Raw genomic sequence first — 235726 nt, forward strand, 5'->3', positions numbered from 1 at the left:
CTTATTCAAAAACCTACCATCAAAACACAGCTCATGTTCTTGTTAATGGAGTGCATTGTAAAAACAACAAGAACAACAAAATAACACAACAACACACACACAGATATTTAGTACTTTATGGCACTGCTTGGACACCAAAAACATTGATTCAAGCCACTGATCCTCAAGAAGCCTCCCTAAGAAGCATCCCCTGACTTATTTTGATTTATTTGTTTGTTTGTTTGTTTGTTTGTTTATTCATTCATTCATTTAGACATTTTTATAACGCCCAAAACTTATGTCTCTGGGCAGTTTACAATAGAATAAAAACAAAGTAAAACATTCGTTAAGGCAAAAATGGGAGGGGGGAACACACACACACTACAACAATTTAAACTTTTAAAATAATATTTTAAAACAGCATTAAAACCATTAAAACAACATTAATTAAAAGCCTGGGTGAAGAGATGTGTTTTTAAAGACTTTTAAAAAAGCTGTCAGGGATGGGGAGGCTCTTATTTCACTAGGGAGTGCATTCCAAAGCCTCGGGGCAGCAGCAGAGAAGGCCTGTCCCTGAGTGGCCACCAGACGAGCCAGTGGCAGCTGCAGACGGACCTCTCCAGCAGATCTCAGTGGGCGGTGGGGTTCATGACAAACAAAGCGTTCCCTTAAATACCCAGGGCCCAAACTGTTTAGGGCTTTATAGGTTATAACCAACACTTTGTATTTTGCCCAGAAACATATCAGCAGCCAGTGTAGCACCTTCAATACAGGAGTTATATGGTCTCTCCGAGATGACCCAGAGACCAGCCTGGCTGCTGCATTCTGGACCAGCTGTTTCCGGATTACGTACAAGGGCAGCCCCACATAGAGCGCATTACAGTAATCCAGTCTGGAGGTTACCAGCAGATGTACCACTGTTTTGAGGTCGTCCACCTCAAGAAACGGACGCAGTTGGCGGATCAGTCGAAGCTGATAGAAGGCACCTCTGGCCACCGCCTCAACCTGGAACACCAGAGAGAGGCTCGGATCCAGAAGCACCCCTAGACTGTGTACCTGTTCCTTCTGGGGAAGTGTGACCCCATCAAGAACAGGCAGATCAAAATCATCTCTCGAGTTCTGACCCTGCACAATGAGTACCTCCGACTTAGCCGGATTCAGTCTCAGTTTGTTATCCCTCATCCAGCCCATCACCGACTCCAGGCAGGCATTTAGGGAGGTTATGCCCTCTCCCGATGATGCTGACATGGAGAAATAGATTTGGGTGTCAACAGCATACTGATAGCACCCTGCACCAAATCTCCTGATTATCTCTCTCAGCGGTTTCATGTAGATATTAAACAACATTGGAGACAATATGGAGCCCTGGGGAACACCATACAAAAGTTCAGATTTTGAAGAACAGCAGTCTCCAAGGGACACCATCTGAAACCTGCCCGAGAGGTAGGAGCAGAACCACTGCAACCACTCTGTCTCCACAATTACCTCATTGTCTGATGTGGAGGTGTCCAGAGACTCCTCTTGTATGATTAGGTTGGATCAGTTCCAGTTTGTAACTCCTGAGGATGTGGACAAGCTGATTGGAATGGTGCGGCCTACCACCTGTTCTCTTGACCCTTGTCTGACATGGTTTATATTGGCAGGGGGGTTGTTGTAGAAGGCCTGGTAGAGATAATAAATGCGTCTCTGGGGGAAGGTAGGATGCCTCTTTGTCTTAAGGAGGCAATTATTAGACCACTTCTGAAGAAGCCTACCCTGGATCCCTCAGACTTGAACAACTACTGGCCTGTCTCCAACCTTCCATGGCTGGGCAAGGTAATTGAGAGGGTGGTGGCTCAACCCTTTCACAACCCTTAACAACTCCACCGGACGTGAACTTGCAGATGCAATACAGGCAGAAAAGAATTGCTTCTTTGCCACACGTATGGCCTGAGAATAGGTCTTCAAATGAGCTCTATGTTGCAATCTGTCAGATTCAAGCCAAGACTTTCTCCACTTGCGCTCCAGTCTTCTACCTCGCTGCTTCAGCTCCCGTACTTCTTCTGTATACCAAGGGGCCAATTCTGAAGCAGATCAGAGAGGATGCTTAGGATCAATCATGTCTACTGCCCCAGTGAGTTTGCTGTTCCAATTCTCCACCAGGGCATCAAGAGGATCACCAGCAGAGCCAACACTAAATCCCTCCAAGGCTTCTTGAAATCCTATTGGATCCAATAACCTTCTCGGGCAGATCATCCTAATAGGTCCCTCGCCCCTGTGAAGGTGGGAAGCAATTGTGAGTCCTGCCTTAACCAGATGGTGGTCCGTCCATGACAATGGGAAGATCACAGGATTCCCCACCCATGGAACACCACCCTGATCAGAGTGAAAGACCAAATCAAGCATGTGACCAGCAATGTGCGTCGGCCCCGAGACCATTTGGGATAGGCCCATAGTTGTCATGGCCGCTATGAACTCCTGAGCCGCCCCGGACAAATTGGTCCCAAAGTGAACACAAGTCCCCCAGAACCACAAGCCTGGGGGACTCCAACACCAAGTCCAAGACCAAGTCTGTCAACTCGATTAGGTACTCAGTTGAGCAGCGGGGCAATCAGTACAGCAACAGAAGTCCCTGACTTCAAAGTCAGATTGCAGCTCACATCCATGTCCATGGATTCATGGGACAGAATGCTGACAAAGTCATGACTATGCACCATCAAAATCATGGAGACACGTTAGTTCAGGGTTTCTTAACCTTGTTCCCCAGATGTTGTTGGACTACAACTCCCATCATCCTGACATGGCCTTTGTGGCTGAGGATGATGGGAGTTGTAGTCCAACAACATCTGGGGGCCCAAAGTCAAGAAACCCTGCATTAGTTGTTGTGACTAACTTAAGTCCCATTAATTTCAAGGGGTCTGATCATGACTTTGATCATTAGATTGTGTACCACCCAGGGACTTGTGTATGGGGTGGTATAAAAATGTGTTAAATAAATACAATGACTAACTTAGTTTGGACCCTTCCTACCACATTTTTGATATAGCAACTCCCCCCGCCCGATCCACCAGCACATCACAGCTGCTGTCATCCTTCTCAATGGGTTGCACCACCACAGACATGAATGTTGACTCTTGTTTGGGGCCAAACAAATTGTTTGTGTACAAATGGTAGCTCACATGATGTGCAGGATTTGACGATAACAGCATTACGGAGCTATTAACCCTGTGCCCTCCTGCGGACTTCTAAGGCAGGCCTGATGCTGGTAAAAATGGGTGCTAGAGCAAGTTTTCCCCATTCACAACAATGGGGGAAACTGCAAACGTCCTGCTGCTTATGCTCCTGCCCATTCTCATCAGCATCGAGGCTGTCTTAAGAGTCTGCAACAGCCCAAGGACGCAGCTGTCATGGATCAATGCAATTCTGGACTAATCTGGCTTTCCTCCTTGACGTGAGAGGAGCCATTTTTGCCCCATAGTCACTTGTAAGCTGGAAAGCATAACCTCTCTATCTATGAACTGTGCACCAGTTTTTCTGTTCACATATCAAGGCCACTGACAAGGGACCAGTCCGGCTATAAAGAGGAGAACGTATGTGAATAAGCAAAACAATATTTCTGTCTCCACTTGGAGCAACATTTCTAGAACTAAGCATCATAAACTACATGATTGTTTTGAATTAGGAGGGGCTGTTGGACTGGCCGTATCCCATTATTAAATGAAGTGCTCCAGAGTGCACACAGACAGAACTTGGAATCATGAGAGTTAAACAAACAGCCTATGGCTGTGCTGTGCGATGGACTTTTAAAATACACTTTTAGAGAAGCAGGGGATACTGGTCATCTGTTTTAAGATGGGGCCAGTTTCTTTTGAGACTAGCAGTGATGACTTTGAATCACATCTTTTAAAGATTTTTTTATATATATAAGAAGCCAGGAAACTCTTTTTAATGCAAACTAGAGTTACCCTTTTTTTTCAGCGGGGGGAGTTTTTTTCAAGCCTTGATTTGTGATTTATTATTACTGATTGTTTAATTTTAACGATCTGTTTCAATCTGTTTTCTGATGGTGAGTTATTTTTATGCAAGCGTTTTAAATGCAAACTTCTTGTTCTCCTCCACGAAGAGCCTAATATACCAAACCTCTGTATTATAATGTTTATATTAGTTTGTTAGACAATAAAGGCTATGTAGAAAAGAAGAAAGTGTCCATGCCTATAATCTGCCCAAACTATCAACTGCCCAAACCTGCTACTGTTAAAGTACTGACAACGGGTGTGAGTCTCACGACAAGGGGCGTTGATTGGAATAAATGGTTCCCGGCAAGTTTGACCACTTACTAGAGAGAGAATCTCATCTTGACACAGCATTGTGGCTCCATAACAATGTGCATCATGTGGGCCAATGAAGTTAAAGTTCCATGACTTCGATCCATGGTTTTTTGTACCACAGCAGCACCACAATCTGAACTGCAGGAGAGTGGTCCAAGACATTTAGCTGCTAGAGTCAATGAACAGTAAAGATGCTTCCCACGACCACTCTCATCTCCAGACAAGTGCTCAGCATCCTCAAGCCATGCTACAGAAGCCTGGCATGCAAGCACTCAGACTATACTACCAAGTTAGGCAGGGGTGTTCCTAGCTCAGGTCAACGGAGAGAAGGCAAAGAAGAGGTGAGCCCCAGAGGCCTGTGGTGGCACCCCCATATTTTTGCACCACAATGTTGACACAACGTACTGAATGTGCAATATTTATGAGGCAGTCTGCAGCCACACTTGTGAGCTGTGGTGTGATGGTGCCGCTTGTGAGGATTTGCGCCTTGGATGGATTATGTACTTTAGATTTTGCACCGCATAGATGCCTCGAGACTCTGGATCTGTGATTTTATAGCGCAATCTAGAATGTCAACAGATGATGGATTTGGACAATGTTGAATTAAGGGGCGGGGGGGGTTGCTAGGGAGGCGCCCCTAATAAAATCCGCACCCCACCCCCGTCCAATATCGTGTCCCCGTAGCCTTCTAAAGCATTGGGGGGGGATAGCAAAAGATGAGGGGGGCGAGCCCCCCTCTGATTCCATTACAAGTTTTGGGAGTCGAGTCTCCATGTAAAAAGCACGCAGCAGCTTGGACGTTTCCTTGCTTGTCCAACGGGCGAACCGAGGCAAGACCTTCTCCGCCTTCTCGGAATCCCTCAAGTCTCTGCTGCTAGAGAGGACGAGGAGCGAGGTGTAACGCGGCCACCGGCGCGGCTCAGCCAGCCCTCCGCCGCCCGTCCACCCACCCCTCCCGCTGAAGTCACACCCCAGCCGCGGCAAAGCTCGGCGGAGCAGCAGCCCCCTTCGGCAGTCGTGCTGAAAATGATCTTGGCACCGGCAGGCAGCGGGGGCGACGCAGCGCGAAGCGGGGCACTCTTCCAACTTTTCCTCCCGCTCCCCCACCGCGAGAGCCAAGGACAGCCAGTTGGGCTTCGCAGTCAGCCCCCGCTTCTCGCCGCTTCCCAGCTGCTTCTCTGCCTCCCGCCACTATGGCGACGACGCCGGCCAAGGTAAGGAGGCGGCGGGAAGGCGGGAGAGGCGGACAGCGGGGTGGGATCCGGCTGCGATCGCTGCCCCTCGCTGGAGCGCGCACGACCCAGCGTGGGAGGCTGTGGCTTGCTTTCTGTTGGCGGGGTCCCGCGCGGAGAGTTGCGCGTCTCTTGCCCCCACTCCCTGGGGCGTGCATGCAAAGCCGCGCCGCGCCGTGCTCGCGCGCTGCCACTTGCTGCTTCTGCTCAGTCCTGGTGCCGCCTTTGCGCATCACGGGGGCTTGAGCCGGCTTGGAAAAGGACCTCGAACCCGCCTCTCCACGAGCGCAAAGCGTGGCCGGTGGCGATCTTCGCGGGCAAGGCTAAGGAGCCGCTGCTCCTCAGCTGCTGTATTCCGCGGCATTCTGACCCTGACCCTCCCCGGGTCTTCCTTCCGGACCTCTCCTTTTCCATCAACGTGTGCCTAATCACCTTCTAAATAAAGCCTTCTAAGCGAGTGGCTATCACTGCGTTTTGTGGCAGCAAATTGCACCCGCTAATTATGCCCTTCAGGAAGAAATGTCTTCTTCTGCTCGTCTTAAATCCCTTGCCGATCAATTTCATTGGATGCATATTTCATGGGGTTATGCAAAAGAATGAAAAGCGCCTCGCCGTCCACTTTTGCCGCACGTGCACTCTTGGTGGATGGGAGCCTGAATCCGCTCCCTCGCTTCTTCAGGTGCGCTATGAATGCTGAACATGGGGACTCTCCGTTTGGTGAGTGATATGCACAGCGCCAGTGGTTGCACAGTGGTAGCACAATCAGTTGTGTTTGAATTATACTAATCGTTTTTTAAAATATATGTGTGTTTATACTTCTGCCTTTTGCTAAAGTAGTCTCTGGTATGTTGTGTCAGCCACCTAATGCATTCTGTGAACTGAAAGGTGGGAGAATAAATATTAATTTTTAATTAATACATAAATAAAAATGAATGAAAGTCTAGTTTGAAGGGATGTCAGGCAGCCACCTTGCTGAAGCTAAGCAGTCCAAGTCTGGTTAGTGCTCGAGTGGGGAACCATTTGGGAATTCCATGTATGTTGCCTTGAGTTTTGGCATGAAAGAAAGTTCATAAATGAAATATGTAGAATAAATAATATAAATGTAATAAATACAAGGCAAGGTGAGATATAGATGAAAGCTGGGATATAAATGAAGTAAATTGTGTTATGTGTCTTGAAGTTGAATGCAAGTGTCTGACCACTCTGTGTGAAAACTGGTGCATTCTCTGGTAGCTTCTCGGCTTGACTACTGCAATGAGCTGAATGTGGAGCTGCCTTTGTATGTTGTTTGGAAACTTCAGTGAGTTGAAAATACAGCAGCCAAATTGGTCTCTCGGGTTTCTCAGAGAGACCATATTATGCCTGTTTTAAAACAGCTGCACTGGTGGCCGATATGTTTCTGGGAAAATACAAAGTTCTGATTTAGGAAAGGAAAGGTTGTGCTGTCGAGTTGATGTTGACTCCTGGTGACCACAGAGCCATGTGGTTTTCTTCGTAGAATGCAGGAGGGGTTTACCATTGCCTTCTCCTGTGCAGTATGAGATGATGCCTTTCAAGCACCTTCCTATATCGCTTCTGCCCAATATAGGAGTTTTTCCCATTTTGGGGGAAACACACCAGCGGGGATTCGAACCAACAGCCTCCTGCTCTCTAGGCTGGTTACTTCCCCGCCCATTAAATCCCTAAATGGCTTAGTGCCTGGGAGAATGCCTTCTTCAGTATGATCCCCACCACACTCTAAAGCCCTCAGGAGAGGTCTGTCTCCGGCTGCTGCCAGCTCGCTTGGCAGTAACTTGGGATCAGGTGTTCTCTGTAGCTGCTCCTGGGATCTGGAACGTGCTCTCTATGGATATTAGAGGCTTAAGAGTTTTAGTGGCCTTTAAAGGAGCCCTAAAATATATATCTTTTTTGTCTGACCTTTAGTGTGTACTGAAATGATTTTAAACTGGTTTTAATTTTTTATTTATTTATTTGAGTCATTTATTTGTTTTTTATCTGTTTCTATATTTGTGAACTGCCTAGAGCCATCTGGGTGAGGCGGTATAAAAATCTAATAAATAAAATAAATGTTCTTTCTGAATCGAGAAAAGTGCATGTTGAATATATTATTCCATTTGATTCTTTACTATACATTTACTATAAATCTCAAGAACTATTTAGCAGGCATGCCACCGGGCTCCTTTGGCTTGCCAATTACATTCTGAGGAAAACCTTGTGAACTGAGACTCGTGTACGTCTTCTCCTTCTCAAAAAGTGGAGGATATGGAAATGTATATCTAGAGACATCCTTTCCACTTAGCGTTGTCAACATTTCATTGCCAGAATGAGGGACACAAGTTCTGGGATGTTGGCTGTTGGGCGGGGGGCGGCGCAGCGCTGGGAGGTGTATGCAGGGGTAATCAAGAGCCTGAGTATCATTGACGTATATGTAATTGAATTATATGCTATTGAATAATGTCAGCATTGTTATTATTTATTATTTTTATTATTTTTATTTATTCGATTTCTATACCACCCTTGCAAAAATGGCTCAGGGTGGTTACACAGAGAAATAACAAATAAATAAATAAGATGGATCCCTGTCCCCAAAGGGCTCACAGTCTAAAAAGAAACATAAGACAGACACCAGCAACGGTCACTGGAAGTACTGTGCTGGGGGTGGATAGGGCCAGTTACTCTCCCCCTGCTCAATATAAAGAATCACCATGGTAAAAAGTGCCTCTTTGCCAAGTTAGCATTATGTAGAACATTCAAGTTATACTACTTTTCAACCAAAAACTTCTCAAAATAAGAAGCTGCTCGTTCCACCACCAAAATGAGGGGCAAATGCTGTCCCTATAGGGACCAACGTTTCATCCCTGAAATGAGGGACATCATGCGTAATGAGGGACAGTTGGCAACCCTGTTTCTGCTCCTTTTTCTGCTCATAGGTGTGGATGCTTGCTGGGCTTCTCTTGTGTGAGTTGCCATTCCCCGAGTTGGAGGCTTTTAAGGTGAGCAAGCGCCCGGTGCGGACCCGAACCTGTGCTGACCGGCCCGAGGAGCTTCTGGAGCAGCTTTATGGAAGACTGAGTGCTGGGATGCTCAGTGCATTCCACCACACCTTGCAGTTGGAGCCCCTCGAAAAAGATCACAACATCAGTTGTCCAGCAGGGAGCAGGGCTGCTGTGGACAAGAAATACCGGCTTCCCATCAATCTCAACAGTGTCTCCCCTTGGTCTTACAGGTAACTTGAACTCCATTCATTTCTCCCCTCCCCATTAATATGTTAGTTAGAGGAGCATGCTTATCCCCCCCTTCCTCAGTGTCAGTGGCTTCAAGACTAGGAGAAATGAGAAAACCAGACACACCGCCTCCATGCTCTTTTTAAGAAGCCTTAGAGCTACTGGCTGAAATCCTGAGTAATGAAGCATGGGCGTTCCTGAAAAATTAAACTAGCTCCACTGATTCAGTGATGGGGGCAAATTTCAGTGACCTCCCTTTCCTCAGGAAATGCTCTGTGCCACCCAAAAATATGTCCCTGAGGGCTGTGCAGCTCTCGGGGACATATTTTTGGATGATATAATTTGGGAGAAAGGGGAGATTGTTGACACTCTGCTCCACACATGCTAATACTATTGCACTGTTAGTTTGGGACTCTTCAGATGCCCTAGGGCTACAATGGTGCTTCTCCCATAGCGCCGTTAGCTGTTGGGAAAGAAGGGGAGAATGAGCCATCCGTACATCTTGTGTAGTGCTGTCCCACTTTAACTGGAACAGCACTATGAAATCTGCACTTGTATTTGACTTACCTTCACTCTTTTAACTGAATAGTGAATAGCCCTGAGGTAAGACAGCAGATTAAGAGAGCAGCATGAATGATCAGGTGGGTGATGCCACCACCACCACCCTCCAGCAATTATTTATAAGGCTGTCATATTTTTAGCCTGGCCTTAATGTTTGGGAAGATGCTATTTTAAATGCGCATAAATGTATCATGCGAGGCAAAACAGACTACAAAACAATTATGTCTAGGAGATCGTGTCTAATTTTAGAAAGATGAGTTATTGTGACAATATTGTGAATGTACAGCAACATTTGTGTTACGTACCTTGTATGGGAAATGCAAATATTGCTTTTTAATGACCACCAGTAAACATTTGCTTTGTGGCATGCCTTCTGCCTGGTTTAGTTTCTAAAATAATAATCCTGAGATTAAAAACAGTCACTTGTTCAATATGGTCTTTCAAACCAGAATTAATATATTTAGAAATAATGTTTGCAAGGAAGAAAAAAAGATGCTAAACCTCAATGAAAAAATTCAACGTATGTGGAAATACCCAAAATAGGATTTATTCTTTGCCCAAATTTTTCATATTTCTTTATTTCAGCACTACTGATGGTTGATGGATATGCGTTAAAGCAACACCGCATTGGAACCATCCTGTTATCAGCCAAAGAGAGCCCCTTCTCCTGACTCATCAGGACGAGCAACAGAATTGGAAACGTGCTGAGATCAGAATTAAGCAGATTTAAACCAGTCATCTTATTAATAGACCTCCTTTTTTACTTTCCAAAAGGAATGTAAAAGTCAGAGATCCGCGTTCTGGCACTTACATTCTCTTCATAATGGATAGGCCTCCCTTGCCAGTTGAAATACCACCCTACTGGCCTCTCCCTGCCCACCTTTGAGAAAGCTTGTGCAACCCAGCTGGGCATCCAAGGTGATCAGGGGCCTAGAGCACCTTCCTTATGAGGCAAGGCTACGGTATAAGAACAACTTTGCTGGATCAGGCCCAAGACCTATCTAGTTCAGCATCCTCTTTCACACAGTGGCCCACCAGATGCCTCTGGGGAGCCCACAGGCAAGAGGTATGTGCATGCCCTCTCTCCTGCTGTTGCTTCCCTGCAACTGGTATTGAGAGGCATCGTGCCTCTGAGGCTAGAGGTGGCCTATAGCCCTCAGACTAGTAGCCATTGATAGACTTGTCCTCCATGAATTTATCTAAGCTTTTCTTAAAGCCACCAGGCTGGTGGCTGTCCTCACATCTTGTGGCAGAGAATCCCATAGGTTAATTATACGTTGTGTGAAAAAGTACTTCCTTTTGTCGGTCCTCAATTTCTTGGTAGTCAGTTACATGGGATGACCCCTGGTTCTAGTGCCATGTGTGTGAGAGAGAAAATTCTCTTTATCCACTCTCTCCACATCATGCATACTTTTATAGACCTCTATCACATCGCCCCCAGTCATCTTTTTTTTTGAAACTAAAAAGTCCCAGGTGTTGAAGATTTACATCGTAAGGAAAGTGCACCTTTTCCAGTTCTATAATGTCTTTTTTGAGGTATGATGACCAGAACTGTACACAGTACACCAAATTTGGCTGTACCATAGATTTGTATAAGGGCATTATGATATTAGCAGTTTTATTTTCAGTCCGCTTCCTAATGATTCCAAGCATGGAACTGGCCTTTTTCACAGCTGCTGCACATTGTGTTGACACTTTCAATAGGCTGTCCACCATGACCCCAAGGACTCTCTCCTGGTTAGTCACCAACAGCTCAGACCCTATCAGCATAAATGTGAAGTTGGGTTTTTTTGCTCCAATATACATCACTTTACATTTGCTAACATTCAACTGCATCTGCCATTTTGTTGCATACTCCCCCAGTTTGGAGAGATCCTTTTGGAGCTCCTTGCAATCTGTTCATTGCCCTAAATGTTTGGTGTCATCTGCAAATTCGGCCATTTGGCTGCTTACCCCAACTTCTAGAACATTTATGAATACATTAAAAAGCACTGGTCTCAGTACAGATGCCTGGGGGACCCCACTTCTTACTTCCCTAAATTTTGAGATCTGTCCATTTATTCCTACTCTTGGTTTCCTGTCCCTCAACCAGTTACCAGTCCACACATGGACATGTCCCTTTATCCCATGATTGCTAAGTTTTCTCAAGAGTCTTTGTTGAGGAACTTTGTTGAAAGCTTTTTAAAAGTCTAAGTATACTATGTCAACTGGATCACTTTTATATACACAATGACACTTTCAAATAACTCCAAAAGGTTGGTGAGGCAAGATTTACCTCTGCAGACGCCACGCTGGCCTGGTTCTCCTTCAGCAGGGCCTGTCCTTCTATATGCTTCACAGTTTTGTCTTTGAGAATGCTTTCCATCAAATGGAAAGAGATGAGGGCACAGGGGCGTATCTAGGGTAGGCAGGCAGGGCACGTGCCCCGGGCGCCACTTGAAGGGGGGGTGCCATTTTTAAAATTAATTTTTAAAAAAAAATTAAAAATGGCCACCAAAAACAAAATGGCCACTGTGCATGCTCAAATGGCCTCTGTGAGGCCCTAGGCCATGCCAGGCCTCGCAGAGGCCATTTGAGCATGCACGGCAGCCATTTTGTTTTCAGCTGCCATTTTGGAATATATTGAGGGGAGGGGGAACCTTTGCAGACCCACCCCACAGCCTTTAGGAAGCCCCCAGAGGGGCTACAGGTTTTTTTTTTGTTTTTTTTTAAATTAATATAATATGTCACTGTACACATATTCAGTTTGGCACTATGTACAGAGAATCAGGGCTTGTGAATACTGAGCTGAAGCTTATGAGCTAGGATTGTATTCATTTGCTCTTACTTTGCTTCTTGTGATAAGTGAGTTAAATGTGTCTTTCTGAAATACTACAATATATTCCAAGCAGTGACACAGTTTACTCTGCATATCCTTTAATTATTTTCAAAGTATCTGGGAAAAGGCAAATTCTCCATTTATTTTTAAAACTTATGTAATAGTGATGCTACAATGCATAGTAGAGAATTAGACATTAGTTTTCCCAAGTACACCTCCACATAGTATTTGGGTATTTCATGAGCCCCACTGAAATTTGTAGTTTTCCAGCATTTTTTGGTCTGGCTACATCCACTGCTAAATAGTTTTTGAAATATTAAAAGATTAATGAGCTTGACTTGTATTTTTCAGCTGATATGATGGTAAAGTTATCTGAAAGATGGGTGTCAGATGTTTGGACGGGGGCGCAATTTCAGTGCTTGCCCTAGGCGCTATTCTCCCTAGATACGCCTCTGTGAGGGCATGCCTTCATCTCTCGCTTGTGGGCTTCCCAGAGGCATCTGTTGGGCCACTGTGTGAAACAGGATGCTGCACCAGGCAGGCCTTGGGCCTGTTCCTCTCTAATTTTTTCCATCTGTGTGCAGAATGTATTTTGGTCTGGGCGGGAGTATCAAGGCAGTTTGTGCACACATGCATTCAAAATGGGGCCTTCCTGATTCAACCTGGGCAGGATCTAAAATTAACTGAGCAGATATCAAAAAACTTGTGAGTGCAGGCATGTGCGCATGCCTTAGAGGGAACACTGGTTCTGATCTATTGCACATACTTGCCCCTAGTCCAGTTGGGTGCACATACAGCAGCCTGGACCATACATGTAAAGCCTTCTCAGACTATTAGTAACACCAGTTATTTGGCAGTGAGGAGAGGAGAATGTGGAGGACTAAACCAGATTCCTTCTCCCTCTCCCTAAGAGCTGACTGGTGTTACCCGCAACATGCCCCAGCAGGTAGATCTGAACAGGAAAACTACTTAAAGCCAGCATTTGCTTGCATCGTTCCTTGCCCAACTAGGAATATGCAGACAGAAACCCCCTTAGCTGGACTGGGCAGATGTCTCAGCTGCTTGGGGGAGCAGCATTGTGCAGAAGGGAATTCTAGGGGCACATTTCTGATTCTGAGAGCTGTCGTGGGTGTTCATTGCTTCTGTTGCTTCCAAGGGCCAGTGCAAAGGTGCCGCAAGATGAGAACCCTTTTCAAATGTGAAAGGAGCAGTGAGCATGGAAGATGGTTCCCCCTCCTTGAGACCGTGGGCCAGGAGTTCCTGATCTTGGGTTCTGGGATGTTGTTGGACTACAACACCCATTAGCCCCCTCCACAGTGGCTGATCTGTGGACCCAGTGTCAGGAACCCCTACTGTAGGCAGCTGCTAAGAAAGCCAGCCTTTGCGACCACTGATCGTACGTTTTTGTCATCTTAAAGCTTTACTGGTTACAGAAGGAACAAATATAAAGTTGAAATGAAACAGAGCCTATGTGATAGGCCAGGAACACCCCCATCCCATTACAGCATCCTGTAGAGAAGAGGCCTCTTGTAATGATTGTATTACCACAATGTGAGAAACATACAGGTCACCGTTCAACAAAGAGAATTAATTGGGTTGAAACCTATTGAAATAAATGCGCTTAAGCACATAATTCTGTTGGTTTGTATCCACTGGCAGCCTCGAAGGTATTCCATACAGGTCCAAAGTTATTAGCCTTCCTGTCGAGAAACTAAACACATCTTTTTGACGTCTCTTACCTTTAAAAAAAATCAACTCACACCACTGCATCTAGTATAAAATGTGTCCACTCTCCTTATACTCACTTATTAGTGTGAACGTACTTTATACTAGATGCCTTGGCGTGAACTGATTTTTTGAAAAGAAGAGATGTCAATGAGTGTATTTAGAAACTAAAGTGTGTTGAGTTTCTAAAAAGGAATGCTGATCATTTTACAACTCTAAACAGAGTCCTAATGCAAAGCCACGCAGGAGTGCCTTGAGGCTGCCTGTGGATATGGGCCAGAAGCCAAGAGAATTGTTCACTTTAAGCCCATTGATTTCAATGGGCTTAAGCTCAAAACTCTCTGTTGGATTGTCCCGCATGGCTGAAATACAGGCCACAAAAATGTATCATGCATATAGTGGCTGACGTTCTGCACAGCTTCCTATGAGCGTCGTTAGCACTGCAGGAGCTTCGCTTGCTCGTAAAAAAAATAATAATTCATAGAATTATGCAGAAATGCTGTTGTGCAAACACTGGAATTGTGCGATTGAAATAATGACTATCTATCTATCTATCTATCTATCTATCTATCTATCTATCTATCTATCTATCTATCTATCACATTTTTATACTGCCCAAAATGCAAGTTCTCTGGGCGGTTTACAAGACAATAAAAACCAAGAAAAAGATTAACACATTAAAATTTAAAATGTTAAAACTATTAAAACACAATATTTATTTATTGTGTTATACTGCCCAAACTTTTGTCTCTGGGTGGTTAACAGTTAGATAAAACAATTTTAAAACAATTAAAACACATATAAAATTTAAAACAATTCAACAAACAATTCAACAATTTAAAATCAACCAGAAAATTAAAACCTACAAATTTGAAAAAGCTGAAAAAGCTTGGGTGAATAGATGGGTTTTCAGATGGGTTTTTAAAAATTGCCAGAGATGGGGAGGATCGTATCTTAACAGGGAGTGCATTCCACAGTCTTGGGGCAGCAACCGAGAAGACTAGTCACTGCACAACTGTGTTTGTGCATGAGTGAGCTTGTGCAGCTGCGTGAACACTCTTTGAAAGAACACACAACAGCTGCACAGAACATCAGCCAGTGTACTTGGTACCGTACAGAGCAAGGTGCAGAGATATGCAAAGCAAGGTTTATTCTAAAGTGCCGCTGGACATGTATTGTGCAGTGCAAAAAAAAAATAAAAAAAAATTGCCGTGGAAATGAAGCTTTTGTGCAGTTGGGCCAGTGGAGTTAGATAATGAAGTAGGTTGCTACTTCATCGAGAAATTGAGAAATAATATAATATAATATAATATATAATATAATACTGTTTCCCTTCATTCTTTGTAATCGTGTGGAAAAAATGTTTTAGAGATTTCCCTTACTCTCTCCCATTATTTGCAAGGCTTTCTTCCCCACCCCCACCCTGCCGCCCCAATCTCTCTGTCTTTCTCATTTTCTCTTTCCAGCATCCCTCCCTCCCTCTCTTCTTTTTCCTCTCTCCCTGCCTGTCTCTTTCTGCTTCTATTCATTCTCATCTCTCTCTCTCTCTCTTGCTTTCCATTAGACAATTCTGGTGGAGGGGCTGCACTTCTCACTTGTGCAGCCGCAAACAAAGGATAGACCAGGGCTGCACAACGGTCAACCCTCCAGCACAACCCTACAACTCCCATCATCCCCCAGCCACAGTCGACAATAGGGACTATGGGAGTTGTAGTCCAGCATCTGCAGGAGGGCCAAAGTTGTGCTACCCTGATACCAAACCTTGCTATAAAGGAAGATATGTCACCACACACTCTGGGAAGGAGAATTCCAGGCATAAGAGGTAGCAAGGGAGAACGGGTGGAGACCGTTGCAGGAGACCTTCAGGCCTTTCTAACAGCAAGGATGCGAACCAGTCCTTAGAACTGCGTGTTAGTTTCTTTCTGCCTAGGTCTACTTTGTTTCCCTTCCTCATGGGCCTCCCTGTATAACTTTTTGTCTCCTCGTTGACTTGCTCGGCAGCCCCCTCTATGATATCATCTCCAGATGTCATTAGCTTGACCTGTTTAGATTCCAGATTATTAATAATGATGCTGGTAAATAAATCCAGACCTAAATGCTTCCCCTTCAGTTCCTCCCTGGACACCTAACCCCAGTTTGAGACGCTGTCATTTATCACTGCTCCTTGTTTACAGTCTTCCTGTCCATGTGCTTGCATTCCTAGCTCAGGCAACTGGAGTAATTCACAGGAGAGCTTCAGCGCATCTGTTGAAATCCACACGTAGGGCCGTCATCTCAGGCCAGGCCTGACATAAGCCTTTGGACTTCTAGCTCAGTAACAGCATTTGCTACCTCTGTACATGTATTGTCAATAGAGTTCATTAGAGCTCTTGGTCTAGTGAATCCATCGGAACTGTGTTGGTGGGCTGTTTTAGTGCCTCCTTTGCATCCAGAGGAGAGCTGGTCTTGTGGTAGCAAGCATGACTTGTCGCCTTAGCTAAGCAGGGTCTGCCCTGTTGCATATGAAAGGGAGACCACATGTGAACACTGCAAGATATTCCTCTCAGGGGATGGAGCTGCTCAGGGAAGAGCAGAAGGTTTCAAGTTCCCTCCCTGGCTTCTCCAAGACAGGGCTGAGAGAGATTCCTGCCTGCAACCTTGCAGAAGCTGCTGCCAGTCTGTGAAGACAATACTGAGCTAGATCGACCAATGGTCTGACTCAGTATATGGCAGCTTCCTATGTTCCTATCTCTAGAAGATGTGAAGCCATTGCAAAGGTGCAGGGAAGCAATGTGTTTAAAAGCATGTTACATCAAAGAACGCATACGTGTTTGAAATGTCATCTTCATGCCAAGTGCTGCCTGCATGTGGAAAGCTAACACATCAAGAAGAAAGCTAAGCTAGAAGTTGTCTAGTGTCCTAATGGAGGAACAAAGTAAAACACATTTCATGCTGAAATCCCCATCTGGAACATCTGTTCTGGGCATTTGCAAAGATGCATCTCCCAGATATCGTTCACAAAGATTTTTAGATATCCACTGGAGCCTAAAGGATGACATTATTTGAAAAGGCACATCACATTGATTTGCCTAGGCATTTTAATTATTGTCTACTGTTTCTGGAATTTTAGTTGGATCATTTTATCTGCTGTTGCCATGTTCCTAACTATATTGCTTTATGATTTTTATGTTTTGCTTTTATGATATGTAAACTGTCTCCATTTTTAATGAGGTGCAGTATAAATATTTCTATAAGTGAAATAAATATACCACAGTGTATTTGTAGGAAACAGCTCCACCATCATAATTCTTTCCTTCTCTGTGGGGCAATTCCACTTAGTCAAATTGAGCAGGCAGATACATAATGCACCCAGGATCTTGCGTTAAAGATGGTTCTTAAGCTTGTTTATTCAGTAGTAGTAGTAGTAGTAGTAGTGTGCTCATGTAAGTATGCTTGAGATCACAGCCTTTCTCTCCCCCCCCCGGGGCGTAGCTATAATTGAGCGAAAGGGTTCAAAGAACACGGGCCCCCAGCTCCTGAGGGCCCTCTAGCTCCATCCCTCCCTAGTTTCTTCATTATCTCCCTCACTCTGGGGGGCCGTCAGAGAAAGGGATGAACACGGGCCCCCTCTCCCCTAGCTACGCCCCTGCCCCCCCCACTACCATTTGCTCCTTAATTTGCCTTCAGAGAAGACACAAATGCTAGGGATTCATGTAAGGAATAGTCTACTAACAAATCTAGATGTCTCAAGTAAGTGAGTCATGTTACAGGAGAAGGCAAAACAAAAACATCAGGGTGCTGCTAACCCCTGCTAACTGGGCAAAGAGGCTCTTTTTAAACATGGTGATTCTCTTTATTTAGCGGGGGAGTGTTATTGGCCCTATCCGCCCCCAGCAAAGTGACTGTTGCTGGTGTCTGTCTTTTGTGAGCCCTTTGGGGACAGGGATCCATCTTTAGTTATGTAAACTGCTTAGAAAACTTTTGTTGAAAAGCAGTATATAAATATTTGTTAGGAACATAGGAAACTGTCATATACTGAGTCAGACAATTGGTCTATCTAGCTCAGTATTGTCTTCACAGACTGGCAGCGGCTTCTCCAAGGTTGCAGGCAGGAAACTCTCTCAGGCAACATACTGTATGCTTTGGTAGTTTGTTGGTTCAATAAAAAAATCTTGTCCTATTTTTTTTAAAAAATAAATCTTGTCCTATCTTGAAGAAGCCAGGGAGGGAACTTGAAACCTTCTGCTCTTCCCAGAGCGGCTTCATCCCCTGAAGAAAATATCTTGCAGTGCTCACACATCAAGCCTCCCATTCAGATGCAACCAGGGCAGACCCTGCTTAGCTATGGGGACAAGTCATGCTTGCTACCACAAGGCCAGCTCTCCTCTCCAAGAGCTTGTTGTTGTTGCTGCTGACCTGGGGGAAGATTCCTTCTATAGTCAAGCAGTTAAACTCATTTAAGAATTAGAATATGCTTTTCAAGTCCTAATACACTATAGGTTTTAAGCATGACTTTAAAAAGATTTTCAAAAGTGTTAACGGATTTAGTAAATCAGCTTAAGACTTCTCTTTTTATTTAATTTCTCTCCAGGGAAATACGCAAGTCTTTGCCGCCTTCCACTCCTTTCCTCTTGTTCACTCTGCTTTTTTGCAGCCTCCATTCTGTATTGCACAAACTGCTGTCACTGCCTTTGCTTTCTTCCTCAAGAATACAAATCTTTAAACTAGGAATTCCAGACATCCTGAATGGAGTCCAAGTTGTAGGAAGCCTTTGCAGACTGCAGTCATCTTGAATCACTATTAATTCATTTCTGACACTCTGAGCAACAAAACATTGGTGGGACGAATCTGGGTATAATTTTGCTATCAGCAATAGCAACTATAACTGGATAGCCTCATGAGACTCAATGCTGTTTGTCTTTAGTGGGGCAGTTTATATATTTAGAAATCTAAAAGGTAGTCACTTTTAATTCCTTTCTAGACATTTTTGTAAATATACAGTCACCCAGTCCAAAGTTCTGAGTGCACAAAGGAATGTGTGTGCTAATCACCCCCTTCTATCGAAATAAATGAAGAAACCACGGTGAACTGGGTAGGTTCACGTGCACCTAAGTTTCTGCATCCAAAACAAATTGCTGGATCAGGCCCATCAGATATGATCCATCAAAACTGGGTCAGCGGGGAAGTAACTTGCCTAGGGAGCAAGAGGTTGCCAGTTCGAATCCCTACTGGTATGTTTCCCAGACTATGAGAAACACCTATATCGGGCAGCAGCGAGATAGGAAGATGCTGAAAGGCATCATCTCATACTGCGAGGGAGGAGGCAATGGTCAACCCCTCCTGTATTCTACCAAAGACAACCACAGGGCTCTGTGGGCACCTGGAGTCAACACCCACTCAGTGGCACAACTTTACCTTTAATCAACCAACTGTGTGCTTGTCCCAGGTATTTTAAGGCAACTTAAACATACCTGAGTTTGTCAATGATCCAGGGCAAAGTACTTTTATTGATTTAAATAAAGCACTTTTTGAAATAAAGCACTGCACCCTTACGAAACTGTATGATGGGGCTGTGCAAAGGTCCAGGAGCCTGTTGGGCTTTCGGCTTCAAGCAAAGCACTGTCTGGTTGTGGGGCAGTGGGGCTGAACCAGTGCAAACCTGACCAAATCCTTCAGCCCATCAGAGCTTTGCTTCAGGCCACACCCACCCCTGCCCCTAAAAGTACTACTCACAGAACTGGGCAAGGGGCAGGCTGCTTTATTCCTATGTCTTCACTCCTGGTGAAGAGGGAGCAACCAGCGTCTTCCATGGATTGCATTTAAAATGAGGCTGGTTTCCTTTTCCTTTTCTCTGGAGTGTTGGGAATAGCATGGGTGCTTCTGGAAAATGTAATCTTTTCTAAAGCTGCAGCACTGACCAAATGCTTGGAAGAAACTACAGTTCCCAGGAGCACCATGCCATTCCCAGGAATCTAGAGGTAATAAAGTGGGGGCGGGGAGTGTCATTTTAAATATAAACTGTGGAATATGCTGCCTGCTCTGTTGCTGATGAGGGCAACAGGTCTTGCAGATATTTTGGGGGGAGGGTGACTGAAATGAAGCTTTGGGGGATGGAATGTTTTGGCCCAAAGTGAAGCAGCACCATCCTCCAAAGTGGGTCTGCTCCACATAGCCCTAGTGCTGAGTTTTAAGATCAGCCCTGCCCTCTGGCCCACTGGCATTTCACATGCATAGGGGGGTGACCAAAAACTGCTCTTTTGACTGTACGGTTTTTAAAATAGTGGCACAGCAGCTATGGACTGCTCTTCTCTAAAGAGATCCCTCAGGCTCCATCTCTGACCACATTTTAGAAGGCCCTGAAGACTCACTTTTAAAAGGAAGCTTTAGTGGAGTCTGTATTTACTCCTGCTGAGCTTTTAGCTGCATATTTTAACTTTGGGGTTTTTGGTTGCTGCTTTTTGTTTTTGTTTTTTACGAATTGTCTGGTTTTGTATCACTTTAAATCAGGGATCCTCAATGTTGGGCCCCCAGATGTTCTTGGACTTCAACTCCCATAATCCCCAGGCACAGTGGCCTTTGGCTGGGGATTATGGGAGTTGAAGTCCAAGAACATCTGGGGGCCCAACGTTGAGGATCCCTGCTTTAAATGGTTTTATTTTTGTAGTTGGCAATTTGTGGCTGTCTGGATTTGTTTATTTTTAAAGCCACCTTGAAAAGCATTGTGTGTGAAAGGCAGGATACCAAAGTCATTAAACCAACAATCAAATACATTTTATTTAGACTGCCAAAAAAAAAAAAGTTGCAGAAAAAAGAATCCTCAAGTTATACATAACACATCATTTGGTCCTTGGTTATAATTAAATTTAGCTGGATTGAGGCAAAAATGATTAACTTGCTTCTATGAAAATATGTTTAGGATTGCAATACCAGCTCTATGAACGAAAGCCAATGGGCTGTTCAAGAGGAAGAAGCTAAGAGAACAAAAATCTCCCTATATTGTTGTGCTTCAGCTGCAAACTACAATAAGCCCCTCTACTGGCTTGAAACTTGGCATCTAGTCTGTGTATTGTCCATATTTTGTCTAGCCATTAATTTATATATTGAGCTAGCGCCTATTTTTTGAATAATGTTTGGATTTTCGAAGGCCCCAGAATGAGAGTGCCTGCAAGCCAAATTGTGCTTCAGTGATGAGAACCAGGAGGTCATTCCCCCCTCCCCCCATTCCAGAGTGATGAGATGAACGCCATAGGAACTGCAGGCCAGCCTCAATTCTTCAACTGGTCACTTAGAATAATAATGGTGATGATAATGGCTAACATGGTGGTCCATCACCCAAATGCTCTGTGTTGGGGCTGCTGTGGACGTGCAGGCAGCCCTGACGCTTTTAAGAACTAGCAGTTCCACAAGCAGTGCAGGAGAGCTGACGATCTTGTGGAAGTGAGCATGAATTGTCCCCTTGGCTTAAGCAGGGTCCACCTTGCTTTGCATTTGGATGGCAGACTACATTGTAAGATATTCCCCTTAGGGAATAGGGCCATAGCTCAGGGGGAGAACATCTGCCTGCTTACATGCAGAAGGTCCCCGGTTCACTCCCTGTCTTCTCCAGGTAGGGCTGGGAGAGACTCCTGCCTGTGACCTTGGAGAATTGCTGCCAGTCAGTATAGAGTAGACAGTACAGAGCTAGATGGACCAATGGTCTGACTTGGTATAAGGCAGCTTCCTATGTTACCGCAGTTATTCCCATTGTGGCAAATGTAAATAATGGCAGTAGTGCTGTGTGCACCATCACTTGTTCTTAACAGCGTTAGGGCTGCTTGCACATCTGCAGTCGTGCCGGCGTGGACTGTTCCAGTGACTGAACCCCGTGTGTCATGTTGGCCAACAAACAAACAAAAATGTTGGCTGACATCCAAACTACCCTGCAGAGAGAGAGTGTTTTCTGTGAGAGTGTTTTCTGTCCCATGAGGGAGGAGGGGTGATTGTCTCCCCTTTCCTTTACAGCTGTCTGTGCCTCCTGAAACAAAGTCCTTGATGGTTGGGGAATGCTCAGGGACATTGTTTCTGAAGGCACTAGTGACTGCAGAGGGAAGAAAAAAGCATCAAAAATTGTTGGGGGTTGTAATATTTATCCACCAGTTAATTAGCAGTGCACTAAAGAAGCTAGCCACTACAGTTACAGTGTAGAATGAGGAGTTTAGTTGTTGCAGCTACTTACAGAAGACACGTGGAGATTCTTATAGAACTAAATACTAAGTATTTATTGGTGAAGTACACTTTGGATAGGAAAGACCTAACCCTAATCTATAGAACTACATAATGAATAGGTAGGGAGGGAGGGAGATGTTTCCATCTGCTCTCTAAGAGGAAAGGAAGGGATTCTGACTCTCAACAGGGAATAACTGAAGAGTCATATCAGGGGTCATATATAGTAGAGACAGGAAGAACAGCTAGGGAGACCCTCACTCTTTATCTCTACTCCCAATCCCCCTAGTGGTCATTAGGATAGTTGGTGCAAAAGGCTGATGCACTGGAAAATCCAACAAAAATCACCCCTCGTCCCTCACCAGACAGAAAGCACCGGTGTGTCAGTCTGAATGTCAGCCAGAAATAATAATTATAATAAAAAGTACCTGCCATGTTTCTGCAAACTAACTCTTGGGGCAGCTTAACAATAACAATCTAAAATAAGATGCATCATAAAATACGTAGGCAAAAAACAAAACAGCAGCAGGGTAAAGAGTTGTGACCGTATTTAGTGGCCAGCAAGGGGCGTGTTTTGGCCTGTTGCAGAAAAAAGAAGAGCAATCAAGTGTCTTCTGGCACCTTCAAGTTGTACAAATTTATTTCTGCATAAGCCCCACTGAGGCTAATTCAATAATTCAGCCACTAGGAAAAACATTCCACATCCCAAGCTCAAAAACAAACCACAAGGAAATTAAACAAAGTATTAATTGTCAAAACTCAGAGCAACAGGATAGACTTTTCTCTGGTGCCTGAAAGATAACAAGAAAGATGTCGGCTGCTTTTAGAATTCTGCTGGAATTTGGGTGTGAACACAAAAATGGGGTGTGAACACAGAAAATGTCTTGTCTGTGTCAGGCAGCTATTAGAGCTGCCAAGCAGAAAACGTGCCAGCCTCATTAAGACAGAGGGATAAAACTCTAGCCTCCTTTTGTTCTCCGCACCCCCATCCCCTTTCTTTACAGTCTGACTGCATTCGATTGTGAACAGGTGGAGTAGGTGGTCTCCTTTAGACTTTTGCATAATGCTATTGCAATAGCCTTATTCAGACATAATGTTGTAGGAGTGTACAGATGTCTATACACACACACACTTTTTTTGTGTGAATCATTATACCTGCACTTATTTTACAAGTGTACCGAGCACAGGTCCCTCAAATGCATGGCACAGATAGAAAGTCTGTTGCTGTCTTTTTGTTCAACGTAACGTGTGAATAACTGTGCCTGTGTGCACAGGGCTGTTGGCCATATCATGTGAATAGGGCTAATATTATTAAATGTATTATGAACTCAAGAGACATGGGTGTATTAGAACATAAGAACAGCCCTGCCGGGTCAGGCCCAAGGCCCATCTAGTCCAGCATCCTGTTTCACACAGTGGCCCACCAGATGCCGCTGAAAGCCTACAGGCAGGAGTTGAAGCTGTGCCCTCTCTCCTGCTGTTACTCCCCTGCAACTGGTACTCAGAGGCATCCTGCCCCTGAGGCTGGAGATGGCTTATAGCCCTCCAACTAGTAGTTGTTGATAGACCTCTCCTCCACGAAGTTATCCAAGCCCTCTTAAAGCCATCCAAACTAGTAGCCAACACCACATCTTGTGGCAGAGAACAAGTTGACAATCCCAGGCGTGGAGCCAGCCGAGCGGTGGCCCCTCTGAAGGTGTCACATGCGTGTCATGTCACACGCACGGGGTGTGCTCCAAACAACCCCACCCCTCCCGGGCTATTGGGAGCCCTGAGCGAGCACTGGCTTGCTTATCCTTTTCAGGCAGCGTTTGCAGCCTGAAAGCGTCTATTCCCCAAGAGAGAGAAAGGGAGAATAGATGCTTTCAGGCAGCAAATGCTGCCTGAAATGATACGGAAGTATTCGCTCGGAGCTTGAGGCCACGCCCCTTTTGCACCTGAGAAGGATAGGCAAGCACTTGCTCGGGGCTCCTGGTAGCCCGGGCAGGGGCACGGGGGTTTGTTCAAGGCTCTTCTGGGACCTGAGCCACACCCCACCGGTGGGCTTCGGCGGCTCCTACCATTGGCGGCTGGATTCTTTGAACCCGTTCACACAATGTTGTCTACGCCCCTGGAAATCCCTATTAGTCTAGGGCTTGTCTACCAAAGACAATCTTTGGACAGCTAGCCCAAAGTCCTACGTTTTGGGGGAATTTTGGTGTGTTTTTTAAAGAGGGGCATGTCTGTGCCTAGCCAGTGAAGCTTGATGCAAAGCGTCAAGATTTTCAGTGAAAATTCTTTCTGCTCCACATATGGCCATAAGCTGCAAAAAGTTGGATGAAGTTTTGTGTTCCATCTGAGGCCAGAGGTCAGTTTCAGCCGCCAAACACAGCAACCAGCCACGCAACGTTGGGGCGCTTGCCAGGCTTGTCCCAGAGCATGGAGCTTGGCTTTGCATTAAGCCAATTTCTTCCATTCTGGTTTTATTAGTGAACTTCCATGCAGCAACGTCTCCCCCAAACCAATGTTTGTTAGACACCATCTGTGAATTGGCCAACATCCCCTCTTTGGATTGAGGGCAGTACTACCCCTTTAGCAGAGCTCTGTGATTCTTTCCCCCTGCCCATGAGGGCTCCCTTTCCAGCTGTGGGTGGCTTCAGACTGAGCAGAGGTCCAAAGGGTGTGTGTGTGTGGAATGACAGTGATTTAACCCCTTCCTTCCCAGCTGGTTGTGTCCTCAAGATCCCAAGCTGCTTTTATTTCTGAGAGATAAAAGATACAGCGATCTGCATCTTTGCTCCCTTGGGGTGAGCAGTTGGGGGCAATTTTGAGCAAACAGCTGAGAAGCTGAGAAGGAAAGGGTTAAACACATCTCCTCCTCCCATCTCCTTAGTTTGAAGGAGCTGCTTTACAGGACCTGGTGGTGGTGGTGGAGAGAATCTTCCATGAATCAAACTTTTGCACTGCTATATAAAAAGCAGAAGGACTTTTTTCATAGCTGTTGGTTTGACAATACTGGGAATTTAAGGAAAATATAGTCAGATGCATATATATTATATTTTAATAAATAATAATTGTGCTTAGATTTTGAGATGGAGGCCTGCCTCTCTCTTCTCCATCTCAGTTCATTTCCATAAATTCAGAAAGCTTCTGCTAAGATAATAATTTTCTCTGGTTACTCTGTCACTCCTCCCTTTAAGTCCTTGCACTGCCTTGTGTTCCATTCCAGATCAGCTTCAGGTTCTTTGCTGAAGTTGCCAAGCCCTTATCCTGAGGTGGTGGGTGATGGAACTGGGGGAAGAACTGGATTGCATCTTCTCATGATTTCTTAGTGCATGGAATGATGAATGCCTTGTCTCTGGGCAAAGTCAGTGCTCAGTTGTAGTTACAATAGGCTCATAGCAGTGGTTCTCAAACCTGGATCCCCAGATGTTATTGGACTACAACTCCCATCATCCCCAGCCACAATGGCTTTTGGCACAGCATGAGTGCAAATGAGTTGTAGCGGATCAAGCCTGGAACATTACAGTCAACAGCTGAGGGCTCGGTCAGATTTCTTTAAAGATGTGAGCAAATCCTGTGCTTGGCATTCCCCATATATGTCTCTTTTTTTCTCCCTAAAACATCCATTGGGGCACTTGGATATCAGGAGGGCAGTTAACCCTTTCCTTCCAAACTTTTCTTGCTGAAAATCATCTACAGCCTTCTTACCCCTGAAATGGTGAAAGGGATAGGGTTGCCATATTCTGGCTTTCCAAATCTGGATGCCTAATTTGCATATTATGTAAATCGGCTTGAAAATAATTTTGCATATGCAAATTAGTAGCTGCACTTTCCAGTTGAGTTCTATTTGCTCTGGATATCTACCAACCATAGTTGGGGAAGATATCTTTGACCATTTTCCTTGACATATTTACAGCAGCAAAAGAACAACAACAACAAAAAAAAGCAATTGCACAGCCTTTTAATCAAGGCTGCAATTCTGTACACACTTATTTGAGAAAAGATCTGATTGAAAGCAATGGTGCTTACTTCTAAGTAGGCATGCATTGAAAGTAAAGCCAAGAAAGTCCTTAAACATTACAGTACACAGCCTGGTAGGCAGGTAGTGATTCATATCACTACCTATTGTTAACCGCTATTGTTAACTGCCCAGAGACAAAAGTTTGGGGCAGTGTACAAATTTGATAATAAATAAATAAATAAAAGCAAGCTATCCTCTCAACTGAGGAGAACTGGTCTTGTGGTAGTGAGCATGAATTGTCCCCTATGCTAAGCAGGGTCCATCTTGGTTTCCTTTGGATGGGTTACTACATGTGAACTCTCTAAGATACTCTCCTAAAGGGATAGGACCATAGCTCTCTGCAGGAGCATCTGCTTTGCATGCAGAAGATCCCAGCTTCACTCACTGGCATCTCCAGGTAAGGTTGGGACAGACTCCTGCCTGAAACCTTGAAGAGCCAGTCAGTGTAGACAATACTGAGCTACATGGACCGACCAATGGTCTGTCTCGGTATAAGGCAGCTTCCTGTGTGAAGCAGGAAAATATTAGCACCCTGGTTCCTACATCATGCTCCTAACTGGGGCCCAATAGCTATTTTCCATTAAAAAGAGAGAGACAGAGACATAAGGAAGCTCAACTCTGGGATTCATCCACCCAGAAAGAAATGTCTAGGTGGTTCTCCAGAATCTCCAAAGGCGGGGGTATGGAAAACCCACAGACAAACCCTTGATGTGCCTCCGTGGTGAGGATTGGGCCCAATGCACCCATCTTCCCATTTGATAAACGAGGGAACTGAATGTGTCATTATTTCAGTTGCTGATCCATTAAGGGAGCTGTCCAATGATTTTTCTTTCCAGTTTTCAAATAAGCAGTTTGATTTTGAGAGCTGCAGCTGGGTTCTTTCTTTTCCTTTTTCCTGGCATAATAACAGAAACATTATATAATGCAAAGCAACTGTCAACATTTTGCCATAATCTTTTCCATCTGGCTTAAAATAAGGAGCTTGGAGGATCGGGGTGGGGGGGGGAGAGGTAGGGGGGAGAATGCACAAATTGAATCTTTATTCTTTTCTCTTGGCGCAGAATTTCGTATGACCCAACAAGGTACCCCAAGTATATTCCTGAGGCCTACTGCCTGTGCAAAGGCTGCCTTACTGGAGTTTACGGCGAGGAGAATTTCCACTTTCGGAGCACCCCAGTGTTTATGCCGACTGTCATCTTACGCCGCACCACATCTTGCACCGGAGGCCGCTATGTTTACACTGAGGATTATGTCACCATCCCTGTGGGCTGCACCTGTGTGCCAGAACACGAAAAGGAAGCAGAGGGGGGAAATTCCAGCATAGACAAGCAAGCTGTGAAACTGCTGGCAACCCATAATGACAAGCCACCGTTGGAATGAAGAATACAAAGGAAATCTGATGACAAAGGTTGCTTTGCATGACCCTGGAGTTCCATCATTCAGGGAATGATGGAGCCTGTTCACACATGCATCTGCATCACTTGATGACTTCTGCAGCATCAAGTGGTACCCTGCATGTGTGAACATGCCATCAAAGAACAATCACCACAGACAGGACTTTCGTGCCACCAGACACGAATGCTTTTCAGTGTCCTCAGGTCACCTACTCAGTTGCATCCTAATGTGCATCACTTTACACTTGCCAACATTGAACCGCATTTTCCACTTTGTCACCCACTCACTCAGTTTGGAGAGATCCTTTTGGAGCTGCTCACAATCCGTTTTGGATTTCACTACCCGGAAGAGTTTGGTATCATCTGCAAATTTGGTCACATCGCTGCTTACCCCTGCTTCTAGATCATTTATGAATAAATTAAAAAGCACCAGTCCCAGTACAGATCCCTGGGGGACCCCACTTCTTACCTCCCTCCATTGTGAAAACTCTCCATTTATCCCTACCCTCTGTTGCCTGTCCTTCAACCAGTTAGCAATCCACACATGTACTTGTCCCCTTATCCCATGACCGCTAAGTTTCCTCAGGAGTCTTTGATGAGGAACTTTGTCAAAAGCTTTTTGGAAGTCCAGGTAGACTATGTCAACTGGATCACCCTGATCCACACACTTGTTGACACTCTCAAAGAACTCCAAAAGGTTGGTGAGGCAAGATTTACCTTTGCAGAAGCCATGCAGGTTCTCTCCCAGCAGGGCCTGTTCTTCTAGGTGCTTTACAATTTTATCCTTGAGGATGCTTTCCATCAATTTGCCTGGAACGGACGTTAAGCTAACCAGCCTGTAATTTCCCGGATCACCCCTGGATCCCTTTTTGACAATCGGTGTTACATTTGCTACTCTCCAGTCCTCCGGTACAGAGCCTGATTGCAGGGATAAGTTACATGTTTTAGCAAGGAGGTTGGTAATGTTTGTCGACCAATTAAGTTTCAGAAAACAACGAACAACAAATTATGTTTCAGAAAATATTACACATGTTGAAGATGAAAGCTGCATGATGGTAGGGCACTGTCCAGCAATGCAGAGCAATAATGAGGTTAGGAAACTCATTGTGGGAATCAATCAAATGAATTAAGAAGTCATGTCTAACAGCAGTTCTGGGGACGTGGAAGCAGCCCAGGAAAATTGAACATACGCTTATACTACAGATAAATTCCAGGATGCAACAAATTTGGCTTACCTCAGTAGCAAAGCCATTATTTGTAGTCTCCACTGACCCCTCCCCTGAGTCCTCCACTCTGGCACATTCAGGGGACTTAAGGGAGACTCTCCTATCCCATGGAACTTGGGAGCAGACCCTTGTTGCTTCTGCCTGCTCCAAAGCTCAGCGTGACCATGAGTCACCTTCCTTGAGTTCTCTGCCATTTTTGGAGAATTCTTGGGAGACGTTTTGCTGCTGGGCATTTTGACCAGGGCACAGGCTTGTCCGAGAGCCTGAGCCACTTGATCCTGGCAACCTGGTGAGTAGATTAAAGGAGAACTGGACAAATCTCATCCAAATCCTTATTGCAGAGGCTGTGGAAAAGGCTGTGCTTTTAAAGTATAACTAACTCCTTCTGATCTTACAACTCTCAAGACTTGACTTTTTTTTTTAAATGATAAAGACATTTTTGTTCCCCAGTGTTACGATTTTTTAAAGCAGTAAAATAACTTTTGCTTGTTTATTTTTGAGTATAATGGAATATAATCAGGGCTATACTTATTTCATGTTCCCTCTTGTATCTTGTGCAGTGTTTGGCTTCCTATGAAACTTACCTTTCATTTTACACACAAAGTTCAATCCAGCAAAAGTCAGTCAAGCCTCAGTCCTTAAGAGGAGAGCTGGTCTTGTGGCAGCAAGCATGACTTGTCCCCTTAGCTAAGCAGGGTCTGCCCTGGTTATACATGAATGGGAGACTAGAAGTGTGAGCACTGTAAGATGTTCCCCTCAGGGGATGGAGCCACTTTGGGAAGAGCATCAAGGTTCCAGGTTCCCTCCCTGGCAGCATCTCCAAGATAGGGCTGAGAGAGATTCCTGCCTGCAACCTTGGAGAAGCTGCTGCCAGTCTGTGTAGACAAGACAGAGCTAGATGGACCTAGGGTCTGACTCAGTACAGTCGTCCCTCGACTTACGAAGTTAATCCATTCCGAATGCACGTTCGTAGGTCAAAAATTTCGTAAGTCGAAAAGCTCACCCACGGAGGTCTGGAAAAATTCGTAAGTCGAGGAAACCGCATCTAAAAATTCGTAAGTCGAGGAAACCGCATCTAAACCGCCAATGGTTTCTGTTCGGATGTCGAAAAATTCGTAAGCGTATGACCATTTTTGTCGTTCGTAAGTCGAAAACTTCAGATGTCGAGTAGTTTGTAAGTCGAGGGACCACTGTATATGGCAGCTCCCTATGTCCCATTGAATTCAATGGAAATGCAACATGGTGAAATGACTGGCAGCTCAACCCTATACATGTTTACTCAGAAATAAGTCCTACAAGTATGGACCTACAACAAAATGTTGCAGTATGTTCCTGGTCAGTGTTCCCTAAGGCATGTGCATGCGCTTACAAGTTTTTGGATGTTTGCGCAGTTAATTTTAGATCCCACTCAGGTTGAATCAGGAAGGCCCCGTTCTGAATGCACATGCACACACACTGCCTTGATAGTGCCACTCAGAACAAAACTCATTCCGCACACAGATGAAAAAAATGAGAGAGAACACTGTTCCTGGTGTGCCTGTGCGTGAGCACGGTGAAAAATTTCAGCACCTTTCCCCCTCAGGTGCAGAAAGAGTTGTGACTATCTTGAGGGAGCTGAGAGATTTCCCAGTCTTTTAATTCAAGCCCACCTTTTCCACCCCGCCACCTCTACTGAGTTCCATAGCTCTGCCTCTCTAGTTGTCTGTTAACTGCCTTCTGAATCAGCTAACATTCTTCTCCACTGAAATACACTGGGGCAGCTGGATGGGTTTGGCCCCCTTAAGGTTTTTGCCCTTCAGACCTTTTGTGAAAGCAACGTTACCCTGAATCTCCTGGTACCCCCCTCTCACTTGCAGGTGCTCTGGTTACACAGCCATAAGGATCATAACATGCAGCTCTTTCAGAAATTGGCTGACATGAGGGAAATTGCTCAGTGCCGTCCCTCTGAAATTAAGAACATAAGAACAGCCCTGCTGGATAAGGCCAAAAGCATTGCATGACTTGTCCTTTTAATTTCAATGGGACTACTTTGAGTAATTTCTTCATCACATCAGCCAGTGTTTATTGGGGCTTAACTGCCTATAACATGTGCACAGGACTGCACACTAAATCTCACTGATCTCAATAAGATCATCCAAAAAGGTAAAATTGCACTGGATTAACCCATAGCTTGGTATGCCTGTGTCTTCTTAGTGAAATCTGAGGTGTTCCGTGTTATCCTAAGTGTGTTTACTTGCATGCAATTCATACTGAGTCCCATGAGACTTACTTCCTAATAAGTGTGCTTCGAATTTGACCTTGCACACTTAACCATCCATGCTATGAAGCTTCACCGAGTTCAGCAGGTCTCAAAGTCAACTGGCACTTTGTGCAGTTGTACATTGATATTTGCAGCACTTTCGCTCCTAAAGAACAAAGCGGAGATGTGAAGTGCCAAAGAGCTGGAGAGGAACATGTATGTTCTTGAGAGCTGCAGGTGGCTTGTGGCTCCTAGGAGTGTGTGCAGACAAATGGTGTGCCGGATTCGCTGGCACGCTGGACCTGCTCTCACTGGAGCACCAGACCCGGTCCAGAGGAGCTGCGCCACCACCTCCAACAGGGGCGTAGCAAGGTTGGAGTGGGCCCAGAGACAAGATTTTAAAATGAGCCCCTCGCTGATATACACACACAAACACACTTCACAGTATATCGTGCACTCACACTCACATCCCCATTATGAATACAGTGAATAACTAGTTCACATTGAATCTAGGTTTTTTTTACTCTGCTTCTGCCAATCTCCAAGAGATTCAACATAATTCATAGGGGGTGCAACACGGGTGGGCGGGGAGTCATGTGATGTGCCTCTGGGGGGCCCTCGAGGCAGTGGGGCCCCAAGATGACGGTCTCCCCCTAATGGTAGTTATGCCCCTGACCTCCAATGATGAGGTGCCCTCTTGCTGCCCCCATTAGGAGATTTTTAAAGACAGGCAGGTTTCCACTCTTTGCTTGCAAAGGGGAATCCTCACCAGATTCTTCTTTACAAGCATGCACCCTCAAATCAGTTCCATTAGAACTGGGTCCGGTTCAGCTTGAACTTAGACCAGCACCCTTCCTTTGGGTTCCGCTCTGCTTCGAGTCCGAACCAGTAACACACACCGGTTCTATTAGAAATGAATAGAACCAGTTCTGCACACCCCTAGTAGCTCCTTGGTTTCCCTAACGCTTTAGAGATTCATGGCTCCCTGTCAGTGTTCCCTGTAACAGGGATTCCCAGATGTTGACTGCAGCTCTCATCATCCCCAGCCAAAGGCCATTGCAGCTAGGGAAGATGGGAGTTGTAGTCAACAACATCTGGGAATCCCTGTTACAGGGAACACTGCTCCCTATCATACCTGATGGCGCTCAGCACCGCAAATAGCAAGGATCATGCAGCATGCCCACTAATAGTGTGAACTGGCCTTCAGGTACATATAACTTGGTCACATGGTGAGGGATGTAAGGGCAGACAAGTGATAGTTCCCTATCACTGAAGAGAAGTAAGGGCAGACAAGAGTAACAGAACATGAAGATGAATCAGCCAACATGTTCATGGATGCATTTTTAAAATTCTGTTTGAAATACCTTTTAAAATTTAATTATTAAAAAACTCAACCCTCTAGTTTATCCCCCCCATTAATTACTACTTGTATGTCCACAGGCAGGAATGTTTGGGTAAAATGACTTTTTCCGAAAGCAGCAACACACTCTCTTATGCAAAGGAACATGAAATCTGCAACACAATGGAACACAGAATAGTAATTGCTTTTCATCCCTGAGGTGCACCTAGGTAATGTTGGAGCTTGGACCTAAAGGCCTTTGGAAACCGCCACCCCCCCCCCGCCATTAAGCATAATTTTTTAACCTGTAGGTTCTTTAGGGCACAAACCACACCATCCAGGACAGACTAAAGAGGATTTGGGCCCCCCCGGACTTTGGCCCTGAAGTCCAGGGGTAAGAGCGCCTCTGCATCCCTGTCTAAGACCAGAGAGCAGAGAAGAATAGCCATAGTTGATGAAGTAGAAGTGCAAACCATACGGGGACCATTTTGAAATTTCAGATGTAAACCTCAAATCTTGATTTGCACCGGCAAAATGCTTTTATTTGTTCTGCAGAATCACAGACACCAAGCAGAACAAGTCTTGCAAGAATACAGCAACACTGTACAAGTTACGTTCGGTTTGTCCACATACCACTGCAGAAAGAGCACAAGTTTTTCAAAAACAGTCTGCTTTACGACCCCTTTCAAAAGCGTGGAGGTTTGCCAGTTGCCTTTTTAAAGCCACTCTGGCTTGGGGGCTGCAAACTCTTCTTATCAGTTTTAAACTCTTCTTATCAGTTGCAGGAACTCTGGGGGATAGCAAGGATGAACAAAGATCAGATAAGCACTACCAAACTGCTGTGCCAATTCAAACACGGTGGAAGGAATATGTCTTGGCTTCCACTGGTGAGAGCAGAGAACTGCCAGATTAGAGGAGTGTGTGAGCCAAAAGCTCTAATAGTAGAAGAGTCCCGTAAATTGTGGATGCTGCAGAAAAAGCTGCTGCCTCTCCTTAACAGATTAATAAATACAGAACCCTTCCTTTACAAATTTCTATATTTCAAGCATCAGCTTAATATGAAATTGCTCCTTGGCTCTACTCATTTTCCAAGTAGGCCATCCAGCCTGGTTTCTCACACTCAGATTTTCTAGCAAAAGTGGTGGTTTTCTAGGGATTAATAAACACCAAGAGGTTTCCAAATCAAAGTACAATCCATTTATCTCTGCCACACAGCTACAGGGCCGAACTACACACGACAGCAGATCCACGATCAGGTCCCTCATTGTGTAACTTGCGTGACATGAAGCAGAGAAAGATGTGTTTCCTGTATGTAATTATATGGAAAGAACAATTTTCAACACATTATGTTCAACACTAGTACAATAACTGCAAAGAGGTGGAAGTCTGTACATAGGTAGTTATTCACATGTGACGTTGAACACAGGCACAGCAGTACCATTATCTGCACCATGCAGTTGAGGGTCCTGTGCCCAGGTGCACTTTTATAAGGAACGCAGGTGCAGTCATTTCATAGTCACCTTAAGTTGCACAGCGGGGAAATGCTGGACTAACAAGCAGAAGCCTGCCAGTTTGAATCCCCACTGGTATATTTCCCAGACTATGGGAAACACCTATATGGGCAGCAGCGATATAGGAAGATGCTGAAAGTCATCATCTCATACGGTGCAGGAGGTGGCAGTGGTCAACCCCTCCTGTATTCTGCCAAAGAAAACCACAGGGCTCTGTGGGCACCTGGAGTCAGCATCAACTTGATGGCACACTTTACCTTACAGACATTTCACAAACATATGTATAAGCATTGTTCACTCATACAACTTAGCATCTGAATAGGGCTTCTATTTTCTTCATAACAAAGATACTGGAACTAGGGATGAGAAGATTTCCCCAATTCTCTGTTATTTTATTGTTTCTCTGGTTCACTCTGCCCTGAGTTCCTTTCCTGCTGAGGAAAAGTAGGAGAAATTCTCCTATTTAAAATAGGAGAAATTCTCCTATTTAAAATAGGAGAAATTCTAAAATTAATTCCAAAAAGGGATTGAGTGTAGTTTGCCCTGGCTTTCACTTCCTTCCATTCATTTGCATCTCCCCTCCCCCCCCCGATACACACTACTGATAGGCTATGTACGCACTGATAAAACACTGCTAAGAAAATCCCAATCTGGATGTGACCACATGTATGACTGTATCAAGATTCCTTTCATGATATGTTTTCCTGATGCACACATACACTCTTGCACATTGGTAAAACACTGCACCAAAAAGATCTTGACACAATAGTGTGTACAATCAGTAGCAGTGGCTTAGCAATGTACAAAAGTGCATGCACACAGATTGGGGAAATCCTGTAGAAAAAGTACTTTGTTGCCCTCATACATACAATGTCTAATCTTCTAACAGTTGTCACGCCCTCGATCTCGGACAGCAAGGAGGAAAGGGAAGCTGTCAACTTTCCAGGCGATGCAGGAGTGTCTGAGGGGTGGAGCCCAGCTGTCAGTGTTCATGAAACAGCTGTGGTTAATGATTCAGAACAGGCACAACAACCTGAGGCAGCAGAAATTGTGAAAGACCAATCTGAAGAAGAGCTATACAACCAGCCCCCGCTGACTCTGCAACAGCGGCTCAATTGGAGACTATTAGGAGAAGCAAACGCCTATTGCAGAGGGCTGATAAGCCTTGAATGCCTGCCAGCTGGGAGCTCTCGGCTTGCACTATAAATCACGTCACCAGTCTTCTACTCACTGCTGAAAAACAACATTCGTCAACCCTTGTGCCGACAGCGTGCAGCCAAGTCCGGTCAAGACGAACTTCCTGAGCCGTATCCAGTTTCAGCAGCTTCGCTTTGTCTCGTGATCTTCCCTGGCAGTCGGCCAGACCTTGACAACAGTGCACTTTCACAATGAACAGAGTTGCACTTGCACAAGAAGGCTGCAGAGGTTCAGGATATTGCACAACCGCTAGTGGAGGGAACGGTCTCCAAAGTATACAAATACCAAGTTGCACTACAAGGTTGTGCTAAGCGTTGTGCAATGATGGAACAGTCTTCAGCAATTATGTGCAACTTGTGAACATCTGCTAGCACAAAGATTAGGCTCAGACACTTCTTTCTTTGCATGATATCCTTGCATTAAGTCCTTAAGCCAGCACAACAACCTAACTCTAGTCTGAAACGTAAGCTCCCAACACCCAGCTCTAGCGTGAGGGCACACTGTTTCAGTTTGTGCTGGGGCAGTTGCAGAAATGGAACACTAGTGGAACCGGCTTGTGCCAACATGTTGCACAAGCACAACATCCGCTCGCACTTTGTTGATCAGGAAGTTAGCCAATGACACCAAGATTGCCTTTGCTTTGTTTTGCAGGGTTTTAGCAGTCCATAAGGGCAATATATAAGGGTGAGGAAAGGCATGAATTTACTAAAGGAACTGAGATCTGCACCAAGCTGGGCACACAAAACTGAAAAACAAGAACAATTGAGAATTCCAAATGCATCCGTTCCAGTTTAGAAACAAGACTAGTTAATTCAGAACTCTGAATATCCAGGGAGAAAATCTAAAGAGAAGTTCAGAAACATCTCCACTGGAGTGCTGCCCTCCTTTGCATCTGTGGGCACCCTAAGCTCACAGGCCAGATGTTAAACATTTAACGTGTCCTGTTTCTAGAAAAGTTACCAAGAATGTGTTGTTTTATGCCTGTCCATCACTGTGATAGGCTACACTACAGTTCTTCCAACCAAGCATTCCTTTTAGATTATTTCCCAGCCCCTTGTGCATGGACCCCCACAGCAACCCTGAATGCCATATATTAGTGAAGAAAAAGGAGGAACATTGACAAGTGTTTTTTTTAAAAAGGCTTTCAAACAGTCACCACACTGAAGGCAAGAAATGCCTCGTTGAACCCAGTCCAGGCCCAATTTGTGAGAACAATTCAAAGGGGGGGGGGGAAATCTCTGGCAGCTGTACATGATTTGATAGAATTTCCTTTGTGCCAGGAAAATGTTTTCCTTTATTGAGGTTTACCCTAGAAAACACCAGGAGGTGCAAAAAATGGAGATCATTCCCATCTGATGCAACAGAGCTTCATACATCTGCAAAACCCCTTCATTTCAGGGTATTAAATGCGGCTGCCTTGCTGAAGCAGAACAGGTCTCGGCCTGAACAATACCAGAAAGTGAGACTTCCTGAGAACTTACATCACCACAAGTCCTGTGACTGAAGAAAAGTAGGGCAGAAATGTCATAAGCAATTATTGTGGAATATTATAGCACAATTAGCAATCACAACTCATAATACCAGCATCAAGCACTCCGGTGACTCCTAACTACTTTGTGATGACTAATCAAAGTTTATCAAGGCGAAAGCATCAGCTACTCTTTTCTGTGCACTTGAGCAGATGTTATGTTAGGCTGAATAATACATTTTTCACATCTGCTGTGTGCAAATGTGGATGTGTCTAACCCTAAAGCAGTGGTTTCAAACATCCTAGCCACTCATTTGCTCAGGGTCCCTGTATGTGAATTTATATACTGCCTAGTACAGGCTTCCTCAAACTGCGGCCCTCCAGATGTTGCTGAACTACAACTCCCAGCATACCGAACCACATAAAACTGTATCTAGGGATGCTGGGAGTTGTAGTTCAGCAACATCTGGAGGGCCTCAGTTTGGGGAAGCCTGGCCTAGTATAACAATCTCTGGGCAGTGTACAGAATTAAAACATAAAATATAACACATTTAACCTTCATAAAAAGATAAAAGTCATAATAGATAAAAACAAACATTAAAATTTAAAACTGAGTCTCAATTGAAGGCCTGGGAAAACAGGTACATCTTCAGGGTCCTCCTAAAATCAAACAGAGAAGGAGATGCACTTATTTCAGCAGGGAGCGCATTCCAAAGCCCTGGGGTAGCCACAGAAAAGGCCCGAGCTCGAGACACCACCAAACGAGTTTGCAGCAACTGTAACTGGACCTCTCCAGATGATCTTAATAGACTACAGGGTTCAAAACAGAGAAGGAACTCTCTCAAGTATCCTGGACCTAAGCCACTAAGGGCTTTGTAGGTGATAACTAGCACTTTGTATTTCATTTGGAAACATATCGGCAGCCAGTGCAGTTCTTTTAGAATTGGTGTTATATGGTTGGTCCCTTCGGGTAGATCCAGAGACCAATCTGGCTGACGCATTCTGTACCAATTGTAGTTTCTGAACTACGTACAAAGGCAGCCCCACGTAGAGTGCATTACAGTAGTCAAGCCTAGAGGTTACCAGCATATGCACCACAATTTTAAGGTCACTAGTCTCCAAGAACTGACATATCAGGGAAGAGGGAACATCTTGGGCAAGGCAGTGACTGTGTTTGGGCTTCTGCCCCACCTTTTCTCCAGGTGTGTGCCATCTACCCTCAGCCTCTGCTGCTTTAAAGCTGGGGCTGGGCCAGGGACTGAGGAAGGGAAGAGGGAACATCTTGGGCAAGGCAGTGACTGTGTTTGGGCTTCTGCCCCACCTTTTCTCCAGGTGTGTGCCATCTACCCTCAGCCTCTGCTGCTTTAAAGCTGGGGCTGGCCCAAGGGCTCTCGTCCTTGTGGCTCTCAGCCGTGGGGCGAGCGGCCTGGGGCCCTGAAGACCTTTTCCTCTTGCCTTGAAGATCCGTCTTCCTCCAAGCAAGAAGTCAGCAGAGACTGTATAAGTCTGGTCTTGGTTTTAAATTAAGCCAAGAAGCTGTGGTGGGTTAGTCTGGGGGGATGTGTCTGGGAGAGCGAAAAAGTGGGTCTGGAGTGGGGGCAGCAATATCATGGGTAACGGGCAGAGGGAGATATGGCGGTGGGAGTTGGGCAGGCCGTTACAGGGGAAAACGGTCCAGGCAATTGAGGCCTGTTCCTTTTTCCGGCCCTTCTCCCAACCCTCTGACCCTAGGGAGCTCTGTGAACACTCCTTCGAGGATTAGGGTGCTGCTGCTGAATGCCAGGTCAGTTAACGCAAAAACATCTCTCATCCATGATTTGATTGTGGATGAGCGTGCTGACCTGGTATGCGTGATGGAGACCTGCTTGGATGCGCTGGGCGGGGTTGGTCTCTCTCAGCTATGTCCTCCAGGTTTCCAGATCGTGCAGCAGCCCCGCCTCGAGGGTCGGGGAGGAGGCGTTGCGGTCATCTTTCGAGAGACCCTCCCCGTTTCCAGGTGCCCGGTCAGGCAATCTCAGAATTTTGAGTGTTTGTCCTTGAGGGTGGGCCTCCGAGATAGGCTGGGGATTCTGCTGGTGTACCGACCACCCCGCTGCACTTCAGTCTCCCTACCTGAGCTGGCAGGGGTGGTCTTGGAGGTGGCCTTGGGTTCCCCCAGGCTTATTGTCTTGGGGGATTTCAATGTCCACGCTGAGGCCCCCCTAGTGGGTGCGGCTCAGGATTTCATGGCCTCCATGGCAACCATGGGCCTGTCTCAATTGGTATCGGGCCCTACCCACGTGGCGGGACACACTCTGGATCTGGTTTTTGCTGACCGGGAAATAAATGATCTGGAGGTGGGGGAATTTGAGACCACTCCCTTGTCATGGACAGATCATCACCTGGTGGGGTTTAGTTTGACTGCTCCGTCTACCCTCTGCAGGGGTGGTGGGCCGATTAAGATGGTCCGCCCCCGGAGGCTTATGGATCCGCTTGGATTTCAGACAGCCCTCGGGGAGTTTCCAGTGTCCAGAGCTGGTGACCCTGTCGAGGCCTTGGTTGATCTCTGGAATGGAGAGATGGCCCGGGCTGTTGACATGGTTGCCCCCAAGAGCCCTCTCCGGCTTGGTGGAGCCCGTTCTGCTCCTTGGTTTTCCTCGGAGCTTAGGGCGATGAAGCAACTCGGACGGCTAGAACGACGCTGGAGGAAGAGTCGTCACGAATCTGACCGAACACGGGCTAGAACCCATTTTAGGGACTATGCCGTGGTGGGGGGGGCAGCGAAGAAATGCTTTTTCTCCGCCTCCATTGCGTCTGCTCAGTGCAGACAAACAGAGCTGTTTCATGTGGTGAAAACCTTGCTCCACACATCCCCCCAGACAATGGGGGAGGAGCCATCTACAGTTCTTTGTGATCGGTTTGCCTGTCGCTTTGCAGATAAAGTCGCTTGCATCCGTGCTGACCTGGACTCCAGAGTTTTGGCAGTTCCGGCAGACGTGCCTTTGGTACCATCTGGTCCCGTTGTGTTGGATTCTTTTCGGTTGGTGCGGCCTGAGGATGTGGACAAGATCCTGGGCAGTGTGCGGGCGACTTCGTGCACTCTTGACCTTTGCCCTTCATGGCTAATAAAAGCTGCCAGGGAGGGGACAGGTAGATGGTTGGAGGTGATCGTTAATGCTTCATTAAGGGAGGGCAGGATGCCATCGTGCCTTAAGGAAGCGGTGGTAAGACCTCTATTAAAAAAGCCCTCCCTTGATCCCTCCAACCTGGACAACTATAGACCTGTGTCTAACCTTCGCTTTTTGGGCAAGGTGATAGAGCGTGTGGTGGCGTCCCAGCTGCAGAGGGTCTTGGATGATACGGATTATCTGGACCCTTTTCAATCTGGCTTCCACCCCGGATATGGGACTGAGACTGCCTTGGTCGCTCTAGTGGATGACCTACGCCGGGAACTAGACAGGGGGAGTGCGTCCCTGCTGGTTCTGCTGGACCTCTCGGCGGCGAGTGTGGGAATCGGAGGCACTGTGTTGCAGTGGTTTCGGTCCTTTCTTGAGGGGAGGGTTCAGAAGGTGGTGCTGGGGGACTACTGCTCGGCCCCGTGGCCGTTGGCCTGTGGGGTCCCACAGGGATCGGTCTTGTCCCCCATGCTGTTTAACATATACATGAAGCCGCTGGGAGAGGTCATCCGGAAATTTGGACTGAGTTGTCAGCAATATGCGGATGACACTCAGCTCTATCTTTCCTTGTCATCTGATCCTAGGGAGGCGGTGGATGTCCTGAATCGGGGGCTGGAGGCCGTGATGGGTTGGATGTGGGCTAACAAACTGAAATTGAATCCGGATAAGACGGAGGTACTGTTGGTCAGTAGGAGAGCCAATTGGGATGAGGAGATTCTACCAGTTCTGGATGGGGTTGCACTCCCCTTGAAGGAGCAAGTACGCAGCTTGGGGGTACTACTGGACCCGGCTCTGCTTTTGGAAGCTCAGGTGGAGGCGGTGGCCAGGGGTGCCTTTGCACGGCTTCGGCTGGTGCGCCAGCTGCGTCCCTTTCTTGAGAAGGCAGATCTGGCCACGGTTACCCATGCCTTAGTCACGTCGCGGCTGGATTACTGTAACGCGCTCTACGTGGGGCTGCCCTTGAAGAATATCCGGAAACTGCAGCTAGTGCAAAACGCGGCAGCGAGGGTTTTATCCGGAGTTGCCCGTTGGGAACATATCACCCCCATTTTGAAAGAGCTGCACTGGCTGCCGGTTCGTTTCCGGGTCCAATTCAAGGTGCTGGTTTTGACCTTTAAAGCCCTAAACGGTTTGGGCCCGGGGTATTTGAGGGACCGCCTGCTCCCAAGGGTTGCTGCCCGCTTGACAAGGATATCTGAGGGGACCCTGCTCCGGGTGCCAACAATGAGGGAGGCCCGGCTGTCATGCACTCGGGACAGGGCCTTCGCTGTTGCTGCCCCCAGACTCTGGAATGCTCTCCCAGTGGCCATTCGTTTCTCGGACTCCATCAGGGCTTTTAGAAAGCTTTTAAAGACTTGGCTTTTTACCCAGGCTTTTACATGATCGTTTTCTACTGTGGCTTCTCTGTGTTTTTATGCCTGCTTTTATGTTTTTATACTTTTAACATGATGTTTTTATTGTCTTTTTATTGTATGTTTTTAACTTTTGTAAACCGCCTTGGGGTTATCTTTTTAACGAAAGGTGGTATATAAATGCAAAAATAAAATAAATAAATAAATAAATATCTGGCATATCAGCCAAAGCTGATAAAAAGCACTCCTGGCCACAGCCTCAACCTGAGAAACAGGGATTGCATTCTAGAGTTTGGGGGCAACAACTGAGAAGGCCCTGTCCCATGTGCACGACAGCCAAGCTTCCCTCATTGTCAGCACACAGAGCAGAGCCCCCCCCCCCCCCCGCCGCTGCCAGACAACCTCATCAAGCGGACAGCAACCCTTGAGAGCAGGCGGTCCCTCAGGTATCCAGGGCCCAAACGGTTAAGGGCTTTATAGGTCAGAACCAGCACCTTGAATTGGACCTGGAAACAAATTGGCAGCCAATACAGCTCTTTCAAAATGGGTGTGATGTGATCCCAGCAGGCAGCTCCAGATAAAATCCTAGCTGCCGCATTTTGCACTAGCTGCAGTTCCCAAATATTCATCAGGGGCAGCCCCACGTAGAGTGCATTACAGTAATTCAACTGTGACGTGACTAAGGTGTGGGCAATTGTGGCCAGATCTGCCTTCTTGAGAAAGGGATGCAGCTGGCACACTAGCCGAAGACTTGCAAAGGCACCCCTGGCCACCGCCTCCACCTGAGCTCCCAAAAGCCGAGCCGGGTCCAGCAATACCTCCAAGCAGTGTACTTGCGCTTTCAAGGGGAGTGCAACTCCATCCAGAACTAGCAGTATCTCCTCAACCCGATTGGCTCTCCTGCTGACCAACATTACTTCCGTCTTGTCTGGAGAGAGAGAGCTGAGTGTCATCTGCATATTGCTTACTACTCAGTCCAAATCCCCGGATGACCTCTCCCAGCGGTTTCAGGTAGATGTTAAACAGCATGAGGGGCAAAACTGAACCCTGTGGGGCCCCACAGGTTAATGGCCACGGAGTTGAGCAGTAGTCCCCCAGCACCACCTTCTGAACCATTTCTCCAAGAAAGGACCAAAGCCACTCCAAAACAGCACCTCCAATTCCTATATTTGAGCAGCGGTCCAGAAGGAAACCATGGCTGATGATATTGAATGCCACTGAGAGGTCCAGCAGAACCAACAGGGACACACTCCCCCTGTCAAGCTCCTGGCATAGGTCACCCACTAGAGCAACCAAGGCAGTTTCAGTCCCATATCCAGGGCAGAAGCCAGATTGAAAAGGGTCTAGATAATCTGTATCATCCAAGACCCAGCTGGGATGCCCCCCCACACACTATCACCTTGCCGAAAAAGGGAAGGTGCTCTGTGTGAATAGGGTGCACCTAGAACACACTTCCCTTCCCAATGGAGGCAAGTAAAAAGTGGGGTCCTCCAAGGATCTGTACTGGGACCAGTGCTCTTTAACTTGTTCATAAATGATCTAGAAGTTGGGGTAAGCAGTGAAGTGGCCATATTTGCAGATGACACTAAACTATTTAGGGTGATGAAATCCAAAACAGATTATGAGTAGCTCCAAAAGAGGGAGTGGGAGACAAAATGGAAAATGCAGCTCAATGTAAGCAAATGTAAAGTGATGCATATTGATCCAAAAAAACCCATCTTCACATATACACTGACAGGGTCTGAGCTGTCAGTGACTGACCAGAAGAGAGATCTTGGGGTTGTGGTGGACAGCTCACTGAAAGTGTCATAGGAACATAGGAAGCTGCCATATACTGAGTCAGACCATTGGTCCATCTTGCTCAGTATTGTCTACACAGACTGGCAGCGGCTTCTCCAAGGTTGCAGGCAGGAATCTCTCTCAGACCTATCTTGGAGATGATGCCAAGGAGGGAACTTGGAGCCTAGATGCTCTTCCCAGAGCAGCTCCATCCCCTGAGGGGAATATCTTACAGTGCTCACATGTAAAGTCTCTCTTTCATATGCAACCAGGGTGGACCCTGCTTAGCTTAAGGGGACAAGTCATGCTTGCTACCACAAGACTAGCTCTCTTCCCTGTCACAGCATGGCAGCTGTGAAAAAGGCAAATTCCATGCTCAGCATCACTAGGAAGGGGATTGAAAATAAAACTAATAATATTACGATGCCCTTAATCAAATCTATGGTGCAGCCACATTTGGAGTACCGGAGTACTGTTTTGGTCACTGTATCTCAAAAAGGAGATTTTAGAACTGGAAAAGGTGCCGAAGAGCCCAACCAAGATGATAATGGGCCTGGAGCACCTTCCTTGTGAGGCAAGGCTACAGCATCTGGGGCTTTTTAGTTTGGAAAAGAGGCCACAATGTGGTGACATGATACAGATTTATAAAGTTATGTATGGAGTAGAGAGAGTGGAGAGAAGAAAAATTTTCTCCCTCGTGCAAACCACTAGAATAAGCGGTCATCAATTGAAACTGAAGGCTGTGAAATTTAGGACCAACGAAAGTAAGTACTTTTTCACAAAGCACATAATTAATCTATGTAATTCTCTGCCATGTATGTGCTGATGGCCACTAGCTTGGTTGGCTAGTGACAACAAAGGGACAATTTCATGGAGGACAAGTCTATCAACAGTAACTAGTCTGGTGGCTATAGGCCACCTCCAGCCTCAGAGGGAAGATGGCTCTAAATACCAGTTGCAGGGGAACAGCAGCATGAGAAAGGGCATGCCCTCGCTGTTTGCTGTGGGCTTCACAGAGGCATCTGGTGGGCTACTGTGTGAAACAGGATGCTGGACTAGATGGGCCTTGGGCTTGATCCAGCAGAGCTGTTCTTATGTCCACCCAACTTTGCCCTGTGGCTTTACATTTTAGGGGATGATGGGTAGCCATGCATAAAGCGTCTTTTTGGAAAAGGTGGGCACCATCTACTCTCTGAGGAGCTCCTGATAAGCTTCCTAAGAACCTCTGGGTATCCAGAAACATAGGCTGGAAACCACTGCCTTATGCAGCACAAGGACCAGATCCGGGGATCATGGTAGAGATGCAGTACATAGGAACCTGTGTTATACTGAGTGAAAGAACTGATCAATTTAAGTCAGTACTGACTGGCAGCAGCTTTCCATGTATTCACAGAGGGGCTTTTCCCAGTCCTACTTGGAAATGTCAGGTATTGAACTTGGGGTGTTCTGCATGTAAAGCAGGTGCTTACCACTGAGTTATACCCCCCATCCCACACAATCTTTGCAGAAGTATTAGTTCTAACAGGGATTCCCAAATGTTGTTGACTAAAACTCCCACAATCCCCAAGCAAAGGCTATTGCAGCTGGAGATGCTGGGAGTTGTAGTCATCAACATCTGGGAATTCCTGTTAGAGGGAGCACTGATTAGTTCCTTGTTCTTCCCATTGGCTACTTTTGTTGTGTCCCCATTTACTGTTCTCCAGGATTCATACTGAGTCCTCCTTCCATTATTTCCCCTTCATGCCATTCCAGACCACCCTACATCCAATTCTCAAAAACATAAAACCATTATAATCTTGGGAACCACTGCTTGGTCACATTGGTGATAGTTTACTTCACAAATTATTCCGTTCGTCCAATAAAGCACATGCTTCAAGAAGCTTAGGATTGTGTAGGGTGGAAAACCATGAATCAGCCACGAATCTGGTCGGGGTGGGTGGGTGGGGAGTTCAATACAGATTAGAACTGCTTATTCTTATTTGGGGTAAATGAAGAAGAATCTGCACAGGGAACTGATCTATTATTGCACAGAGACCTGTTCCACTTGAAGAGCAGAGTACTTGGCAGCTTGGTTAAGAGCAAGATTTCAAATGACAGGCACTATATAGTCTGGAGTTTTAATGACTACAAACCAGACTCAGCTATTGGAGATTTTGTGCCAAGGCATATGTATTTAATGTTCTCTTTTGCGCTCTCATTTCAGAACTTCGTTCATATTAAAATAAATTTTAAAAACCCTTGGCGGCTAATGAAGCACAGATGGCTGTCACCTGTAGAAGGCATCCTTAAGGGATGTGGAGCTGTTGAGAGGTGCTGTAATGATGGGAACTGCTGTCATGCAGGGCTGTTTGGAGGTCAGCTTCAGAAAGATGACTCTCTCCCACACTGTCAACCATCTTCTGTCAGCTATCAAAGTAAAACTGAACGTTCCCTATGTGCCTTTGACCTTGCTGTGTATTGTCCTTGAGTATCTGGTCCTTCTTCCCCCCAAAAGAAGGGTGTGTTCACAGGCTAACTCATTAACAGGTAGAATGTTTATGCAAATTCCATATCACAACAGCACAGACAAATGGCTGGGGGTGGGTGAGGCTGTAATTTCAATAAAATGAATGATCCAGCAGCCAGCCTTCTGTAACATCATGGAAATACAGCCAATAACTAGTCCAGGGGTGTAACTATAATAGGGCAAGGGGAGACAGTTGTCTGGGGGCTCACTGCCGGGGGGGGGGCCCAGAGGCAAGTCACATGATTGACTCTCCCAGCCACGCACCCGCCCGGGCTTCCTTCAGTTGTATTCATCCTCCGAAATTGATGTGAGTGTTAAGACCTGGAGCTACCAGAACAGCATGTCTTTCTTAGTACCATTAAATGACTTGCATCGTCCACAATTTACAAAACCTTTTACAAAATAATTTAGGATGATATTCTATTTTCACTATTCAGCCTCATTTAAGATTTCTTTACTTCATGAGCTGAGCTTCAGTGAGGGGGGGCATTTTAAAATCTTGTCTCTGGGCCCACTCCAACCTTGCTACGCCCTGGCCTGAACTAGTCTCAAAATTATTATTTAAAATATTTATACCTTGCTCAGGGCAGCTTACAATATTAATAAAATTAGATTGGGCTAAAACCACAATTAGCCTAAAATTAGGCTAAAACTAGAATTAAAAGAATAACAAATTTTGAAAATGAAATTAAGGAAAAAGCTGAACCCTAAAAAACCTACCAGATTACAAAGCCACTCTAAGAAGATGTCTTCAGTTGTTCCTTAAAAACACTAAGGGAGGGAACATGGCAAAGCTCTTCTAGGAGAATGTTCCAAAACTGAGGGGCCACAACCGAAAAGGCCCTGTCTCTAAACCATGCCAACTAGATCTCTGTTAGTGGTGGGACCATGAGCAGGGCTTGAGATGTTGAGTGGAGGGCTTTGGCAAGTTCATAAAAGCGCATCCAGTCTGACAGGTACCCTGGTCCCAAGCCATGTAGGGCTTTAAAGGTTAAGACCAGCACCTTGAATCTAGCCCAGAAGTGGACTCATAACCAGTGAAGCTGCCACAGGATGGGTCTAACACTCATGAAGTGACTTGCACCCATGAGCATCCTAGCAATATCATTCTGGACCAGCTGAAGCTTCCGAACCATCTTCAAAGGCAGCCCTACATAGAGCGCGTTGTAGTAGTCCAATCTGGATGTCACCAAAGCGTGCACGACTGAGGTCAGGTCCAACTTCTCAAGCTGCTGGCATACCAGTTGTAGCTGGTAAAAAGCACTTCTGCACACCGCTGCCACCTGTGCCTCCAAGGACAGCGTCAAGTCCAGAAGTACCCCCAAGCTGTGGGCTTTGTATTGCAGGGGGAGTGTGACTGGATCCAAGACCAGATTTGCCTCACTACTCGGATTTACTCAAAAGTTCCTGTCATGGACCTCTAAAGCTCCTTAAAAAGGCAGAGCAGGCTTCAGGCAGTTTAGAGCAGTTGGCAGGTCTCACCAATCAGCCAGACATATTGTACTGCGGCCCTACCCCCATTTTTTAAACCAAGCAAGGCTTAGGGCACCATGTTTCTCACTCCCAAGCTAGGCCTGCACTGGCTGTGCCACTCTCAGCTTTGTATTCAGCCTGTAGGATCTTGTGTTCTACCTGATCACTGGTGTTGCAGATCTAGGAAACTTGTAATTTACCACATGAAGCAATTTATAGTGGCCTCCACATGGCCACTTGTTTGTGCCCATCAGCCCAAAATATATAGAACTAGCTGATCTGGCGCAGAGCATCTGCCCCCCTAGTTCTCCGTCTCTCCTCCCCATCTTCATTCCTCCCCCTTCCTCTCCCTCCTTTCCTCTCCTTCAGCCGGCCTGGTGGCGCTTTCCTTTCCCTCCCTGCCCACCAGCGGCAGTTTCCCTCGCCAGCTTTCCTTGCTCACCTGCCGGCTGGCTGCACCACAGCCACGCTGCTTCTCCTCCGCAGCCGCCTGGCGGTCGCTGCTTCTGCACCACGGCCACCTGGCGGTGGCTGCTTCTACACTGAACCCAGCCAGCCTGGCAGCTGCTTCCCCTTCACAGGCGGCCACCGCTTCTCCTCTGTAGCCTGCAGTCCTAATGGTGTCCCCTTCTCTCCTGCAGCTGGCTATCACTTATTCTCCACAGCCGGCAGCTGCTTCTCCTTGGCAGCTGGCCGGGCCACCCGTCCCCGTCGCTAATTGGCAGCTCACTTACGAACTCTCACGAGAGCTGCCACACATGGGATTAGTGACAGGCACGTTTAGGAGAATTGTATATATAGACAGACTAGCTGGGCTGGGCGCAGAGCACTTGCGCCTCTGGTTCGCTGCCGCTGCTGTTTTCTCCTTCCACTCCCTACCACTGCTTTTTTGCCTGCCCCACTCGCTACCTTCTTCACAGCCTGCTGTCACCTTTGGCTGGCCAGCTGCTGGCCACCGCACCGCCGCCTCCCCCTGTCGCCCTGCTGCCGGCCACCATCGCCATTTTCTCCCCCTGCCCTGTTCCTGTTGCTATCTGGGCAGCTGCTGGCAAACTCTCGCGAGAGCTGCCATGCACGGGATTAGTGACAGGTATGCCATATATATATATCTATCTATATCTATATCTATATCTATATATCTATATCTATCTATCTATATATATATATATCTAAGTGGGTTTCATCCCACTGATTGTTTGGAAATTCATGGTCTTACTATAGCTCCTGTGGCAAAAATAACTAGGCACATAGAGACCACAGACTATGTTTTTCACCCCAAGCCAATAAGAAGCACATTTTTTTTTTAAAAAAAAGGCAACTTCCAGATCAGCAGCTTCCAACAATCGAGGAGATGTGACTAGTCCAACAAATCTGGGGTGACAAAAAATTTGAATAAGAAGTGAATAAGGGGGTGCTAAACTCTTATGCCATTTTGCCCAACTCTTGAAAGTGGCACTCACAAAAGGGTTATCTGGTGCTTTAAACTTGGTAATCCAATCTGGTGTTAGAAGCAAACTTTTAACTATATAGATCAGCAACTTCCATCTTAACCCAAGAATTAATTTGGACCTTGGTCAGCATTTGTAAGATGTTTCAGAGGTGAAAAGTCTCATAATAGGCAGGTAGGTATGGCATTCCTATTTTTGTTTTTGTATAAAGAATGCTATATCTAAGTCGCAGTTTTTTGTTAGCATGAATAAAAGAGATAAAAATTATTTGCCATCTCTGCAGAGTGTTAGCAGATAAAGTAATTGGTAAGACTTGAAGCAGAAACAATAACTCGGGCAGTAAATACATTTTAAATGCTGTTACTTGCCCCAGCCAGGAGAGATTAATCCCTTTCCACTTCCAAATCTTACTTTTGATATATTTTAATACTGGAATGAAAATCAAATGTTTAAGATTTGTGAGTTTCCTGGAAATGTGCACTACCAGATATCGAATCTTTGTAGAGACTTTGATGATGTCCAAGCATTTAATTATGCCCTTTTGAGACTTGGTGCTGATCCCAGGTCACAAGATTTCTGATTTAGAAAGATTTATTTTTAAACCCACTACTTTTTCAAAATTTAACAATACATCCTGTATAGATGAAATAGCCTGTAAGGGATCTGCTAATATTAAGACAATGCATATTAACTGATCTTATGTTCAGTACTATTAATGGTCAGTCCTTTAATCCGCTGGTTACCTCTAAAGGCCTGAGCTAATGCTTCTATGGCGTGTACAAATAGTAGAGAAGAAAGTGGACATCCCTGTTTTGTGCCCCTTTTGATACTGAATGTTTCCAAATCCAAGGAATTTATTCAAACAGTGGCATAAGATTCACTATATAGTTGTTTGACAATATCAGTGAATCCTGTTCCTATTTTAAGATGATCTATTATCTTGATCAGATAAGACTATGACAGCACGTTTTGATTATAAAATGCTAAAGGGACGTAGCAAAACTAGGCTCCATATAGTTTCAAGTTTAAAGTGTGAATATCAGCTATATTGTGCTACCACCATGCCTTTAGCTATACTTGCTAAATTATGCCTTAGTGTTCTCAAGAGGAAAAACAATGCTAATTTGCTCCAATAAGCACAACCAAAAGATGAGGAAATTGACAACACTGAACTGCAGTTATTTAGAAGATGGCAGTTATTTGGTTTTGGAAGCCACACAAATAAGGAATAAGCAGCCCTTAGGCAGAAACATAAAACCCCAAAGAAAAATATTAATTTATGATCAGTCTGTATAATAAAAGCATACCAGTGAGACTTGTTAAGGAAATCCTAATCGAAACCGAGTGAATGATGCATAAGTGCAGCAAAAGGAATTCTGACCTGTGCACTGAGTGTCTGCTTTTGTTTTATTTACCATAACTTTCCAATTACAACACGCTTCCCCCTACTTTACAAGAGCTTCACCCCATTATGCATATAATATGTGGATATACACATTTTAGGAAAGGGTGTGTGTGGCATTTTAACAGAGCTTCACAGAGCTGCTGCTTTCTGCAAACCCCAGGTGGAAGGGCACATCCAATGTCTTGCTTCTCACTGGATCACCCCTCATTCCTTCCTATTGGGCAATGGCATCTTCTTTGACTCTGGCTCCCATCCTCTCCATCGTCCCAAACCAATGGGCTCAAATCAGGCTCTGAATGACTGTCCAGTCATCCCATTCAGTGATTTGCCTGCCTCCCCATCTATGACTACAAATATTTATATACTGCTTTTCGACAAACGTTCTCAAAACGGTTTACATAGAAATAATCAACAAGGTGGTTCAACTTCTTTGTCTCTTTACTGTGTCTGCAGTAACTGTAGAAAGTACCATGTATTATATAATATAAGAGCAAACAGGTCAAACAGGTCAGCCTGGTAGAAAGGGGCAAGAGGGGTTCCAACAAGAACCAAGATAGCACGCACACCCCTCCACCCGGCGTGAATAGCTGAGGGGCAAAGAAAGGGGGAAGAGAATAAAGTCCAAGTTTGGTGGTGCATATAACAGATTGAATCAAACAATTTCCCTCCATTTTCTTTTAAAAGTTAGCATTGTGTACAATATATGGGGGAGGGGGCGTATTATAATTGGAGATTATGGTTTAAAAGGTCAGCACACTCGTCCAAGAGTCCACTTGAGATAAATGGACATTGTTCATATTATTATGTATCCTGTTTAGAGAAAAATATAATTATCATATATTTTGTAGGTTCTAACACTGTGACACACATGCTGCGTACTTGATGAGGATCATGCTCTTCCTAATTAGGAAATAAGAATTTTGCTACAACCATAGAGGAAGTTAGGTTTGAAAGGCATCTGAAAAATTAATATGCCAGCCAAATAACCTAACATAAGCTCTTTAAAAACCCAGAACTTTTGATATAACTCTACGGTAGAGTCTCTAATTTCTGTGCAACACGTCAACAAGTTAATAAAATAATGTTGTTTTTCCTTCTCTCAGCACAGGAATAGTTTATCGCAGACCAATTCACAAGGGGCAATTCATGTTGAAAATGCATATCTTTTAAAAAAAGGAAATAGGAACTTGTTTTAAATATTCAAATATGCTGAAACACTAGCACATTTCTTAATGAGTTAAATGAAGGAAGCTTTTGCTGAAGGGATAAACTACATCTCTGCACAGAAACCATGTCTTCAGATTCAATGCATTTGAGAATAGGTTTTTAGGGGACATGAGGAAAGTAAAGCAAAAGTTCACCATTTATGATAGTTCTGCCATTTATGATTAAACCCTGCTAACTTGGCAAAGAGGCACCTTTTAACGTGGTGATTCTCTTTGTTTGGCAGGGGGAGAGTAACTGGCCCTATCCCCCTTCCCCAGCACAGTACCTCCAGTGACTGTTGCTGGTGTCTATCTTGTTTCTTTTAGATTGTGAGCCCTTTGGGGACAGGGATCCATCTTATTCATTTACTGTTTCTCAGTGTAAACCGCCCTGAGCCATTTTTGGAAGGGCGGTATAGAAATCGAATTATTATTATTTCTTGTTTACACAGTCAGACAGGTGTTATTGACTGATTTGTTTTATCCAGACATCGAGTCCTTCCCAAGGACCTGGGATGGCTGAATTTTATTGTCAGTTGTTATAGGTATCATCGCAGAATATAGGCTGTTCCCAGTAAAGCTGCTTTTTGTAATTGGCTGTTGGTGATTTCTGTGGCCCCTATGGTGTTGAGGTGCTCTTCAAGGTCTTTTGGAACTGCACCCAGGGCGCCAATTACCACTGGGATTATTTTGGTCTTCTTCTGCCACAGCCTTTCAATTTCAATTTGTAGATCTTTGTATTTGGTGATTTTTTCTATTTCTTTTTCTTCTATTCTGCTATCCCCTGGTATTGCTATGTCAATTATTTTGACTTGTTTTTCTTTCTTCTCGGCTACAGTTATATCTGGTGTATTGTGTGGCAGATGTTTGTCTGTTTGTAGTCGGTTTGTAGTGTTGTTGTTGTTATTGTTATTATTAACAACAACAACAACAAAACCACACCAAATAAGAGTTAGGTACCCACTTTACAACACACCTGAATATATATGCCAAAAGGCCAGAAGCGAAACACAAGCCTTCTCGAAATAAACCTTTAGTAGCAAACTGACAAACTATGAAACTAAAAATATGCCGCATACTCTAGTGCACTGCTATGGTCAAAGTGCTTATGTTTACATTAATGCATATGAAGACCTAGGACAAGTTAATTGCCTTCAGCTGTCTGCAAAATGAGAATACAGAAGCATGAGATAACGTCAGTATGGTTGGCAGGATAAGGAGGATATTGGGGGATGGCGGGAGGGGAAGGCCATCCAAGATCACTGCAACCCTCCCATGTTTTAACATCAACCTCAGTCCAGCCCTAGCCCTCCCTGTCTTCTCAGCCCCCTCCCCGCCTTGCCCATCCCTCACAATCATTCTTACCCCAGCTTTGGAATATTTTCTGCATGGGATGCAGAGGGTACCGGGCAGGCCACAAGGCTATGGTATATTTTATATTGGTTTTATTCTAACCTGCTCTGAGACCTTTAGGTATAGAGCTGGCTAGAAATGTACATACATACATGTGTAGACTGTAAAGAGTCACCTTCAATGGGCTCCAAGTCTGGTGTGTGCATGCTTCCTCCTCCATTTCCAGCAGCATGGCAGAAGTGGAGTATGGGCTCTCACATAATGTGCTACTTTAGCACAACTAAATAAAGACAGTAAAGCTTTCTATACAGTAAAAGTATAGCAAGCTGCAGTGTAAAATTCTTCCTAGCATTTTACTATGCTCACAATCAGTCCCTTTGATCTAGCCCATTTCTAGACACTGAAATGAGTGTCAGATTGCGTGAGGTAGGTATCTAGATACTTTTTAAAAAGATATTTAATGAAAGCTAGATGATGTAGGGCATAGTAATTACCTGAGTCCTCATAGGTTGAATCTCCTTTCCCAAAACCAACTGTTCCAAATATATGCCAGATTAAATATAACCATCATATTTCACAACACACAAAAATATCCAACTGATGCACTATCAAAAAGGAAATGTCCAAATTGCTCAGAAAAGGAATAAAATATTTATTTTATTAGACTAATATTTTACTGATTATGTGCATTATCAACAGACAGAATTATCTAGTCCAGAATCATAATTCACATAACACCGAAATTCATTGGCTAAATTTCGAGTATGTTTTGGAATAAACTTGCACATCTTCACATCAAGATACCTTGTGGCATGTTCCTCCATGATTGCACCTGAAGCAGAAACAAAAAAACAGAACAGATCATGGCTTCATGAGAATAAATAAAGTAATAAAGGATCTGCTGGATCAAACCAAGGGTCATCTAGTCTAGCTTCCTGTTAGCGGTCAGCTGGATGTTTCGGGAAAGCCCACAGCCTTCTCTCATTGTGTGCCCCCAACCACCAATATCCAGAAGTTCACTGACTCTGAACATGAAGGTTCTATTTAACTGTCATAGCAAGTCTAGTGTGGTGCAGTGGTTAGCGTGCTGGACAAGGACCGGGAAGACCTGAAACTAACTGGGTGACTCTGGGCCAGTAGCAGCTCTCTCAGCCTAAACTACCTCACAGGGTTGTTGTGAGGACAAACATAACCATGTATACCGTTCTGGGTTCCTTGGCGGAACAGCAGGATATAAATGTAATAAATAAATAAATATATTGTGTGTGGTTTGTTTTTGTAAAACTCCAGGGGTCTTTTTAAACTCAGTATCCTCCCTCCTTTCACAAAACTCATCTGATACTTATTAAAACCCATCTGATACTTCACAAATCCCATCTGATACTTGATTTCTTTCCAGACCAAAAAAAAAGGGGGGGGAGGAGTCTAAAAATGATCTGTTACAAAGCTCCCCCCTCCAACCCACACTTTCAGGCAGTGATGCTTGCACAACATTCCTTATAATAAGAATAAATCTGACAACAAACTCAGACTCATCACTTGGAGCCTGATTCATCATGATTGCATTTGCGTGGATCTTTTAGGTGGACTCATTTAGCACATCTGGCCTTCACAAAACACATCAGCTGTCCAAAAGACAGCACTGGGCTCCTCACCTGTCTACATGGCGAATACAGGCTATGCTCAAGGAGGGTAGCCCAAATGGGGAATGAAGCACAACTACTCTTTTTTACTGGTATTGTTTCCTCCACTCCAAGTTTTATGCTATTGAAAGCACACAGGATAAAACCTCTTCCAAACCAACTAAAACCATCCAATAGTCTAGACCAGGGGTTCCTAACCTTTTGCAAATGAGTGTGCCCTTTCTGACAGAAACCTCCAGTTCAGGTACCTCATAGAAAATTTTGGTGCGCATGAGTGTGTGTGTGTGTGTGTGTTCTCTCTCTCTCTCTCAAAATGTTAGTTATGAGATAGGCTATTCCAGTAAATGGCTTGCATCCAAACACAGTTATTCATAAATACTCTAATTGAAATTAATAGGACAAGTTTACTTATCCTATTTATTTCAATGGGAGAACTCAGTGCTAGTTTTCTGAAGCCTGTCAGTCAGGCTGAGGGGAGGAATAGGCTCAACTTCAGCATATTCACCTTCACCTTAACACTCCTCGCCCCCTTTCTGCAATGACATATGCATTGGCTTGCTATACTACCTAAGAACCAATCAATATGATGCTTGTTTTGTGCAGTCAATGTCACTGAAAAGCCCTTCCCTGTACAGAAGTTTCACATGGACAAAGTCATGCTTACAAGATCTTATCCCATGGGCCAACTCCTATGCATGCACAGTGCACCTAACCTATATGTCAGTGCAGCATCCTCCTGGGTCACAGACCATGGCTTATAGTCAATTCCCTTTTTGAAAACAATCCAGCCTAAGAGGAAATCTTAACTTAATACAAACCTATAAGCCTATATTTATTTATTTGATTTATATACCGCCCTTCCAAAAATGGCTCAGGGTGGTTTACATCAAAATAAAAACAAAACAATTAAAATAAAAACTAAATCAATTAAACAATTAAAATCATTTAAAAATTAAAAACATTAACAATAAAATCATTTAAAAAAATTTAAACCATAAATCAAATTAAAAGCCTGGGTGAATAAATGTGTCTTCAGCACTTTTTAAAATTTTGTCAGAGATGGGGAGGCTCTTATTTCAACAGGGAGCACATTTCAAAGTCCAGGGGCAGCAACGGAGAAGGACCGTTCCAGAGTAGCCACCAAACGAGTTGGCAGCAACCGCAGACAAACCTCTCCAGATGATCTTAACAGGTGGTGGGGCTCATGGTGAAGACGACATTCTCTTAAATACCCAGGGCCTAAGCTCTTTAGGGCTTTATAGGTAATCACCAGCACCTTATATTTTGTCCGGAAACCTATCGACAGCCAGTGTAGTTCTTTCAACACAGGAGTAATATGGTCTCTCCTAGATGACCCAGAGACCAATCTGGCTGCTACATTCTGTACCAACTGTAGTTTCCGGACTACATACAAAGGCAACCCCACATAGAGCACATTGCAGTAATCCAGCCTAGAGATTACCAGCGTATGTACCACCATTTTGAGGTCATTCATCTCAAGAAACAGATGCAGCTGGCGTATCAGCCAAAACTGACAAAAAGCACCTCTAGCCACTGCCTCAATCTGGGACACCAGGGAGAGGTTCAGATCCAGAAGTACCCCCAGACTGCGTACCTGTTCCTTCCAGGGAGCGTGACCCCATCCAGAAACGGCAGATCAAAGTAGTCTCCCGAGTTCCGACCCAGCACAATAAGTGCCTCCATCTTATCTGGATTCAGCCTCAGTTTGTTATCCCTCATCCAGCCCATTACTGCCTCCAGGCAGGCATTTAGAGAGGTTATGCCTTCTCCTGATGATATTGACATGGAGAAATAGATTTGGGTGTCATCAGCATATTGATAACACCCTGCATCAAATCTCCTGATGATTTCTCTCAGCAGTTTCATGGAGATGTTAAACAACATCGGAGACAATATGGAGCCCTGAGGGACACCATAGGAAAGTTCAGATTTGGAAGAACAACAGTCTCCAAGGGACACCATCTGGAATCTGCCCATGAGGTAGGAAAAGAACCACTTCAAAGTAGTGCCTACCACCTGCAATCCCCTTAGACGCTTCAGAAGGGATGCTATGGTCGATAGTATCAAAAGCCACCAAGAGATCCAAAAGGATCAACAGAGTCACACTCCCTCTGTCCATTCCCAGTTGGAGATCATCTATCAGGCTGACCAAGGCAATATCCACCTAATAGCCTGCCCGAAAGCCAGTTTGAAATGGGTCTAGATAATCAGTTTCCTCCAAGACTGCCTGGAGCTGGGAGGCCACCACCTTCTCAATCATGGAAGATTGGAGACAGGCCTATAGTTGCTTAACTCTGAGGGATCCAAGGCAGGCTTCTTCAGAAGCGGTCTCCTTAAGACAAGGGGGCATCCTGCCCTCCCTCAGAAAAGCATTTATAATCTCTACCAGACCTTCTACAATAGCCTCCCTGCCAGACAGTATAAGCCATGTCGAGCAAGGATCAAGAGGACAGGTGGTAGGCCACACCATTCCAAGCCACTTGTCCACATCCTCAGGAGTCACAAACTGGAATTGATATATAGTCGTCATATGAGAGGAGCTGCTGGACACTTCGGCATCCGACTCTGTAACAAGTGCGGAGTTTGAATCTAAGTCGGCTCAAATACAAGCGATTTACAGTTTCTGAAGCATAACCTACCTGAGCTTTACATATATTCACTTCTTAAGCTATGAATATTTATGACTTGACTACCAAACAGCATAGATGCTTATTTCCCATCTCACAGAGAAACATTAGGTTGCCTGGTAACTATTATCACTTTGCTGCTAGACACTTACAGCCCATGTTCAGAAGTAAGTTCCATTTTGTTCAATAGGAATTTTTTCTAAAATAATTGTGCATAGGATTACAGCCCTAGCCTTCAAGCAAGATAGCATCCTTAACAAGTGTACAAAGGGAAATCTTGTCCCCAAACAGTCATAATTTTGCAGTACAACAGGCACATATCCTGCATAACCAACTTTTGCTTTGGATTATGCTCCAAGGTAGAATAAAGGCATTATTGAGCTGCAAGCCAGTATGTTTTAATTGTTATAGCAATCCGTTAGCATGCATGCTGGTTCAGAAATGCATGAATTCCAAAATGGAAAATCTGATTTAAATCTGTCTTTGTGATTTAAGTCAAAATCCACTCCAGCAAGTAGTGCATGTGCTGGACAGCACACAGGGTAAGAGCTTTTTGAACATGATGCCAAGTGTATGGAACCCTACCCTAAATGCATAAGGACTTTTCAGTGGTGCTGCAAGAGGCAATAAGCATTTCTAGAAGAAATAATCATCTTTCAATGACGTAGTGTGCTTCAACCCTTTCCACTGGCTCACGTATAGTGGTCCCAGCTGTACTAATTCTTCACATATTTTCCAGCACGCCTCTCAAATTTTCTTTTAGACTCCAGTTTCCCTCTTGGCACAACTGTATACATCTTAGCTGTTCCGATTCATCTGTCACCCATCCCTCTCTTCTGACTTTGCCATTATACTCTCTTAATTTTCTGTCTCAGTGGCTGAAATACTGTGCAATGAGCCATCCAAGAGGGATGAACACTTGCTACTTCCAAGCCAGCCAGGAGCCTGTCTATGCAGCTTCTGGAAGTGGAGGCTGCTCCATGCCTCCAAAGCTGTGCATCATTGCTACGGCTGTTATTCCCAATGGCAGCAGCAGTGCAGCAGCGATGACACACAGCTTTGGAGGCATGGGGCAGCCTCCACCTTCAGAAGCTGCACAGACAGGCTCTTGGCTGGCTCGGAAGTAGCAAGTGTGTATCCCTCTTGGATGGGTGGCTCACTGCACAGTATGCCAGGCTTTGTCACTTTGATTTATTTAACTATACTGTCTTTGTGTCCAGCTTATCCATTTCAAAAAGCAAAAAAGTGATTTACAATTAAAACACTAAAACCATTTAAAACACATCCACTCAAACAATACACACAGAACAGCAACAAAGAACTAAGAAACAATATAAAATCACTTCAGCACAGTGCTAAAAGCCTTCTGAAACAGGGACATCTTCAACATCCAATCAAAACTGGAAATAGGGGAAGCCAGCCTAATCTCCTTAGACAGGAAGTTCTACAACTGAGGTGCCATCACAGAAAGGGCCCTGTCTCTGGTACCTAGCAATTGAATTTCTGTCATCTTAAGGGTTTGGTAGGTTCACTGGGAGCAGGTGGTAGTTAGAATAACCTAATCCCAGCACTTTTAATTGAACCTAGAAACATATTGATATCCTTCTAGATAGCCTAGAAGTTATCTTAGTGATCACCTTCTTCTACACAATTCCCACCACATGTTAAGTTCATCTGAGGACGTCCGCCTCCAGTTACCGCTGGTTTGTCTGGTGGTGACTCAAAGGTGGGCCCTCTCTGTAGCTGCCCCGAGGCTGTGGAAAGCACTCCCAGTAGAAATCCATAACCATCCATAACCAGAATTCATTGTTGGCCTTCAGGAGAGCTCTTAAAACCTATCTGTTTGGCCTGGCCTTCCAGGGTTTTTAATTTGTTGTAAACAAAATTTAATTGCTGTAAATGTTCAGCCTGGTTCTCCAGGATTCTTAACTGTTTAAATGTTTTAATTGTTAATTAGTTTTTATGCTGTTTTTATAGTTTTGTTTTTAATTGTTAATCTATATAATTATTTCTCTTAGCCGCCCACCATGGGGATGTGTGTCTTCAGGGCGGAACTCTCGCAACACGTTGCGAGAGTTCCCAGCAAAGACGGAAGTAAGGACAGAGAAATTGGGGCCCGATTGGGAAGGAGCTGCATGAGGGAAGCAGTGAGCCCGGACGTGATGGGGAGGCGGCGGCGGTTTCGGGCCCGGCTGCATGGCGAGGTGGCAGCAGGGTGAGGAGGCGGCTGGGCCACCAGGAAGAGGAGACGGCCCAAGAGGGGACAGGACGGCTTTAAAGCCAGCCAGAAACCGCGGGCAGGGGGGAGAAGGACCAGCCTGGGCGGGAAATGCTGGCCAAAAATACCGCACAGATGTTCTGTGCGGGGGTTGCCTTGTTGATTTTAATTGTTTTATTTCGATGTAAACCGTCCTGAGCCATTTTTGGAAGGGCGGTATATAAATAAAATAAAATAAAATAAAATAAAATAAAATAAAATAAAATAAAATAAAATAAAATAAAATATAGTGGAAGCCAATGAAGTTTGAACAGAACTGTGCATATTCTAGCCAACTCATTCCCACCAACATTTTGGCAGCTGTGTTTTATACCATCTGAAATTTCTAAATTGTCTTTAAAGGCAGACCCACAAAGAGTACCATATTATTTACACACTTCTTACACTGTTGACTATTTGTGATTTCTTTGCACTCCTTCAACATTTACAAGATGAACTGGAGGGGAAAACACTGAAGTTATTGCAGAAAATGCTGTTGTCATTCAAGTACCCTCTGGTGGTCACCTTCAGCACACTAGGAGAAATGATGGTCACTTTCCCCAAGATGCTGTCCAAAGCCATGAGAACTCGGCAAAATGTTTAATGTAATAAATGGCTACCCAGTTATGACTTGCGGTTATGCCATCCCCAAAAAATACAGAAGCAACAGTATTGAAGAATAGGAATGCCATACCTGTACAAAGCAGAATCTTTCCTTTAGTTAAGTATTTTATAGTCTCTGCTGTTTTTCTGAGACACTCTTCAGAGAGGTAGGGTGGATCTGCTAGGACTATGTCAAAACTGTGTGCTGTGAGGTTGGCTGGGAGATTCAAGGGATTGTTGTAATCATAGAAAACATATTCCGTTCCATACACAGAGAATCTTTGGTCGTATTCCAATATACATGCTGAAAAATCTTTGCTAGCCTGCTCTTTCAATTTTTGATAAATGCTGGGAGCACTAACACATGCTATCCTGAAAAGATAAAGAAACCACAGAAGAAGTTCAGAAGAATGTTACAGATGTGGAGGATTTAAATCAGAACTTGTCCCAAGCATCAACATTTAGATTTTTGTTGTTGATACTTTTAAGCAATTATAGAAACACAAAGAATGATTTTTAAGGCATATAAACACTAACTTACAATCACCAGATTTACATATTCAAGTAACTTCAGCAGCTTTCTACTCAAAACACACAGACTCTACAAAACTTAGTGGATTATACTTCCCGTATGAAAGAGGTTTAATGCCCATGACCATCTGTCCCAAGTTATATTTTAGAATCAGACAAAGCATGGCTTTCTGAGCTCGTCTCACATGAAATACAAATAATTTTTGGTTTTCTTTTCCAGATATTCGTAATGACATCTCACCTGCCTGCACTATGACTATACAAGTATTGTGCTTTCCTGTGCTCTTAGAAATGTTGTTCCCACCACCCTTACAAAGACAGCTCAAATGTTGAGTTTTCATTCAGCAAAAGCTGGTGATCAGCTACTAAAAATGTATATCAATAAGATTGTGCCAGGACATAGGAACTAGAAAAATTTTGTCTTCCAAATTGCTCAAGCAAGGAAGGGACTATAATTAAAAATGTAAATGACTTTTTTTGTTTTACACAAAGTATTAACCATATTCACTATTAATTTTTTTTTTAAAAAAGTAAAAGTAGCCTTAAAAATGAACAGGGGTTCTTCACATCATTTGTAAAAGCACCCTTCCTCAGTTCTTGTACACATAAGTTCTGCACGTGGCCTCTGGCAAGTGACTATCATGCTCAGTCCCTTGTCTGTAAAATGGAAATATTGGTTCCTTCATTAGTAAAGTGTGCTGCCAAGTCGATTTCAACTCCTGGCGCTCACAGAGCCCTGTGGTTTTCTTTGGTAGACTACAGGAGGGATTTACTATTGCCTCCTCCCTGCAGTATGCAGGTTACTGTGAGGATGAGGCAAAGACCAGCAGCACCTCAGTGATTCATGCTTTCTATTTGGCAGGTCTGCACTTCAGCCACAAGAACTCAAGTGTAGCTCCATACTACCAAAATGCTGATACTGTGCAAAATCCAAGAAAACATTCTTGTAATATTTTCATATACAAAGGAAATACAATGTTTAATGTCTAAAAACAGCATAACTTACCGGCCACCTTTCCCAGCAGCTCTTATAGCTTCATCAGCCAAACAAAGTGCAGTGTCAGTATCATACCAAAACTGGCTCAGTTGCTGGGCAAAACAAAGCACAAATGTTATTAAGGATATACTTTCCCTGCACAGACTATGACAGATTACTTTTAAGCTAATGGGGGGAAAGAGAGAGAGAGAGAGAGAGAGAGACACAACCAGGTACAGGAGAACATCGTTAATCACGGGTCCAACCCTCGTAGTTTTGCGTATCTGTGGTCAGGTAATTAGCACCCGATCTCAGTATACATGGAGTGGGGAGAATGGAGAGGAAAGGGTTAAACCCACATATCCACAGGTTTGGGGTGGCTGGAAATGACCATTTCTGGCTGCTACTTTGTGTTTAGGAGCCATTTTATGGCTTATTAGTTGAAAAAAATGGGGCAAAAGTGGTGATTGCTGCTTTCAGCCCCCTGGATGCCCTAGATCAGGGATTCTCAACGTTGGGTCCCCAGATCTTATTGGACCTCAACTCCCATAGTCCCCAGCCCCAGTGGCCTTTGGTTGGGGATTATGGGAGTTGAAGTCCAATAACATCTGGGGAGCCAATGTTGAGAATCCCTGCTCTAGACCACTCTGCAGCATTGTAGGGCACATTTGGGGGTAACTGGGGGCAAAAAGCATGATTTTTTGCCATTCTGAGCAGTCCAGGAACCTAACCCCTGTTAGTCTAACCCCCCAATTATCCGCGGACTCACTATCCGACCCCACCCCACCCACAGAACGGAACCCCTGCAAATAACAGGGTTCTCCTGTACCTAAACTGGGGCCTGGGAACACTTATGGTCTATAGACACTCCAGCAGCTTTGCCCTTTTCAGTTTTCTCTACATCACTGTCCTCCAGGAGAGGCGCTCAATACGAGACAGAAAAGGAGAGAAAAGAAAATGATGGCAGGAACATAACATATGAGCCTTTAAGGTAGGAGCCCTAGGAAGACTGTAGAGGAAACCTGATAAAGCAACAATGGGCTGATCAGAAGTGGCTGCATTTGGACTCTTCAAGAGAGAGCAACGAGCATTAGGCACTGGGTGTGGAAGCAGGTGAGGGGATGGAGAGGGGGGCAGTGAAGGGGGCTTATTTTCCAGCGATAGCAAGATTTTTGCTAGCAGTCTTAAACTCTGAACACTTGCCAAGTTGGAAAGGTTACTTCCCAAAAGCCTTCTCACTCTGTATTTTAATGCAACAAAAAAAGAGTTTAATTCTTACCGGAACACTGAGAAAATACACAAAATTAAGATAAACAAAATTCATATACTCAAATTACACATTATGTAATATTAAACAAGAAACTGGTAAGAACATAAGAACAGCCATGTTGAATCAGGCCCAAGGCTTATCTAGTCCAACATCCTGGTTCACACAGTGGCCCACCAGATGCCTGTGGGAAGCCCACAAGCAAAAGCTGAGGGCATGCCCTCTCTCCTGCTACTGTTCCACTAGTATTTAGAGGCATTTGGCCTCTGAGGCTGGAGGTGGCCCATAGTTCTCAGATTAGTAGCCATTGATAAAGTTGTCCTTCATGAATTTTTGATGAGCTGGATCACATTTGGGAGAAAAAGGAGGGTGAGACTTTGTGTCCTAGACACAATCTTCGTTGCAGGGATGCAGAGACAATTTTTCTTCTGGATTCTCTCATTTTCTTTGCACACTTTATTAGAATAACACTTTTCAATCATGGTAACAAAGTGGGAAAGCACAGGGGAGCTATACAAGATCAAGAAAAAAATACTTTCATTTATTAATATTGACAGGCCTTGGGTTGTACCTATTTTTTCACTCTGGAAAAACTAGATTCTTCTTCCATTGCCCAATGCGGGGCTAATGTCTTTTTTTTTTTTTAAGCCACCAAGCTTTTTCTTATGTACTTCTGTTGGATAAAGAGGATTGCCTTTATGTTATTGTACTAATGTTTACATTCTCTGTACTGGTAGGTGTATCTTTAGCTTTATACAAGTTTCCCATGAAAGTACATTAAGCTGAATTTGGAATAATGACCAAGTAAAAAAATCACTTTCCAGTGATATAATTCATTATGCGGAGCTAGACATTGGTTGGCTCACCCACTCTTAACAGTCTTGTTGGGTATATTTCATTTTCTCCTGAACTCTTACCATCATTTTCTACTACACAGGGGCACTACCATTAACTAAAAGGTAAAGTGTGCCATCGAGTCTGTGTTGACTCCTGGCGACCACAGAGCCCTGCGGTTGTCTTTGGTAGAATACAGGTGGGGCTTACCACTGCCATCTCCCACACAATATGAGATTATGCCTTTTTTAGCATCTTCCTATATCGCTGCTGCCCGATAAAGGTGTTTCCCACAGTATGGGGAAAAGACTAGTGTCTCCACCAAACCAGCAACCTCTTGTTAGTCAAGTCATTTCCCCGCTGTGCCATTAGGTGGCTGCCTTTAACTATACTTCAATAAAATTGTACCTGCTTACCCAGTTCTCTTCTATTGAGCCAAGAGAATAGTTATTAATTTTTGCTGTAGTCTTACTATCTTCTCTCTGCTGCTGTTCATTGTAGAATTCCTGTAGAGCAGCTAAGGCTTGGGATGAAAGCTGAGGCATATCATCATCACTGTCACTCATTTTCTAGAGATAAACAAAGGGGGGGGAAAGCCCATTGTCAACTAACAAGAACTGTGAAGAGATACTAAGACTGCCCACGAAACAAGATATATTTGCAGAAGAGGGAGAGATAAGAGAGGGACACTCTCTTCCAACAAAAACAAGCTAGGAAAGTTAAAAGCTGAGTTATTTTAATTTATCAGACATTTTAAGAGAAATAAGAAGTGGAGGCCTCCAGGGATCTGTAATGGGACCAGTGCCTTTTAATTTATTCATAAATGATCTAGACCAGTGTTTTTCAACCACCAGTCTGGGGACCGGTGCCGATCTGCAAGGCATCACTAATAAAAATCACACACACACACACTTTTTAAAAAAAATTGAGCCGGCAGGGCCCCCGCAAACTACCGGGAGCTCTCTGGAGCTCATTTCCAGGCAGCCCTCACTGCTGGATAGCATTTGTTTCGCTGCCTCAAAATGAACGTTATCTAGCAGCGAGGGCTACCTGGAAATCAGCTCCGGAGAGCGGCCTCTACTGGCCTCAATTGTTTGGTGGGGTGTGTGCCAGGGGGTGGGGGCGAGGGTAGATCAAAGTAGCGAAATAAACTTTTTGTTTCATAATTGCAGTTTCTCTGCCGCATGCGCAATAGCCTGCTCACACGTGACTAACACCCTCCTCCCACTCCCTTCTCCCCACCAACATCTATTCATATTTCATACTGGTGCCATTTTGCCGCTAGCCAGCTAGCAACTTTCACACATACCACATGCTTTGCGACTACTAGTTTTGTTTAATTTGTGCCAAGTGTTTTTGTTTTCTCAATATTATAATGAATTCCAAACGGAATAAGCAAACCCATTTGTTCAAGGTTTTGAATAAAAGATCAAGACCACAGAACCAAGATTTGTCTATGGAAAATGAAGATTATGCTTCTCCAAGCACAAGCCCTTTGGCTATAATCTCCAATGATGACTACATTTCTGCAGGGACAAGCACACACATCGCCAGTTCTGATTCAGACTCATAGTCTATAAATGAAAGTGTCCACCCGAAAAAATACAGCAAAAGGTATATTTATTCATAAATACAATGCAGATTACCTTCGATGTGGATTTATTTGCAGCCCTGGTCCTGAAAAAATGTAATAAAACCTCAGTGCATGATATGTTCCACTGCATTATCCAATGAAACTATAAAACCGGCAAAACTTCTTTGCCATTAGGAACAAAGCACAAACAATTTGTGTTGGCACAGTCGGTTAAAATAATTAATTTCATCAAATGTAATGCTTTGAATTCAAGGTTGTTCACAATTTTGTGTGATGAGATGGGTCTGAGTATACTCATTTATTATTGCACAAAGAAGTACGCTGGCTATCTCAAGGAAAAGTTTTGACGGGGTTCTTTGAATTAAGGAAATAAATCGAAATGTTTTTGATACAAAAAAAGTATGATAACAATTACATTTCATGCATGCAAAATGTAGAGTGGATTGCAACAACTGCATACTTATCCAATATTTTTAATTTGATAAAGTCTCTAATTTATGCTTACAAGGCCCACTAACAACCATTTTTGCTATGGGTAATAAAATTAGTGCATTTTTTAAAAAATCAGATACTTCGGTCTGAAGGAGGAAACTATGACATGTTTGAGACATTTTCCTCTATAATTTCTTCTGACGAGCGTCTTGACTTTGATCATAATAGCATCAAGATTTTGATACATAATCATCTCAAATCATTACAGCAAAGGTTTGATGACTACTATCCACCAGGTGAGGATCAGTAAAAAGGAAATCTATGGGTGCAAGATCCGTTTCTGACACATATCCAAAATAATTTGACCATTCAAGAAGAAATGTTGCTGGAGATGTCATCAGATGCTGGTCTCCAATCTGCCTTTCAATCAATGCCCATAGCTCAGTTCTGGATAAAACTCAAGGATGAGTATGAGATTATCCACAAAAAAGCAATGAAAATACTCCTCCCATTTTCATCAACGTATTTATGCGAGTCCGGATTTTCGAGTGAGTCTTAAAACTAAAACACGCAACCAAATCAACATTAATTATTGTTTACGTTTGGCCCTGACGACCACTGCGCTGCAAACAGAGCAGCTGGTTAAAACTAAACAAGAACAACGTTCACATTAATTTAATATCTTGTGTGTATTTTTATGAGTATGTAATAGAGTTTTTGTTAACAATTTTTTTTTATTAGTTAACTTAAACTTGAAACCCCTTTACTAACTGCTGGTCCAGGAAACTGCAACTTGCCAGTCTTCTAGGGAGTTTCACGGCTGACCAGATATCTGAAAAAAGGTTTCCTACATGCAAATGTAGCACTCTACATGATCATCACAATTATAACAAAGTAAGGCTTGACTTATCTCGCTTTGCATGTAATGCGTCTATCTCATATATCAGTTTCACCTTTTAATTTGCATTACTGAAATTAATGAACTTTTGCACGATATTCTAATTTTTCGAGTTTCACCTGTATAAGCGCCACCTTGTTTCCCATAAATGGAAAGGGACTTTTTTCTCCTTAAAGAGAGTGATAGGGTGTTCGGGTTGCAACAAGTACTGTGAAGTGTGGTGTTTGTAGTGTTTATGTTCTAAATCAGGTTTTAAGAAACCCACTTCTAGAATCTCTCCATAAATTGTTTTCCTTAGCTGCTTAACTGAGGAGGATCCTTTAAATAGATCCAGTTCAACCTTCCATTTTTTAAGTGTGAATAACAAATCTCTCAAGTAGTCCGGGTGTTCTCTTTTTAATACTTGTGTGATATTACCATTGAAAGATCCTTTCCCCCACCATGCTATGCCCCATGCTGACTTGCGCCAATGCAGAGCAAAAAGCGATACCCAGGTTTTTTGCAGGAAGTTGGACATATTATGGACATTCACGAAAATCCAATTTCCAAAATTGTAGGACATGAATTCAGTTACAAAATAGGGTTGCAGGGCAGGTAGGGCTAGGCCTCCCCGTTCAACCTCCTTAAATGCTACCGCACGGGCCAAAGGGAAGGACGCTGTGTGCCATACTAGACGGAAGATCTGGCTTTCAACTCTCCGAAGGAGATCGAGCAGAGGAGGGTAGACTACCGCCAGGTTATGCACCGGGGGTATCAGGTAAGTCCGGATGTAAACCGCTTTCTGGTACATGGCAAGGCTCCATTTTTTTCCACATGGTGATTTTAAGCATTACTTTTTCTTGCCAATCTGTCCAATTCCCCCCCCAGACTTTTTCCTTAATCCCATATTCAGTCCCCAAAATGTTTACTGTATCTACCCACTTCAGTTTGGACTCTGGGGCGCCTTCACTTTTACATTCAGAGATGGGTAGGCACGAGAGTTGATGGCGTCCGGGGTCCATTTTAACAAATACACTTTTGTCAGCATTTAATTCTGAGCCTGAGATCTTGCCATATTCCCAGAAGAGGTCTAGTATTACAGAGATTTCATTTTTATTCGATAACAGTAATGTAACATCATCGGCATGAGCTACAAGTTTTACCCTAAACTCAGAACACGGTTCTGAGTGGACAGGCGGTTTGGCTATTCCATCACTCTCCCTCCTCCTCCCTCCCGGGAAGATCTCGCAGGGCGGAGGGATAGAGACCGAGAGTCCTTGCAGATGGGGTTCTCTCTGAATCCTGATCAGGATCGGATCCAGGGCCAAAACAGAAAGTAATGGGCTCAGTGGGCATCCTTGGCGGACACCCGAATGCAAAGTGATCGCGTCGCCCCGCCATCCATTAATCTGTGGTGTCACCTTTGCATTCATATAGAGCAGCTGTGCCGAGAGAAAATCTTGCCTGCAACCTTGGAGAAGCCGCTGCCAGCCTGTGTAGACAATACTGAGCTAGCTAGACCAATGGTCTGACTCAGTATATGGCAGCTTCCTATGTTCCCTGCAACCTTCCCCTGCTACGAGCTTCTTCCTTCGCCCCCAGCACAAGCGCCTCGCCCTCAGAGCTGCTAGGCACTCCCCGTCCTCCTCCCTCCCGCTCTCAGGGCTCCTTTTCTCCCCACGGGCAGCCCGCTATCAAGCCGCGTTTCTCCTCCCTCCCGCATCCGCCCAGGCGCTTCTTCACTCACCCCCACGCACGGCTCGGCCTCGGCCTGTCTCCGCCGACCCTCTTTCCCAGCGGCCCTCCCGCCTGCTCCGCCGGGCTCCACCTTCCCTCACACACGGCGAGCCTCCTCGTGCTCTCTGGGGCCCCCTGGCGTCGGCTCCCAGCATCTACAATCCTTCGTCAAAGAACCCGCTCGTAGTACCCGCCGCGTCGTCAGCCAGAAGCTGCTTTCTTTTTTCTCTTCCTGGAGTTGCGACAGCTCTTATAACACTTTCTCCCCCCCACCACCTGTTTAGTGTCTCTACCATTAAGTGTACAACGCTTACAAATAAAAAGCCAGCAGACAATCGTGGCAAGTTATGATTCGGGCCCACGAGGAGAAAGGAAAACGAAAAGGCAGAATGAAAGAAAGTGGGGGGGGGAGGGAGTGGATAGTACAAGGGGGCGGGGGGAGATGGAAGCAACGGGGTCCCTAATAGTTGTCCCTTATAGGGACTCCCTCTAAGGGCCACCTGTGTGGTGAGGGATTTGTTGTACGTCTTTGTTTCCTTTGTTTTGCCATATAAAGTAAATTCCAAGACAGCCATGCTAGTCGCTTACAGCAAAAACAAGGACGTCTTGCACTTGAAAGACCAAAATTTATTTAGCATTCCTTTGCGAAAGCGGAGTTTCCTCTTCCCCTCACAGGCGTCAAATGCGGACAGCAAAGCTGAGATTTTTTTTTTTTATTATTGCCAGTTAGAATTGTCGTGAACCATCATCACCAGGCTGCTTTTGTGGTTTGTGTCTGAGTTTGCTATTGCACTATCACAGGCTTGCTGCCTTTCTTGCATTTTGGCCCTAAAGGTAAAGGGTGCGTTGAGTTGACTCCTGGCGCCCAGAGCCTTGTGGTTTTCTTTGGTAGAATACAGGAGGGGTTGACCATTGCCTCCTCCCGTGCAGTATGAGATGATGCCTTTCAGTATCTTCCTATATCACTGCTGCCCGATATAGGTGTTTTCCCATAGTCAGCAAGGAGCCGATAGGCAACCTCTGGCTTGCTAATCAAGTCATTTTCCTGCTGTCCCATCAGGTGGCTAGGCATTTTAGCCCTACCATTTACTACTATATGTATAAAACACTGTGTAGGTATGTAAAACTAAACATTTGTAGGTATGATTTGAAAGCTTATGCCATAATAAATGTTAATCTTTTCAGGTGCCTCAACACTCTTTCCAGCTGTTATGTTGTAAAAAGTATTCAAAGTAATTAGACTAGCTTCTTATTAATTATTCCCAGTAACTTTGTTTTCAGTGTACACCTATATCATACAAGCTCACAGTGAGGCCTTTTGAGATTACAGGGGCAGCTGCCATCCCAGCCAAATAACATAGCCATCTATGTATTGTTTTGTTTTATGTTTGAAGCCTACCTTGTTTTTTTTTCTAAATTTAGAAAATGGCTAGAGCAGGCCAATAGTATTATTGGCACTACATTATTGTATTATATGTAGTATTGTATATAGTATTATAATATTATAGGCATTAGAATAGCTGCAAGGTGGCTAGTCCTTGAGGGATTGTGGACAGGAAGACCAAGGACAGATGACAGCCACAGGAAAGGGCTCACTGCCTCTCCCCCATTTTAATTCTTCAACCCTTCATGCATGTGGGACATTTAAATTTATTCATGCATGTGGGACATTTAAATTTATTCTCCCCCCCCCCCCGCTCCGGTCTTCTCTTCTTCTCACACCCACATTTTTGTTTAGAATACACCTACACAGATTTTAGGTAACTGAACAAGATCTACTATTGTGTTGTGTTGTTCTACCTCTTGGGAACTATTTTTTCACAGCACAGTCAGCCTTGGGTAAAACTACTCCAGAAAGATTCCTGCAGTTTAGTCTCAGGGCAAATTTAGATTGTTTGGACCATATCAGTTCAGGAATTTAGGGTTATAATTCCCACACTTTTTGCCTAATCTATGGTCAAGGAAGAAATCCAGTGTTCTAAGTGGTGGAATGAGAATGCAAAAAAAGATATGCAAGAATAAGCTTCTGTAATTCAGATTTAACTTTGGGATAAACATCTTTATAGAGGCCAGAGTTTTGAGACAGTTGCTACATATTATACACTAATTTTTCCTAATTTAGGCTATCGGGCACTTCACAATAAAAACATTACTTAAGTAATCAACATTTCACACACATTGTCGCAACAATCCTTACAACAGGATTGTGGGGCATGCATGCAATTATTGCCACCATTGTGAAGATGAGTAGCTGAGATTTGAGTGACTGTATGCTCTTCTAGTGGCCCAGGCCAGTGGATATCACCCAAACTAACAAAGTGTGTTCACAATAAACAAAGCGGAGCTCCCGCACGAAGCTACAGGGGTGCTAGAAATTGCACTCTTGTGCAAAAGTTCTCTGCAAAACGTATGAGGTGTGCCACAGGTTGTGTACCTTGTTGCACAAATGCAAACATGTTTGTGTCAGTGCAACACTGGAGGCTAGTTAGCATACACTCTTAATCAGTACATTACAGCAGCTTGCTTGTAGAATGAGTGCATTTGACTCCTAAAGTTTAATTTTATTCATAGAAACACATTCTGAAGTACAAATGCACATTATTTTGTTTCTGCCTGTAAAATACAGGTGAGCAGTGACTAGAATGATTGGGGCTCTACTCCGATGTATTTCAGATAAAACTATTAACATACATCAGCATACTTAAATATTTTTTTATAGCTAGGAATATGTTCTAAGTGTACATTGTGACATGAAGTGTACCTCAGAAGGCTTAATCAAGCAAGTATATTTTGTATAATCTCTGTATTTTATGACTGGAAGAAATCCACTTTCCAGCTATTCAGAATGTTGACAATATCCATCACTTCCATAATTCAAATTGAGTTATGAAGGGCAAAGTAAACTCTGCTCTCAAAAAATAATGTTTATAGGTTCTTCAAAAATCACACTTTGAAACTGGATTAGCAAATTAAACATTTCTTTGATATCCAAAGAAGTTCAGATGCATACCTCTCCCTTGTTTCCTATTCTTTGCTTATTATATACAGCAGCCCTTAAAAAGTCGCTCAGAACATCTTTACTGTTCTGATCATTTGATGCAATATACATTCGTGTGGATAGCAAAAGAAGTTATTAGTAATATATATTGTTAGTAATATATATTCACCAGCCAGCTGTTGTACACCACACATTTTTTCATGTAAGAGAACTAGGAGGGATAGATACAAGACTGACAAACAAGCAGACTCTCAGCTTCACAGCTATAACTGCAGAACTCCACCAAAATGCCTCTACTTTCCCATTCTACACGGCAACCCTGTTCTCTTGTGTACTGTACAGTGTTCTGGTAAAACTACAAACACTTCAGTCTTCCCATGCTCTAATTACTCCAGCTGCCATTCTTTAACATTCAGTGTTAATTCTGTTCCAGGGCTGTGAATTATTTAACTATGCAGTAACTACACTTCTAAAATAAATGCAGATTAAGACTGTTGTTATAGTCTTAACTTTGAGTTTGGGTTCGAACAGCAATCAATATAAGCCTCACCCATTATAAGTAAGAGCACATTTGCTTTACCTCAGCAGCGGGAAGTAGGATGATCACTATATAAACAAATCAATATAGACTTGAGAGAGTGGGGGGTGGGGAGAGATAACCAATTGATTTAAGGCACTACCTAAGCAATTAAGAGTACAATAGCCACCTAATGGCGCAGCAGGGAAATGGCTTGGCTACCAAGCCAGAGGTTGCTGGTTCTAATCCCCGCTGGTATGTTTCCCAGACTATGGGAAACACCTATAATTGGGCAACAGAGATATAGGAACATGCTGAAAGACATCATCTCATACTGTGCGGGAGGAGGCAAAGGTAAACCCCTCCTGTATTCTACCAAAGGCAACCACAAGGCTCTGTGGTTGCCAGGAGTCGACACCGACTCGATAGCACACTTTACCTTTACCATCTTATAGAAACAGCGCCTATGATCCTAAGATTTTGGATGTGATGTTGCTAGTTTACATTATAGTATTCCCTTTTTCCTCATGCCAGTTCTTTAAAGCTGGTGTCCTGACATGCAGGTATCCAGCTTGCTTATTTATTGTACTGGTTAACTCCACAAACTCCACAATTATCTGAGAAGACTACAGACCTGGATTCAAAGAACCACATGTGGCCATGGGAGATTTGGACTTGTGGTGGTTGACAACAGCTTCTACACCACTACTATCTATCTAGCATATTTTGAAACTGAGGCAAAGTTTCAGAATGATAGGGTATGAGGCCCTATCACTCAAAAGAGAAAAAATTATATATAGATCAAGGTAAGCCACCAAATGCTTGCGTACCTAAAGGCATGGCTAAATGCTTGCGTACCTAGAATAGTTCTTTGGATCCCAGCTTAGGATATTACTACAGAAGACTACCTAAATAAGATACCCTAGGAGATCATTTGTAGAAAGAAAATTTTGACTATAGGAAGCATGGAACAAAGAAGTTGTGTCCCCAGTAAGTTAATCCCCAGTTCTACTAAGACACACATTCCATTTTCTAATTTGACAGTGGCGTACCGGGGGGAAACGGCGGCCAGGGCAAGCTCTGGCCCTGAAATGGTGCCCCCCCGCCCCCACATACCTGGGCCGGCGATTCGGCGGTGGCGGGGCGGCGGCGATAGCGGGTCGCCCGCCAAGTGGCGGCGGCGGGTCGCCCGCCGAGTGCGGCGGTGGCTGGTGTGGTGGCTGGCAGCGATGGGATGCCCTCAGCCTGTGTAGCGGCCGAGCGGCGGCAAGGAGTGCAGGCAGCGACGCCGAGCCGAGCCTGTCTTCTGGCCCGGCGTCGCTTCTGCGCAGGCACGCCTGCGCAGTTGGGAAGCAACACCAGCTCGGCGTTGGCGTCCAAACTGCGCAGGCGCGCCTGGCGTGCCTGCGCAGAAGCGACGCCAGGCCAGAAGGCAGGCTCAGCTCAGTGTCGCTGCCTGCACTCCGCGCCACCGCTCAGACGCTACACAGGCTGAGGGCATCCCATCGCTGCCAGCCACCACACCAGCCACTGCCGCACTCGGCGGGCGACCCCCCCGCCGCCACTCGGTGGGTGACCCGCCGCCGAATTGCTGCCGCACGCCCGCCACCACTCGGCGGGCAATCCAGGGGGGGCGGCGGGGGGGGAAGCCACTTTTTGGCACCCCCCACGTGACCCGCCGGGGTGGCGCCTGGGGCACGTGCCCCCCCTGCCCCCCTATAGTTACGCCACTGTGTGTAGAGTTAGAAAACAGCTTTCTCTTCCATAAGCTTGGGCAACAGTCAGGCTGCTATCACAAAAGCAGGAAGAAAAATATAAAGATATATTTAGCAAAAGCAGTAAAATTAGAAGTGGATCAAAATGCAATTAAATAGCAAAAACAATTTGTACAGCAATAGATTAACCAACAGAAATGGACACCCTACATAAACCGATGAATCCTTCATTCCATATTGTTTGCCAAGTATAGAGGGAACCCGATATAGAAACATTGCTTTAATTCCCGCCCCCGCCCAACAGATAGGGCTTTGTTCTTTTGCAGGTTAAACTAGTAATCATTTAATAGAGTTACAGTCCTGAACTCTGAACATGATCTGACAACCCTAAAGAATGTAGAGGAACATATTTTAGTTAAAATAAAGAGACAGGTTATCTATTGTAACTTGAGTTCCTGAGGCAGTCAGTCCTTACAAAAAAATACATATGCGTTTATCAAAATATTTGCAAGACAGTACATTTTTAAGAGCCACAAAAGTGCATAAAAGTCTGAAGGCAGTCCAAGAGTACTTCAGCAGAACAGTCTTTCATTAAGATGGCTGAAGAATGTAAGCATTCACCGCAGTAGTGTTGATCTTCTGAAAGGAGGTCTTCCCAAGACGTTTCTGCTAAATGCAGTAATAGTTCAAGGAAGCAAAATGCTGTTCAAAAGTACTGGAGCACACCAAGAAGAATGCATAGCAGACACAATGCTTAAAAATAGAAAAGTGACATATATACCTAATGACCACTGGAGTCCCCCTGCACCACTTATTAATTTTGCAGTGGTGATTACCAGAATTAAAATTACCAGAAGAATGAGATAAGCCAACTCTTTGTACTGTGTAGACTGCTTGCAGTAATACCCCCTCTTCTTCATTATAGATACATGACACGCAATGCTGCTATATAACCCCACCTTTTGGTAAAACGGCAATACATCATATTTTAGAGTTGAACAGACACTCCAATATTTATGTAGAAGCAAGCATTAGAATGGGGCAAGGGCAAGAGTCACAATCTAAACTTCAAAACATTCCTGTGAGAGAACATATGACTTTGGATACTTCAATATTTATGCACAGTGGTTGACATTCTAATAGGAACATGGGAAGCTGCCTTATACAGAGTCAGACCATTGGTCCATCTAGCTCAGTATTGTTTACAGACTGGCAGTGGCTTCTCCAAGGTTGCAGGCAGGAGTCTGTCTCAGACCTATCTTGGAGATGCCAGGGAGGGAACTTGGAATCTTCTACATGCAAGCATGCAGAAGCTCTTCCCAGAGTAGCCCCATCGCCTAAGGGGAATATCTTACAGTGCGCACATGTAGTCTCCCATTCAAATGCAAACCAGGGTGGACCCTGCTTAGCAGTAGGGACAATTCATGCCTGCTACCACAAGACCAGCTCTCCTCCTTGTACATCCTTTGAGGGAATGCAGGGACGCACACCAGGAGCCTGTACGCAACTCCCCCAGTGTGTGTGCTGATTGGAAGCCCCTTCCCAAAGGGCTCTGATGCAACGGAGTTCACAGAGGGAATGGTGGAGTTAAGCGACGGCCCCTCGTACATCCCCACAGTCCCTTGAAGAATGCACGCTTCGTTAGGATGTCAGCCAGTGACTCCAAAACTTAAGTGAATTCCACATATTGAAGATAATGGTGTTACATTCATGGGCAGGTCTCAAAGACAGTTTATAATGTCACTGTATTACTTTCTAAACAGACATCAATTAAAAGCTCTGATTTTTAATTATCTAGTTATAATTAAACCTGTCAAACACTTACCCCTTTCCTCTGCATTACTTTATTGTCTTGTTTTAAATTTTAGATTTTGTTGCCTATGCCATTTCACCTGAATATTTCAGATTTCTTAGCAGAGAGCAAACTAAGACCCTGAGGCGAATAGAACTTGGAGGCCAGTACGTATCAGCGTACACAAAAATAAGCACGAATGCCTTAAATAGGCATGAACAAATAATTCAAGTTTATTCCAGACCTCATTTGTTAAGATAAATCAAATACCTATAAAAGGTTCTTGGATAAACTGCACTTTTAAACCTTATTTAAGATTTACCAGATTCCGGATAACGGACCAAAAGAAAACCGACAGCCAGCATCCTTAAATCATCAAAAGAGGGTATTTACAATAAAGGCATGGATTTCTCACCTCTGCAAGTTGCAGGGTAATTATGTGTACTGTTAGAAGTACTTTGGAACATCAGAATTAGCAGAGGAGAAAAGGAAGCTCCTTGGTAAACTCAAGGATTTCTAACTCATAGTATTAAACTCTGCAATCAATTGAGCATTTCTGAGACATACCAGTATCACTATACCAGATGCAAACAGAGCTGAATGGAAGAGCAATAATTTCATTTCTAATAATTTTGAAAATAAATGTCAGCTCTTTTAAGATAAAAATGTCTTTTGGCTCTTAAACTTGACTTTGCATGAGGCAGAAAATCAAAATCACAACTGAGGAGGTAGAAAGGTAACTGGATTTTGCAGTTCTGAGTGCATTTTGTGCACCCACCCCATCCAACATTGCCCATGTAGCAATATTACCATATGCAGGTAGGCCAAGTCTATCTGCGTGGTATGCAAATACAGAGGGCAGTATACTTGGAAATTTTGGTTCAGAGGCTGCTATTAAGAGCCAGCATGGTATAGTGGTTAGAGTGCCAGACTAGGACTGGGGAGACCCGAGTTCAAATCCTCATTCAGCCATGATACTTGCTGGGTGACTCTGGGCCAGTCACTTCTCTCTTAGCCTAATCTACTTCACAGGGTTGTTGTGAGGATAAAACCTAAGTATGTAGTACACTGCTCTGGGCTCCTGAGAGGAAGAGTGGGATATAAAATGTAAAATAAAATAATAATAATAATAATAAGTATTTATCTTTAATAGAAACACACTGGGGGAAAATTTCAGGACTGAGAGCAAATGGATTTTAGCACCCTTCAACCACTGCAAAACAAAAACAAAATTTAATAAGGAGCATTTTACCTCCAGTAGTTCTAAGCCCGTATTCTGATTATACAGTTTTAATACACAGTTTACAGCTTCCAAATGTCACCTTACCAGTATTTATTTATATTTGTACACCACCCCAAAAAGTTAAGTCTCTGGGTGGTTTACAACATAAAACAAATTAAAACAGAAATGAAAACCTTAGAACAGGCTAAAAAGCTTGGGTGAACAAAATGGGTATTTAGAGACTTCGTAAAAGTTGTCAGAGATGGTGAGGCTCTTATCACAGCAGGGAGTGCATTCCAGTGTCTCAGGGCCGAGACAGAGAAGGCCTGTCCCTGTGTAGCCACCAGATGAGCTGGTGGCAACTGCAGATGAGCCTCTCCGGATGATCCCAATGGGCGATGGGGCTCATAATTAAGATGATGTTTTCAAATACCCAGGGCCTAATCTGTTTAAGGTTTTCTAGGTTATAATCAGCACCTTGTATTTTGCCCGGAAACCTATTGGGAGCCCATGTAGTTAATATAGGAAATATGGTCTCTTTGAGATGACCCAGAGACCAGCTGGACTGCTACATTCTGTACCAACTGCAATTTTTGGACTATGTACAAAGGCAGCCCCACATAGAACACGATTTTATCTCAACTAGCTGTTGAAATACTCCATTTACTCTTAACGTGCAGCAGGATTCAGAAAGTCTTATGCAACTTTAGCACTGTGACTCTGTTTTGTTCACATTGAGAATTCAGATGGTTTTGGATGGTTTTCTGCAATAGTCTTCCAGTACTTTGGATTGGATTAAAATTATATTAAAAGACTGAACCTTACGAATACCCAGGGCCTTCAAACTATGACATGGAAGATGCTACCCTTCAAAGAAAATATTTTTCACATTTGTGTGTCTAATCTAAAGAGACTACTAAGGGGACTGATCTCAACTAAGGACTTTAACAAAACCGCTGAGCAATTCAACAAAATATATACTCTTTCCATAGGCTCATTCAGGAAGAAAGAAAAATGCCAAGTTTCTGGAGTTCTGGAAATACCCTCCTTGTAGAGGGCTTTATTTTGTTTAAGCTGAGGGTTTTTGCACATTATAGCACATAGGCGGTCCACATAACATTTTACTTTGGGTAGGCTAGGTTATCATTGCTTTTGCTCTGTTGCAAGACTTGGGAAGCTTGATACCTACGACTCCCAATTTTTATCATTATTGTGCAGAAGTAAGCTATTAGCATACCATGTTTAATGCTGCTAGTTCCTTTGGTTAGAGATTAGTTTCCACCGTGTTCATTTGGTTGTCAAACAACCATCATTAAATATCCATCTAAACTTTCAAGATATTTGTTTTAGATGTGAAATGCTGTGCATAATCCAGATGGAAGCCCAGGTTAAAAAAAAATCTGCAGTAGCAGATTCTTTTCATTCCTGAACAAGGCCTTTATCACTCAAAACTTTATATCTAATGGTATTGACCCACACTGCAAAATTGAGGCCAGTTTCAATGTGATTGTGTGTCTAGATTGCTCTCGACATCAAAGTCTCTGGTCCACATTTCCATGCCTTGAAAGATCTAGTGATTTATAAAATGAAATCTCAATACATTAGAAAACCACCCCCCAAACTAATCAAGGGTTGAAAAGCCTGAATTTTAACCTTTAACCAAGATTAGCAGGTAAGGGAACAGGAACAGTGTGCTTATAACAGACTTCATATGGAAGTTGCCTACTGTATTGAAACACCGTATCTGATGAGATTTTTTTTTACAGTTCTATACAATTGTGATCTGCATAACAGATCTGACAAAACCAATGTAACATAATACTCAAAGGGTAGCATACAAATAACCACTTGTGCAACATGAGCGAATTAAAGATACCTTCCCCAACCCCACCTTCCTACTGAAGCTTCCCGAGCACCACACACACACAATGCTGAGGGATGTAGGACCTTCTCACACTTAGTTTCTGGGAACCTCCCCTCAGCCTGCAGTCTCCAGTATTGGATCCTATTCCCATAGCTTTTCAGCAGCTTAGGACACTTCAGTAAGGAGGAGAGGATGGGAAAAGGGTCTTGCATTGGTTCATATTGCATCGGTGACACACTCTAGATATTACCCAAAGCAAAGTGTTTGTCTTTTCAATAGTTTCTCACCATGTGCAAAAACTCAGTGCTGATTTGTTAATATACTGATTTTTCAAAAGTCTCGCATGGCTTAAATGACAGCCAACTGAAATGAAGTATAGTTTTTATTGATTTTCATGGACTTGCTTTGTGCCCTCACTAATAGAAGTACATAGTATTCCATTAAAGATTCACTTTTTTTTTTTAAAAAGAAGACATGGACACAGTCAAGTAATAAAGAGCTCTCCAGTGTGGTGGAGGTGCATATGCACCAAAACTGGGTCCAGAGCTATTCAATGACATTCGGAAGGTGGTGATACATAATGTGACATCTGGAAACATGTTGGATGGGGAAAGAAGAGATCAAGTGTTATTCATACTTTAAAAAAATACAAAAACAGGAAAGATAGTCAACTTTCTTATAGTACTAATAGTTACAAAATTTCAGATAAAAATTACTGGACAGTGTCCCTTTAATATAATATACATTTAAAATGAGGAACAAACTTTAAAATTACAAATGATCCTTGACAACTCTTAATTTTAGAATCAATCCGCCAAGCACTGTTGGGTGCAAGTTCCACCCATTTTGCTTGGATGCGCACAGAAGCCTGGCACATATCCCCCTGAAATCAATGGAAGTTGCACAGTAGCAGCATTTGGCGGATTCTTCCCAAGGCCATTCAGGAAAGTAGAATTCTTGGGCAAGATTCATCAATTGCAGGGCTGCACAACTTCAACCCTCCTGCCAATGTTGAACTACCATTATCCCTGACTACTGGCCACTTTGGCTGGGGATGATGGAAATGGTAGTTCAAACACAACTGGAGGGCTGAAGTTGTGCAGCCCTGATCTATTGCCTCTTAGGTATTTTACATTTTGCAAGATTTTTTAAAACTCGCTCATTTTTTCATTCTTCTAGATAACTTATTGTATCTCTCAAATTTCCAGGAATTAGAGATTTATGTGGCACCAATTTTAAACACTCATTTTATGAACAGGAACTGTTATACACAACCAAGAACACAATTAATTCAATTACATCCAAAACGGTTATAGATATGCAGTTGGGCCTTGGTGAAATACAGGCTATACAGTTGCCTTAAAAAAAAAAATCACAATTTTCCATTTCGAATGTTGTTTTTAAAAGCCCCATAAAGCTATTTAAAAAGGAAAAAAACTTTGAGATTTCTCATAATTAAAGCAAAAGTGGCTTTGCTGAAGCCACAGGAATTTTTAAATAAATTGAGAACCCAAGAAATTTCCTCATTCTTTATCTTAGAAATGGATGAAACAATATCAACTGTGAAGGGAGAGATTTAGGCTCAATTCAGACATCATGGCCAAACTATTGTCTAGCTATTAGGAATGTGCTCCATGCTCAAAACAGTGATTTCCAATTATGGTCTGGAGACAAACCATGGTTACTGGTAACCATCTTTTACTCAGTTCAACCATTATAGAAAGCTATTGTTACCACAGACCAAGAAGGGGATTTGAGCAAGGGGAGGAGGGAACATGCAAGTATGTTCCTGATGGCCAAAGCATGGCTGGGCTGTGATGAAATTGAACCTTACTCTACTTGCTCAAGCCATTTTAAGAAAAAGGTTAACGGTGAGGAAAAATGGGGGCGGGGCGGCGGGCGGTTGTTGGTTTTAGAAACAGTGGCATATCCTTCCCTTGATTTCCAAGTTCATGGCTCACCAAAAAGGAATTAAAGAAGTTATGTTTTGGACCCTTATAACAATCCACAGTGCTACGTATTTTTATATATAGAGAGATATATATATATAGTGCGATTAAGTTTTGAGATGAACAGTTGAAGGATGGCATGGGTTGCAAACATGATGCTATACACAGCACTGTCAAGTTGAGTGTTTTATACATCCCCATGTAAAATGTAAATATCACCACTTGGGAAAATATCCGATAGCACAAATTTTGCAGGGGCATGAAGCTCAAGGCCTTGGAGACAAATTGTCCCCTTCCTTCATCAACAATGGTTCAGTATAATCAGCAGCATATGAATTTGTGTTGGTCTAGTTTGGCTTGTAACTATTAGAATTCCTTGCTTGCATATTCTCAAGTTCCTGCCACTTTGTTCCCACAGCAACCTTCTATTTGTGGGTGCAGGATGAAGCTGTACAAGTAACCTTAAATCTTTAAAGTGCCAACACATTGAACGAGTGGGATCAAAGCAGCAGAAGTCAACATTGTGGATCTGATAATGGTGGCAAGGTATGAGACCACAGGTTCAGGTTTCTGAATCTTGAAATAAAAACAAGTATGGCCATTGGCTAGAAGAGACACTCATACAGTCTAGCCATTGCATCTAATGCCCCAACTTTTTTTTTAAAAAAAAGCAAGTTTGTATAAATCAATAATTTACAACTTTTGGATCATTATTGCTTCAGCAAACAGTTCAGTCTAGAAATACACTGTAGTTGTGTATGACCTGGGCATGAGTCAACAGATACTGAATGCAAAAAATTGAACGTTACACTCGCACTGACATAGTACTCTCAACACAAGAGGGCTGCAAACAGGTACACGGCACCTTAATGCCAACATTCGAAATCCGTTTCAAAGACCCAAGCTTGCCTTAGACTTCTTTACTAACGTACATGAGCTCTTTTTAAATTTGTTTTAAATTAAGGCAATGAAATGGCTACAGTTCCTAAAGTTCATTTCAGGGGAAACAAAAATATACACCTTTCTTCTTTCTGAACTTTAGGCAGCAGCATATCATGTAGAAACTTGTATTACACAAACATGCAACGCCAGGTTGATGTAAAACAAAACACACACACACACACACACACAACACAAAAGACCCCCCCCCCAACAAAACTAAATCCAAGTTTAAAAATATCATTTGGTGGTTTTCGTCTTCTTCTCTGGATTACACACAGTTTTTAGAGAGGAAAAATAAAGCTTAGAATTGTTTTACAGTTCTGTATGTGTCTATATCACACACTAGAAGGGTTTATAGCAAACAAACATCTTTTAGGAGTTTGAATCGTCACTATTTGAGGCCATTTGGGACAAGGCACTGGTTCTTGTTTTTACTGTGCCTGTATCTGTATGCACTTGTGGAATTCTTTTTTTTAAGATAGCAGTTTTTCTGTTTATTCTGTACAACATAAAAAGGTATGACAGACTGTGGCTAACACACATTAGCGGAAGCTGATTTTAAAGTTGACATCTCCTATTCCACTTCACTATATCCAAACTTCCAGGCTCTCTAAAATCTTAGATGGCTGTGAAAAAACTCAGAAACAGGCATTAAGTCAGAGTTCAGCATTTCTCAGTGCATTTTGCAGAAAGGGTCTAAGTTAGGCATACAGTTCTGGCGTTTATTTTACACAAAGGAGTCCACCGACATTTGACATAAAGTCTTCTAAACTTTTGAGGAAGGCCATCTTCTGCTTACGGTCCAGCGTAGGCGGAGTGCTGCTTGCAGTAAGCTTGTTGAAGGCATCTGCTAACCGCTGGTAAATTATTGGATCTTGTTGACTTGATAATAATGTTTCAACTAATTCGGAATATTCCGTCTGAAGAAGAAAGCAGAGCAAAGCTTAGCACTTATACAGCATATTTCAGATTTTGAAGTGCTTCACATATTTTCCTCAGTAATTTTTATGGGCGCTGTAGAGGATTAAAGCCTTTGTCTCAGAGCAAGCTCACATGAGGGAAAGAAAGGCTGAATCATCCCTGCTGAGCTGCCTGGCTAGGCTTCCCCTAAAACTATCTATATACTTATTTCTCCTAGGCGTACCCGTCGCCAATCCCATGTGTGGCAGCTCTCGTGAGAGTTCGCGAGCAGCTGTCGAATAACGACAGGGAGAAAATAGGGATGCTGGTTGCCAGTGGCGGGCTGCCTGGCTGATGGGAGCAGGCGGTAGCGGGCTGGCCCAGCCACTAGGAATTGGCTGGCTGGTGGGTAGGAGGAGGTGGCGGGCCAGTTTTCTGGCTGGCCCACCAGCTAGAAACCGGAGGCGGGTGGGGAAGAAGTGCACTTCTCCCACCAGTGGGCGGCCAACTGGCTGGGAGGAGCAGGTGGCGGTGGGCCAGCCTAGCCTCCGGGAATTGGCTGAAGGGTGAGTGGAGGTGGTGGGCCAGTTTTCCGGCTGGTGCACCAGCCAGAAACTGGGGGGGGGGATGGCCGCTGGGAGTAGTAGGCCGACTGCTGGGAGCAGGTGGCAGGGGGCTGGCCCGGCCACTGGGAATTGGTGGGCGGGCGGGAGGAGGTGGCGGGCTGGCTTTCCAGCAGGCCCGCCAACCAGCCAGAAACCATGGGCAGGTGGGGGGGGGGAGAGAAGCAGGCATAGGGGGGAAGAAGCGGGCCTGCAGAGGTGCAGATGCTCTGTGCCTGGCCCAGCTAGTTCTATATTATTATTATTAGGTTCAAAATGCTGCCACCTAGTATCCTAAAACTTGCAGAGAACCAGACAAGTGGATTAGGTGCTGTAATACAAGATTCCTCTGTAACTGGATATTGGGGGAGGTGAAAAAACAACAATCTTCCATGTGTAAACTTACATGGGATGAGAGCTACTGAATATGTGAGGATGTGTTTGCACCAGAGAAAAAATCCCTTTGGCCCCCACTTTTCCTGAGTTAAAAACCAACTTGGAGAGGTTTGTAAAAAGAAGAGAGTTTAAAAAAAGTTTTATTTAATTACTGCAGACTGCTTCCATCGGAGGCTTTCGAGCTTTCTTAGATACAGTTAAGAATACTTAGTAGATTACAAAAATAGGTTATCTTAGGCATGTTTAAATGTTTAAATTCTCTTCTGCAATGTCCTAGTTAGGATTGGTGTAGGCTAGTGTTTCTTATTTCAATTACGTTGCAGGTAAACTATAATAAAACAGCATCAGGAATATGCAAAACACACACAAAGAAATATAAGTTTCTAATGTGTAATCTGACTAACAAACTGTTCCTTATGCTGAATTCCCCTTTTCCTTGAACTTACCCAATTCCTGAGGAGAATCAAGCTTCTGCAATCCTTTCTTTTAAGGATCTACCGAGTTATGCCATGAGAGAAACCTCCATGCTGGCTTCGACCATGAGGGAGCAAACTCCATTGCCCCTCACTAAGCCTTTCCGCATGTGCTTCTCTACAACAAAGACTGCCCTTCTTGTTCCCAGAATTCCCAGCAACCACTCTCTAGGTCCCACCCACCTCGTGTACTGATTGGCTGCCCTGGAGTTCATCAGCATGTCAGTCAAGACAAGGGTTCACTCTCTGTTAACTCTTTAGGAGGAGTGGAGTCTGATCACTACAGGAGCCGCTTAAGGTAAGCTAATGTTATCCTTAATTACGGATTTGTGATAGGGGAAGGGATTTGGAGGCTGAGACGGGGAGCTGCATTCATCTAGTGAGTTCATGGCTAAGAAGATTTTACCGTCTTCCATACACACATGGAGGCTTTTCAGCCTACATATAGTCCACCCCTGCCCGCTCACTTCCCCCGAGTGACATTCAATGAGACATAAGGAATAGCTACCAGAAGGGAGAACTGGTAAACAAGCCTTGTCCCTTGCAAGTGGAGGTATCTTTGGATCCCAGTTGTAACTGGAATTATTCCTTCAGAGAGAAGAGTTTTATTTCTGAATCTGATGTAAGATACTTTTGTGAACGACTACATCTGCCTTATTTGTAATTACTAACTTTAATAATAAAAATATCATACCTGATGCAAACATACTAATGTGTAAAATGCTTCACCAGCTGCCGCTGTCATCTCTGTATTGTGCTTTTGCAATACTAGCATATCAAAAACCATCTGAAATTATAAACATTTCACTTTATAACCCGGAAAACAGATAGCCACAGTTTTCTGTATGCTACAAGCTGAAACAAAAGACTTGTATGTTAAACACAATAGAGTTCAGAACTATATGAGACCACAGTTAGCAGCAGAATATGCTTATTTTCCTCTTTCTACCATAGAATGTCTTAGGTTGTAAGATGTTATTAAAAATACACTTCTTTAAAAGGTTTGACAGAAAAGCGGAATGTAAATAGACACATAATACTTGATAGCCATACTCAGCATTTGTATAGCACTTGAGCAAAGCACTTTACATATATTATCTTGTTCTCTTTACAAGAACCCTACAAGGCAGGGTAGGCAACCTTGGCTCTCCAGTTGCCGTAGTTCCAGCAACACCTGGAGAACAAGGTTGCCTATTCCAGCTACAAAGTGTATATATTATTTCAATATTGCTGACGGGGGACTAAAGCGGAGAGGAAATAGCCTGGGGGGTGCGCGGACTGTTTTCCAAGGACGGGACTGTGGGCCCACGAACCGACGCATGTGCAGAGGCGAGTGAATCCCCGAGCCGTGCTGCGTGGGCTGCTGGGAGGAGCGCCGCTGCTCCAGGCAACTTCCAGGTCCCAGGAAGGACCTTTGCATCTACTTTGAAAGGTGCCTCTCACTGCCCCGCCACCTCTCTCACCAAACAAACTGCTCGAACCAGCCACCTCCTGAATTCATGACAGAAGCAATATGCAGAATGGGGATTTCCCCAATTCATAGCTCACTCTTGGCCAGCTCTCACCACATAATAATAAGATCACCACTAGTAATGAAGCTTTAAGCCATGCATAACACAGAGAGAGTTGAAATTAGAAAACACAGGGAAGTTGAAATTAGACTCTAGGAACTATCTATTAAGTACTTTCCACTGGGTTTGAGTAACACATTACTTGTATGTAATCCTGGCTCTTTATATAAGTGAATTTCTTATTTGGCTGTAGAACTAACAAAATTTGAAGAAATTAAGCAGGGCATATCAACCACTTACAATGCTTCACTTATAATCTCAGTAAGTATCATGGCAGCCTGCACTATTATCCCTGTTTTATTTTTAAGAGAGAGAGAGTGAGAGTGAGAGAGAGAGTGTGTGTATAAGGCAGAGAGATACCTGGGTTGCCTAAGACCACCTAGTCAGTTATTTAAAGTATTTCTATACTGTTTTTCAACAAAACAAAAAAAATCTCATAACAGCTTACATAGTAAAAGACCTGGTGAAATGGTTCCTTGTCCCAAAAGGGCTCACAATCATGATTCAGATTTGAGCTGGGCAACTTCCTAGTCCACAACACACACAACACTATGTCAGTTCTCTGGTGGGAAAAGGATCACATTCTCCTTCATGAAATATTGCCACATATCCCATTTCTTGAGACCCAACCACCAATATAGTTCATTTAATAGAAGATGTCCAAAAAACAAATTTTTGCTTTATGGAAGCTGGCATCACACACAGTCTTATTCTGAACAATAGCTGTTCAATTTGCCTTTCAATCAGAGCAGGGACACTGTCTTTAGAGTCATCAATTTTTTTACCTAAAGCACCTAAAAACTATGAGGCATGGCACAGAAACACACACACACTCCCTGCTGCAAGCTCAGAATCATGTAGTGTTTTTGTCACAGGTATCAATGTTGGGTTGTGTCAAGAGTCAGTACTGAAGATCCAACTTCTTTAAGACAAAGACATGAGCCCCATTCACATGTTCAGCACTTGTACAACAAGTATACAGTGTATACAGGTACAGATCTGTAAACAGGAACAGTCATTCACACATTATGTAGTGGTTAGAGTGCTGCACTAGGACCGGGGAGACCTGAGTTCAAATCCCCATTCAGCCATGATACTTGCTGGGTGACTCTGGGCCAGTCACTTCTCTCGCAGCCTAACCTACTTCACAGGGTTGTTGTGAGGAGAAACTTAACTATGTAGTACACTGCTCTGGGCTCCTTGGAGGAAGAGTGGGATAGAAATGTAACAACAACACGAACACCACCACCAACAACACCACCACCACAGGTACAGCAGTACACTTCCTATCTGTACCATGCATTTGAGAGGCCTGTACCAGATATTTTTTAACATGAACCTGTGTTCATTCACAGTGATTCACATGAACACAATTACAAATTTACAAATATCTGTACACTTCTACAGCATAATGTCTGAATAGAGCTATGGAGTGCTCTCTTACCTTAAGAAAGTGCCTTGTTGCTAAGAAGAGGGATGAGTCCGTCTCCTGTGCTTTTGTGCATTGTTCTGCTAATGGCGTCAGAGCTTCTAAGCATAGCTGACAAACGTCTGAACTCATTCTGATCACTCAGATTAAAGGAATCAATTTTTTCCCCTTTTGGAAACAGTGTACATTTGTTCTTCACAGTGCCAATACATCATAAGTATTATGATGTGCAACTTACAATATTTTTGCAACGTATTATTCAAAGACCATAGAGAGAGTTGAAATTTCTGTTGCCTTTCTTTGAATGACGTATTTCCAGACCACTGTCTCAAAACAAACAAACAAAAACAAGCTTGCAGGCCCACATCTACTGTTGTACTGTACCACTTCAGACAATGGAGTAAGGGAAGAAATAATAATACTTAGCATTTGCGCTGTATAGTGCTTTGGGGTGTTTAAAGTACTTCACAAAGATTAACTGGTTATTGTTATAACAAGCCGACAAGGTAATCAGGCGAGTATTAACCCAGAAACATAGGAAGCTGCCTTATACAGAGTCAGACCACTGGTCCATCAAGCTCAAGCACTGTCTACACTGACTGGCAGCGGCTCTCCAATGTTTCAGGCAGGAGTCTTTCCTAGCCCAATCTAGAGATGCCAGGGATTGAACCTGGGACCTTCTGCAAGCAAAGCAGATGCTCTACCACTGAACTATGACCCTGGTCTTGTAATTACAGATGAATGGATGAAGCCAAGAGGTAGCAAGCATGACTTGTCCCCATAGCTAAGCAGAGTTTGCCCTGGTTGCATCTGAATGGGAGACTTGATGTGTGAGCACTGCAAGATATTCCCCTCAGGGGATGAAGCCGCTCTGGAAAGAGCAGAAAGTTTCAAGTTCCCTCTCTGACTTCTCCAAGATAGGGCTGAGAGAGATTCCTGCCTGCAACCTTGGAGAAGCCACTGCCAGTCTGTGAAGACAATACTGAGCTAGATAGACCAATGGTCTGAGTCAGTATATGGCAGCTTCCTATGTTCCTATGAAACAGCTTGCCTAAGTCATTATTTGTAGCTCTGCCACTATACCATATCATCTCACAGAAGATAACATTACCTGTTTGAATATTCTTTTTTTGGAGGAGGGGGGAATCACTGCTCATAGAAAGCCAGCATGTTTAGGCTAAAAAAAAAAAATCCTTCCCCTGTACATACTTAGTTTGATTTGTAAAGGGGTGTTTTTAGGGGAAATATTTATCTCAGTTGGTTTAGCTGATCAACCATTTGTACATCATTTGTTGATTCTGCAGGGCCCCCTGCATGGACAGTTTCTAATCCAAGGGCTTGTTCACAAATGCATTTTCAATACTTGATGTGTGGGAAGTAATCCCAGTTTCAAATCCTGGTTTGCAAACCATAGTTAAACTCCCAACTTTGGACAAGCTATGGTTTAAACCAATAAGGATTGCAATGTCACAGCTCTGTGTAGTAGTAAAAAGGAAGAAAGAGTATGTAGGCTTAGAAGACTTTGGGTTGCAGTCTTGGATTTGCTGGATCATCTAAACTAACCCAGAGAGTCTTAAGCAGCAGATTATTTATACCCTGCATTGGAACCGCTTCATCACTGGGACATCAAAAGCAGCAAACAGTTAAGAAGGAGATTAAATAATCTACAGAGCGGGACATGCAAAAAATGTATGTGGGGCATTCATCTGAAAAATGAATGCCCCCCCCCCCGCCAACACCAGCACCACAAAACACACGGGAAGGCATAACCCATGCTCTTGCCACACTCCCTTTCTAATTGCATGGGGCAGGAACTGTATCATCCAAACTGGACCAAAGACTATCAGATTCTCAACAAGATTAAGGCGATCAGACAATGTGTGAATATTTAGCTAACAGTCTGGTAATTTTAATGGCTGACATGTTCAGCAGAGTAAGGCTGCAGGTGTCTAAGGAAGCTCCAGCAATCTTGTTCAAGAGCACAAATACTTAAAAGATACCCGCACTCCAGGAGTGTAGGCTACAATCTAAGTATCTGCACTCTTGTAGAAGGCCACTAGCACGTCTTTACTTTTTATTTATTTATTTATTTAACATATTTTTATACTGCTCTAAACTTGCGTCTTTAGACATCTGCAACAGCATGGGCAGATTGGAGCTGCCTGCATTACGCTACGGAACATGTCAGCCAATAAGGAAAGAGAAGAAAGGCTAGAGACAAAACATACTTATCAGGGAGTGGTACTTGTAAACAGACACAGGAAAGTTTTAAAAAACACAATATATGTCAAAAGATGTAGTATAATAGTATATATTACTATTTACTTTTAAAGTGAAAAAAATTTAAGTGAAAAGAGAAGCATTTAAGACTGCTTCGTAATTAAAATCCAACAAGCACAGAAATTCAACATAAAGGATACGATGTCATCCCTAATTCTAATGAATACATAAGGCTTTTAAACAAGTCTTCTGGAAGTTGTGGAATTTTTTCAGGGAATATTTCACAAATGAAAGTGATTAGTTTGTAGTACTGATTACACAACGATGGAAACTGTAACGGGAGAAAAAAAAAGCAGAGATGAGTTTTACTTAGGCTTTTAAAGTGTATTCTTCCATTCTAAGAGTGAAAATAAAGGCCAGACTAGTCAAAACCAGAATATTATGGCTTTCTACACATATTTAACTTGCTCTCAATTCATCTATAGTCCTAAGTTCTCCAGCTCTATACATAATTATTAATTTAAAATACTCTGGGGACTAAAAGAACGCTATTTTCAAAAGTATATAGTTTAAATATCAAGTTACCAAATTATGGTAGATACAAGTCAGTTTGACCTGAAATTTAAGGAGATTTCTGAAAAGCTACAAGCCCAGAAGTAACACATAATGGTATGAAGTAATCTATATTGTAAAATATTAAGGAACTGTGTGCCAATAGTGGTTAAGCCTCTGACTAAGTTAGTATGATGTCACAGAGGAGTCTTCGGTTGCTAAAGACGGAAATGGTCCCAGGGCAGTGTGGAACAGGGGTTCTCAATGCTGGGTCTCCAGATGTTATTGGACTTCAACTCCCATAATCTCCTGCCCCAGTGGCCTTTGGTTGGGAATTATGGGTCCAATAACATCTGGGGACCCAACGTTGAGAATTCCTGGTGTAGAAGCATATACACATAGACAGAGACATACTGGGGACCGGGCTGGGGGGGGAGTGCCCTTGAGCTCCATAATGGAATAAAGGTGGGATATAAATTGAATAATTAAATTAAACGGCTATTTCTAGTCACAGGGACATGAGTTTCTAAATTTTATTTATTTATTTATTTATTTATTTATTTATTTATTTAAAATATTTCTATACTGCCCAAAACTTGAATCTCTGGGTGGTTTACAATTTAAATCATTTAAAACATCAAATCAATTAACAATTAAAATCATTTAAAACATTAAAATCATTTAAAACCCAGTATTAAAAATTTTAAAACTATGAACCTAATTAAAAGCCTGGGTGAATAAATGTGTCTTCAGTGCCTTTTAAAAAGTTGCCAGAGATGGGGAGGCTCTTTTTTCAACAGAGAGCGCATTCCAAAGCCCAGGGGCAGCAATGGAGAAGGCCCATCCCTGAGAAGCCGCCAGACAAGTTTGGCGGCATCCAAGGATGAAGCTCTCCAGATGATTTTAACAGGTGGTGGGGCTCATGGCGAAGAAGACGTTCTCTTAAATACCCAAGCTCTAAGCTGTTTAGGGCTTTATAGGTAATAACCAGCACCTTTTATTTTTAAATATAGCCTTCATGGCTGGAGCAAACAGACCACATTTCATATTGCCTTAAACCAGTGATCTTCACTACTGTTCAAGCTGTGGCCAGTTTGCATGAGAGCCATTTCCCACAATGCTAACCTTTACACAGTGCTATGCTTTGCCAAGCAGTAGTGGGGACCTTTTAAAAGAAAGGGGGTGAGTGCACAGAGTACTGAGAAGTATGGTCTTCCTTCCCAGTGCTGTCCTTGTTGAGCTTTCTGAGGAAAGAGCTGGGAAGGACGACATTTTCCAGTGCTCTACATACTCTTCCAAGGTGGAACTGGGGCTTGAGATGGCTCCTTTTCCCTTAAAGGAGCCCCACTGGCACTGGGTAAATTGCAGCACTGCACAGTGGGAATGGTCAAGTAATGGACAGCACTCTATTTGGGTGGGTGTTTGAGCTTATATCCACAGAAGGGCCTGAGCAGCGTCATTTTGGCCCAAGAAAAACCATTTGTACAGTCGTGCTGTGAGACACTGTTTTTGCTGAGAACAGCACACACACACCTGCTGCTTTGGAGCACTTTGGTCTTTGCCTCTCACCTCCTAGTCAAAACAAGGCCAAGCTTGGAGCACGACAACGAGGCCATTAGCTCTTGGCTTGTTTTTGAACTGGGAGCGGGGGAAGTGAGAGTGAAACTACGTAACTAAGGCCTGAAACAGAGTATTGGGCAGAAGGGAAAAGACCTGAGTGGATACTGACGTCGACTGGAAACATCTAGGACGGAGAAGTCAACTTGGAAAACTGTTTTAGCAGGCTGTCGGCAGCGGGAGAGAGCATTTTATTCTGAGGCTTGCCTTTTGTATTTGTTTCTGTCCCATTCACTTACTTGCTATTGTATTTTGAAACTGCATACCTCTACTCAAGTGTGTGCCTTGACTTTGTCAAGGACTGTGTTCTGCTTTTGGTATTCTTTTTGTTATTAGCAGCAGAAGAGATAGTAGGGGAGACAAGAATCCCTCTTCTTCATTTTTCACTTGTCTGGGCAATCCTTGGCCTGGCCTAGCCAGGACCTAGCCAGGACCAGAGGCGTACACTTGTTGGGTGAGAAGCCCACTTGGTTAAAACATACATTCCTGGATGGCAAACTCCTCTCCCCATCAGCGGTGTCATACACATGACAGTCACCTCTGCACTGTGTCAGCAACAGTGTTCCCTCTCATAGGCGTAACTATAGGGGGGCAGGGGGGGCACGTGCCCCGGGCGCCACTTGGCAGGGGGCGCCAAAAAGTGCCCCCGCCAATTTGCCGATAAAATTTTTATTTATTTATGTATTTATTTTCGCAGAGCAATCCCCCTCCCCCGGCGCCCCCCCCCCCCCATTGGCATTGCTCATCCAGCACTGGGCGCCGCGGCGTCTTCGTAGTCCAAGTCTCTGACTCTCGCTCCCTGGCGCGCCCCGCCGCCCCGCCACCAGTCGCGCACGCGTCGAGAGGAGGACACGCACCAGAGCAAACTTCCTGAACAACTCCCTCTTTTGAACAACTTCCTGAACGCCCGAACCAGTTCCCCTTTTTGCTCATTCAAGTCCTTCCTCCCCTATAATCTAACCACGTTTTAACTGAAAAGGTTCAGGGAGGGGGAGATGGGGGGATGTGGAACCTTGGGTTCCACATCCCCCCCATCTCTCCCTTCCTGGACTTTTTCACTATGTAATGCAAGCTAATTTAATTATATGTCATCATCAAAATGGATTAGCTGTTTCAGCCCATCAGGAAAGTCTAAACCTCCACTGATTTAACTAACCAGACTGAAAATCAGATGAACAGAGAATGTTTTAATGGAAGGTGGTATATAAATGTAACAATAAGTAAAACTATCATTAGGAGCAATTAGTGATTACTTAAACATTGGTGCTGCCAAGCAATTTGTAAATAAAACTAGAAGCCCTTTGAAAATAAGCTGGAATTAGTTGTAGGTTGGGCAGGGGGTGAAAGTATATACTTCTAAACATTTATTGTTAAATTTATATACCACCTTTCATTAAAAACAACCCCAAAGCGGTTTGGTTTTAGTCATGGATTTTAATTTTAATTGCTCTTTTTGTCAATGTGATGAAGATTAGTTAAATCTGAGTGGTCTTAGGCAACCAATGTTGCATCTGAAATGCCATTTCATTTTTTATTGTCATAAATACTCTCCAACCAATTTAAATAGCAAAGGTGTATATTATCGCTTTATTCAATTGCAGGGAATCTCAAAAAAGCAGGATTTGCAACTAAGGCAGTGCATATCTTCTCTAAAATGGGAAATGGCCCTTTTATAGTTTTTCTAACTTTGAAATTGTAACATAAAACAAAGCATAAATGCATAAATGCTTCCCCCTCCATTTGAAACCTTTTCTGGTGTAAATAGCGCACGGTTTTGGAAAAGGGGAGTCTTTCTTTAACAGCGGGAGAATAAGGAGTCTTTAGCACTATCACCCTAGTCCCTCGAATTACTTTGGAGTCCTTGGTTTTCGCTTTGTTAAAATACAGTCACTCACAAGGGAAAGTCAGGAACAGAACCAGGGCGTGAGGGAGGGGCATCATAATCATAATAATCATCATTGCATCATAATTCTGATGTTTGAGATACAAGCCAACTTCACAGGGTTGTTGTGGGGAAAAACCTAAGTATGTAGTGCATTTTGAAATTTTTGGTAATTTTTGTAATTTTTTAAATTTTTAAAATAAAAGTTTTCTGAAACATGTGTGTCAGTCAGATATATGTTGGGGGGGGCGGCGGTGGCGCAATTTCAGTGCTTGCCCCGGGCGCCATTTTCCCTAGTTACACCTCTGTTCCCTCTAACAGGGATCCCCAAAAGTTATTGACTACATCTCCCATAATCTCCAGCCAAAGGCCATTGCAGTTGGGGATGCTGGGAGTTGTCGTGAACATCATCTGGGAATCCCTGTTAGAGGGAACAACTGTCAGCAAACTGGTCAGCAAAATATTTGACTTCGACCAAAGCTTCACACAGGCCAAACCAACAATTAGCCACGGAGCCATTGAGGGTCGATGAAAGCTGTCGCTGGCTCCCAAGTCTTGCAATGAAGAGCACTGCTTTAAGTAATATTTCCAAAATGCTATAGACTTTGTTGAGCACATTGCTGGAGCACACTCTAAAGCACAGGGAGAACAAGAGAAGAAATCGGAGAGATCTCTGTGAAGTTCAGGAAAAGGGGACCATTCTAGGATTGGACTTGCCTTCAAAAGAGTAGTCAGAAACAGTCCGGGTGAAGCCAATAGAGCATTTTTGTCAATTGCAACAGGCTTAAATAAGGAGAAGTAACTTTCTGAGGAGCCAAAGCAACCAAAGATGTGAGCACATTGGTGGTCAGATAGGAACTTAGGGAAATGGGCACTGAACTGCCAATACCAACAGACGTGGAGCATGCACAGATGGCAGTTGTTGGCACCACTAGGAACTAACGAATTTTACCTGAAGTATTCTGCGCAGGTGCAGAACCCATATTTATGAGTGTCAATGGATCATGATCTAGATCTATACTTACTTTTAGCAAATCTTGGGACATTAAGGGCAGGATTAGATTCACTCCATATAAAACTACATCTGCTGCTGACACAGACCTGCCTGTGGCTTGCCCAGGTTCATGTCCCCTAAACACTTCATCTAAAGGAGGGGGGAGAAAGAAAAAGAGATACATCACATTTTACATTTAGCACATGAAGACACCACACATTATCCTACCCAAAATTTCATCCTGAACTTCAAACTTTAGCAGAGTTTGATATCTCTTTTTTATCCCTCCTGCCAAAAAACAACAACAACAACAACAACAACAACTGGAATTACACTAAAGCAATTGGAATTTGTGATCTCTATTTCAGCCATTTCTGAACTTGGCTTTGTGTATTTCAGTGTTCTTGCACCTCAGAGTTGCTAAGTAGTACAGTGAGGGGTATTAAACACATACCAGTTCTGCATGTTCTGTGTTCAGAGCTTGGTACAGATGTATTTTTAAACACTCGCTAACACCACAATGCAATGTAGAAATTTGTTGAATTATAGCCAGTGTATCTTTGGAATTAAAGACAGACAAGAACAAACTGAAACCCAGCTAGGAAAGGACAGAGGGCAACTCTGCAAAAGTGGAGAAGCATGAAGAATTTCAGCTAGAAGATAATCAGGAAGCTACCATATCAGACTAAAACAGCTTCAGTTACAAACTTTATGAAATGGGTATACAGTATTTTCTTCTGTTTCAGAGACTTCAGATTAAAAATGGTCTCGAAATAGACATTTTAGATGCATTTCAGAACAATGACCAATAATATGGCTAGCAGTCTACCTTGTGCTAACATAACTGTTTCATAGTTCAGAATATGGAATATGCCAGTTCTAGAAACATTCAAAGCTGCCTTATACCAAGTCAGACCATTGGCCTATCTAGCTCAGTACTGTCTACACTGACTGGCAGCAGCTCTCCAAGGTTTGAGGCAGCAGTCTCTCCCAGCCTTACTTGGAGATGCCAGGGATTGAACCTGGGACCTTCTGCATGCAAAGCAGATGTTCCGCTGGCGAGCTAGCCTGATCCCCTCCTACAACCCCATTCTAAACTGTTACATCTCAAACTGAGCACAATAAAGACAGAAACTAGGTGTTTCATACATTACACAAGAATAAACCAACAGGTAACCATAGCTAATCCCAGGTCTCGAACACATATGCTTTTATGACAAGAATGTTTTCCAAATATTTGTTGAACCATTATATTTTTATTTAATATTTATACCCCACATTTCAATTTGTCAAAAGTTCCAAGGAGGGCTCCAAATTAGCAAGACCAGTGCACAATATTAACATATCAAAATTGTAAAAACTAAACATCACAAAAACAGGTGGGAAGCATATGCCATTTTTGAGCCATTTTTGGAAGGGCAGTATAGAAATCAAATAAATAAAAAATAAATAATATGATCAACAAAATAAAAACCATATAGCAGAACCCAAGAGCAGAAGTAAAAAAACAACCAACCAAAAGCAAAACCTCTCAAAGTCACAATTAAGTTAAATATAAGCAAATTAGTCGGAGCCAGCCAAACATCCTTGGGGAGTGAGTTCCACAACTGGGGTAACCAAAGAGAAGATTATTTCCCTGGTGGCAACCCATCAAAGGGAGGAAAACCTACAGAAGGGCTTGCAATAAGATCTCAGTGACCAAGCAGGTTCTTGTGGGGAAAGGCTTCAGATATCCAGGCTTATGCTTTAAAGAGTTGGGTTTTGTTTTGCTTTTTAATGTTTAAAGGGGCCCTTAGGAGCAAATACCTGATGTTTTTAGTTCTGGGTTCCCCACTCACCTGTATCACTGAAATCAATAAATTCTTTTGAAAGTAGGTTAGTAAGAAGTTCCATAATGAGAAGAAGATCCTGATATTGGTCCTCTTCTGCTGTGACATCTATTCGTTGTCTACCCAAGTTATTCTTGGAATATACTTGAAGTAAGGTCAGACAGGCTTCATATAAATTCATGGCTTTAGACTGCAAAGAGAAGAAAAAACAGTTTGATAAAGGATGTGTGTTAGCTTAAGTTCACAATGTATGTAACCAGCTGCGACTTGGTAAACCTGATTAAATAAAAAGCATATGATCAGTATGCAAAGACTTACTTTAGATTTGCTAAGGGATTGGACTCATGCTTTGGGATTTTTGACTTACTTTCTTTAAAAACAAATTCCAAGACTGTAGCTAAGTAAGACTATTGCAGCAAAAATAAGACAGACCTACAGGATCTAAAAGAACAAATGTACAGTACTGTGGCATAATATTTCATGGGCCAGGGCCTACTCTGTCATACACATTTATCTAATGTTCACAGATTTTACACAAACACACACAATTTGCTATGCAGAGCACAAATTCAAACAAGATCCAATCAAAAGGGTAACATGCCCAGTCAGAGTAGGTGTAACCAGTTCCAAATTGGCAGTGAATAGACAAAACAAGTTGAATGATGTACAAAAACACCAACCAAGAGACAATTGCCACCTATAGTGAACAAGTTACTCCATGTCTCCATTCAGCTCAATAATGCTAAATCTGCACATTAATTCCAACTCAGAAACTTCACACAGAAGTCTCCTTTCAAAACTTTTTTTGCTGAAATATGGCAGCTTTCAATTTATTTAATGTCCAGGAACATTCCTACTGAAAACAGAACGCTGGACTAGATGGTCCTTTAACCTCATCCAGTAAGGTAAGTAATATTCTCAAATGAATGGACAGGTAGAATGAGGAAAGGCTGAAAAATCCAACATGTGTGTATTCAGAGGAATTAGATATGCTGAGTATCCACTTGTATAGACTTGCAGTTTTTATAAATTACACCCTACATCCAGACCCTCTAAGAGTATTTGTAGTACTATTTACCTCTCCAAGATAACATATTTGTTTATGTGCAACTTCCACAAAAACTTCTATGATGAGGTTAACAGTCTCTGGCGTATTCTTGTACACCTCCATTAGTCCAATGCAATTGTTGAGGAAATCCATTAGAAAATTAAAAAGAATTGCTACATTGTCTATCTGAGTTGCCTCAGCAATACCACAAAGTGCCTCTAAGGTGGCAGTGATTTCCTGTTTCACTTCCTCTTCTTGGCAGATCTGTTGGAAGTTCTCTTGGTTTATCACATTCAAAAATCGCTGTTGAAGTGGCTGAAGAACCTAGAGAGCAAAGGCGAGAAAATGTATCCCAGATTTACAGTTTCATGTTTCATATTTCTAATTAAATAGAAATATGAATACACTGCAGATATTAACATGTTATTAACATATTCAGTAAGGAAAAGAGTGCACTTCTCAGAGAGTACTTCCCTCCACCCAAAAACGTCTCCTTCAAGTTTAAGATGAGCCAGTGACGGCATACTTCATGCTATAAGTTATTTGGAAACAGGACTAGCCTCTGCAAGAAGCAGTGCCTTTTTTATTGTAGCCCCAGAGCTCAAGAATGCCCTTCCACAGGCTGTCTGGTTATCTCCCTTTTTCATCTCATTTCTTAAGTTATCTGCTGAACAGAATTCTGTTCCATTCTTCCTTTGGGAGTTTGCCTCCTTTATTATTTTTATGATCATCTGCTGATGTTTTTTTATGGAGTTTGACAATTTAGGGTTTTGTTATTTCAATATTGATTTTAGTTAAATACCATGTTGGTAGCTCAATGCTGAAAAGCAGCAGCAAAGTCCTGTAAAAAGAGCAAGCATGAAGTATGCACATGTATAATTAGGGTTAGGCTTTATTTTAATCTTATATAAATATACCACACACAGCACTTAAGACCAATTATTCTAGTAAACCAAAATATTATTCATCCTGAAGGTTCTCAGACTAGAACATAAGAAAGTCAGCATGTGTAACTTCTTCACCTACAATATCTGTGAAAATAGACTAACACATACACACACTCTAATTTCACATTTAACTTCTAATTATGTTAGTAGTCAAGAGTTGATGCTTCTGAATGGATTGTACAGTTCAACCAAGATGTTCTTGAAATAATTAAGTTTACATAGATCCAAGTTAAATGTCAGAGTGCTAACATTACCTACTTGATATTCTATAAATAATATCAAACAATCAGAATTAGAAAGAGAGCAATTCACCACTCGAAAATCTAAGTTAATATAGGAACTTTTAAATCAAGAATTCTGGCTTGATGACTTCAGCCATGTTGCTTTCTGAAGCCATCCAATTAATCTTACCTCTGTCCAGTACTGCTGTTTGAGATCTGTGTCCATATGAGCAAAACCTCCTAGAACTAAGGCTTTCATTAACGTTCGCTGCACAGAACTGGACAAAAAGTGAAGAGGTGGCGTCCGCCTGGCAAACTGCTTTGCTAAGTTCCACCAGTTTTCACATTGAATTACTAAATTTGCCCTAAGAACAGAAAGATATTTAGACCCAAGAAAAATGGTTCAACTCAAAGAATTCATTTCTGTATTTAAAATATCCAGCTTCTACTTGTGCACACAATTCCTTTATGCTCCAAAGTTTTCTCTAGAAGAAATTTGCTAGTTTGATTTTTTTCATAAGTTTTTAATGAGCAAGGGAATCATCCTCTCTGTACATGATGTGTTGCCAACTGATGTCCTGCTCGTGAGAATATGGGAAAATATGGGTAGAAATAATGCAGACACACTACTCCACATGTTCCACAGTAGTACAAGAACAGAAGGTGGGCTGTGCACTCACAGAGAGGCTGGTGTTGACTTTTTCCGCAACCAAGCACGTGTGGAGACCCTTTTCGCTGCCAGGGAAATGATCCCTGAAGGCCGTGCAAAGTCAAAAGGGCTTTGGGAGGGAGGGAAGAGAAGCAAAGATTGCTTCTCCATGCATGTCAGGCTGCAGAAAAGGCCTTAGCCTCAGCTACTCTCCAGTCTCTCTGCAAGCACGTAGCCCTTCTCCCTCCCCGTGGAACATGTGGGCCACTGTCCGTAGTTGCCCCACTCCACAACTACCCTACTATAGAATATCACATGTATGTTTCCTATGAAAGGGCACTGTACATAGGTTCCCGGAAGTTTCCCATCTAGGCACTGACTAGACCCAGACCTGCTTAGTATCAGCAAGGCTGTTGCATCATATGCTTTATAACCAAGCCTTGGGAATGTGTGGTATGGTTAACTGTCACAGAATGGCACTTGTCAGGTTTGTGGACATAAACAGTTTGCAACTATGTGAATTCTGGACCTTAGAATAAATAATGTTACCTAACCTGGAGTATATTATAGTTGACCAACAGTGTAACCTTTGCAACTCTGACCAGACAGCCAATGGATGCATCAATCAGCACTGAACCTTTTCTTTTTTAATCACTAGATAGAATGCTATGACTCTTTCAGTCCGGTTCAGCTGATATGCATCATATGTTTATAGTATTTTCATAACTTACAGCTGGATGTGTGAACTAATCTCAGTGAAAAGCATTGTGTTATTTTTTATTCATATTTATATGCCATCTAATATACAAATCTAAAGATACTATATTGGGCAACATGAAAGTTTTATCTGTAGCATTAGTTCCAAGATGGCTCATTCATACAGGCAAGTAAGTCATCAGATCAAGCGATGAACATATATGTGTACACCAGCCATGAAACTACTGAGCACAAAACAATCCAGGTGTTCAGAATTAATCTTGGACTCAAAATCAAGAACTGGTAGACTACTAGGTGACTCAACTCTGATTACTCCCCTAACACATACACATACCACCATTACCAGCAGTTTTAAGATAATATATCTGAAGAATATTAAGAGACTAGCCAACCCCACACAGAGCATCTGTGTGGTGCTTTGGGGCCGGCTGTTTCCCCCTCCCTCCTGCCCCGGTCACTCCTCTCTTCCCCTTCCCTCTGGTCCACGCTCTCCAGCCCTCCTCCCCTCCTGTTCCTCCCCACTCACAGAGCTGCGGTGGCCGGCCAAGAAGGGCCACACCGCTGCCGTTTTTTCTCCCTCCCTCCTGCCACCTCTCTCCCCCACCCGCTGCCCGCCACCTTTCTCTCCTCCCACCTGCTGCCCGCCGCCTTTCCCTCCCCCTGCCCTCTGCCTTTCTCTCCCCCCGCCCGCTGCCCACCGCCTTTCTCGCCCACTGCCCGCCGCTGCCTTTCTCTCCCCACTACTCTGCTGGCCGGCCGGCCACCACCGGCACTTTCTTCCCCCTCTCCTCCTCAGTCCTCACTTCGGAACTCTTGCATCGTGTCGTCGCGAGAGTTCCACCGCCAAATCCTGGGCACGCATGTCCCAAGATAATTAAATATATAGAATATAGAAGCCCACTCACCCCCTCTGGCGCCAGGGCCAGGCCAGGGCCAGTCCATCCCATTGCCTCCCACCTCCCAGCCCAGGCTGTAGCCAAGATGGAGGGCCCCTCCTCACAATGGCTTGGGCACCAGCCAATCAGGTGCCTCCGCCGGCCAAACGGAGCTCAGTCAATCAGGTGCCTCCCTCTCCGGCAGGCATTGCCTTGCCACATCCCAACGCTGGCTGGCTAAGAGAATTAATTATTAAGAGATATTCCCCCACCCCACTCCATTTCACTTACCTCTCTCTTCTTTCTACCAGCGTTACTAGCAATTGCACAGTGTCATTTGCAAGATCCTGCTCAGAACTCCACACTGAAAGGTTACTGATTACTTTCTCCAAGAGGTAACCCACAATCCACTGAGAGCCCTCTGTGTCAGCACCAAATGCTGTATTGAATGGTAGGCTGATCTGTTTAAAGAAAGAAAGTGATCATGCTTTACAAAAAATAACGGCAAAGTACAAAGGCTCTGCTGGGGAAGGGCTGTAGATTAGTGTTAAAGCACCTGTTGTGCATCCAGAAGAGCCCATGTTCAGTTCTTAGTGTCTACAGGTAGGGCTGTGAAAGACCCCTGCCTGGAACCCTGTAGAGCCACTGTCAATAAATGGTTAGCATTCAGAGGGGTAACTAATGCAAGCCATCTCCATTCTCTCCTCTTCATTGGAGTGCCTCAAAAAGCCATTCCTGAACAATTATTTCTATTCCTGAACAAGGATATCTATTTCTGGGAATTAAACACTCCCCCCCCCACAGAAACAGTAAATCCTAAACTCTGCTCATGGAAGGTGCCTCTGTGCTGGGGATTTCCCACTCCACTGCACCCCCCTCCCTGGGATTCCCGAGGGTCTCTCAAACCTCAGGAATGACTTGGGGGGCGGGGCTCAAGGGACTGCAGCGGAGGAACAGATGGCTTATGCTGCCGCTGCTCTGAGTGCTACTTAGTGTAGACAATACCAATTTCCTACATGGATGGACCAATGGTCTGATTCAGGCTAAGCGTCTTATGTTTTTTCATTGAGCTAATCTTAATTTTAAGCATTTCTCACTTATTTTTGAAAAAGAGTGAGTGAGCAAGCAAGAGTGCATATAACACAGAGATATCTGCAGAGAACTCAGAATGTGACTGGTAGCTGTCTCACCCAAAGAAATATTAATACAGCTCTCTCAGTCTCAGATTTAAAAGAATTATGTACAACAAAGCATTCTCCCCATGAAAGTGAATCTTCCAAGATATTAGAGAAGTCATATACTATTTTTATAAAAGGAATTGTCAGTTTTGTTACCCAGTTTTGTTCTGTACACATGCTCTATACATAGAATACACTTCTCCCTGAAATTCCAGGAGAAGAGAGCTGGTCTTGTGGTAGCAAGCATGACTTGTTCCCTTAGCTAAGCAGGGTCCACCCTGGTCACATCTGAATGGGAGACTAGAAGTGTGAGCACTGGAAGATATTCCCCTCAGGGGATGGGCCGCTCTGGGAAGAGAAAAAGGTTTCAAGTTCCCTCCCTGGCTTCTCCAAGATAGGGCTGAGAGAGATTCCTGCCTGCAACCTTGGAGAAGCCAGTGCCAGTCTGTAAAGACAGTACTGAGCTAGATAGACAAATGGTCTGACTCAGTATTTGGCAGCTTCCTATGTTCCAAGCATTTGGGTTTTCTCTTGAAGAGTCAGTTAATCACAGTCATAGGAAAATCATAACAATGTTATTCCTGGGGGTGTCATCTATCCAAGTTTTCAAGTCACAAACTACTACTACCACTACTACACCGCTTTTGGAGAGGGCCAGTTGCTTTCCCCCTGCTAAATATAAGAGAATCACCATTTTGAAAGGTGCCTCTTTGCTCAGTTAGCAGAGGCCAAACATAAACCCGTGGTGTGTTTTGAGGTCCCTACTAGCTTCTAAACTGAGGTCCAATCTAAATAGCGCTCACTTAATTCAGAGGTATACAGTTCTGTTCCATATGCCTGAAAGGCATCATCTCATACTGTGCAGGAGGAGGCAATGGCAAACCCCTCCTGTATTCTACCAAAAGAAAACCACAGGGTTCTGTGGGTGCCAGGAGTCGAAATCAACTTAATGGCACACTTTACCTTTACCTTACAGTTCACTGTTTCACCTCAGTACTCTATATAACCCTCATCGTGTTGCATATGTAGACAGCTACATGTATTCCGATGACTTAAGCCACCTCCATATGGCAATACATGGTGGAATGTTTGAAGCTTTCACACATTCCAAGCTATTACCTAGCATGATCGTACCCCCTGTACACATGCGTACACAATTTTTGCAGCACTACCTGGTGCCCAGCTTTTGCATTCTAAGAAGAATCCACCCCTTTTTGTTATTTTTGTGGCAACTAGGGAGACATGTGGTTTCTTCTAGGAAGACAAAAGCTGGCCAGCACGTGACGTGAAAATCATGCAAGGTCCCTGTTGGGCATTCGTACAGAGAGTAAGATCATGCTAGGAACTAGCATGGAAGCCTGCATCACTGTGCATATGGGGAGTAAGATTGTGCTTGGAGCTTGCAGAAAGGCTTGGAATATCCTTCGCTTTACTGCTGCATGGAAGAGGCCTTGGGAACAGGTAGTGAGCAAGATAGTGCTAGGAAGAAGTCCCTGCTTCCCCTAGCAACTCCAAAAAGCTTACTGCAACAAACCTGAAACTAGATCAGTGTTCCCTTTAAGGCATGTGCATGTGCGAGCACTCGGATGTTTTTTAATGTCCGCTCAGTTAATTTTAGATCCCGCTCAGGCTGAATCAGGAAGGCCCCACTCTGAATGCAGGTGCGCACACACTGCCTTGATACTGCCGCCCAGAACAAAATTCATTCCGCACACAGATAAAAAAAATTAGAGAGGACACTGAACTAGCTGTCTGAATAGAAAAAGTATTAAAAGCATCTTACCTGGTCATACAGTTTTTCATCCACCAGGAGATAGGTTTTTGCCCACCGCTTAAGGAACCACACAATATCTTTTCCCATTTGTGGGCTCAGAAGGTGCGTTAAGTTTGCTCTTATTGCTCGAGACTCCACTTCTGAAACTCTTAAAATAGCAGATAATAACCTAAAGAAAATTAAATACACCAAGATTTTTCAGTGTTTTCCTTTCAATGTCTGTCTGTAACTCTCACACACACTTAATTGTCAAAAGTTTGGAAATAACTGAGAAACATGTTGTTCTCCAGCATTTCTTTGTGCAAGAGAATAATTTCCTCCCATTTCGAAGAATGAATTCTCAAGCGTCCTCTTTGCACATTCGGCCGCCAAACACTAGTATGCAATGCCTCCTCTTGGCCTTGGACTCGTATATGGTGAAGGATCATCTTCAACTTTTGAGCTGGGGCTCTCAGATTACTGCAGCAGGAAGAATTATTTCCCCAAGACCCTGACAATCAAATCTCACTGGAGCCTTGCTGACAGTACTTAAAGCTTCCCTTGAAACAGTATACCAATGTTTTTGTTTAAAAAATCACTATTGCTTATATTGGTCCAAAGCTGGGTAGATCTCTCAGGATCCACATCTGTCTCTAAGAGGCAGGCAGATACTAAACATTTTTCATTGTTTATTGTTGCAGTGATAAAGCATACAACTAAGAGAAAAGCCACTTCACACAAATAGGGGAGAAAGAGAAGCCATAGCTTGATTGCAGAATGCATAATTTGCAAATTTAAGGTTCAATCTCCAGTTACAGGATAGTAGGGGCAGACTTTTATCCAAGAACGTGGAGAGCTCCTACCAGTCATAAGACAGTGCTGAGCTAAATGGGTTAGTTATCCAACTACAAGGCAAGTCTTTGTACCTTTGTGCTTGCAGTGGGTCCACAAGGAGTCTCTGGATGATCTTTGAATGGGAGCCTGTTCTTGTGGATATGCAATGAACGCATACCTGGGAAGTAACTACGATTCTCCTGAATGTATTCACCCCTTATGCCTAGGAGGTTGTTTAATCTTGTCTATCTCAAAGGAATTTAAAGGGCCGACAAAAGGAAGTACTTTTTCACACAACAAATAATCAACCTATAGAATTCTCTGCCACAAGATGTGGTGACAGTCAATAGCCTGGATGGCTTTAAAAGGGGTTTAGACAAATTCATAGAGGACAGGTCTATCAATGGCTACAGGTCCAAGGGCTATAGGCCACCTCCAGCCTCAGAGGCAAGATGCCTCTAAGTAGCCAATGCAGGGCACCTAGTGGGCCACTATGTGAAGCAGTATGCTGGACCAGAAGGGCATTGGGCCTGATCTAGCAGGGCTTTTATGTTCTTATGTATGTTTCTTGGGATTTTATACTATTTCCAGCACCATATTTGCATATGGATGGAAATACACCTTCATTGTTCCCAGTTTCATTTCTCAAACCATTAGAACATGGAAAATACTATTTCTATTGCTACTTTGACAATGTAACAGGACAGTAAGCCCACCCCACTGCATGTAGAAACTAGTGGTCTAACCCCAGGATGGCAGTGCTTCTGAGAAAATGCTCAGCTCAAGGTGAATGAGATACTACAGCTGCATAATATCAAACTATGTTTAGCCTCAGGTAATAAGTTTTAATCCAGCATTTATAAAACCCAATCAATTTAGAAATCAAGTGCATAGTAATAAAAACATGCATGTAGTTTTTCAATGCTCAACATTAGCTGGGGGTGGGTGGGAAGTACAATGTTTAACATTATCTGTACTAAAACAGAAGATCTCAAAAATTAAATAGAAGACACCATCAGTTTCTCAGAATGAGATTCTGGACACTGCTATTGGTTCTCTCTCTTGTGAAGGACAGTTCAGATATTCCCCTTAAATGAACTGAACCACAGTATAGAATGCAATAGCACTTTTAGAAGCACATAATGAATTCTTTCAACTGCAGCCCTACAACTGAGAAGATCTGTTTTAATGAACAAAAAGCATTTGCTTTGTAATTTCATATTGAGAAACTTAGAGAATCTGGATATGCATGTTTCCTGTTCAAGACAAAATTCCGAGTAGTCATTTCTGCCTGGGTATGAACTATTTATTTCAATTTAAAGATGTAGCCATATCACCTGCACACATCCAAATTAACTTATGTCGCCTTCCTTTATAAGCTATTTACTTCCCTGTGACACCCAGCCCTCCAAACTTGATACTTCTGCCCACTCCAAGCTGCGCCTACACTGAAAACTTAACAAATATAATCTTTTCCCAGCACCTGAGGAACTTTTCCCCTCTCAAGTTTATTTCCTTGAACATCAGTTCCAGGTCACTATGGTCAGCTAGCTTGACACCAAGTCTATTTAACTTTAATCACCAATAGCGATATTTCACAATGCTTTCATGTTGATGTGGATTAATAATAGACTGCTTTATACCGTCTATGTCTGATTTGTTTTCAATACTTGGTATTAAGATACTAAATAAATTACCTAATAACAGAATCGGTTCTGTTGAACCCTGGAATGGAAGAGGCCTTTTCTCCTGGAGATCCAAGAATTTGAAGCGTTGTATTGATGTCAACCTCAGTTGAATGCTTAATGGAATACTCCATTATTTCTGGAGGTATTAGCGGAGTCTCTCCCTGAGTATCATTAGCTAAGAGGTAGCCTTAAAATTAAAAGCAAACAAACAAAAGAAAGTAGTGACCTCAGGTTACCTGACCTAGATTAAAAGCTGCTTTAAGGGCCATCACAAGAGATGCTGAGAGAACTGGCATCCACATTTCACTAAGTTCTATCATATGCTTGAGGTCTAACTTGTGGTTACAATTATGTATTATACAATGAAATATCACTGGGGTAGAATACTTCAGCATCTTAAGATACCACAGCAACTATAAACTAACTTTTCAATAATGTATTTCTTTGCTACACTGCAAATAAATGTGACTAATGCTAGTTTTAAATCTGATCATATTTCATTGGCACAGGATCTGTATCATAGGTTAACTTGAAATTTTTAAGAAGCTTTCATAACATCGACAGGCAAGAGAGACTTACTTTATTTCCAGCAGAAAGGTACAGTGCCTAGGAGCATCATATTTTTAAGATGATCCAGGAAACTACAGTCCTACGCGGACAGAGACTTCACATGGTAGTGGATCAAGATCATGCTGATCTGCCCCATTACTGTCCAATGATTGTATGCTGGATATCATATTCAAAGAGTGGTCTATATCTATTGGGGCCCGACATTCATAGCACCCACTAAGAATGTGATGTTCAACATTCATATGTCAGCTGGGTTCAAGAGGTGCATGTGACCTTAGCCACACCCCCTAATTACATGTAGGCACTATGCCATTTATATAGGACTTAAATAGTAAAGGGTCATTTACACAGGACTTAAGTAAACCTCAATGGAATTTTGACCATTTGTAAACAATCAAGGAGAAAAGACTCAGTAGGCCAATGGCACATGAATGAACATCACTGTAAATAGCTGAGCAGGACATTTAAATCCACAAAACCTCAGTGAAAAGTCTTTATCAAGGACTTTTCAGTATTAATACTGTCTCCCTAAAAACAGGACTCTAAATTAAGTTCTACTCTCAGCTTAACACAACTTTTAGAGAATGATATACCTGTGGAGAGAAAAATATTACTGCACTTACTGTGAAGTTCTTATTGATACAGTATATATTGGGATGAAGCTCCACCTACTAATGCAGGTAGGGTCAGAGTTTTCCTCACACAAAAGTGGCAAAGCAATTTCTTCCCAGAACTGATATAACTATCCACAGGGGTCAGGGGTCAAGGAATGTTGACTCAGTTCACCAGCCAGACAAAAATCTTACTGGTCAGATGGTTCCTCAAACTATGTTGGAACATGTGTGCTGCTGGAAACAAGTGACACCAGCTTGCCACACTGCATAAACACAACCATACCTGTTTACCTGGGAGTAAGCCCCACTGAATTCAATGGGACTTATTTCTGAGTAGACATGCATAAGATTGCACTGCAATTTAAGCACTATACTATACTCATTGAGTCTGCTGTAAACGTCACACACACACACACACACACACACACACACACACACACACCATTTTGAAGCAATCATGTTACAATCCTCCTATCAGTGGTGTTTTGTTGTTGGCTGGTGGGGGGAGCTTCTTTTTTATATATGTAGTGGGGATGCAGCCATGGAGGAAAGCAGAGGGAGAGGGAGAGGGGCTGCCTCCACAACTGGGCTCTGCTCACAGGGAAAGCCCAATTGTCAAGGCAAGCGCCCACCCTGCAAACGGCTTTTCTCTGTAGCATCTAGCCACCATGGAGGAAAGGAGGTCAGATGCACTTGCCTCTCCCTGTAGGCAGGTGCTCAGTCACAGAGGCTGCCTCTCCTCCACCCCGCTCACTTCCTGGGTCCCTGAGGCCTGGGTTCAAGCCTGAGGGTGGGGGGCTAACTCCACAATTGGGCTTTGCCTACTGGGAGAGCTCAGTCACAGAGGCAAGTGCCTCTCTGACCTGCTTTCCACCATGGCAGCTAGAGGCGACGGAGAAAATCAGTTTGGAGGCACTTGCCGTGGCCATTTGCCTCCCTCATTAGGCAGAGTCCAGTCATGGAGGCAGCCCCTCCTTTCCCTCAGCTTTCCTCTCTTGCAGCTTGGATTCCTCTGCAAGCATCCAAGCTGAGAAGGAAGCAGTGGGGGGGCCTCCCTCCATGAGTGACTGGGCTCTCCCCCATCCTCCACCCCAGTGCAGATAGGTGACCACTGCCTCTACCTCTTTCTCCTCTCCACCTCATGTCTCTCTGGCTGGATTTGCACTCCCCCACCTTCATTTTGCACTCATCACTGACGAGTAGATGAGTGCATTTCCTGAGCCCTGACTATCCAAAAGACTGAACTTGAAACAAGCCAACATTAGCATCTTGGTTCTTTTTAGTACTGAACAAAAACCACCTTAAGTGGCGCAGCAGGGAAATGATTGACTAACAGCAGAAGGTTGCCGGTTTGAATCCCTACCGGTATGTTCCCCAGACTATGGGAAACACCTATATCGGGCAGCAGGAATATAGGAAGATGCTGAAAGGCATCATCTCATTACTGGTAAACCCCTGCTGTATTCTACCAAAGAAAACAACAGAGCTCTGTGGGCGCCAGGAGTCAAAATCAACTTGAAGGCACACTTTACTTTAAAGAGAACAAAGAAAGGAAAAGAATGCTTCCTATAGGTCCTTAATCTAGGTGAATATATATTCTCTAAAGATCACATACGCAGAGCTTGATGGAATAAACTGCTCTCCTCTTGCCAACAAGCACAAAAATTCACAATAAATCTATTTTTTTCCTTCTCTGTTAGTAGGGGAAAGCAGTTTACATTAGGATGCTTTAGTGCAATATCATCCCAGGTGGCAGAGTTTCATTGTTCTAGGACCAAATTCAGTTCCTTCTTGCTGAAGAATAAATCTGTAGAGGCATAAGGATAAATTTCATCATGCTGCGCAAAGGCATAGGGAAACAATCAAGTGATAGACTTGCACTTCTAATTCATACAAGCGATAACCTGAAAGGCTACCAAACGTGCTACTCTAATAGAGTTTATTTCAGTACCCTGCATCAGATCACTTTGTCTTTGTTCATACAATCTCTCAACCATCTGTCTAAAGAAATCTTAAGATCTTCCTCCCACTGGAGACAATAAAAAGGTCTCTGTCTCTCTCTCTCATCTGTGTTGTGTAAAGTGCAGGGCTCTCCAGACATCAAGTACATACCAATCTTTCCATCTAGAATGGGCAGGGGTTTTTTTTGGTGGGGGGGGGGAGGGGGAGTAGTCTTTGTATCTTTGAAAGGTGAACATGACCTTTGAAATAAATATGGAACCTGTCCTGATAATCACCTTCTCCTGATAAAATGAAGCTATTTTGGTTAACTGATACCTTCTCAGTTAAAAAACTTTTTGAACTGAAGATACCATTACCAAGAAAACAGTCTTATGAGAACTCCCTTAGAGAATCCTTGCTCATAGGCCTTCAAACAAAAGACTTGTAAGGGAATGGAGAACCTCCACATTGGGAACCCATGAGCAGTGGGGAGTGCTTATCTGTTAAGCTGCTCCAAGGAATCTTTTAGTATGCAGATGAGACAAGAGACTTAGCAAGATCACAGCTGAGGCCACTAGCTGGGGAAAATAATTGCCTTTCTAGTGCTGGCACCAGCTTCTTTATCTAAGCCAGATGGAAGCAATCCTACAGTTTTGGAGGCTCTGTGGGTAAAACATGGTGATCCGATCATTAAGCAAAGAAGGCTTCTCACACAATCCTGTAGATTCTTTGCATAGCTTCCTTGTGAGATAACATGAGAGCAGAAAGAATTTGAGAATATCCTAGTTGATCTAGAGTTTCATTCAATAATGGTATTCATACAACCTGCGGGTAGGCAGGCAGGGCCCAACACTTTCCCCGCAGACAACAGTGTGCCTCCTCTTTGCACCCACACAATCCGTGCTGCTTAGAGCAGTGTGGATCTCCAGAAGCCCCCAGGTATCCCACGATGCACCACATGACGTGTGCTGCATTGGGGATACCCCCATGAGACAGATGCTCTAGGCTCCCATCTCTGTGTGTTTTCGGACTGCAAGCAGCCCAAGAATAACATCTAGTAGATGACCTGTGCAACACTAGCTTGGGGAATGCCCCCTTCCCACTTCCCCATTTAAACAAATAGGTAGCTAGAAGAAGCACAGCATCAAGAATGAGGTTTAAAAATCCCCACTCAGTTAGCACGACCTATTGTCCTTGACCTTGGCTAAAGGCCGGGCTTAGAAGTTGGGTTTGGCTGGGCGGGAGTGCCGGGATCCTTGGGACAGGTTCAGAGAGGAGCTCTTGGACTAGCTGGCCTACTGGACTTAGCGCATCAGCCTGCCTGGGGGAACTGGTCTACCCACCAACCCCAATCGGTAGACCAGCTCTCTCTGGAAAAACTGCTCTCCAAAACGGCTATTGAAACACTCGAAACGTTGCAAGGTTTGTTTTGTTTCGCACTCAAAACAGGCCCTTTATTTGAAGGGCATTTTGTTTCAAGCTCGAAATGTTTTGCACATCCCTACCCTAAACTAATGGTGGTGGCAGATAGGTCTCTACTACTCCCTGAAGATCTAGGATCATTGGATGGAAGAAATTAAAGCTGTGAACTTGCTGGGCTCTGGTCATTATACTGGAGCTGTAGGGAAACCTTGTTCACCACAGTGCAAGGAAAAACAATTCTGGGGGGTGAGAATGGGAGAAATCACTCTTCCATTTTCTGTCTGAAGATAACCTTCCTCATAACAGGAGAAGCAGCTTCATCCCAATATAAATTGCTCACTGCTCCTAACAGAGATATATTATATATTTTATGAACAGTGTTTTGGTACACTGCCCGTAAATCCAATTTTTTCCCCTGCAATCGATCCATAACAGAACTAAAATGCTTCTGTCATTCTTCCATGGGGCAAGAAGAAAGAGCTTTATAGCTCAGACCTTTGTTGTTTTCTAGTGATGTGCATTACAAAATATCATACTTCTAGGAAGCCTAAAAAGTCTCTGACATTTTTACTCATTTGAATACAGTCATCCCTTGCCAACCACGGTTTTACCAACCATTTTGAGTATATGGGAATAAGAAACTGTGACAGGTCTTGCCAACTGTGACCGAGTATATGCTGTTGCCAAGTGGCTTTTTTTTAGTGATGGGTGGGTGGTTTTCCCAGAGGTTCAATCTGTTCATTCTTCTTGGTGACTCTTGGCGATATTACAGGATTTTAAAAGCAAAATATCCTTTATTTTAGGTCTTTTTGCGGTCAGAGGTCTCCTAACCCGCTGTTTCCCATAGACTTTAATACCTTGCCGATGGCGAGGTTTTGCCAGAACGGCACCCTAGCGGTTGGTGAGGGATGACTGTATAGTGAAAGAAGGGTGTGATGTGTAAATAAGGTACACACACACACACACAACTTTCCAGTGACTCACGGTGGAGGTACCACCATTATGTACTATTGGTTACATAATTAAAAGCTAGCAGAGGATATACAAAGAAGGGTCAGTTTCCAATGGGTCATCACCAGTTTTTTAATATTTAAAATTTTTACACTCACCTGTGACTAGAATAAGCCAGTGAATATCCTCATACAGGTCATCAAGAATTTTACTGTCCATGGAGCCTGATCCTGGTGAGGCAATTAACTGCTGCTGATACCTGTGTAACTGGCCATGAAGCCTTGTCACTCTGTCTTCTAATAAGCTGAGGAAAAGCCATGGGCATTAAATTAATTTGGGGGGAAATTGTAAAAGTCATTCGAGTCTGTGAGATCTTGACCTGGGACCTGCACCTCCTTCCCCATTAGAGGCTTCAGAATAGAGGGGGTGGCAGTTTCCTTCACTCTGGTCTCCCTCTGTCCTGGACACTGGAGTCGCCAGTGGCCACTGAGGATTGCCCTTCTCTAGCTTTCTGTTCCAAAATGTCCCATCTCTTCTCCCCAGCCTCTCCTTCTTTAAACCCTGTCCACCTTCCCTGTTCCAATCCCACCCTCTTTCCTTCCTTCCTTCCACTCCCTCCCACCTGTGTCAAGCTAAATTGTCTTAGCAACCATCTGCACATAGCCACTAGGTGGCGAAGGCTCTGTTGCGCCTTCCGTTTCACTCGCGTCTTTTGCGCGGTTTCGTTCCTGTAAGTAAAGTGGCCGCAGCCACATCTAAAGGGGCAACACTTGGAGGTTGGGCAGAGTCAGGATCCTTGACAATGACAAGGTGTTTTGTAGTTTGGAAACCAGTCTATTACCTAGTCAGAAGAGGTATACAGTGTTCAGCAGCAATTCTTCCTAACATGCCTACGCTTGCCAGCTGGTCAGAGAACTGGTCTCTGTCATCCTCCTGCAGTTCACTTATTTCTTCCTCCTCTCTAGAGGCTACGCCGTTGGCAGTCTGGCATTTAAAAGAAGTTAAATTATATTAAGTGTAGTAGTAGTAATCTTTATTGCAGCCACAGACCAGAAAAAATATGTTGTAGAAGTTAATTCTCAAGCATCTGTTTTTGGTTTTTTAAGTGTGATAATCTGACAATCACACAGGAAGGAAAATTTCCAAGAGGAACCCCTGGCAGAAAAAGAAAAGTATTCATTTGCAAACAGAAGATACAGCCCTTTCCACAAGCTGTCTGCTCTTATATTCATTGCCTTTTTTTGCAATATAAAAAATACATAGCAAATAACTACAAGCATGAAAAATAAAGGTCCTCCCTTTCACCCCATTACTACAGCTGTAGGTCTAGAGCAGGGCTGCTCAACTCCGGCCCTCCTGCAGATGTTGGCCTACAACTCCCATAATCCCTGGCTATTGGCCATGGTAGCTGGGGATTATGGGAGCTGTAGTCCAAAAACAGCTAGGGGGCCAAATTTGAGCAGGCCTGGTCTAGAGCAGGGGTAGGAAGTCTTGGCTCTCCAGCTGTTGCTCAACTACAACTCCCAACATCCCCAGCTGCAATTTATTCTTAATGCAATATATTGCAGCTGGTTAAAAGGTAATAGACTAGTTTGTTGCAATTCTTGAGGCAATTTATTGCAGCTGGGGTTGATGGGAGTTGTAGTTGAGCAACAGCCGGAGAGACAAGGTTGCCCACCCCTGCTCTAAAGGGTACTAGTGTGAAACCAGACTAAAATGTAAAATAAAAAATAAAATAAAAAATCCCAGCTCAGCTATGGGTTCAGGTTGGTTGCTTTAGCATGCCTCTTTATTCAAACCTGTAAAATGGGAACAACCTTCCCCAGCATTATTATGAGGAGTTCTCCAAGGATTTTAAAGCATTTAGCACAGAGTGCTACAGAAACGCTCAGCACCTCCCATCAAGAGAGCAGCCAATGAGACATAAGCATGCAATACACAAAGCTAACAATGTGCTCAGGTCTGCCAGATGGTTGATCATCTCTCCATATTTATATTCCCAGGTATGATCCAAAAACCAGGATGTTTACTGAGTCCTTGCTAACTGACATAAATGGCCAGTGAGTTATGTTAAACTATATAAACCTGCTCTAATTCCCCCGGAATTCCAGGTTTCACCCAGATTTTAAGCATCTCACCCAGATTGCTTAGCTCACCCAGATGCGCCTGGATTTCAGCTTTTTTTTTTTTTTTAAGCTAAGCTTGTAGCAGTGGAGTTCTGGAGCAAAACGTGCAGTCACCATTCTGCTCAAAAATTATGTTCAAGCCAATTTATATAATATGCAAATTAGGCACCCAGGTTTGAAAAGCCAGAATATGGCAACCCTATTTAGACAAAGCTTTGATGAATTCTATAGATCTAGGATCCAGCCAATAGCCAGACTTTGTCACGTCTGGTAACTTGACAAAGTTACCAAACTTAGTGACAGGCAATATGGATGGGGAAGGTAAATGGGCTTTTCCTTATCCTCTCTACAAGCAGCATGCTTAGAACAGAAATAAACACAGTTTATATTTATATACCACTTTTCAACACCAGTTCCCAAAGCAGTTTACATAGAAATAAAATAAATAAATAGGCTCCCTGTCCCCAAAAGACTCACCATTTAAAAAAGAAATATAAGACAGACACCTGTAACAGCCACTGGAGGGTTGCTGTGCTGGGGATGGATAGGGCCAGTTGCTCTCCCCCTGCTAATTAAGAGAATCACCACTTTAAAGAGTTGCCTCTTTGCTCAGTTAGCAGTGGGGCTGGGCTGATAATAGTTAGCAGTAGGGCTACCTAGGTCAAAAGGATTTTATTAAGTAACTCTACCTCTGAATATCCTAGTCTAGACAGTGTCCTGGCACCTGGGACCTGTTAAGCCCTGACTACTCTGAGTAGTAGGAGTCAGGAAGTTAGTCTGGCTTTCATCAAGAGTCTTTTAATATTCTGTGATCACACCAACAGAATTATGCATTCTGAATACATTATATAGAACGAAGCTGTTTATTTTGTATAATTTATCCAGAATTTTATGGAATGACTTCCTAGGGTTTGTAGATGACAGAGAATTTGAAGAAGGCATGGAATTTGGGCAGGGCAGCAGAAACGAAGTGAGAAGCGGAGTGTGGGACAAGGATTTCTTGGAGGCAATAATTCTTCATCACTGCATGTCCTGTTCTGAGCCCGCAGGAAACTGCCTTCAAGTTTCAACTTCCTCTAGCTAGCGAGTTCTAGACTTCTTTAAAAAGATACTCAGGTGGTCAGATGTTGCACTGTAGGCTAAGTGAAGCCTCTGCAGTTAGACATTACAGCCAGAGCCCCCAAACTCAAGTCAGAAAGACAATCCTCCAAAGCATGGCTTGGAAGATAATGACCTGCAGACTCAAGACCACCTCCTTATACACAGCTTCCTCTCTCCGTTTTCTATTTCGTGCTAAACAGAATTTTTCCGTGATGGCCAAATTGGCATGCCATAATTAGCGCTCGCCTCCAAACCAGGCCACTTCAAACTTTGGTATCCAGTTCTGGTTTGCAGGGCAACCATAACTTGGCGATTCAAACATTACAACAAGCCACAGTTAATGCTAACAGGAAACAGAGGGAAGCCATGTGTGGGGGTGGGGAGTGTGTAAACCTGCCCCTTGCTTATTTCCTGAATTTTATCCTGCTATCCCCTACAACAAAACAGTCGAGGCTGCGTACAAACAAACCTAAAACTGCAGAAGATAACATTCAAGAGGCAACAAATCTGAAAGGCTTGCCAAAATAAGAGTGTGGCAAATTGTCTGAAGTAAGCTGCAGCTACAGAAGAAAATTCAGTGTTTTGTGCCACAGCATAATACGATGCACTTCTATTGCTTATGGAATAAGCAATACAGCATAAACATTCAGCTTATTTTAAGCATTTGGCTTGAAATAGATTTGGGAACATTGAGCTTTATGTTTTATGAACATAAAGTTATGAACATTTAGCTTGAAACAGATATGCAAATAAGTTGCATTAAACTAGAGCCACAAGACTTTGTTCAGACCATCCCAAATTTATTTTCTCTCCCTGCCCCCACTGCAATCCTGCTGTTGACAAATATTCTATATAAGCCTAAGTAGGATGTGTGATGCCTCCTTTCATTTTCTTTCAGTCCCTTCTTAAAAAAATTATGTGAAGCCTTTCGCATAACATGTTAGCCCCCATTCCCTACTGTAACTAAGCTTAACTACATATAACAATTACATATTTGTTCCCCTTCCCTCCTCTGTTGTCTCCCTTATGTCAATATCTAGACTGTAAGCCTCTTGGGACAGAGACTTATCCCTTCATCCCTTGAAAATCCATTATTCTTCTTCTAAATAAAACAACAGCATTGAAGTAGCACCGGGGTACAGTTGATGCAAACCACAACACAAGTTATGTGACATGGCAAAAAGCAGCAAGAGATCTTTTGGTGGAGGAAGTGGGGTTGACATAAGGAAGTCCATGTTCAGCTGGAAAAGGTCCAGGTTTAAATGCCACCAATTACCTCATATCACTTGGATTAATTTTTGTTTTAAATTCTAAAATTATGATGGCTTTTAGTTTGGGGGGCTTTTAGTGTGACTGCTAACTGAACAAAGAGGCACCTTTTAAAGTGGTGGTTCTCTTATGTTTAGCAAGGGGAGAGCAACTACACCTATCCAGCCCCAGCACACCATCTCTCCAGTGGCTGTTGCTGATGTCTATGTTGCGTTTCTTTTATATTGTAAGCCCTTTGGGGACAGGGAACCATCTTATTTCGTATTCCATGTAAAGCAGTTTGAGTCGAATATTGTTGTTGAAAAGTCGAATATTAATATTCATAGCAGTAGCAGCAGCTTGAAATGCCTCACTCCCTAGGCTGAAGATCTAGAAACTCTAATGCCATAGCAGATGTAATAAAAATTCAATTCACTCTTTTTCTCTGCTACCCGAAGAGAGGATGCTGGAAACCGGATCCAAGCCTCGTCTCCTTCCCAAGGGGCTCTTTAAACCCTCTTTCCTTTATGCAAACCGGTTAATAATGCTCTTAACAACTTCAAAGCCTCAGCTGTTTACTGAAGAGTGTTCTTCTATTTGAAAATCCTTGCTGCTGCTTTGATATTGAACTAGCCAGGCTCTGAACCACCAGCTGTGGCTTTTAAATGGTTACTCATGGGATGAATGACTTATCTCACAGAACGCCATGAATTAACCTGTATAAATAAGTTATGCCAAGACTGTAAAGTTATGAATTCAAAAGGTCTCTTCTATAAAATATTCTTACATGGACACAACCAAGAACACTATATCATATTTTTCTAGGCAGAGGTATTTCAGTATAGTTTAGAGGGGCAAGAGGAACAAACAAACATACCCTACAATGACAGGAAAAAATGTCAAGCTCTAAATCAAGCAATTCACATTTTAAACAGATAGTTAACCAAGCATATATAGGAGACCCTCGTTATTCATGGGTTCTCCATCCATGGTTTTGTGTGTCCACAGTTGGGTCCTGGGGAACTGGTTTCTTTATCTGCAGGGCAGAAATGGGGCTATTTTTGCTTATCCACAGTTCCTGAATGGCTAGAAATGACTTCTGACAACATTTCCAGCCAGCATTTTGTAGCACAGAGCCATTTTGTGGGTCTTTTCTCCTCGGGGGAGGTCAAAAATTTGAGAATTAGGGGGAGGGGTTTGAGGGCATTGCTGGAGAGCAAGGTACTGTTATTATTTTTGCTCCCTGCTTTTTCTTGTGATTTTCAGCACACTTCAGTGTGCTTGGAACCTAACCTCCCAATCACCATAGGGTTAAGGTGTCTTTATCGCGGTTTTGTTATTTGTAAAAATAGGTGGGAACAGAAACCCCCGTGGATGAAGAGGGCCTCCTTCGCTTTTCATTGTCCTTAAAAATGCCAGAGAATTATTTTTGTCTCTTCCTGATTAATAATGAAGTGAAATGAGTATTGTACATTTAAAAAAACAAAACAAAAACCTCAGTAATCTTGTACCAGTCTACACATTATGCATACTGCACAAAGAACAAACTCTGCCTCTTTAGAACTCTGAATATCTTCTGACAGCTAAAAAAGCTAGAGGAATTTTCTAGTTTCACTGTGACTAGAAAAGAAGAGCCACTGGTAGGGATTTCCCTCACTATTTTATTCTGATACTGTTTGAGTGTCCTACTGTTGCTATTTGGTTAGGCGTTTTTGCCTAGGTAATATATTTTTTAGACGTGAACTGCTTTAATTTGCTTTTATTGTAAGCAAACTTGAAAGTGATTGGCATACTCTACACTCTGTACAACTTCAGCCCTCTAGCTGTGGTTGGACAACACCATCATCTCCAGCCACAATGGCCAACAGTGAAGGATTATGGGAGTTGTCATCCAACAACAGCTGGAGCCCTGCTACCTTGGCAAAGAGGCACCTTTTAACATGGTGATTCTCTTTATTTAGCAAGGGGAGAGTAACTGGCCCTATCCCCCTTCCCCAGCACAGTACCTCCAGTGACTGTTGCTGGTGTCTATCTTGTGTTTCTTTTTAGAATGTGAGCCCTTTGGGGACAGGGATCCAGCTTATTTATTTATTATTTCTCTGTGTAAACCACCTGGAGCCATTTTTGGAAGGGCGGTACAGAAATCAAATGAATGAATGAATGGAGGGCTGAAGTTGTGCTACTTGTTGCCCCTTGTGCTAGTTGTTGCCCCTACTCTACACATAGAATAAATTTATTTCTGCTGTTTAACTGAGAGGGAGGGGAGGAGATAAAATGCCCAAGGAAAAAGCTCAGGCACCACCTCCTCAGTGTGACTTCAACCTCCTCAAACTTCCTTTGCATATTATTATTCTCCTCCCTCAGAAGCATTTATGGATTTCTACCAGGCTCCCTCTTATGTGGTTCGACTGGATCAGTTTCCGTTTGTGACTCCTGAGGATGTGGACAAGCTACCTGGAGAATTGAGGCCTACCACTTGTCTTCTTGACCCTTGCCCAACATGGCCTGTTCTGTCTAGCAGGGAGGATGTTGTAGGAGGCCTGGTAGAAATAATAAATTCTTCTCTGAGGGAGGGCAGGATGCCTCCTTGTCTTAAGGAGACAATTATTAGACCTCTTCTAAAGAAGCCTGCATTAGATCCCTCAGAGTTGAGCAGCTATAGGCCTGTCTCCAACGTCCCATGCCTGGGCAAGGTAATTGAGAATGTGGTGGCCTCTCGGCTCCAGACGGTCATGGAAGAACCTGATTATCTAGACCCATTTCAAACTGGCTTTCGGGCGGGCTATGGGATGGAGACTGCCTTGGTCGGCTTGATGGATGATCTCTAATTGGGAATTGATAGAAGAAGTGTGACTCTGTTGGTCCTTTTGGATCTCTCGGCGGCTTTCGATACTATTGACCATATTATCCTTCTGGAACGTCTGAGAACGTTGGGGGTGGGAGGCACTGTTTTACAGTGGTTCCACTCCTACCTCTCAGACAGATTCCAGATGGTGTCGATTTAAGACTGTTGCTCTTCAAAATCTGAGCTAATGAATGATGTCCTTCAGGGCTCCATATTGTCTCCGTTGTTGTTTAACATCTACATGAAACCGCTCATGTAGATCATCAGGAATTTTGGTGCAGGGTATTATCAATATGCTGATGACACCCAGATCTACTTCTCCATGTCAACATTATCAGGAGATGGTATAACCTCCCTAAATGTTTGCCTGGAAGCAGTAATGGCCTGGATGAGGGAAAATAAACTGAGACTGAATCCAGATAAGATGGAGGTACTTATTGTGCGGGGTCAGAACTCCAGAAACAATTTTGATCTACCTGTTCTAGATGGGGTCACACTTCCCCTAAAGGAACAGGTATGCAGTCTGGGAGTACTTCTGGATCCACACCTCTCCCTGGTACCTCAAGCTGAGGCGGTAGCCGTAGGGGCTTAGCTTTGGCCAATATGCCAGAGGCATACATTTCTTGAGATGAATGACCTCAAAACAGTGGTAACCTCCACTGTTGGTAACCGGTTGGTAACCTCCAGACTTGACTTCTGCAATACGCTCTGTGTGGGGCTACCTTGTACATAGTCCGTAAATTCCAGTTGGTACAGAATGCGGCAGCCAGGTTGGTCTCAGAGAGACCATATCACTCATTTGCTGATAGAGCTACACTGGCTGCCAATAGGTTTCCGGGCAAAATATAATGTGCTGGTTATAACCTATAAAGCCCTAAACGGCTTGGACCCTGGGTATTTAAGCGAACGTCTTCTTCATTATGAACCCCACCGCCCATTGAGGTCATTGGGAGAGGTCTGTCTCCAGTTGCCGCCAGTTCGGCTGGTGGCCACACAGGGACGGGCCTTCTCAGTTGCTGTCCCAAGATTGTGGAATGTGCTCCCTATTGAAATACGATCCTCCCCATCTCCGACAATTTTTAAAAAGCATTTGAAAACCCACCTCTTCACTCTGTTTTGCAAAGCTGTTTTGACTTTTTAAATTGTTTAAATTGTTTCTAAGTTTTATGTATGTTTTAACTTGTTGTATGTTATTGTTAACCACCCAGAGACGAAAGTTTGGGGTGGTGCACAAATTAAATCAGTGAATGAATCAATGAATGAATGAATCAATATTATGAAGAAGACACCAAAAGTTCTGAACAGGCAAAGCCAGGCTGCTTTTCTTACAAGCCTGAGAGTCCAGAAAGAATGCTGTTCCTTGCACTGAAAAGCAATGCCAAAAAAATGGCTGTAGAAGCATGGACAGAAGTAAGGTTTGGTTGAGTTTCAACTGGGCACACACTAAATAAATTGTATTTATTTTTATTTAAGAAAGTATACCCCATCTCCTTTCAAATAAACTCAAGGTGACTCTCAAAATCAAGGTAATGCAAGTCACACACAACAACTGCACAAGGTATACAAGCAGCAAAGAGCAAATTCCAAGAGTTAGTAGGTCAATGTTTAGGAAAGATCCAAAAAGGCCTGCTGCAGAAGTCTTTAGTTGTTTTCATAAAGCAAACAAGGAGGGGAGCACCTGGATCCACGTGGGGTAGAAGAATGTTCCAAAAGGCAGGGGCCACTGCAGAGAAGCCTCACCCACACATCCCCACCAATCAAACCCCAGAAGGTGGCAGGACGCACAGCAGAGCCTTTCTTAAATATCTTATGGGCTAGGTAGATTAATGGGGAAGCAGACGGTTCTAAGTCCGAAGCCATTTAGGGCTTTAGAAATAATAACCAGTCCCTTACTGCAGAATGGCCTAGCCAGTAAGGCTTGTCTGGCATAAGAACTATGTTCTTTTAGACACCAGGTGAAGACCTTTTTGTTCACTCAGCCTTTGGAAAAATATTTTAACACATGTTTTGTATTTTATTGTAGGGTTTTTTTGCTTTTAATGTGTTTTTAAAAGTGTTTTATTTTTTGTTTTGTTTTGTTTTACTTTGTGAGTCGCCCAGAGAACAACTGTTATGGGGAAGCCAATAAGAATCACAAGTGACGTTCCAAGCACTAGAGGGGGCCTTATAGCTGCTTTACTAATAATGTACAGAATACTAACATTTAAATATGTTTACAATATCTATTTCAATATTTATTAAACATACAGGTTATTGAAAGTTTTAAACCAATCTACATGTCAAAAAATTCGTTACCACAAGAACTTACCAAATTCCTTGTACCATCAGGAGCAGCTAAGTGGCACTGTATGTAAGAATTGAAAACTTGCACAGCATGTTGGGTAAAGAAGCCTTTATGGAAATGTTTGTCGTCTTGTACCAAAGTAAGCCAGGATTCCAAGAGCTTGTCATATGCCTCCATGTAGACCATGTCGTCTTTGTCAAGCTATGATAGCAAAGGAAGACTTATTACCAAAAACTTGCCCAAGCTTTCACTAGTACGTAGTGCTATACCTAAAGTTGCAACTTTTCCATGAACAATTTTTTTATACATTAGGTTATTAAATCTCAGATACACATACCCTATCTATTATATTAATTTTCCTGGGTGTGCCTTGGAATGTGCATCCCAGAGCCCAACTGATTGGCTGGGCGGTGGACATGCCTGATTGGCTGAGGTGCATCCAGGAGGACTGGTTGCCATGGCGGCGGCCCGGCCATGGAAGCCAGAGGTGGCGGGCTGGGCCCGGCTGTGGAGGCAAGGCCCAGGAGGGGGGAAAGAAAGTGGGGGCAGAAGTGGCAGTGGGGAGGAGAGGTGGCTGAGCCCAGAAGCAGGGGGGAAGAGGTAACTGCCGGCCCCAAAGAGTGCACAGATGCTCTGTGCGGGGTTGGCTAGTATATATTTATTCCAGAGAGGTCAAAGTTGGCATTTCATGGCAACAGAAAATTTTCAGTGGCCCCAGCTATCTACAGGTGTGAAGAATTAGTTGTGAACTGCCTTGAGACCTGGTTGCAGGCAGAATAGAAATGTGTTAAATAAATGACACTCAGTGTTGGATCCAAAGGTCTGGTTGTACAACTGATTTTTGCTATTCCGCTCCTCCAGGTACAGCTCCCCCACTCTGCCATAGACCCTGGCTGTGAGGGTTACCCAATCCTCACAGGATTGGCTTTCGCTGATGTGGGAGGCTGCAACTGAAAGGAAGCAGAAAGAAAGACCCATCCTGAGAATGGAGCTCCACTTGTGTTCTTTGGATCCAACCCATTTACACCTAAACAAACTGGGTATATTTTAAATGATTGTGACACAATCTTCGAGGATTATTAATCCACTAATCTTTCAGATTGTAACATATCTACAGATAAGAAATCCAAGGTATACAGACCATATCTTGCATGTTAAACAAATTCTTTTTATACAAAATAGGAACTCAAGGGAATAGCTCATCTCTCAGAACAAAACAAGAACACCCTTTGAGTAGCTCAGGGATATGTTCTCAAAGAAAAATAAGAGTTTCCTAAAGATAAAGACCTAATTCCAAACTCTTAATTTCATTCAGAAAACCTCATATAAATCCAGTGCACATGTCTGGAATTAGAAGAGACAATACTTCATGTATTAGTAAAACTGGGCATAATATGCACAGCATGCTTTCAGTGGTTTTACCTCACATAATAAAATGCAGAATCCCAACATTAGTAGGTCCAATACCCCACAATTCTCACTCAGTAAGGTGGGAGAGCGGGGGAAGAGGACTGTGGCTTATTTAGACTATACACATTCAGCTTTGCATAAATTGCATCCAATGCGTGGCAGCAAGTTAGAGTCTGAGGCTACTGGGATAATAATAATAATAATAATAATAATAATAATAATAATAATAATAATTATTATTATTATTATTATTATTATTATTATTATTATTATTAATTCAATTTCTATACCGCCCTTCCAAAAATGGCTCAGGGCAGTTTACACAGAGAAATAATAAATAAATAAGATGGATCCCTGTCCCCAAGGGGCTCACAATCTAAAAATTAAACTAATTCTAGGATTGACTTCATAACAATAATTTGCTCTAGAGATGAAATGCTTTTTCCTCTTGTAGTCAAACAAAAATTGACAAAGGCCTCTTAGGAAACTAAATAGCCTCTCCCCTAGATTAAGTTGCAATACCAAGGTCTTCCTAGTCTCAACTGACACATTCTCTGTACACTGCTGGTTCTGCGTCTGACTCATAGACTGTTCATTTATACTGGCTTAGCAATGGTTCATTTTCCTAACCAAATACCATCATCTTTACACTCCTAATTTCTTCATCTTCCTCACAACAATACAGATGCAAAGTCCATTTACAAAGAACTCATTTTCTTAAGGAGCTTCCCTAAAACGATAATTCCAGAGATGAAGTCTCTCTCTAACTGAATTATTCCAAAATGTGTTTGGCGCAGGATAATGCTGTCCTTCAAATATCAGGGATCCAAACATGTTGGCTTGTCTCAGTAACCAGCTATTAGTTGTGCCTGCCGATGTCCTGTATATGCCAGAAGACTTAGAGGAGGTTGTATATCACACTGGGCTTTGGAAGGTAGCAGTCTCACAAGTCTAGTATGCTGGTTCTGCCTGCTGCAAAGCTCATCACAACACAACTGCCCACCCACCCACCCCCATTTCTCTGAGTGGGAGAGGAGAGGCAGAAATTTCATGTTACACTGAGCTTCTGCCTGGTCCCTTCAGTGCAGAGAGACCTTTCATGCAAGAGACTTTTCCCAAGTTCTCTTCTACTCATGGAGAACTTGGGAGGAACCTATATGCTGCCAGGCATCCTTCCTAAGAAGATGGAGGGTACTTGCCTCTAGAAACAGGTTTGCAGAGACCTGTGACAAAATATTGGAAAAATGAGATTTGCTAACATAATAAATTCTCTCTGCACTGTCCATACAGAGATCTCTCATTCCTTTCAAATGGAATTGTCTTGTAAATACAAAGCAAGATCAACAGAAAAAATATGTGCTTTGGTGAGTTAAAAAAAAAAGTACACAATTCAATACTAGGGCACACAAATATTTGGACTGTTCTAGTAAGCCACAATATATCATCATTTTAAATATCTTTAAAGAATATGAAAAGTGAATCTAGTAGAGAAATGCTCAGATACTCCACAAGTTGGTTTTCCTGAAAAGTTTGTTCAGCCTATGGAAAGAACAGCATCGACAACCAGAACAATGCTGTGTACATTTCCCCCTGTCCATTCTTTCCTATCAGTTTATTATGGTTTGAGAAGTTCCAAAAGAAGGAAGCTTCTTCATAACCATGTTAAGTCCCTCCCTGGCTATTTAATTAGAACACACATTTACAGAGACTCTTCAGGCACAAGAACATGCTGTACCAGTACAAACCTACGAGGTATTAAAGGACTGTCATTGCAGAATCCTCTGCAGGAAATCTAACACCCATCTGGTGTTTGAGATGTGGCCATCTGTACGGGGGGGGGGGGGGAGACCACAACCAGGAAAACTAAATGCCACCAAGAAAATGCATCCTGAATTAGGCAAACAAAACTAATTTATTCTTCTAGTTATATTCAGAACTATGTTGACAAATTGGCTTTCAGAGCTTTTGGGGTGGATGCACTATAAATTGCAAACAGTTGCAAACAACAGAGAAATTTATTTATTTATTTATTTATTTAATTTTACATTTTATATCCCGCTCTTCCTCCAAGGAGCCCAGAGCGGTGTACTACATACTTAAGTTTCTCCTCATAACAACCCTGTGAAGTAGGTTAGGCTGAGAGAGAAGTGACTGGCCCAGAGTCACCCAGCAAGTATCATGGCTGAATGGGGATTTGAACTCGGGTCTCCCCGGTCCTAGTCCAGCACTCTAACCACTAAACCACGCTGGCTCTCTGTTGGCAAACAACAGAGAAAATGTTTGTGCCAAGTGAACTGTTGCCTTGCGCTAACGTGCATACTGTAGTCATGATTCACTATTCTTCATCTACTTCCTTCCATTTGCCAGCATCAGGACAAAGAGGCACCAATCTACGACGAGACGCAACGATAGGGCTTATGCATGCTCAGACTTCACACAAATGCGCAAGAAGCATTTTCCTCCCTCTCTCCCAACACTAGAACCAGGTGTCATCCCATGAATCTGATTGTCAGGAAATTTAGTACTCACAGAGTGAAGTAATTTTTCACACAGTGCATAAGCAACCCATGGAATTCTCTGCCATGGGATGTGGCAATGGCCACCAACCTGGATGGCTTTAAAGGAGGCTTAGACAAATTCATGGAGGACAAGTCTATTGATGGTTACTAGTCCTGTTGGCAACAGGCTACTTGCAGGCTCAGAGGAAGATTTATTTATTAATCAAATTTGTACACCGCCCCAAACTTTCATCTCTGGGCGGTTAACAATAGCATAAAACAAGTTAAAATATATACAAAAACTTAAAACAATGTATACTTCTGAATACCAGATGCAGGGGAGCAACAGCAGGAGAGAAGGGATGCCTTCACCTCTTGCCTGTGGGCTCTCCAGAAGCATAGGAACATAGGAAGCTGACTTATGATGGACCATTGTCCATCTAGCTCAGTAATGCCTATACATACAGTAGGCAGCGGCTTCTCCATGGTTACAGGCCGGAGTCTCTCTCACCCCTATCTTGGAGATGCTGGGAGGGAGTTGGAACCTTCTGCATGCAAGCCTGCAAATGCTCTTCCCCGAGGGTCCCATCCCCTGAGGGGAATATCTTACAGTGCTCAAACATGTAGTCCGCCATTCAGATGCAAACCAGGGTGGGCCCTGCTTAGCTAAGGGGACAATTCATGTCTGCTTCCACAAGACCAGCATTTGGTGGGCCACTGTGAGAAAGAGGATGTTGGACTAGATGGGCCTTGAGCCTGATCCAGCAGGGCTGTTCTTATATTCTTATGTAAGTTTTATTACAAATGATTTCAACTGGAATTGTGTTTATTGTGGGAGGGAGGTCTATTGAATGAATGAGCCTGAGCACCCAAAATGAATATCTGTGTGGAAGAACCTTAACAGAATCTGTGTGGAGAGCCAATTGAGTCTTTTGGTGTACTTAACATAAAAGAAGTTTAACTTGTTTCCCCTCTTACCAGGGAAAGAGCCCAGGCATACCTCCTTGTTTTACTTGTATCTTATCATTCTTCCAAGCAATTCACAACCAAGCACATGGGATAGCCAAGCTGTCCCTGCCCACATCCAGTGTCCTCACTTGTCCAGCGGCAGAGGTGGAAGCTTTTAGATCACAGCCAGAAAGTGTCTTCTCCTGTTTAATCCCATCATGCCTATTGCAGCCACAGAGTTGCTGGCAGCATCTTTCATTCAAGCAATGATTATTTTTCACTGGGCAAGACACCTTTACATCTGTGCACAACCATATGCTAAGCTTCCAGCCTGCCCAGTTCTGCAGCCCACAAAGCCACCTCTAGAATTATACAGGCTACACAGACTGCACATGTCACTTGATTAAGCTACTGAGGAACCAAGAGTAGAAAAGGCGAATCTATTCTCGACAATGCCAAGTACACAAATTGTGAAATGGAAGCAATGAGACACACCACCACTCAGAGGACATCTGCAAGAAGCAAGTAGGAAAATACTGACTTTGGATCATAAAAGCAACAGGGAGATATGAAGAGAAGGCCCTTCCCTATCTACTGGAGCCTACAAACCTGCTTGGTATTGGTCTGCCTGCTGGAAAAGAAGGCTGGCCTAACTGGTTAAACAAAGCCTGTCGGAGCAACTCAAGGGATACAACCCGCAGTGAAGGAAGACCTACACTGTGTGAGAATGTGTTTGTTTTTTAAAACTATATTTCACCTTTCCACGATCACAGAGCTCTAAGTGGCCTATGTGGTTCCAAGGCAGTCTCCTATCCAGGCACTGACCAGACATAGACCTGGTTGGCTCCAGTAACGTGTCAGGATCCTGTGTCTCAAGGCCTGCCGAGCCCAGCAAAGTCCATAGAAATATAATCTTTTATAGAAAGCTCACTAAAGAAAAGATTTAACAGGAACTCTTGAACAGGAACCAAATTGGTTGGAGGCTAAAACAGGAACTGAACAAGAACTGTAAGGGAAAACTGCATCAATATAAGCAGGAGTTTAATTGGCCCAAAGCAGTATATTTTGGTTTTGCCTATTTGTTCACCTAGCGATGCCAGTTTAGCTTTTCCCACGTTAAAATCTAAGAGTGTCACAGTTACGCTCAAAAGAAAATTCAAAAGCTTCCATGTGTGAACCGAGGCTGTGAGTAACACACTCAAAATGTGTGATTCGGTGCCAGTTTTCAACTTGTACTAAATTCTAACCCCATATTGTTTCGTATCCCGTAAAACGGTTTCAAATTAAGCTCTCATTTGCCTATGCAACACAGAAGTACACAGACACAATCCATTTGAGCCATTACAAATCCAATTAGGATTTGGGAGACAAGTGGAATATTAAGTTAGACATTCATTACACACAGTAAAATCCAAAGTCAAATCAGCATTTTGAAGCAAATTTTATGAAAGTCAAAGTTAAGTCCTTACCACTTCTTCCAAGGCAGCACTTCTCCCAAAAGAGCAAGTGAGGTGTGTGAGGCAGTTAACGAATGAAGAAAAAAGTTCATTTGGAATGGCTGTTAATATATTGCGAGGAAATACAGTGATCAAATTGCTGATGATACTGGATATTCCTACTGCTTCAGAGTCTTCTATCTCAATTCTGCAGAGAAAACATGTTTTAAAAACAGAAGTCAAAGTCGATAATTCTACTCATAAACTCAAATCAAGATGGCTTGTGATATCTGCAGAAATATATGGAGTTAATATGTAGTTCTATGCCACACTTCAAGCTACAGACAGCAAAGGGGAAACAACTCCCTCCCACTACAAACCTAAATTCTAGGAAGCAAACATATTACATACCCATTGATAGTGTTGAGCAATCCCTCAATGAAGTGAGCCAAGTAATCAACTTGCGAACTTTCATCAGGAAACACCGGCCCGTGAAGGGAGGCCAGCTGAGCTAAACACTGCAGCGAGTCTTGTGCCATATCTGTATCTTCTCTAATTTTTCGATGTACCTTTTAAGAAGTGAAAGGGTTAAACATCACATGAGGAGGAAGAGAGGAAATAAAACACTCTTTTATCACCGCCTCAACAAGTACAATCCCAGCCAGCACAGGCATAAAACATACTCTAGTTTCTATTCAATTCAGAAGAGAGAGAATAAAAAAGGGTATCTATAATTTCTAGGAATTTAACCCTTCTAAGATGCCCTCTCCATATACCAACTTCATAAGCCATATTTAATTAGACAAAGCCAATGTTTCACTGGGACCTACCTACATGTTGAACTGTCTATGCATGTTGAGTCTTAAAGAGAGAAACAGATGCCAGCCAGTCAGACATACTGCTACTTCTAAAAACAGCAATAATGACAGCCATCTGTATTATGCTAACTATGCCTGGGCTACAGCGTCTTGCTAAAGTTAGTCGACAAGTTCAATCAAGATTATATAGATGCTTCTTTAGCAGAGGTAAACACTAAACTCTCAAGAAAGCAAATGCATTTCACTTGTAGCAAAATCCTTCTATTACTTTGGAGACTTCTCTTAATCCTCATTTCTATGAGCGGGATTGCTCTACTCTTAGGAACTAGCCTACTTCAGATGTGTCTGCTGAAAATAAATCACCTCAGCTAAATATTCAACTATTGACTGAATATTTATGACAAAATATCAACAAAGGTCTCACATAGTTGGATACAAAGGAGAACATCTGGAATTTGAAGGGATTCTGATCTTAGGATTCATTATAATAATGCAATATACTGGAATGTTATATTTTAGCCATTATACCACAAAATTTTATCTTTCAAGTATTCAGCTAAATGGCAACTGAGCAAATAATAGTGGTATCCCAGTCAATATAGGAGCATGAATTAGCCATCTCAGAAAGATTAAGAGTTAATAGTTTAGTAGTCTTAGAAAATCTTTTATAAAAGGCACTATAAATTTTAGATTATCTAGGTTTTAATTACCTAGATTATCTGTAATATACTGTAAAGTATATTAAAGATATACTTTAATGACTAATCAAACCAGGCAGTTCTCAAGTGTTGCAAGTATACTTTACAAACCAGGAATTTGTAAGCTTAGCCAAGAGTGTGCCATTTTGCTACCCCAATTAATAATTCATAGATAAACTGACAGGTAAGTTAATCACACTTTCATCAGTATAGATTTGATATCCAGCATGAACCCAAAGGCATCTGTTGAAAAGAGTACTAGAATAATTCTTTTACAAAAAAATTTAAGCTTTTAACCTAGGGACTTCTCAGCACAGAATTACATTAGAAAGGGTTAACCTAAACACTCAAAAGCTATTTGCTTGAGGAGGTTCCCAGCTGACAGTAGCAACTGTCTGGGCTGTCTAGACAGCTGTTCACATTGTGTGCAGCTGTTAAGTGGTCTGCCAGCAAGTTTTTCACCTTTTTGAAAATGCTTGAGCAAGACAAAAAAGAGGGGGGGAAATCTTGCAAGTAACTATGTACACACAATAGCTAAAGTTGTTGAGAGAATTATTGCCAATACACTGCTTGGCTTTGAAAGCAATACCCTCAAATCCCAGCAATACAGAATTCTATTTAAGGAGATGAACCCAAACTGGGTTTTTTCATAAATTCTTCAGGTTAGTAAACCATCCAATTCGGGGAAAAACAGTCTTTTCCTGCGAAGAGCTTGCACAGATTTGGGGCTTTTGAGAGATTAATGCTGCAGTTCTATGTCTACTTGAAGAAAAAACTAAGTTAAACTCAGTGGGACTGTCTTTCAAGTAAGCATCCATAGGCCTCGGCTACACATTTCCTGAAGTTCAATGAACTAAAAGGCTGCTGCACAAGAGATCTCAATTCCATGTGCGTGCTTATGTGTGACAAAGATGCACTGGGCAAAATAAACATGCGTGTGTTTGTCACATGACAATGTAAACACTGGTTTCCTATATGTAAGCATTTATCCATGTGGAAAATTTTCCAGGTGGGAAGCTGCCTTTAGTTTTATTATAAGCATGAGGCCTCACTGGAGAGCAGGTTAGCCTATTTTTTATAATCAGCTGGAAGACTTATCATCACGCGAAGCACTAGAGAAGCTCAGTGAAACCAGTCAATTTCCCTCAACCATTCTCTAGCTGATGCAACCTAAAATAAATATCACATGCTTTAAAACTGGCAGGAGAAGTGAATGATATTCCCCATTTTCTTTTGCCAAGACAACAATGTCAATTCAGTGTTCAGAAACACTCACACTGGAGAAGATGTCAATGTTATGGCTCTGTAAGATAAGCTTTATTTTAAGTACATATAAAGGTGTGGTTAGGATCTAATGAAAAACAAATTATTTATGCTAAAACAAATATTATTGCTTTCAATAATGGCAAACACACAGAATTTCATCTATGCAACCCTCTTACCTGAATTCACCAAACCTCAGAGAGGAGAAGGGAAAATATCCAACCCAACAACCTCAGAAAGTAGCAGCAGCAATTATTTTCTTTGCTGTTGAACTAGCAAAAAAGAACAGGACTTACTGTAAAGAAAAGCTCCATAACTCTGCTGTCCAGGAGGGTCTCACGCCAGGACTCTGTTGGCTTTAGCATCACATTTTGTGAGGATTCAAACATAGCTATATAATGTCTGCCTAGTTATCTGGTGTCAAGGTCAACAACATCATTCCAACTTTGCTTTAAAAAAAAATCCCCGATACAACAGGTCCCGTTCCGAAAGAATGCAATGGAAACAAACTTTAAGCCTCTTCACATACACAGCATAATTCATGCATGAGGACAAGGAATAAAAGGTATTAAGTACTGAAAAAAAAGAATGCCCTAGGAATGCCAGATAACAGTTTGATCACAATGACGAGACATTCCATAGTGGCACGATCCCAATGTGACAGGAGGAGAAAGAGAAATAAATGATACTGCACTTGACAGGTATTCAAACTTGAATAAAATATGCTCTTTATGCTCCATTTTCAAACATCTATGTTTGGTTTTATGCACAAGGCCTTATAATAATTTAGGGCCAGCCCTTTGAAATCTCTCTGTGGACCCTAATCCTTAATACTTCACAGGCGAAGACTGATCTTATATTCATACTATATAGAAAAGCAAATAAAAGTGTTTTTATTTGTAGACTGCAGAGTAAGATTCCTGAATGAATGTTTCAAACTGTGGAACATCGTCATGTCAGGACTGAGCAACCAGACACAAAGTATGCAGTTTCATAAGTTCATTTGTACTTATGAAAAACTGCCCTGAGCCATTTCTGGAGGTATATAAATCAAATACAAAAATATAAATCAAATAAATAATAAATTTGTGCAGCTCAAGTCATACAAAAGTTGTATTATGTTAGATGATGTAAAAAATAACTGATGATAATGAGAAAAGTAAAGTAAGAAGTCTAGGCTGCTCTAGAATGCAGATGCTGGTCATTTCTCCTACCCCTGCCAAAGACCCTTCCTGCAGACTTCACTGCTACACCACAACGTCCTCAACAATGAAGACAACACTCTTCTGCAATACAGCACTGTTGTCAAAATTCAAAGTTCCGAGGATTTTCCTCAGTTCTGTCTGTGTTGTAATGAACACACTATGCACATGAATTACGTGCACATACAGTGCTGTTGTAAATTCTGCTGTGTTCCATGTTGTTGAACGATGTGAAACAAGAGACATCCATTAAGTCCTGTAGGACCAATGTTCTCAATTAAGGAGTAATCTTCTAAAATATGGGACTCTGAACCTCTACTACCAGAGAACAGTTATCACAAATAGGTAGTTAGTCCAAAAGTGTGTAAAAAAGGATGTAAATTTGTTTCTGTAGAAGAGGGAAGCATAACATTTATTTATATTTACTTATTTAACATATTTCTATACCACCCAAAACTTGCATCTCTGGGTGGTTTAATGAAACATGTGGATCAAGGCAAAAACTCAAACTCCACCCCCACCCCAAGAGACTTGGTAGAGCTTTTTGAATCTGGAAAGAATGAACATTTCAGACCTAGACTAGTAAACTAAATTGTACCCCACATAGCACTGTCCTACTGGGTGGGTGGGTGGGGCGGAGAGAAGGAGAGACATGGGTTCTGAAAATATCAAGCAATGCAACACCAAACAGTTTCATAATGTTTTCAGAATGACATTACTTTTACAATTATTTTTAACACTTGGTTCATCATTAGTCTAGGTGATCCAGCTATGATCCAATGTGATCCAGCTGGGAGCCTGTGTAGGTATCTTTTGAGAGAACTTACTCTTCAAAAAGGTGCCCCATAATAATCCACAAGATATTCTTTTAAACCCTCCCAACAGTTTATCCATTTGCCCAGAAGCATAAATTATAATTCCAATGTATTAATTATTCTTGAGTAAATGCAACAGTTACCATACAATGTTCCCATCCAGTGTTTCTGATCCTATGCCCATTTTCCTGTGTTTCTCCAGTAACAACTCAGCATCTGACAAAATGGGTTGTCACCCACAAAAGCTTATGTTATGTGATGTTAAACCAGCTTCGAATCATTTCGGTTAGTCTCTGAAGCTATTCTCATGAGCAGCAGGAACCGGGCTAAGGGAGCCCAGCTTGGTTCCTGCTGCTCATGTGCAGCATCGGGAGATGTGCTGCTCCCAGTAGCAAGCCCGCTTATGGAGTCCACCGCTTAACCTGGGTTTCAGGCACGAGAGCACCCAAAAAGCAGGTTAAATGATAGTGTGTTGCTGCAGCGAGGCTCCCCAAAAGGCACCACGCACTCACATGGTGCCTTGTGGTACTCCTGGGAGCCAGGAGGCCCCGGACCTCACTGCCCCAACTGGCTCTGTGACAGAGCCAGTAATTGTCTGGGCAGCCGATCCGGCTGTCCAGGGAGGGCTCCCTGCTCATCTGCAGGGAGAGGAGGTCAAGCCCGCTCTCCCTACAAACTCCCTTTCAGCTCTACACACGGATTGTGTGTAGAGCCCTTCTGAGTACTATCTATTTCTTTACAAGTATTTTCCATGTGTGTTTAGGAAGAAAGCCAAATTTACAGCTGTCCAATTTGGCTGAAATGTTTGCTAGTTACTACATACGTCTTATAATTTAGTCTGACATCTGTGGAGTAGTAAGACTGGTTTATCTCTTTAAATTATTACTTATTTACTGGACAGGATAAAGCCATCTGGTGATAAAACAATTATACAAGGAAGTCAGTCAAGACACCCATCCTTTCTATTTTATTTTTTTTATTTTTCTTTGTAAATCTTAAAAAACTATTTGGCTTCCTATTTTCATATTTCACATCCTGCTTTGCTTCCATCATGGAACTCAAAGTGTTATACATGGGATTCCTGGATGATCTCCAATTTTTCAGACACTGATCTAGACCTGCTTAGTGTAAGCCAGGTGGCTGTATGACGTCCCCACAGACCATGCTCTCAAAGACAGACATTTTCATGTCATCCAGATTGAGCCCTGCTCATGGTACTGTAGAGACTTAACATTGCTGAGCTCTTAACCACAATTAGGAGTTCGGAAGTGGGTCATTGCTACACTGGTTTCTTTCCTCTTCCCTTGTTAGCTTTAACCATGGTTTATCTGCACCTATGCTAACCCTGATTATACTCAAAAATTTCCCTTAACCAAGATTTGAAATTCCTGGTCAAGAGGAAACCTGGTTTGCTCTGGTGCAAATGTAACACTCCACCATGGTTAAAACAAACAAGTGAAGGGAAGAGGTAAAAAGGAAGAAGGGCTTGAACCTACTCTCACTCTATTAACCATGGCTAAGCGATTGGCAGTATTAGTTCTGCACCAGTCAATGCACTTCTGATACATGCTCTTCTTGGATACATACAATCTGATTGCAGATTACACTGCACTAATCACTGGCTGCCTTTTCTAGCTGTTTTTCACTCCCAAATAGGAAATACATGTTGGAGGAGGACCCTGGCAGCATCAGCCCTCAGCTGCAATGTCTCATAGTGACCACTGGGGGTGGGGGGTTAGGGTCATGGATTAAAGTGCTGGACTCCTTTTTGTTCTTCCAGTGTTAGTCTCCATTTTGTCTCTCTAGAGATAGCTGTTTGTTTTGGTCTCTCTCTTCAGCCATGAGCTACAGCTGAAATTAAACTGCAGGCTTTTTCACATTTGTTTGTAACTTTTTCTTTAAAGAAATCCTTGTTCTTCAATCCTAAAGAACTGTCTCAAGACCTCTTGCTTTGCTGCTTTCTCACCAAATTGGATTTGCTCTGCTATCTAGGGACTGAACTGCCATTCTTCCCCTACAATGCATAGGTGAGAGAAGGGAATGCAGAAATGGGTAGAGGGAGTTAGGCAGAGTGAGTATGGTGCCAGGAGGGAAGATCTGTGTATCTACACTCTCTACAGTACAGACATTAGGACAGGAGGACTGAGACCTGCCACATTTCAGAAAAGCAAGAAATCTCCAGTATCTACACTATTCTCTTGGCTGATTGTTGTTTGTATATTAGCATAACAATTAGTATTTATGTAATTCTAAGCTTTTATTTATTTATTATTATTTATTTATTACATTTATAAACCGCTCCATCCAGAGGCTCTGGGTGGTGTACAACAACTGGACGGTGTACAACTTTTAGTGACAACATACAGTATTCATACAGCCTCATGTATAAATTTATAAATATATAGTAGAAAATTATATGCTCAGTATAATTACTACTGCAGTATATAAGGAAATAAAAGCTTATACTGTATTCAATACCCAGATGTCACAATCCAACTTAAACTAATAAACCCCAGTTGTGGTGTATTTGTATAAAGTTGAAAAATAATAGCCAAATATAATAATATCAATAGGTAAACCATAAGTAAATTTACAAAAATATGCAGCAACACAATCTAAACGGTCCTTTATACATGAAACTACATAAAAATACTGCAGCTTACATATTCCCCTTCCCACCAATACTGTTTGCCAAGATCAAGTGATAGTTCCCACTTTGCAAGCCTGAAATAAATAATCCTAAAAAGGATATAATTGGGAGGAAGAAAATTCCAGCTTAAGACCTGGTTGGCTAGTGCAAGATAACGCTGAAAGACCGAAGACATCTGAGCATTAAGGTTTTCACGCCGGCTGAATTCCTGTAGTACCTCTACTGTGAGCATGAAAATCTGACGGAGATCATCCTCCTATGTAGGACAGGCACAAATATTTTAATCATCTCTCATTGGGACATACCAAAGTTAATCATCAGGCTAAAAAAACAACATGGTATTGTTTCTGTGTACATACCTGGCAATCAAATAAGCCTTTTTTTAGATGTCAACCCGTATGGAGCAGGGAAGTCCCGCCCAATCCACACACCTTCAATCTACTTGTCTATAGACTTTATGCCTGTTCCCTGTAATTCTTCATACATGACATTTTGCATTTTCTTATTAGAAGTATAGAAACAAATATTAGTTTACCTGAAATATTCGTTTGCAGTTACCATGGAACTCCATGCTCAATCCAATGTTGCTGGTTTTACTTGAGCTTGAGAACTCACTCAGCAATGCCATCAAAATAGAACAGGCTAACGTTTGCTGTAAGAATTGAGCAAGAAACATTTACTAACAGCAGAGTCCTAAACATTCAGGATCAAGTTCCATCGAATTTAATGGACTTGCTCCCTAGAATGTCACATGGTGAAGTAAACATCTAAACCTTTTCTTAATATGGTATAATTAACTATTGTATTAATTCTCCTGGGTGTGCCTTAGAATGTGTGTCCTAGAGCCCAGCTGATTGGCTGGGCGGCGGACGTGCCTGATTGGCTGAGGCATACCCAGGAGGATTGGTTGCCACCGCCAGGCTGTGGAGGCCAGAGGTGGCAGGCCCGGCCCGGCCGCGGAGGCAAGGCCCAGGAGTGGGGAAAGAAAGTGGCGGGGGAGGGGGGCAGAAGTGGCAGTGGGGAGGAGAGGTGGCTGGGCCCGGAAGCAGAGACTGGGGCAAAAGTGGGGGGAGAGGTAACCGCCGGCCCCAAAGAGTGCACAGATGCTCTGTGTGGGGTCGGCTAGTTTCACTTATTTCAATATAACCCAAAATGCTGCTTCCAAGAGTCTTAGATTCCAATCAAAAGATGTAAAAATGATTTGCAGCTTGCCATTTCCCTCAAAACAGAATACCACAATTGCCTCAATATGGAAAAAGGTCAGCCACGCAAATTCCATTAATGCCACCATGTTACTTACTGCCCTGACTGCAGTACAGTGCAAACTCTGAGATTTAAATGGCCAGCTTATAAATTGATATCTAAAATAACAGATATATCCCCCTGCTAACTAAGCAAAGAGGCACCTTTTAAAGTGGTGGTTCTCTTATATTTAGCAGGGGGAGAGCAACTGGCCCTATCCAACTTCATCACAGCATCACTCCAGAGGCTGTTTCTGGTGTCAACCTTATGTTTCTTTTTAGATTGTGAGCCCTTTAGGGACAAAGGCTCCTGCAAACCACTTTGAGAACTTTGGTTGAAGACCTTGAGATTGTTTTTAATGAAAGGCGATATATAAATTTAACAATGCAAAATAAACAAACAATAAAATAAACCTCTGACTTCAAATGTTATGTTTCAAGAGTCTTTCAACCTATTGTTCCAGTGCAGACATAACCTTCTCAATCTCTGGTTGTTAAGAGACTGAGAACAAGCCATAGGATTGTTCACTCCCTCACCTTTGTGTGCAAATGTCCCCGACCTGTATTAAACATGATTAAAGGTTATATCTGCACTAAACATAGCTAATGCTTGCATGGGTTCCATGTCAAAGAGTTCAAAATTAGTCTGCAAACCTTGGTTTAAGTCCAATGCAGGAATAATGCTGCCTAAACCTAGAATCACAATTGAGAGACAGGAAATGCCTAGTAGGCTTGCATGCTCCTTCTCCCAAATGTTCATTTTCAGAGCTATCCATGGTGCAGTGTTACATCTGTACCAGAATTTTTACTAACCATAGCTTAATTATCTACTTATATTAAATGTATAGGTGCTTCCCCACTTCTGTGCAAAGGGTTCTCAAAGTATCTTGTAACACAAACCAGCTTGCAAACCCACCTCTTACCATGTTGCAAACTGTGATTGTTTTCAATGATTACGCTGGACAAGAAAGAGAAAGCATGTGTGCTGATGTGAGTGTGGGTATGCACTCCCAATTCTTTCCTAGCTTGAAGCACCATTCACCCCAGCCAGAGGTCCCCTGATCCTCTGAAGCCAGTTAGAGGTAGGTGGTGTGCAGATGAGGAAGGGGAAGAAGAGATGACCCTTCCCTGCCTGAGCAGAAGTGCCTTCTAAGTCTAAGTTCAATGCAAGATAGTTCTTTACCATAGTTGTAAGTGAAAGGACAGGATAATTTGCTCTAGAAGCGGGTTGGGGAAGTTCTGCTATAGGGATGTGCACAAATTTTGATTCGTGCACAGATTCAAAGCAGATTCGGTACCTTTAAAAGTGAGGAGAGCAGGACTGTACCTGCTCCTCCGGCACTCCACCCAGCTTTTCCTGCTGCTGCACCCCACCAGCAGACCTCGCACGGTGGCAGCACACATGGCCTCCACACATGCGCGGCCAGTAACCATGCATGCACGGAGGCCACATGTGTGTTGCTGCCACGCGAGGGCTGTTGGGGAGTGCACCACACCAACAAGAAGCTGCTCGAAGTGCTGGAGGAGCGGGTACAGACCTGCACTCCTCACTTTTAAAGGTACCGAATCTGTGCTTTGAATCTGTACACAAATTGTGTTAAGAAATTGGGCATCAACCTGCATTGAAACATTTTGAATCTATACAGGAGTGCCTCATTATCCATGGGGGCTCAATTCCCACAGATTACCGCCGATAAGGAAACCGTGGATAATCAGTTATTGAATCTATGTGATCGCAGGGGTTAGGTTCCCAGACTTGAATAAGAGACAAATTTATTGCAAAACCTAAAATTGCAAAAACAGGCCAAATAAAGTGCCCTACCGTGCTCCACGGGCCATCAGGCATCCAAGGATGTAAAAAGTCCCCCAAACTTGGCAGAAAATCCCATGTGTGTGCCATAAAATGCCAGCCAGAAATGACCTCTGAGGTAACTTCCAGCCACCCCTATCCTGCAGATATGTGGAACCTACCCGTTTTTAGCTAGATTTTTTCTGTATATGCAGGGGTCAAGTGTCCATTACCTGATCGTGGATGGTAAGTCCGAAGATAGTGAGGTAAGCCTGTACTGGTTTCTCTGTGCATGGGACTGGGTTTGATACAAGCTAGAAAATTTTCCTATTGCTAAGACTTGAGTTTACCAACATGGACTCTTCATTGTACTTTCTACTACCACCACCAAGTTTGACAGGATTCATAACTATTGCAGGGAAATTGGATCAATTAAATAATGTTTCAAAAATCCCAACGTCTTCCATTGGGCTAGAAAGTCTAGAATTTGCTCACCTGCTGTATTACAAATGACAGAAAGAGACCAGTTTTACCAGAACGCTGTAGCTGATTCAAATGCTCAACTCTTCTTAATCACAAAGAAATATTGACTTCATAAGAAAGCCTAGCAACTGAAATTCCAGAACCAACTGAATTCCAAAAGCTATGGATTAGATCCAGATCCTGGCTTTATAGGAAACTTCAACAATCTCTACAGCCTTGTGGCATTTGGTCTGAGTCAGGGATGTGTGTAAGGTTTATTTTCAGTTGTTTTTCACCTTAGATGTTACTTTGGCTTGTATAAGTGTACTTATAATTCTGCTGCCACCAATTATACTATGAAACTTCTGTAACTGTTGGTTTCTCTACCCTGATAACATGGCTTTGCAAATGTGAGGAGGGTTTGTTACAGAAATCACTCAGTCAGATGTACTTTAAAACAAAACAAGGAGAATATTTATGTAAATATGCTATCTGAAGTTTGTTTCCCTACTGATTAGTAGGGATGAAATCTTGCTTGGTTACAAAGTTGATGACTTGAGCTTCTCACGGAACTTTACACACAATATTGAAAAGCTTTTAACATTTGAACTGATTTCCTTTCCAGAACTGCACTTCACAACCCAGTCTTTATTACAGACTGTCCGAATAACTCAGTCCTTTATTTTTTAGACTGTCTTATCCTTTGAGTCTCAGAACTCCACCTCTTTGAGACTGTTTCTACCCAGACCGAAATCCCCACTCTAACTGAACTTCGTGTCCAAGCGGTGTTCCCTCTAAGGCGTGTGCATGTGTGCGCGCTTACAAGGTTTTTTTTATATCCGCTCAGTTAATTTTAGATCCTGCTCAGAAAGGCCCCACTCTGAATGCATGTGCGTAGACACTGCCTTAATACTGCTGCCCAGAACAAAACTCATTCTGCACAGAGATGCAAAAAATTAGAAGGAACACAGCTTCCAACTTCTGTCACTCTCTAACTGCCTCTAACGAATGACAGCTCCAAAGAGTTCTAAGCCAATTTGCATAAAAGTAGTCCTGCACCATTTCATCACAAGCCTTCATTGTTAGAAAGGACATCAATCAAACTTTGCTATATCTAGTAAAGTCTTACAAAGTTTCCAACATCCATCTGAAAGCTGGATTGAAGTTGCATGTGCATATTAGTATCATTATTAGACCTGTGTTTCTCCAGAGGATGGACTGAAGGCATCCAATGTAGTTCCATCTCTGTCTTTAAGCAGGTCTGACTCTGGCCAGTACTTAGATAGGAGGAACACCAGATATACCACTGAGGTCCTTAGGAGGATTTTCTGAAACGCATAATAAATATGCATCTCTTGATCCAAATTTGTTCATTCTGCAAGCTGAAAGCAAATTTCCAAATACAAAAGAGGGTTAGTAGCCTCAGGACATCGACTTTCATCGGGGGTCCTGTTAAGTCCCCCATCCATTACATTAAAAAATAAGATGCTTTATTGTCCTCACAATGGATATACGCACAATAGATTTGTAAAACTACTGGCTTTATTCCTAGACTATTTGGAGCCAAGGTGCCAAGGATGGACAGAGGAAAAGGAATTGTTAAAGGGTCATGCATGCCGGCAAGTATCCAGGGGTTAAACGGAAATATGCACACTACCTCTGAACACCCGAAAGATTAAAGTCGTGATGATACTATTTATGCGAGGTCATGCAACAGCTGACAGTAGTGCCATCCACCCACCAACTGCAACATCTTTGTTCAGAAATGCCTCTGATGTCAGTACCTTGTCCCCACAGACAGCTAGTTATCTCAGCTAGTATACACAAAATTAACATTCTTCTTTGCTATATAAATCCCAGACAGACCCAAAACCAAAAACAAAAAAAGAGGTGGTGGTGGCTTTTATGTCAAATTTAGTAGTCTATTAAAATACAGAGTTTGGACTTCATATCCATAGTAAACCTGGCTTATTTTCTTTACTAGTACACTCCTTAACGTTTGCCACTTGAATCTAAGCAGGTTGTGGCTATAATCTGATTCATGGAGTGTTCAGACTTCTGGCCTGTTTGCCTCTGATGGTCAACTACAAAAATTAATAAAATATCTCAATTGCGAAGGCAGTAGGTTGGCATCTTTGATTTGTACCATCACCACTCTAACAGTTCCCTAGATAATTCCATCACTTTAATACTGTGGCAGAAATGTAACCTTTCTGATCTAACCATGGTTAGGCGATTATAGTGCGCTGCGTGCACTTCCTCCCCTTTCCCTCACAGAATTGCTTCCATGAGCTGCTTTAACTGTGGTGAAGGGTTATGTCTGTGTTGACCATAACCCAAGGCTAGACAAATCCCAGGTACCTGGGAGTCATGGCACCTAGGCTAGGATATCCAGAGGTAAAGTTATCCATCCATCCATCCATCCATCCATCCATCCATCCATCCATCCATCCATCTATTCATCTTCTCTAAGGCATACTCATTGCTAATCCCATGCATGGCAGCTCTTGTGAGAGTTTGCGAGAAGCTGCCCGATGGGGATGGAGGAGAAAATGGTGATGGTAGCTGGCTGGTCGGCTACCAAAGAAAACGTTGGTGAATGGTGGTGGGTGGCCGGCCAAAGAAAACTACGGCAGCAGGGGCAGGCGGGAGGAACGAAGATGGCAATGGCGGGTGGCTGGGGGAAGACGACGACGGTTGACGGGGTGGGCGGGTGAAGAAGACGGCCGGCAGGGCTGAGTGTGTTGGTGAAGAATCCCATTTATGCTTCATTGAGGGATGGCAGGATGCCTCCTTGTCTTACGGAGGTTATTATTAGATTTTATTTGAAGAAATGTGCATTGGATTCCTCTGAGTCAGCTAATTACAGACCTATTACCAATATTCCATGGGTGGTGGCCTCTCAGTTCCAGGCGGTTTTGGATGATATAGATTATTTAGACCCATTTTCAACCAGCTTTGAAGTGGGCTATGGTGTTGAGACTGCCTTGGATGATCTCCAATTGACTACTGACAGAGTGTGACTCTGCTGATCCTTTTGGATCTCTCGGGAACATTCAGTATAATCAACCATGGTATCCTTCTGGGTTGCCTGAAGGAGGTGGGATTGGGTGGCACTGTTTTATAGTGGTTATGTTCCTACCTCTCTGGTAGATTCCAGATGGTGTCACTTAAAGACTGTTGCTCTGCAAAGCAATAACTAAAGTATGGAGTCACACAAGGCTCCATACTGTCTCCAATGCTCTAACATCTACATGAAACCGCTGGGAGAGATCATCAGGAGGTTTGGTGCAGCGTGTTTTCAATATGCAGTTGGCACCCAAATCTATTTCACCAAATCAACCTCATTTATTGTAAACCGCCCAGAGATGTTTTATCGTAAACTGCCCAGAGACAAGTTTAGGACAGTATACGAATATGCTAAATTAAACAAACAAACAATCAGGAAATGGCATAACCTTCCTAAATGCCTGCCTAGAGACAATAATGGGCTGGATGAGGGATAACAAGCTGAAGTTGAATCCAAATAAGACAGAAGTACTGACTGTGGGGGGTTGGTACCCAAGAGATCATTTAGATCTTCCTATTCTGGATGAGGTTACACTCCCCTTGAAAGATCAGGTATGTATACTGGGAGTGCTCCTGGATCAAAAACTCTCTCTGATTTCTCAGGTTAAGGCAGTGACCAAGAGCACTTTTTATCAGCTTTGGCTGATACGTCAGCTACACCAATTTCTGGAGGTAAATTACCTTAAATCAGTGGTGCATATACTGGTAACTCCAGGCTTTACTGCTGTAATGCACTCTGTGTGGGCTTTCGTGTGTAGTCCGGAAACTGCAATTGGTACAGAATATGGCAGCCAGACTGGTCTGTGGGACAACCCAAAGGGACCATATAATACTGATTTTAAAAGACTTTGCACTGGCTGACAATATGTTTTCGAGTGAAATATAGTGCTCTGGTTATTACCTATAAAACCCTCAACGGCTTGGGTCCAGGGTACTTAGGATAACACCTTCTGCTGCCTATTAAGATCACATGGGGAGGTCCAGTTATGGTTGCCACTGGCTCGTTTGGTGGTGACTCAGGACTGGGTCTTCTCTGTGGCTGCCCCAGGGCTTTGGAATATGCTCTCTAACAACATAAGAGCATCTCCAGCTCTGACTGCTTTTAGGAAGACCATCAAGACCTTACACCTGTTTTCTCAAGCTTTTAACTGAACTGTTTAATTGTTTTTATCCTGTCAAATTGCTTTAACTTTTTTGTTCTGTGAAATCGTTTTGTTTGTTTTATATTTGTTGTTTTAAAATGTGTACAATGCCAGATGCCAGTTGATACATAAATATGATAAATAAATAAGAAATAAATAATATATGTCACGAAGTCCAGTAATTTTGTCGAGAGTCCATTGTCTGGCTTCTAAATTCAAAGAAAAGTTGTTAAGGTCTGGCCATGATTAACACTAACCAGAGATACTTTGTAACCATGGTTTGCAAATCCATATTAACCCTGGCTAAAAGGAAAAGCTTGGTCAGTGCCAATGCCAATGCCAGCATAATGCCACACAATAGTTATAACAAAGACTAGGGATGGAAGTGCACAAATCTGCAGCCAACTTCCAGTGGTCTAACCATAATCACATTTGACAATGTTACATCAGCACCAAGCCAATCTGTGGAAGCCTTATTATTGTGCCATTAATTAGACTATTTATTTATCAATCATTAATTTTTAATATCACCTTTTGTTAAAACAATCTCAAGGCAGCTTACAAAACATTTAACACAATATAAGAGAATAAAAATATTAAATTGCAATATGAATACACAAATCTAATTAAAAGTTTAAAAACATACATAATAGACCATAAAATACAAAGCAGCAGCAACAAAACACAACATTCCTATGAAAGCCTGGGTAAAGAGCCAAGATTTCATTTGCTTTCTAAAAACTGTGATGGAGACTGAGGAGTGGATGTCCACTGGGAGAGCATTCCAAAGTCTGGGGGCAATAACTGAGAAGGCCCTGTCCTGTGTACATTACAGCCAAGCTCCCTCACTGTCAGAACAGAAATCCCAGACACTAGAAGTCAGCAGAAATGTTTGCTTTTGATCATCAGGTTGCAGGGGCGTATCTAGGGTGGAGCAGGCAGGGCATGTGCCCCGAGCGCCAATTGAAGGGGGGCGCCATTTTAAAAAATTAAAAACCTTTAAAAAGTGGCCACTGAAAACAAAATGGCCACCACGCATGCTCAAATGGCCTCTGTGAGGCCCTAGGCCATGCCAGGCCCCGCAGAGGCCATTTGAGCATGCACAGTGGCCATTTTGTTTTCAGCTGCCATTTAAAAAAAAATTATTTTAAAAATGGCCACCACACATGTTCAAATAGCCCTAGAGGGGCTAACCTTTGCAGACCCCCTCCCGGCCTTTAGGAAGCCCCCTGAAGGGGCTACAGGTTAAAAAAAGTTTTTTAAATTTAATATAATATAAGCCACTGTACATGTATTCAGATTGGTACTATGTACAGAGAATCAGGGCTTGTGAATACTGAGCTGAAGCTTATGAGCTAGGATTGTATTCATTTGCTTTTACTTTGCTTCTTGTGATAAGTGAATTAAATGTGATGTCTTAATAATATGGCTATTAATGGTGAGTTTGTCTTTGAATCAGTGTGAAATCTTTAGTATTAAGGCCCACTGGGAGTTTCTTGCGCTTTCTCTCATTTTAACTGTCTTTCTGAAATACTAGAATATATTCCAAGCAGTGACACAGTTTACTCTGCATATCCTTTAATTATTTTCAGAATATCTGGGAAAAGTCAAAATCTCCATTTATTTTTAAAACTTATGTAATAGTGATGCTACAATGCATAGTAGAGAATTAGACAGGCACTCCCGTTTAGTTTTCCAAGTACACCTTCACATAGTATTTAGGTATTTCATGAGCCCCAGCATACTGAAATTTGTAGTTTTCCAGCATTTTTTGGTCTGGCTACGTCCACTGTTAAATAGTTGTTGAAATATTAAAAGATTAACGAGCTTGACTTGTATTTTTCAGCTGATATTATGGTAAAGTCATCTGAAAGATGGGTGTCAGATGTTTGGACAGGGGGCACAATTTCAGTGCTTGCCCTAGGCACTATTTTCTCTAGATACGCCTTTGTCAGGTTGAAAGTAAAATTTTAGTTGGGTGTAACTGGAGATGGAAGATTAGCTTCGTATCAGTAAAGAGTAGACCTCATGAAACTAGTCTGCCTCACTCACCAGAAATTTCATTAGTTTCCACCACATGAACGAACTACATACCCAAACAATAACCCCATCTGACAAAATAAAATACTTCTCTTGTTTGGAGAGCGGATTGTCTCTTAGAATAGCCTGGCACTTACCCCAGTTGGGCTTTACTACCAGGAATATACTTTATAAAAGTTTGCCATGCTTAAAAGAGACTTTCAGCTGCTCTAACAGAAGATCAATGAGAATGTGCTAAGAGAGATTAACGGGGCAATCAGACACCCAGTAGAAGCAGAGTGCTCCCAGACAATAGTAGTTCTTATTTTAAAATGTATTTAAGATCCAATGCACCCAAAAAAGCCAGTTTGTGGAAAAATATAGAAAAATGTAACCTTGTACTGAGAAATAGCAGAGACTATGAATATTATTGCATGGAGCTGCACTCTTGCACACTGTGAGTCATGCCTTCAAAAAGAATGTCACAAACAAAGTTAAAGCCATAATGAATGTTTGAAAGGATTTCACACTTGTGTCTTGGGCTGTCGGTGGAATACATCCACCACTTTATTTGAGAGTGGTTAGGTTACAGAGGATGAAAGGGATAAGAGTTCAAAGACTGTTTAGGAAAATACAGGGGCTACTGCACACCTGTCCAATGCACAGAATGTGATCAGAGAATTAATTTCAGCCGCTAAAACTGTTGTCCCTCTATCAGACATGTGCATCTCGGGCAGCGGTACTTGACTTGGATTAGTAGCCTTTGTGTATACTACTTGGAACAGAACACCAACAAAGACCATTTGAGAATGCTGCTCTTTTGTCTCTCTCTACCTAGAAGTGTGAAGCAAGCAGTGCACTTAGGGGAAAGGGCCTTCACAGTTGTGTTATTGCAGCAGACGAAAGTAATCCTGTTGTCTTAAAATCATGCTCAGATTCTGCAGAGAGGATTTATAGGGCTGCTGTTCTTCCCAAATGCTTCTGTGAAATCCATATTGTTGCTGTGAACTGATGCCTAGGAACACAGGAAGTATTTGATAACATCGCTGAAGAGATACTTGCAGCAACTAATACAAGCAGAAGGAAGCAGAGGCTGTGAAACAACGGAGCTCTGGAAACAAGGGCATTCTGGAAGCAAAAACATTTGCCAGAACTGCTTCTTCAAACAAGTGGCTCTTGGTTTAAATCCTTGTCCTTATGCAACCTCTCTCAGATGAAAAGGGCCAGGTTTACTTTGTTAGTATATCTGGGGTTAACGTGCACTGTTTAGATCAGTGTTTTCCACTCTTTTTGTATCTGAGACACACCTACACCCCCACTCCTAAAAATTGGGGGATATCTTTTTAAAAAATTACTTGGGTACCTCAGCTCCAAATTGTAGAGTTTAAACACCCTGAACTTGGCACGAACTTGCTCCTTAATGCACTAGAAAGGAGGAGCCCCATTCCCAGTCCATAAAGGCACAATTCAGCTTCGAAGGAATCTTGCACGCAAGAGTGAATCTGATTCAAATGCAGGGATTTAAACCCCCACGTTTATATCTGACACGCTCCTTCAAGCACCGGTAAAGGAACAAGGAGGGATTTTAAACTCCCCACTCTTGGAGCAAACTTCTTTCTGAAGTGCACCTAGCCTGGCCAGCCCTGCCTGGTTTCTCATGGGGTGCATAAACTCCAAGCACGGGGAGTTTGAACTCCCCGTGCTTGGAGCCGACTTTGATCTCCTGTGCACCCAGCTAGGACAGCCACAAAGCACAGCAGCAAGTGTTCTGTGGCACACTAGTAAGGAAAGCCTGCTTTAGATGCTTGGAAGTGAAATCCATCTGCTATTCAAGTCCATGACAGAACTCCCACAGACTTCAATGGTGCTGGAGCAAAGGTGCTATGTCCAAGAAATTCTGGAGCAGCTTTTCCTTTTCGTGGTGTTATTTACCCCTCAATAACTATTTAGTCTGTTTTATTGTTGAGGTCAAGAGGACTAACAACAGGCTGATTTCTAGAGGCAGCCTGAAATAGAACAGAACTAGCCACAAAGGCAGCACTTTCTACCACAGATGTTCGGGGTAGGTGGTATGGAAAGAGGGGAAAGGGGGCAGTAGATAGAGGAAGAGTTGCTGTCTACAGAACACCCCTGAAGATGGTACTCCACAGAGCGGCCAGAAAAGAGTCTGCCAGAAATATAAGTCAGCAGATACAATGAGAGATGTGAAATTTCTGGAAACCTTGGATTTCCTCATGTTTTTCCATAGAAAAAAATGGAAATTTGGGGAAAAATTGAAATGTATGCCATACTTTTTTTTCCTAGTGTCCTTTACAGGTCTAGAGTCACGTTGTTTCTTTAGGGGCATTTATTATGTATAACGTGCTTTGCTCATAACATTGATCATGTTTATTTTATTACATTTAGAAGAGCTGTATCACTATCAGTAGTTTCAGCTTCTTCTGAGCCTTCATTTTTATCATTTTAATTACTTATGAAAACTGAATTGCCTGTATTGAGACAAGCCTCTCTACCTTTATTTCTTGATCTGGTATATTTCAAAACATAGACCCGTTTCTTTCACATGCTGTAGAAGATGAAGCCACCTAATGGCGCGTGGGGAAGTAACTTGCCTAGCAAGCAAAAGGTTGCCAGTTTGAATCCCCGCTGAAACACTTATATCAGGCAGCAGCGATATAGGGAGATGCTGAAAGGCATAATCTCATACTGCTCAGGAGATGGCAATGGTAAACCCCTCCTGTATTCTAACAAAGAAAACCACATGGCACTGTGGTCGGCATGAGTCGAACTGACTCGACGGTACAACTTTACTTTAACTTTAGAAGATGGCGGAATCTAAAAGCAAGAAAGAAGCTTGGGAGAGTAAAGGCCAGAATACCTTTCCTTATATGACTATATCTGAACACCTTTTCCTTAAATATTGTATTCATAATTCCAAAAGGAAATCTTTCAAAATCCATTTTTTCAAACAATAAAATAAAAACTGGGGTGGTCCTCTGAGACTTCCTCTAGCACATCGATCATAGCTTGCCATTACACCTGAATGGACAAACTATGGTTTGCACTTCCAAACCAAAATTGCACATCAGCTTCAAACTGTGGCTTGCTATCTTGGCTCAGAAGGTGAGTGCAGAGCATGGTTTACTGGTTTAGCATAATCGCAAATGAAGGTTTGTGCTAAAGGGCACATAATTAATTGAAGCAGAGCACACGAGGCGAGGCAGGAACATGCAAACACAAGGCTATTTTCTATAGCAGCAAGCCATAGTTTGGAATTTCATCTGAACTCACTATCATGAAGTTAAAAGGCAACCAAAAACCCCCAAATCTTGAACCAGCTTCTTTATATGAAATTTCTACTGAATGCCATTTGCTTCATGATTGCAGCTTTATCCATGGTACAAATTCAGCTTCTCATAAATCCAACATGACACTTTTTGTTCTGTTTCAAAGACTTAAAAAAACCTCCCCCCTCTCCCCCGCTAGAACACTGGTTTTAGCAGGGAAAATCCCTGTTTAGTTTATCTAATCCCAACAATCCTTTACCAAAATACTATATTTCAATAAGTTCTAAGTTTTCCATAATCCACTATTAAGACATTTAACCTCCCTCTTCTGGAGGCCTTCCAGAAGTGCATGCTCACACAACACTTTAGAAGAGGAGCTTGGAGAGACTATTTTTCCATATTTAATACAAGGCAGCTCCATAGGCTGCTGAACACACACACACACACAGTATCTGTGCTCTAGATCTCAGAAAAGGGAATCCTTCAAATAGCCAAAGCAGAAAGAGTATTCTGTACCAGGGTTCACTGCCAAAGAACTGCAGGCATTTGTGGTTAAGAGAAGTCTATCCCACATTCATTTCCTCAGCATCTTGGAATCAGTTGTGGAAAACATGAATTAAGTGGACTAAAATTAGTCATGGGCTTTTAAGCAGAAGTTCCATCCATCATAGATGAGTAAAGGTTATAATGCAAAAAAGGTACCAAAAGTAAGGCTGCGATTCCCTGACACTCTTCTGTGCTTGGTGCGTCTGCGTATATATCAGTCTATTAATCCCTCCCAACCAGTGTACCCTGGTTTCTAGATGTTGACTATAACTCCCAAAATCCCCAGGGAAAGGCTATTGCAGCTGGAGATAATGGGAGTTGTCATTTTAGGGAACATTTAGGGATAATGGGAGTTGTAGTCAACATCTGGGAATCCGTGTTTTAGGGAACACACAATTTATTTTTAAATTTAACTCCCCTTTGTTAAATGTACTTTGTAATTCATCAAGGGGTGCATTGGACAAACTGAAATGCCCAGCTGCACACGTAAATCTCTAGATTAGGAACAGTCAATTGACAGCCTGCAGGCTGGATCTGGTCCCAGAGGTAAAATGTATATGACCTCTGATAGCTTTACTGAACTTTAATCAAGGTATGGTAAAATGTTTGCCCACAGCTTCCATGGTAAGGAAGCAAAAATAAATAAATAAAATAAATTTTTTTAAAAGCCTTCTGATTGTATGGAAGAAAGACATTCCACAGTTTGATAAATTTCTGCTTGATTCTGTATGTAGCATGTATGCTAATTTACATTTTCTAGAGTAATGGTGCACCTGTGCTCACATGCTCCATAATATTTCTATTACATGGCACCAACTTTGTTCTGGAAACTGACACCCTGGTGAGAGGGATGAGTCTATGGGGCAAGATATACTTCCAGCCCCCACATCACTGTCTGGAGAACAGATTAGCCCCTTGAGAAAAGAGGTTAGCCATCACTGCTCTCATCGTGATAGAGTCTTTATTGAAGAAAGAAAGAAACCACAGAGTGCTATTTTGTCATATTTTGTGCCTCTTCAACTGTTATACTACTGCTACCAGACTGGTCCAACAGAGTTTCACATGAAGGTGCCCTCCCCTCATTCCAACCTCACAGGCTAGCCTATCAGAAGTTGTTATAGATCTCCTGAAAGACAAAACCGAAATTAGGGAAAAGAAACCGGCAAGAAAGGCCTGATCCTACACTTCTCTCATACTATTTTTATAAGAATGGAAGCTTCAATTTCCATTGGCTGGGACCAATTGGGGGGCGGGGAGGGAAATGTCCTTCAGCCACACTTATGTGGTCATGTGGGACTCATCTGTCCCTCCACAGTCATACCACAGGATCTGCATTTGAAGAAGAGAGATACAGAAAACACACTGCAAGCAGCATGCAAACTATCATGAGTGCTCATAACATTATTTCCAGTGATTACACACAATCCAAATAGCAATCTATTCTCATCATATCTATGTACCTATATGGCCACCATGACAAACATGGGGCTGTCCCAACATGTTGTTGGCACAACACAAGAACTGGGGCACATTCTGGATCTGTATTTTTCGAATGGGCAGGAGGATGGCAACTTGAAAGCGGTGGATGTGTCATCTGTGCCCTTGTCATGGTCAGATCACTTCCTTCTGAGGTTTAGAGTTTCAGCAGCTATACTACTCTGCAAGGGTGGGGGACTTCTTAAAATGGTCCACCCTGGAGACTGATGGACTCCAATGGAGTCCTGAGGGCTCTGGGGGATTTTTCCAGCTGGTATGGCAGGCCCTCCTGTTGAAGCTCTAGTTGATCTCTGGAACTGAGAGATGGTTCAGATGGTTGACACAATTGCTCCCAAGCACCTTCTCATGCAAAGCCAAGCCAGTGCAGTGCCTTGGTATACACTTGATTTGAGGGCAATTAAGCAAGCTGGGAGATGGTGGGAATGCAAGTCGAGGAAAACTCGGGCTGAGTCTGAACAAACAAGGGTTAGAGGATCATTATCGAGCCCATTCTGTGGCAGTGATGGAACAAAAGTAATGGGGGTTTTCGTCCACCATTATATCCTCTCAGTATTGTCCAGTGAGGCTTTTCTGGGTCGTGGGGGGCCTCTGGAAGTCTGGCTCTGGGCAAGATGTATTAGAACCCTCGGTAGAATGCTGTGGTGCATTTGTACAGCATTTTGAGGATAAAGTCGCTCACATTCACCAGGAGTTAGACTCTACAGCTGATGCAGTGTCATTGGGAGAGGGGGCCAGAGTACCACTTGGTCCAGTTTTACTGGAAGAGTTTCAATTATTGGTGCCTGAGGATGTGCACAAGGTGTTCAATTGAGTTTTGCTGACCACATGCATGCTTGACCCTTGCCCTTTATAGTTTATTAAATCTAAGGGAGAGAATTTTTACCTGAGTCCAGCAGGTTCTAAATGTCTCATTGAGAGAGGGAATGGCCCCAGCTTTGCTGAAGAAAGGTATTATTCGACCACTCCTAAAGAAACCTACTCTGGGCCCACAGAATGTAAACAACTATAGGTCTGTGGCCAATATTCGTTTCCTGGGAAAGGTACTTGAGCGTGTAGTGGCTGACCAGCTCCAGACATTCTTAGAGGAAACAGATTATCTAGATCCATTTCAAACAGGCTTCAGGCCCAGCTTTGGAATAGAAACTGCTTTGGTTGCCATGTAGAATGATCTGTGTGGAGAGAATCATCCCACAGGAGGAGTGCAACCCTGTCAATTCTCTTGGACCTCTCAACAACTTTCAATACCATTGACGATGGTATCCTTTTGGATAGGCTGGCCGAGTTGGGTATGGGAGGAACTGCTTGGAAGTGGTTCTGCTCCTACCTTGAGGCCCATTTCCAAAAGGTGGTGCTGGGGATTACTGCTTAACCCCTTGGCAGTTGTGCTTTGGGGTTCTGCAGGGCCCCATTCTTTCCCCTATGCTGTTCAACATCTACATGAAACCACTAGGAGAGGTCATCTGGAGTTTTGGCCTGTGTCATAAGTATGTGGATGGCACTTAAGCGTATCTGTCTTTTTGATCAGATGCAGGTGAGGCAGTGAGTGTCCTGCATCAGTGCCTGGACGCAGTAATGGACTGGATGAGGGTGAACAAGCTGAGACTCAATCCAGACATGAAAGAAGTACTGTTGGTTGGTGGTTCTTCTGCCTGGGTGAATGATGTTTCAACCTATTCAAGTTGAGGCTGCACTCCCCCTGAAGGAACAGGTTTTCAATCTGGAGGGTACTCTTTGATCTAACCTTGTCACTAGAGGCTCAAGTGGCCTCTGCGGCTCAGATCGCCTTTTATCAGCTTCAGCTTATGTGCCAACTGCAACTGTACCTGGATAAAAACAGCTTGGTCACAGTTACTCTTGCTCTAGTAACCTCTTGCTTAGATTACTGCAGTGTATTGTATGTATGTGTGGAGCTGCCTTTGAAAACGGTCTGGAAATGGCAACTGGGGAAAAATAGTGCTGTAAGATTATTGGGACTGGGTGCTTTGAATATATTACACCAGTGCTTCATCAGCTGCACTGGCTCCAGTTCGTTTCTAGGCCCAATTCAAAGTACTGGTTTTAACCTTTAAAGCTCTAAGTGGCTTGGGACCGGGTTACCTAAAAGAGCGCCTTGCCCCCATGTCCTGACTCGGACCTGCTCCAAGTGGCCCTGCCAAACGAGGTGAGGCGTGTAGCTACTAGAAAGAGGGCCTTTTCAGTGGTTGCACTCCATTAGTGGAACAGCCTTCCCAGTGAGGTTTGCCTGACACCATCACTTTGTTCTTTTCGGTGCCAGGTGCTTTCTGTTCAATCAGGCTTTTAAAAACTGATTAAAAAAACCAAGTTTTTAAATTATTGTTGGTTTTTTAGTGTGTTGTGATTTGATGTGTTTTATTGGATGTTTTAATATTGTGTTGTGAACTGCCCAGAGAATTATTCAATATGGGACAGCTAGCAAATAATAATAAATAAACTTTTTTACTCCTCCTCAGAATTAGAACTCAAGGGGGACTTTTAAGCCATCTCATCCAATCCTCTGGTTGATGCAGAAAATCCAAAGCTAGGGTGTTCCCAACAGATGGCTGTACAGGCTCTGCTTGAAGACCTCCAGCAAGAGAGAACCCACGAACCCCCTATCTAAAGAAGACACACCCTTCTCTATCAGCTGAGATAGAGAAAAGGCCAAGTGAGTGAGTCTAAATAGAACAAAAACCAAATGAAAAAATAATTAGGAAGCAGAATAAGCTGACACACACATTCAGTTATTTGCAAAGCCATGATGAACCATGAACACATGTGGATGAACACACGCACCCCAATCCAAAAATGATAAATGATTATTTGGTTTTGTTCACTTTGATGTTTTGATATGTTCTCAGACATGGCTAGCAATGAGTTGAAAGACAAATTCTACAAGAGTAACGGGACAAATACATACAGCTAGAATTCCTGAGTCTATCAAGAGTGAAGGGAAGGCTGAGGTGAGTTTGAGCTATACTGGAAGAAGAGGCACATGGAAGACAGCAAACACACAACACACCCGCTTGTGGAATACAGGACGTTTAAGGCTCCTGCATTCTCTTTAACAAACATTAAATGGGGAGGGGGGGAGTGAAAGTGTCAACACCCATCTTGTTCTAGTCTTCCAACAACTTATATTTTTAAGAGACTCCAATGATTTTCAGAAGGAACATTTATTGCACTAAACACATACATTCACACAATATTCATCCACCACTTTTTTTTAATGTTGTCTATTACACAGAACAGACTACTGATACACAGACCTGGATTTAAACACCAAAATGAACTGAGTTGCTCTCTCTTGATCTCCCTGAGCTATGATTTTCATAAATATCTCTGCTACTGCAGGCAATGTGACATGGATTGCAATACTCTCACTATACATCTTTCGGTTTGTCCTTATGAAGGAATATAGCACCAACAGCTCCTACTGATTTCATGTGGAAATTTTTTTAAAAAACATCTAATTTCTGGACAAGCAATCATTGAAGATAAGCATTTCAAGTTCTTCCACTTTAACGAAAGCAACTCATTTCCACAATGGAAACCTTATTTTAAACCTTATCTTGTGGCACAGCATATGGAATCTAACTAAATGCACAAGTGGAAATAAGGTGCTGGAAATCTATTTTGAGCTTCATGAGAGGGTGGAGGATATTTCCTCATTGATTCTAAGAATGTAACACGAGTAAATTTTGTATTACCATTTTCAGTTCTGTGCCTGCTCACACCACTCCTGCCTAACCACATCACTTCCCCGGGGAATGGAAAAGGTCTTTCCTCAGACAATTTTAACAGCTGAACCACAGACAAGGCACAGCGAGGGACAGATGTAAACTGAACTGAGCGTGAGGGAATCACTGCCAGCTAATGGAAAATCCACTTTGATATCGAATGGTTGTGGTTCTTCAAAGAGAGCCCAGTGCCTCAATTCCAACATTTAAATGAAGTTATCACATATAATTTAACTGGGGACTATAAAAAGTTGCAAGGATGATTAAACAATCACTTATGATATTTAAGTATCAGATTTGAGTTCACAGTTTTAGAAAGCATACAAATTTAGCTTGGGTAGCAGGCCATACTAAGATTGCAAAATGCATTGCAGACAGTTGCCTCTCCATTTTACTACTTAATAGGCATCTTGCTTGGAGCAAGACAGGAAAGGAACTGGGGGTTCCTTTCCCACCCCTGCTGCTTCCTAGGTAAGGAGGGCAGGCTAGTTTCCTGTCACCTGATCTTTTCACCTGAGACCAGTCCTGTCTATCGGAGCAAGTAAAGGAATACAACCCATTGTTATGAAAAACCTCCTAGACTGTGAAAGAATGAGAGGGCAGCTGGTACAGTAGGCTGCATCTACTCTGTCTGCAGGCGGAGGATGCCACTTTTTGAACACACATCCATGTAAAAAGAAACCCCTGCAAGTGAAAACCTAGCAAATTACATGAGGAAAATCCACCTGAGCCCACAACCTGCTCTGCTAGTTTCCTACTTGCAGAGAAGTGGGGTTTTTTTTGGTAATGTAAGGGAAGCATTGAAACATGTAATCTGTTAGCTGCAGTCTAAGGAGTACACTCTTTCACCATATTCTGCTGCATGCGAAGACCTGTGACTTTAACTGGATGAAGGTTCAGAAATCCAAGCCTGTGAGGACATGTTTGTGCAATTAGGCTAAAATACAGTTAAAATGTAGGAACTTACCACAGTAGGGTTACCGCTGCTTATCAACTGGCTGACTTCATGGAAAATGCTCTTGCATTCAATTGATTTGTCTAAGGACCCTCGTTTCACTATTACTGCTACTGCTAATAATATCTGCTCCCGCACATATTTCTGGAGGCTGTGAATATAATGTTTAAAAATTAGGTTTTCGGCATCATTGACCAAGGCAATCGCTCTAACATTTACAAAGTAAAACCCTTAACCCTGCTGCTGTTGGAGCTACGGGAGTAAACCAGGCTGACTCAACTGGTAATCAATTCAATTCAGTTTATTACAATCAAAGATCAGCACAACTGGTAATCCTATCTGTGCCCCAGCACTTTAACTGAAGTTTTGGTCTACTAGGAGTGTCTAGCACAGTTCTCGTATAGCAATTCCAACACATGTTCAGAATACAATTATGGAAAGGCATTTCTTTTAAATCATGGCATGACAGTCAACTTCTTCAGCCTATGAGGTCTGGACCATGTCCACCTATGTTGTCTCTCCCAGCATAAGAAGTCTGTCCCCATATACCACCAGCTCATCTGGTGGTGACCCGTGAGCGGGCCTTCTCTTTTGTGGCTCCTAGACTATGGAATACACTCCCTATAGACATTCATGGTTTATCATCTTTACCAGCCTTCAAGAGCCCTTAAGACACATTTTTTAAGCCAGGCTTTTAGTAATTTCTGAGTTTTAAGTTTTTAATTGTTGTTTAGATTGTTTAATTCTTGTAATTTCTGAAAGTATTAGATTTCTTTTAATTCTTGTTTTAATAGCCGGCCTTATTTGTCCTTGTTTTTGTGAACCACCTGGAGCCTCTGGAGTCAGGTGGTATATAAAACAAATAAATAAACAGATAAATAAAATAAAAATGCCCCTTGAAAGGCAGTTTTGCTCAAACCAGAGCCACAGCACAAACTACTTGCTTGCCACTTCCATCTTGGCACAGGGAGGGGAGGGGGCTGTAAGAGCGAGTAGGAGGTGGCAGGACAGACATCACTGCTAATTGGCCATTCCTACTCCTAGAGCATTATGCCAACAAATGGCTGCATCTTGAAAGGCACCAGCCGCAAGAACACAATTTAGATGTAGCTGTGCATTCAAGACAATTTTCAGAAGTTCCACATCTAGAACTTTCAGGGCTACTGCATGCAGCACAGATAGGCTCCGTATGGCTGAATTAAACTGTAGAAACCTACTATTTATTTGCATCAATATAACTTATTTGTTTGTCAAATTTGTATACCACCCCAAACTTCCATCTCTAGGTGGTTTACAACATAAAACCGGTTAAAATAAAAGCCTTAAATCGATTTAAAACCACAGTCCAGTTAAAAAGCTTGGGTGAAAAAACAAGTCTTTTAGAGACTTATTAAAAGTTGTCATAGATAGGGAGGCTCTTCTTTCAGCAGGGAGTACAATCCAGAGTCTCGGGGCAGCAACAGAGAAGGCCCGTCCCCGCGTAGCCACCAGACGAGCTGGTGGCAACAGCAGATGAACCTCTCTGGATGTTCTCAATGGGCAGTGGGGCTCATAGTGAAGAATATGCTCTCTTAAATATCCAGGGCCTACGCTGTTTAGGGCTTTATATGTTATAGCCAACACCTTGTATTTTGCCTGGAGTATGATTGGTAGCCGGTTTAGCTCTTTTTGTATACAAGTAATACGGTCTCTCCAAGATGACCCAGAGACAAACCTGGCTGACACATTCAAGCACAGTTTCCAGACTACGTACAAAGACAGCCCCAGATAGAGCACATTGCAGTAGTCAAGTCTGGAGGTTACCAGCATATGTACCTCTGATCTGAAGTTGTTTATTTCAAGAAATGGATGCAGCCGATGCTGATAAAAAGCACCTGTGACCACTGCCTCAACCTGGGACAGCAGGAGAGGTTTGGATCCAGAAGCAACCTCAGGCTGCATTCCCATTCCTTCTGGGGACGTGTGATCTCATCCAGAACTAAAAGATCAAAATCATCTCCTGAGTTCTGAACCTGCACAATTACATCTGTCTTATCTGGATTCAGTCTCAGTTTGTTATCCCTCATCCAGCCCATCACTGCCCATCCAGGCAGGCATTTAGGAAGGTTATGCCTTCTCCTGATGGAGAAATAGATTTAGGTGTCATCAGCATACTGATAACCCCCTGCACCAAATCTGATGATCTCTCCCAGAGGTTTCATGTAGATGTTAAAGAACATGGGAGAAAAAAAATGGAGCTCTGGGGGACACCATATAAAAGTTCAGATTTTGAGGTCTCTAAGGGACACCATCTGGAATTGGCCCAAAAGGTAGGAGTAGAACCACAGCAAAGTAGTGACTCCCACCCCCAACACCTTCAGGTGGTCCAAGGATACTATGGTCAACAGTGTCAAAAGCCGTCAAGAGATCTAAAAGAGAAAGTACAACAAAGTCTCTCTCTCTCTGTCAATTCCTAATTAGAGGTCATCCATCAGGGCGACCAAGGCAGTCTCCGCCCCATAGCCCGCTTGAAAGCCAGTTTGAAATGGTTCTAGATAATCAGCTTCCTCCAAGACTGCCTGGAGCTGCAAGGTCACCACCCTCTCAGTTACTTTGCCCAGCCACAGAAGGTTGGAGACAGGCCTACAGTTGCTTAACCCAGAGGGATCCAAAGCAGTCTTCTTCAGAAGAGGTCTAATAATTGCCTCCTTAAGGCAAGGAGCCACCCTGCCCTTCTTCAGAGAAGCATTTATAATATCTACCAGGCCTTCTACAACAACCCCCCGGTCGGATAGTATAAGCCATGTTAGACAAGGGTCAAGAGGTGATCAGCTGCACTGCAGCTCGCGTATGCAATACGAATAGAAAAGAATCATTTCACTGCCACATGTATTGCCTGTGCAGAGATCTTCAGATGCACTCTATATTGTAATCTGACTGATTTGAGTTGAGTCTTTCTCCACGGGCACTCAAGTCGTCTACCTTGCCGCTATTAGATTCTTCTACTGCTATTGTGTCTGGAAGACCACTGTATCTCAGTGAAAGAGCAACTGCTTTGCATGCAAAAGGTCCTAGTTTCAATCCCTGGGGTTTCTAGATAGGTCTGCGAAAGACCTCTGTCTGAATCACTGGAAAACTCACAGGAACTCAACATAGATCAGGGGTTCCCAACCTGTGGGTCCTTCAGATGTTGCTAAACTACAACTCCTATCATCTCCAGCCACAAGAGAGCCAGCGTGGTATAGTGGTTAGAGTGCTGGACTAGGACCGGGGAGACCCGAGTTCAAATCCCCATTCAGCCCTGAAACTAGCTGGGTGACTCTGGGCCAGTCACTTTTCTCTCAGCCTAACCTACTTCACAGGGTTGTTGTGAAAGAGAAACTCAAGTATGTAGTACACCGCTCTGGGCTCCTTGGAGGAAAAGCGGGATATAAATGTAAAATAATAAATAATAATAACTGATGATGAGAGTTGTATTTCAGCAACATCTGGAGGACCCACTGGTTGGGGACCCCTGATCTAAATGATACTGCGCTAGATAGACCAATGATCTGACTTGGAGCAATTCTACTATTTTTTAGATTCATTTTTAGACTATAATTTGAACTCATTTTAATGTCTCATTATTGTGTTGATCCAGAAGGCCACTTCAAACCCTGGGTTTATTTTAGGAGCATTGGTTAAACCAAGATGAGTTAGTTTGGACATTATTGCCAAGTCTGGTTGGTTTCCATCCCAAATCAGAAGTAGAATTCCTTGGAAGCTTCCATGGGCAGGGGAGAGTGGAGCACATGCATTAGAAGCTTGGAGATGTCATGCTGAACCAAGCTTTAAACTGTGTTTCTGTGTGACATCTGAAACAGTCCACTGTAATGTATCTTGGGAGCTGTGACAGTAAAAGGCAGGCTAGAAGTATAGTACATATTTAAAAAATTGAGAGCCCGTGTGGCGTAGTGGTTGCACTAGAAGCAGGCAGATCCAAGTTCAAACTTCCAATCACCTGTGAGACTCAATGAGTGCCCTTGGGCCAGTCACCAACTCTCAACCTAACCGACCTCACACCATTTAAGTCATGATAAGATGTGGGAGAGGGCGAACTGCATACACCACTCTGAGAATCTTGGAGGAAGGGCAGAATTAAAAACCAAGTTTATTTTATTTATTTAAAATATTTATAACCTGACCCCCTCCAGTACACTACTACTCGGGGCTGCTCGTAAGACTAGTAAAGTTAACCAGTTTAAGTTAAACAAGTTAAAAGACCAGGCAAAAAAAACACAATTAAAATTACATTTTTTAAAAGTTTCAAATTAAAAGTTATTTAAAAAGCTAAAAACTGAAAGCTATAAAAACTAAAGAACCAACCAGATTAAGCAGCAGATGAAACATTAAAAAGCCTCTTTTAAAAAAAATGGGTTAATTGTTTGTTGTTGTTGTTGTTGTTTTAAGAACACTCCTGGGCGCCCTGCCCTTCACAAAGAAAAGAGAACTCTCCCTGGGGCTCCCGTCGACTTCTCCGGGATCGGTTGCGTTACAGCACTGGACGTCTCACAGCGCCCATCTCCCATTTTCAACTGCTGTTCACATGGGACTAAGGGAGGAAACATGGCAAAGCTCTTCGGGGAGGGCATTCCAAAGCTGAGGGGCCACAACTGAAAAGGCCCTGTCTCTAGTCCCCACCAACCAGATCTCTGTTAGTGGCGGTGCCATGAGCAGGGTCTGAGATGATGAGCAGAGGGCCCTGGCCCCAAGCCATGTAGAGCTTTACAGGTCAAGACCAGCACCCTGAATCTAGCCCAGAAGCAGAGTTCTATTGTTATGTAGAGTCTGTCTGCCTCACATGGATATAATTAACTTAAGGATTTTTTTTAAAGTCACAAATTCTAGAAGAATTACTGTGCTAGTCTGCTGCAACAAAAAAACCCAAAGTCTTGCAGCACCTTGAAGAACATACTGATGAAGGTATGGGCTTTTGCAGACAAGAGTTTACTACATCTCTAGTGTCATGTCCACACGTAGCATTTGAAAGCATGCACAGAACAGAATACAATACACGTTTTTATGCAGGCGTTCCAAGAGACTAACACACACTTGGGAATAAGTCTCACTGAATACAAGGGGGTAATTCCAAGGAACGATGCACAGAAACGAGCTATACCTTATTTGCTATAGAGCACTGTGTTACCTTGTATGCAAAAATGTCACCTCTGCTTCCTCCCCTGGCTTCCCCTATATTTTAATATATCTGGAACTGGTGTCTTTTAAAGATCTGTGTCTGGTTTATTATAAAAGATGATGTCTTTTAAAGGTCTGTATCTAATGTAGCAGATTCTGAAGCCTGCTGAGAAAGTGATTTGATCAATCACTATCATTTTTTGAGAAGGATGAATGTCAATTTCATGATACTCCGAGGTTCAACATCTTCAGTCTCCATTAGACTGAACACACAGCATGTTCATTTCCTCTAACTCACTTTGCAGTGTGCTTAAGATATCCACTGGATTTTATATGAACCATTAAATACAAGCTATTTATTACCACTAAGGCTGCAATCTTAAAGTACTTTACTTGGAAGCAAACTTCAGTAGAACTAATGGGATTTGCCTCCAAGTAAATGTGTTTAGAATCAGAGTGCTAGTAACATCTGTACAAACACTTTCTAATGTCACTTTTCCATTTCCTTTCTTTTCTTGGCAGCCTGGTCCTAAACAGAGGTTGCAGAAGTTACACTGTTCTTTTCCTTGTAAAATGCAAGTGTACCTTGCTTATCTTTGTACTTTGCTGAAAATATATTACAAGTACTTTTTATGGGAGGAAAAAATTCATTTTGGTGCCAAATTTGGTAGACAGACAAGTTTTCATTTAATCTCTTTAGATGTGGTATGAGAACAGCATCTGGAAATTGAACAGCTGGAATATTTTAAAATACAAAGATGGAGAAGGAACACACTGCAATCAAACATGAGCACAGAAAAAGAGAGGTAAGTGACATTCTGTGAATTGAAACGAAGATTCTATTGAACCAGTCTTTAAAAAAAAAAAAATGAGAATGAGTTCCAGTCATGTAGAACTGAGCTCCCTCAGTCTTCACTCTCTTTTATGTTCTGTCTGTTTTACTTCGTGTACCACACCTCAATCCCCAATATTTCTATTACTGGACTGCCAGTTTACAGGAGGGAGGGAGGGAGGAGAATAAGGACCTTTACAGAAGGGTCAAAACAGGGGTTGTATCTGCTTCCCTTATAAACACAAGGTTTCTGTTGTTTCTCAAAGTTCTTAATTAAGCCTATGGCTCCATTTCACTCCTCCCCTTTCTCGTTCTCTCTCCCTCTGCCCTTTGGACTCCGCCCCTCATTCTCTACAGGATCCCCACTGGGACAAACTTCTAAACAGATCCATTTGTTTTATATTTCCTTTGTTAGCAACCTTGAGTTTTTGTGTTGCAAGAGAAAAGTGAGATGAATAGAAATATTTAGAAAATCCAGGTTGGAATGAAAAGCAGATGATATAATTTCTTCACTAAATTTATATGCCAGTTTCAAGCCAGTGTCTCGAGAAGCAGAGAGAGAGTTTTACAGTTATTATCAACTGTAAAATAGTAACCACTTTACTGCTGAATGGATGGAGCCAATTTGAACAAGAATGTTTACATTTCCAGGATCTTTATTCAGGCTTTCTTACAAACATCTTGACAATACTTTGTACTTACTTAGGCCTTTGTAAGACATAAGTTAAAAGGAATGTTCGTAGTGACTCAATGCTACTTTTTTCCAACAAAATCCATTCTCGTACAACTGCTTCCATGATCACCGTGGCGGCTTGGAAAAGGACATAGTCCACTTTACTAGTTTCTGTTAGAGAAATTCAAAATTTTGTTTAGTCTATAACAATTAGACATTTTCCACACAAATCCACCAAGATAACAATCAACATGAAATAAGCATTTCCCAAAGCAGATGCAAACAGCCACCACTCTGTCAGAACACTTTGGCTTCTCCCAGTCCAACAGGTCAAGCAGCCACGTGCAACTAGGCGAATTTGTTCTAGACAGAACTGTCCCCAATCTAAAGTGGTTGTTGTTGTTGTTGTTGTTGTTATTATTATTATTATTATTATTTCGATTTCTATACTGCCCTTCCAAAAATGGCTCAGAGCGGTTTACAAGGAGAAATAATAAATAAATGAAGATGGCTCCCTGTCCCCAAAGGACTCACATTCTAAAAAGAAACACAAGATAGACACCAGCAACAGTCACTGGAAGCACTGTGCTAGGGGTGTATAGGGCCAGTTACTCTCCCCCTGCTAAATAAAGAGAATCACCATGGTAAAAGGTGCCTCTTTGCCCAGTTAGCAGGGATATGCCCAGCTGGCAGAGAAGCAGAACCTTTACACTCCCGGTTCTTTTACTTCCAGGGATCAATAGCTTTTAGATCCCCGAGTCGAAGCCTGAAAAAAGCCATCCAAGCTGGCATGCCAATGAACAGCATACAACCCTAAGGGAGGTAAATCACGTGCCTTAATGGACGCCTGCATATTTCAGTGATAGGCCAAACAACTGAGAATATTATTAGGACTTACCTAAAATATGCTTGCAAACAGCAAATGGCGACTTTGATTTTCTAAATGATAAGAATATGTGTTCAGCATGCTGACGTTGTTCATTATTGACCATGGAAGGTGGTGCCTAAAGAGAAAATAAAGTTTGTGTCTATTTATGCATCCAGAAAGGCACCATTTCTGCTGAACACACATGAAAGAATAGCTATGAGAACTTCATGTCATATACAGAATGACAACTGTACTTAACAGCAAGGTGGTGATGGTTTTTTGAAATTCCAATATATTACCTATAGTTTATCCAACTGAATGGCTTAAAAACAGCAGGTGCTAATTAAATTAGCGTGATCCCCACTGCAATACACTCTATGTAGGGCTGCTTTTGTATGTCATTCAGAAACTTCAGTTGGTTCAGCATGCAGCAGCTAGACTGGTCTCCAAGGTTTCTTGGGGAGACCAGATCATGCCCGTTTTAAAACAATTGCATTGGCTGCCAATAGGTTTCCGGGCAAAATACAAAGTGGTGGTAAAGTAAAGCATGCTGTCGAGTCGATGTCGACTCCTAGCGACCACAGAACCCTGTGGTTGTCTTTGGCAGAATACAGGAGGGGTTTACCATGGCCATCTCCCGCACAGTATGAGATGATGCCTTTCAGCATTTCCTAGATCGCTGCTGCCCGATATAGGTCTGGGAAACATACCACCAGGGATTTGAAGTGGCAGCCTCTGGTTTGCTAGTCAAGTCATTTCATGCAGCGCCATTAGGCAGCTGGTAATTACCTTTAAAGCCCTAAACAGCTTAGGACCAGGTTACCTGGGAGAGCAAGAGCACCTTCTTCTGCATGATCTCAATTATTAAGGTCATCGAGAGAGGTCTACCTCCAGATGCCGCCAGCTCTGATGGCGACTCGGGAGCGGGCCTTCTCTGCAGTTGCTCCTGGGCTATGGAATGCGCTCCCTATAGATATTTAAGGCTTAACATCTTTATCAGCCTTTAAAAGAGCCCTTAAGACACATTTTTTAGCCTGGCTTTTAGTAACCTTTAAATTGTATTTACTGTTGTGAACCGCCTAGAGCCTCAGAGTCAGGTGGTATATAAATCAAATAAATAAATAAATATTAAGAATCAAAATGGAGAGGGGCCAAAAGGTAACACAGCCCCAGTTCCATCAGCCAGCTTCCCCCATATGAGACTACCCAATCCAGACCACATTGTGCCCACAAGCAGGGAGCAAATATGCTGCCAGGAAATGCTTCTAGAGCAAACATCTTGAGACTCCAGTATCACTGCCAACCTGATGGGAGGGGGAAATCCTTGCCAACTCAGATACAGTGGTGATGGTAATGAAAATATATTTAGCCTCTAGATATTGCATTTCAAGTTTCTAAGTACTTAATATACACACTCTCTCTATTCCTTACAATACTGTGAGGCAGGCCAGTATTGCATTACAACAGAGCAATAGTATTCTTGGAAATAATATTATCTTATGGGAAGTATTATCTTATAGGAAATATCATTGTGCCCATTTCATAGTCTGGTGAGACCATTCCCCAAGGAAAGTGAGGAGGGAAGGAAGGTATTCATTATGTACCCAAACATTACAGAGCAGATAGTGAGGCTTAAAGGAGTCCTTGGCAGTTGTTGTTTTTTGGATTGAGGTGCTAGCCCAAAGATTTAGGAGCCAGACAATGGACACTTGACAAAATAAATAAATAAATAAATAAATCACTAGACTTTGTGACGGACAATGTGGAGGGGTAGTAAATAAACAGGAACAGAGCTGCCTGGGGCAAAAAAGATTTTATTAAGTAACCCTAACTCTGAATATCCTAATCTAGGCACCATGGTTAGATTTCTAGGCGCTACAGCGCCCCGACGCCTGAGATTTGTCAAGCCCTGGCTTAAAGAATAGGTACCAAGGCCATGAGTCACTTATGGCCAAGCCACAAGCAATGTAGGTGGTCTGAATGAGGGACTTCCCTGCTCATGGCTCAGTGTTAGCCATTATACAAATACAACAAAGACGATTAATATTTATATACTACGTTTCAACGAACGTTCCCAAAGTGGTTTACATAGTTATAAATAAATCAGATGGATCCCTGTCCCCAAAGGGCTCACCATCTATAAAGGAACATAAGATAGACTCCAGCAACAGTCACTGGAGGGATGCTATGCTGGCAACGGATAGGGCCAGTTGCTCACTCTTGCTAAATAAAGAGAACCACCACTAAAAAGGTGCCTCTTTGCTCAGTTAGCAGGGGCTGCACTCCACTAGCTGTCACTGAGACACTGAATAGGAACCATATCCATCCACTAAATCATCTTATGGAAAATTTAACTGTGCCCATTTCATATCCTGGTGAGGCCATTCCCCTCAGAAAGTCAGGAGAGAAGTAAGACATTCATTATGGACATGGAGCAGGGACCCTTCTTGACCCAAATCAGCTACACATAAGGACCAGAAAAATCCCGATTCATCAAGACAGATAAAATTAGGCCCTAATCCAGCTAAACTGAGCTGGAAACTAAAGCACAAACAACACACTATGTTTAAAGTGTAGTTCAGCTCATGTGCTTGTTTATTTAAATGGAAACTGCAGCCATGGGGAACCCAATCCAGGTTAGGACCACAACGTTGGGAAAGGAGAGCTTTAATCCTTTCATTCCACCACAGTTCTGATAAAAACGAGGGGAATGGGGCTGAGAGGGAAGCAGTGTTCCCTCTAACAGGGATTCCCAGATGTTGTTGACTACAACTCCCAGAATCCCCAGCTGCATTGGCTTTTATTTGGGCATTATGGGAGTTGTAGGCAACAACATCTGGGAATCCCTGTTAGAGGGAACACTGGAGGGAAGCTCCCTTTGGTGTCAAGGGGAGCTTCCCTTCCGAGAAACTGCAGAGCAGTCTATCTGTATTGCAGCAGGAACAGAGCCCTTCTCTTCCAATACTCTGTGGTCCCAAGCTGAATTGTTCCCTCCCATGGCTGCAATTTCACTCAGAAAAATAAATTACACAATGGCCAAACTATGCATTTAATATAGTGTGTAGTTTGGCCCTTAACCAATCAATCAATCATCTTTATTATGGTCACAGCCCAGCATAAGATACAGGAGTTAATTACAATGCAAAGTGTAACATGAAGTGATGCATAATGATACATTAAAAGACATATGAAGACCATTAAAAGGTACTTAGGTATGAAATAGGACATTAAAATAGTATTATCAGGCCCAACTGGGCATAAAAAGGCATAACAGGTATAAAAAGGATACAAGGGAATAAAAAGCAAAATTGCCTAAAAGCCTAATTCGAGCAGTAAAACATGCAAAAAGAGCGAAGCACGACTACAAGCATCAATGTTGAACAGAATACAAACATAAAATATGTATAAAATGAAGTGTCTAACACAAGATAAATAAAATAAGCAATCTAATTGGGAAGACTGGGCAAGCAGGTAAAATAAGTCAGTAGGTAATACATAGTTATGGGCTGGGAATCAAGGCCTGGTGGATCTTCCATGCTGCCGCACAGAACTTGGCAGTGTTATTCAATAGCAACATCCATGTGTCGGCTTGGCTTGGGCGACCAGGGAATTTGAGGAGTAGTGGAAGCACAAGCTTGGCACGACTGACTCTATAAAAAGGGCACCAGAGGAGTATGTGCTCTGTGGTTTCAACCTTCTCAGTGTCACAGGGACAAAATCTCTCCATGATTGGAATCTTTCTGTATTTGCCTTCTAAAACAGCGGAGGGGAGGGCATGACAACGGGAGAGAGTGAAGGCCCTGCTGTGGCTTGGGATTTCCAACTGTGTCAGGTATGCAGCGGGAGATGCAGAGTATCTAATACTTTCCCTGGAGTTTCCCTAGGTTGGCCTGGTGCTCAGTGTCCAATGTTTGATGGCCATTTTCTCCTTGCCATCGCCCATAGCAAGTAGGAGAGGAGGGGGGAAGCCTAGTAGAGCCACTTAAGTTCAGACAGCCCATTTTCCAAGAGGACTGGAAATTGTCCTGCAGGGTCAAAGAGGCCAGGCCCCAAGGGCTGAAGGACCATTTAAACCATAGGTTAAGAACGGACATCCACACTCGGGCCTCAACCTTTATCATACCAATTTCATAGGAGCATAGGAAGCTGCCATATACTGAGTCAGACTATTGGTCTATCTAGCTCAGTATTGTCTTCACAGACTGGCAACGGCTTCTCCGAGCTTGCAGGCAGGTGTCTCTCTCAGCCCTAACTTGGAGAAGTCAGGGAGGGAACTTGAGAACCTTCTGCTCTTCCCAGAGTGGCTCCATCCCTTGAGGGGAATATCTCGCAGTGCTCACATTTCTAGTCACCCATTCATATGCAACCAGGGTGGACCCTGTTTAGCTAAGGGAACAAGTCAAGCTTGCTACCACAAGACCAGCTCTCCTAGCATTAAAGAAACACCATGGCACTTGTAGGGCCGCTCTTACAAATTTTGACTGAACTCGTTCTAGTGAGGCAAAATTGGAGGGAGTCCTGGTTGGGCACCTTAGAGTAATTGCACCAGCGGCTTGGCTTCAAATAATTTGAGTGCTGTGGGTATGTATTGGCCACCTCTAGTCTGTAGAAACTTCAGGATAGCAGTTGAGCTTCTCTGAGCAGTAAGGGTGAGGCCCTTAGTCATAACTAACTGAAGTACCATTGTTTTCCATTTATTTAATTTCATTTCTTACATATATATATCACCTAATATAAATCTCTAGGTGGTGGGCAAACCAATTAAAACAGTCAAAATCACGATTAAAATTAACTTTAATTCAATGAAACTTAATCACAACTCACTCAGGCTGAATCTAGACCTTGACAGAACACACCAGTCAGAGCACAAATTCAGGTGTGGGCTAGGAAGTAGGGTGCTAGGCACACGTGTTTTCCGGCTAGTTTTCTATTCAGAAGGGGCCAGTGCATGCTTACAACTCTATCCTAGTTTTTTCCCTTTAAAAAGTTCTTGCGCACAATAACCATGCTGTCCCCCGCCTCCCCATCACCTTTTAAATCTGGAAGGACGTCTAAACAGATCCTGAATGGGGAACATGCAAATTCTTGAGTGCAGCTTGCAATACTGAATTTTATGACACACACACACACACACACACACACACACACAAATTTGAGGTCCACTCTTTTTCCAAATAGTGGTCTGGAATGCATAAGGTGCATTTTGCCACCCTGTCTGACCCTTCTGAGAGTAGTCAGGCTCTGTAGTAAAGTCAGTTTCAGCTGGCAAAGCCTCTTGGTTATGAATAGAGATTTTTATGTTGCAGCAAGCATTTAGGCCACATTGTGCCATATAGTAGACAATATTCCAAGCAGTCCTCTTTTACATTTCCATTCAATTCATGCATAAAAGGTGTCCTCCCATCATCAGCCACATCCTTTTGGGATTCCACCTTTTGGGGAAGGTTTAAAAGTGAATGCCACAAACAAATTAATTATCTCACCAGAACAAAGCTAGGCCCACATGGTGCTTATCACGTGGCTGGATCCACATGCAAGTTTGGTGAACATTTAAAAAACCATGGGCAGTCATTTAACAGTGAGGGAAACACTGCAAGGCTTGTAGATACACACACACACACACACACACACACGTAGCATTCACAGTTAGAATATGCCTATTTGGGATTGACAAGGCCACAGGATACAGAAATACACAGAGATGCAACATTAAAAGTGTAGAGTTTCTCAAACCTTTGGAAAGCATTTCTTTTTTCTTACTTGTAAAACTGTGGGCAAAATTTAACAAACCTCAATGAAGGTTTTATAGGGCTCACATGAGCCAGATAGTTTCTTATCCCAAGGAACAAACAGCCAATTGATTCCCTCTACTATATACTTGCCGATTCTTGTCTAACAGATAACGCCATAGCTCTAGCTGATTTCAATGAATACACTTTCAGCATGGTGCTTATATAGGATCCATTAATTCAGTAAAACCTTTGGTTTAAGATGAGAGTTAAGGTGCTTTACATTTTCATTCGTGCTCTAAAAAGAATGGAAATTGCAAATTAAGGTGACTATCTTAACTTCTACGCCATATAAACTATAAAGTATGTATGTATAAAGATAGATAGATAGATAGATAGATAGATAGATAGATAGATAGATAGATAGATAGATAGATACTTTGCACAGTCAGGTATATGATGATGGCTTTAGAAATAAGGCTCCATGTACCCACTCTTTGCCTTGATCAGAGATGCATCAGGCAGAAATTCATCAAGGGCACCTCTAAGTAGTGATTAGGAAAACTGCACCTGTTAAATGTCTACCTGGATGCATCCCTCCCCAGCCCAATGTCCAGCTGAAAGACCAAGGCAAAGGGTAGGTGCATGGAGCCTCATTTCTAAAGCCATCATAGAGCTTATAGCGTTTCCAGGGCTTATAATGGCATTATGTTGAAAAGACTTAATTATACTGGCATGACTGCGCCAGTATAATAAGCCCAATATTGGAAGAGCTCAGTTCCTAGAAAAAGTTTTCTGAAATTATCAAGTTCTTTTAAAAGGTGGTATGGCGATTTTCAGAAGTTTACGGAGCCGATTCCTGAACTTTCAGCAAAGCATAAGAAGTGGTATACTGCCCTCTAGTGTCATGAACAAGTCGTCATGCTGCAAGTCAAAACTGGAATGCTTAACAGCAAGATTACCAGAAACTCCAGATTCTCTCCAATCAGCTAAAGATGTTGATGCTCTCCAGATCATTCGGAGACATGAGATTAAATTATCTGGAAGGCTGTGCTACTGCACTGACAGCAGTTGCTCACAAGGGCCAGTATCAGAAGTGGGCCAGGTGGAAGCACTGGCTGACAGTCCAGGGGAGCCCATTCCAAGGGCCCGACGGCTCTGCTGATCGGCCCCTCGTAGCTCTGGCCAGCCTGTCTGGGCTCAGGCTGTGTCAGAAAAGGAAGCTGAAGAAAGTGAGTGAGAGAGAGAGAGTGTGTGTGTGTGTGTGCAAGTGCGCATGAATGCACGCACACACAGAGAGGAACACACACACGCATGCATGAACTCCAGTTGTGGTACAGTCCAAGGCCCTGCCAGTGCAGACTTGTCTCAGCAGGCTTTCTGACTCACCTAGAAGCAACACAGCTTAAGGAAAAAGAGTACACCACGCACTGCTGGTGCACCACGAGCTGCCCACACTGGCCTCCCTGAGACAACTCCGGAAGGGAAGGGGTTCCTTCACCTCCTCATAAGAACAGCCCTGCTGGATCAGGCCCAAGGCCCATCTAGTCCAGCATCCAGTTTCACACAGTGGTGCACCAGATGCCGCTGGAAGTCACAGGCAGGAGTTGAGAACATGCCCTCCCTCCTGCTGGTCCTCCCCTGCAACTGGACCTCCTAGTGTCTCCCACACTCTCTGCCACCCGACAGGCGCGGGAAGGGCCTCTTTCGCCCACGCCCACCCACAAGACATCTGGAACCAGGCTGACGGGTCAAGGAGAGGTGATGCCGTTGCCATACCAACAACACCGCCACCTCTGGCGCCTTCTTCCCCCACCCATCTGGCTCCTGGGTTGTGGCTCTCGTCTTCCTGCCTCAATGTATATCAAAGGGGCCCACAACTGGGAGCAAACTCCCACTGCACCAACTGGAAATGTGCTGCCTGCACCAATGATGTGGGCTTGGGTCCTTAGTGGCTGCAGAAGCAGCACATGCAACATGGTGCACACAGCACACTAATGTACACCGCCTAGTGACGTATATATCAGGCAGTATAAAAATATTAGATAGATAGATAGATAGATAGATAGATAGATAGATAGATAGATAGATAGATAGATAGATAGATAGACAGACAGACGCACTAGAAAGCAAGGGCCTACATGCAATGTGGATATTGTGGTTTGTCCAGCTGTGGTTGTAGTGACAGCTGCCTGCGAGGCTCATCACAGCAAAGGCATCTGGGAGGAGATTGAGACTTGTGGTAGTGAGCAGCAATTGTCCCCTCTGCTAAGCAGGGTCCACTTTGGTTTATATTTCAGTGGGTAGCTACATGTGAGCAGTGTAAGATATTCCCCTTAAGGGATAGGGCTGTAGTTCAGTGGAAGAACATCTGCATGCAGAAGGTCCCAGATTCACTCCTTGAACATCTCCAGGTAGGGCTGGGAAAGACTCCGGCCTGAAACCTTGAGGAGCCGCTGCCAGTCAGTGTAGACCAGGGCTCCACAACTTTGGCCCTCCTGCAGATGTTGGACTACAACTCCCATAATCCCTGATTATCTGCCACTGGGGCTGGGGGGTGATGGGAGCTGCAGTCCAAAAAAGAGCTGGACAGCCAAAGCCCTGGCGTAGATAATACTGAGTTAGATGAACCAGTGGTCTGACTCAGTATAGAACAACTTCCTATGATCGTACATGTGCCAAGAGAAAGTCTAAAGGCAAAAAGTGAGGATTGTAGAAAGAAGGGGGAGTATTTTTGTTGAGAGAAGGGGGAGTCCAGGGATGTTTCATAAGAACATAAGAACAGCCCTGCTGGATCAGGTCCAAGGCCCATCTAGTCCAGCATCCTGTTTCGCACAGTGGCCCACCAGATGCTGCTGGAAGCCACAGACAGGAGTTGAGGCCGTGCCCTCTCTCCTGCCATTACTCCCCTGAAACTGGTACTCAGAGGCATCCTGCCTTTGAGGCTGGAGGTGGCCCACAGCCCTCCGACTAGTAGCCATTGATAGACCTCTCCTCCATGAAGTCATCCAAACCCCTCTTAAAGCCATCCAGGTTGTTGGCTGTCATCACATCCTGTGGCAGAGAGTTCCACAAGTGGATCACATGTTGTGTGAAAAAGTACTTCCGTTTGTTGGTCCTAGACCTCCTGGCAATCAATTTCATGGAGTGACCCCTGGTTCTAGTGTTGTGTGAGAGGGAAAAGAATCTCTCTCTCTCCACTTTCTCGACACCATGCATGATTTTATAGACCTCTATCATGTCTCCCCGCAGTCGTCTTTTTTTCTAAACTAAAAAGCCCCAGGTGTTGTAGTCTTGCCTCATAAGAAAGGTGCTCTAGGCCCCTGATCATCTTGGTTGCCTTCTTCTGTACCTTCTCCAGTTCAACAATGTCCTTTTTAAGATGTGGTGACCAGAATTGTACGCAGTACTCCAAGTGTGGTCGCACCACAGTTTTGTATAAGGGCATTATAATGTTAGCCGTTTTATTTTCAAGCCCCTTTGTAATGATCCCTAGCATTGAATTTGCCTTTTTCACAGCTGCCGCACATTGAGTCGCCACTTTCAGCGAGCTGTCCACCACAACCCCAAGATCCCTCTCCTGGTCAGTCACCAACAGCTCGGATCCCATCAGCATATACTTGAAGTTGGGGTTTTTCATCCCAATGTGCATCACATTACACTTGCTAACATTGAACCGCATTTGCCATTTTGTCACCCACTCCCCCAGTTTGGAGAGATCCTTTTGGAGCTGCTCACAATCCGTTTTGGATTTCACTACCCGCAAGAGTTTGGTATCATCTGCAAATTTGGCCACATTGCTGCTTACCCCTGCTTCTAGATCATTTATGAATAAATTAAAAAGCACCGGTCCCACTACAGATCCCTGGGGGACCCCACTTCTTACTTCCCTCCATTGTGAAAACTTTCCATTTATACCTACCCTCTGTTTCCTGTCTTTCAACCAGTCAGCAATCCACACATGTACTTGTCCCCTTATACCATGACCTCTAAGTTTCCTCAGGAGTCTTTGATGAGGAACTTTGTCAAAAGCTTTTTGGAAGTCCAGGTAGACTATGTCAAGTGGATCACCTTGATCCACACACTCGTTGACACTCTCAAAGAAGTCCAAAAGGTTGGTGAGGTAAGATTTACCTTTGCGGAAGCCATGCTGGCTCACTCCCAGCAGGGCCTGTTCTTCTAGGTGCTTTACAATTTTATCCTTGAGGATGCTTTCCATCAATTTGCCTGGAACAGACGTTAGGCTAACTGGCCTGTAATTTCCCAGATCGCCCCTGGATCCCTTCTTGAAAATCGGTGTTACATTTGCTACTCTCCAGTCCTCTGGTACAGAGCCTGATTTCAGGATAAGTTAAATATTTTAGCAAGGAGGTCGGCAATTTCACATTTGAGTTCTTTGAGGACTCTTGGATGGATGCCATCCGGCCCTGGTCATTTGTTAGCTTTCAGTTTTTCCAGACAGTTTAGAACATCATCCCTTGTCACTTCTATCTGACTCAGCTCTCTAGCCTCCATCCCTAAAAATCCTGGTTCAGGAACAGGTATATGCTCAGTATCCTCTGCCATGAAGACAGATGCAAAAAACTCATTCAGCTTCTCTGCAACCTCCATATCCTCCTTAATTATCCCTTTCACTCCCTCACTGTCTAATGGTCCAGCTGCCTCCCTGGCAGGTTTCCTGCTTCTGATGTACTTAAAGAACTTTGTTATTCCCCTTGATACTTTTGGCTAAATGTTCCTCAAACTCTCTTTTTGCCTCCCTTATTGTCACCTTGCATTTCTTTTGCCAGAGTTTGTGTTCCTTTTCTGTTCTCTTCGTTTGGACAGGCCTTCCAATTTCGGAAGGAAGTCTTCTCCCCTTTTATGGCTTCCTTGACGGTACCCTTTAGCCATGCTGGCATCCTCCTGGACTTAGTGGTACCTTTCCTCCTTTTGGGAATACAATCTAACTGGGCTTCTAGTATTGCGGTTTTGAGTAAACTCCATGCACTCTGGAGCGAAGTGACTCTCCTGATTTTCCCCCTCAGCTTTCTTTTCACCATACTCATTTTGGAGAAGTTTCCTCTTCTGAAATTCAAAATGTCTGTGTTAGACATCCTTGGTGATTCTCTCCCCACATGTATGCTGAATTTGATGGCACTGTGGTCACTGTTCCCTAAAGGGTCAATGACACTGACGTCACGCACCAGGTCCTTGGTGTCACTCAGAATTAGATCCAAGGTCGCCTTCTCTCCGGTTGGTTCCATGACCAACTGTTCTAGGGCACAGTCATTTAGCGTATCTAGAAATTTGACCTCTTTGTCCTGACTTGAATGTGAATTTACCCAGTCTATGTGTGGGTAATTGAAATCATGCATAATTACAGCCCTGCCTCTCCTTGATGCCTCCCTGATTTCCTCCTGCAACTCCCAGTCACTGTCGGCATTATGATCTGGAGGGCGATAGCATGTCCCCAGTAGCACATTCCCTTTCCGGCCTTGTATAGTCACCCACAGGGTTTCTGTGGAGGACTCCAGTCCACCTAGGTTTTCTAGCTTGTTAGATTCTATCCCGTCTTTAACATACAGTGCTACCCCTCCTTCAAGGTGCCCCTCCCTGTCCTTTCTATAGAGTTTATACCCAGGGATAACAGTGTCCCACTGGTTCTCACTGTTCCATCATGTTTCTGTTATGCCCACTATATCTATTTCTGCGTTAGCAACCAAGCACTCCAGCTCACCCATCTTGGCTCAGAGGCTTCTGGCATTGGCATATAAGCACCTATATGTTGAATCTCTCCCCTTATGTATGCTATTCTTTTGACTCTTTGACCTGCTGGCACAGGCTCCCGTCTGCTCTTTATGCGGTTCTGCACTGTCCCCTTCTGTTTTATCTGAATTCTTTGCAGCCTCACACTTTAAAGGATGGCTTTTGCCAAACGGGATACTGCCCAGCTCACATCGGCTGTTCCCCAGGTGTCATTTTAAAAGCTGCTCTGCAACCTTTTTGATTTTAAGCGCCAGCAGTCTGGTTCCATCTTGGTTCAAGTGCAGCCCGTCCCTTTTGTACAGGCCTTGCTTGCCCCAAAATTTGTCCCAGTGCCTAACAAATTAAACCCCTCCTCCCGGCACCAACGTCTCATCCATGCATTGAAACCCCTCAGCTTGCCTGTCTCACGGTACTTGCGCGTGGAACAGGTAGCATTTCTGAGAATGCTACCTTGGGGGTCCTGGACTTCAAAATGCTACCTATCAGCCTAAATTTGGCTTCCAGGACCTCCCGACTGCATTTCCCCACATCGTTGGTGCCGACGTGCACCACAACAGCTGTCTCCTCCCCAGCACTGCCTAGGAGCCTGTCTAGACGCTGCGTAATGTCCGCAACCTTCGCACGAGGCAGGCAAGTCACTGTGCGGTCAACACGGGGGTCACAAACCCATCTCTCTATCCCTCTAATAATCGAATCACCAACTACAAGGAGGCCCCCACCCCCCAGAGGAGTATCCCCTGTGCGAGAGGATATGGGCTCATCATCCACGGAAGGGGTCCCTTCTAAAGGAGCATTTCCCTCTTCCTCAGACCGATGTCCTCCTTGCCCAAGACCTTTATTCTCCCTGACAGCAGAGGAGCTACCAGCCCTGGAGTGGGATGCCTCTATCACATCCCTGAAAGTCTCGTCCACATGCCTCTCTGTCTCTCTGAGCTTCTCCAGATCCGCCACCTTGGTCTCGAGGGAACGGATTTGTTCCCTGAGAGCCAGGAGCTCCTTGCACCGAGCACACACCCATGACTTCTGCCTATGGGGCAAATAGTCGTACACGCGGCACTCTGTGCAATACACTGGGAAGTGCCCCGTCCCCTGTTGACCTTCTATCTTCATACTGTTTTTGTTGGCTGTTTACAGTATTTAGGGAGCTTATTGTCCGTTTATTAGTTTATTAGGATAGGTCTCAGCTGTAATGGTCAACTATTTAACTGTCCAAACAGCCTTTCCCAAGAGTATGAGGGAAACAAGGGAGGGATATGTACTTACGTTCTCTTCTCCACCAGGCTCCTTGTGATCCTTGTGATCACAGGGGCTTGTTCCAGGCTCCCCCTCACACTTCCCGCTAAACTCCTGCTAAACTCCTACTTCCTGTTTGCTATCCCTGTTCGCTATGCTCTGTTCAATATGCTCTCGGGCCTTCACCTCATATGTAGAGTAGCCTTCCAACTGTCACACAGGATGTGTGTGTTTCCTTGCCATCTTGTTGTTTATTCTCCCGCATCACCTGAGATGATGGGGAAGGAGGGTGGGGGGAGAACAATGTCTGCCATCCTGAACTTCTTAAGAAAAAAAGTGGGATAAAATGTAATCATCATATCCTTAAATGCTAAGCAACTGGGTGGCCCCTTCTCAAGACCAGGGATGTGAAAACCAACTCAAGGCTGCCGTGACTACGGAGAGGGCCGAACTGGCCCAAAAACTGGCCGAAGGGAAATGCCAGTTGGGGAGGAGGAACTACCAGAGGACACACACACACACACACGGCTGCAGCAGCAGCCCCCGGAGGCCACTGAACCCGGCGCTAAGTTTAATTTTTAAAATACACACGAACACTTTAGAACCGCCAAACTGGCTCAAAGTCGAGCCAAGCCGGGGTTCTAGTTTGGGGTGGCAAAACTGAATATGCCCAGTCCAGTTCAGACTCAAACCAAACCGGGCAAACTGGTTTTGTGCATACCCCTACTCAAGACTACTATGGAAGAGAGAGAAAATCACACATTTCCTACCTGTATTTGGCTGAACTCCTATGCACACTGATTTGAGAGTATGCCACACTGAATTCAGTAGGACTTACCTTTGAGTAAACAAGCAGAGGATTACACTTCACCTCAGAAATCTCTCTCAGATTCTTTACTGACAACTCTAAAATGCGAATTCTAAACTCAGACTGCTATCTCTTTTCTGCCAGAGATATGGCATGAAGAGAGAAAATCCAGCAGGGTTTTCCCAGCATGCAGACACAATGGTGGGGAAAGTACTGTCTACATAGCACATATCGGGCAGCAGCGATACAGGAAGGTGCTGAAAGGCATAATCTCATACTGCACAGGAGGAGGCAATGGTAAACCACTCCTGTATTCTACCAAGAAAACCACAGGGCTCTGTGGGTGCCAGGGGTCAACACTGACTCAATGGCACAATCCTTCCTTCTTTCCTTCCCTTTTTTTTTTACATCATCATCATCATCATCACCACATTTATATCCCGCTCTTCCTCCAAGGAGCCCAGAGCGGTGTACTACATACTTGAGTTTCTCTTTCACAACAACCCTGTGAAGTAGGTTAGGCTGAGAGAGAAGTGACTGGCCCAGAGTCACCCAGCTAGTTTTATGGCTGAATGGGGATTTGAACTCAGGTCTCCCCGGTCCTAGTCCAGCAATCTAACCACTACACCACGCTGGCTCTCTGTTAGCACAATCCTGTTAAAGGACCGTGCTACTGAGGCTAAGCACAGAGCTCTAAGAGTCCATCATTCTAGTGCCGTGTTCAGCTTCCTTCACATTTAATACAAGACTCACTACCAAGGTCTAGGGGTAAAGCAAAACTAGTGGTCATCATAGCAGAGCCCCATGCAAAAAGCAGAACAGTGCTACAGTAGCTCCATGTGTCAGGCAGTGGTCCGATTCAGAAGATTCTGAGGAGGAACGGCCTGACCCACAGCCCCTGATATGGTACTGCTGCAGGACGCTGAGGAGGAAGCCTCACAGAAGGAGAGCCCTTGCCCTCTTCAGATGGGGAGGAGCCAGGATGAAGCAGCAGACCGGTGTGCTGCGTGGAGCATCAGCGTGACTGCAGAAAAGAGCAGCGTTTTGTGCAGAGAAGCAACAGCCTGACCGGCGAGGCGTCTGAATCTGTAGCCCCGAAAGGCTACAGTAGAATCTGAAGGCCTTAATTGGCTTCACCTGGCGTTTCGCTTTGGAGAGGTAGAAATTCAGACCGCTCACTCTGCACCACACTGGTTTCAACTGATCGCTTTGGCATGCAGTTCCAGCTCCCTGCTCTTGAGCACCTTGCTCCTGCTTGCTCCTGGGATCTTGACCTGGAGCCTGGCTATCGACTTGTGACCCCCTGGACTTCGGAACTGGCAATTGACTCCTGGCATTGACCCATATGGGACTTGGCATTCGACTATGATTTATGGACTGATGATTCAAATGTGGTAGTTTTCCATTTACTTTGTTCTATGTACACTTGCTTCCACTTTGCTGCTAGTAAAAACTCTAATCCTACGCATTTCCAGCTGTTGCTTTGATTTATTGTGGGAGCATGCACCCTTGACACCATGCAAGCCTGGAGCCCCATAGCAGCGACCGGAGTGCCTGGCCACCAAGAATAAATTTATGTGCATGTGCACCACAGGCAACTTGGCAACAGTGTTCCCTCTAACAGGGATTCCCAGATGTTGTTGACTACAACTCCCATAAACCCCAAGCAAAAGCCATTGCAGCTGGGGATTCTGGGAGATGTAGTCAACAACATCTAGGAATCCCTGTTAGAGGGAACACTGCTTGGCAAGTGGCTAATTACAGGCATGCTATACTTAGGAACAGAGAAAGCTACTTTATACCAAGTAAGACCATTAGTCCGGTTGGAGAGCTGGTCTTGTGATAGAAAATGAATTCTCTCCTTTACTAATTAGGGCTCACCTTTGTTCATTTATTATTATTATTTTTTATTTAGCATTTGTATACCACCCACTACCAAAGTCTCTAAGTGGTTTACAACATTAAAACAAACCAAGAAATTTTAAAACATAATAGCTGGGCTGGGTGCGCCTCCAACCGGTCCACCCACCTGCCGCCATGGCTTTCTGGCCAGCCAACCCGCTTATTCCCCACGCTCTGCCGCTTTCTGCTTGGCAGGCCGGCCCGTCGGCCCGCTTCTTCTCCCCTCCCCCACCGCTTTTTGGATAGCGGGCCGGCCACCGGGGTTTTTTGCCGACCACTACAGTGGCCGCCATTTTCTTCCCTCCCGCCCATACCCGTGGCTATCCAGCAGTTCTCCAAACCCTTGCAAGAGCTGCCACGCATGGAATTAGCCATGGGTATGCCTTAGACTCTAAGAGGGAAAAAGCCACAATAGGCAGCTCTTAAATCAGTTGGGATCGGACGCGAACCGTGCTGGGCATCAAATCCCCAGGATCACTTCATTCCAGTGCCATTCATCCAATGACCCTTTTGCATGAATGCACAAAATGGTACCTTGCCTCTCCCCCGCACCACGCCGCCTCCCTCCGCCACTTAGCCCTCCTTGGCACGCGTGGTTGCTCCCCCTCCTCCAAGGAAGGTCCACCTGCACTCCCTTTCTGCAAAGCCCGAGCCAAGGAGGCCCTCCTCCCTCCCTCCGCCGCTTAGCCCTCACCATGGCATGATCCCAGCCAGCGGTTCCACCCCCCGGTGAGGTCACAAAGGGGCCGCCATCTTCCACCGGCAGTGCAGACCAGGGGGTTACAGAGGGCCGAAGGACCACAATGCCCTACTGATGCAAGAGGGAAACAGCGTTCCTTCTCAAGGCGCCTCGGCCGCAACAGGCAGCTGGGTTTCAATCAATCAACCTTGGGCTGCAAACAATGAGCATGCAAGAACCAGAAGCCCTTCAAGTGGTGCCCACTGCCATATCTTCCTCCATGCCCCCGCACCGCATACAGTTTGAAGCTGTAAAGATAGGGAATAAGATAGCTGTAGGAAGATCTCAGCAGCAAGAGGAGGCAAGGCGGAAGCAGGGTCCCGCGCCTCCGTGATACTCCTCCTCTTCCTCTTCTGTGCCATGTGCAGAATTGAGGAAGTGAGTGCCTTGATTGCAGTTGGTTTTTGGGGTGGGGGTGGGTTGACTCCCAGTCAGGGACCGGCACTCAACCCTTCGCGGACCGGCAGCGGTCCAGGGACCGGCTGTTGAGAAACTGTGCTTTAGATAATTAAATACCATATTTTATGGACTATAAGACTCACTTTTTTCCTCGAAAAATATCCGCCAAAATTCAGGAGCGTCTTATATGTTTTAACAGTTTAATATGTTAAAACTCTGAAAAACAGGATTAAAATTAAGGTGTGTCTTATAGTCCGTAGCGTCTTATAGTCCATAAAATACGGTATATAGATAGAAGATAAGAGTTCAAATTAAAATAACCACCAATAAAAACCACTAAATAGCTAAGAGGCTTGGCTGTAGAGATGTGTCTCCAGTTGTTTCCTAAAGGTCACCAGGGATGGAGCAGCTCTAATCTCAGCAGGAAGTGTGTTCCATAGATCTGGGGCAACTACAGAGAAGGCTCACCTCTGAGTCATGACCAGAGGAGCCAGCAGCACCCTCAGACAAACCTCCTCTGAAGATCTTAATAGGTGGTGGGGTTCATAACAAAGGCGGCATTCTCTTAAATACCCTGGGCCCAAGCCGTCAAGGGCTTTATAGGTAGTAACCGTTTGGATGGGTGCACATGTGAGTACTGTCTGCAGTAAGACAATATATTGTCTACATTGACTGGCAGCAGCTCTCCAAGGCTTCAGGCAGGAGTCTCTCCCAGCCCTACCTGGAGATGCTAGGGAGTGAACCTGAAACCTTCTGCATGTAAGTATTTATTTGTTTGTTTTTACATTTATATCCCGCTCTTCCTCCAAGGAGCCCAGAGCAGTGTACTACATACTTGAGTTTCTCCTCACAACAACCCTGTGAAGTAGGTTAGGCTGAGAGAGAAGTGACGGGCCCAGAGTCACCCAGCTCTCTATGGAGATGTTTTACCACTGAGCTGCAGCCCCATCCCCTATGGGGAATGTCTTACTACAGACAACACTCACATGTAGTCACCCATCCAAGTACAAAGGAAGGTGAACCCTGATCAGCAAAGTGGACAATTTGTGTTGCGGTCACAAGACCAGCTCTCCAACACTACTCTTCTTGCTCCAGATCTTGACAGAGTGACATACTACTATACAGCATATACTACTCATATTATATATGTTATTGTACAAGCAGCAGAGACAGAACTCATTCAGAACCAAAAACAACACGCTAGTATATATCGCAGGCACAAGGAGGAACACATAACTTACATATTTGAATGTATAATACGAATTCTCGGAATGGTGATGATCAAGGCATATCTCAGCAGTAGACTCTTATCTGGGGCAACCGAGAGTGTGCTCAAGACTTCCAACTAGCGCCTAAGCTACAAGGCCTAGGCATGATGAAATACACAGCCACACCCCTCAAAACCTGCCACTGCACCTGTGTCAATATTCAGTTCTGAATAGCCAAAGCTGAATAAAGCATACAGCCCTGCTGGCATTGTGCAGAGGCGCGCATTCCCAACACACAAGAACTGAATGGAGAAACCTTAAACCCCCTATGGGAAAAGCACTGGTAAGGACTCCATTTCCCAGTGTTCCCTATACACCTTCCAAGCTGGCACTGGAACGCAAGAGGAATCCATGGCCTTCAAAGGGCCCTTGGAACCAGTATGAGGCCTGTCAGATCGCTGGGTCCTACACGTTGTGGGACATTGGGAATAGGGATGTGCACATTGGGAATAAGGATGTGCAAGGACCACGATACAAGCACAATTCGGGAGCTGTAAGGAAGAGGAGAGCAGGTCCTTACCTGCTGTCCACCATCTCTTCCAGCTTCCTGCTGGAGCAGCACACGTCCGAAGAAGCCCCCCGCAGTGCCAGCACACACATGGCATCCATGCATGCACAGACACCATTTGCGTGGTCAGCAACACCATGCTGACCACACAAATGGTGGCCACGCATGCACAGACACCATGTGTGTGCTGGCACTGTGTGGGGCTTCTTGGGGTGTGTGCTGCTCCAGCAGGAAGCTGGAAGGGACAGTGGACAGCAGGTAAGAACCTACTCTCCTTCTTAAAGCTCCCAAACCGTGTGGTTTGTGCAGATCCCTAATTGTGAATCCTCATCTTCATGTGCTGCCAGCAGGACCATGCTCATAATTTGGCTTCAGCTATTCATAGACAAAATTTTGCATAGGCCTACTTGCAACTACACCAACCGCTTCCAGATAAAATATCTGTCCAAATGGGATATTATTTCTGTCCCTGTATTACAGAGCTGTTATAGCCCTTACCAGACATTGTGAACGACAGCATATGCATTTGTTTTAAAAGTGAACCCAGATACAGGCCTCTTCAAGTACAGCAAAGAATTGTACTACCATACATACAAACATACGAACTGTATGTGCATACAGTGTACACAGATTGCACATGCACTGCATGCAACATGTGCATAGGACTTCTGAGTTTTCAACAGTAAAACATTCTTGTCCCAGTGTTTCAGCTCATAGTTTTAATGTGTTCCTTTCTTAGGTAAGGAGAATGAAAGAATTGGAGATATCTATACTGTAGAAGAACAAAGCCAGCTTGCTTTCATTAATTTCCAAATGATAATAATAGAATGACTATTCTATTCTATTCTATTCTATTCTATTCTATTCTATTCTATTCTATTCTATTCTATTCTATGGGCAAGCCAATGAAGACACAGAACATCTGAGTTCTTTGCAGTAAATAAAATATAAATATAAATATTTGTCATATTCTTATTTGTAAGAAGCAGGAGAGAATACTTGAAAGCAAACAGGTAAAGGATTAACCATGCCTAGAAAAGAAATGACATAGAGTTTGTAACAGTGGCTCAAGCACCAATATTTTTAAAAGATAAAGACCACCTTAAACCAGCGAAAGCTTTATCTGGATTAGATCTCTACTCAGGCAAGACATTGCCAATAGTAACCGCCTATTGTGGTGTTGCAGGGATTAATAAGAATTATAAGTAACTTGCTACATTCAATGTGGCATCAAATGATTAACATTCACATGTGTGACCCAAAAGGCCCATTCACACATTATGTTCGATACACGATCAGATCTGTGCATGTGCAGTTATTCACATCATGTTATGTTTAACGCATATACAGTAGTAAACTTCCAGTCTGCATTTGAGGCAGCCTATACCCAGCTTCACTTTGAAAACAAATGCATACACAATAATTCACACAAACACATGTACAGACATTGACACAAACATAAAACATATGTCTGAATAGAGCAAATGATCCCAACTATGTATGTGTGGGTCTTTTTAAAATAATAAGTATCTGAGAGACACATTTTTTTAAAATGACAAGCAGGAAGCTTTCATTTCATTTCATTTCAGGAAGCATTTATATGTTCCCAAACCAGCAACAACCCCACACCCAAGAGATATACTGAAGAGGAGACAACTGAGTATTTTGCAGCAACCTTCCACAGACACTCACATTTTCTTGAGACCAGGGGTAGGCAACATGTGACTCTCCAGATGTTGCTGAACTGCAACTCCCATCATCCCTAGCTGTAATAAATTCTGGCTGGGGTGATGGTAGTTCAGCAACATCTGGAGAGCTGCATGTTAACTACCCCTGCTTCAGGCACTCCTGTTTCACGATAACTGGCCCCTGCTAACTGGGCAAAGAGGCACTTTTTTAACGTGGTGATTCTCTTTATTGAACAGGGGGAGAGTAACTGGCCCTATCCACCCCCAGCACAGTACCTCCAGTGACTGTTGCTGGTGTCTATCTGATGTTTCTTTTTAAGATTGTGAGCCCTTCGGGAACAAGGAGCCATCGTATTTATTTATTATTTCTCTGTGTAAACCGCTTTGGAAACTCTTGTTGAAAAGTAGTATATAAATATTTGTGTGTAACCGATAGAAAGACTGAACTATAGCAGCACACCTCCATAGATCCTGAATCTGAAGCAACATATATAAACTTGCCTGACTCTGGTATGTTACCTCTCCTCCACATCACTCTCCGGCTTCACTATTTTTAATTGGTTCAGAAAAAACTTCAGAATACTGAAACAATTCTCCAGTTCTAGCGAGGGATGTGCTGACCACGCAAATGGCCAAAGCAGGTAAGGAGCTCCTTAAAGTGTGCGGTCAAGTCAATTTCGATTTCTGGTGCCCAAAGAGCCCTGTGGTTTTCTTTTAGTAGAATACAGGAGGGGTTTACCATTGCCATTTCCTGTGCAGTATGAGATGATGCCTTTCAGCATCTTCCTATATCGCTGCTGCCCAAAATAGGTGTTCGGGGATTCGAACCAGCAACCTCTGGCTTGCTAGTCAAGTCACTTTCCCGCAACGCCATTAGGTGGCTAAGGAGCTCCTTACCTGCATCTTAAAAGGTACCCCTCCCTGCCAGTCAAGCTGGCTCCACGCTGGCATTCAGCCTGTTCTGCACTTGAAAAAGGAAGCACCAAATAGGCTTGTGCTCATCCCTAGTTCTAGCATCAAATTAGTCTCATATTTTTATTTTATTTATAGTTAAATTTATATACCACCTTTCATTAAAACAATCCCAAGGCGGTTTACACAAAAATTAAAAATAAGACTATAAAAATGAAACAAAGTATTAATCTAAAATATAAAACAAATCTGATTAAAAAGATTTAAAATACAAGCATAAAAACTGTACAAAATACAAAGAAGCAGCAATAGAGACAATCATATAACAGCCTGGGTTAAAAGCCAAAATTTAACACACTTTTTAAAAACTGTGATGGAGAACGAGGAGCAAATAGCCACTGGGAGAGCATTCCAGAGTTTGGGGGCAGCAACACAGAAGGCCCTGTCCGCGTGCACGACAACCTAGCCTCCTTCATTGTCGGTACCCGGAGCAGAGCCCCCTCAGATGACCTCGTCAAGTGGGCAGCAACCCTTGAGAGCAGGCAGTCCCTCAGGTATCCTGGGCCCAAAGTGTTAAGGGCTTTAAAGGTCAAAACCAGCACTTTGAATTGGACCCAGAAACAAACTGGCAGCCAGTGCAGCTCTTTCAAAACGGGTGTGATGTGATCCTATCAGGCAGCTCTGGATAAAATCCTAGCTGCCGCATTTTGCACTAGCTGAAGTTTATGGATATTCTTCAAGGGCAGCCCCATGTAGAACACCTTACAGTAATCCAGCCGTGATGTGACTAAGGCATGGGTAACTGTGGCCAGATCTGCCTTCTCGAGAAAGGGACGCAGCTGGCACACTAGCTGAAGCCATGCAAAGGCACCCCTGGCCACCGCCTCCACCTGAGCTTCCAAAAGCAGAGCCGGGTCCAGTAATACCCCCAAGCTGCGTACTTGCTCCTTCAAGGGGAGTGCAACCCCATCCAGAACCGGTAAAATCTCCTCATCCCGATTGGCTCTCCTACTGACCAACAGCACCTCCGTCTTGTCCAGATTCAGTCTCAGTTTATTAGCCTACATCCAGCCCATCACAGCCTCCAGCCCCCGATTCAGGACATCCACTGCCTCCCTAGTATCAGGTGACAAGGAGAGATAGAGCTGAGTGTCATCCGCGCATTGCTGACAACTCAGTCCAAATCCCTGGATGACTTCTCCCAGCGGTTTCATGTAGATGTTAAACAGAAAGGGGGACAAAACCAAACCCTGCAGGACCCCACAGGCCAATGGCCATGGAGCCGAACAATAGTTCCCCAGCACCACCTTCTGGACCCTCCCCCTAAGAAAGAACCAGAATCACTCCAACGCAGTACCTCCAATCTCGAGTGAGAGGTAGTCCAGAAGGATAACATGGTTGATGATATTGAACGCTGCTGAGAGGACAAGCAGAACCAACAGGGACGCACTCCCCCTGTCTAGTTCCTGGCGTAGGTCATTCACTAGAGCGACCAAGGCAGTTTCAGTTCTATATCCGGGGTGGAAGTCAGATTGAGAAGGGTCCAGATAATCTGTCTCATCCAAGACCCTCTGCAGCTGGGATGCCACCACACACTCTATCATCTTGCCCCCAAAGGGCAGGTTAGATACAGGTCTATAGTTGCCCGGGTTGGAGGGATCAAGGGAGGGCTTTTAAAATAATGGTCTTACGATCGCCTCCTTGAGGCATGATGGCATCCTGCCCTCCCTTAATGAAGCATTAAAAATCACCTCCAACCCTCTGCCTATACCCTCTCCCTGGCAGCTTTTATTAGCCATGAAGGGCCAGGGTGAAGAGCACACGATGTCGCCCGCACACTGCCCAGGATCCTCAGGCTGCACCAACTGAAAAGAATCCAACACAATAGGACCCGATGGTACCAGAGACACATCTGTCAGAACTGCCAAAACTCTGGAGTCCAAATCAGCAGGGATGTGAGGGACCTTCTCTGCAAAGTGACACACAAACTGATCACAATGGGCTGTAGATGATTCCTCCCTCATTACCTGGGGGGATGTGTGCAGCAATGTCTTTGGTACATGAAACAGTTCCGCTGGTCTGCACTGAGCATATGCAATGGAGGTGGAGAAAAAAGCATTCCTTCGCGCCGCCTCCATGGAGTAGTCCTAAAATGGGCTCTAGCCCATGTTCGGTCTGATTCGTCATGACTCTTCCTCCACAGTCATTCCAGCCATCGCCCAAGTTGTTTCATTGCCCTAAGCTCCAAGGAAAACCAAGGAGCTGAATGGCTCCACCAAGCCAGAGAGGGCGTTTAGAAGCAAACATGTCAACAGCCTGAGCTGTCTCTCCATTCCAGAGATTCACTAGGGCCTCAACAGGGTCACCAACTCTGGACACTGGAAACCCGCCAAGGGCCATCTGGAAATCTGGCAGATGGAGCAGTCAAACTAAACCCCACCAGATGATGATCTGTCCATGACAAGGGAGTTATCTCAAACTCTACAACCTCCAGATCATTTATTCCCTGGTTGGCAAAAACCAAATCCAGAGTGTGTCCTGCCATGTGAGTAGGGCCCGATACCAGCTGAGACAGGCCCATGGTTGCCATGAAATCCTGAGCTGCACCTACTAGGGGCTTCTCAGCATGGACATTGAAATCCCCCAAGACAATAAGCTTGGGGGAACCCAAGGCCACCTCCGAGACTACCCCCGCCAGCTCAGGTAGGGAGACTGAAGTGCAGCGGGGTGGTCGGCACACCAGCAGAATCCCCAGCCTATCTCAAAGGCCCACCCTCAAGGACAAACACTCAAAATTCTGAGATTGCCTGACCGGGCACCTGGAAATGGGAAAGTTCTCTCGATAGATGACTGCAACACCCACTCTCCAACCCTCCAGGCGGAGCTGCTACATGATCAGGAAACCTGGAAGACATTGCTGAGACACACCAACCCCACCCAGTTCATCCAACCAGGTCTCCATCACACAAACCAAGTCAGCATGCTCACCCACAATCAAATCATGGATAAGAGATGTATAATTTATTATTTCAGTATGATTTATGTTGCTACACATTTACTTAACACGGCCAACATCAGCATCTGCATAAGAACAAACAATAGAACTGCAGGGACCAAAGTCATCTAGCGCACAGAAGAGACCAGCCAGCAATGAGAATGGAGAAGCCATGAGGAGGAGGTAGAGAGAAAGCAAGCGCTGCCACTTTTGCTGCACAGTCACCTTCAAAGGAAGAATGCCAGAAGGGAGCTTTGAAAAGTACAAGCATAGAACAAAGAAAACAAGCAGCAAGGAGTAGGCAAGCAAGAATGACATAGTGAAAGTGGCATAAAGGAAAACACACACACAGCAAGGTGCATAAAAATCACCTTTAAAGTATATGTTAGACTGTCATCTTTAAGAAATATAAGCTAGTTTAAAATGAAATCTGAATTTTTACAGACAAGTTTTAAAAAAACTACACTTCTTTCTTAAAAACTTAACCCACGACCGTCTGGTCAAACACATTGGCTTAGCATCCAAACTAAGCTGCCCAAGTGAAACCCTTCTGCTTGTGCAAGGAGGTGATTATTCCAACAACAAAACTCCTTTCCTCTGCAGCCCCGTGCCCACCAAAAATATGCACAACATTTTCAGCAGGCACAAAGGAACTGCAGAGGGAAGGCAGGGATTGATGATCCCCACCCACCCACGAACTAAAACGTTTTACTTGAGCAAGTCTTAGCCTGGATGCAACCCACCATGCTAAAGTATTTCTGTGTCAAAGATGAAACTACTAGCCGACCCCGCACAGAGCATCTGTGCGCTCATTGGGGCCGGTGGTTACCTCTCCACCACCCCTTCTGCCCCAGTCTCTGCTTCCGGGTCCAGCCACCTCTCCTCCCCACTGCCACTTCTGTCCCACCCCCCCGACCACTTTCTTTCCCCCGGCCTGGGCTGGGCCGCCACCACGGCAACCAATCCTCCTGGGTGTGCCTCAGCCAATCAGGCGCATCCGCCACCCAGCGAATCAGCTGGGCTCTGGGACGCACATTCCAAGGCACACCCAGGAGCATTAATATAATAGATGGAGGGAAATGTCTTTAAGCTCACAACAGGTCCATGCATTTCTGTGGCAGACTGTGGATATTTGCAACAGGCAAACCACAGCACCTTGGGCACTTACTTTCCATCTCACGGAGAAAAACTGCTCTGCCTAGTAACTACCAGCCCTTGCTTCTGGAAAATTAGGGTGCTTAGGCAGTGCTCCAAAGTACTACTCAGACACATGTGCAGAGTCTACACATGCACGGAGGCCAGGGCAGCTGGCAGGGAACACAGCAGTGAGCGTCAGCAGCAGCATAGGCAGCAGGGCTGGGGCAACAAGTGTGCCGCCACGTTTACTGTGGGCAGTGCTGTGGGCACTTTAACTTCAAACATGCTACTGCACAGACTCTGTTAACACTCTTAAAACCCAACTTGGAGGATCAAGTGTAAAACAACAATCAACTGGGTCCCAGGGGGATATGCAAAAACCACTTTTCTGGTATGCAGTCTCAAGGCTGAAACTATGTAAATAGAATTCAAAACCATTTAAATAGCACTTCCTTAGTCCAGGGAAGGAATGTTGCCAACCCTTTAAACTCCTGTTCAAAAGAGGAAAACTTTATACTGCTCTCAGCCATTTTCCAACGGATCTTCACCAAAGTTGCAGGGGAGGCGTCTCTTGTCACCTAGTAAATGTGTGCAGATGGCCAGGCAGATCAGACAAATGGTTTTTATTTTATAAGCAATAGAATGTTCAGGGCTTATAATGGTGGAATGTTTAAAACACTCTCCAGTGTGTATGTGTGCAGGAGAGCCAATCTGAAACCAATTTCACAACTGTTCTACTTGTCTCTAAGCAGTTATAAATTCTGAAGTGCAAAAAGCACATCTGTTGCATCCGCACAAGCCAATATTTTAATAGGAACATAGAAATATAGGAAGCTGCCTTATACCAAGTCATTCTATTGGTCCATCCAGCTCAGTATTGTCTACCCGACTGACAGTGGCTGCTCCAAGGTCTCTTTCAGTCCTATCTGGAGATGCCAGGGAGGAAACTTGGAACCTTCTTCATGCAGGCACGCAGATGCTCTTCCCAGAGCGGCCCCATCCCCTAATGGAATATCATACAGTGCTCACAAATCCCTCTCTAAGCATGTAGATCCTAGACATGAGCAGGTAACAACATTTCAGATATCCAAAAAGGTTTATTTATAGATGCAATTTTTATTTAAGTTGTGAAACGGATGGCAACAGCAACAAGCCACAAAACACTCCCAAGTTGTTGTTTTTTAATTTCCAAGAGAACTTTTTGTATTTGAGGACAGCAGTCCCTCCCCGCCCCAACCTAATATTTCATGCTCCTATTTCTCACAGGGTGTTGCAGAAGTAGGTTAGGGAGAGAGAGAAGTGACTGGCCCAGAGTCACCCAGCAAGTATCATGGCTGAATGGGGATTTGAACTCTGGTCTCCCTGGTCCTAGTCCAGCACTCTAACCACTACACCACACTGGTGCAATGGGATGAATGCATCATATATCTGTATGTTTTATCTGTTCGTTGGCTTGCACATGAAACTACAATTAGTACTGCCTATGACAACACAGAAGAAAGTCTTGCAATTCAACAAATATTATGTGTGTGTGTGTGTGTGTGTGTGTACACACACAACCTGCAGCCAAATGTTGCAGTGCATCCCAAGCCCCTAAGAGTACCAGAACTCCAGCCAGCCTGGAACAGGAGTCTTGTAATGCCATTCAAGCCTCACAAGGGGGAGTTTCAGGAGGCAGGAAGATTCCTTTTGCAGTGTATTCACTAGAGACTTTCCCCAGCTGAGCTATTAGCCTAAAAATGAGCATTTAATTGCTGTATGGGGGGGGGGGGAGTGATTCCCAGACAGTAAGTAAGGGGAAATGTGTCTTTTCTTTTCCTTTCTCTTGAAATAACCTGTATAGTATAAGAAGTGGTATTCGGTGGGGTTTTATTGTTGTGATCTCCCCAATTCTCCCTGCTTCCAGGGTATTTACCAGGCCTGCTCAACTTAGACCCCCCAGATGTTTTTGGACTACAACTCCCATAATCCCCAGCCACAGTAGCCAATAACCAAGGATTATGGGAGTTGTAGGCCAACATCTGCAGGAGGGCCGAAGTTGAGCAGGCCTGGTATTTACTAAAAACCGTTATGGGCTTGAGCAGGCCAGTTTCCTCTTCCGTTTACCTGCTTTCCCCACCCCCAATAAACTGACAAATTAGCATGTATGTCTCCATTGCTCTCACCCATAAACTTTAGTAATAGACTTGCACAGACTGTCTGATTTTAGGGCTCCTTTAGACATTCCCACCCTGCTCTCAGGGCAGAAGTGAGAGCGGCTCATAGAAAATAACGTAAAAATCCAGGATTTTAGCACAGCTGCAATTTTAGCATCGCTGCCCTTCTTGCACAAGTGAAAGGTAGCAGCAAAGACAGGAGTTATCGAAGCAAAAGCATGAGTTACTCCAATATTCTCTTATTTCTGTTGTCCTCAGCATTTTTTAAAGAGAGAGAGAAAGTGTGTGTGTGTGTGTGTGTGTATGTGTACACACCAGTGTGCCCCCTAACAGGGATTCCCAGATGTTGTTGACTACAATTCCCATAATCCCCAGCCAGTGGCCATTGCAGCTAGGGATGCTGGAAGTTACAGTCAACAACTTCTGGGAATCCCTGTTAGAGGGGACAGTGATACATACACATGCAGGCATGCCCTTAAATACTTAAGGACCGTTTACTCCCACGTTCCACCCTGTATACTCTGACATCAGAGGCCCTTTTGCATATTCCCTTGCCAAAGGCACAGCAAGCACTCACTAAGAGCAGGGCCCTCTCAGTTGTAGCACCAGCACTGTGGAACATGTTTCTACTGGAGGCTGATTTAGTCCCCTCGTTGTATTCCTTCAGGTTTAAGACATGACTGGCATAGCATAGTGGCTAAAGCCCTCTTCAGACATTATACATTCTAAGCATAAGCACTGCTCCCGATGGGGAAAGCAGGGAGGAAGTGCCACTCCCCCCCACCCGCAGCTGTCACTCAGCCCTCACACCCAATGACCACACTTAGGTGCTGTTTGTCTGAACAGGGCGGCACTGTAACTGTGATGGCCAGCGATCCCATAAGCTGCAACCTTGATCAATCATGGTTGCAGCTCACAGGATCAACGGCCTTCATGCTTAAAGCGCTGTCCCATTCATACTGTGTCATAAGCATGGTCGTCGGGCGCAGGAAGTGAGTAACAGCTGGGGGAGAGACTTCCTTCCTTCTTTCCCCCTTGCAAGCAGCATTCATGCTTAGGATTTATAATGTCCAAAGCGGGCTTAAGAGCCTGAGCTATGTAACAAGAAGTCCCCAGTTTGACTCTTACCTCTGCCATTAATTCACGAGATGAACTCACCAGTGGCCTTACGCAAGCCACTCACTAGAAGTTGTAAGGATTTCAACAAGATTATATACACTGGTACTTGGTAGGGATGTGCACGGAACTGGTTTGAAAGGTGGTTGGTTCTGCTGGTTCAATGGCGGCGGGGGTGCCGCTTTAAGAGTGGGGGACTCAGTTATTTCTAAGCCTCTCAGGGCAGCAGTAAAGAAGACTAAATTAATGACAACAGGTATAGCAACCAGCCTCAGAATTGATAATGAAGACACTGAAGTGGTGGATAGCTTCTGCCTTTTAGGACTGACCATCAATGGTTGCTGGTTTGAATCCCTGCTGGTACTATATTGGGCAGCAGTGATATAGGAAGATGCTGAAAGGCATCATCTCATATGGCCCGGGAGGAGGCAATGGTAAACCCTAGGGATGTGCACAAAGTTGCTTCAGCACTGGCAGAGGTAGTCCTTTAAGGGCGGGAGAGGGCGCACTCACCCCTCCTGCCGCATTTCCCCCGCCTGGCACTCAGTTATTTCTAAGCCCCTCAGGGCAGCAGTATTCCTCCCTGCTGCCCCGTTGTCATCGGCTGGAAGTAGCAAGCACGCGTGTGCCCATCACGTGCGTGCGCGCCCGTCCACCATGCATGCGCGTGCACGTAACGGGCACACGCATGCTTGCTACTTCTGGCCGATTACGACAACGAGGTAGCAGGGAGGAATGCTGCCGCCCCGAGGGGCTTAGGTTCACCGGCAGAAGGATGAATGCAGATTAGAATTTGGGCAGGAGCCCAGGTGTATGTCTGATCAGGAGTGAAGACAGGAAGGAACTGGGGAATCACACCTGAGCATGCTGGGAGAAGGGGGACGGACTTCAGCTACTTGAAAAACACCTGAGATTTCCTGTCTATCGGAAGCAAGGAGTGGAAGTTAACCCTTTGTGAGCCGTGACCTCCTACTTCGACGGAAAAATAACAGAGCGTCGGCGGGGGAAATGTGGCTGGAGGGGTGAGTCCACCCTCCCCCACCCTTAAAGGACAACCCCCGCCAGTGCCAAAGTGCCCAAACGGCCCCCGGAGCCGAAATGTTTCGGAGGGCTTCATAATGGCCTCCGAAACGTTTAGGACACAAGCCTAGTAAACCTCTCCTATATTCTACCAAAGAAAATCACAGGGCTCTGTGGGTACCAGGAGTTGAAATCGACTTGACAGCACACGTTACCTTTTCCTTTATCAATAGTAAAGGATCCAACAGTCAAGAAATATGCCACAGACTAGCACTTGGTAGGGTTGCAATAAAGGCCTTGGAAAGGATACTTAGATGATGTGATGTGTTTATATGTACAAAGATTAGAATCAGTTGGACAATGGTGTTTCCTGTGACACTCTATGGATGTGAAAGCTGGACTTCGAAGAAGACAGAAAAAGTATTGACACATTTGAACTTTGGTGTTGGAGAAGACTTTTGAGGATATCAAAGACATAGAACAAATCAATCCAGAATTTTCACTCAAGGCACAAATGACCAGGCTCAAACTATCATACTTCAGACACATTATGCAAAGACCCAGCTCCCTTGAAAAGTCCATAATGCTGGGAAAAATTGGAGGAAAGAGAAGAAGAGAACAACCAGCAGCAAGGTGGACGGACTCGATTGTGACAGCAATGAATGCACCACTGAGAGACCTTAAAGGCCAAGTTGAAGACAGATCAACCTGGAGGGAATCTATCTATGAGGTCGCTAAGAGTCAACACCTACTTGATGGCACTTAATCAATCAATCAATGGTGCAGGGGGGAAATGACTTGCCTAGCAAGCCAGAGGTTGCCAGTTCGAATCCCCACTGGTATGTTTCCCAGACTATGGGAAATACCTATATAGGGCAGCAGCAATATAGGAAGATGCTGAAAGGCATCATCTCATACTACGCAGGAGATAGCAATGGTAAAACCCTCCTGTATTCCACCAAAGACAACCATAGGGCTCTGTGGTCACTGGCAGTCAACACCAACTCAACAGCACACTTTACCTTACATACAAAATAAACATGGGTTCATCTTGGTATGTGTTTGGATGGTGACTACATCTGAGTACAGGAGGACCTCTATATTTGCAGGAGTTCTGTTCGCGGCTGCAACCACGGATATGGAAACTGCAAATATCGAGTAATTGGGGGCTGTGGGGTCGTGGAGATTAGGTTCCTGACTGTTGAAGAAATAACTGAAAATTACCAAAAAATCAGCCAATTTTTTTGGGGGGGGGATACAAAGAGAAGATCTATACCGTGCTTTGCTGCTCCCCCTGCACTGTGCCCCGGAATGCCTCCAAATCGGCTGAAAATCATGAGTTTTTTTCTTTTCTTTTAAAAAACGGAGCCGTTATAAGGCTCCGAAACACAAAATGGGAGCTGGAAATGACCTCCATGGTCATTTCTGGCCACTCTTGACCCACGGATATGTGAGGCTGACATGCCACCCCCCCCATGTATGCCGAGGTCGGGTGTCTTTTGTCCAACCACGGATACGCGAATCAGCAGGTATCGATCTTCCTGTACTATATGCTGTAAGATATTCCCCTTATGGGATGGGGCAGTAGTTCAGTGGCAGAACATCTGCTTACACACAGAAGGTCCCAGGTTCAATCCCTGGCATCTGGGATAGGGCTGGGAGAGACTCCTGCCTGAAACTTTGGAGAGCCTCTTACAGTCAATGTGTAGACAGTACTGAGCTAGATAGACCAATGGTCTGATTCAGTACAAGGCAGTCTCCTAAGTTCCTATGGTTCATTAAGAGACCATACTTTCTCATTAACTAATATAAGAGCCAGCAATCAAGAAACTGTGGATCAATATGCACAACTGAAGCATTGTTTGTTCTTGACTACGAGAGAAAAAGCAAGCCATGAACTTGAATAATTTTTCTTCTCCATAGCTAGCAATTAGAACTTCAGTGTCTTCTGGAGGCATGCATTGTTGAACTTAAAGAAACTGCTATAAATCAACCAAAAGCACAACAGTCATGGGAAGGCATGCCAAGGTATACTGAAAAAAAATGAAAAGCTTCCTCCTCCTCAAATGTTACTGCTAACATGAATCACACTGAACTATTTAAACCACCTTGCCTAGAATTTCAGTTTGTCTTTGGAAGCTATTGTGGAAGTTGCCACCCACACAAAACATCCCACTCTCACAGATTATTTGCTATAAAAAGAGCAGTTCCCAATGGCAAAATCGCTATCTGTACTACTTCATTAAGCATTCTGTATTTATAAGATGTTGTACTAAAGTGCAGCACAACCACTATGCTCTTCTTAATAAGCTGGGTAATGCAAATAAGTTATGCCCTAATACTAGTAAACAGGTGCTTTGTGCCTTGCTTCCATTGCAAGTGCTCTGGATTTGTTGGATCTAGATCTCCACTCCATTCTTCAGAAAAGGGGGAAAGTAAAATGTATTTTCTAGTTCAGTTTATATCCATTCACCCAACATAAGATCCACATACATTTTTCCCCAAATATATCTCATTCCCAAAGAACCGCATTCTCACACAGGGAAGAGACTTAATGTCTCTAAAGCAGTACAGGGGTCCCTCGTTACGTGCAGTTTCATGGGTCACCATTTCATGTATCTGCAGATGGGTTGTAGAGACCCAGGTTCCTTATCTGTGGCATGATATACAGGCAATTTTTGCCTATCTGCAGTTCATGAGTGGCTGGAAATTACTTCCGAAGTATGGAAGTATATCATCAGGAGAAGACATAACCTCCCTAAATGCCTGCCTAGAGGCAGTAATGGCCTGGATGAGGGATAAGAAATTGAGGCTGAATCAAGATAAGACGGAGGTACTTATTGTGCGGGGTCGAAACACGGGAAACAATTTTGATCTGCCAGTTCTGGATGGGGTCATGCTCCCCTGGAAGGAACAGGTGCACAGTCTGGGGTTGCTTCTGGATCCAAACCTCTCCCTGGTATCCCAGGTTGAGGTGGTGGCCAGAGGTGCTTTTTATCAGCTTCGGCTGATATGCTAGCTGCGTCCGTTTCTTGAGATGAATGACCTCAAAACAATGGTACGTCTGCTGGTAACCTCTAGGCTGGATTACTGCAATGCACTCTATGTGGGGCTGCCTTTAACGTAGTCCGGAAACTGCAGTTGGTTCAGAACACGGCAGCCAGGTTGACCTCTGGGTCATCTAGGAGAGACCATTTTACTCCTGTCTTGAAGGAATTGCACTGGCTACTAATATGTTTGTGGACAAAATACAAGGGGCTAGTCATTACCTATAAAGCCCTAAACAGCTTAGGCCCTGGGTATTTAAGAGAATGTTGCCTTCGCCATGAGCCCCAGCGCCTGTGAAGGTCATCTGGAGAGGTCAGCCTGCGGCTGCCGCCAACTCATCTGGCGGCTACTTGGGAACGGGCCTTCTCCATTGCAGCCCCTGGACTTTGGAATACGCTCCCTGTTGAAATAAGAGCCTCCTCAACTCTGGCAACTTTTTAAAGGGCACTGGAGACACATTTATTCACCCAGGCTTTTAATTAGATTTATAATTTTAAATAATTTCAATACTGGGTTTTTAATGTTTTTAATCTTTTAAATGATTTTAATTGTTAATTGATTTAATGTTTCAAATGATTGTAATTGTAAACCGCCTAGAGACGCATGTTTTGGGCATTATAGAAATATTTTAAATAAATAAAATAAATTTCTGGCCGCCATTTTGAAACAAAGAGGTATTTTAAATGAAAAATGAGAAGACGGGGGGTGGGGGTGGAATTCATGGGGACCTGGAGAACAAGGTACTATGCTTTTCTACCCTTATTTCACCCACTCTCTGCATTTTTTAAGCTCAAGAAACCTACCCACCCCCCATCCCCAAATCCCCGTAGGGTTAAGGTCTCTTTATTTGTGGTTTTGTTACCCACGGAAATTGATGGGAACAGAACTCCCAGAAATAACACCTGTATGATCAACTAACAAGGGCAGATTCAGGTGCTTTTTACACATGAAAGATTAAAGAGTAGCCTGGTAACTTATGGCAAGTCTCTTATTGTCATCTTAAGTTTGAATCCTGAAACAACTTTTGCCCAAAGAACTTAAGAGGCTGTACCTTTGAGGGAAGTATGGCCTAGTGGTAGAACACTTGTCCTACACACATAGTGTCCTAAGTTCCATCTGTGGCCTCTCCAGTTAAAAGGATCTCAAGTGTATATACCGTATTTTACGGACTATAAGACGCTACGGACTATAAGACGCACCTTAATTTTAATCCAGTTTTTCAGAGTTTTAACATATTAAACTGTTAAAACATATAAGACGCTCCTGAATTTTGGCGGATATTTTTCGAGGAAAAAAGTGAGTCTTATAGTCCATAAAATACGGTATTCATATGCTTCATTCTGCATACTTGCAAAAAGTATCACTCAGACGGATCTCATCCGCAGTCAGAACCATGGCTTAAAACTAGCTCCAGACACATGCATCCAACTGTCGTTAAGCCAGGTCTTGACAAATTTTATTTGGATCTGGGAGCCAGCCCAAAACATCTGAAGCCAGACAATGGATGCTTGACAAAAAGTACCAGACTTAGTGACAGACAATGGGGCTATTCACACGACCGCGCAGGCAGGTTTCAACCTACCTTTCCCCAGACAATCTTTGACCCTTTGGCACATGAGCTGCGCGCCCACACGACCTGTGCTGCTCCTGGCAGTACAGATCAAGAGAGGTCAGGACTCGTTTTCCCAGCCTCCACATATCCCATAATGCACCGCATGGCGAGCGTGGTGCCTTGGGGGATTCACCTATCAGAGGGCCGTTCTAGGTGCCCCTCTCAGTGGAGGCCAAAGAGGCACATGAGCCCAGCAGCCTTGTTAAGGGAGCAATTGCCCCCTTAACCTCAGATAAGAGCTTAAGAGCAGGGTTTAGGAGCAGGATTAGGTTAGGCAGGAACACCGAGATCCGCGAGAATCCCCAAGAGAAGCCTAGCCTGGGCAAGGCTGCTCATGAGAACAGCCTCAGTATGGATGGCAAAAACTATATCACAAAACCCATGAACAATGACGAAGGCAATGATAACAGAGGCACAACGCAGGTAGTGACCAATTAAACATGTAATAACAAATACCCACAAGCACCCATATTATGACAATAAATGAATACAGTGATAAGGGCTAAACAAGCCCCACACAATAAAGATTGTTGAACTGGCAACAGTCACTGGAATGCTGGTCATAAACGATGATATATATGGTGCCGCTGTGCCGAAGGACAGTCCTCAAAAATGCGAAGTGCTGCACTCTGAACAAAAACCTTTGCCTGAAAGACTAGGCACAGAATACTTGAAAGTAGAACTGGAATCTTGACAGACTTCCTAGGTTGTGGTCTGTTTCGTAAGTATCTTCATCAGAAGTATGGTAATCTTAAATCTGGAAAAGCCTTGTCACTAAAAGCAGCATCTCACCACCGTGCCTGCTCGGACATGCTATGCTGGAGCGGGATTAGGTTAGGCAGGAACACTGAGATCTGCGAGGATCCCCAAGAGAAGCCTAGCCTGGGCAAGGCTGCTCATGAGAACAGCCTCAGTGTGGACGGGGCAGGGAAATGGACTTCGCTTTATCCCCTTTACATGTAACATACTTTGGACAGAAACAGGGCTGCTTGGGGCAAATAAATCTCTTATTAAATAACTACTTCCGAATATCCTAGTCTAGGCATCACAATTAAAATTGTAGGCGTCGTGGCTCCCTAGAGCCTGGGATTTGTCAAGCCCTGTGGTAAGCTCATGGTTTACGTAAGCGATTTGCACATTATAGTTCTAGCAAATGTGCAAAGCTGCATGCAGTTTTTAAAAAATCAATTATATACTGCCTACTCAAAAATCTCTAGTGGTTAATTATTACACCTTCAAGAATTAATATCTCTTACCAGACCTGAGGGGCAGTATGGTACAGTGAGTTAAGTGCTGGAATTGCAGCAGGGAGACCCAGATTCAGCTCCCCACACAGCCACTGGGAGACCTTGGGCCTGTCACTGAGTTTCGGTCTAACCTCCCTCATAGGCTGTTGCAAGGATAAAATTGAGGAAGAGCCTTGTATACTACATGAAGCTCCTTGGAGGGTGGGGAGAACAGAAATCTTGAAGTCTTGAAGAGCAATTCCTGATTCTACCCCAAATAATGCAGGAATTTACCGTTAAAAAAAGAGAGCTTTAAATACATCTCATGAATTTGCAGAATTCACACTGGCAGTTTTAGAACGTTCTAGTTCACATCCCTCGAAGTACTCATAAGTGAGACACTGCAGTTTCAGATTAACATGGTAGACACTGGGCAGTAAAGAGGCTAGGCAGATAATGGCATAAAACTGTCCAGAATCTCCCACTATTCTCAAAATAAGGAAAATAAATTTTATGTTGCTTTTACATTTACGCCAGTGGTTTAGCATAGAATGGGAACAGCATCTACAAGGCAATATTCCAGTTCTAACCAGTGGGGAAATGCTTGACTAACAAGCAGAAGGTTGCCGGTTCGAATCCCCACTGGTATGTTTCCCAAACTATGGGAAACACTTATATTGGGCAGCAGCAATATAAGAAGATGCTGAAAGGCTTCATCTCATACTGCGCGGGAGATGGCAATGGTAAACCCCTCCTGTATTCTACCAAAGAAAACCACAGGGCTCTGGGGGCGCCAGGAGTCCAAATAGACTTGACGGCACACTTTACATTTAACCAGTCAATACCTTTAATGTGGTTGTTTTACAATCACCCAAACTATTTTGTGTAGTAGAACAGGCAAATTAGCTGAAGTTGGAGTCAAAGCTTTCTACAGTGCCAAGGTACTGTAGGCTATTAAAGCCTATGAAATTAGCATCTGAAAGGTCCCATTCCTCCACCCACCCCCATTTTAGAGAACACCTTATAAATCACCTCATTTCACATCATGTTTGCAATGGAAATGCAGGTCTCACACCTTTATCTAAAGTTGTTTAAGTACATCAACAAAATTGTAGACAAAGCCAGGGATCTCAACACCTCACCAAAAAAAAAAGAAAAAAAGAAAAAAAAATCTATCAAGAGCAAGTTATGCATTCATAAATATAAGCTAGAGCTGTACCAAAAGATATCACTTCAGAATGCAGGCAAATGACTGATGACACTAGCAAAAAATCCTCCCTGCACCCAGAGAATTATCATCAGGGAGAAAGCTGGTAAGAACGCTTTTTTCCTATCATGCTAGCTTTTCACATGCAGGAATATTTTTATATTAATGACTGAGTATTCAAACATCCATTTATATTTTGAAATGGTAGATTCTTAGAGATGGACATAACGTTCTCAGAATGCAATACCTACTCAGGTCTACACAAAGCTTTAGAAATCAGCTTACTTCATGTCTAGTTCCTCTAAAACTCCAATTTGTCACAGACATTCAAATCTGATGTTTTGTTTCATGATTATAAAAGCTGTCACATTATTAAGACTTCAAATATGATAGCTATACCTTTAGAATCCATATCCCTTTCTAGTACAGTGAGATTCAAGGCACTTTACAATTCAAACATATATCTTGCACGAACAAATAAAAGTGCACTTGCTAGTGAAATTTAGAATACATTTCCAAATATGCCGGGCTATACCATCTTCTACACTAAACAATTTATTTCTGTACACTACAACTATTGGAATGAGTTATTAAATCCAGGCTTTTCATCAGGTTTTCCTTATCTATAAAAAAAGTCCTGGAAACCCTCAAATTTCCAGATTTTTGAATGAGCGGATACAACCTAGCTACAAAACCAGCTCCCTTCTACAAGAAAGTACACAATCCATGCACCAACAGAATTAAAATGCAACCCAGTTAGCCTCTTGTGCCACATCATCTCCAACTACCACTCGGCAATAACATGAGAAGTCCATCTTCTCCACAAGGCTTCTGCAATCTATTCGCTGTCTCCATCCATAAGAAAATTACAGGTTTATAGTCACAGACATGAAAGGCAAGATAGTAGCTTCTAAAGCAGAAGCAGGCAACCTTGGGTCTCCAGCTGTTGAACTACAACTCCCATCACCCCCAGCCATTGTGGCTGGGGGTGATGAGAGTTGTAGTTCACCAGCAGCTGGAAAGCCAAAATTGGCTGCTCCTGCTCTACAGCAGAGACTAAAGACACATGTAATCACCATGTTGAAGCTAAACAGGTTTTTTTTCCAGTCAGTGCCAGGTTGGAAGACTACCTGGGAACCTTATATATGCTGCCTTGAGTTTGAAGGAGGATGCCATATAAATGCAATAAATAAAATAGCTCAAAGAAGAGCTATTTACCTTTAGCAACTCCATAACAATTTAAGAGAAAATGCTGAAACACAGCTGAGTGGTCTCGCCGCCAAGCTTCTTGCATAGCTTTCCTAAAGATTATCACAGTGGTGCAGAGAGTTGGACCAGAGCTAACCTGGCTCAAATCACCTCTCAATATGAAGCTTGATGGGTGACCTCAGGACCAGTCACTATCTCTCAGCCTGGCCAACCTCACAGGAGTATTGCAAGAGCAAAATTATAACACCACATTTGTTCCTTGAAAGAAGGGCATCGCACTCAAAAAGGCATACTAGCTAAGAGTTTTAACAGTTTCACTTTTTCTGTTATGCAAGAAATATATCAGACATATAACGCAGTAAGATAGAGCAGATTGTAGGTTGCTTGCACAGTAATCATACATTCTATAGATTTCACTCAGAGACTTGTTAGATTTGTTTATTCTGAAAACAGAGGAATAGCCATTTTCATTTCTTTTTCCCACTGGCCATGGGTGCAAACTGAAATCAGTCTTGCACCTAGTGAAAGCTAATCTAATTAAACCTGCATACAATTTCCTACATTCCACCTCAAGATTGTTACAAACGACAGACTTTTGGGGCTTTTGGCCATCTTTCTTGATTCACACACTCCACCCATCCCATGTTGTTTTGTTTAACATCCAGCCTACAGAAGAGTTTTGTGGAAGAACTCAAAAACTTGCTCACTACTTTGTGACATTTAGCTGGTTCCAGTGTTCCCTCTAAATCATGTGCACGTGTGCACACTCACCAGTTTTCTGATGTCCACTCAGTTTTCGTTCCTGCTCAAGTTGAATCAGGAAGGTTCCACTCTGAATGTACATGTGCACACACTGCCTTGAAGCTTCCACCAGAACAAAACTCATTCCGCACACAGATGAAAGAGATTAGAGGGAACACTGGTGGTTGGTTCTAATAAAAAGGTACTTTGGCTTAAACTCAAGGGCTAAAATGTTTCAGAAGAGTATAGACAACAAGTACTGTTTTTACACTGGGACAGTTTCTGATTTTTAAGTGGAATTCAATTACCCCCACCCTCACAAAGTTTTTGCAAGAGTAAGCAAGAACTATATATTTTGGCTAGATATTTTCAAAAAAGCTGTATTTACGGATTTGGTTTCAGGCTTTTATTTTACTATATTTTCATAGTACTTTATTAGGGTGTAAGTGCCTCTGGATTTGCATGCAGAGCATGTGACAAGTGTTATAAACAAACTACAGTAAAGCACTTTTCACAGAGTACTCTAAAAATTTTACCAAACACAAAGCAAAAGTAGGAGAGGGAAGTCAGAAAACATTAGGGTTGTGCGTTTTGTTTTTGTTTTGTTTTGTTTGGGGCCCGAATCTGAAACACCCCCATTTTGTTCTTTGTTCGAAACCAGCCAATCCAAAACACCCCAATTTTGTTCTTTGTTCAAAATTGCAAAATCCGAATCCAAAATGTTTTGGATTTTAAAAAATGGCCCCAGGGAAAAACTAGTGGGTGGGGGTGGTAGTGTCCAATGGGTGGAAACTACCACCCAAATTTCAGAGGAATTGGGCAAAGGGCTGGGTTTTGGTGAATTTTTGAAGTATAGGATTTTCCCCATAGGGAAGAATTGAGGTTTTGGCAAAAGTATAGCTTCATGTTGGGGGGAAAGGGGTGGCCCAGAGCAGAGTAGGGTGGGTGGTAGTGCCCAGTGGGGCAAGGAAGCTGCCAGAATAATTTCAAAGGAATTGGGCAGAAGGCTGATTTTTAAAGATGTAATGGAGTTTGCGTGTCTGTAAAGTTCTTCCCCATAGGGAATGATGGACCTCCATAATTCCTGCCCCATAACTGCACTTGGGGGGCACCAGGGTGGCCCAGAGTGAGTGGTGGTGTAGACCACATAGGGTGCCAACCACCCCCATGGGTTGCTAACCCATGGGGTACTGGGTTCTGTTGTTTCTGTGATGTTTTGAGTGTAGATTCAGATTCTCTGGTAGCATGTGAGAGTGGATTCATGGTTTGTCATTGAAAATCTCATATGCTACCAGAGAATCTACACTCAGAACACCTCAGAAACAACAGAAACCAGCACCCCATGGGTTAGCAACCCATGGGGGCGGTTGGCACCCTATGTGCACCACACCACCACTCACTCCCGGCCACCCCAGTGCCCCCCAGGTGGAGTTATGGGTCTGATGAAACCTCCATTATTCCCTGGGGGCGGGGGGACCTTAAAGAAGCATAAACATCCAACAATTCCTAAGAAATCAGCCCTTTGCCCTATTCCTTTGGAATCTGGGTTGTGGCAGGCACCCCTTGGGGCACTGCCACCCAACCCACTATTTTGCCCCTCAGGCCCCCTTTCTGCCCCGACTCTGCCCCAAAGCCATTTCAACTTCAGAAATTCTTTAAAAACCAGCCCTTTCCCAAATTCCTTTGGAATCTGGGTGGCAGCAGGCACCCATTGGGGCACTACCACCTGAACCACTCTTCTGCCCCTAAAGCTCCCTTTCTGCCCCCAATCCACCCCAAATAGCATCAACATCACACATCAACAACAGCAGAGCTTTGGAAAAAATCAGGCAGATTTCCAGAGGTCATGCACATCCACACACACACACACACACCCAAAATGCAATTGATCTACACACAACAGTGTGAAACAACAACAATGAAATGCACACTGCCCCACTGGCCAATGAGGGTACAATTTTCCCTTAAATTTGCTTAAAAGGAATAAGGAGGCAATTGCCAGCAGATCAGCCCATGCTTTCGCTGGCCAATCTGCGGGCTGGAAGGGCTGGAAATTCAAACAGATGTCAAAACTAAAAACGGAGACTGAAGGAGAAAGACTTTCTGCGACTGCAAAATGGAGTTCCAAAACAGCCGAAACAACAAAACGTTTTGTATCCGAAACAGGGACGTTTTGTTTTGGCTGCAAAATTTTCTGTTTTGAGCATTGGGTGTTTTGTTTTGGCTACAAAACAGCTGAAATGGCCTGTTTTGTTCACAAAACGTTTTGTATCCGAAACGAAATGCACATCCCTAGAAAACATACTCTGAAATGCTAATTTTCCTTAACAACATAATGCTTGGACTGCCTTGTTTCACAAGAACTTCTTTATCCACCACAGTTTTGTACTTGTGCAGACAAGGTTCTTTGGTGGAACAGTTTTGCTAATCAACCCTAGGCTTTTCAGGTTTCGCCGGACTTCCAAGAGAAAAAGAACGCTAGTAGAACTGGCAGTTCAGTTTTATGTAACATACACACGCAAGATGGTTTGTAAAGAGTAAGGAAGAACATTAGTTAGCAGAAACTTATTTATATCGCAAATGCAAAGGTGGCAGACTAGGAAAAATGCCCTCAAAGGAAAAATAACACCACTTGGGCAATGAATTGGGGGGGAGTGAGACTGAGCACGTGGTGGGTGCAGGAGTGAGGAGGAGGAGACGGGGTGGAGGTTATGGTGGAGGTGAAGGTAACAAGAGCCTCGTACGACTGTAAGGAAAGCGCGGGGGGCGGGCGGGCGGGCAGGGGAGGTTGCTGCAAAGAGTGTTAGAGAGGGAAAGCGACACGGACAAAAGTCCGGAGAGGCGAATCGTGCGACCCTTCGCCTCCGCGCTAGGAATCAAGCCTCCCTCCTCGAGTTCAATGGGACTGACTCCCAAGCAAGCGCGCACGGGACTGCAGCTGCAGACAGGGCAGAAAGGAAGGACGGCTGGGGCAGTTGCAAAGTTTCCAAGGCATGGCGCGGGAAGGGAAGGCAATGCCACCCCGCGGGGTTATCCGGGGATACTCCCAGGGAGGGAGCCAGAGCAAGGAGGCGCGCCTAAGGAGAGCCTCCCGCCAGGGAATTGAGGTTGCTACCGCAGGGGGATTCTCGGGGCTTCTCTCCAGAGACACAGCGTTGTGGGGCTCTGGTCCACGCGCGCCCCGCACCCCTTCGGCGGTCCCTCCCCGGGGCGCCCGGCCGGCCCGCTCCCCCGCGCGGCGCCCTCACCATCAGCACTTTGGCCGCGTTCTCCAGTTGGGCGATCACCTCGGGGGCTCCCCCCGGAGCGGCCGCGGCCGCCGCCATCATGGTCTCTCTTCAATGACGCGCCATGCGCTGCATTCTGGGACGAGGCGGCCGCCCAGCCAATCCCCGATCCCGGCGGGCAAGGAGGAGGGCGAGTGGAGCGCCCGTGTGCAGCTCGCCTGGCAGCAGCGCTTCAGGCAGGCTCTGGGGACGCGCCCCGCAGCGCAGGCAAGGAGGGCAGTCCGGGCGCGGGAGCAGCCGCGCGGGGATTAGGAGGAAGGATGGCGCCGTCCTGTGGAGGGAGGGAACCTCCCCGCTGAGCTACAAAGCCAGAGGGGTTGGTGGGGTGGCTGCAAGTTTGGGGGCGTGGGGGGAGAGAAAGAGCCCAAGTTCCAGCCACTCCCCCATAACGGGGCGTTGGTTTCGGGCTCCGTTACCCTCACTAGGGTCCAATAGAAGTCCAGTTTTTAGACCCCATTGGTAGAAAGCTGTGACATAATCATGTCATTGAAAGTATGCCTCTGAGCATGTACAGTTTGCTCTTCGCTCCTACCACGGGAAAACGTGGCTCTTTAAAAACATAACTATTTATACTCTACACACGCACACACACACTGAGTCAGTCCACTGGCTGTATATTTAGGTCAATATTGTGGCTGCCACATGCCTGGCTCCAGGTCTTCAGACAAGGGTCTTTGCTAGCCCAGAGATGCCTGGGGTTGAACCTGGAACTTTTTACATATGCCGAATACAACGAATATATTTATATGCTGCTTTTCAACAAAAGGTTCCTAAAGCGGTTTACATAAGAGATAAATAGATAAATAAAATTGCTCCCTATCCCCAAAGGGCTCACAGTCTAAAAATATCACAGTCTTTTTGCATGCTTCTACCACTGAACTATATAGCGCCATGCCATATCTGTCGCTATATAGATATATACACAAGCACACATGTGTAAAGGCCATCGAAAATGCAAGCTGCTAAAATTTAAAATTCAGAATACTGGCAACCCTGTTTGAACCCCAGCTGTGGACACCTTTCTTTATAGAAATTAATCCCTTATGCATGTGGCATTCCTTGTTGAATTTGTAGCATAGACAGTGTCCTTGTGCCAAGGTTGCATTTCCCCCCTTTTGTACCTCTTTGGTGTAATACAGAAATCCAATAGATAGATCTTTTCAGCAGCTGCATTTGTTGAATTTCTGCATGTAATGCAGCACAGGAGCCCTGCTAGAAGGAGAGAGAGCTACCCTTCCTCTCACACCAACTCAGCTCACATGATATGTGCATGAATTCATTTTCAGACCAACAGCAGCAGCTCCCTCTCTGATACTTCAATTCACAACTGTGTCTGTGCATGAGACAAATCTTCCCTCTCACAATCTACACCCCCTAATATAGGTCATCAGACACCCAAACACACTTATTCGCACATACAGGGAAGTGAGGCACCCAAGAAGCTCATTGTTGTCATACAGAACCTACACCAATGATCTTCACTGGTGGCTACTTCAAGCAGGGACCACTTTGGCCAAAAAACCCCCACCTTCAATATGAGAGCCATTTCCCACTGTGCTGACCTCTGCACACTACTGTGCTTTTCTCAGTACTGGAAGGGCTCTTTAAGAGAGACAGAGCCCTCTCTTCAGAGCTCCATGGGGGAAGGACTACATTTCCCAACACTCCTTGTATGCCTTCCAAGATGGTGCAGGGGCTTAAGAAGGCTCGGTTTCCCTTAAAGGACCCCCCACACACACACACACACACCCCACCAGTGATGGGCAAAGCACAGAGTGAGAATGATTTTCACCACATGGTGCCAGGGAGACTGTGCAGAGTATTCAGATTTGGCCATGGGCCCAATAAACAGCTACTCAGGGGGCCTCACTAAGGGTTGATGGGAGCTGCCAGTGACCCCCCCAGGCCTTGCAATGAAGAACATTGACCTACCCCTTGCACTGTGCTTGTAGATGTGTTGCTGAGTGTGACATTTTACTTGTGTCTTAAATTTGATCCTTACACACACCACACTGGAACTCTCCGATGTATATAATGACACATAGAAAGTTTGCTCAGTGATTGAATCGAAATTTTCATTTTACTTGCAATGTAACACATGTTTTCTGATGTTTGTTCCATATATAGTTACATAATTAATGTTAAGGTATTTACAATGCTAAGGTGTTTACAATGCTAAGGTGTTTACAAACCTACCTATTGGTTGGTAGGTATAAGTTTTCTTCGGGCAAAAAACAAATACCCCTTTGGTCAAAGAGGAGCTTAATGCTGGGGTGTTTTCACAGCCCCTTTCAATGCATGTTGGAGAATCTGAACCACATAAGTGATGTACAGTTTGGTCCTATGCAGTTTTATTTGGAAGCAAACTCCAATAAGTCCAATGGGGCATGCAGTTAAGTGTACCTAAGATTATAGCCCCTGGAGTATGGAACCACACCTGGTGAATTCTTGCACAATGTAAAGATGTGACATTGCAAATGTGCCACAGTGTAGCTGGGCACTCAAGATGGCATCTGCGCACGTACAGACACAATTTATGTGACGACGAAACATGCGGGATGCTTAGAACAGGGAAGTACGCAGCTTGGGGGTACTACTGGACCCGGCTCTGCTTTTGGAAGCTCAGTTGGAGGCGGTGGCCAGGGGTGCCTTTGCACGGCTTTGGCTGGTGCGCCAGCTGCGTCCCTTTCTCGAGAAGGCAGATCTGGCCACGGTTACCCACGCCTTAGTCACGTCGCGGCTGGATTACTGTAACGCGCTCTATGTGGGGCTGCCCTTGAAAAATATCCGGAAACTGCAGCTAGTGCAAAACGCGGCAGCGAGGGTTTTATCCGGAGCTGCCCGCTGGGAACATATCACCCCCATTTTGAAAGAGCTGCACTGGCTGCCGGTTCGTTTCCGGGTCCAATTCAAGGTGCTGGTTTTGACCTTTAAAGTCCTAAACGGTTTGGGCCCGGGGTATTTGAGGGACCGCCTGCTCCCAAGGGTTGCTGCCCGCCTGACTAGGACATCTGGGGGGGCCCTGCTCCAGGTGCCGACAATGAGGGAGGCCCGGCTGTCGTGCACTCGGGACAGGGCCTTCTCTGTTGCTGCTCCTAGACTCTGGAATGCTCTCCTGGTGGCCATTCGTTCCTCGGACTCCATCACAGCTTTTAGAAAGTTTTTAAAGACTTGGCTTTTTACCCAGGCTTTTACATAATCGTTTTTTACTGCTGTTCTTGTGTGTTTTTTATCTGCTGTCTTGTTTTTATGTATGTTTTTAGCTTGATGTTTTTACTGCTTTTATTGTATGTTTTAATTTTTGTAAACCGCCTTGGGGTTTTCTTTTAACGAAAGGCGGTATAAAAATGTAAAAATAAATAAATAAATAAATAAATAAATAAACTTCCCAAACAGGAAGCCTCACATGGCGTAGCTTGTAAGAACAGACAGCAGCACTGGGGTGGTGGAGGAGTGATGGAGGGGTGGGTAAGACCTATCTCCTTCCATTTAAAGCACCCCGCCCACCAAGACGTTTCAGCAGGGCAAACTCAAATTGTTTTGGCACCAGTGTTTCCTCTAACAGGGATTCCCCGATGTTGTTGACTACAACTCCCATAATCCCCAAGCAAAAGCCATTGCAGCTGGGGATTCTGGGGAGTTATAGTCAACATCATTTGGGAATCCCTGTTAGAGGAAACACTGTTTGGTGCCTTGAATTAGAGACACCGAAACGCTTCATGCAGATTCCTACTGCTCTCATTGCTGAATATATCCCATATATTCATTGCTGAATATATATCCCATAGATTCAGCCCAAAACTGAACATGGGATATATTCTTAAATCTTTTGAATTCATTTCATTCTGGATTACATAGGATCCTGCATACATGTCAGTAACTGAAAATATTAGATTCTGTTTTCCCCCTAATTTAGCTACATTTCATACATATTCCCATAAGTTTCAGAAAAATTCCTGGGATCTAAAGAGCTATTTTAGACATGCCCAAGGACATTATTGACTTTAAAAACAGCAGCAGCAGCAAAGCAACATGATTAATTGCTTTTCAAAGTAATTTCAAAAGTATTTTGCTCTGTCACAGAGGGGACTGGTGTTTGAGAAATACAAGTCCATAGTTCTTTGGGGTACAATCTTTTGGATACTGGCCTATGGCTTTTATTTTGCCTGCATGCTTGTAGGCAAAGCATGTTTTAATAAATTGATGTTCCAAATTGTCAACCTTTAACTTCCAGCCTATTAGACAGTGTACTATCAAATAAATTACTTAGAATTACAAAGTTTATTGGTCAGTGAGAACAGAGCTTACAGCCACTTTAAGTGGCACAGCAGGGAAATGCTTGACTAACAAGCAGAAGGTTGCCAGTTCGAATCCCCACTGGTACTATATCAGGCAGCAGTGATATAGGAAGATGCTGAAAAGCATCGTCTCATACTGCGTGGGAGGAGGCAATGAGTATGGAGTGCAAGCAAAACTTCTAAATCTGTATTCTACCAAAAGAAAACCACAGGGCTCTGTGGGCACCAGGAGTCGAAATCGACTTGACGGCACACTTTAAGAACAGAGGTTATGCATAGAAAACAAAAAGTAAAAAAGAAATTCCAACTACTTACTGAGAACCAATACAGATAAAGGCCTCAGTGAGAACTGTAAGCAAACTCAACTAGTCCACCATCTGCAAGTTCTGAAGATAATTCTGAAGGCCAAAACTTCTAAAGCTAATGATTTCCACTAAACCCCCTTTGTGCATCCAGATTAATGGTCACTGAAACAACAGAACCATACAGGAATTAACCACAGCATAGTGCAATACAGTGACAAATGTAATAAATTTGTCTTAGGACAGAAAACAACTTATACATGTCATCCAAAACAGTTAAATATAAGCTTGTATATAAACATCAGCACCATTTATCACTACTATGAGAAATGAAATGCTGAAAACTAGCATTAGAATTCAGTGATGACAGACGCTGGATCCTAACAGAATTAAAACTGTTTTTATGCACTATGACATTTTCAGATGTATTCCCAAGAATAATGACTGCTTTCTGAGTATGAAGTGCAAGCAAAAAATGAGGGAGGAGTATGAAGTGCAAGCAAAAAATGAGGGAGGAGGGAATCCAGGCTCTGCGTTACATCCAACTTATTTCATGTTGTGTAGTATTGTAGCCTACTGTTTGAAGATGATGATGCCTAAAACGTTTACTCAGAAGTAAGTCTCACTGTGTTCAGTGGGACTTTCTCTTCAGTAATCACTCTGAAGATTGCAGTCTTAATAATTCTGTATTCTCTTTCATGTAATTTCTTATCACTGCTGCCATCCACTACCATCCCGTTAAGCTGCAGAACTGGGATGGGTAACTAAAATTGACGCCACACTGCCCCTGCTTGCCCTAGGACAGGTCTTGACAGATTTTCTTTGGATCTCGTAATCAGCCCCCAAAATTAGGAGTTCGACAATAAGCAATTGGCAAAGTTAACAGGCTTAGTTGACAGACGTGGTGAGGGAGGGGAAAGGACTCTTTTTACTTCCTTTACAAGTAACAGAGCAGAAACAGGGCTGGGACATACCCTGAGCAGTACGTGAAGGGCTCTGAATATCCTAATCATGGGGTTCCCAACAAGGGGTACTAGTACTCCGAGGGGTACTTGAAAGGCTTTCATGGCGCACTCAGAGACCTCCTGCCTTCCCAAGCTGCAGCTGTGCTATTTGTTCCCAATCTGAAGATCACCAGCTTAAAACTGACACATCCTCAGAAGGGGAGGGAGGGAGGAGAATGAAGACCCTCCTCCTGTGCTCCTGATTGACTGGATATAAGCTGAAGACAAGCATACCCCTCTTCGCAGCCTGATTGACAGGCTTCAAATAATTAGCTCTTTTGAATAAGTGTTGCAGTGGGGAAATGCTTGACTAGCAAGCAGAAGGTTGCCGGTTCGAATCCCTGCTAGTACTATATTTGGCAGCAGCAACATAGGAAGATGCTGAAAGGCATCATCTCATACTGTGTGGAGACAGCAATGGTAAAACCCTCCTTTATTCTACCAAAGAAAACCACAGGGCTCTGTGGGAGTCAGGAGTCGAAATCAGCTTGACGTCACACTGTACCTTTACTCCCATTGAAAGCCACCTAATAGCACAATGTGAAATGACTTGACTAGCAAGCCAGAGGTTGAATCTCCACTAGTATGTTTTCCAGACTATGGGAGACACCTGTATGGGGCAACAGCGATATTGGAAAAGATGCTGATAGGCATCATCTCATACTGCGTGGGAGATGGCAATGATAAACCCCTCCTGTATTCTACCAAAGACCACTACAGGGCTCTGTGGTCAACAGCACACTTTATTCCCATTGAATTGAATAGGACAAATAAACGTGCCCCATTTCAATAAGATTCCTTATGAGTGACTTGGTGTGGATGTGAACCACTGACTATAGAAATCTGTCTCCTAACTAATTAACTAACTTACTTTATTTGTTAGCTGCTTCTTATCAAATTGTTCTCTGGGTGGCTCACAACAACACAACAGTACGAACATCCAATCAAAACACATAACACAAACTGCAGTATAAAATAGAAAATACAAAATACAATAGAAAACATTTTAAGACTTTAAAACAACAACACTTTTTAAAAGCCTGAGTGAACAGTAAAGTCTTCACCTTCTAAAATAACAATGCCACCAGGCGAGCTTCACTGGGGAGGCTATTCCATTGACAGGATGCCACCACTGAAAAGGCCCTCTCCCTAGTAGCCACCCACTTCATCTCACTGGCAGAGCACTTAGAGCAGGGCTTCCAAAGAAGACCTTAAAGTCCAAGTCAGGGGACATATAGGGCAAGGTAACCTCTGTTTTTTTAAGGCTTTTTAAATTCCCTGGCTTCTGGGAATTGTCAAACCCTGCGCTAGAACAAGCTACTCAGTATGCAGCATCAGCCAGCATCCTCAGAACAGCATAGGAGCAATGTTGGTGTCAAACTATATGGTACTTTAAATGCGTTGTTACTAAAACATGATAATACATTACTAAGTATCACAATATGTTTGCTAGAAATTACTACAAGCTATCTCTTTGGTTTTTCTTTTTAATTAATCATTTATTTATTTATTTATTTAGGCAGGCCAGGGTTTGTTTTGGTGGCCGTGTGACTTTCAGTTTTAATTTCTCTTTTCCCTGGAGAGAGAGAGAGAGAGAGAGTGGGAGGATCCAGCTAGGGCTGAGGTGAGTCACACCTGTTGGGAGGGGCCAAATTTCCATTGAGCCTGGTTGCCTCAGTTTGAAGTCTAATCTCTACTAAACAGAGGTGGCCAGGGAGAATAGTGAACAGAGATTAGTGAACAGGAATTAGCAAATAGGTATCACTGGAGTTTTGTGTAGAGTTTAGCAAGGAGGTGCAAAAGAGCTTGAAATGAGCCCCTATTGATCACATGGAGGCCAGTGGAAAGAGAAGGTAAGTACTTGCACAGAGTTTTGCATGGATGACTATCTGTTTGGTGGGAAGAAATTGTGGGCGTGTGCTAGGTACAAGGAGCTCCTAGCTCTCAGAGAACAAGTTCATTCCCTCATAGCCAAGGTGGCTTTTCTGGAGAAGCTCAGAGAGTCAAAGAGGTATATGGATGGGACCTTCAGGGATGTGATAGAGGCATCCCACGCTCAGGCTGATGGCTCCTCTGCTGCCATGGAGAATGGAGATCTCGGGGAAGGAGGACATCATTCCGCGGAAGAGGGAAATGCTCCCTTAGAAGGGACCCCTTCCGTGGATGATAAGCCCATATCCTCTTGCACAGGGGATACTCCTCTGTGAGGTGGGGGGGGCTCCTGCTAGTAGGCGATTCAGTCATTAGGGCCATAGGGAGATAGGTCTGTGACCTGCGTGAAGACTGCACAGTGATTTGCCTGCCTGGTGTAAAGGTTGTGATCATCACACAGTGTCTAGATAGGCTGTTAGGCAGTGCTGGGGAGGAGTCAGCTGTTGTGGTGCACATCGGCACCAACAATATTGGGAAATGCAGTTGGGAGGACCTGGAAGCAAATTTTAGGATGCTAGGTAGCATATTGAAGTCCAAGACCCTCAAGGTAGCATTCTCAGAAATGCTCCTAGTTCCACACTCAGGGCCAGCGAGGCAGGTGGAGCTGAGGAGTCTCAATGCGTGGATGAGACAGTTGTGCCAAGAGGAGGGATTTAGGTTTGTTATGCACTGGGATACATTTTGGGACAAGATGAGCCTTCACAAAAAGGATGGGCTCCGCTTGAGCCAAGATGGAACCAGACTGCTGGTGCTTGAAATAAAAAAAGGCCTCAGAGCAGCTTTTAAAATGCCTGGATGATAGCTGGCAGCAGCTGGCAGTATATGGTCCGGCAAATGCCATCCCTTAAAGTGTGAGGTGTAAATGCTTCACATAAACCAGAAGAGGACAGAGTAGAACCAGGAAAAGAGCAGACAGAAGGATGTGCTAGAGATGGTGAAAGAGATCAAGTGGCCATAAGAAATATCATAATGGCACACACCAGGTAAGAGATTCAGCATATAGGTGCCTCTATGCCAATGCCAGAAGCCTCCAAGCCAAGATGGGCTAGCTGGAGTGCTTGTTTGCTAATAAAAACGTAGATATAGTGGGTGTAATGGAAACATGGTGGAGCAGTGAGAACCAGTGGGACACTGTTGTTTCTGGATATAAACTCTATAGGGAAGGACAAATTTGGGGTGCAGTAGCACTTGACGTAAAGCATTCTCAAAGATAAAATTGTAAAGTATGTAGAAGAACAGGCCCTGCTGAAGGAGAACCAGAATGGCTTCTGCAAAGGTAAATCTTGCCTCACCAACCTTTTGTAGTTGTTTGAGAGTATCAACAGGTGTATATAAAGGTGACCCAGTTGACATAGTATATTTGGACTTTCAAAAAGCTTTTGACAAACTTCCTCATCAAAGACTCTTGATAACTTAGCAGTCATGGGATAATGGGACAGGTTCATGTGTGGATTGGTAACTGGTTGAAGGACAGGAAACAGAGAGTAGGAATAAATGTACAGTTTTCACAATAGAGAGAAGTAAGAAATGGGGTCCCCCAGGGATCGGTACTGAGACAAGTACTAATTTATTTATAAATTATCTAGAAGTTGGGCTAAGCATCAAGGTGGCCAGATTTACAGATGACCCCAAACTATTTAGGGTAGTGAAATCCAAAAGAGATTGCGAGGAGCTCCAAAAGGATCTTTCCAAATGGAGAGTGGGCAACAAAATGGCAGATACAGTTCAATGTTAGCAAGAGCAAAATCATGCATAATAGAGTAAGAAACCCCAACATAACATATACACTGATGGGGTCTGAGTTTTTGGTGACTGACCAGGAAAGTGATCTTGGGGTCACGGTGGACAGTTCATTGAAAGTGTAGACTCCGTGTGCGGCAGCTATAAAAAAGGCCAATTCTATGCTTGGAATCATTAGGAAGAGGAGAGCTGGTCTTGTGGTAGCAAGCATGACTTGTCCCCATAGCTAAGCAGGGTCTGCCCTGGTTGCATATGAATGGGAGACTTGATGTGTGAGCACTGCAAGATATTCCCCTCAGGGGATGAAGCCGCTCTGGGAAGAGCCGAAGGTTTCAAGTTCTCTCCCTGGCTTCTCCAAGATAAGGCTGAGAGAGATTCCTGCCTGCAACCTTGGAGAAGCCACTGGCAGTCTGTGAAGACAATACTGAGCTAGATAGACAATTGGTCTGACTCAGTATATGGCAGTTTCCTATGTTCCTATGAAGGGGATTGAAAATAAGACTGCTAATATCATAATGCCCTTATACAAATCTATTGTGTGGCCAAATTTGGAGTACTGTGTACAGTTCTGGTCACCATACCTCAAAAAGGACATTATAGAACTGGAGAAGATGCAGAAGAGAGCAACCAAGATTATCTTCTAGAGCAGGGATTCTCAACTTTGGGTCCCCAAATGTTATTGGACTTCAGCTCCCATAATCCCCGACCAAAGACCACTGGGGCTGGGGACTATGGGACTGAAGTCCAATAACATCTGGGGACCCCACGTTGAGAATCCCTGATCTAGAGCACCTTCCTTTTGATGTAAGACTACAACACCTGGGGCCTTTTAGTTTTGAAAAAAGCCGACTGAGGGGCGACGTGATAGAGATCTATAAAAATATGTTTGGAGAGAGAGAGAGAAATGTATCCCTCTCACGTAACACTAGAACCAGGGGTCACCCCATTAAACTGATTGCCAAGAAATTTAGGATTGACAAAAGAAAGCACTTTTTCACACAGCACATAATTAACCTATGGAATTCTCTGCCACAAGATGTGGTACTATGGATGTGCATGAACCGGTTCCACAGTCCTTTTTCAGACCACCAAATGGGTTAAGAGGTCTGGCATTCAGCCAGTTCGGTGGCAGCGGGGTTACCTTTAGGGATCTGGGAGGGTGCCCTTACACCCCCACAGACACACATGCACCAGCCACTTCTAGTTTGACACTGACTGAGGTGGCAAGGAGGTATGCTGCCGCCCAATGCCAGCGATTTTGGCACCAGCGCCAGCAGGGGAAATGCAGTGGGGGGGGAGTAAGGGCACTCTCCCTGCTCCTTAAAGGTAACCCCACTGCTGCCCAACCGGCCGAATGCTGAACCATGCACATTCCTGGTGTTAACAGCCACCAGCCTGGATGGCTTTAAGAAGGGCTTAGATAAAGTCATGGATGACAAGTCTATCAATGGATACTAGTCTGAGGACTATAGGTCACTTCTAGCCTCAGAGGCAAGATGCCTCTAAATACCAGTTACAAGGGAGCAATAGCAGAGGAGAGGGCATGTCCTCAGCTCTTGCCTGTGGGCTTCTCAGAGGCATCTGGTGGGCCACTGTGGGATACAAGATGCTGGCCTAGCTAGGCCTTGGGCCTGATCCAGCAGGGCTGTCCTTATGAATATTTTAAATGGGTAAAGTAGCCAAGGCTACAATGAGGATAGCTTTCTTCTCCCTATGAATAGAAAGAAATCCATTAATTGTGCAATGGTTTAATTAATCATTTGGATGTGTTAAATAATGTCGAATGTCACTCACATACTACATCCTTTATGCTCATATGAGATATATCCTTCATTCTTTGCATTTGGCTCGATGCCAGTCGTAGCTAGAGGGTCCTGAACAACAGAATGTGTATAAAGGGCATCCTTGTCTTGTGCTAGCAGACACGTCCTTTGTTAATGATCAGTCTCTTCTGTATGAACTTCTGTTCTTGAACTTCCTAACTCGGTTCTAACCAAGTCTTTGTTCAGGTAATACACGTAGTATATTCTGATGAGAAAATTCTGATGTTTCCTGCTAAATCTGATGTTTTATGACACAATCATTCTGACACAATCATATTTCATCTTCTTTTCCATAATTCATTGGTAATTTAGTCACCGACATTAATGGGGGTGGTGAATGCCTCTCTAGAAGAGGGGGTGGTCCCCCCTTGGCTGAAGGCGGCAGTCATTAGCCCCTCCTTAAAAAGCCCTCATTGGACCCAGATGACTTAAATAACTTTCGACCAGTTTCAAACCTCCCCTTCTTGGCCAAAGTGTTGGAGAGTGTTGTGGCGTCTCAGCTCCAGGCCGTCCTGGATGAATCTGATTACTTGGATCCTTTCCAGTCTGGCTTCCGACCAGGATATGGGACTGAAACTGCCTTGAAACTGGTGGATGACCTACGCCGGGAGATAGACAGAGGGAGTGTGACTCTTTATGATTCTCCTGGACCTCTCAGTGGCTTTTGATACCATCAGCCGTGGTATCCTTCTGGGACATCTCTCCTTGTTGGGACTTGGGGGCACAGTTATACGGTGGCTCTGATCCTATCTGGAGGGTTATACTCAGAAGGTGGTGTTGGGGGATGCCTGCACCACCTCTTGGCCTTTGGCCTATGGGGTGCCACAGGGATCTATTCTGTCCCCCTTGCTGTTTAACATTTACATGAAGCCTCCGGGAGAGGTCATCCGTGGGTGTGGGCTGCGGTGCCATCAATATGCTGATGACACCCAGCTCTACCTATCTTTTAAGTCAGCAGACACCAGGGAGGCAGTGAATGCTCTGAACTGGGGCTTGGAGGCTGTTCTGGACTGGATGGGGGCAAACAAGCTGAAACTTGTTTGCCCAGATAAGATGGAAGTGCTCTGGGTTGGTAAAACTGATCATCCGAGTAATGAAGTAAATCTGGTCTTGGACGGGGTCATACTCCCTCTGAAAGACAAAGTCCGCACTTAGGGATGCTTCTGGACCCGACGTTGTCCTTGGAGGCACAGGTGGCGGCAGTGTGCAGAAGCACCTTTTACCAACTATGGCTGGTACGCCAGCTGCGACCCTACTTGGAGAAGTCAGACCTGACCTCACTCACTCATGCATTGGTAACATCCAGATTGGGCTACTGCAATGCACTCTACATGGGGCTGCCCTTGAAGACTGTTCGGAAGCTTCAGTTGGTCCAGAATGCTGCTCAAGAATGCTCGTGGGCACAAGTTGCTTCATGAGTATCACACCCATCCTGCGGCAGCTTCATTGGTTACCAGTCCGCTTCCAGGCTAGATTCAAGATGCTAGTCTTGACCTTTAAAGCTCTACACGGCTTGGGGCTGGGATACCTGTTGGACCGCAGTTGCCCATATGAACCTGCCATGGCCTTCCCTTCATCGTCTCAGGCCCTTCTCAAGGCCCTGCCACTAACAGAGATCCGGTTGGCGGGGACTAGAGACAGGGCCTTTTTGGTTGTGGCCTCTTGGCTTTGGAACACCCTCCCTGAAGAACTTCGCCATACTCCCTCCCTCAATGTTTTTAAAAACAACAAGTAAAAACACATCTTTTTAAAGAGGCTTTTTAATGCCCCTTCTGTGATTATATCTGGTAGGTTTTTTAGTTTTTATAATACTCAATTTTTAGCTTTAAATTTTTTAAAATTTGAAATTTAATACTGATTTTGGTTTTTAACCTGTTTACTTCATTTGGTTAATTTTATTGCTTTTATTGTATATTTTATCTGTTGTATTGTTGTAAACCACCCCGCGCAGTAGTGTACTGGAGTGGTGGAGTATAAATATTTTTAATAATAATAATTAATGGAGCAGGACTGTACCATAGATTTTAAAGTGGCTTAGATCTGGACTCTGATCAGTGACAAAGCAGATATGACTTCAGCCCTTGACATGGGGCTGTAGCCTTAGTGGAACCCGTAGTGGAACCCCTGCTAACTTGGCAGAGAGGCACCTTTTAACATGGTGATTCTCTTTATTGAGCAGGGGGAGACTAACTGGCCCTATCCACCCCCAGCACAGCATCCCTCCAGTGGCTGTTGCTGGAGTCTGTCTTATGTTTCGTTTAGATTGTGAGCCCTTTGGGGACAGGAAGCCATCTTATTTATTATTTCTCTGTGTAAACCACCATGAGCCATTTTTGGAAGGGCGTTATAGAAATTGAATTAATAATAATACTTTATTTATTGTTATTGTTATTGTTATTATTATATTAAATAAATTATTATTAAATATAAATAAATAAATAACATGCTCTGCATCCGTGTTCAAACCTTGGCATCTTCATTTGAGGCTGGAAAAGCTCCCTGTCTGAAACCCTGGAGAGCCACTGCCTGTCAGTACTACAGAGTACTAAACTAGATGGGCCATTGATCTGACTTGGCATAAGGCAAGGCAGTTTCATCATATTTTTATGAATGCTGACTAGCCTTTTCTTTGTTAAGGGGACTATTGTTAATATTCCGGGAAGGCTGAGCTAATGTTCCTTAATGGTTCATTGATGCTTCTTTAATGGAAGATATGCAGAGAAACTGGAATGTGGAAGAACCACCAGAGCTGGAAGGTGTACCCAGCTGAGGAGGGTGTGTGTGCCTGCATAAAAGAGACGGAGAAATATTGCAGGTTTGCAGCCTTTGGAGTGACAGAGACAGAACCCCTATTCAGACATGAAGATGTATGTGCTTATAGATGTCTGAACACACGTACATGATTTTGTGTGAATGACTGTACATGTAATTACTTTAAAAGTGAACCTGGATGCAGCCCCCCTCAAAATTCAGGGTCCAGATAGGAAATGTATATGCATTGAACATGTGTCAATAATTATACGTGTTTACTGATTTGTATATACGCTGAACATAATGTGTGAATAGGGCTAGAGTGAATGAGGGACAGAAAGCCTGAGCTGAGCTAACTGAAGGCTAGCCAGGGGATGGATGCAAAGCTGTTTTTCTGGAGATCTGATATGAAGAGATCTTTCATCTTTTTCATAATGAAGGGAAAGATCTCTCATTTAATAAGTATCACCATTTGCTTTTGGGTAGGAACACCTGCTGCTTGCCTCCACCTGATGCTCAATTCATATATTTGTAAATAAACCAAATATTATGATGGCACTGTAAGCCGATAAAGACACCATTCCATATGGTGTAACCATGCTTAGAATAATGGCTGACATCCAGACTAATGAAGCACCAGTGCTTCTGAGGAGTACCAGACTGCACTGGTGCATGTGAGTGTGAGTATGTGTGTGTGTGTGAGAGGGAAAATTTCAGTAACCGCCTCCCTTCCCTGAAACCCTCTGTCACCTGAAAATATGTCCCTGAGGGTTCCATGACCCTTAGGGGCATATTTTTAAGTGGTTTCCTTTTCTAAGGAAAGGAGAGGCTGTTAATCCCCCTCTCCCCACCACATAAGCAGTGGAGCTGAGTTAGTTGAACTCTTCAGAAGCACCAGTAATTCTCCTATAGCACTGGTGCTTCATTAATCTGGATGTCAGCCACTGTGTTCAGTTACGTTCACCACATCTCAAAGGGGATATTGTAGAGTTAGAGAAGGTGCAGGAAAGAGAAAACAAAATGGTAGGGTAGGCCTCGAATACCTACCCTATGAGGAAAGACTAACAAATTTGGAGCTTTTTAGTTTTTTGGGGTGGGGGGGGCAGGGCTTAGTTTATTAAACTGGGGTATGATAGACAAGTTTAAAACTAAGCATGTGTAGACAGTGGATAGAAATAAGATTTTCTCTCTCTCCCATATAGATCCAGGGGTTATCCCATGAAACTGATTGGCAGGATATTCAGAGCAAACAAAAAGAAGCATTTCGTCACAATTAATTTCTATAATTCACTGCTGCAAGATGTGGTGATTGCCATTAGCTTAGATGTTGAAGGAATAATAGACAAATTAATGGAGGACAATGGATAGATTTGTCCCCCATAATTTGTCTACAGTGGTCCCTCGCCTTACAAACTACTCGACATAAGTATTTTTCGAGTTACAAATGGCAGTTTTAGATCCAGTTTTAGATGCGGTTTTTTCGACTTACAAATTTTTAGATGGGGTTTCCTCGACTTACAAATTTTTAGATGGGGTTTCCTCGACTTGCCTGCCTGTTTACTGCCTGTTTATTCTTGAAAAGAAATGTTCCTGTGCAGTTTGCAAGCCTTACCGGGGGTCTGGGTCTTTTTTCTAGGCTCCGGAACGCATTAATCCGTTCCCAATGCATTCCTATGGGAAACCGCTTTTCGACTTACGAATTTTTCGACTTACAAATGTGCATTCGGAACGGATTAATTTCGTAAGTAGAGGGACCACTATAATTCCATTTTAAAGTCATCTAAGCCCATGACAGAGCCACCTAGTGGTGTAGTGGGGAACTAACTTGCATAGTGAGCAAGAGGTTGCCGGTTCGAAGTAACATAGGAAGCTGCCATATATTGAGTCAGGCCATTGGTCCATCTAGCTCAGTATTGTCTTCACAGACTGGGAGCAGCTTCTCCAAGGTTGCAGGCAGGAATCTCTCTCAGCCCTATCTTGGAGAAGCCAGGGAGGGAACTTGAAACCTTCTGCTCTTCCCAGAGTGGCTTCATCCCCTGAGGGGAATATCTTACAGTGCTCACACTTCTAGTCTCCCATTTATATGCAACCCGGCTCTCCTCTCCTCTGATATGTAGGGATGTGCATGGAACCATGGCTGGGAGGTTCGAAGGCGGTGGGGATGCCGCTTTAAGGGCAGGAAGGGTGCACTTACCCCTCCCACTGCTTTCCCCCCGCCGGTGCCCGTTGCTGTTAAAAGTCTTCAGGGTGGCAACATACCTCTCTGCCGCCTCATTGCTCTCCTTGGCCAGAAGTACCGGGCGCGCATGCGCCTGTTGCGTGTGCGCATGTTCACGGCAGACAGGTGTGCACATGCGACGGGCACACACATACCCGATACTTCCGGCCACTTCCAGCCGAGGAGGGCAACAGGGTGGCAGGGAGGTATGCTGCCACCCAAAAAACTTTTAACAGCAATGGGAACCGGCGGGGAAAAGCGGTAGGAGGGGTAAGTGCACCCTCTCCCACCCTTAAAGCGGCACCCCCGCCGCCTTCAAACTTCGAACCGGCCCCATGTTCCAGCCTGTTCAGAGGCCTGTAAAAGGGCCTCCGAACAGGTTCGTGTACATCCCTACTGGTATGTTTCCCAGACTATGGGAAACACCTATATTGGGCCGCAGCAATATAGGAAGATGCTGAAAGGCTTCATCTCATACTGCATGGTAAACCCCTCTTGTATTCTACCAAAGAAAACCACACGGCTCTGTGGTAGCCAGGAGTCGACACCAACTGAACAGCACAACTTTAAGCTCATGACCATGGCCACGTCTTGTGGCATGTTTCACAGATTGTTGTTGAAGTACTACTTTTGTTTGTCTTTCCTAAATCTCCTGTTAATTCAGTGGCTCTCTCATTATACAAGAGGAAGGGGTGTGTGTGCTCACTCTCTCCACACCAATCATAATTTTATAAATCTCTGTCATGTTCCCTCGGAGTCTTCTTTTCCTAGAATATAGAACCTCAAACACTTTATCCTTTCCTTGTAGGAAAGGTGCTCCAAACTCATTGAGCATTTTAGTTCCCCATGGTCCTATCCTTGGTGCCCACAAGGCTTGAGACAAAGCAAGACTGGGATCCGACTGTGGTCAAGGCTGAGGCAAACCAGGCAAAATTGGAGTCAGATCCAGCAGAGCGGGGGTTGAGGCTGGAGTACCCTGGAGAGACCCCAGGGAACAAATTGTCTCATCATCAGTGTCTGCAGGGGAACGGAACTCTTGTCTTAAGTGCTCTTGATCTTGATCGCTCCTCCCAGGCCCTGCCTCCAGGCCTAGACTGCCCAGACCTTAAAGGGACCATTGTCCGCAGTCTGGCATGCCTCCTCCGTCCCAGCTGTGTTCTCTCCTGGATTGCTGGTGGTTCTGGCATGCTGATGCTAGGGGGTGTGGGGATGGAAGAGAGGCCAGCTCTGTGGTGGATTTGGATCCCACTGGTGCTGCTTCAGGGGCCTTGGGCCTTGAAGGGGCTTCCACGGGGGTGTCCTGGCCCTGGTTTTCTCATTCAGTGGGGCTATTCTCATGAGCCGCAAAAATCGGGCTAGCAGAGCCTACCCCAATTTTTGCTGCTCTTGTAAACCACCGGGCTTGCAGGTGAGCCTGGTGGCTTACAAGTGGCTAGCCCGCTTTTGTATCCCTCCCCAAAGCCCGGAGCGAGCGCTCTGCAAACCCCGGCTTCCCGGTCATGAGTCGCCGTGGTGTGGCTCCACAGTGCAGCCACTCATGAGTAGACCCCCTGAGGGGAGGCGAAAAGCCACCTCCCAGCTCCGGGGTCTCCCCATTATGCCCTGCACACTTGGGCAGGGCATACTGGAGCTTCTGGGGGCTGCGTGGCCCCCGAGCTCCCCAGCCCCCGATGGCTCCGTCACAGAGCCGGCTCTTGTGTGGGCAGCCGATCTGGCCGCCCAGGGCTCCCTCCCTGCTTGTGTGTGGGGAAAGCGGGCTTAGCTTGCTCTCCCCGCGCACTCTCAAGAACCGGGTCTCACTGATTGTGAGACCCAGCTCAGTGTTGTCCAGGTCAGCCTCCCCACTCTGTGCTGTGTTGGTCAGATCCAGGGTGTAGGATGGCACCAGTCCCACCCCCTCCAATTCTGAGTTGCTACTGGAAGAGGTGGTGGCAGCAGGCTGGAACCTTACACCCATTTCTGCACCTTTTCTGCCTCTATCATGTCCATGTTTTGACCACATCTGGAATATTGTGTGAAGTTCTGGTTACCTCATCTCAACATACAGTATTCCAGGTGTAGCCATATTATGGATGTATAGAAGGGCATTATTATACTGGCCAATCCCTTTCCAAATAACCACCAGCATGAAATTTGCCTTCCTCACCACAGAGTGTTCCCTCTAACAGGGATTCCCAGCTGTTGTTGACTACAAATCCCATAATCCCCAAGCAAAGGCTGTTGCAGCTGGGGATGCTGGGAGTTGTAGTCAACATCTGGGAATCTAACACCCTGTTAGAGGGAACAGGGACACACTGTGTGCACAGCGACACACTGAATCAATTTTTTAATTTCACTCTCTAACCATAGGTTGAATCAAGTCTTCCTCAGAGGAGAGAGTTGTTCTTTTGGAGAAAGACTCCTTCTGTGAGAGGAAGGGAACCTTTGAGTGCTCCAATACCATGTCTCAAGATTTGCTTTGCCGGTCAGTCACTGCCAGTGTAGACCCCATGATCATATATGTGAATCTAGGATGTTCATCACAAGATGATCCTATTAGGAGCTCTGCTGAAAACCAGAGCGTCGAGCTGCCTTAACTGAATCAGACCCTTTACCCCTCTGGTTCAGTATAGTCTCCTCTGACTACTAGCAGCCTTCAAGGTCTTGCGCGGAGAAAGGTCTTTTCCAGCATGGCTACTCAGAAGTGCTCCTAGGTAATTTTGGAGCCTGGACCTAAAGGCCTTTGGAGGCCACCCATTTAGAGCCCCCCCCCCCTGCAAGTTAAGCATCATCTACCTATTCTTATCCCTCATATTTTTTCCCCTACTCCCCCCGCCAATGTTTCTAAAGCACCCAGCACAGGTCATAATCACACTCGGCCACCCAGCAGAATGTGGGCCAGTGGTGACCACACCACCCAGGACAGACTGAAGAGGATTGGGGGGGGGCAGGGGGTGTGGAGGCTCTGGACCTTGGCCCCAAAGTCCAGGAGTATGAGTGCCTCTGCTGCTACTGGATCCCCCTATTCCAAAACTGGAGGTGCCAGGAATTCAACTTGGGGCCTTCTGCATGCAAACCATGGGCTCCACCACTGAGCTATGGCCCTCTGGATTGAAGTATCTTATGTCTCTTTCATAATGAAGAGGAACATAAAGATACTATCTCATTTAATAAGTATCATCATCGTGGGTTCTTGTAAAAACAGCAATTAACAGCAGTCCCTTTAAGGATCATTTTGATGACGCTGGACAATGTTTTCTCTCTGAGTGTGCTTCAATAGATTGTGAGCACTCTGGGAACAGAAATCATCTTATTCTTTTTCTGTGTAAACTGCTTTGAAGACTTTTTTAATTGAAAGGTGGTATATAAGTAGAAGTAGCAGCAGTAGTAGATTTACATTATGAATCCAATCATCCTGGAAGATTGTGCTGTAACACTTGGAGATAACCAGCCAGGTAAAGCTGGATTTCCCCCAAACAAATCACTAGATAGAAGATCACACTTCAATGAGAAGACTGCAAGAATGTTCCTTTTAAAGTAATATACTGTCACCTTTTGCAGAATCACATTGATTAGAATTCCATATCATTTGAAGAAAATAGTAAATTATACAACTTTTACACACAGCAATCAATGCTAGAGAGATAGGAGGGTACAAATGGATTTTTTCACATTAAATTCATATTCTGTAAAAAGAGATGAACTATGCTGTATAGCATTGTCTGTATGAAAAGTGCTTTACGAACCGTCTGTTATTTAACTTCACAACAATTACATGAAGTTGATCAATAACATCTATTTTAGTCTTTTGTTGGCAGACACAAAACATGCCAAATCCATTTAGGACTATGTCACTGGCTACATGGTGAATTCAATAGGGAGTTACTGCTTGCTGCATGGCTGAATATAGTCACCTGATTGGTCTCTCATGTGGCTGTACTGTTTTTCAGCCCATTCTGAGCTGAGTATTGTTTCCACACTCCTCTTAATGAACTGAACATTAATCTGGCTATGCAATAGAAGATTACATGTTTGTGCATCCAGATGTAATGCATAGTGAACAAACAGCAAGGACGGGGTTGATTTTTCTCTCTGTATTGTCTCAGATGACCACAGAATGACGATGGCTTGTCAGGGATATGCACGGAACCATGGAGGCACAGTACGGTGCTGGTGGGGGTCTCCCTTTAAGGGCGGAGGGGTTGCAGTTATCCCTCCTGCCGGTGCTCCATTTTTTTAAAAAAAATGTTTTGGGGACAGCAGCGTTCCTCCCTACTGCCCCTGCCCCTGCCCCCATTGTTGGCCGGAAATACCGGAAGTAGTGATTACGCGTGTGCCCATCACAACCGTAGAACACTTGTCCTACCCAGTTTTCGGTTGTGTGAATGTATTGTTTTATTTTGGCTTCAAGACATTCTTGCTTGTTAGTGGATCAGTGCAGATGTAATGCTCCCAATCTCTTGCCCATGATTAAGAGATCAGGAGTGAGCTGCAGGACAACAACAATTCCTTAGCCATCCCCCCCCCCCGCATGTCATCACTAATTTCCTCTTCTCTTCCCACAGTGACCTTAATAATGGTGAATGCTTAGCAGGATTTCCATCTTAGCCAGCATTTGGAAACCATGATTTGAAGCAGGTTTGCAAACCCTGATTAAGAGGTAACCTTGTTAAGTGTTAACCATGGTTAAGTGCAGTGCAGATATAACTCTTCATTGCAGACATAACTGGGTCAGTTCAAATGACACCTTACTGGCCCACATGATAAGGAGGAAAACATGCCAAGAATGCACCTGTTATGATGTTCTCTGCAGACATCCCAATGCATCCTGGCACATCCCTCTAGTGTGTGTGTGGGGGCGGGGGCAGGGGCGGGCAGGGAAGCTGTTCATCCAAATGGCCCCTCTACATGCACTCCAAATGGAGGAGCCATTCAGATGAACAGCCTTCACCACACCATAAAGGAACGTGCTGGGACATCTGTGGAGATCGTCACATCTGACATGCTCTCAGTGTGTCCCCTTCCTAATCACATGGACCTATAAGGTATTAGGGTAGGAGAGCTGATCTTGTGGTAGCAAGCATGACCTGTCCCCTTAGCTAAGCAGGGTCCACCCTGGTTGCATATGAAAGGGAGACTAGAAGTGTGAGCACTGTTCATTCATTTATTTGATTTATATAAATCAAATTAAACATGCTACTTTATCAGATCCATTCTGAGCCATTTTAGCAGGAACCTAGTTTGATTATTTGCACAGTGCATAGTAGAATTTTAAGTGCTAAATAATTGGTGTCAGCACAGGGCCCACTGCCAATAACTGGCCTGGGCGTCACCTTTTTCTAGCATTCTGGGGGCATGGTTTGTTTTAACATGCAGCTAAGCACATCTTGTCAAAAACATTGTGCGGTGTGAAATAGGTTTTTGTGCAATTGGGCCTATGTTTAATGGGAGATAGAGTGCTTCTTCAAAAGGAAAACTGAGGAAAAAAGAAAAAGAAAAGAAATAGAAAATGAAAATAAATAATGAGGTCATGCACACAATGAGGCTATTCTCCTGACCAGCTGAAACTGGGCTAAGGGAGCCCAGCCCGGTTTTGGCTGGTCATGTGCTGCAATGGGAGCTGTGCAGCTCCTGGCAGCAAGCCCGCTTAAATGCCCCCCTTAAACGAGGCTAGCGGAGTGCATGCTCTGCTAACCCAGTTTTCCTGATGTGGCTCTGCGCCACAGCGACTCACAAGAAACCTCTACAACAAGCTACAACAAGCCTCCTGGCAGTGGGGGGCTCCCCAGAATGCCCCGCACACTCGCGTTGTGCACTCGCACATTTGGAGCCCCCCCCCCCGGAGACAGGAAGCCACAGACCAGATCCCCAGGGTCCATGGCAAAGTGTGCCTCTAGCAATGGGCTGGGAAAGTGGCAGCTATAAATATGCATGGGTTAAGGCAGGCAGGCAGGGGCAGAGCCACCATTGCACGAAGGGGGTTCAAAGAACCCAGGCCACCATGCTCCAGGGGCCGCGCCTGCTGCCCCCGCCACATCTCCTTTGTCTGATATCATATGCAGGGGGCATGGCCACGTTAGCAAATGGGCCACGCACCCCATTTGGAAGTAAAATCTGGGCAGTGCCAGATTCCTGCTTGCAAAGGCAGGGAGAGGCATTCTGGGCCAGGCTGGGAGCCCAGCGCTGGCTGAAACATCTCAAAAATGGAGCCGCGTGTGTCTCCAAGCCTGGCAGGGAACGCCTCTCCCTGCCTTTGCAAGCAGGGAGGAGCCATCCCAGCCATGCTGCAAAAGTTGCGCTCGATGGATTTTATTTTCAAATGGGCTGTATGTCCCCTTTTGCTAATGGGGCCATGCCTCCTTTCAACTGACATCAGACACAGGGGCCGTGGTGGGTCCCACTGGCGTCCTCACTACACCCCTGAAGGCAGGAGTTCTCAAACTTGGGTTTCCAGATGTTGTTGCAATACAACTCCCATCTTCCCCAACCACAATGACCTTTAGCCATTGTGGCTGGGGATGATGGGAGTTGTAGTCCAACAATATTTGGGGAACCAGGTTTAAGAACCTCTGAGTTAAGGTAAGGTGGAGGAGTAGCCAAGTGAACAAGGTGAGAGGGAGAGGCTAAGATTTGGCAGCATCCTGCGCTAACCATAAACGTACAGACCTTTGTCACCCACCATGATGCTGGGGACATGTTACTAACAAGAAACAATAAGATCCCCACCAGAAGAGACAATAACCATGTAATGAAAAGTAAGCCACAACTTGATCCTGTGTAGGACTATAATTCAAAATATTTACAGTCTAAGATCAAACTTAGTTACAAGGTAATGGCTTAAGTCCCTTTTCTCTCATGACCTGGGTTTTGCTAAACCACTTCTGGATCCTTTGAATTCGACAAACATGTATGCAAAGCATTACAAGAATGCCAGTAGCAGAAATCTAAATTGGGCTGCAGGGCTGCCATCTAATGTAAATTTAATGTTTAAAGACACAGACTCCATCACTGCAAGTTTTACAGTGACAAATTAATTGAACACTTCATGTTTGGGGGCGGGGGGAGTAACAGTTATGTTGATAATTAACATATTTGAAGCACAGGCCTTTCTTCACCACTAGATGGCTCTTTCCAACCGTAACTTCCAAATGTATATTGAAATACATTACCAATTCATTTTTTGACTCACAAACGTTTTGTTGTCGCCGTAAAGTTACACTTCACACACTGTTCCCAGTAGTAACAATATAATTAAACCACTAAAACACAAACTAAAGGTAAAGTGTGCCATCAAGTTGATTTCGACTCCTGGCGCCCACAGAGCCCTGTGGTTTTCTTATGTACAATACTGGAGGAGTTTACCATTGCCTCCTCCTGCGCAGTATGAGATGATGCCTTTCAGCATCTTCCTATATCGCTGCTGCCCGATATAGTACCAGCGGGGATTCGAACTGGCAACCTTCTGCTTGTTAGTAAAGCATTTCCCTGCTGCGCCACTTAACAAAAGCTATCACCGCCTTGTTCTACTAGATCTGCCCACAATTCAGAAACAGTGCAATGGAGCATCATTCCTTTGACCATCAGGAGTTGTGGTTGTGGTTTGTGGGCTGGCAGTGGAGACAGAGCTAACAGTAGATTCCTAGACCTGCAAAACCCGTGATCCTGGCCGCAGCAGCCAACCTGCCACCCATGCTGGTGGTCCACAATCATTCTGTTTTTGTTGTCTGGGACTGCAAAAAAAAAGGGGGGGGGAGGAGGTATCAAGTGTCTCTGAGGTTTGATAAGCAAGCTGCTAGACTTGTTTTCAGTTTTATTTATTTATTGATTGTTAAATTTATATACCGCCTTTCATTAAAAACGATCCCAAGGCGGTTTTGATGAGTTTCAGGCTATGCAAACTGAGACTCAGTACTGCCCACAATGTCATAGTGATATTAAGGCCTGATGATTGGTGCGCTCCTTGTGCAGTTTCTGGGGAAATGGTTTAAGCATGGTATCATGGGTTGGTGGAGGATTTCTGTAGTTACAGGAAGGGGGCTGTTCACATGACTTACCTTCCTCCAGACCAGGGATTCTCAACGTTGGGTCCCCAGATGTTATTGGACTTCCACAATTCCCAGCCCCAGTGGCCTTTGGTTGGGGATTATGGGAGCTGAAGTCCAATAATATCTGGGGACCCAACGTTGAGAATCCCTGCTCCAGACAATCACTTGTAGCCCCAAAGGGGCGCAAGCCACACACCCACACGACCAGTGCTTAGTGATGTGCATGGTCCGGAGCAGTCCGGACCAGCACCAAAGGGGAGCCTATCTTTTAGGGCGGGGAGAGCTTGTTTACCCCTCCCGCGCCTCTTTGCCCCCACCAGTGGCCGTAATCTACTGTAAAATTGGGGCGCTGGAAACCAGCCGCCCCCGCTTCCGCCGCCCCCCCCCCCCGCGAGCAGATTAGAGAAAAAAAGGCTACTGCCTACAAGGAAAGGCTACTGCCACCCTGCCGCCCCCCCACCCGCCACCCCCCCACGAGTGCTCACCAAGTTAGAAGAACTTAGAGAGGAGCTCGCGAACAGAGCTCCTCTCTTATCGAAGCCTCCGGCCCAACCGGGGCCTTGGGCGTGTGCGCACGCGCGCTAGAGCTCTTTATCCTATAGAGCTTTTGCCGGAGGCCCGGTCTACCCGCCGGGAAGAAGCAGCAGTAGCCTTTCCTTGTAGGCAGTAGCCTTTTTTTCTCTAATCTGCTCGCGGGGGGGGCGTGGCGGAAGCGGCGGCGGCTGGGGTGGCTGGTTTCCAGCGCCCCAATTTTACAGTAGATTACGGCCACTGGCGGGGGCAAAGAGGCGCGGGAGGGGTAAGCAAGCCCTCCCGCCCTTAAAGCAATACCCCCCCACCCGGACCCGGACCAACCAGGGCAGAACCGGTCCGGCAGTTCGGCCATTCTATAGAATGGCCGCCGGACCGGTTCGGACACACCCCTACCAGTGCTGCTGGGAGCTGTGCAGATGAATCTCCCTGCTGCTCCTGGCCACGTGGGTAAACAGAGGCCAGGATGCATTGTCCCAGCCTCCAGAGATCCCACAATGCACCATGTGATACTCATGATGGATTGTGGGATTTCCCCAAGAGACAGATGCTCTCGGCGCATGTCTCTGTGCACGGCTAGGCTGGAAGCAGCTGGGCTCACACATGAGCAACAAGCCCAGATTAAAGGATTGCTTGTTCCCTTAACCTTGGCTAGCAGCCAGGCTAAAAAGCCGGGCTAGGTGGCTCGGGCCCGCCAGGATCGGGCCTGATCCTGGTAGTTCTCGTGCACAGCCTCACTCAGACTGAGCATCCCTAGCCTGGCTTAGGTTGCATATGAGAACAGCCTCCGGATGTTGATTGGCATGTGCCAATGGCAGCCATCTTAATTTGACCATAAAGTTAACCTGCTTTATTATGGGGTTTTCGTTCTTTCTTTCCACTCTACTCTTCTACCTTGCTATGTGTATTTTGTTGTTTGACGGATTACTGTAAACTCCAATTTCCTAAGGTTAGTGTCTCAGGAAAGGAGAATAGAATGGCAGGGATTTGCGGATGGCCTGTTAGTGGAGGAGAAATGTGTGAATATTACAGCTGGTTTTGAGACTTATGTGTTCATTATGTTTTAGTGTATTTCACTAAAATAATACGTTGATAAAAGATCAGATGCGTGGCATTTAGAACTAAGGCGATGCAAAGGAAACTGTATGGTAAAGGAGAAAAATTGAATAAAATCAGGAAGAGTTGCAACTGATTATGTGACTGAGAGAATCCACCAATCCATTCTTTGGCTACCACAATATACATTGCACAAGCTCAGTTATCTGGCAGCTTTCCGGTAGACCATTTATCTGGTATGTGGATTCTGCTGCTATTCTAAAGATAATGTCTTCACAGGCTTTAATTTAAGAGTCTGCTTAGTGACAACCACACATGATGGATTACCAGCAGTTTTCAGCCTGGCTATGGGGCAGGGGCGGGGGGGGGGGGCAGATATTGCCCATTCACCCAGTTTAAAAAAAATACTGCATATTTAGCAACATGCTCTAACTTCATTCTTTGTGTGTCTTCATTGTCAACTTAAAAGCATTATGCCAGAGTTTATAAACTTCTTTCTTTTGAGTTGACACAGACCTCTGTATCAGAGATAATATTAGGAAGGAATGGGCAGATGCATGACATCTAAATGTAGACACTTGTCTAGGAAGTAAGGAAATGCATATATTCTGTAGCACAAATAGGGCTGCTAGTTATGCAGGGCTGAAATTTAGGTTTGTATTACTTTTCCTATCATGAAAGTCTATTATGAGGTCAATTTATAGGGGTGGGGTTCACATGTACAGTGCCACCAATCTTGGCATATCCCACCCTACATCCCTCAGGAAACCTGACATCTGTAACCTATTTATTTATTTAACACATTTTTATACCGCCCAAAACTTATGTCTCTGGGCGGTTTACAACAAAATAAAAACAGAAAGTAAAACATTAGTTAAAACAAAAAGTTTAAAACACCACAACAATTTAAAAAATTTTAAACTATATTTTAAAACAGCATTAAAATCATTAAAACAATACTTCAAATCTGTTACAGATGTTGGGATCCCTGGCGGAAGTAAGGCAGGACATGCCTAGACTGGTGCTTTTGGATGTCATGAACAACCATGGAATATCAGAACTTGGAATGGAAGTAGATGCTCATGTGGAGATAGTGGGGAGAAAATGCTCTCGGGGCTGTAGAAGCTTCCACAAACTGCAGGTGCCACCGTACATGTGAACTTGCCCATAATACACAACAAACCAGGGTTTACCATGTAGTACATACTGGGGAATCGCAGTTCATCCTTGTCCTATTGTTCAGACATTATGTTATATAAGTGTACAGATATCTGTACACAGGTATGTGTTTTATAAAGGTAAAGTGTGCCATCAAGTCGACTCCTGGCGATCATAGAGCCCTGTAGTTGTCTGTGGTAGAATACAGGAGGGGTTTACCATTGCCATCTCCCGCACAGTATGAGATGATGCCTTTCAACATCTTTCCTATATCGCTGCTGCCCGATATAGGTGTTTCCCATAGTCTGGGAAACATACCAACGGGGATTCAAACCGGCAACCTCTGGCTTGCTAATCAAGTCATTTCCCCACTGCACCATTAGATAACTATACCCATGCTCATTTAAAAAGTGATCCTGGATACAGGACCCTCAAGTGCATAGTACAGGTTAGAAGTATACTGCTGTATCTGTATTCAACATAACATGTGAATAACTGTACATGTTTACAGATCTGTACTTGTGTACACTGTATGCTCATTGTACAAGTGTTCAATATAACATGTGAATAGGGCTCCTATCCTTCTCTGACAAGTGTGCCACCAAACACCTGTTTGTCCTTACAGTGAGAGGCCCTCCTTTACCTTCTAAAACTATCCACAGATGCAGTTATATTCCCCTGTTCTCTTTTAATCAAGATAGTGGTGTAGAAGCTATATGATTAAAATGTTTTCAGAGATTTTAGAGGGAGCAGATCCAGCATTTCATTTTCACCACATGCCATCCACTGCTTTCATGCATTTCTTTGCCAGCAAAAACGTTCTCAGATTTTAGCATTTGCTATTTATGTGGGATGCATTTCTAAATATATTGCCTGCAAGGAGAAATTCAGTATTCACAATTCCAAAAATATGTTGTCAAGTTTGATTTTCTGTCAATATCTTTGTGTGTTTCCCCCCTTCCCCCACCATTAATGTCTTTAACAAAAAGAGAAGTTTTTAGCTTTTTACAGGAAAATTTGTAGGAGGGAAATATTTCATTCATTTTTTTTCAAAAGAACTAAATTAAGTGTTTGTGTTGAACTAAATCAATGTGTTTTTTCCTTTGTGCCCCCCCTCCGCCCCCACAATTCGAAAAGAGGCATGAAATTCTTAATTCCATTAGCTGGAAATGAAGAGTGAAAGAATATATAAAATAATTAAGCAATAATTAAGCATTATTGTGCATGGCTTCCTATGGATATTAATTCAATGTTCTGTTTTGTTTGTTTGTTTCTAGGAAATTGCATTTTGTAATAACTGTCATCTGAAAAATGGGAAAACAAAACTAGCAACATTGGGAATTTTGCATGAACCACACCTAATTCCTGAAGAATAGCTTTGGCCATGCATAAGAGACTAATTATAGGATGGATTTGGAGTATTCCTGAATAATCCAGTAGAAGAAAGGAACATTTAATATATGTTATTATTTATGAAGTAACTCGAGATAAGTGCAGGATGGCTGGTTGGTTTTTCTACGTTGAGACCCTCAGAGTGGTGAAATAGCAATGTTCTTTCTCTTCAACACAATGTTTAGGTTATTGTTTCTTAGGTCTGAATAAATGATTTACAAAAAACAAACCATCACTCATTTGGCACTAAACCTTTGTGTATTAAGGTTTAGTGCTACACTACCTGTTCTGTATTCACCCATCAATATACCACCAAATGTCCGTGCACTGTATTTGCATTTAGCATTCCAGCAGGATGTGCTTTTTACATGCCCATTAATTTCAGTTCTTGACTTATTAAACTGATTGATCCACCAGTAAATCTTAGCCCATCCATGCACAACCTGTAACTCCACTTCCTACATTCAGTAAAGTAGATTGTTTTCATTTTTAAAAAAGAAAAATGATAGCTCAGTTTTCAATAGCCACTGCTGGTTTCTAGGTTTTTAAAAACTTATGCTAAACCTAAATATGGGGTGGAAAATTTTCTGCAGAAAGTTATCCAAAATTGAAGAATCCCCCATACTTTATTTTTCTGTGGAAATAAATTTTCTATTTCTAAAATGTCTACTTGTAAAACTTTTGAGATACAGTGAGGAGAAATTAATCTGGTTCAGGTGTTTTGTTTTTTAATACCTCTACAGATAGGCCAAACAACATGCCTGATCAGATCACAATCTATTTAGGGCATCAGGGAAATTTGTATAGTAGGTTTCCTACTGCCCCTCCCAAGTCCTGCTATGCTGCCTCATCGTGGCAGGCGGGGGGGTGGGGCGGGGTTGTTCCTGAGAAGGATGAGCGAAGTACGCCAGGAGGTATACTCCCAGTAGGGTCACCCAAAGTGCGAAGGTCATCCCAGCTGCCCAGCTAAAGCAAGCAGGCACCTATATTGGCAGCAGCGATATAGGAAGGTGCTGGAGGCGGATGATCAGTTACAATGACAAAGGCATCATTTCATACTGCGCAGGAGAAGGCAATGGTAAACCACTCCTGTATTTTACCAAGAAAACCACATGGATAGACAAAGTGGAATGATTATCAGTGTAATGCCAGATGATGGGCCCTTCAGGTCGGATGGTACTCAACATGCTACTGAGGAAGAGCTAAGGATCTCATAGAGTACCCATGGTGTTTATTACGTGGTTAGATTAAAGCCTTTTGGACGTCTAGCAGCTGATGTTGCACTGTGGGAAAAGAAAATCCGAAGCTACAAGGACAGAATTACAATGGGAATGTGGAACATAAGAAGCATGAATATGGGAACACTCAACACAGTGAAAGATGAAATGAATCGACTACAGATTGACATCTTGGGCATCAGTGAATTAAAATGGACTGGAATGGGACACTTTCAGTCAGAAAACCATACTGTTTACTACTCAGGACACAAAAATCAAAGAAGGAACGGTGTTGCTTTCATAGTCAGGAAGGATATAGCAATGACAGTACTTGGGTACAATGTGGTCAGTGATTGACTAATATCAATTAGATTTCATGGACAAGATGTGATGTTGGTGGTTGGAGAGTGGAATGCCAAAGTTGGAAAAGGTAAGGAGGAAAACACACTTGGCTTTTATGGCCTAGAATACAGAAACAAAGCAGGAGAACGACTGATTTCTGTCAAGCCAATGATCTCTTCATTGCTAACACATTCTTCAAACAACCAAAGCGGCACCTGTACATATGGACATCACCAGATGGAGTACACAGAAATCAGATTGATTACATTATTGGTGCAAGGAGATGGAAGAGCTCAGTTATAAGAGCAAAGACATGGCTGGGGGCCGATTGTGGAACAGATCATGAACTGCTCATGTGCAAGTTCCAAGTCAAGCTAAATCGGAAAAACAAAGCTATCCAGTTTCCACGATATGATCTTGAGAATGTACCCACCATTTTCAAGGAGAACATCAGGAACTGTTTTGAAGTTCTGAACCTCAATGAACTAGAGGAACTGTGGAATGAAATCAAAGAAGTCAGGGGCGTAGCAAGGTTGGAGTGGGCCCAGAGACAAGATTTTAAAATGCCTCCCCAAACTGAAGCTCAGCTCATGAAGTAAAGAAATCTTAAATGAGGCTGAATAGTGGTAACAAAAAGTATGCATGTGTGTGTATACACACACACACACACACACACACACACACACACACACACCTCTCTCTATGTGCCACAATAGAACATCATCCTTAATTATTTTTTAAAAGGTTTTCTAAATTGTGGATGATGCAAGTCATTTAATGGTACTAGAGAAGGACATGCTGCTCTGGTAGCTCCAGGTCTTAACACTCACATCAATTTCAGAGGATGAATACAACTGAAGGAAGACTGGGCAGGTGTGCGACTGGGGAAGTCAGTCATGTGACTTGCCTCTGGGGGGTCCCCAAGGCAGTGGGCCCCCAGACAACTGTCTCCCCTTGCCCTATTATAGTTATGCCACTGAAAGAAGTTAAGGACAAATGTGAAAAGAAACTCCCAAAGACCAAGAAACAGAAGAAAGCAAAATGGATGTCAGAACAGCCAATGGCAATTGAAGAGAAGAGAAGCCAAAGTCAAAAAAGATAAAGACCTCAGGAAGGAATTTAATAGGGAATTTCAGAAAGCCGTTAGAAGAGACAAGGAGCAGTACTACAGTGACATCTGTAAAGACCTTGAGGATGGAAATAGACACGGAAAAACAAGACAAGTTTCCCAAAAGATCTCAGAACTCAGAGGGAGGTCCCAACCTCAAATTGGTATGTTAAGGGATGCTAAAGGCCAGATAGTAACTGATTCAGAGAAGATCAAACAGAAATGGAAGGAGTATACTGAAAATCTGTACAGCAGGGACATCAACATCCAAGATACTCTACTAAATATTCCCTACTTGCAAGAACCTCTAGTACGGGAAGATGAAGTTAGATCAGCACTCCGGTCATCACCAAGTCAGAGGGCTACAGGAATTGATGGAATAGCTACAGGAATATGTCAGGCAACAGTAGAAGAAACAGTCAAGGCTCTAACCAAACTATGCCAGCAAATTTGGAGGAGGACACAGTGGCCAGCAGATTGGAAGAGGTCAGTCTACATACCCATACCAAAGAAAGGAAACCTAACAGATTATGCAAACTATCACACAATATCCTTAATTTCACATGCTAGCAAAATAATGCTCAGGATCATCCAATGTAGATTAGAGCCCTATGTGGAAAGGGAAATGCTGGATGTTCACGTTGGTTTCAGAAAAGGCTGAGGAACAAGAGATATCATTACTGATGTACACTGGATAATTAGCCAAAGAATACCAGAAAGAAGTCAATATGTGCTTTATTGACTACAGAAGAGCCTTCGATTGCATTGACCATGTCAAGTTGTGCAATATCCTTAGGAAAATGGGCGTCCCTAAACACCTCATTGTTCTCATGAGAAACCTATACAAAGGACCGGAAGCCACAGTCCAGACAGAACATGGTAAAACAGATTGGCAAAGGAGTAAGACAAGGCTGTATACTTTCTCCTTCTTTATTCAATTTATATGCTGAACATATACTGACAGAAGCTGGATTGGAAGAAGATGAGCGTGGTTTTAAAGTTGGAGGAAGAAACATCGATAAACTGTGCTATGCTGATGGCACCACTCTGATAGCTGAGAATGTGGATGATCTGCAAACTCTAGTAATGGAAGTCAAGGAGCACAGTGAAAAAAATGGGACTACAACTAAATGTAAAGAAGACTAAACTAATGACAACAGGTACAGCAACCAGCCTCAGAACTGACAATGAAGACACTGAAGTGGTGGATAGCTTCTGCCTTTTAGGATCAACCATCAAAGGTAAAGGATCCAGAAGTCAAGAAATATGCCACAGACTAGCACCTGGTAGGGTTGCAATGAAGGCCTTGGAAAGGATATTTAGATGCCGCGATGTGTCTACACCTACAAAGATTAGAACAGTTCGGACAATGGTTTTCGCCGTGACACTCTATGGATGCGAAAGCTGGACTTTGAAGAAGCAAGATAGAAAAAGTATTGATGCTTTTGAACTTTGGTGCTGGAGAAGATTTTTGAGAATACCATGGACAGCCAGGAAAACAAACAAATGGGTTATAGAACAAATTCATCCAGAATTTTCACTCAAGGCACAAATGACCAGGCTCAAACTATCATACTTCGGACACATTATGCGAAGATCCAGCTCCCTTGAGAAGTCCATAATGCTGGGGAAATTTGAAGGAAAAGAAGAAGAGGGCCAGCATCAAGGTGGTTGGACTCGATTATGGCAGCAATGAATGCACCACTGAGAGACCAAGGCCAAGTTGAAGACAGATCATCCTGGAGAGAATCTATATATGTGGTTGCTAAGAGTTTACACCGATTTGACGGCACTTAATCAATCAATCAGGTTTTTTGGAGGTGGGGGGATACAAATGTTATGCATATGTGGGGGAAATTTGCATGGGGAATTTTTCCAATTCAAAATTTTCCAGAAAACCCACATCTCTGGCTAAAGAGTATATATATCAAACCAGAGGGTAATAACTTTTAATTTACTGTGGAATACAAGGGTGGGATTTTGTGCTGCCATGCTGCAAGTGCTCCATCTTATTTAAGGTTCAACTGAATTCCAGGTAGGAATGTTGAAAATACCCTCTCCTGGAAATGTTTACTTGTTACCTTTGGGGGAAATTCCAAGTGGCTTTACATTCCATTCCAGGCAGAATGTGCTAACACCACTGGGATATCATATGCTGATCCCTATCTCACCCCTGAA

The 235726-nt window shown here is 43.9% G+C and overlaps 3 protein-coding genes across 12 annotated transcripts; 1 reads left to right on the forward strand and 2 right to left on the reverse strand.

Moving 5' to 3' along the window:
• The first annotated feature begins 5386 nt into the window (after positions 1-5386).
• On the forward strand, positions 5387-29130 carry IL17D (interleukin 17D). 2 transcript variants are annotated; one of them, XM_053310195.1, is made up of 3 exons: positions 5387-5500; positions 8449-8744; positions 27092-29130. In XM_053310195.1, exons 1-3 carry the CDS (start codon positions 5480-5482, stop codon positions 27408-27410), a joined length of 636 nt encoding a protein of 211 aa, XP_053166170.1. In that variant the 5' UTR covers positions 5387-5479; the 3' UTR covers positions 27411-29130. The 2 variants fall into 2 exon arrangements, with proteins under 2 accessions (XP_053166170.1, XP_053166169.1); XM_053310194.1 differs by lacking the exon at positions 5387-5500 and adding an exon at positions 6077-6235.
• Positions 29131-32739: 3609 nt separating this feature from the next.
• EEF1AKMT1 (EEF1A lysine methyltransferase 1) lies at positions 32740-67826 on the reverse strand. 6 transcript variants are annotated; one of them, XM_053310190.1, is made up of 6 exons: positions 67490-67805; positions 63256-63408; positions 60769-60851; positions 59323-59603; positions 52885-52912; positions 32740-33018 (listed from the first exon to the last, which is right to left on the reverse strand). In XM_053310190.1, the coding sequence occupies exons 2-6, from the start codon at positions 63403-63405 to the stop codon at positions 32886-32888; spliced, it is 675 nt and encodes a 224-aa protein (XP_053166165.1). In that variant the 5' UTR covers positions 63406-63408; positions 67490-67805; the 3' UTR covers positions 32740-32885. The 6 variants fall into 6 exon arrangements, with proteins under 6 accessions (XP_053166165.1, XP_053166168.1, XP_053166164.1 ...); XM_053310189.1 differs by lacking the exons at positions 32740-33018; positions 52885-52912 and adding exons at positions 33042-33534; positions 64486-64516 and having other exon boundaries at positions 67490-67826; XM_053310192.1 differs by lacking the exon at positions 32740-33018 and adding an exon at positions 33339-33534 and having other exon boundaries at positions 67490-67798.
• Positions 67827-77951: 10125 nt separating this feature from the next.
• Positions 77952-202827, reverse strand: XPO4 (exportin 4). 4 transcript variants are annotated; one of them, XM_053311016.1, is made up of 23 exons: positions 202614-202827; positions 160995-161100; positions 160126-160267; positions 153450-153588; positions 134229-134345; positions 133796-133949; positions 129323-129435; positions 126659-126816; positions 126281-126455; positions 119980-120156; positions 111193-111335; positions 110510-110655; positions 104863-105040; positions 102362-102521; positions 99692-99861; positions 97350-97524; positions 96022-96315; positions 94953-95133; positions 93146-93264; positions 88270-88400; positions 85865-85982; positions 83544-83636; positions 77952-81398 (listed from the first exon to the last, which is right to left on the reverse strand). In XM_053311016.1, the coding sequence occupies exons 1-23, from the start codon at positions 202692-202694 to the stop codon at positions 81201-81203; spliced, it is 3468 nt and encodes a 1155-aa protein (XP_053166991.1). In that variant the 5' UTR covers positions 202695-202827; the 3' UTR covers positions 77952-81200. The 4 variants fall into 4 exon arrangements, with proteins under 4 accessions (XP_053166991.1, XP_053166993.1, XP_053166992.1 ...); XM_053311018.1 differs by lacking the exon at positions 202614-202827 and adding an exon at positions 175236-175258; XM_053311017.1 differs by lacking the exon at positions 202614-202827 and adding an exon at positions 173705-173761.
• Positions 202828-235726: the final 32899 nt, after the last annotated feature.

Source organism: Hemicordylus capensis, chromosome 3, assembly GCF_027244095.1.
Source record: "Hemicordylus capensis ecotype Gifberg chromosome 3, rHemCap1.1.pri, whole genome shotgun sequence".
NCBI lineage: Eukaryota > Metazoa > Chordata > Lepidosauria > Squamata > Cordylidae > Hemicordylus > Hemicordylus capensis.

Bases quoted from the DNA above. Each gene is read 5' to 3' on its own strand.
- IL17D (XM_053310194.1), top strand. From the start codon at position 6,209: ATGCTGAACATGGGGACTCTCCGTTTG. The intron at 6,236-8,448 runs GTGAGTGATATG...TTCTGCTCATAG, and splicing joins ACATGGGGACTCTCCGTTTG to GTGTGGATGCTTGCTGGGCT. The intron at 8,745-27,091 runs GTAACTTGAACT...CTCTTGGCGCAG, and splicing joins GTCTCCCCTTGGTCTTACAG to AATTTCGTATGACCCAACAA.
- EEF1AKMT1 (XM_053310189.1), bottom strand. From the start codon at position 63,405: ATGAGTGACAGTGATGATGATATGCCTCAGCTTTCATCCCAAGCCTTA. The intron at 60,852-63,255 runs GTAAGCAGGTAC...TGTTTTGCCCAG, and splicing joins GCTCAATAGAAGAGAACTGG to CAACTGAGCCAGTTTTGGTA. The intron at 33,535-59,322 runs GTATGGCATTCC...AATTACATACAG, and splicing joins AAAGATTCTGCTTTGTACAG to GAAACACATCTTTCTCTGCT.
- XPO4 (XM_053311016.1), bottom strand. From the start codon at position 202,694: ATGATGGCGGCGGCCGCGGCCGCTCCGGGGGGAGCCCCCGAGGTGATC. The intron at 95,134-96,021 runs GTAAATAGTACT...TTCTCTTTGCAG, and splicing joins AAATATGTTATCTTGGAGAG to TCTAAAGCCATGAATTTATA. The intron at 85,983-88,269 runs GTATCCTTTATG...CTGAGTGATCAG, and splicing joins TTAGAATTAGGGATGACATC to AATGAGTTCAGACGTTTGTC.